The sequence below is a fragment of the Gigantopelta aegis genome, chromosome 6, assembly GCF_016097555.1.
Source record: "Gigantopelta aegis isolate Gae_Host chromosome 6, Gae_host_genome, whole genome shotgun sequence".
NCBI classification, from domain to species: domain Eukaryota; kingdom Metazoa; phylum Mollusca; class Gastropoda; order Neomphalida; family Peltospiridae; genus Gigantopelta; species Gigantopelta aegis.
Window position 1 is genome coordinate 16,084,898 of NC_054704.1, and position 244,796 is coordinate 16,329,693.

The 244,796-nt window shown below is 36.8% G+C and overlaps 6 protein-coding genes and 1 long non-coding RNA gene across 13 annotated transcripts; 4 read left to right on the top strand and 3 right to left on the bottom strand.

Annotated features, from left to right (window-relative positions):
- Window positions 1-2,137: 2,137 nt before the first annotated feature.
- On the bottom strand, window positions 2,138-4,793 carry LOC121376565. The gene is made up of 3 exons (XM_041504479.1): window positions 4,544-4,793; window positions 3,616-3,675; window positions 2,138-2,461 (listed from the first exon to the last, which is right to left on the bottom strand). The coding sequence occupies exons 1-3, from the start codon at window positions 4,602-4,604 to the stop codon at window positions 2,232-2,234; spliced, it is 351 nt and encodes a 116-aa protein (XP_041360413.1). The 5' UTR covers window positions 4,605-4,793; the 3' UTR covers window positions 2,138-2,231.
- Window positions 4,794-12,806: 8,013 nt separating this feature from the next.
- On the top strand, window positions 12,807-25,485 carry LOC121376341 (thioredoxin-like). Its single transcript, XM_041504186.1, has 5 exons — window positions 12,807-12,970; window positions 19,973-20,074; window positions 21,254-21,316; window positions 23,903-23,968; window positions 24,968-25,485. The coding sequence occupies exons 1-5, from the start codon at window positions 12,950-12,952 to the stop codon at window positions 25,028-25,030; spliced, it is 315 nt and encodes a 104-aa protein (XP_041360120.1). The 5' UTR covers window positions 12,807-12,949; the 3' UTR covers window positions 25,031-25,485.
- A 1,776-nt stretch (window positions 25,486-27,261) lies between these two features.
- On the bottom strand, window positions 27,262-37,789 carry LOC121375223 (thioredoxin-1-like). Its single transcript, XM_041502537.1, has 5 exons — window positions 37,633-37,789; window positions 34,011-34,112; window positions 31,491-31,550; window positions 30,797-30,862; window positions 27,262-28,360 (listed from the first exon to the last, which is right to left on the bottom strand). The coding sequence occupies exons 1-5, from the start codon at window positions 37,657-37,659 to the stop codon at window positions 28,298-28,300; spliced, it is 318 nt and encodes a 105-aa protein (XP_041358471.1). The 5' UTR covers window positions 37,660-37,789; the 3' UTR covers window positions 27,262-28,297.
- A 17,460-nt stretch (window positions 37,790-55,249) lies between these two features.
- Window positions 55,250-190,282, bottom strand: LOC121374051 (single-stranded DNA-binding protein 3-like). 7 transcript variants are annotated; one of them, XM_041500943.1, is made up of 19 exons: window positions 190,109-190,282; window positions 189,572-189,644; window positions 188,732-188,799; window positions 185,421-185,505; window positions 166,609-166,650; window positions 138,267-138,350; window positions 135,124-135,186; window positions 118,754-118,831; window positions 115,144-115,201; window positions 77,004-77,074; window positions 76,172-76,257; window positions 75,391-75,451; window positions 73,777-73,812; window positions 73,176-73,245; window positions 69,623-69,693; window positions 68,349-68,412; window positions 64,842-64,975; window positions 62,916-62,918; window positions 55,250-58,056 (listed from the first exon to the last, which is right to left on the bottom strand). In XM_041500943.1, the coding sequence occupies exons 1-19, from the start codon at window positions 190,162-190,164 to the stop codon at window positions 58,045-58,047; spliced, it is 1,215 nt and encodes a 404-aa protein (XP_041356877.1). In that variant the 5' UTR covers window positions 190,165-190,282; the 3' UTR covers window positions 55,250-58,044. The 7 variants fall into 7 exon arrangements, with proteins under 7 accessions (XP_041356877.1, XP_041356878.1, XP_041356875.1 ...); XM_041500944.1 differs by lacking the exon at window positions 62,916-62,918; XM_041500941.1 differs by lacking the exon at window positions 62,916-62,918 and having other exon boundaries at window positions 55,250-59,381.
- LOC121374052 lies at window positions 99,496-133,558 on the top strand. The gene is made up of 4 exons (XR_005958181.1): window positions 99,496-100,810; window positions 102,499-102,714; window positions 128,435-128,511; window positions 133,008-133,558. It is a non-coding gene; the product is annotated as an uncharacterized LOC121374052 (long non-coding RNA).
- Window positions 190,283-191,298: 1,016 nt separating the features above from the next.
- LOC121375866 (ubiquitin-like-conjugating enzyme ATG10) lies at window positions 191,299-211,992 on the top strand. The gene is made up of 6 exons (XM_041503542.1): window positions 191,299-191,415; window positions 195,737-195,853; window positions 196,920-197,043; window positions 201,182-201,279; window positions 209,991-210,082; window positions 211,595-211,992. The coding sequence occupies exons 1-6, from the start codon at window positions 191,311-191,313 to the stop codon at window positions 211,677-211,679; spliced, it is 621 nt and encodes a 206-aa protein (XP_041359476.1). The 5' UTR covers window positions 191,299-191,310; the 3' UTR covers window positions 211,680-211,992.
- Window positions 211,993-220,878: 8,886 nt separating this feature from the next.
- Window positions 220,879-236,210, top strand: LOC121376031. Its single transcript, XM_041503795.1, has 7 exons — window positions 220,879-221,657; window positions 226,969-227,142; window positions 228,606-228,684; window positions 231,059-231,258; window positions 232,634-232,758; window positions 233,424-233,489; window positions 234,341-236,210. The coding sequence occupies exons 1-7, from the start codon at window positions 221,322-221,324 to the stop codon at window positions 235,470-235,472; spliced, it is 2,112 nt and encodes a 703-aa protein (XP_041359729.1). The 5' UTR covers window positions 220,879-221,321; the 3' UTR covers window positions 235,473-236,210.
- The last annotated feature ends 8,586 nt before the right edge of the window (window positions 236,211-244,796 follow it).

The following is a 244,796-nucleotide window of genomic DNA, read 5'->3' on the forward strand; positions in this document are numbered from 1 at the left end:
GAAACAAACAAAAACTGTATTTAATATTTTAATTATTGAGAGTTGAAAGAGTTTGGGCTGCTATAAACATTAGGACGATTAGAAACATTGAATATAGCGAGACTGATGTTTGAAACTAACAAAAACTGTATTTAATATTTTAATTATTGAGAGTTGAAAGAGTTTGGGCTGCTATAAACATTAGGACGATTAGAAACATTGAATATAGCGAGACTGATGTTTGAAACAAACAAAAACTGTATTTAATATTTTAATTATTGAGAGTTGAAAGAGTTTGGGCTGCTATAAACATTAGGACGATTAGAAACATTGAATATAGCGAGACTGATGTTTGAAACAAACAAAAACTGTATTTAATATTTTAATTATTGAGAGTTGAAAGAGTTTGGGCTGCTATAAACATTAGGACGATTAGAAACATTGAATATAGCGAGACTGATGTTTGAAACAAACAAAAACTGTATTTAATATTTTAATTATTGAGAGTTGAAAGAGTTTGGGCTGCTATAAACATTAGGACGATTAGAAACATTGAATATAGCGAGACTGATGTTTGAAACAAACAAAAACTGTATTTAATATTTTAATTATTGAGAGTTGAAAGAGTTTGGGCTGCTATAAACATTAGGACGATTAGAAACATTGAATATAGCGAGACTGATGTTTGAAACTAACAAAAACTGTATTTAATATTTTAATTTAGTAGTTAAAAAAGGCTCTGTTAGTCAGGAACATGTTACAGGGAATATGATACAGGGAATATGTTACAGGGAACATGTTACAAGGAACATGTTACAGGGAATATGTTACAAGGAACATGTTACAAGGAACATGTTACAGGGAATATGTTACAAGGAATATGTTACAAGATAAATGTTACAGGGAATATGTTACAAGGAATATGTTACAGGGAACATGTTACAAGGTAAATGTTACAGGGAATATGTTACAGGGAATATGTTACATGGAATATGTTACAAGGAATATGTTACAGGGAACATGTTGGGGTGGCAGTAAAACCAGGAGAGTGTATTTAAGTCAGTTTGTTATAACCAGTGGAGACGTAAGCCAACCAAGACACACCACATGGAAAACCGTGTAACAATGACACACTTTTCAACAATAGAAATAAGCCGAAATTTTCACTAGTCCACCAGACAAGTACATCTAGAAATATACTTGTCTGCCAATATTTTCACTTGTCCAAATAAGTTGTCAGTTTTATTTAAATGCAAGGACAATGTTTTTTTTACAGCTCAAAATGAAACTGCATTGAACATGTTTTATTTGTCTATAGGACGACAACCATCGAGTAAAAAGTGTTTGTCCAAGCACATTTTCACTTGTCTGGACAAACGGACAAGTGCTTATTACGAACACGGCTTTTAAATAACTTGTCATAATTCATTGATTTTTATAATATACTACTCAACTTTAGCTCAGAATATTTAGTAAAACATATCCAAGTAAAGCAACCGTGTTTTATGTCTGACATTTCTGATTGTACTTGCGCAATATTACTGTGATGTATGGAACATCCAGACTGCACAGTCTCATTGATGTGTACAAATTGTTCATCTTTACATATATTTGGTATTTTTCTAGCGAAAGTTAAGTAGTACAGCATTCAAAGTGAATTTACATAAAGAATAATATATTTGTGTCCATTAGATACCACTTATCTTACGAGTTGTTTTAAAATGTATATAACAAGCGACAGCAAGTTTGATACGTTTTTAAACGAGTTGTAAGATAAATGGTATCGAACGGACATGAATGTATTATTCTATTTCTTACATATCCTCAAAAACCAGATTTTAAGCAAATTTTAACATCATGTTGTACTAAACGTTATTTACAGCCTTTGCACTTGCGTGTCACAGACAAATGATTGTCAGGTTAATTATACGTCACAATGTAATCAATTTTGATCGTGCTGGTTTTTCATTGGATGTATGGCATTGGTGACCTGGTCATCACCTAGGCACAGCCAGCCATATGTCTTGAAATTTTTAACACACATACATATGTAAACAAGTATGTGTTATCAAAAATAAGGAATGATGTTCTCGCCAACAGATGTGTAAGAAACTTCATTTATAGCTCAATGTTGAATAAAGACAGAAACAAAATTGTGTTGATCAATAAATTAATATAATTTAATTAAATTGCATTTTTTGTATTTACACCTATACTACAACCGTCGTGGTGGAGACTCGGTTATTAGAGTGTTAAACGCGATTCACACAGATGTTGTCTGTCGGTGCGGGTGTGCTTGCCAACTCCGTGCCGACCTCGCAGTTTATATTCTTAGGGTTGTAGTACTGGAAGCCATATTGTCTGCAGAAGTGGTCTTCAAGCTGGCCATAGTTGCAGACGTAGAAATGGTTGCAGTCGTTGAAGTCTGGAATGAACATTGTCCTCACGTTCTGAGGACATTCTATTGCTGTGTTGCAGTTTTCTGAAAGTGTAGATTACACTCATCGAATCCTTGAAGTCAACAAATACAGTCTACAAGATCACTGTCACACCACTTCACTTCATATCAGATTTGAAGATGTTTACCATATTGCCATATATTTGGGTTTTATCTATCTTATTTATTGTCAAGAATAACGAAGTTTAAATCCTAGAGTAACCATTCTTAAACTAAAATAACCCAGCGGGCGGCAAAGAGGGCACTTTTAAAAAAACAATTGGGATCAGTAATATAACCTGGCCTTCTTCAGTTAGAGTATCGTTAAATAAAACATTTCTTTCTTTCTTTTTCTTCATTTAGATGTTTTTAAAAAAGGATTTTTATAAAGAGCATGTTTTCATCGTTTTCCCTTTTGTTTTTTAATCTTGTTCAGTTATTTATTTCCGTTACACGAATATTTCATTTTTTGGAAATTACGAAAATGTCTTCATTAAAAAAAAGTATCAAAACCCACATTAATTTTTTACCAAACAGAACATTTCCAAAACACATACTGCTTCATTAACATGCACAAAGTAAACAAAACGTCCCAGTTATAGCATCTGTTATATAGAAGACTTCTAACATGCTCGTGATGTGCAATTACTAGTAAATATAATTATCAAGCATGCATTAACGTAAAATAATGAGTGAAAATTTAATGATATACATTGTATCAGCATGAACGAAAAACATTGGCTACTGAGTGTCAAAAACTGAAAACCCATTTCTACTGCGATTAGCCCACACGCGGTCATAAATAAATCATGTGGGACGCTAAATGTTTAATGGTGAACAAAGTATGATACGTGTTTACTACTCGAAACAATCTGTAGTAGACCTAAGTTGGGAAACTTTTCCACTTCCTACACATACGTTATCTAAACAACCTAATACTATTAATGCATGAGTAAATATAAAATACACCTATAGATATGTAGTCTTATTCCATCCATCACCACCCACCAGTAATCAGCCCCGCCGCCGAAATGTTCAAATGAAAACATTCAACAAATATATGAGATAATTATCTCATTTTTATTATAATCATGTACCATGTTTATTTTGAACTAGAACACAGCTTTCGTAAATGAGTATTAAGTGAATAAGTAAAAGAAATAAAATATTAATTAAATAAGCCATATAGTAAAACAAACCTGTGGCTTGTCGTTTGTTCCGGCTTGCAACTCCATTAGATGCCGCTTGGACTGCTTGTCCTAGAATAATACAAATGATATTGCATGGATAAACAACATTTATTAATTCAAATAAATTTTAATACCAGGTACTTTGCATTGAAAAATGCAGTCGCGGGCCTGAAAAAAATGTTCACTTTTCATAGTCGTGCTATAGAAGCACAAGGTCACCGTAGCACATGCCTATAACTATACAAGTCTATCCAGTGGGGCATTGGCCTCCGGACATCAGTTTCAGGGGATGCTAATTCAGCATCCCAATTGTTTATTATCTAGCAATTGTCTTTAAAAGACAAGAAAACCATGTGAATGTGGTGTGATGCAGCACCATATTATGTAGCACGAGTACTCTGGCCATAAGCGAGCTCTCTTCACTTACCTGTCCAAATGTCCGTCGTCCTCTCTTACGGTTAAAGTACTTGGACTACGTCATATGGTGATTAGAAGTCATGAAATATGAGTATGAAGGACATAAACCTATACCTACTAAACTCCTGGATTCATTATTCTTTAACAAAATAAAACCAAACAAAACAAAAAGAAAGAAAGAAAGAAAGAAAGAAAGAAAACAACACATAATTGACTTCTTTTCTTTCAACCATAACTTTCGAATCCGAAAGCCTAGAAAAGATACGCCACCCTCCACCCCTGCACACTTCTTTCCCACTAATAAGCTACTAATGAGATCATAGCTTAAATTATTTATATATTCTAGATTCTGGAGCAGAAGGAATGCCTCCTATGTTTATATTTGGAATCTCTGGTTATTCACTTGCTAGAAATAGTTTCAAAATTGCATTTTTGCACAAGACACAATCTGGCTACAGGACACGCGAGCTAGATAGAATCCTAAGAATTTTACCACAATTGTATTCCATACAGTACTAACCCCAACACGATGACACCATGGCAGTCTCAACGCAGGTCTTGAGCCGTGGGTGGAAGGCCATGCCCGGCACACATTTGGCGTTGATCCACCGCCCGCGGTCGCACTTCCAGAAGGCGGTACAGTCGCTGCAGTCATACTCAAACCGTGTGGTGCTGCACGAACTCAGCGGTTCGTGGGGTACACACTGCGACCGCACTTCAGACCACAGTAATGATACTGAAACCGAACCAAGAAAGAGATATGTGGCATGATAAAGGAAAGACTACGTCAATACATTTGACCTTTGAGTTCCTGGTCCCATTTTTAACAAAATAACCGAACCTTCAGTAAAAAACAACAACAAAAAAAATAAAAAAACGTGGCACTGTAAAATAACCTGGTCTTAATGAGTTAGATAAAGATGACATTTTTATAAAGAGTTTTTTTTTTTTTTGGGGGGGGGGGGGGGGGGGGGGGTTTCGCCACTGGCAAATATTATATTATTTATTCTCCATCCTCAGGGATATCAGTTTGCTGAAAAGATGAACATGTCAACATAAGATAGCAGCTAAAACGCGCATTAATTTCTTGACCCAACAGAACATTTGCAAAATCTGGGGGTCCCATACTCTGCCTATGGATATTGGTCAGTTGGCCGAATTGCCGGTCGACCCGCATATTATGGTAACCACTGCTACCTTCTCACCTTGTGAGTTAGTCCCATCTTTGGTGGCCTTTAGTTACTACATTTCGAATATATTTCAACAAGTTTTAAGAAGTAGGATAAATCTATATAATAACCTGATTACTATATGTTTTAGTAAAGTATAATTTCAATTAAAAATAATAAAATACAAATACAAACAAAAGCAATACAAGCCCTTTTTGTTACGTGTTCAAAATTGATTTGCACTACAAATCTGTTATCGTAATCAAAATCTTATTTCTATACAAGGAACAGTGAAACATTACATTTAGAAAATATAAGCATATTATACGACTAATAAAACCTGAACAAATTAAAGGCAGAGGGGGAAATAGGTTAAAAGACATTTTGCACATAGTTCCAGCAATTTGTAACAGGCAAAAACTTAGCGTCACTTGTAAGGTCAAAGATCTATTTTGTTAGCACATTTCGTGTGATGTGTTAATCGTTCAAACAACATACCATGTTATCTGTAAACCACTAAGTAGCCCGTTTTAATAGGGGCCGCTGTGGCCATTCCTAAACGGCACCATTGATCAAACACCATCTCACTTTAAATATAGCTAGATACTATTTAAATGATTCAGTTTAACACAGTATATATACTTACTGCATGACTTCGATATTAAGTTAAAATTTTAAATAAAAATATTACATGATTCATAGTTCACAAATATATTAAAAACCAACAAACAAAATCCACCTTTGTAACAACCACCACAAAAAATGCATAATGAAAAATAGGCCATACAAACATTTCATTGTTAAATAAATACATGAACCACCAATTTAGCCTACTTTTGACCATAATTATTTGATGTTCAAATACTTTTTAATGTTCTTTTATTCCACTTTAATGCGTTTTACTACTTTAATAATAAATTATGGTTTTATGTCGCCAACGAAAACATGGTGGTTTATTTTGTTCATTTAACCGCCTGGCCCGTCTCTAAATAACACATACTTGATCAGTGTGTAAACAGAGAGCACACGCAGGTACGCGGTAACTCAGTGAAACTTCATTCAAACAGTAAACACTAAGAAACACGAATAACCTTTCAGTTTAAAAAAAATTCTTAAAAAGTAAAAAAACCCAACATATTTCCACGTAGTATAATTTTTCCATTCAGTTTTCGCGTGTAACACCATTAGGCTATGTTTTGCTAAATGTTTTTCTTCTTCTTTTTTTTTTATCCCACTGCCACCTTTTCTTTTACTCCTTTGAATTCCATCTCATTTCTTCCCGATCTGGCAACTCCTCATATCTTTCAACTCCTTTCGCTGTCAACCTCCACATCCCAGTCCTCTCCAACCGCGACAGGTGTTCGTCTCTTGTGGCTATCCGTGCCACACACCTGTCATTCCCCATCAGCTTTTAGCTGTGGGCTTAGTCTGACCACTTCGGAGAGTGTTCAATAGTTACTTCTGGCATTGTTAAGAGGCACTTGTAACTACCTACTATGCTCCCCTACTACCGGCGGTCGTTAGTTAGTGCCGTGGATCAGACCAGCTTTATCAGCGGCAGAGGACGAAGATGCCAGGTGGTTGTAGAGAAGTACACAAAGACTGCACCCGTGGACGATAGTGTGGACAGCTGAGAAGACAGAGTTGAAGAAAACTGACAGAAAGGGTCGAAACAGATTGAAATAGTGGGAGAAATTGGAAAGGTTTTTTTTATATTAAGATAATGAGAATGTTTTTTGGCCAAAACTTAGTTTCTTGCTTAATATATTAAAATGTATGGGTGACAACGTGAAATTTGAGTGGTCGTGTGAAATTTGAGTGGTCGTGTGAAATTTGAGATTTGAGTGGTCGTGTGAAATTTGAGTGGTCGTGTGAAATTTGAGTGGTCGTGTGAAATTTGAAATTTGAGTGGTCGTGTGAAATTTGAGTGGTCGTGTGAAATTTGAAATTTGAGTGGTCGTGTGAAATTTGAGTGGTCGTGTGAAATTTGTCTCTGAGTACGTAATGATCTACAGTCCTTCCTACGGGGAACGCCTTTTGTCATACTATGAATTTTATTACAAGTTATTTATTTCTGAACCGCTTGTTTTCTAAATTGCACACAAAAATAGGTTGGTTTTTGTTATTTCCAAAACACTTTTACTTTTTTTCTTACATCAAACATAACTGGAATTATTTTTAAAAAATTAAAAAAAAAAAAAAAAAAAATATATATATTTTTGGAGGAGAATGGGACAAACTACAATAAAGAATTCAATGAATGGATTTTTTTTTAAATTTATTATCTTCTCCGGATTTACATCATTATTCTAATTTTAAAAAACAACCCCCCCAAAAAAACCAGACAAACAAATAAAAAACAAACAAACAACAGCTAAGTTTCAACCAAAAGTAACATATAGTGATAGTACACGCATATGGACTTTTAAGCAGCTACGTCTCTCAATAGATTACCTTCCTGCTCGTCCAAATCATCTAATTTTATGCAAACTGAACTTTATGAAAAAGTCGCCTCTATTCAGATATTTATTTCTGATACTCACCTCGCTGTTTACTGAGGTTTAATTTTTTTTTTTAAAACCCCAATCTGTTAAAGAAAAAAAACAAAGTAAGTCCAAACCTGCGATTAAAACCCCAATCTGTTAAATAAAAAACACAAAGTAAGTCCAAACCTGCTATTAAAACCCCAATCTGTTAAATAAAAAACACAAAGTAAGTCCAAACCTGCGATTAAAACCCCAATTTGTTAAATAAAAAACACAAGATAAGTCCAAACCTGCGATTAAAATCCCAATATGTTAAGAAACACAAAGTAAGTCCAAACCTGCTATTAAAACTCCAATCTGTATGTACTTCTTCATAACTGGTGTCCACAACAGGACGACTCGAGTCCTGGCTCTTCTGTGTTTCAGTTTTAACTCAGGTGTGCACAGTATATGACATAGAGCGGCGAGGTAGAGCTGGTCAGCACACACACAGGTAGTTACACTGCAACTGATGTGATGACAGGTAAAGGTCAGTTTCACACCTATGAACGTATTGGGTGTTTCCTCCAACAGTAACACGTCTACCCACACACACAGGCCCGGTTTACACTGTTTAATTTAACATGAATCCGTATCATAAACGAGCATCTGAATTTTCCTACCACTGTTTTCTATAGTTTCTTTAAATGCAAGTTTCTTTTTCATTTTGGATTTAGAGCAAACAAGAAATGGGTCTGGATACATAATGAGATCTAGGTCTGAATGCTTGTTTAAGTTTCTCGAACAAACGCATTGGTTTGATGTTGATACAGTGTTTTCACTAGCAGGGCCATTTGGCTAGGTTTCAGAACAGTGCGGGGAGGATTCTTCTTTCTTTTTTCTTTTCAACGACATCCTAGAAAATCAACATTGGAGTCTTTGTTACACATGTAAATACGCAGACGTGTGTAGAATAGATAAAATCCCTTCAACGCCATAGCTGCATGATGGTCTGGTGCAGGTTAATTGGTGTCGATGCAGATATTTGCTGATTTCATTAAAGGAATATTCCCGAGTTTGCTGCATTGTAAGATGATTCCGACTAATAAAATATTTCAACGATTAAACTTACATATTAAATATATGTTCTTGTTTAGAATATCAGTGTCTATATATTTAATGTGTTTCTGGTCGTGTTAATATTTGTAAGAAGCCAAAACTGGATTTTGTCTTAAAATAATTTCGTACGTACGAAAAAAAATATTTTAGGAAATAAATGAAATTTAGCCTAGTACAAATATTAGAACGATCAGAAACACCTTCAATATACAGCCACTAATATTTTATGCAGAAAAAATATATTTGATATGTAATTACAATCGCTAAAAAGTCTCTGCTAGTCAATAACATGTTTAAAAGTGCAGCAAACTCAGGAATGTCCCTTTAATTAAAAAACGGTTCTCAATTTGCTGCCATTTAGTCTATTTAAGTTTGTTTATACCCATTGTCGTGCTTATATCTAATTTAAGCACGCTGTCCTGGGCACACACACACCTCAGCTATATGGACTGTTTATCCAGGACAGTGGGTTCGTGGTTAGTTGTTAGTGAGAGAGAAGTCGCCTTACACCTACCTATCGAGTCGTCAAACTCGCTTTGGGTGGGGGTCGGTACTGGGAGGCAACTGCCCCCCCCCCCTTCCCTGCCCGCCGGAAGGTACGGCCCTGCCTACGAACTTCGGTTTACACGGACCTGTGTTCCTTTTACACCGGTAATCTATACAAGGACCAAAATAACATATTAAATAAAGAAATGTGTTTAGGATAATAGACCAGTGTCTAATCTTTGTATGTTTGTATCGTTCTAGTGCTAGGGGCGGGACGTAGCCCAGTGGTAAAGCGTTCGCTTGATGTGCTGTCGGTCTAGCATCGACCCTCGTCAGTGGACCCATTGGGCTATTTCTCGTTCCAGCCAGTGCTCCACAACTAGTGTAACAAAAGTCGTGGTATGTACTATCCTGTCTCTGGGATGGTGCATATAAAAGATACCTTACTGCTAATCGAAAAGAGTAGCCCATGAAGTGGCGACAGCGGGTTTCCTCCCTAAATATTTGTGTGGTCCTTAACCATATGTCTGACGTCATATAATCGTAAAATAAAATGGTTTGAGTGCGTCGTTAAATAAAACATTTCCTTCCTTCGTTCTAATGTTTGTAATAGCTCAAATCTCATTTTATTTCCTAATATATATTTCGTTCGTATTAATTTGACCGGCAAGGGAAATCCGCTGTGGGCGACCACAATGATTAGAACGATCTGAAACAGGCCTATTGGATATGTGGACACTGATATTCTAAACAAGAAGATGTATTTTAAAAGGCTCAAGTAGTCTAAAAATCTCAGGGGCGTAGTGTGATCTGGACCTGGGGATGGGGTTCGAATATGAACCAAGTGGACCCTTTTCCTATTTAGTTTTTGCACCACCAGAACTCCATATGTATAAACCTATATGTTTTAGTTCTGAAAACTGACCATTTGCTTCAGCCTACGCCCCAGGGCCCCGTTCCACAAAGCGACCTTAGCCCTAAGATCACCTTAGTGCATAAGGTAGCCAGTGCATCACGACTAGTATATCAAAGGCCGTGGTATATGCTATCCTGTCTGTGGGATGGTGCATATAAAAGATCCCTTTCTACTAATGGAAGTATTGTAGCGGGTTTCCTCTCTATGTCGGTGTCATAATGACCATATGTTTGACATCTTCAATAGCCGATGATTAATAAATCAATGTGCTCTAGTGGTGTCGTTAAACAAAAACAAAAAACGAACTTTCTACAAAACTTAGTATTTAGAGTTTAATCAATTTCATATAGCAGAAATTGTTATCAGACACGGCAGAAGCAAATTGACATTGAGGTGGGGGCTGAGTGTGACAGATCGAGAACGCAAAGCAAAGTTTCTAGCGGGTTCAGGATATGCTCTCCCGTAAAACTGTGAAAACTAGATGTCCTAAAATGCATTTTCCTGCATTCTACAAATAAAATTAATCTCTGGCTTAAGATTTACTACCTGGTTATGTTATAGCAACTCTAAAATGATACTATACCATTGCAATATTTTTTGTTTCTCAGGACACTTACATGTTTTGGTTCTTTTTTTATTCTGAGATAGCAATTGATTTGAAATGTATGCATTGCAAACGTGAATAGTGATGTGCATAGTAGGCCTAATTATTTTTAAATACATGCATTGGAAAAGTGAATAGTGTTAGGTTGACAGTAAGGGGACGTTATCATACATGTATGTATATACATACACCAGTGCCCCGTTCCACGAAGCAAGCTTAGCCCTAAAATCACCTTAAGTGCATAGCTACCTTATGCGCTTAAGGTGATCTTAGCGCTAAGATCGCTTCGTGGAACGGGGCCCTGAAAATTAATTGAGTACCATCTAGTTTTGACCATGTGGCTTGTACTTCACAAGTAAATGTTGTCAACGTTTCGTCAATACAAAACACTGCAATTAATTGAGCACCATCTAGTTTTGACCATGTGGCTTATACTTCACAATACAAAACACTGAAATTAATGTTCTGTGTATGCAGAAGATATTGAGAAAGACTAACAGCAAGTGGCACTGTCGTTACATCAATATTTAACGTTTTCTAGGGGAAATAAAGTTAAAGTTTGTTTTGTTTAACGACACCACTGGAGTACATTGATTAATTAATTATCGGCTATTGGATGTCAAACATATGGTTATTCTGACTCGTAGTCATCAGAGGAAACCCGCTACATTTTTCCTAATGCAGCAAGGGATCTTTTATATGCACGATCCCACAGACAGGGGCGGGACGTAGCCCAGTGGTAAAGCACTCGTTGGATGCGGTTTAGGATCGATCCCCGTCGGTGGCCCCATTGAGCAATTTCTCGTTCTAGCCAGTGCTCCACAACTGGTGTAACAAAGGCCGTGGTATGTACTATCCTGTCTGTGGGATGGTGCATAAAAAAGATATCTTGCTGCTAATCGAAAAGAGTAGCCCATGAAGTGGCGACAGTGGGTTTAATCTCTATCTGTGTGGTCCTTAACAATATGCCTGACGCCATATAACCGTAAATAAAATGTGTTGAGTACGTCGTTAAATAAAACATTTCCTTCTTTCCTTTCCTTCCCATAGACAGGACAGCACATACCACGGCATTTGATATAGCAGTCGTGGTGCATTGGCTGGAACCAGAAATATACATAGAAATATATGTAATTAACTGTGGAGCTGGAATCACAGTGATGTGATTCTCATAAGTAATGTATTCATGCCATCTCGGTAAATACACAGTAGATAGAGAATTTATAATTTAAAAACAAAACAAAAAAACCCACCTCTCAGGATCAGGTTTAAACCACTTCGGATGCAATACAGTTCAGGTGGTATTTAATTAACTCCGAGCTGTATACTTCCGTACAGACAGGAGTCTACCACAAGCAGATAAAAGCTGGTTTCTTTAACGGCAATCGATCTTGTCTCGATTCACTATTTTACCACAGGGTCAGTTTGATACGGAATGGTGAAATAATTAAATTAATGCTCGATAAGATTGCTTGTAATACGGTTTCAAATAAGAAAAACATTTTAAATTGTTTCATGTGGGTCATTCAGCAAATACGTAACGCTTTAGGAGGATGAGTATCATAGGATCACGTTATCTATTAAGTGGATGCGGGTTTTTGTCAAGACTCACAAGAGTTAGGTTACCGTTTCAAAATCATGCATCTATTAAATATATAGGTAATCATGACCAAATTTTCAATGACGAATGATATAAATGTATATATATTTTATCAACCAAAGAAACAAATCAAAAATAGAAAAGCCAATGATATTTGTTCAATTGTCATGGTAACAATGAAATGATGTGCGTATCGACAAGTGTTACGTAATTTTAGAGGTGGGGGTGGAGGATGGGTGGGTTACAGTAGTAATAGCGTTACAATAGGTAGAAAAATTGCCAGATTTCGCATTGCGTAATGTTGAACAGCCCCCACCCTCTCTCCCTCCATAGGTCTATGCATCAGTTTATGGAAAGCCTACAATTCCAGCATGACATGTGTGTCAACAACAGTCCGTGTCATCTACAAGACGCGACGAACGGTTATCGATCCTGTCGTCGACAGAACATCTCTCCACCCGGAGATCTAATTGCTGATCACCTGTATCATTCGCACCTGGCAGTACACCGGCAGCACACCGGCAGCACATCCACAGCATACATCTAAGCCAGGCAACAACCAAAAGCATGAAGGAAATTGACTGCAAGGTGAGATAGTAAAAAAACTAACTATTCATCTTACATATTACGATGTGCGTAATTTAGAAAAACATTTTTCTTTTCTTTTTTTAAATCTCAGGTATGGTATTTTCATGTAAAAATCTGGCCAAGCCACCAATCAGTTGCATTTTCTATAGTACATCAGTTCATTGATTATACATATAATTATATATACAGGTATATATATATATATATATATATATATATATATATATAGGTATGAGGATCGGTAAGGCAAAAGGTCTTTGTGACATATATTTTATGTGTCATCTTAGTAGTTGTTTTATTAAGAAATGTGATATCTAGGATATTTCTGGTATAGTTCCGTGTAATATTGATACTCACGCAGGTGTTATAATATGTCGATCATTAATGAAATAACACGAGATAGGGTGTATACTAAAACAGACCATGCGATCGAATAATGATAGTCTTAAATAATTTGGTCGCCAGTACAGTGTTGATGGTCATATAACTCATTCACACATAGTGGGAAAAGGTATATCTATCTATCTATCTATCTATCTATCTATCTATCTATATATATATATATATATATATATATATATATATATATATACATACATACATACATACATTTGAATAAGGCTACAACTAAAGCTTTTTTCGATAACTAAAACTTGTCAGACGAACGTGCGTTTTTAGAATAATTAAAAATGTATTTTGGGGTATTATAAAAATCTGGATGACCAGAACCACTACATACGTACGAAAATTATTATTCTAAATAATAAAATGTAAGTACTTCTAATTTAAATTATCAAAAATATGTCGTAGTGTTTAAATTTGTCACTTTAAGCAAATATCTCCCCTCATTAAGCTGTGCATTCACTATGATGCACATGTGTCGGAATCCCCCCACCCCACCCCCACCGTCTCATTAAGATGTGCATTCACTCTGTTGTACAGGCGAAAAAAGCACCACCACCCACCCCACCACCCATTAAGCCGTACATTCCATATGTTGCCAGACGTCGGATGTACGGTGGGGTAAGGATGTACGGTAAGGTGAATGTTTAACGACACCCTAGCACGAAAAATACGTCGGCTATTGGGTGTTAAACTAAGGTAAATACATCAATGAAATGATGATCAGCATCAATATAAAAATTCAAGAGTTAACTTAAGACACAAATATCACAGGTAAGTAAAATTTAATTTTAAAATAAATAAAATTCGGTATCTCGAAGAAATTTCAACTCAAGTTTTGGATGAATCGAGAAGGTGCCGAGATTTCAAACTAAAAATAATATATTGCCCCTACCCCTCCAGTTAAAAAAAACGATTTAATATAATACTCCCTTCGTTTGCTAAGAACCCAGTACTTAACAGCCGGAGGAGGCTTGGGATCATGTCCCTTTGAAACCTAAAATGTCCCCATTGCCCAAGATGTCCGAATTAGATGCCATATACTTTGTTACATTTGCTTAAAGCGTTCAAATTGTTTTTGTTTGACGCCACCTCTAGAGCACATTAATTAATCATCGGCTATTGTATGTCAAACAAATGGTAAATATGACACGAAGTCTTGAGAGGCAATCTGTCACATTTTTCCATTAGCAGCAAAGGGTATTTTATATGCACTTTCCCACAGAAAGGACGGCACATACAAAAGTCTTTGATATACCAGTCGTTGGGCTCTGGTTACATCATTTGAAGGCATGTGGACATTTTGAAACTGTGTGTGCTCAAACGAGTGGGATTTCCGCTCGGTTGTAATCCATTCATTTGAAATGGACTACAATAAAGGGTTGATCCTTTTGGTGAAGCTATTGAGTTTTCGTATTCCAACCATTGATTCATGAATATGTGTGCCTGTATCTACTATCTGTGTATATATGTATACATGTATGGATGTAGGCATGTATGTATGTTTGGATGTAGGCAGGTAGGTGGGTGGATTGGTACGTAGGTACGTACATACGTATAAATGGATCGATGGATGGTTTAAAGTTTGTTTTGTTTAAGGACACCACAAGAACACATTGATTGATCTATCCTGTCTGTGGGATGGTGCATATAAAAGATCCCTTGCTGCTAATTGAAAAGAGTAGCCCATGAAGTGCCGACAGCGGGTTTCCTCTCTATATACAGTAGCGGATCCTGAAAATCCATGGGGGGGGGGGGGGGCAATGACATGAGGCGGAATGCCAAGGGAATTTTGGGGGAGGTTTGGAGAAGGATCGTAAAAAAAAATTAAAATTAATATATAATAAAATTATAACTAGCAAAATTTAGGGGATCCGCCTTTGATATCTGTGTGGTCCTTAACCATATGTCTGACGCCATATAACCGTAAATAAAATGTGTTGAGCGCGTCGTTAAATAAAACATTTTCTTCCTTCCTCTTTATCATATAAACTCAAGCTTAATACAACGTGTCGTTGTAAACTGCATACGCAACTTTAATTCCAGCCAGTCAATACTCGATATTCAAATGGCGTATGAATATATGATGCAGTGTATTTTCAAAAGGAATTTCCTTACATTAAATAAACTAGTACCTGACATTTTTTGTTTGTTTTCAGAACGCTGGACAACTTTAATGTAAAGTTGCTCTATTAACCGTTGTTTTGTTTTTTTGGTTTATCATTATGAATTGCATACGTAAATGTTGTAGTGTAGCCGTAGAACGTTTATTTACATGTCAATAAACGTTGTGCTGCTGTGACCTGGTTAATTTACATCTAATTTGCAATAGTATTTGTATGTATGTATGCCCTGTGTGTGTGTGTGTGTGTGTGTGTGTGTGTGTGTGTGTGTGTGTGTATACTAATTTATTTACGAATCAAATGTAGATATGTGTGGTTTGTGGGTGTACTTTGTCAAATTCAATATAATGCATTTACATTGTATATTTTAATCGTTGGCTAGACGTACTAACTCCAATAATGTTATCATCCTGTTTCATCTCTGTTGTAGGTATAGCTAGTTTCTGTATGGGTATTTTTCCTGGCAAAATGTACCCAATAAATACAGTATTTCTTTTTATTGTATTGAATTGTATTGTGTTGTGTTGTGTTGTGTTGTATTGTGTGGTGTGGTGGTTGTATATGCGTTATAATTAGCAGAGATACTGAAATTTCGACGAAATAAAATGTTGTGTATTTCTAGAAACACTGTTTCTAATGTCTAAAGTTAGTTTTGCAAAGAAAACAAATGAATTGAAAATCAACGGATTACCGTTCCAACACTCCAGTAATAAAACCAAAAAAGCAAACCATAACAAATTATAAAAAAAGAACAAGAAATACAGCTTGAAAAACCATCGTGCGGCTTCTGCTTTTAAAAGGAAATGGGATCAGACAGAACAAATTGCATTTGCATTTTATTTATAGGGTGATCCCCATCTTAACTTGCCCAGTGGTAAAGCGTTCGCTTGATGCGCGGTCGGTCTAGGATCGATCCCCGTCGGTGGACCCACTGGGCTATTTCTCGTTCCAGCCAGTGCTCCACAACTGGTATAACAAAGACCGTGGTATGTACTATCCTGTCTGTGGGATGCTGCATATAAAAGATCCCTTGCTGCTAATCGAAAAGAGTAGCCCATGAAGTGGCGACAGCGGGTTTCCTCTCTCAATATCTATGTGGTCCTTAATCATATGTTGACGCCATATAACCGTAAATAAAATGTGTTGAGTGCGTCGTTAAATAAAACATTTCCTTCCTTCCATCTAACTTCTGAATTCAGGTTAACAAATTCAGTGTACACACACACACACACACACACACACACACACACAATATACACACGATACACACAGACGCGCGCACGCACACGCACACATCACAAATGGTATATTAAATGCCTTTATATGTGCTATCCTGTCTGTGGAATGGTGCATATAAAAGATCCCTTTCTACTAATGTTAAAATTACGAAATGTTTGACATCCAATAGCCGATGATTAATAAATCAATGTGCTCTAGTGAGGTCGTTAAACAAAACAAACTTCAACATACTAGTTAGCAGTTGGGACATTTTGAGTCGCTTTGGCACATAATTTTTAGAATTGTGATATCTTGGGCCGGTACTCGGCCCAAGATGTCACAATTGGGACATTTTGGGCCGATCACCAGCCCAAGATGTCGTGATAGGGACATCTTGGGCAATTGGGACATTTTGAACCCTTCCCAATCACACCTCTTTTCTTCAAGGCACTCTACCACCCCTATTATAATTGCCTGTCGCCCTATAACATGACTCAAAGACATTGTGGGTTGTCCCCTCCCTCCCCATCCCCGGCGTGGGTGCCACTCCCCCTCCATTAATATGAAATCCTGACTAGGCTAAAGCCCTAACTTCGATATACAGGCGCGCGTACAGGGGATGGTTTCAGGGCTCGAAACAGCGTTCTGCTCCAGCAAATGTTCTTCTTTTTTTCAATATATTTCCAGGGGCATCATGATTCCAACCCCCTATAAACTACGCACGCTACAGTCTAAAAGTCTTGCACATGCGCCTGATATAATATATAATCAATGCTCTGCCGACACAGAATTTACATCACATCCATGTTTCCTGTGTGATATGTCAAGTATTTACCTCCCCGTCCGACAACACGTACATTAAGCAAATTAATGATCAATTTAATTGCTACCCTAATTATGTTTCTAGGCGCGGCATACCGTTTCCAGTGTCAGTATTGATCACGTATATCGATCTGACATCACTGGAATTGGCGACTAACACAGAAATTAATGTTATCAGTCGTACAGAAATTGATTTCTGGATACAGGATGTATAACTGGAATCCCTTTGCTGCTACAAAATTCTGGCGTATTGGATAAAGTAAAGAATAAGCACGTCGATTTAAATAAACAATTAAACAAACAAACAGAAAACAATCAAATCCACTTTTTAAAATATATAATTAATACAGTGAATTTTGTCTTTGAAGACTATAAAATGGACTTAAAAAAATATGGTCTTTAAGTGCAGGGCCCATATTTTTTTAAGCAATCTTAGCTCACAAAATCGTAAAACCATCGTAAGCTATGACGTGTGCTGTAGCGACGTTACAACCAACGATGGTTTTACGACTTCGTAACGCTATGATGGATTCAAAAATATGGGCCCTGGTGTCCTTTAAAGAGGGCATAGCCTTTATGAGCATATGACCTTTAAGAGTACATAATCTTTAAGAGCAGACGATTCATTGCCGATTTTGGAAGGAAAGAAGGAAACTAGTAACGTGCCTGTATTCACTGAAGGTTCATGCACGTCCATTATTACATCCTCAGATCTCAGGGACTGCTTTTGGATAGTAGCAGTTTATAAATATGAAATATGACGGTAGCGAGTTTACTCTCTTATTATATACTAGACCAAATGCACAATTAACCTTATTCTAGACTCTAAATGGTTGTAGATTAAAATGTGTTAAGTTATTTTTATTTTGGGTTTGCTTGTTTGTTTTTATTGGGGGGTTTTCGTTTGGTTTTTGTAATATTTCTAGTATCTCTAAAATGAACTGGGATCAGTTTTACAGACCATCGTCATGGGCATACATGGGGGGGGTTCGATGGGTTCGACCGAACACCCCCCCCCCCCGAAATCGCTTTTTTATAATTTAATATATCTGACATTGATATCTGACATTATTATATTTACTCAACATAGAAATATATGCCCAGTATCTCTGTAATCTATTTTGGAACCCCCCTTTTCATAATCCTATGTACGCCCATGATCGTAAACTTAGTTTTGAACGTAAATCTAAGACTAAACCACAATTCGTATTACTACTAACAGTAGAACTAATATAGTTTGAAACATACATATTTCATTTTCTTTCGACCTTGTAATTTTATGCGTGGAATAGAATGAATGACTGAATGAATGATTAACGACACCCCAGCACAAACATACACATCGGCTATTGGGTGTCAGAAAAGTTAAGTATATGGAAATATTATTTATATAATTATGTAAAACTATAGTTTAAACGTGAAATAGATGCCAACAATGTCATGTAAACGTACGACAGGTATAATACAGTTCGCACATGTAAACTGGCAGTGGCGGATCCAGAAAATCCATTTGGGGGGGTAGGGCAATGACGTGAGGCGGAATGCCAATGGAAATTTGGGGGAGGTTTGGAGGGGATCGTCAAAAAAAAAGAAAATTAATATATAATAAAATTATAACTGTCGCAAAATTTAGGGGGCGGGCCCCTGGGGTCCCCTAGTTCCGCCTCTGACTGGTACCAATTTCCGAAGTCTGTTGTTCTTAAACGCGTGTATTTAAGCATTGTAAATGTATGTAGTTATACGCTGTAAGTAAAAACAGGCGGAAGTAAATTCGGCCAGTGATGTTTTGTGAAACTGGCTTCTGGCGCGCATCAAACGGTCATTAAGATGTTGTCTCCAGCTTCCATAGACATTAAGACTGCCAAGAATAACCCGGATAAACAAAAATGGATATTCTCATTGAAAAGCTGTACGTTGCTGCTAGAAGTAGGCCTACTGTACAGATTTTAATTAACTTGGACATCAGTTTTGTTTTTGTTTTGTTTTTCCTCGCTTGAAGTTTAAGATTATCATTCATATGTCTAATGAATTATAATGTGCTTATTATTTAAAGCAAGTGGATGCAAATTCAATATTTTAAAAATGTTACGTAAGAAAATTGGCCTTTGTCTATGAAACCAAAATCGTACAGGATGTTTTCGTTTGTTTCTTTGTTGTTGTTGTTGTTGTTTTGTTTGGGGTTTTTTGGTGTGGTTCTTTTTGATAAATCAGAATATAAATAGATGTTTAGAAGATACATACCGTGGTATTTCATCGAGTAGTGGCAAAATGTCTTTTAATGACTTCAACGAATACAGCTTGAGACATCCGCACAAAGGACACGAAGCTTAATTACAAGTAGGTCTTTCTTTTGTCAAAAACACAAAACGACAACTACATATCCACATTCCATGGCTTTTCCAAACAGTTGATAATGGTTTAATTTTTGTATTTTTAGGAGGAGTTTGACGAATTCATCAACACTCGAGATAAACTCGTGGTGATCATGTTTGGAGCAGGATGGTGCGGACCCTGTAAGATCATGAGTCCGTTCTGTGAGGTTGGTGACACACGTACAATATGTTTTGTCTTACAATGTAGTATTTATATAAGAACAACACGGTTTAAACGTGTGTTTTACATTTTATTCGCAGTTCACGGTCTTTTGATACTAATCATCTGAATACTTTAGCAGAAGTCATTAATAAAATTTGTTGTTGGATCCTATTTCTCAATCATTATAGGATTTGATTCAACTTAAATTTTAAACCTAATTTTGGGATGTTGAATCCCCTTCTCACCCCCCCCAAAAAAAAAAAACGTGTATTATGTGTATTATATACTTAGTGTTATTATCTCCCCTCCCCTCCCCCCCCAAAAAAAAAGAGAGAGAGAGAGGTATAAAAACGTCTAAATTCGAAAGTCAGAAATTATGGGTATAGATGTATTTTGAATTATTTTAATGAGATGATTATTTGGGTTTTTTAAATGTAGTTTATATTTTTCGCCAACACATTCTAATTTTGATACTTGAGTTAATTATGCAAATATTATATGTGTGATCGATCAGATATAATATATATACGTGTAAAATTGTGAAATATGGCTATTACAACTAAAGATGATCTTTAAAATACCTTCGTACGTTAGTTTGTTTTATTAAAGTTTCAAATGTTAGATTACATTTTATACGTTATTCACTGGTTATTCAGCTGACATTAAAACTATATGTATACTACTTATACGGGGGGTGATCCAATGGGTTACTAATCTTTAAATACACTGGAATGACTGTTTTCTTCTAGAAACAGGACTTAAATAAGGATTCACTCCTGTTCAATATGTATATTAACAAAGTGAATTTTCCATGTATTGAACACAAAGTGAATATTCATTGTTAGAAAGGATTTGTTAAGTGTTACAATGGAACCAAACTTACAGACTCTATAATGTTTAATTTTGCAGAACCATTTAATCGCATTTTTCTAAATGATAAAATGATTTTTATATATATATATATATATATATATATATATATATATATATATATATATATATATATATATATATATATATATATATACATGTACATGAATAGTTGTTCACTGTAGTTTTATTTGAATTTTTCATTAAAACATTTTTAAAACATAAAATAAGAACAAAATCGGTAATACTGAAATTGATTGAATTCTCCAACAAACTGAACACTGGACGAATAACTGTCTACTTTTCCCTGTAGAAAATGCAGACAGAGAAGGGAGGAGCTGTCATATTTGCCAAAGTGGATGTGGATGAAGCTGAGGTAATGGCTCTTTTAGATTTCTTTTATCAGAATGTCAACAAGTGTGCGTCTTTATTGTAATCTCTTTGTGTCTTTGACGTATTAAGGATTTTATATTGGGGTAGCTAACCACATGCGGGGGGGGGGGGGGGGGGGGAGACCCAGTCGTGTTATGGCACGACAGGCAAATATAAAAGATGGTGGTGGGACATGGCTACACCTGTTGTATGTTAATGTGGTAACATGTCACATGTGCTGTGCTGTCCTGTGGTTGCCATATAGAAGATCTCTTGTTATTCGGTAGAAAGAGAATATGTGGCGACAGTATCTCTCTCTCTCCCTCTCTCTCTCTCTCTCTCTCTCTCTCTCTCTCTCTCTCTCTCTCTCTCTCTCTCTCTCTCTCTCTCTCTCTCTCTCTCTCTCTCGTGTTCTCGTGTTCTTGTTCTTGTTCCAACAACTGATGATTAATTAATTAATGTTTTCTAGTGGTGTCATTAAACAAAACCGAAAAACTTTAAAACGAAAAACAGGCTGAAAAAGCTGTTGTCGAGAACAAGTAAAGTACTCAGTCTGACATGAGTTTTTATAGCAATAAAAAAAAAAGGAAAAGAAGATATTTGTATTCACGGGTCTACATGTTTTCCCAAATTATATTAGAAACATTGAAGTATGGAAACATTAATATTCTTTTATAAACATAATATATTAAAATATCACTTGTTCATAATTAATTTACCTTGTTCCAAAAAATATTTCTTAAAATAATTTAAACTTGTCAATGTAATATTTTGTCAAAAAAGGAAGAAAGTCCAGTTTACATCAGTCTAACGAAGACAATTTATAGGCATAGGAAGCGGAGGTTTGAGAAGCAGGGGGTTTGAGCATTGTGTATTGTCTTCCTCCGTTTCATCCCTCCAGTTGCTGGTATCTTCCTACGTCTCGGAAATGACCGTTTAAATTCATTTCATTTTAATATTTCAAGGTGTCGTGTCATGGCATATCGTGTCATGGCATAGTATTTCTGCCCCAACTTTGTTCTTTGATTGAAATAGTAAATTTTTCACATCCTGTTCAGGGACGGGTAGGTAAACATCTGCTTATGTTCCTGATCAGTAGAAATGTTCTTATTCTGACAATACTGAATTTAATCACAAATTTTAAATTTACACAGCTCCTTAGCCTACACTGTTTTAATTTAACTTTTAAAATTTTACATTGATGTTGATCATCACTTCATTTTTGCATTTACCGTAGTTTGACACGCAATAGCTGATATATTTGACGTGGCGGGGTGTCATTAAACATTAATTCTGGTCTGAATTAATACACCTCGTGACAGTCAGTTAGGTGTGTTTATACAAGATACATGTACTTGCAAAAGCCCAGGATTATCAAAACGTGTCCAAAATAGTCTCATCAAGCCGCTGTCTTGAGCGTAGAACTACAGACGTTAAAACGATCAAAAACAAGCTATTCGAAAGATATGAATATTCCAAGTAAAAACTTGTAAGTTCTCAACAGATGTTTTTGAGGACTATGTAGCCTACCTATAAGAGCAGGTGCAGATCCAGGGCTAGGGTGCTGGTTTGCGCATCCCTACATATTGAATTTTGAGATGCTCCATAAAATCCAGCAGTTAGCATATGCAGTTGTTTCTTGTGAAGACTGCCATCAATGCACCCCTTCCCCGAATACTGTAACTGTAGGTACCCTGTTCGAACATTGCACCCTTCCCTTTAAAAATCTCACATCCACTCCTGAAGAGCAAAAATATATATTTTTTTTTTTAAATTAAAAACAACTGATGTATTATTGTAGTTATATTATAAAAATTAAAATTAAAGTTTGTTTTGTTTAACGACACCACTTGAGTACATTATTGGATGTCAAACATTTCGTGATTTTAACAGTTTTCAGAGGAAACTCGCTACATTTTTCCATTAGCAGCAAGGGATATTTTATATGCATCATCTCACAGACAGGATGGCACATACCATGGCATTTGATATACCAGTCGTGGTGCACTGGCTGGAACGAAAAATAGGCCAACGGGTCCACAGACGAGCGCTTTAGCACTGGGCTACGTCCTGCCTCTTTATCAGTATAATACACCCCTTCCTCGAATAGCCTACTGCAGGTTCCCTTTTCGAATGCGTAAATAAAATGTGTTGAGTGCGTCGTTAAATAAAACATTTGTTTCTTTTTTTTTTTCCTTTCCGAATGCTGCACTCTTCCGTTTAAAAATATTGCACGCCTGAAGAGCCAAGAAACAGTCATGTATTATTGTAGATTTATATCATAAAAAATAAAGCTAAAGTTTGTTTAACGGCACCATTTGAGCACATTGATTACCTAATCATTGGTTATTACATGCCAAACATTTCATAATTTTAACACATAGTTTTCAAAGGAAATCCGCTAAATGTTTCCATTAGCAGTTTGGTATTTCCCCACTGAAAGGACAACGCATACCATGACCTTGAATATACCAGTTGTAGGACACAGGTAGCAACGGGAATAAACAGTAAATACCGTAAACTGTACCTGTAGACAATCTGGACGCAGAATCAATTTCTATATAAATAATATATTGTTTATCACTTGCAGGACATAGCTGAAGAGTGTGAAATCGAATGCATGCCGACATTTGTTATTTTTAAAGAAGGAGAGAAGGTAAGTAAAACACAAAACAAAAGACACAGATATGAGCAGAGAAAAAAAACACGCACACACAGACACACACACACACAGACACACAGAGAGACAGAAAAACACACACACACACACACAGAGACAGACACACACAGAGACAGACACACAGACACACACACATACAGACACACACACACACAGAGAGACACGCACAGAGAGGGGGGGGGGGGAATAGACAGACAATATGTAAATTTAATTTAAAAAGTGAAACCAGAGCTGTACATTACAAGGTGGCAAGGGGGGAGGAGCGGTTGCAATAAAAAGAAATCCAAATTTAAAAGCTAAAAGTTTTGTCTACCTGAAGAACTCCGTATTACTGTGCTCCAATTCTTTTTATACTGCCACCCCACTTATTTTAGGCAAAGTATGGGTCTGAAAACAGTACTAAAATGGCCATCTAGATTCAGGAGTGGATCCAAGATTTTGTGAAGTGGCGGGGGGGGGGGGTCTCAACATTCTAAAAAGGTAGTGAGATCTTTAACAGGGTTCATGGGTATGTTCCTTAGAAAATGTTGAAAAAAAGATGCCCAGACACATTTTCAAGGCAATATTGTGGATGATGAAATTAAAATAACATTTTAAACAGGTAATTAAAAATGACACTTAAAAGGGCTGAGGGGATGCCTGTGATCCATTTCTCTATCAGCCAATGAGATTTTTGTTTCTTTTAGTATGCAGTGTAATATATACTGATGGAAAGAAATAAGGGAGCACATAAAAAGTAAAAGCAAATATTACCTGCAACTAAAACCCTCACCAACCGTATCAGAAAGTTAACTGTATGTCTGGCAGTCAATCCCACAGTATAACCTTCAATTCCACAATACATATTTGTATTTTATACAGGCATGTATAATCTGTTCGTCACTTAAATTTGGTCTCAAATATCATGCGTTCCCTTATTTCTTTCCATCAGTATATGTTTTTTTGTTTTTTTTAAACTTTTTTATTTAATTGCAGGTAGAAAGCATGATGGGTGCCAACAAGGAGCAACTGGCATCATTGATAGCAAAGCATTTGTAGTAGTCCTTCTGTTCAGACACACAAGGAGTCCACACTGGACGACACAGATCTACTTTACTGTTTCACCTTGTTAACAACACAGAACGATCTAGTTGCAGAACGATCTAGTTGGACATCAGCGGTGTTTATTAAATATTCCTAGTTTAGAATATAGGTTTTATATTTTACTATACAGTCAAACCGGACTTCAACCACCACTGATAGTAGTATCACAAAAATAATAATAATAAACACATTAATTTGTATATGGCTCGAGGCACTTACCAAATTATTAGAAGAATGCAAATTTTGATGATGGTAAAGCACCCATCTGATGTGTAGTTGGTCTGGGAGCAATACCCTATCGGTGGGCCTATTGGCCTATATCTAGCAGTGCTCCACAACTGGTTGACAAAGGCCCTGAAATGTACTATCCTGTCTGTGGGAAAGAAAGACATGTTTTATTTAATGACGCACTCAACACATTTTTTATTTACGGTTAATTGGCGTCAGACATATGGTTATGGACCACAGATATCGAGTGAGGAAACCCGCTGTCGCCACTTCATGGGCTACACTTTTCGATTAGCAGCAAGGGATCTTTTATATGCACCATCCCAGACAGGGTAGTACATACCACAGCCTTTGATATACCCATCGTGGTGCACTGTCTGGAATGTGATGTTGCATATGAAACATTCCTTGCTGCTAATCAGCGAGTAGCCCGTTTCATGGAAGCTGCGGGTTTTCTCTTATCTGTGTGGTTAATATCCATATACCCATAATTAAACAGCAATGAGTACGTTGTTACATAAAACATTCAGCCCTTCTTTCCTTCCAAATTTATAGGACATTGATGACACTTTCTTCCTGATGGCTATTCCACAATTTATCCCAATGGGGAGAGGGTGTAACAGGCTTCCACTCTCTTGACTTATTTCCAACTATCCAATATTAAACACAAAATAGCCAGTTTAAAATTGGCTACGGTATCATTAACACATATTCATTTCCTATCATAAGGTGATCTCGACTTCTTACAAATTAACCATTTTCAAAGGTTTGACTGTATAGTAACATTTTACAGGGCTGTACAAATGGGTGGCTGCACCCAAGAAAAATGCTCTTTAATTCATGCCTGTCAAATAAGAAAATAGCCCCCCCCCCCCCCCCCAAAAAAAATGCTGTGGGAAAAGTCTACACCGCATTTTTTATGTTGTTAATATATAGAAGTTTAATTCTAAATAAAACAAAAATAAAATAATTAACAAAAGTGACATAGAAAATCAAGTTTCAGAGCAAAATAAAATTTAATGCTGCAAAAAATTAAAAACACCACAGCAATAGCATTGACAATTTCTGTGGTTAATGGATAGGGTTTCCCTTTTTGTGGGCCTGGAGAAGACCCTCTATAAATGTGCCCATTTCCTCTTGTACCCTCACCCTGCTTATTTTAGATAGGTACAGCCCCGTTTCAGGCCTTCCAATATGTTAATATAGCACTGGGTATGTCAAATCGTAGTTTAGTTTTAATGTTACACTGATCTACAGATAACCAGACAAAAGTAACTTTCAATTTGTATGTAGATCTAGTTTTGAGTTATTGTAGTGAAAAGATATTTCAACCAACCATTAATTAAATGATTTAATTTCATACATATGTGTAGTTGTTAAATTATTCTACTTGTCAAGTCAAAAAACGTACAAATGTGTCCATTCTCTCAACTTGAAATTAGAGGTTTTCAAAGGACGGAAGAAATATTTTATTTAATGACACTTTCAACATATATTGTGTTTGACATATGGACAGCCTTTGTTACACCACTTGTGGAGCACTGCTGCAACAAGAAATAGCCCAGTGGGTCTGCCGACAGGGATCGATACCAGACCGACTGCACATCAGGCAAGTGCTTTACTACTAGGTTACATTCTGCTCACGATGTTTTGAATTGCAAAACGTAAAATGTACAACTGCTAGATGTTAACCATAAGGCTATCCTTAATGTGTTTTTATAAATATAGTACAAATTAATATGAGGATGATTAAGAACCGTTGCTATGTTAACCACATCCAAGATTAAAATCATTTTTCAAAACTAATTGTAATGGACAGTTTTAAACAAACATACTTTCATTACGGCCACAGTAAAATCCCAATACCATCTTTGATTCCAATCTAATTTTGTCAAAGGAATCTCTAGTCCAGTACATTAAAAAAACCCACCCCAAAAACAACAACATAACATCTCAACACAGTTTAAGCATTTTATTTGTTAGGTGTGAAGAGGAGTAGAAAATGGCAATAATGTAAAATGTATGTGTATCTAATTACCTATAATAACAGAAAACAATACAATCAGTGATTTATAAATTACTAGCAATCAAAGCAACAAAACTTAATGATTTATGAAATAAGTTCTATCAATCACAGCATCATAATTTTAACAGGTCTTGAATCAATCACGATTAAATAATTTCAACTGGTTTTGAATCAATCACAACAGTATAATCATAACAATCATTTAATACCTGGTCTTAAACCAATCACAACAGCTATTTTATAATAAACACAATGAGTGATTAACTACTAGTATATAAATCAACAATTTCTCAAACAAACAAATAAATGCTCTCTGATTTGATGGTCAAAACGTGAAATTTAAATGACTAGTTTTACAGATGTGTTTCTGATCTGAGTCTATCTCATTACATACAAAATTCTACATACATTAAAACAATTTCAGATAGGTACCAAATATTGGTTAGATTAACTAATGGGTCAAATATATATCAGGGTTTAAGCTGTGGTCTTTCCAAAAATAAATTAACTTTAATGTCATCATATATTTGACAAAAACACTTCATAACAAATTTTCCAAATATTATTATAATATATCTTCCAAATATAATTTTTACAAATTCATAATAAATTTGCTACATAAATTCATAATAAATTTTTCAAAAACATTTTATAACAAATCTTCCAAAAACATTTCATAACAATTTTCCAGATATATTTCCTTATAAATTAGCCAATTTTTTTTTTTAAATGTTTCCAAACTAATAGTAAGGTTTGCTGATCCTTTCTTTTGCAGAAGTTCATTTGGCTAAGAAAACCTGGACATTTCCAAAAACATATTTGTCAATTTTTGTTTCCATTTTTGGTTTCAGCTACAACTCTAATATATTGTTTGCCTGGTTACAATGTGTAAAGACAAGAGAATATTTAGAGGAAAGATATGAATGTTCATAATGTAATGTTTAGACACATAATTCATCTGTTATGAATTACTTGTTCTTTTTTATCAAGTCTTCCAGCTTATTTGCATCAGCTCCAACCACCTCCCCTACCTGGTGAATACAAAGAAAACACATTTATGTTTCAAGTTTTGAAGAAAAATATCAAATCGTTTTTAAAGAATTTATTTAGGAGATAACCATGTGGAGTTTTTAGTGTTGCAGACAATAACACCCACAAATCTAAAAACTCAATATGGTTATGTCCATTGTAAACTGAATAATTTTTCTACGGAACTAACTGTATGTTTGGTATTTCTTGAAACAAATACCTGGCTACAATCTAATTGTAGACCCTAGAATCGTCAACTTCACCTGTTCCAATTGCTAATGACATCATTAGCTTTCCGGGTGTTATTTTCATTTGATCCCAAGAAAAAGAATGTAATTAACCAATCACAATACAGAACGCACTCGCCATCAGTTTACAATAATTTATAAACATAAGACGATTTGCATAAATATTATGTATCCAAACAAATCAAACATTTGAACCATTTACAAAATTTACTGTTGATTTGGGACAATTTTATTTGGTGCCCAGAACTTTTCTCCCACTTTTCTGGGGCTGAGAGGTCACGAGATCTATCCTACAACATTTTTCAAATTACATACTAACATGTGATTTCCATGTGATAAGTTTTGACTGACAGACTAGTTTTTAAACAGTATCAGGGTCTCCACGAGTACTCAGGCACGGGTCGAGTCTAGAGAGACTCGAGTCCACTCACAGGACTCGAGTACCAATGCAAGGAAGAGCACTCTCAATTAATTATATGTTTTATGTCATTTTGCCATTGTCGCCAGTTACATTATAGAGCTATAGGACATGGAGGGAAAACAAAAGTCGAATACAAGTGTGGAATGCAATACAATGGCTTGATTTGGCATCCATGTTCAGCGCTGGAAAAAAGTAGTTTGTTTTATTTAACGACGCCACTAGAGCACATTGATTTTGTATCTTATCGGCTATTGGACATCAAACATATGGTCATTCTGACACTGGTTTTTTATAGAGGAGGCTACTCTTTTACGACAGGCAGGATAGCACAAACCATGGCCTTTGTTGAACCAGTTATGGATCACTGGTCGGTGCAAGTGGGTTACACCTACCCACTGAGCCTTGTGGAGCACTCGCTCAGGGTTTGGAGTCGGTATCTGAATTAAAAATCCCATGCCTCGACTGGGATCCAAACCCAGTACCTACCAGCCTGTATACCGGTAGCCTAACCACAACGCCACCGAGGCCGGTATTTCAGTGCTGGAATTAAGTAACATAATGCTAGTGGAGGCTCTAAACATTATAGAACATATGTTTCACTATTAAAGCTGGTTTTTATCATTTAAGTTAGAAGTACATGTACATGTAATGGTATTTTATTATTTAGAATATTCATTTTTGTACATCTCATGTGGTGACCAACCTAATGAATATCTTTTTCCAGAAGTTTCTGATATTGTCATTTTTAAAATGCGCAAACACCCTTTTCAAAACAATAATTTAAAGTGCGCGAAAACACCATTTTCGTAAAATATAATTTAAACAGTGTTTGACATATAACCAATATGTATTATTTATTGGAATGTTATGTATTCAATAGTAAAAGTATAGATCAATCTGCATATGTGACAGAATTTTTCTACTTTCTTTTTAGGCATATGTCTACTTTATGGTTTGTCTAGTAAAACATGCTAAATATATTCATCAGTGTAAATAAAGTTACTATACCTAGTACAGCAATTGTGGTGGTGAAATTGCATGCATAGCATGAACGGATGTGTGCCCCGTAGAAACATAAGTATATGAGATTTGACTGTCAAAAACATTTTCATTTGTTGGCTGTTGACAAATATAGCCAATACACAAACGCTGTAGTAATATCACAATAGAGTTTAGATTGAAATGGAGAATGTAGAATGTAATAAGAATTAGTTGCTTAAACCAAAATTGTTTGTGAATTTGAAAACAATTCCGGATATTTGGCATGAATTCTAGAATACAGGGTAGGGGATTAAAATTCTGGATTTTTCGGAATATTCCGGAAAGTTGGACACCCTGTATTAGTCTAATATATTTATAAATGTTATGAATATTTGGTTAATTGTTAAATTATTTTAAAGAAACCTTTAAATATGATTAGTTATTTTGTCAGTCTTAACAAAAATTTAATGTTGTGTGTTTGAATCTTACTTGTCATATTTTGTAGACTAAAAAGAAACCCTAAATGTTGTGTTTGGTTATTAGCTTAGAAACACAACTGTAAATGTGTATTTGGTTATATATTAAATTAGTCTTGATAAAGAAACCTCTAAATGTTGTGTGTTTGGTTAAATTAGTCTAACGAACCCCATAAATAGTGTAAATTGTCAGCCTTTAAAAAAACCCAAAAAAACAAATGTTGTATGTTTGTTATACAATGTATTTTGTTAGTCTAAAAAACTGATTTTCAAACAGCTCAATATGACACCATTCATATATAATAATCTCACCTTTTGTTTGTTTTTGTACAAATGAAAAGTAGGCATAGCTTGAATACTACAAGACTGTGAAACATCCTACAATGAAAAGATTGAAATGTGAAATATTAATTTCCAAGTAAATAATTAAAACTAATTGGGTTATCTTTAAAATATTCTTTACTGATTTTTAATGTACGTGTCCCAAATAATTGATGTTGGGTCTCCAAACAGTACCCGGTTCACCCATTCGTCTGAAAGCAAAAATTGAATCTCCCAGTATTTACAGTGCCATCAATATATTATCACTCACCTCCCATCAGAGCTACCTCTGGGTGTGTAGAACATTTCACCAAATTATCTATTAAATTCCTAACATTGCAGAAACCTACCATTATTTTCAACCAAAAAAAAAAATCAAAAATCAATCATTACATGAAACTCTTTCGACAAATTAAAATAAAATTCACCAATTGTGTTTACAATTCACAATTAGCAGAGCTAGCTCTGTGTCATGTTATATTTATTACAGGGTGCAGAGTAAATGGGCCAGACATTAACTCCTTTCTCCAGGCTAGCTACACTACTCTTAACAATGGCTTTAAATGGATGAAAATGATTAATTCTACACTGTAAGATATTTTTTCTCCAATAAAAAATATACCAAATTACTGGCAATTCACTTTAAAACATGTACATATATCTTATTACACAAAAGGTAACTTACTTCTGCCTCATCCACATTCACTTTCAAAAACCTGCAGTCAGAATACTTTGTAGCAAAATCCTGAAAAAAAACATTATAGGGTAAAATGATCGAGAGTTGGACACAACCTTGAGTCAGACAAATTTGATATATACAAGGCGTGGTACACTGGCTGGAACAAAAAAATAACCCAATAGGTCCACAGACAGGGATCGATCCTACTAGACCGATTGTGCATGAGGCTAGTGCTTTACCACTGGGTTAAATCCTGCCACAAATAAATTATAAAGATTAGCTCTGCGTCATCAGTAAAACTCAATTTGCTACTGTAAAACCAGCATGAACAAATAGTCAAATACAACACAGTTATCCCCTAATTATTTGCTCTAAAATAATAAGACATAAAATATGAAGAGAAACTCACAAAAATATACTTTTTCTTTCAAATATCAGACCTCACGACAGGGGTGGAGAAATAGAAAATATTTCACAAGCCCACCAGACCAGAACCAACTAAAATTTACTAGCCCACCAGAATTTCTACTATACTATCTTTTAACTTATAGAACAATAGTATTGTTTAACAATATAATATATTGACAAAATCATTAATAAGGACATTTGGTAAGTGACCAACAGCAAGTGGCAAATGAAATTAAGACCAAAACCTTGATTAACAAATCAATCAATTTAGAAAAATTCTGACAACGAAATGTTTCATATCTCGCAAGTATTAAACAGAACAATATAATCAAAACACACCGACAACATACTATCAACGTAAACGAGCTATTTGTAGGAAGTAGTGACATCAGCTCCGTTTTGGTAATGTGGTGCATGCGCAGTTCGGAACTCCGAAGTCATCTATTTCATCATCATTCTAAACCAATTGTTTGAATGCTTTTAAATTCTGACAAGGCTGATGCAGAGTTGTGGATTCAATGCACAACCATCCCCCACCACCAAAAAAAATAAAAATAATAATAATAAAAAAAATATATATATAGTTAGTCAAAAAAAAGACAGAGATTGCCCGTGGGACTAGTAGTTGCATTTTTTAACTTGTCTGTCAGGATTTCCACTTGAGTTTGGCGAGCGAACAAGTACTTTCTGCAATCGTGTCACCATTTAAGGAGACCTATCACTCTCGCTCTCCATCACCCGTAGCATGTTTTCAAATGTATTTGCTATCAATTAATCACTCCCCTCATTTTTGTTTTCATGCCAAGGTCTGCATATGAACATTATTTGATGTATTTAGGCTTATAACCTTAACCTATAAGTCAAACAAGGCATTGTAAATGATTGCAATCTCCACATGTACGTAGTACGCATGTATGGGTAAAAACATTTCATCACCTCAACAACTTGCAGTGAGAGGATAAATATGTGATCAAAGGTTTTTTAATTTGTTCCCCATTAAAGCCGAACACCCTAGTTCCATGCAGCAAAAATAAATTATAATTTGGTTAATCTACAAACCTGTAACACACTTAGATTATGTTTTTATCAAATGGAGTGAAAAAGCAGGTTTTATATCGATAAATACCATGGAAATACCCATGTCCCAATTGCTTGAAATAATTTTGAAAGTTAGTATTCTGATGTCACCGGTAGATGTCGCTCGAAGCACAACAATGCCTACGTCACGACAAATTTCACAGACTTGGGGTGCATTCCTTTCACCTCTCCTGGACATGTTCCAACTGTTCTGTCCTGGTTGTATCCCCTCTCCAGATATCGTAAGACTTAGCAAAATTATTGGTTTTAAGGGTTTGTAACGTTTTGTATTGAGACACTTGTCTGAACTTTGTTACTGAAAATGTTCACGAACTGTGAAGAAATATCTCACAAATGAACAACAAGCAAACGACAACAAATTGGATGTTGATTACGCGAACCGTGCACGAGAAAACAAACCGAACCAAAATGATAACGGTCACATGGTATACCAACGTCTGTGACGTTTACACTGGAAGATTGCCTCTAAAAATAGATTGGACCTCGCTTGCTTAACGGTTTTTTCTCTCGAGTGCGCACAGCATTTTAAGAAATAAAAAAAAATCATTTCGTGGTTTTACAAACATCAGGATTACCAAAAAGCACTTCAGGTGAATGGAAATGTGTATTCTAAATAATAAATGGTAAGTAAAGTGCAATTTTATTTGTGAAAAAATGGGTTTAATAGCGAAAAACAACGCTGTAATGGTTAACAACTAGCCGTAACTAGGGCGTGTCCCTTTAACAAATGTTTTGTTAAAAATTATCCCAGAAGTCTAAATGTTACATTTGTCAGATGCACACATTTGATATTCACGTGATTAAACCACGTGATTTTCCGTTTCAATAAAAGCTATTTTTAATTTCACGTTTTCGTTAATTCCGTTTCGTTTTCATTTCAAAATACAATATGTAACTAACACAAGTTGAAACACATTAAAGCAGAAAATGTTATTTATTCATGATTCTTCTGGTACATATCATAACTGTAATGACTTGAACAACCAACCAACTTCATAGAAAGTGCTGTGTAAAACTTACTTGAAATTTAGGGGCAATCATTCTGCATGGACCACACCAATCAGCATAAAAATCCACAACTACCAGCCCATCAAAGTCGTTCAATGCAGCATCAAACTCGTCCTGAAAGAACAAAAAAACCAGTGACTAACATATAATAAATGTAAGATTTTATCCACAAAATAAAAAAGAAAGAAGCCTATTGCTGTCATATTATTGTTTTTAAATGGGGTTTTTCATATTGAACGTATGGTAATTTATAGCTCCAAGGGCAGTTTATAATGGCCCTCCTGCAGCTACATTAGTCCTTCTGAATTGCCTCAGGCCAATATAGTCACCAGAGCGCCATTGCTTGTAACTGCCCGACGACCTATAATTAGATCAGTGTGAAAATCCCCACTTAATGACATTTTTATTCATCAACTTCTACAGAATGGTGATGACCACGTTCTTACTTCTTAAGCATTATGAACTCAGTTTGAGACATTTGAAGTAACGTTAATATTTTTCACTTTTTTATGTTTTGTTCTGGTTCAAAGGGAGTGGGGGCAAGTTATACATTTTATTTTTAACTGGGGGTGTGCATTAATTGTTGAACCATTTATGGATCACTGGTCGGTGCAAGTGGTTTACACCTACCCATTGAGCCTTGCGGGGCACTCACTCAGGGTTTGGAGTCGGTATCTGGATTAAAAATCCCATGCCTCGACTGGGATCCGAACCCAGTACCTACCAGCCTGTAGACTGATGGCCTGCCACGACGCCGGTACAATGACGTCAGAAGCGTGCCATAACAGTTTTCAATGTATTATGACCCATGCCATAAAGATAGCTAGGGAAAACACAATATTTATGTAACCGTTTATTGTAGACCATATGGGTAATATATATTAACTGGCATAGGAAGCAGGGCTTGAACCTCTCACTTTTTAGCAGCAGTAATGTTTTTTATATATTTATACATGTATTTATATGTGTGTGTGTGTGTGTGTGTGCATGTGTGGCCCCAACTTTTTGGCACCTTCCTACATCAGTGATTTTTATTATTTAATTATGTTCATACATAAATCCATAGGTGTTAGTAACAAGGGGCTGGGCACTGCTCCCTCGAGTTGAAAAGCAAATTAATACATAAAGTGCTACCGCTTGACCAGTTGTTTTCATCTTCTGACACCTAGATGTAACCATACAAATACAGGTACATTATATACTCTTCAAAAAAAGAAACGCAAAAGGGTACAAATGGGTTATAACTCTGATTTTATGTTTCCTACCGGTTCATGCTTTGTGAATATAAGGTCATTGCATGTCCCAAACACATTCCCACGGTTACATTCGATAAAACGCAGCTACTGTACAATAAAGTTCCAAAATGTGAATATTCGCAAAAACGCAGCCACGTGCAAACCATGTCACCACTGCACGTGCGTTGTCTGCACGTGCAACATGAACACCGACAGTATAAAAGTGCAGGGTGTTCGCTTGCCTGGCCTCTGTATCTGGCCGACAGTTGACAATCCAGGACATGCCACGTCTCAGTGAACCGCAGAGAAACAATGCCATCGGCCGACTAGACGCAGGCGAATCCAGAACGGCCGTTGCCAGGGCATTCCATGTGTCCCCAAGCACCATCTCCAGACTGTGGGACCGTTACCAGCAACATGGATCAACACGTGACCTCCCTAGATCCGGTCGACCACGGGTCACTACCCCCGGGCAGGACCGCTACATCCGGGTACGCCACCTTCGGGAACGATTGACTACTGCCACCTCCACAGCCGCAGCAATACCAGGTTTGCGCAGGATATCCGACCAGACCGTACGGAACCGCCTACGTGAGGTACGAATTCGTGCCAGACATCCAGTTCGAGGTGTCATCTTAACACCACAACATCGTTGACTCCGACTGCAGTGGTGCCAGATTCATCGACAATGACCTCAACTGCGATGGAGACAGGTGTGGTTCAGTGACGAGTCCCGATTTCTGCTCCGACGTCATGATGGAAGATGTCGCGTGTATAGGCGTCGTGGTGAACGTTATGCGGCAAACTGCGTGCAGGAAGTGGACAGATTCGGCGGGGATAGTGTCATGGTGTGGGCAGCCATCTCACACACTGGCAGAACTGACCTGGTCCACGTGCAGGGCAACCTGAATGCACAGGGCTACATTGACCAGATCCTCCAGCCACACATCGTTCCAGTTATGGCCAACGCCAACGCAGTGTTCCAACAACGCCAGGCCTCACACAGCACGTCTCACAACGGCTTTCCTACAGAACAACAACATTAATGTCCTTCCTTGGCCATCGATATCACCGGATTTGAACCCAATTGAGCATCTATGGGACGAGTTGGACCGACGCCTCCGACAGCGACAACCACAGCCCCAGACCCTGCCCGAGCTGGCAGCAGCCTTGCAGGCCGAGTGGGCCACCATCCCCCGGGACGTCATCCGTACTCTGGTTGCTTCAATGGGCAGGCGGTGCCAGGCAGTTGTCAACACACGCGGAGGCCACACCCGGTATTGACTCCAGATGACCTTGACCTTGGTGGTGTGTCCTATCACTTACTCACAATGGACTAGAGTGAAGTGTGAACAATCCTGCAACATTTGGTAATTATCGGACTCACCATTCAATAATTAAATCAATTCTCCAAATGTTACGACAATGTGGTTTTGCGTTTCTTCTTTTGAAGAGTATACATAAATGTTATCAACAGCCTACCTATTCAGGCTATTGAACGTGACGGGAATGGTAAATTTATTATTGATGAGAACTTTCAAAGCAATATCCTGTCACGTTATTTGTTTTACAATCAGAGTTTATTTTACAGGTGAATTTATTAGAATATAACTAATTTTCAGTATTGTAGGCCTACTGTTCATGTATTGTTGAATAAATTAATTGAACAGTTTATCCTACCAACTAAATATTTGATTAATTTTTTATTAATCCGTCTCCACTGGAGATCCATTTTGAATGGATATAACCAACAACAAAAAATCAATGTTTTAAACTCCTTGAGCAGTTCTTTACGTAGTTAGATTTTGGGGATCAACCCTCTTCAAAGAAAATTTTCTTTTAATGTACCTATTTGCTGGAGGAGCATAACCGACTCCACCCCACCCTAGAATCATTGCTGTCTGCTTACAAGGCCTGCCAAGAAACCCTGCATAATTTTCTGCACATAAATTTGTATTTATATCTTTACCAATGTTTTTACAATTTGAACAAAAAATATTTAGTCTAACAGGCAATGAGTATAGTAAGAGGCCCGTTTGAGGTTAAAAGGTGTGGAATGTATTAATTTTCTTTACACCGTTAGTGTTACCGTATGAACTTTAAGGTTATCTCATCGCTTCGTCAGAGTTCCTGGAAGTTTATATTTCAGTTTTTTACTGTTTAGGTCCTTAGCCTTGGACCTTCCGTGTTCATATTAATTACACTCCACCAAATCACGCGATAGTCTGTGTCACAAAGTGCGTCAAACACTGTACTACATGTTATTCTAGTCATCAGCGTGGAACGTGATTCGGCGTAAAATAGAATCAACAAATGGGCCATTACAGATGCTTCATAATAAACTTAACTTTTGCAAAACAAAATGTGTTCTAAATCATTTGCTCTAACACGAAACTTACCTTCGAATGAATTACTATAAGTGCCATGTTGGTCGCGTGGAATTTGCTCGATCCAGGTGTGTTTCCTCGTTATATGTGTGACGCTGCAAGATTCTGAGCAACCAGATCAACACAGTTCCGGTTGAGAAAACGTGTGTTTTTCTTGTTCGCTTTTCTCTTGCAAAATTGCAATCGGAACACCTCGGGAATTTCCGATGCACGCGGTAAAGTACGCGGAATCGGCCTATGTAATCCGAATGTCACAATTACTACTACTAGTAGGTTGTTTAAATAGACATTAAACACTGGGATTAGACTTTAGCTTAGTGGATTCAATTCAATTCAATTCATTTATTTGCCAAAGCAATTGCCTATGGGCATAAACATAATTTTACATAATAAATGTACATAATTACGAAAATAACAAACAACCCAGCGACATCAGACAAATGTATATACAATGTATACATGATGATGATGATAACTAGTTTAACGTGCCCATATATCACTAGGGTTTCGCACACGCCCATCCCGAGTCCGACCTCCGATAAGATCGGTGGCCTGACGGGATGGGGGGGGGGGGGGGGGGGGGGGGGATCGGGGATGGGCAGAATTTTGAAAATAGCAATTAGTAAAAAAGTTAATAGATTAAATTTAAAAAATAAAAAGGTTACAAGCCAAATATAAAAAAGAATTGACTGCTCGGCCGAATATTTATATAATTTGGAGCATTTTAGAAGGACAGTCCAAAATTAAATAAGAGAAAGAAGAGAGGATCGGACTATTTAATAATATTTTAAAAAAGAAGAAGTAATTTCGACATAAAATTTTGAACGCAGATCTAAAAGTTTAAAGTCCGATCGATATGTCTGCTGAAATACAGATCTTGAGAAGCCGGATCCGTCAGAACGAGAGAGAGAGCATCAGACTAGGGTATAGTTCAGTCGTCATGGGTTGGTATAGTGGTGCGGACAGGCCCGACTCCGGAGGATACGAGATGGTATCACTATAAAGCAAGGTAAAGTCTAGAAAAAGAGTAGTAGGGGCCGACCCCGCTTCCTATTTCTTCTTAGAGTGGGGCGGTCAATCTTCCAGTGCTGCTAGGACAGGCTCGGACATGTAGAGACTAAACGCGAACAACCGTGGCGTTCTGCAGAATGGCCGTCATAAGAGTCCCGAAAAAAAACAAGTCGACAGTCAGACGGAGAAATGACGTGGAGGCAAGGAATCTCGCTAAAAAAGAATCCAACCTGGTGGTGCAGGCTGTCGAAACGAGAAGCGTTCCAGCGTTCAATCACTTCCAATGGCCGCATACATCCCAGTAGAAAACTTAATTTCGCTGACAAAAACAACGAAATCGAGCACACGAAAGCACGTGCAGTGTGCACAAGCGAAACAAACACGTCTTACCGCGTGGAACTCCAGACTGGGAATGTATATACATGTAATATGTGGTATTGCGTCTATTAATTTACTAATTAGTAAAATATGTCGTAATAGGTTAGGAACAAACAGAAAGTGAAATAATAATTTCAGGATGGACAGAGTTTAGAATTAATTAGCAAGGTCTCTGCGTTTAGTAGATTGGATAATATCTTCCAACATTGCCAATCTAATTAAAATTAGCTCCACATGTAATAGTGGAGCTAATTTTAATTAGATTGCAACATTGCGTAATTGAGTTCCATTTTGTGTTAAAGGTGTAATCAGTTTAAATGCAGATTTTTTTCCCAGTAATACTTTTTAATATATGTAGCACGCAAATCAGAATAGAATGGACATTATAAAACAAAATATGTAGCACGCAAATCAGAATAGAATGGACATTATAAAACAAAATATGTAGCACGCAAATCAGAATAGAATGGACATTATAAAACAAAATAAAGTGAAATTCGTCTTCAGTACTAGTAGGAAGGAAGGAAATGTTTTATTTAACGACACACTCAACACATTTTATTTACGGTTATATGGGGTCAGACATATGGCTGAGGATCACACAGATATTGAGAGAGGAAACCCGCTGTTGCCACTTCATGGGCTACTCTTTTTTATATGCACCATCCCACAGACAAGGTAATACATACCACGGCCTTTGATATACCAGTCGTGGTGCACTGGTTGAAACGAGAAATAGCCCAATGAGCTCACCGACGGGGATCGATCCTAGACCGACCGCGCATCGAGCGAGCGCTTTATCACTGGGCTACGTCCCGCCCCACCCAATACTATTGGTGTCTCAGAGACTGCAGGTCCTAAGTTCACGTTAAATTTTTCTATAACGACCAGTTTCAATATTCAGTTAAAGAGCATCTAACATCAAACTTTACAAATGTAAAAGAAAGAAAGGTTTTTGTTTAGTTTTTTTTGTTTGTTAAAAAGTACTGGATAGTGATTATTAGTTAAGTGTTTATAAATTAAACATTTTGAAGAAACTGAGAGAGCAACATACATTTCTTGAATAAATCTAGATCTCTTTTAAAACGAATTGTAACATCACTAGAGCACATTGATTTATTAATCATCTGCTATTACATGTTAAGGATTTGGTAAATTTGACATAATAGTCTTAGAGAGGAAACCCGCTACCTTTTTTCCAATAGTAGCAAGGGGTCTTTTATATGCACCATCCCACAAACAGGATAGCACATACCATGACCTTTGATATACCAGTCGTGGTACACTGGCTGGGGTGGGAAATAGCCCAATGGACCCACCGACGGGGATTGATCCTACACCGATCGCGCTCCAAGCCATCGCTTTATGACTGGGCGACGTCCTTCCTCGCTACCGGCCTCGGTGGCGTCGTGGTTAGGCCATCGGTCTACAGGCTGGTAGGTACTGGGTTCGGATCCCAGTCGAGGCATAGGATTTTTAATCCAGATACCGACTCCAAACCCTGAGTGAGTAACTGGTTCAACAAAGGCCATGGTTTGTGCTATCCTGCCTGTGGGAAGCGCAAATAAAAGATCCCTTGCTGCTAATCGGAAAGAGTAGCCCATGTAGTGGCGACAGCGGGTTTCCTCTCAAAATCTGTGTGGTCCTTAACCATATGTCTGACGCCATATAACCGTAAATAAAAAGTGTTGAGTGCGTCGTTAAATAAAACATTTCTTTCTTTCTTTCTTTTTTCCTTTCTCGCTGTGCGACAGTAATCCTCTTCTGGAGAACAATGAAACCACTTTAATCTGAAACCTATGAAAGGTTCATTGATTACAAATGGATGTAAATACAAAGCCGTGGCAACGATTAACAATTGTGTAACCATATTTAACTATAGGCACTGGCTTAATCAGGATATTGGAGGCGGGTATCGACTTTGGGTAAGGGGGTCTAGGCTGTGTCGAACGATATTTTTAAGGTAGTCGCATCATACTCCCCCGGAAAACACACAACAAAAACCCCTCCTATTTTCTTGGTTTCGACCCCTCCCCCCATCCCCTTCTGCACACGACCTGTAACCACACTGTCAATGGGGCGAAACAATAATATAAAAGTTTGTATTGAAAGAAAGAGATGAGAATGGGGAGAGGGGACACGGCCACCATAACCCACCTCTGGTTACGCCAATGGGCAGACGCATTCTTTCGAAGGAGTGAGGGAGTACATTTCAAAAAAACAAAAAAACATTTACGGTATTCCAAAATACACTATAAAGTATCATGCAGTATGCACACCACCTTTGATCCGCGCCTGCTTAAGTTAATTGTACACTGTGACTATAAAGAAAAAGGGGGCGTGGTTCAGTGGTTCAAGTTCTAAAAAAACTTGCTTTGAGTTTTACAACTCATTAGCTAAATATATAACAACATAATGCAACACAGAGTTATACAATACGCACACGTGAAAAACGACGATGGAGTGGCACAACGTTTACTTTGATTCAACGAGTCGCAAGATCGATCGTTTTGATGAATCAAAACCGGCGTCGATGGTGTCGTTGTTAAGCCATCGGAAATAATGCTGGTAGGTACAGGATTCGCAGCCCGGTACCGGCCCCCACCCTGTTTTCCTCTCACTAACCGTTAACTACTAACTACTAAGCCACTGTCCTGGACAGACAGCCCAGATAGCTGAGGTGTGTGGCCAGGACAGCGTGCTTAAATCTTAATTAGATATAAGCATGAAAATAAGTTGAAATGATAAATCAATAAACGTGTGGTTTTTTGTTCCAACCAGTAGGCAAGTACAGATCTATGATTACTTCTGTTGCCCAGATGGAACTTTGACGCAGCCGGATGTTATTTGATTTAGCACTACCAGCACACACACACACGCACACGGAGAGAGAGAGAGAGAGAGAGAGAGAGAGAGAGAGAGAGAGAGAGAGAGAGAGAGAGAGAGAGAGAGAGAGAGAGAGGACTAGACAGACAATATGTAAATTTAATTTAAAAAGTGAAACCAGAACTGTACATTGCAAGGTGGCAAGGGGGGAGGAGCGGTTGCAATAAAAAGAAATCCAATTAAAAAATTTAAAAAATATTAAATTTAAAAGTTCCCTTTTTGTCTACCTGAAGAAGACTCAGTATTACTGTTCTCCAATTTTTTTTATACTGTCACCCCACTTATTTTAGGCAAAGTATGGGTCTGAAAACTAGATTCAGGAGTGGATCCAAGATTTTGTTAAGTGGCGGGGGGGGGGGGGGGGGGGGTCTCAACATTCTAAAAAGGTAGTGAGATCTGCAACAGAGTTCATGGGTATGTTCCTTAGAAAATGTTGAAAAAAAGATGCCCAGAGACACATTTTCAAGGCAATATTGTGGATGATGAAATTAAAATAACATTTTAAACAGGTAATTAAAAATGACACTTAAAAAGGCCGAGGGGACCCCTGTGATCCTTTTCTCTATCAGCCAATGAGATTTTTGTTTCTTTTAGTATGCAGTGTAATATATACTGGGGCGGTGTGTGTGTGTGGGGGGGGGGGGGGCACGTGCCCTCCCCCCCTTGTGAGCCTTTTTTTTTCTTTTCTTTTACACATTAATGTTTGCCATTGTAACCAAAATCTGATACAGTTTATACCCGATCCGTCAGTGACCCCCACCCCCCCCCCCCCCCTCCCAAAGTCGTTCCTACGGGCCTGTAAATGTAGTTATGCAGTTTGTACACCAAAGTGTTGTAGTAACTATATGTTTGATACGTGAATATAGTTGTAGTTAAGTAGTTTGTAGACAGTTTCGCAGTAACTGTATATTATGTTATCAGGCGCGTGTGCAGGAAACGATACAGGGGGTGGGTGGGTAGGTTAGGTTGTGGAGAGTGAAGTTTTCAGTAGGGTGTCGGGTCACGCTTCCCCGGAAAATACATTAAAAAAAGAAAATTCCCTTGGAACAGGGAGTGGGGGTGGAGGAGGTGGGTCTAAGACTATATGTCAGAATTAAAGTGCTCTAGTGGTGTTGTTAAATAAAACAAACTTTAACTTTGTGTTCTGGCACTGGTCCCCGTCTATCCCGGTTACTCTGCCGGTTTGAGAGCTAAACGGAGATGTGGACGGTTATAAAAGCGAGTATTATCGCCCACATGTCCGTCCAGCCCTCGAACGGCAGAGTACTCGGACTAGTTCCCGTCAACCTAGCACACACAAAACATCGAATCCCCTGCAGGCGCGTGTGCAGGGGATGGTTTCGGGGTCGAAACCCTTCCATGCTCAATCAAAATTTCTTTTTTCTCAACATATTTTCTGGGGGATTATGCCTCACCCGTCTAAACTTCGGTCGCCATTGTCTAGAACCATCCCCCCCCCCCCCCCCCCCTCCTGCTAAAATTCCCGCATACGCGCCTATCATTCTCTGATTGTTTTGTTCTTACCCAATCCCAAGCAGTGCCCCACAACTAACATATCAAAAGCCGTAGTATGGGCTGTTCTGTCTGTAGAAAAGTGCATATAAAAAAATCCCTTGCTGCTCAGCATCGTCAAAAGTTTATCACTGGGTAGCCGATGATTAAATTCATTAATAAATCAATGTTTTGTTTCTGTGTCTTCAAACAAAGCAAACTTTTTATAATTATTTTACGGATATATATATATATATCTCAAAACTGTTGTTTTAAGCAATGTCAAGGGTGTACATAATACGCCTCGTGCATCTGCACACGTACTGGGTCACTATTACGTGATTACTTGCAGGTCCTGGCTGTACATGTCTAGGCGTAGGCACGAACATAACTCCGCTTAGTCCAAATACATTAAAAACACACTGGAAATAACACCATTACATGGTGCATTTACTACGTATGAATGATAGAACTTTATAACAAATGTGCTATGCTTTATAATGTTAATTAATAACGTAACCCAACGCGCACCCAAAGCATGACTATGCAAATATGATTGTAAACATGGGAAATATATTTCCATGTGTTTTATGAAAAAGCTAAGAATATTCGTTTTATATGGTGTTTTTAATGTGACAATAATCCTGGATTGGTTTTACAAAAATAGATTTTTCTGTACCATAGTGAGTTTTTTTTTTCTAACGACACCACTAGAGCACATTGATTATTAATCATCGGTTATTGGATGTCAGACATTTGATAATTTTGACATGTTGCCTTAGAGAGGAAACCCGCTACATTTTTCAATTAGTTACAGGGCCGGTGCTAGCGGGGGGGGGGGGGGGGGAAGATCCGGAAAGCATTATAGAAACTAAAGAAAATTCTCTTCTTAACTGTTTAAGGAGTTTTAGACTATTAACTATTCATTTGCCCCCCCCCCCCCCAAACTAAAAATCCTAGCTACGGCCCTGAGTTACAAGGGATCGTTCATATACATCATCCCACAGAAAGGATAACACATACCACGGCACGTGTTGGAAAGAATTTATAGCCCAATGGGCCTACCGACGGGGATCGATCCTAGAGCGACCGCGCATCGTACGAGCGCTGTACATACTACTGAGCTATGTTCCGCCCTTGTGTAACAGGTTTTTTTTGTTTTGTTTAACGACACCACTAGAGCACATTGATTAATTATTAGATGTCAAAAATTTGGTAATTCTGACTCGTAGTCAACAGAGAAAACCCGTTACATTTTTCCTAATGCAGCTATGTTTCATATGCACTTTCCCACAGACAGGAAAGCATATACCATGGCCTTTGACCAGTTATGGTGCACTGGTTGGAACGAGAAAACCCCCCACTGAGGTGGTTCGATCCTGCGACGCAAGCACCTACGGTGAGCGCTCAACCGACTGAACTAAATCCCGTCCCCTTGTGTAACAGAGACGTTACAACCATAGCAACAGTCTGTCGAGTATTTGGTACATTGTTGAGAGTGGTTAAGCAAAGAAGAAAACAGAGGAATGTGTATCACAAGTTAACGACACCTCAGCACATTATAAACTAAAGCCAACTGGTGTCTGACAAATGGTTGTCTCGACACTTGGGAGAGACGGCCAGAGGGAGGAGAGAAACCCACAGACATCAGTCACATAGGCTACACATACCGAACAGGAAGGAAAGAAATGTTTTATTTAACGACGCGCTCAACACATTTTATTTACGGTTATATGGCGTCAGACATATGGTTAAGGACCACACAGATATTGAGTGAGGAAACCCGCTACTCTTTTCGATTAGCAGCAGGGATCTTTTATATGCACCATCCCACAGACAAGATAGTACATACCACGGTCTTTGTTACACCAGTTGTGGAGCACTGGCTGGAACGAGAAATAGCCCAATGGGTCCACCGACGGGGATCGACCCTAGACCGACCGCGCATCGAGCAAACGCTTTACCACTGGGCTACGTCCCGCCCCCATACGGAACAAGTAGCAAGGGATGTTTTATATGTACTAGTATATAGACAGTAGCTAGGCCTATATACCACGAGGTAGCACGAGACACAGGTTGGGACGCGACTTATGACACTTCAGAAAAGCACTCGATAATAATTTAAATAATAGCCGGATCAAATTCGTGTTGGTTTATTCCTAAGAGCTATTTAAGCTACTATACAGTATAACGTTGTACTTAAAGCATGTACAGCGTTTTTGTGATATCGTAACCAGGTACAGGTGCACGTAGCAGGTGGCAAGGTGCCCTAGTTTCTAGGGGAGTCCAGGGTCATTCATCCCCGGAAATGTTTAAAATAGATATCCTGAAAGAAAGAAAGAAAGAAATGTTTTATTTAACGACGCACTCAACACATTTTATTTACGGTTATATGGCGTCAGACATATGGTTAAGGACCACACAGATTTTGAGAGGAAACCCGCTGTCGCCACATAGGGTACTCTTTTACGACAGGCAGCAAGGGATCTTTTATTTGCGCTTCCCACAGGCAGGATAGCACAAACCATGGCCTTTATTGAACCAGTTATGGATCACTGGTCGGTGCAAGTGATTTACACCTACCCATTGAGCCTTGCGGAGCACTCACTCAGGGTTTGGAGTCGGTATCTGGATTAAAAATCCCATGCCTCGACTGGGATCCGAACCCAGTACCTACCAGCCTGTAGACCGATGGCTAACCACGACGCCACCGAGGCCGGCAGATATCCTGAAATGTAATTTCTTGAATTCTAAATTAAAATTCTTCTTGACAAATGCTGGTAAATGTAACAAAAAGAGGACATAATTGGTATAATATAGGGGGCGGGACGTAGCCCAGTGGTAAAGCGCTCGCTCGATGCGCGGTCGGTCTGGGATCGATCCCCGTCGGTAGGCCCATTGGGCTATTTCTCGTTCCAGCGAGTGCACCACGACTGATTTATCACAGGCCGTTGTATGTACTACCCTGTCTGTGGGATAGTGCATATAAAAGATCCCTTGCTGCTAATCGAAAAGAGTAACCCAATATCTGTGTGGTCCTTAACCATATGTCTGACGCTATATAACCGTAAATAAAATATGTTGAGTGCGTCGTTAAATAAAACATTTCTTTCTTTCTTTCTTTCTTAGTATAATATAAACACCACATTTATATACCAAATAAGCATGGCAAGTGATGGTGATCGTAAAAGAAGACCAAAATTCACCTCAGATGAATTAGAGGCCTTAGCAGACGCTGGGAGTGATTCTTAAACAGCTTTGTCTATTGTAATCTTGATTCGTTATCACAATGTACATGCTACTTGTATTTAAGATAACTAATAAAATGTTCAGACAAAGCCGCCGTAGTTGTTGAAGTGCATCAATAACAGTTGCCTCCGGGTAGCTACTCCATTTCTTCGCAATTGATTGTCTCTAGCATCGTTGACTTCGTGATCTACCATCTCATCTTGTACGTCACTTGTGTCATCGATGATGTCATTTGGGGATCTAGGATCAAAATATCTTTGCAAATGTTCTCAAGAACAGCAGTTGCAACGATGACAAGGACACATCGCTCTGGAATAAACATCATGCATCCTCCAGACTTATGTAGGCAGAGCTATCTTGATTTCCACACACCAAATGCCCTCTCGCAGGAGCTTCTAGTGGTTGTATGGGCTCTGTTGTATGCTCTTTCTTGTCGTGATGCCAGCTGCAAGAACGGAGTCATTAGCCATGGTCTAATAGGGTATCCTGAATCCCCTAATAATATACTGCCATCAAACTGACCATTTTCAAACAATTCCGCAATTCCACTATTTCTCCACATCAATGCATCATGTGTCGCACCAGGCCATTTTGCCACGATGTCCAAGAAAACACCATTAGCTGACACTATGCACTGAACGTTGATAGCATGGTATCCTTCGTGGCTGAAATACAAATGTTCGTCGCGTGAAGGGCCTTGCACTGGGATGAGAGTTCCAGCTAAGGCCCCGAGAACTTTGGGGAAACCACACAGATATTGAGAGAGGAAACCCGCTGTCGCCCCTTCATGGGCAGCCAGGGATCTTTTATATGCACTACCCCACAGACAGAATAGCACATACAACAGCCTTTGTTACACCAGTTGTGGAGCACTGGCTGGAACGAGAAATAGCTCAATGGGCCCACCGACCTAAATCCTAGATCGATTGCGCATCAGCCGAGCACTGTACCACTGAGCCTCGTCCCGCCCCCGAAACGAAATGAATGCAATGAATATTTTGTTACAATTATAATCGCAAATATGTATATAAATTAATTAAAACTCTGTTATTTCAAAATATATTATTTTCAAGTGGCTATGTAGGTCGTTGCATTTATAAATTTATCTGAATTGGAATATATGCATATTAAAGTTTCGCCCCAGAAGCTTTCTCTGTATATGGGCCAGATAGAATCGAACCTGTCCATGTGATGGTGCATATAAAGGGTCCCTTGCTACTAATGGAATTTTTTTTTAGCGGGTTTCCTCTCTAAGATTATTTGTCAAAATTAACAATGTTTGACATTCAATAGCCGATGATTAATAAATAAATGTGGTGTCGTTGGAGAAAACAAACTGTAAACTATGTGTGCGCACGAGCATGTATTTTAAACTACAGTTATTTGGTGTATGCATATGTATCGTATGCACACCAAATACTAGTAGCTATCAATAGACTATGTGTGCGCACGAGCATGTATTTTAAACTACAGTTATTTGGTGTATGCATATGTATCGTATGCACACCAAATACTAGTAGCTATCAATAAACTATGTGTGCGCACGAGCATGTATTTTAAACTACAGTTATTTGGTGTATGCATATGTATCGTATGCACACCAAATACTCGTAGCTATCAATAAACTATGTGTGCGCACGAGCATGTATTTTAAACTACAGTTATTTGGTGTATGCATATGTATCGTATGCACACCAAATACTCGTAGCTATCAATAAACTATGTGTGCGCACGAGCATGTATTTTAAACTACAGTTATTTGGTGTATGCATATGTATCGTATGCACACCAAATACTCGTAGCTATCAATAAACTATGTGTGCGCACGAGCATGTATTTTAAACTACAGTTATTTGGTGTATGCATATGTATCGTATGCACACCAAATACTCGTAGCTATCAATAAACTATGTGTGCGCACGAGCATGTATTTTAAACTACAGTTATTTGGTGTATGCATATGTATCGTATGCACACCAAATACTCGTAGCTATCAATAAACTATGTGTGCGCACGAGCATGTATTTTAAACTACAGTTATTTGATGTATGCATATGTATCGTATGCACACCAAATACTAGTAGCTATCAATAAAATGTGCCGAAGTGTCGTTAAACAAATATTTCTTTTCTTTCGTTTACCTTTGAATGCGCCATGAACTCGCTGCGAGTGTGCCGAGCTTAACACGTATATAATACATAAATTAATAACGCAGTGAATCAATCTACTCAGTGTTACCATACTCTAGACAGTCTATACTAAGTCTATTCTAAGAGCCGTCATTCTAACAAATTAAAGAATGTGTTTTATTAGAGCTGTAGGCCTAATATTCCTTTTCAGAGTTGACATACACGGGCAATCAAACCCCAAAGTAACTCGCATGATTGATTATAGTCACTGCTCCAAGACAACGATTACAAATGTTTGTTACATGTTTGTTCTTGAGAGAGAGAGAGAGAGAGAGAGAGAGAGAGAGAGAGAGAGAGAGAGAGAGAGAGAGAGAGAGAGAGAGAGAGAGAGAGAGAGAGAGAGAGAGATTGTACCGGTATTTGATATCGATGAGAGAAGAAAAAACAATAAACGATACTCTTACAGGATTGACATTGACAAATATGCACTTTGTTACTTTACTACTTCCTCCGTCTCACGCTGGTTGAGGTCAAATCAGTCAGTAATAGCAGTCCTAAAGACAGGGAAGAAAGGATGTATTGTCCTGGGTAACAGCAATAATTTTACTGTATAGAAATGATGTATCAATTCATCATGGGGAGTAGCAATGCTATTAACTGTGAAGGAAGGATGTTTCATCCTAGGAGTTGTAGTTCTCCCCACAGTGTACATATATCGCCCTGGGGAATGGCAGTCCTCACATATGGATATCAAGTCTCATACAATGACAGATAGGAGCAGTAACGGCCTTGTAAAAACGTCCTTTTGCAGATACGATTTATAATGTTTATGGTTTTGTCATTCCGATTTAATATACCAGTTGTGGAGCACTGGTTGTGATGGAATAAAAACGGATGGGTCTAACAAGGGTGATCAAACCTATGACCCATCCCACCTCTACACTTTCATGTTGTCATAGATAATGATAGACATGGCCCGTGCATCATGCAGACGAAGACACAAAACTAGTCCCAAAAAGGAATATCGACAATATGGTTCATCGAACGAGACCGAGTTGGGGCGTAGCTAAGTGGTAGTATTCGCTTGATGTGTAATCAGTCTAGGATCGATTCCCGTCGGTGGGCCCATTGGGCTATTTCTCATCCCAGCCAATGCTCCACAACTGGTTTTACAAAGGCCATGGTATGTACTACCCTGTCTGTGGGATGGTGCATATAAAACATACATGGCTGCCAATCGAAGAGTAGCCCATTTAGTGGTGACAGCAGGTTTCCTCTCATATCTGTGTGATCCATAACCATATGTCCGATGCCATATAACCGTAAATAAAATGTGTTGAGTGCATAGTTAAATAAAACATTTCCTTCCTTCCATCTGAACGAGACTTCCACTGCAGTTAAATGGGCTGCTTCCAACAGATGATGTTATTATTTATAGGCTACTTCTAACAAACGATGTTGTTTATATATGCATACAATTCTATACAATGTTGTTAAAAGTATGCAAACTTTTGATATAGCTGGCATGGACAGATCCTCTCCTAAATATATTCAAGTGACGGGGTTTTTTTTCCCTGGCTTTAAATTGGGTTTTTTTTCACGAGTTGATACGTCCGTTTCCCCTAACCCCCCTCCCCCCACCCAATATTTCCTGGATCCACCCCTAAAGTAGCAATTGTTGTTTTGTAGTCTTTAACCGCATGTCCCACGCCACATAACCACAATTAAAATGGTCAGGTGCATTCAAATAAAACATTTCTTTATTTTCTTTCATTCTTCTCAATTTTTATTTTTCAACGAGCAGAACATAGCCCAGTGGTAAAGCGCTTGCTTGATGCGCAGTTAGTCTAGGATCGATCCCCGTTGGTGGGGCCATTGGGCTCTTTCTCATTCCAGCCATTGCACCATGATTGATATACCAAAGGCCGTGGTATGTGCTATCCTGTCTGTGGAATGGAGTATATAAAAGATCCCTTGCTACTAATGGAAAAAATGTAGTGGGTTTCCCCTGTAATACATTTGATTTGGTAATTATGCATAGTCCGACATCAAATAGCCGCCCCTGCGCGTGTTATAACCTCACCGTGGTGCAGGGGTGTAACATTCTCTTTGAGAATGGCCAATACAGCACAAATTGAAATTTTGAGTAAAAGTCAGTACCGTATCTACCTGTGATATTTGTATGTTTGCACAGTTCTTCACACACTTTACACACTGGCCTCGGTGGCATCGTGGTTAGGATATCGGTCTACAGGCTGGTAGGTACTGGGTTCGGATCCCAGTCGAGGAATGGGATTTTTAATCCAGATACAGACTCCAAACCCTGAGTGAGTGCTCCGCAAGGCTCACTGGGTAGGTATAAAACACTTGCATCGACCAGTGATTGGAAAGAGTAGTGGCGACAGCGGGTTTCCTCTCAAAATCTGTGTGGTCCTTAACCATATGTCTGACGCCATATAACCGGAGATAAAATGTGTTGAGTGCGTCGTTAAATAAAAATTTCTTTTTCTTTCTTTTTAGTTCTTTACACCGTTTTTATTTGGATCTTGAATTTTTATATTGATGTTGATCATCACCGTATTTGTTTGCATTACCATAGTTTGACACCCAATAGCTGATGTATTGTTCGTGCTGGGGTGTGTTAAACATTCATTCATTCCATTCCAACAGCTGACGTATTGTTCGTGCTGGGGTGTGTTAAACATTCATTCGTTCCATTCCAACAGCTGACGTATTGTTCGTGCTGGGGTGTGTTAAACATTCATTCGTTCCATTCCAACAGCTGAGGTATTGTTCGTGCTGGGGTGTTGTTCAACATTCATTCATTCCATTCCAACAGCTGATGTATTGTTCGTGCTGGGGTGTGTTAAACATTCATTCCTTCCATTCTGACAGATGATGTATTGTTCGTGCTGGGGTGTTGTTAAACATTCATTCATTCCATTCCGACAGCTGATGTATTGTTCGTGCTGGGGTGTGTTAAACATTCATTCATTCCATTCCAATAGCTGATGTATTGTTCGTGCTGGGGTGTTGTTAAACATTCATTCATTCCATTCCGACAGCTGATGTATTGTTCGTGCTGGGGTGTTGTTAAACATTCATTCATTCCATTCAAACAGCTGATGTATTGTTCGTGCTGGGGTGTGTTAAACATTCATTCATTCCATTCTGACAGCTGATGTATTGTTCGTGCTGGGGTGTTGTTAAACATTCATTCATTCCATTCCGACAGCTGATGTATTGTTCGTGCTGGGGTGTGTTAAACATTCATTCATTCCATTCTGACAGCTGATGTATTGTTCGTGCTGGGGTGTTGTTAAACATTCATTCATTCCATTCCGACAGCTGATGTATTGTTCGTGCTGGGGTGTTGTTAAACATTTATTCATTCCATTCCGACAGCTGATGTATTGTTCGTGCTGGGGTGTTGTTAAACATTCATTCATTCCATTCCGACAGCTGATGTATTGTTCGTGCTGGGGTGTTGTTAAACATTCATTCATTCCATTCAAACAGCTGATGTATTGTTCGTGCTGGGGTGTGTTAAACATTCATTCATTCCATTCTGACAGCTGATGTATTGTTCGTGCTGGGGTGTTGTTAAACATTCATTCATTCCATTCCGACAGCTGATGTATTGTTCGTGCTGGGGTGTTGTTAAACATTCATTCATTCCATTCAAACAGCTGATGTATTGTTCGTGCTGGGGTGTGTTAAACATTCATTCATTCCATTCTGACAGCTGATGTATTGTTCGTGCTGGGGTGTTGTTAAACATTCATTCATTCCATTCCGACAGCTGATGTATTGTTCGTGCTGGGGTGTTGTTAAACATTTATTCATTCCATTCCAATAGCTGATGATTAATAAATCAAAGTGCTTCACTGGTGTTGTTAAACTTCAGTTACACATTTGTTTGTTTTTTATGAAGTACGTGGTATGTACTATCTTGTCTGTGGGATGGTGCATATGAAAGATCCCTTGCTGCTAATTGAAAAGAGTAGCCCATGAAGTCTCTACAGCGGGTTTCCTCTCTCAATATCTGTGTGGTCCTTAACCACATGTCCGACGCCATATAACTGTAAATAAAATGTGTTGAGTGTCATTAAATAAACCATTTCCTTCCTTCTGTTAATAGAAACGAAAACAAAACACAAACGCCTCAAAGTGAAGGTTCCAACAATTGAGTTTATTAGAGACCTCTCTACATGATTCTTGTACATAACAGGACATACAACTGAATATCTCAAAACTAAAGATGACAGGCAGCCATCATCAAGACAATGTGGACACAATAACTTATCTGCTGAAATGGACAGCATTTCAATGATGGAAATGAATAATATAAAATGACTAAGATATATTACAATATTGCCATAAATTTTGATTGTTGTGTCTGAAGGGTCTCGATGATACAGGATGAGAAGGACCCTGCAGAACCAGATACAATATGACAGCAAATGTACAAAGCATGAAAATATTCTTATGAGACGACTCAAACGTGGTTCTGTGGCAAAAATCACGTTTTTAAGAGTGGTCGTACAAATGTTTGTTTTTTTGTTTGTTTTCTAACCCACAAAACATAATATACATCACACACATATTTATATTTATATATATATATAGATTAACAGTAAGAAGGAAAGCAACCCATGTTTATAATGGTGTTGGAACAGTAATTCATCAACAAAAATGACAAAGATATTTAATGGATTTTTTGGATATCCCACCTAAATGGTAAAGTTATGTTCAAGTTAAATGGAACAGCATTTGATCAAGACAGAATTTTAAAAATTGAAACAAAAATCTTCTTCTATTTACACATACCCACATCCATCATAGGTTCAACCATTGTGGGCATATACGCCAAGATCCAGGACTAACGTTCTCAGGTGTCCTATATAGCCAGGTTCATGAACTAATTTCAGCAAAAGTTCGATTGTAGTTCCTAACAGCACAGAAAACTGTAACCATCCAACTTATTATTACTTTTAAAGATGCTTTAAAGCAATTAAAAATATTTACTTTATGCTAGTATATTAGAAATAAACATTTTAGCTAATATTTTCTGATATAGTGGCAGTGTATGATGAAAAATACTTTCCTATCAACATCAGTAAAACAATGGGTTGCTCAACTTGTAACCATTATTATTTTCTCACAGACTCTTTCCCATGAACAAAACAAAAATTAAATTATTTATAGTGTACAAGCAAATGCATAGGTTTTTTTATATTTTAAAATCAAACAATTACAAGCTCTTATTGTGAAAACAGACTTCAAATGTCGTCTTAGTACAATTTTAGTCCCGACATACTGTTCCAAATGTAACCCATCACCCACTCAAAATGTTATCCTCATTAAGTTACAACTAAAGAATATCAACCAATTAAACTTTGCATCGTAAGTTTAAAATTGTAATTTTGAATACCACCATATGCAGACTGCAAATTACATAATGAAAATTAATGCACCATGTCTTCATAACTGGTATAACGTTTTGCAAGAATATATTGTTCCCACAGGGACCACAGAGCTTATTTTGAGATGGAGGTGGGTTACTAAGGTAAAAGCCACCATTTTCCCCAGTATGTTCAGGAAGTTGAAGCCATATACATATGTACACTATTAAGAAACAGAACAGTGTGTTTAACAACATCCCTGCGCAATGACTATTAAGAGTCTAGCTGTTCCATTAAACAAATTCTGACTACAGTAATATCATAAAACTAACAACTGTTTGGTTAGATTCACGTTTCAGGCCCACTAGTTCCTGTGAAAGAGTCTGCTGGAAATCAGCTATTCATAAAGACTTGCTCTTTAGTAAACATTTGAAGGGCATCTTGTACAGAGCCCAAGACATACGACGATATGGGTTAGCTATTTGACATGACATCATTTGAAGGACATCCTGTACAAAGCCCAAGACGTATAATTATGTGTTAGCTATTTGATATTGTATCATTTTACACTAAAGTACTATATATGGTGACTAAAGTATTCTCGGCCCAACTAGGAAGGGAATACATTTCAGTAATAAAACTTTGCATATATCAAGTTCAACACTTTAGAAAGTTATCCAGTGCATGTGAACTAAATACACTAACTGATTCATTTACTTTTCAATTAAACAGTGGCAGTCCTCTCCAGCACCCAAAGAAAGCCAGAATTGTTTCATCAGCAGTCTTTTGGGATTTCAAGTCAAGATTACTGGTGGACTACCTTCCAAATGGCCAAATGATAACCTGAAAACACTATGCTAACCTCTAGAAGTAGCTTAGTGTTTTTTCTAGCTTGTTTTAGCATGGTGCAGCACCATGCCTCAATAGTCTAGCACCATATTGCGTTAATCAGTGCCATGCTGCCCTGAGATTAAACAAGCCTTTTTCAATAATTCTAAAATTGCCTTTATAAAACACCCAAAAAGGTATTATTAATTAATAAAATGTGCCTTTTATATCTTTTGCCATTCATTTATTAAAGCAAGCACATAAATTACATTAACGTTTATTTCAATTAATTATGGCGTATTTTTAATGAAAAAAAAGTTCCCCAAAAATGGTGAGAATGCCCCAAAAGTGTTTGGTCTACAATGCCTTGCCTAATTTTTAGGCCAATCACTATCTAAGCTGCATTAAAAAAAGTGAAGTCAAATGATGCAGATAACCTACAAAAGGCTTGCTGTTCCATCCGATGGAGAGGACAAATGCTTTCAATGCTTTGATAAAAAAATAAATGAATTAGTAATTTTCTAACATGTTAAATTTAACAAATGCAAAGTTAAATTGGCCCGACTTATTCATTTCCAAGTTAGTCTTTTCAGTCACCCTTCGTGTTTTTTAAATTCACTTTAAAAGTACTGACAACGGTTTCAGAGGTAGAGTTATGAGCAAGTCTGAATGACAGCAAGTTTACTCAAATGACCAGCAATGCAGCCTAGGTTTTAAATCATTTAGCATGGCTAATGGCAAGTCGGGCAAAAACTGAGCAAAACAAATTACCCAAACAATTCAATAATGGAAGTTCTTGAGTGACGGCCTCTGATCACAACAGAACAAATATTGGATCGGTTTCCAATGAAATTAACATGCTGTACATCCCAGGATATTTACAAGACAAGAAACACCCTTTAAAAAAAAAAAAAAAAGAAAAAAAAAAAAGAAGAAAAGATGATCGAAGTAACTGATCCATGTGTCATTCTGGTGTGATCACCAAAAATAAAAATGATAATTACAAATGTATGGACCTCTCACTCAATGTTATTTATGTGTCGACTACAATAAGAGAGATATGCAGCATAACAGAAATAGTGGTACTCTGATCAACGGACAAAAACATTACAAACACACATGAAAGATAAGAAATTGTGGGTTAACTGCTCATCATGTGAAATTATTGCCAATCATTATCAGATCATGTTACAGGTATATGTTAAAACTAGAAGTAAAGATCTACATTAATGACCTTAAATTTTGTAAAAATATTTTAGATTACATTATTCACATATATTTTAAGTTAAATAACATCATGTTAACACTTGATTTCAGTTATTGCTGTACATAACCATACAGATATTCTTTGTACTGCTTCTGGAATTAAAAAAAACCCTGAATACAAAAATGTGTAATGGACAATTTTCACTTTGTATATTGCACAAAATGTTAAACTAAAATCAGAAAAGTATGTTTAGGCCTATAAATATTTTTCTAGAAACACGCCCCCACCCAATTTATTTTTAGGTAAAGTCAGTTAGCATTTTATTATTATTATTATTTATTATTTTAAAAACTACATTCACCCCTACGGGTCCATATACATACTTTACATAAATGGTACATTTTGGCCAAATCAAATGAAACATACAAGATATATACATATGAGCAGAATTTATATTACAAGTTGGCCAAACAGTTTAATACATACAAAAAAGTACAAATAACATGAAAATTAAACCTGGTTTGATAAACGTGAATTTTACAAACTTATGTACTGTATATATGTCTGATAGCATCATTTACTATATACGATAGGACCCCTTATTTCATTATTACATTTGTGGGGTTTTTCTGTTACTGTAACAAATAGTACATGAGAAAAGCAAATTCACCTTTCTGATATTTACACTGAGATTCAAATGCATTTGTATGTCTTAGTGAATTTTCCTATGTACTATGTACAGAAATGCTTTAATTTTAAACTAAAATTTTATTTCATATTTGGCAATATTTTCTCCATACATTAACAGTCAACTTCCACACACAAAAAAAAGATTTCCCAGGATGCACTGCTGGTGTTCTTACATTGGGAGGTATAACATGGCCTACCTTCGGTGTACTAACAACAGAGGCAGTCGACACATCACAATAACAACAATACGAACCAGCTGTGTCCACGCCGTACAAGATTAACATATTCAAGTCACTTCGCACACAGCTATTAATATGGACAATATCTTCAGTTCATTGAAATGTGAAACATACAAGCATTCCAAAACATGGCATACTTTAGATTTTCAACCACCAATGTACATAATTGTAGTTTTTTGTTTAAAAAAAAAAAGAAAAAAAAGAAAGAAAGAAAAAGAAATACAAACACAATATATTAATTCTTCCTTGTTGCACATGTTGAATAGTCCATCCGTAGTACTTAGTACTATTGAGGATGTTTCCCCATAAATGACATCATGCTCTTTACCATAGCTGAAACATTTTAAAAAGTTTTTCTTCATTCCTCCTGCCCTTCCATTGTAAAAACTGGTAATGAAATTACTAGTGTGAATGAGAGAGAGAGAGAGAGAAAAACAATCGAGCATAACTGCATGATCTTTAGAATAGTTGGTAAAAAAAAAAAGGTCTTGACAACTGAGAAAATGTTAAACAACGGAGATGTATTTATAAATTTCAATGTCTCAACTTTTGTAGCAACGAATTGTTTGTTACTCCTTCTTCAAACACCTGTTTGCCACATGAATGAAACAAACACAAACACTGTGTGGTTCAAGCGCGGGACGATCATCCCACATACTTTTGACCTGTGTAGCAAACTTACAATCACAAAAAACAAAAAAGAAAGAAGAAAAAAAAAAAAAAAAAAAAGAAAGAAAAAAAGAAGAAGTGTATACCTGAGAATTGTGCTCGACACATAATTCCATACATGTATGTTTTAGTGTGTGTGTTTGTGTTTGTGTTAATAGTTTACACCACATGAAATTACAACAGATTGTGGGAACCGTTGTTGACAATCACTGCAGGTGAATCAGCACAAGGTCATGTCAGGATCATTGCAGCATCTGCAAGTAAAGAGCCAGGAACTAGTGCAATCGGTCATCAGTGGATGGCAGAGAGAAGAGGGAGAGCGCCATCGGCTCACTCGCACTGTGGTACAAGTCAAAGAGTAGGTCAAGATCGGGGGGGGGGGGGGGGAACAGAAGATTACAAATTAGAACGGCCGACATGGAATTGAGCCAACACAAAATGTGCAAAGATAACTCCGTGAAGACTCGTACTAGATGCTCAAACTTTAAACATGATTACTTACTTCAGTGATGCTCATTTTAGAAGCTTATGTTTGACAGCGATGACTCAGAAGCTTTTTTTTTGACAGTGATGACTCATGCTAGAAACTTGTATTTAACATTGTGACTCACTTTAGAAGCTTATATTTGATGACTCACTTTAGAAGTTTATATTTGACAGTGATGACTCATTGTAGAAGCTTGTTTAACAGTAATGACTCGCTATAGAAGAGCTTATGACTATTTTAGAAGTTTAACTTTGATGGTGATGATGAACATTTGATAATTCACTTTTAATGGCTCCCTTAAATGCTTATGTTTAACCAACTCATTTTGCAGCTTACGTTTTTACTGTGACGACTTAGAGCTTATGTTTGAATAATAATCCACTTTAGATGACTCTTAAATGCTTATGTTTAAAGTGATGACTCACTTTACATGCTTTTATTAACAGCTTTAAGTGAGTTTATAGGCCTTTATCCCATGGCAAGTCTAGTGAAATTAGACATAAAAAAGCCTATAGGCAGTACTATAGATGGAGTTAGCCATTAGATCTTCCTTTAATTAGTTTGTAATAAGAACAATGCATCTAAATGTTTTTGGCCTATTTACTGATTTAAAAATATATATATATAAAAAATATGATCCTAAAGCTGTTTTGCTTAACTAGAAACCTTGGGATAAACCTGCAATTTCAGTTCACGCCTACAATGACCCCATTCTTCTGAGGGATGACAAACCTTGAACTTGGAAAATCACTACACTCCAAAAAAGCTTAGATCTACCCAATTCTCAAAAATGCCCTGTTCTGCAAATGGAAAATGGAATGTCCTTTGTCACTACGAAGAAGTTTATTCTTTGAAGTAACAGTTTCGAAAGGAGGAATTCCATGCCATAATACTGATATAATAAAATGTAAAATGTTTTATATCTTAATGCAGCTTATTTTTTTAGACAGATCAATGTGCACAAACAGCGTTTTACTGCCGTAAACCCTAACCGTGAAACCAAACTGTTTCTAATGGATCAAGATCTTTCTTTAGTCAAAAATCTTCTATTGTCTGTTACATGTCTACAGCTGATGAAAAATGACCCACCATCTGAAACAAAAAATTAAATCTAAGGGATGTGATCATTTTTAATCAACACATATTATATTATTAGTTTACATCAATTATAAGTTATATTTTTGTTGCAAGTTGAAAACCTGTATCAATTATTGTGGATGCATTTGTGGCAAAAAATTAAAGCCAATGGATGTCACAATTTTCTATCAAGCACATAAATTGTGATGTCACATATTTATAACAGGTGTTAAGCTGGTTATAGTTGTAATATGTTTATGGCAAAGGTTAGTTAGTGTCATTTAAAAAAAAGTTATAGCTCTGTGACAAATTTTAGTCAGTATAAATTATGAACATTTGTGGAAAATAGCTACATCAATGTGTGATTCTGTTTTGTGGCAAATTTTAGTATTTCAGTTATATTAATATATATGTACTGCCGTCCAAAAAAAACCTTTACATACATAAAATATGAATAATTTGATACATATTTTTGCTAATTGAAAATAACCAATTTAGAGATCACCTTACAAACACTTAATGCTAGAGATCACCTTACAAACACTTAATGCATGTATAATGAAGTGCATTGTGATGTTTATATGTTGAACTTCATGACACTTTCATATCCCACCGTACCGTTTGTTGGTTTTCTAAACAATTTCAAACCTTGTAAAGTTTCTTTTGGATGTCAGTACATCAATGAAAAACTAATTTTGAAGATAATTTTAGCCTTTAAGACACTCTAATTGTATCTTGGTGATATATTTTAGTCTTTTAAAGTTAAATGTCTGTGGTATATCTGGGGCATTTGTTAGCAAAGCTGTAAGCTACTATAAGCCTAAGATGATACATTATCCAGAATTTACTGGCAAGAAACAACAAAAAGATACAGCACAATAAAAAATAAAGTGTACTACAGAAATGTGCTGTTGCAAAACAAGAGATTCAGGTGGGAGACTTCCGACTTCAATACAGTGATCCGATGCCATATTAAATTGTGTTGAGTGCATTGTTACATAAAACATTTCTTCCTTCAAAACAGTGAATACAGGTGGGGAGAAATTTGGTTTTAGAGCCCATAATAATGGTGGGTTTACATTTAATTTTTAAAATAAAATAAAACAATGGTGGGTAAAAACATGCCTGCAACACCACCACTAGATGTTGGTGGGAGAAAAGAGCTGTTACACGGGCCTATCTATAGATGGAAACGTGACTGCAATATGGTGCCAACAGTAGGAGAAAAACGGACAGTCAAAGAAATGGATTTCAATGTATGGGGGACCCCCACACACACACACTTCCCCTCAAAAGCACTATGCCTAGAATGTTATCTTTGTTAGGGTTAACCAACTGATTTCGATGGAAATCTAGCTACAGAAGAGAAAAACTAAACAGAGAGAATTAACACATAAAATAGTGGTACCAGTCTATGGAAATTTAGATGCAGAGGAGTGACGCAGAGGAGTGACGAACATGATCGGAAACCAATCAGGAAATGACTAAACTATGACAGTGATTACTAGTGGGTGTAAGAAGAGAAAAATGAATTAAAACCAATGACACCATCTGGGTATATTATACTGGAGATTAAGGAGCATTTTAATATTTTATAGTGAATATTAATGAGAACAGATCTGTAACACAATGTGCTATTGGGTCAAAAAAGCATCAGATTATACTGGATATTAATGAGAACCGATATTCTGTAACACTACATGCTATTGGGTCAACAATGCATCAGATTATATTATACTGAATATTAATGAGAACAGATCTTCTATAACACCACATGCTATTGGTTCAAGAAAGCCTTGGATTATATTATACTGAATATTAATAAGAACAGATCTTCTGTAACACTGCATTCAATATGGTCTAGACGTCATCTGGTCATATTATACTGGGTACTAATGCAACAGATACTAATGCAAGCAGATCATCTGTAACTCATCATATGTGCTAATGGGTTGTAGAGGAATTGGATATGATATGAGTAACAATGGACAAGACTTGGTATGTGTTAATGGTAGTGGGATTAGGGACACATCTGACTGTGCTGTAATGAATATTGGTTGAAATGTCGGTATTATTGAGTAGAGAAAGGTGGTTATACCACAATAAAAACAAAAGGATTCAAATCTTAGCCTGAGTTCATGTCGAGAGTTTAAAAGTCATAACAGAGATGCTGAGGACTAGATTACCACAATAAATAACAAATGTCAGAGAGACGAGAACACAAGAAATGAAAGAAGACTTCGCCCAAATCAGCTATAGTTTTCACTTCAGAAAGTTGATTCACCATAAGTTGAAAGAAAAACTTTTTAAACTGACCACCCTTGTCCATATATAGAAAAACGAGACTGAGGATGTGTCATCTAGCAACAGACGAAAACTGTGATAAATAAATAAATACTACTGCAACTAGTAAGTGGCTCAAAGAGGATGATCATGCATGCACCAAGATAAACCACACATCTCCAACAGAAGCTACACAGACATACGTTACTATTTAATATCAATCTCCCATTTCTTGCAACACAATATAGTTTAAAAAGAAAGAAAAAACAGATTTAAAAAAAGGGAGATAAAACAGAAATCTCAAGTTGGCTTTTAACACGAAACAGATAACAGTTGAGCAATGATTTAATTAAAAAATTCATGAACAAAATGGTTTTTGTTATATCATTGATTTGAAATCAATGTTTTAAAAAATGAGATTATATCCACAATTTTGATGAAACCATGAGCTTCTGTTCACAGTGAATTGTTTAAGGGCAAATTTGAGTGAAATATGTGCTGTCCGTTAATATGTATGCATTATATATAAAGGCCACAGGTCCTACCAATTTTGACATGATGTTCCCATCCTAACTTTCACTTGAATTTAAAAATACTCAGTGGAAAGGGAATTATTTGAATGATCAGTCTATAAATATGAAAAGAAAAATACAATACAAAAGCTACGTCTAGTCGAGACTGCTATAACAGTTTGTGCACAATTGTTGCCAGACAGCTACACAACAAATCAGCCCAAACTTCAAACTGTCTTTCCATTAAAAATAAATAGGCTATACATCTGCCATATATGGGAGGCAGAAAACCCCCAAAACATATCAAATGAAATATTACAGCTACAAAAAAAAGAAGAAAAAAAAAAAGGAGTAAAAAGACCACTTGCACTTTTTAGCAATGTCCTACAAACAAAACAACAAGATAATAATATTAATAATAATAATAATAATGTTATTTATCATAATAACCCCTTGGAAAATGTTTACAACTTGTTATTTACACTGACACACACTAGTAAATATTTCGCCTGGAAAACTGCATTAGACGTTTCAAGCCAGTTCCTGAAGCTGACAATGGATTTGCATTAAAGATTTCACACAAACACATAAATAAAAACAAACACGCACAGACACGTGGACAATGCTTCAGGAAACAGCTTGAATGAAGCAGCAGTCCAGATATGTACAAAAAGGCTACAGTCCATGTAGCACTGTGCAGTTAAAGAATACAGTGTGCTCGATGGGGATGCCCTCCTCCTGAAGGGGGCACCACCATCTTGAATAAGCAGGCCCCGACATAAGAGTGTCAGGGAATAAATACAGTTCAACCTGTTTTACAGCGTGCACATTTCTCAGAATAAAGCTTGGCTTAGCCAGAGCAAGAAATAATCTTGAAGCCAAATGCTAAAAACAAGTGTTACACACATAAACTAACTGATGGTGTTACGTATAGAGTTGGTTTTTAGGTCAAAAGGAATTGGCTATAATGTTACTTAGTTTTTTGTTTTTATGGGTTTTTTAAAAAGGAGCAAACTTCAGTCAGTTCAAGTTTTGAACTAAACAGTTCAAAAGTTTTGAACTAACCTTGTATAAACTGATGAGAAAAACACATGCATATTGAAAACTATAGTATGGTTAATGTTAATTGAAGCAAAAAAAAAGTAAAAAGTAAAAAAAAAAAAAAAAAAAGATTAGCTCCTAATCTAGAGAGAGCTGTAATTGGCTTGAAGACTATTTCTTTTTCGTCAAACAATCCTGATGTTCTGAGTGCCAGGACCCGACACAACCAAAGGACTAGGACAAGGGCATGACGGAAGCATGGTGTTCACACACTTGTATTATCACAGATTATGCAGCCATTTTGGCATCGACATAAGATGGAACCATACATCACAAAAAAGAAAAAAAAAAAGAAAAAAAAGTTAACCATTATAAAATGTGGCTACAGATGCACAATAACGGTATTTTGTGACATTTTTTCAATAAGTCACATAGGTCAAGATACTGTCTTTTATATATATATATATATACACATTTTAAAAAACCCACCTATATTATAAAATGGCAGTGAAAAAAAGTCATGCTTAGCCCAACAAACGAAAAAACAAAGCAGGCAAAACTACTACACGCAACTGAAGAAAGATGACAAATCGCCAAGTCCTTTGGTGATATTGGATGTCTGGCCTCAAAAAAATGAATACTCGTACCAACTGCTCATAAAGTCTCATTCGCGCTCATAACTTACATAAATAATAATAATAAAAATAATAATTTAATTTATTGCATGAAATAATCTGGTTGGTCGGCGTCTTTTTCAAATCTTTTAGCCTCCTCCTGCATAGATTCTTTAATCTTTAGGATTGCGGCCGATTCGTTTTGCCCCTGAAAAATTGTAAACATCACAATGTAAGAAGGCGATTGGCGAACGAACACATGCTTTCATAGAGGGAGATGATGGGAGGTGATTTGCAGTAGGCAGTTTTATCACAAGACAGGCCAGCTTCCACGGGATGGTGAGTGAATAGCGATATGTTACACATGCGATAAATACCAGTATAAAAGGTGAAAAACCCCAATCATTATGAAAATGTCAGAAAAAAAAAGTATATGAGAACAGAGCAGTGAATATGATTTTAAAAAAAAAATTTTTTTTATTTGTTTTACATCAGTTTGTTAAGAATACACTTCAGGCAGAGTATATATATGATTTGTAAGATGGTTTCCATGTGATTTACAGATTAACTGGAAGGGTCCTTTAGCCAATTCCTTCATCAAGATTGTTTGAAAAGGTCACATGTCAGTCAGCAGGCAAAAAAAATGCTCTAGAACATAGAAATAAAAGAAACGGAAAAAAAAAAAAAAAATCTGCCAAGAAAAAAAGCACCAAGGCAATCAAGAGATGCATGCAATGCCCCATAACCACAGTTTCCATCTACAAATACAACTAAACCAGTTTAGACCTACGTTTTGTTATATATATATATATATATAAATATATACAGCCAGAAATGACAGAGGTGTGACAAAGCTCGTAACCTAGCAACAAACAAGAAATGCCAGAAAAAGGCATTTTTTTAATTAAAAAATTTGGTGTGTGTGTGGTTTTGTTCTGAAAAGAAGATGCTGTCAAGGTCTCCAGCCCAGAATGGCTCGACCGATCGCTGGATGCAAGACGTGCTCACAAACTCATCTGACTTACGTTGTCTTGGTAACTGAGACTGGGGTAGCCGGACATGTCGGGCCCCGTCACGGTGCTGCTGGAGGGGGGGAGGTCGTCGCGCGGTGTTCCGGGGCCGCCGTGCTGTGGGGAGTTCTTCATGCCGTCCATATCACCTGCAACAAACAGACCATTATGCCAAACAACACAGCAACATGAGAGGACAGTTTGGAAAAGAAAAGAGAAATCCAGTCAACATCTATCCATCCATATCACCTGCAAAAAACAGACCATTATGCCAAACAACACAGCAACATGAGAGATCGGAAAAGAAAAGTGAAAAGAAATCCAGTCAACATCTATCCATCCACATTACCAGAAATAAACAAAATCATTATGCAAACAACACAGCAAATGAGAGTACATTTGACAAAAAAAACACCACCACAAAAAAGGGAAAAACAATTCATCCCATATCTACTGCATGAAAACTGTACAATTGGTGAATTAAGAAGTAAAGTGAAGAACAGACGAATTGAACACACAAATATAAACCTTTATTTCCAATACTGCACTAGATCAGAATGCAGATATATGTTCAAGAAACCTTTTTCACAATCTAACTTCAACCTCTGCAATTAAGAAAACGTCACAGCAATCTTCATGCTATGGCCGACTTCTGTGGGCAATTGCAGGGGCTAACTTTCATGTGTTCCTTTTTTCTATACATGTGTAGTTTCTGGTTTTTGTCAATATTTTAGCACCTGTATAATTGTTACTTTTAAAAATGAAAATCTGTTTCATTAAAGTAGGTAGTCATGTTCCAGGGGCCTAATTCACTAAACTCTTGCAACGTTGCGATCTCGCAGTGCAATGCTAAAAGACTTACAAAGAGGATGCTTTGTTGTCTAACAGAGCCTAAGAGACCTTTGTGAATTAGACCCCTGGTCCTTAATTTAAAAAGTATTGTAAAGGATTAGAAGATGATAATTCAGGGCCCATGCTTATAAAAACTAAGTCTAGACTAAATCTCTAATGACATACATTTTGTATGGTATTGCTATGACGTTAAAGTCTCAGACTCTACACAGAGTCTAGACTCTAAATGTTTTTTTTATATGCATGGGGCCTGGTGGCAACTGCCAACCAAGTTATCTGCTTGTCATCAACTTCCTAATGATAAATAATGATGATACTCTACTTTAGGCTTAGCTAGGTATGTTTGGAACAACATATGTAATGCATCTACATTTATTATGCTCAATAGATGATACACATAATTGTAGTCATGCGTTAACATGGTGATGTATACAACATATTCTTATGAATCACATGTTGCACAAATTTAAGATGTGCATAAATTGTTTATCATGTCATGTCTGGTATATCCCTTTTGCAAGTTAAGTAGTACATATGATAACAATTACATATATTGATATAATATATAGACATTGAGGAGCCAGTTGACTCCCAGAATGAGTCATTAGGGACAAGTTAGGAGTCTTCAGGTGCCTACTCAAAATGTATTTATTACTGGCAACCAGTTATTTCAATCCCTGAATAACAAGACATGCTAAAAAAAACAGAAAAATTCAACAAAAGAATTAAACATTTGAACAGACAAGCACATATTTCTAAATTAGACAATTCTATTTGGAGACTGGAAGAAAAAAACACCCTAATGGATGTAAAATGTCTTGAAACATATAAAGCAGCAGCTGTGTTTCTACCAACAGCATCTATAGGTTCAGCTGCAAGCATCGGTGGCAACATTGTTTTCTGATTTACAACCAAACATCTGCTAAAGAATTCTGGTGATCTGTTATGTAAAAGAGAAGTACAAGGGAAACAGTAGGCAAGTGTGCATGAATTGAAAATATATTCATTACCCATTAATAGATTACTCAATTTTTTTTGCATAACCCTTTTAATTTTTGCGTAATCCATTTTCAAAATACTGTAAACATATTACATAATTTATTAATGTAAAATTTCATAATTAATAAATCATTATTTTATTTTTAAAAATGTATAACCTCTTCGGTTTCTTTTATAATGTAATATTTAATTGCCAAAATTTCACTTTGATCAATGGGCAGACACAGGATTATGGTCCGGTTTCGTGATGACAAATATTACTGACTAACACCTTAAATTTAGTTTTTTTAAATTCATTAACTGTATGTATGAATTTGGAACTACAGGTTTTATATTGCAAATTTCTAATCTGCGGAATCAAATGTTGGGTTTCTGACAAGTATTCTATACTAACAGAATAAATTAAAATAATCAATTACTCAATCGGACACCTTACGAGTGTCAATGCTTATTGCCTTCAGTGGTTTTCAGTAATTTGAGCAGCCATTTTTGAGGAAATTACTAGTAAAGATGAAAGAAAATGGCTGTGGTTGTTGACCCTAATGTTTAACAGAAATTAGAATGGGTGCAGTGACGAGCAAAAAAAAGGCAAGAATAATGTAAAGGGCAAGGTGGGAAAAGAAAATTAAGGGTAAGAACACAAAAGGATCCTAGATTGTTGTCCATTATTATAAAGACCAAATGATGAAATCCAATCCAGACAGTGAAAACACATTCTGTTCTGCTTCCACAAATGAATAAAGCAAAAATAAAAGCGTTGTAGTTTACTGTAATTTTTAGTTAGTGAAGTATTCAGCATTTAGTATATCTAAGCTTAGGAATGTTCCAGAACTGATGATAAAGGGTTTAGGCAGGAGGCGTCGTCATTATTATTTATCCTGCAATCACCATACTCATTGGCAAGATAGGATGAGATAAAGTTATACAGTTTCTGTCAGTGACCAAAAATATAGGTCATATAACATAAGCCCGACTCGACTACATTTGCAATAACACTCTTTTAAACTCTTTTTATTATTCATATCAGTACAGTAAATGCTAATAAAACTTTGTGTCACAATAAAGATGCAAAACATGTATTTATTTATGAAATAGTTTAGGAAGACTTTTTTCAATGTGATAAAATTTAGCTGGAGTCTTACTAAGAACGATGTCATGTATTTTGTATGACATCATACTGTAAAAAGCTTGGTAGGTTGAAGGTACTCAATCTGCATACAAAAACTGGAATAAAATATGATTTTCAAACTATTTTTGAATTGCAGGATAAATAAAATTACCGGTTATTGCCTTAAGATGTCAACTTTATGCAGCTCTATGTGAATGGTGAATGCCACTTGGCGAGCTTTGTGGCCATAGCCATTCTAACCTGCCACATTAGCCATTCTAATTGTTGCAGGATAAAATCAATATCTTAAGGCCCTGTTATTCTCTATTTAATGATTCTGAATCAGCTGCAAGTTTTCCTCTGTGCATCCATGATTTAAACAGTTTCATTCTGTTGGTGGTGGATACACAAGAACTGCAGCCCAATGTCCCCTTCTCCGATGTGATCAATCGTGGAACAGCCCTGATTAAGATTTCCTCTCAGACATCTGCACTAAATTTGTGATCAGAGTGAGAAGGTGAAACCGGTGGTAAGCACTACACAGCACAACACACAGTACTCACCATTCATAACAGGAGGCATGTCTGGACCCATCGGCATCCCGCCATCTGGTCCTCCCATCGGGAACTGAAACACAAACAACATCAAGACAATTAACTTTTGTTTATTTTACAGCTTTCTCTATCCCACCCCCGACTCTCCCCACACCTGAACAACATTGGACCAAGCACTGGCCCACCCTGTATGCTTAACTATACTGAAGTTATTCATATCTTCTGGTACCCTCCATGGAGATTAAGAACATAACAAGTCCCCCACCCCAAAACAAACTGATCTATTATGAAACCCCTGTCTTCCACCCTGCATGCTTAACTATACTGAATATTACTGGAGTTTTCCATATCTTCTGGTACCCCCATCCTTCGGGTTTAAGAATACCGTATTATAAGTCGCCCACCCCTGGACAATTACATCTCTAACCAAACAACTTCCCTCCGCCCCGCATACTTCACTATACTAAATATTATATTAGAATTTTTGAAATCATTGGGTACCCTTCTTGGAAGGTTTTTGAACAACTGAGTTTTCATCATTTTCCCATTTAATTCATTAAGAAAAATATTTTGAATGTGCGAAAGATGCTTTTGTTAATGCCATTAATTCTGCAACAAAATCTTCATTGTGACAGCATGGCACTCACTAAAAATGAAAAACCAGAAACATATACATGGAATAAAGATGCTCCTTATTTTGTGAATTTGACACACTAAGATAAAAATGTTGACAAATTTGGTACTACTGTGTTGTACTTTACAAATCCAAGTTACGTGATGTTACGTGATGGATACACACTTTATGTTGTATTAAAAATCTCCTCTTATGTAGACTGTAAATCACATTTACCAAATTGCTAAACTTTTTGTATGAATCAACATTCAGTACTAAGGGTATACATAGAGGATACTCCCCTCGTGTCTTGTGATATCATAATTTATCAGCATGAGTTGATAAAAGTATGAAATCCGAGGCTTGCACATAGCACTATGATAAAAAAAAATTCTGCAGAATTAAATGTCTCATCTACAATAAACGTTTTGGATGCTACTTTAAACTCAAATTTCATTGACATAGGACTTAATAGTTTATGAGAAACTGATCTGAATGCAAAACTTCCAACATTAAACTTTAACACAAAAGTTGATGCCATCACCGACATTGCAGTCAAAAAAGTAATTATCTATATGTTATTTTTTTACTTTGTAAAGGTAAGAGAAAAATATATTGATGATGTAGATCAACGCGAGGTAAACGTTTAGAGTAAAACGTCTGGACATACCCCAGGCATTCCTGGCATTCCTCCTGGTTTCATCAAACTATACATTCCTTCTGAGTTCGCTGCTTCAGGTGCTGTGGAAACAAAGAAAACACGTTAAAGGAAGAGAAGAAACCATCAAACCTATAACAGTGTTAAAACAAATCACACCCACTTCTTCCTGTTTTAAAACTAGATGCTGTGAAATGAATGAAAATTATTAATAACATTGATCGAAATGACACAGGACTCCACAACGTAGTGTTTAGGCCGATAAATGCTACAGGACTCAAACAGCGGCCTGCGAAAAGCAAAGAGGGAAATGTTTTATTTAACGACACACTCAATACATTATATTTACAGTTATATGGCGTCGACCTGCGAAAAGCAATCCATTTTTTAGACCTAGTAGGTGAAATAAAACTTCCACTGCTACAACTACTACAACATCGCAGGTCATTTGTCAAGAGACAGATGTATGCACAATCATCTCATCTTCTACTTAGCTGAGGTTGAGCTCTTCATTCTGTTACATTTTAATTTGATATTATGTTCCAAGATACATAAAGAAAAAAAAGAAATGTTTTATTTAACAACACTCAACACATTTTATTTACGGTTATATGGCGTCAGACATATGGTTACGGACCACACAGATTTTGAGAGCAAACACGCTGTCACCACTACATGGGCTTCTCTTTCCAATTAGCAGCAAGGGATCTTTTATTTGCGCTTCCCACAGGCAGGATAGCACAAACCATGGCCTTTGTTGAACCAGTTATAGATCACTGGTCGGTGAAAGTGGTTTACACCTACCCATTGAGCCTTGCGGACACTCACTCAGGGTTTGGAGTCGGTATCTGGATTAAAAATCCCATGCCTCGACTGGGATCCGAACCCAGTACCTACCAGCCTGTAGACCGATGGCTTACCACGACGCCACCGAGGCCGGTCCAAGATACATCTCAGAGGTCCTAATTTTCCACACACTGACCCAAACCCTCCACTCATCCTGTGCCGTCTTTATTTCTAGCAGGCCATATGTTCTCTTATTAAGTCATATTTCTTTTTGCCCACTGAAAGACGTAACTGGAAATTCTAATTTGTAAAAGCATTTTATGGGGTGCCAATACAGTTGACAATGGCTGAAGATCTCGGTCATTTTCAAGAACTGATAGCCGATTGTGACACTACAGGTGCAGTTATGACCATGGTTCATTATTGTATTGTGTAAATGTTTATCTATCTCATATCCAATGTATTTTTTTTTTTTTTGGGGGGGGGGGGGGTCATTCTTATGTTTGTTGGAAAAATTGAAGTTTGTTTTATTTAATAACACCAAAGCACATTGGATGTCAAACATTCTATTATTCTACTATGAAATGGAGACATCCACTTGCCAATTTGGAGGATAATTATCAACCACTTAATAATATCGCATTTTAAATGAAAACAAAATTGTTCTGCTTTAATTTTATTACCGAAAGCAGTAGTATATTATATTGAAATATTATGAACAGAGTATATAATTCAGAATGTTATAAAACTTTATGAAAGGTACCAATAAATGTTCACTAAACCTTTTTTTTTTTTTTATCAAACTTTCCCCCTTTCTCCTGGGAAGGGAGAAGTCACTTTTCCTACTTTTTCACTGTATTGTATGTGCATGACATCATTCTTGTTTATGTTTTTCGACTGCACAGGCACAAATTAGAAACGCATGAAGGAAGAGAAAACATGGTAGATTTTACTCCTGTGGCACAAATATTTTGTTGTAGTTTTGACAAGCATATCTGTGTTGTGATATAATATCAATTATTTTGAGATAATACAGTAGAAACAACACTACATAATAACCGTATAATATGCTATCATGTAACTATCAATATTTTAATAAGATTTCTTTTACATATATAATTATATAATATACTTCTTTTTTTTTAAATGTGATTTCAGCACATTGTAACATGTACATTAAAATATTAATACATATTTTGATCTTGTGCAAATACTCATAGAAAACAATTCCCAAACAAGTTCCATAAATTCTGTGTGGCATTTACATGTGTGATAATTTATTATCCACAAACAGTAATTTATAACAAACATTAATCATAACTATTGATTGACCGGCCTCGGTGGCGTCGTGGCAGGCCATCGGTCTACAGGCTGGTAGGTACTGGGTTCGGATCCCAGTCGAGGCATGGGATTTTTAATCCAGATACCGACTCCAAACCCTGAGTGAGTGCCCACAAGGCTCAATGGGTAGGTGTAAACCACTTGCACCGACCAGTGATCCATAACTGGTTCAACAAAGGCCATGGTTTGTGCTATCCTGCCTGTGGGAAGTGCAAATAAAAGATCCCTTGCTGCTAATCGGAAGACTAGCCCATGTAGTGGCGACAGCGGGTTTCCTCTTAGAATCTGTGTGGTCCTTAACCATATGTCTGACGCCATATAACCGTAAATAAAATGTGTTGAGTGCGTCGTTAAATAAAACATTTCTTTCATAACTATTGAATGTTTGTTGCAATGTCAAAGCTATATATGTATACTGTCATTGTCACAACCACAAGTGATGTCACAAGTGTGTGTTACAATTATGTCATGACACATGTCATACAGATAGCATGTGAAATAATATAATAAATATGTAACAGTGTATTGTAAATCATGTCCATAATAATAACAGATATTCTAATAATAACAGATGTTCGGAATTTGCACAAGTTAAAAATTATAACACAGCCCTTACAATTCTCACAACTGGATGCAGCTAAACAAACTGCCAATACAAAACATTTTGCTGCTGCTTAAATACAATTTGTAGTCCAGGATGATATTATTAAATGTAAAATTTAACACACTATAAAGTGGACTATTAAGACATTTCAAATATGCAAAAATGTAGAAATGTGGGTCTCTACTTCAAGTGAATGAAAGAAGCTTCAATCATGTGATCAGAACAGGAAGCAGAGAACTCAATGGAAGATTTTAAGCCTTTCCATTGGAAGTATCCAGGGGAAAATGCCATTAGTTTGAGGTCAAGTGAAGTTGAAATGAAAAGTTAATTTCTGCTCTGGAAAAATGTGACGTTATATTTGTTACTATTATTGTTGTCAGTGAATTGTGAGGGCTGTGTTATATTGAGAAAATAAGCTTTAAGCACTAAATGCAGGGCTTCTAGATTATGGTAGCCCCACTCCCGTGGCTAGTGATATTCAATGTTGGGCTAGTAAATAACTACTATTGCCATGCCCGACGGCTAGTGAAAAAAAGTTGTCAAATGCTGCATTTAAGTCTTATTTTGAAAATATGAATATCCTACCCCACTCACCCCATCCCCAATAGCTTAGTGTTTTTAAGTTCTATATACCTCTTTAGGTGACATATCTGATTATTACTATTAGTAAAATTGTATAAATTAAAGTAGGACTAGTGAATTTTTAATCATGGCTAGTAAATTTTTAAAATTACTGATCCCATGGCTAGTGGATTTTATAAAAATTCTAGAAGCCCTGCTAGTAAATGTTAACTAAAGCATGCAGAATAAGATGACAGAGCTAAACTACAGAACCTGATATGGCAAAGGGTGAATCACCTTGAGGGCTGGGCATGATGGGCGTGCCAGGGGGGCCTCCCGGTCCCTGCAAACACAAAACAAATAAAACACGGTTAAAAACATTCAATGGTTGAAATAACATTTTGCACATTATAATAATTTAATTTTAAAATTATTTAACAGTGTTAATAAAAAGAACAAAGCACCCATGTAGGAAACTGTAGTTACTTATATATATATATATATATATTTTTTTTTTTAAAGAATTGTATACATCATAACTTAACATTGTTAAAACCTAAAACAAGACACCAGTGTAGAAAATTACAGTTGCTTCCCTTTACTTATTGCTAATGACTACACAAGGAGAAATTAACCAACCGTGTGTGCATGTAACTGTAAATATACAGAATATGAAGAGAATACTACCGGACTTGAATAATTTAGCAAACTATTTGTTGTCTTGTTTTTCATAATATGAATTATTCAAGTATTTTAATATTTTGACCTGGAGACAATATAGAAATAATGCACAATTCTACTACTGTTTAATAAAAACAAAAATCTGAGTAAATAAAGGGAGATAATTCCAATTCAGAAAGTAACAGTTACTTACATTATAACTTCCAGGAGATGCTGAGGAGTAATTTAACTGAAAGAGAGAAAAACACACCATTCACAAACAGTGATGTAAAATACAGTATAAAATAATGGTTTTTACTTCAGATGAAATACAAAACGTATTCAGATAATGTTATACAATTTTACAAATATTTATAAGAAACCCCCTCCATATTCATTTATATTGCAACTTTTTTTTATATATATACATATATTTGATAATTGCCTCTGTTGTGTAATGTTATTCATCTGTTAGTATATTTCCATTTAAACAATAATGCACTGTATACAAAGATCTTGTGGGCATATTTTGATCTACTAATTTGGCAATTCATGAAATAACTAAAAAAAACAAAAAAAAACATTAGACACAAATACCAGACTGCTTTCAGGTTATTTCTGCACATTTGACAAACAAGGTTATATTATCATTTGACATAATATTGATCACTGAATGAAAAGAATATATGGCACCAGAAATATCTGTTTAATACCATCCACAATAGAAACATATTGCTTGTTACACACTACAGGTGCTCAGTTTACAATATAGGAAGAGAATGAAATGACAAGCATCCATAAAGAACAAATATTTATAAAATTAAATTACTATTAATTTCAAACACAAAACATACTGTTGTATCTTAAAGGTTTCATATATATGTTAGCTTTATTATACATTTTAAGAACTTTCTCTATTCAGTTGATATGTAAGAATATTGAATATGTATAATTACATAAAACACTATAAAATAATGTTGCAAACAATTATTAATATCATTCATCAAAACAGACAATCCTACTTTCAAATACATGATAAAAGATTCTGATTGTAAAACTATTATACAACTAAATATTTAAGTTATGCAAGAGCATTATTATTACTATTTACATTTAAAATACAACCAACTGTAATATCTTTGAATGTTATAGACGGACATTAAAGCTGGATATTTTCATATTAATGATACAAAACTCATATTTAATGTAAGTTAAAACGATCATAATCATGAATATCCTCCATGAACAAAAATTCAACCCATTCTTAAAATTCAAATTTACTACAGGTTAAATTATCATGAGCATTAAGATCAAAAGCTGATCCACCATTTTAGTAGGGAGTCAATCTGTATTATATTTTATTCTTAAAATACATTTTTGATCAGATTACAGAAAACTATATTTTATTAACGAGATAGTTGGTATGTGTATGTATCTGCTTGTGTGTATGCTTAATTATAAGTGTAAATAGTGTGATATAAACTACAGTAACATAAACTAGAGTGAGATAAACTAGTGTGATAAACTAGCATGATATATAACTAGTGTGATATAAACAAGTGTGACATAAACTAGTAACTAGCTTGATATAAACTAGCATGATATAAACTAGCTTGATATAAACTCGTGTGATATAAACTAGCATGATATAAACTAGTGTGATATAATAAACTAGTGTGATATAAACTAGAATGATATAAACTAGTGTGATATAATAAACTAGTGTGATATAAACTAGTAACTACTGAGATATAAACCAGAGTGATATAAACCAGAGTGATATAAACTAGTGTGATCTAAACTAGTGTGATATAAATCCAGTACTCACTGATGATGATGTTGGAGGCCACGGTCTGCTGCCTTGTCCCCCTGGTCCCGGACCACCTGGCCTGAATCACAAACATACACAATTTAATCAGCTGTTTGGCGGGTTTTTTTGCCAGGAAAGACGAGTGATCACTCCTGCTTCTTCCACACTTGCCTAGAAAGTTTTTAATTTCATGCAAGTAATCTTCAGCTCACCTTGATTTTTGCTTATAGCAAATACTAACTAGGTGTCTAATATATGGCTATTTCACCAGATGATCAAGAGAAACAATCTGCTACTCCTACCAAAACAGTTTCAAAGACTTATAGAAATAAAAGAATCTTGGCTCAACATATTTTAACCTATGATTATTAGGAAGTTTGCAATACCATCTTTAAAGATATCACAATAGTCAGTCAAATTGCTCATAAAAATATTCAATTTAGGAAGACTTTTCCAAAACATATAAACAGATCTATTATCTACGTGAAGTAATCCTATTAAAAACACAAAAATTCCATGGAATTAAATGTTTCGCTTACATGAAACGTTTTCGGTGCATTGTGATAAACATCCATAGGTGCCACTATAAACCAATTTTCACTGATCTTGGATTTAATAGTTTGTGAGAAATAAATCTAAATGCGAAACTTTAACATTAAATTTTAAAGAAGAAGTTGACACTGTCACCATCTCAATCACCAATAAACGCAGTCAGAAAAGTAATCCCTAATCCCTGTATCTCTCCTTTTCACTTTGTAAAGGCCAATCAAAGTACTAATAGATTACACAATTAACTCACATTGACAAAGGTGGCATGCCCCCTGGGCCCATACTTGAGTTGGGCGGTGGACCCCTCATACCGCCAAAGTTTTGTATTGATTCATACTGTAAAAACAAAACACAAAATTTTACGAACTAAATATGGATATAAAAAGAAGGTTTTTTTTTTTATATGTGTAAAGAACTTTCTATATACAAATGTTAGACATGAAGTTGTATAATCAACAGGCATTTGAATCATCACAATGATGAAACTATCTCCATTAATAAATCCCTCCCACCCACACTATTTTGTTGCATTTTTATACCTGTACATTTCAATCACATATCTGTCAAATTTATGTATTTATGTATGGCAGCTACTCTGAAAAATATACGGCCATTTCACTCAAACATAAAAATCAAAGGAAATTGTCATTTTAACAATATGTGATCAGTAACAAATTCACAAATTGCTATTAAAAGATTAATATTTACTTCTAACATATTTCGTTTTTGAAAATTATAATTAATCAAGTTAAAGTAAAGTTTGTTTTATTTAACGAAGCCTTTAAAGCACACTGATTTTTATCTTATCATCGGCTATTGGACGTCAAACATATGGCCATTCTGACATATTTCTTTAGAGGAAACCTGCTGTTGCCACAGCAGCAAGGGGTCTTTTATATACACTTTCCCACAGACAGGACATCACAAACCACGGCCTTTGATGAACCAGTTGTGGACCACTGGTTGGAATGGAAAACAGCCCAACCTGCAAATGGGTCTACTGAAACAATACTTTATTTCTTCACAAGGGACTGTTTGTATTTTCTTACAAATGGTGTGACATCGTGTCTGCTTGTACTTACTGGGGTCATAGGGCCGGGCATCCGTGAGCCCGGATGGTTCATTCTCGGCATGGGACCCATACCCGGATGACCTGCAAGTAGAAAACATCAACATTGCAATACAGTATATAAATACATACAGAGTAAACTACTCTCCATATTGCTTTCTAATATAACCTCATACAAGACAATACACTTCTTTTGCACATGTCAATAAAAAAGAGATTATCTCCCCTTCACAACGAGGCACTTTTAAAAGCCATGTTTGTGAAGAACATTCACACAAGATAAAGATAGAAAAACAACAAAAAAAACAACAAAACCCCACACTATTTATAAAAAACTAAAAACATAAAAATGTAAATAAATTTACACCCAGACTGCAACATTTGCAGGACATAAGTACAAATGCATAAATATCTTACTTCGAAGTTTTACAATGTCTAATTATAAGTTATAATTGCCTTAAATACTTTCATTTTACTAGGGGTGGGCTGTAGCCCAGTGGTAAAGTGCTCGCTTGATGCGTAGTCAGTTTGGGATCGATCCCTGTCGGTGGGCCCATTTGACTATTTTTCGTTCCAGCCAGTGCACCATGACTCGTATATCAAATGCTGTGGTATGTACTACCCTGTCTGTGGATTGGTGCATATAAAAGATCCATTGCTGCTAATTGAAAAGAGTAGCCCATGAAGCAGCGACAGCGGGTTTCCTCTCTCAATAAAAATGTGTGGTCCTTAACCATATGTCTGACACCATATAACCGTAAATAAAATGTGTTGAGTGCGTCATAAATAAATTATTTCCTTCCTTCATTTTACTAACATTTTCATGGTGGCATAATCTCAACTCCCACCATTTTTGCAAGTTGTATTTACAGCATTAATATTTCAATTTTAATTTTAAAGTGATTTAAAATGAGTCAAGTAACATCAACCCTTGCCCTTACTGGACACTTTGTTTGGAAATTAAACTATAATGTATGCTAAATTAGCACTATTTTAAAAATACATATATAGTTTTATCATATACTTTATACAAGTTTATGTATATTTAATCAACACTAAGATTTAAAAGAGCCACCTACACTGTGAAAAAAACCCTGTAAAAAAATTCTGTATCTTAACATACAGATATACGAGTTTACACACTCTCGAGATAAATCACCTCTGTTAAGTGGTTTTCAGCTCGGACCCTTGATAATGCACATAATTAACCTGCCACGCTAAGATGGTAGGAACCGGTGCAGGGTTGAGTAACAATCTCGTTAGAATTCATTACATACGTTTCATAAAGCCATAAACGGAGGAATGCATTACCAGGAGGGTAAATATCCATGCTGTTATGGCTCTTGAATGCACTCACACACAGACTCCAATATAATCTGTGTATGGTCAACAATATATATTTAGTGAAACCTGAACTGGCCATCTATGTTAAACAGCCACCTGATTGAACAATGGTGATGTTCTGGTGCTTGGTTTTGAGGGGTTGAGATTTAGTAGTCAGTAAAGTTCTCACATCATTTATTCAAGATGTAGGATCGAACCTCCTCAGTGGAACCATTTCCCCCCCCCCCCCCCCCCATCCCATGACTAGTATATAAAAAAACCCATGGTGTGTGCTGTCCTGTCTGTGGAAATGTGCATATAAAAGATCCCTTGCAACTAATCAAAACATGTAGCAGGGATTCTCTAAAAACTTTGAATCAGATTAATCAAATGTTTGACAACCAATAGCGAATGATTCATTAATAAATGTGCTCTAGTGGTGTCATGTTGTCTGGTGATTGATTATTATAGTTAAAAAAAAGGGGATCAATTGGGTGATGCGGATGTGACGTTTATTTGGAAATCCATAATCGAATGTCATGTAAAATATTAACTGAAATTATACCTAGTCTAGATACATGTAGCAAAATGGAATATTATAAATACAAACGGAAGACCTTTTTATATGCACTTTCCCATAGGCCGGTCAGTAAATACTATGTATGGACTTTAGTGTACCAGTAGTACAACACGGACTAGGATGGGGGAAGAGGGGACAATGATTCCCCTGAAGACAGTAGATCCTACGACCCATCGCACCTCCAACAGGCACTCTACCACTGAGCCAAATATTAATGAGATTAACAATACCTTCATCATAAAATCTTTGTACAAAACTGAGTATAAAGTACATTTAAACAAATCAATTATATGCAACTGAATAAATGTGTTACATAAAAATTAAAAATACAAATTGAATCCTTAATGATTTTAAAGAACTTTTAATGAGCCTGTGGGAACAAGTTTGACTAACAATTTAGTTTATTAATCCTGACAGATTACACCACTGTGTAATAGTGACAAGCTGTTAGCTTGCTGGTAATACCAGATAGTTTATTATATCATATCAAATTCTCTTGGTGATGATCTGAAAATCTTAAAGAAAATATCAGATATCTAATATCACTGCATACACGTAAGTTATTCTTTCTTACTAACAGCAATGGGTCCGTTACATCTACATGTTGTTTCTGACAGATATCACATCACACACTGAGACATTTAATATACAAGATATGGTATACTAGACAGAATGGAAACAAAAAATTCAATGGATGCACAATCAAAATCAACCATTGGAAAATCTCTATGACTGCCCAACAGCTGACTGAACTGTGAGACACCAGTTAGAATGGGAAAAATTCCAAAGACTGCATTGCCACAGAGTTAAATATCCTACCATGAAATGTATCAGAGAAAAGGATGAAGATAAAGATGGAGAGCAAGGAAAGGAAAGGAAATGTTTTATTTAATGACAAACTCGACACATTTTTATTTATGGTTATATGGTGTCAGATATATGGTTAAGGACCACACAGATATTGAGAGACAAAGCCTGCTGTCACCACTTCATGGGTTACTCTTTTCGATTAGCAGCAAGGGATCTTTTATATGCACCATCCCACAGGCAGGATAGTACATACCACAGCCTTTGTTACACCAGCTGTGGAGCACTGGCTGGAACAAGAAATAGCCCAATGAGGCCACCAATGGGAATTGATCCTAGGTCGAATTCGCATCAGGCGAGCACTGTACCACTGAGCTACGTCCCACTTCTCCAAGGTGGAGAGAGAACACCATCCTAAATGATACATATATTTATACAAAGGGTACAGAAAAATTTAGCTTAGTCAGTAGAGTGTTTGCCTGAGGTGCTTTGGTCTGATCTATTCCCCTTGGTAGACCAATTCTTTGATTAGTCCCCTCAATTCCACCCAGTGCCCCACAACTAGTACATCAAAGAATATGGTATGTACTGTCCTGTCTGTGGGATGATGCATATAAAAGTTCCCTTGCTGCCAATTGAAAAATGTAGCAGGTTTCTTCTGAAGACTGTATTACAATTATTATATCTGACATCCAATAGCCAATGATTAATTAATTAATCTTTCTCTAGTGGTGTCCTTAAGCAAACATAAACTTTTAACTTTAACAACAAAAGGGCAGCTTTTAAAAAGTCTGTAAGCCTAACCAGCACACAATTACTGTAAACAGGCGAATACATGTGTGTCTGGTTTGTGTGTGTGTGTATTGTAACAATTGGTGGGAGCCCAACACCACAGTGATCAGCACAAAATGTTGTAATTACTACCAGTAATGGAGACCTTACGCCTCGGGGAAGAAAGTTAATGTACAATTGCCAGTGTCAACAAATGTGACAGGAAAACTGGGGGTTAACTTTGAGCAGGTAGAGCTCATGAATACTGAGCACGCTCATGAATGAAGTTGGCAGCCACTTCAAGTGCAGGGAGATGGAATCCCCATGCGCAGGGCTTTCAACGTAATAATTATTTCACAGAAAATCTCATCAATTGGGATGACGGCAAGTCAGGCAACGGAACTCACGAAGCGGTTTCTTCTTCCCTGTCACAAATCGGAGGTGGGTATGATGGGGTTTTTTTTTATGTTTGCAAACATGACTATTCAATGAATTTTGACGATGAATTAACAGAGAAAACACTTAGAAGTTTGGAAGTAAAACATGTTTTTTTGTTATTGATTTGGTTGTGTAATACTTGGTTTGCAACTGGTTATGGTCTACTATTTACTGTACCATACTAACAATCATCTTAGAATCAGTCCTAATCTATTTGGATATTGAATATTCAGGTTTAAATCATGATAGTTTGGCTGCAAAGAATTCACCTAAGAAATGACCTTTGCATAGCTATTAATTTCATTTCAGCACTGCCTCGAATAAAACACCATAAAAGAACTTTCGCTCACAATAGATGTTTTGCTGTCATATTCAAACGTAATATTCATCATTCACAAAAATACTGTTCAAAATTATGCATATAACCTTAGAAATTGTGTATTTGTGTTTTTATTATTTTCATTATTCATTTTTAAGTTAAAATTTGCAGGAATGCAACAGAAACCCCCACAAAAAATACAACAAAAAACCCTCATCAACAAAAAAAGAAGAAAAAAAAAAGGATTCTGGTAGAATAACAAAAGCATATAAAAGCAATTTTTACTAATTAAGTAAATAATTGTTTGGTTTTATTTTGAAGAGGCTAACACAATATATGCAAGCCTTCTGGCAGAAAAGCAAAACAAAACAAAAAAATGCCCCAGTGAACAAATACTATTAAGTTAGGAGAAGAACCCCCAGCGAGTACAGCCACGTTAGTTTTCAGCCAAATTGCTCATATCACAAAACAAATATTTATCCTGGAATATGTTAGGTTCATGGACCTACTAGAACACACAACTGATGCCTTACAGAAAAGAAAGAAAAAATCCATTTACAAACGTAAACCACCTGACACTGATATTATTCATTGGCAGTACCAAGGGGAAGTCATTAATTGGATATTTGTCTAAACTTTTCAATTATATCCCGAGAAGCCTGCATCAAAGGTTTATTGTAGTCCCTGTTTTCTTTTGTGGTCGCAAGAATGATTCAATTTTGTCAGCCTTTCCGCACACTAATAATTCAGCAGGATAGATTCAACGGAATACTGAAAGGTGTCAGTGGTTATTAGATGGGCTCCGAAGACATTACAATAAATCATATTACAACAAACCCAGGGCTCAACAACTCGTAGTGACTTAAGGCCATATTAATATTACAGCCAGGTACTCGAGCCTAATTCATGCTGGGAGTTACAGTTTTTACGACAAGCTTTTTATCAATATTCCAGAGTGAAGAGCTGCTTGGTAATACAAGAATAAAATACATTACCGTGTGCCCCGTTTCGGCCTGTCAGTGATGTATCTGAGAATTCAGAGCTTTTACTATTACGCTGTCGAGGTCTCGAGAGCCTTAAAGAAAAGTCTTTCTTGACAATTTCCTATTCGCTAGCAGGGAGCATGAAATTGAGTGGTACAATACTACAGTAATGCATTACGGATTAGCAAAGCTGTGGTCTTCTTGGGAACGCTGTGCATTATTTTCAGCCTCAATTGCTTTATTGATAGAGCAGTGCTTGGACAGAAAGGATTGGAAATTAACATATCAGGCAGATTTGCTATTGCCAAGCATTTGTAGATAAAAGGTAAGTCATTTCAGTGAAGAGCTCCTGCCTTGAACATGTGTTGAGGAAGGTCAGCAGTGTGTTTGTGAGAGAGTAAGTTGTGTGTGCTTCAAAACAACCTGCTCTGTTTACCCTAGTGAGGACCAGAATATGACTGCTAAGCTGATGTGTTTTAGTAAAGTACACCCTAGATTGAAAGCAGACTCACCAACTGTAAAGTGGGGGGCCGAGCCCCCAACTAGACAGCGAAAGGACTACCACAGAGTATGGTGAAGCAGAAACACTGGATAGTAAAGAAAGGTAAAAGATAACTTACACAGTAGACATCAACACAGTGATGCAAGAACCAACTAACTGGAGAGAAAAGCAGCAACAGTCATATTGTGGAAAGGTGGCAACGCTACTTCATAGTTCCAGGTAAGATTATACTATTTGTAACTCAATAAAATGTAGCATTATATAGAAAACAAATTGTACAAGTTTCAATTATGTCCATTAAAATGAACAAACCTCACATTTATCACTGAAAACAAGTTATGATTTCATGTTAATTTAAAATATCTAGCAACATAAGCATGTGATCAACTTTATATATCAAACAAAAACAAATGTGAAATATTCCTTTGCTGTGCCCAGCCAAGAAACAGTGTTCAAGGGCCTAATTCACTAAACCCTCGCAACCTTGCAATCTGCTTTGCAATGCAAAACGACTTGCAAGGATGTTGCACTGTTGCTACTGAGTAAGGCCCCAGTTATTGAACACATGATAATACATTTACATTGACTAAATCTTAAATGGTGGTACTCAGGTGTTTAGCCAATAGACAATTCACCCACAGAGTGTTCTAACCCTATCCCTAAGACTAACTGACTCACACCCTAACCCTAAGACTAACTGACTCACACCCTAACCGACTCACACCCTAACCCTAAGACTAACTGACTCACACCCTAAGACTAACTGACTTACACCCTTACCCTAAGACTAACAGGCTCACACCCTAACCCTATCTCTAACCCTAAGACTGACTCACACCCTAACCCGATTGGCAAACAGTCTATTAGCTAAACATCCATCGGTACAAGGCCTGACCACCTACCAGAATGATATACATATATGAAAAAGAACCTACTCCATGTTTAATTGTGTCTATAAACTATGTGTACCATCACCTTTCCCCACCAACCACCACTGTACTAACTGGCAAAACACAACAATCAACGACACACAAACATCAGTAAGAAGGTGCTCACAAAAGCAACATAGGAAAACTGTATGCATCATAACACTGCACTAACCACTGCACAAAAGCACTGCATGTGAGGTGATGAAGGACTTTATTCATTGTGTAGATTATTTTTACACCCCACTCTTCACCTTCAACCACCCATGAGTAAAAAATTCCCAGCTAGCACGATAAAAGATAAAGTATGCAATGACATATTACCTTATTTTCACTTTGTCAAAATTTAAAGACCGCTAACAAATGTTTGAACTAGACATAGGTTATTTTGTTGAAGAAACAACTTAAGGTTAAAGTTTCGATAAACTGACGTTTATATCTAGAAAAAATCTGCAAATTATTTCCAGTGTTAGGGATTGAGCTAGAGTCATTGATGTGTTAAGATGAACTTTTGTCCAAGAAATCAACTCGTGCCGTATACAAGAATGCTTTAAAAATTAATATTAACGTTGACAGAAAGGTACACTGACACATAGAAGTTAACAAATTGTGATGTACTGATATGAAGATTTTAAATACTTTAATATTAACCGACATATTTTGACTTAACATTGAAGATTTGGAACATTTTAACTTTAACTCTTGTTACTTGACATACATTAAGTCTAAGTTAACAATGCTGGGTAATCAAAGAAAAGAACAATTACCTCATTCGACAAAATATAAACAAACAAACAGCATGCAGGATACGTAATCATCAATTCACTGTCCTATAACACCACAGAACCCAACATGCAGAAGGTATTGGATTATTATCTCAAATGTCTGTATTAAGGGGAGGATTATTTATTCAATTCATTGTGCATAGCAGTTTAGATGCTGGAGGAATTAGTCTTCTGTGAAATTTTGGTGCGGGGACCAATTTGAAGACCTCAAACATAACACACAAGCATGCTAACCACAGAACTTTTTAAAACTGGTTTTAGCAATAATGAAATACATGTGAAGTTTGTTTGCCATCTTCCTACCTACAAGTGTTCGCAGTGTTTCAGCTGTGTTAACCAAATACAAATACAAATTAAAATAAAATTTAACAAATATACATCAATAAAAATCTGCCAAAAAGTTCATTTGAAAATCAATATTTTAAAGCCTTTATTTTATTTGGCTATGAAACAAATGATTTTTGGCTACACATTGTTGAAACGAAATGTTTCAAATTGCTATTATTTTTGGCTCAGTTTTAAACATGTGTCTAATGTGTAGAGGATGGAAATCTATTAATTCCAAAACCTAAAATGTCTCTATTTAAACATGCTTTCAGTTACTCTGGTACTTTGGAATCAATTACCTAAAGCTATCCGATCATCGCCAAATACTGCTGTATTTTAAATATAGACTCAAAAAAATATTTTCTAAAATAATATCATTTGTACGTATGTTTATTGCCATGTATGTATTTTCTATTTGTTCATAAATGTATGTATTGTAATTCTATATTGTTTGTACCTGAGGGCCTCAGGGAAGATTAGCTTTTGTTAACTGTGTTACCCTCATTAAATAAAGAATTTATTATTATTATTATTATTATTATTATTATTATTATTAATCCTTCATATATGCATCTTAAGCATTTGTAGAGGCGGGATCTAGCTCAGGTGGTGTTTTGCTTGCAGATCACACCTCCTCAGTGCTACCATTCTCTGGTAGTACTTGTATATCAAAGACTGTGGTATGTACTGCCATGTCTTTGGGAAAGTGCATATAAAAGATCCCTTGCTGCTAATGGAAAAATGTAGTGGGTTTCCTCTAAAGACTGCCAGAATTTCCAAATGTTTGACATCCAATAGCTGATGATTAATAAATCAATGTTAAACAAAACAAAATTTAACTTTTAGCTTTCTTATGTATTTGTGGTATAACTTGACAACTCTGTTAAAGGTAATTACATCATATTATTAATAACATAAGCAGTCGGACCTTCTAGTCTTAAAATAGTGTTATCTAGTTCAGATCCTTACTATACACAAAGTTTTGTACAATATTTGCAGCACAAATTCAGTAACTATGATTTTTGGATAATCAACAATATAATAACCATGACATTGTAAGAATGTGTTTGGATCACCAACAGTAGTCCATTTTAAAATTATCAATATGAGGGTCAGAGGAATTGCTAACAGTATTTTGAAATATTAATCTTGTGACAAAATCATTTCAGATAATATACCTTTCTTTTACTTTACATGCACAAATGAAACTTCCTTACTCACTGAACAATACCTGTTATTTTAAAGAATTTGTAATGTGTATTGCATTATATGCATATGTGTGTATACACACAGTTGCTATGGAAACAACAAAGGGCAAAAATAAAACGTAACACCAAATTCATCATTACCTGTTGTCAAGTTGAGAGGCATACCTGAAACACGTCAATAACTTGTTACATATTTCAAACAAAAACACTGCACAGTTTTAAACTTCGCTTTAACCCTCTTGAAATACATCATGTATGCACAAAATGAAATTTAACTTGTTGAACTATACATGTGGCAGAAACCCCCTCATATTTTGCCATTTCAATTTCCAACTTCGTATTGAGCTGTTGGTACTTCTTTAGGAACTGACTCCCATTTATTAAGAGTTATTATGAACCAACTCCCATTTATTAAGAGTTATCATGAACGATCTCCCATCTATCGTGAACCGACTACTATCTATTAAGAGTTATCGTGAACTGACTCCCATTTATTAAGAGTTATCATGAACCGACTCCCATCTATTAAAGAGTTATCGTAAACTGACTCCCATTTATTAAGAGTTATCATGAACGATCTCCCATCTATTAAGAGTTATCGTTAACTGACTCCCATCTATTAAGAGATATCGTGAACTGACTCCCATCTATTAAGAGTTATCGTGAATGGACTCCCATCTATTAAGAGTTATCGTGAACTGACTCCCATCTATTAATTTATTGTGAACTGACTCCCATCTATTAGGAATTAACATGAACATGATCTTTACAGGAAGGTGTAACCTTTGACCTCCAATTCAAGCCTTTGCCTTTAATACTGATCTGTTAAGTACATTTAAGGCTGTGTGTTACAAAAAGATGTTTAACAATATTATGTGAGCCCAAATTAATTTCAAAATGTCTACAAGTAAACCACCGTTGCCAATATCAGATAAATATTTAAGTGATGTAAACCTCTGTCTACAACTACATCAAGGTTTATCCGACTGCTATGCTGGAGATAATGTTTAATGCTAAACACACAACAAATCATCCAATCTTAATCTGTACCCCTGTCATTTTCCCAGCCTGTGGTGAAACATTCAGTAATACACTAACAGGCAAACAGAAATTTCTTCTAACAATGTGCAGTGGAATTACTGGATAAAACATTACTGTAAACTGGATTAATATCGCAACGTGTTTTTCGTGAAGATGCACCTTAGTGCGTGTGCACAATATGTAAATTTCACCAACAACCATTGTGATCTACAATGAAAATAATGCACACACATACATAGTTCGAGACTTAATGTTGGACACAAACGTCTGAAAATATGAACACAAACATGAAACTGAAAATTTAAACATGCATTCTCCTCTCCCCAGTTTTCACACATTTGTTATCATACAATAGGAAATAGAAATGTTTTATTTAACGACACACTCAACACATTTTATTTACGGTTATATAGTGTCGGACATATGGTTAAGGACCACACAGATATAGAGGAAACCCGCTGTTGCCACTTCATGGGCTACTCTTTTCGATTAGCAGCAAGGGATCTTTTATATGCACAGACAGGATAATACATACCAAGGCCTTTGACAATAGGTTTAACCATGGCCTAGACTATTTAAAATGGGTGGGACGTAGCCAAGTGGTAAAGTGCTTGCTTCATGCGCGGTCAATTTGGGATCGATCCCTGTCAGTAGGCCCATTGGGCCATTTCTCATTCCAGCTAGTGCATCACGACTGGTGTATCAAAGGCCATGGTATGTGCTATCCTGTCTGTAGGATGTGCATATAAAAGACCCCTTGCTATTAATGAAAAAATGTAGTGGGTTTCCTTTCGAAGACTATATGTTAAACTTGCCAAATGTTTGACATCCAGTAGGCGATGATTAATAAATCAATGTGCTCTAGTGGTGTCATTAAACAAAACAAAACTGTAGACTATTTAAAAGTTTACATAATCAGGGTTTCCTCCAAGTCATGGGTTATTCCATAACAAATTCAATGATTAAGGCCATAAAATTAGTTTTTCAGATTACGAACAGGCTTTTTTTTACTACCTTGGAATAAGTTAAAATGTTTTTCCGCTACTTTGTTTGCAAGTTTTATGTGCTTGGCATAATTCACGAAAATGTTCAAATAAAAAACATGGTAGATAATATTAAATGCTGATGACCGTTACAGCAAACTGTTGATAATAGAAATATATGAGCTGTAGTTGTAGTAACAGATGCTATATTATTAAAAACTGACATTGCCACTATAATTAATTTCTCTCTCGGTACAAAAACTACATAAGCCTGGGGCAACTACAATTGCTATAATTACTAAAGTTTATGAAACCATTTAAAAAAAAAAAAATTATTTTCCATTTTATTACAAAAAATAATCAGATAATTACAAATGCTAAACTTAACAGTGCATTCAAAGAGAATTTCTTTCTAAGCTATGCTTTCATCGATTATTAATTTCACCAGGACAAGCCGAAAACTAGCCATTAATACAAGCCACACCACAAATAATCTATATCTGTGCACTTTCCTACGTCCCCACCCAACCTACTAACATGATCTACAAAGAATAAAAACTCTTTAATGCAATATTTCCATTCTGTCTGAAACGCTACATCAATTGTAACATAATATCAATTTTAATTTTCGTTATGTTTTCCTAAGCAACTCTGAAACTGTTCACAATGTGAAGAGCTTCTCTGTCGGTTGGGAACACAAAACATCCACTATCCCGAGACAGGAGAGCTGTCAGAACGAAATGTAATATTATTCTAACAGCTCATCAAAGATGAGGTCATGGATTCATCAAAAATAAACGGAAAGATATTTTTCTCTCAATGACAAGATCAAAGGAAGATAACATGGAACGGGCCTGCTGGTGTGATAGGTCTACTGTACGGGCTTGCATTGGGCTTGCGTTGGAAGGCAGTGCACGAGAAGTAATTTAAAAACAGTTCTTCTATCATGCAACGACAAAAGCCTGGACGCAAATGGCCCTGTCACCTGGCTTGAAACAAGACTAGATTGAAGAAAAGCAATTTCCTGAAGGCAATATTGTACACACACGAAAATGGTGGGCTTTTCTGCAGTTCTAATGGACAAACCTCTGTGAAAGGGAAGCCTTAGAAGGCAAAGCTAATTTGATTGTGTGGAGACCGAGACTACAAACAGATACAGAGCCTTGTACTTGCAGATTCTGCCGCAAGCAGTGGCGCAAAAGAAATGGGACATTATATATGTATTTTTTTGAAGTCTGATACAAACTATGGATTATGATACAGCAAACCCAGGTTGGTCAATGATTTAGCATAGTCAGTTTCATTCACATTACTACTTAAAATAGTACGGCAAGTATTAACCGATACAAATGTGAAATTTGTAAAGTAAATGAATATTTCTAAAACTTTTTAAGGCTGTTAAGTTCTTCTCTTTTTTTGCAATTTTCCTGTTCCATCAAGAAAAAAGAAGAAAAAAGTTTGTTTAACGACACCATTAGAGCACATTGATTTATTAATCATCAGCTACTGGATGTCAAACATTTGGTAATTCTGATATATAGTCTTAAGAGAGGAAACCCACTACATTTTCCCCACTGACAGGACAGTACACACCATGACCTGTGATATACCTGGAACGAGAAGTAACCCAATGGGTCCACCGATGGGGATCGATCCTAGACCGACTGTGCATCAAGCGAACACTTTACCACTGGGCTACGTCCCACCTCTTTATACCAATGAATAATCTTTCATTATTTGTCAGACTATTATACCAGATACAAAATAATACCAACTAATTAAACAGATTTCGATCTTTCTAGCAGCTGAATGATTCATCCCAGGAGACGTTCTACCTTTTTCAGGACATCATTTAAACCCGATTTCCAACTTTCATTCCTTGTAATCCCTTTGAAAAAACATGCTTTGTAAGCACCACCCCATGGGAATAGACAACCTAAATGGCAGATCTGTAACATGGCAAAATGTGCACTTAACACTGCTACAGCATAAAAAAACAAAGACACCCATGAGATAACACATAGCTTCAAGTTGAATGAAAACATCTCAAACAGATTCATTACACAGCTGTTTTTTTCAGAGTGTTGGGCAGGTTTTGATAATGTCTCATGGACCTACAAGAAATTGCTAAACAGAAGTGATCTCAACTGTCTAAATAAAGAAGTCCTTTCACATTTCTACCAGATGAACTTTTAACAAACAAACATCACTTTGAATATAAGACTATACACAAGTATAATAACGCAAGATTATTTCTTGCCCTATGCACGATCGGTCTGGGATCGATCCCCTGCCCTATTTTTCATCCAAGCCAGTGCACTACGACTGATATATCAAAAGTCATAGTATGTGCTATCTTGTCTGTGGGATGGTGCATATAAAAGATCCTTTGCTACTAATGAAAACAATGTAGCTGGTTTCTTTTCTAAGACTAATGTCAAGATTACCAAATGTCTGACATCCAATAGCCGATGATTAATAAATAAAAATGCTCTAGTGGTGTCATTAAAAAAAAACTTTTTCTGTCAACAGAGAGAGAAAACAAAAGGGTTAGTTTGCTATAAACACACATCCACATGAGTGCAGGGTTCTACAAATCCACTATCCCTCAGTCCTGGCTAGTGAATGTTTTGGTCTGGACTAGTGGAAATTATCACCTGTATTACAACATATGTGGCACTAGCCAAAGCTTCTGTGAGGGCTAGTGACTTTCTCAAACATTTGTCAAACACTGATGTGTGAACTACTACAACATAAGTATGATTTGTTTTTCTTTATTATAGGAATAATGATTGAGAAAAGGAAAATTAAACAATTTTATGAGTTGGATGATAGAGCATTGAATTCATGAAAAGAGGATCTCTGTTTAAAACCCTTTCCTGTAGTTACCTGCTTGCTATGTATATATAAATATCCCCCCCCCCCCCAAAAAAAAAAAACCTTCATAAAAAAAACCCCACCCCAAAACCCCACAGAATAAAACACTCTAGGGACACAGCCAAACATTTTGAGCCATGTTTAATCACACTGAAGAAATCAAGGTATTGGATAACCCATCATGGCTGAACTGGTTTTATGTGGTTTTGAAAAGAAACTGAGCCCATATTGTCAGTTTACACTGGCTTCAGAGCACATCAATTGCTGTCAGTTAATGAGAACTGCAACACACACATGGTGTACATTACTGACATAAAAAAAAATCATTTTATGAAGTGTCTATTTCTCCCAGATGGAGGAAACCAAGAGAGAGAGAGAGAGAGAGAGAGAGAGAGAGAGAGAGAGAGAGAGAGAGAGAGAGAGAGAGAGAGAGAGAGAGAGAGAGAGAGAGAGAGAGAGAGAGAGAGAGACACACACACAGAGAAGGCAGGGAAAGGCAGCTGTTACAAAGTTAACATTTGTTTTGTGTAACAGCACCACTAGAGCACAATGATTTATCAATCACCGTCTATATTGGATGTCAAACATTTGATAATTCTGATATGTAGTCTTAAAGATGAAACCAGTTGCATTTTTCCATTAGTATCAAGGGTTCTTTTATATATACCATCTCAAAGACAGAATATCACATACCATGGCCTTTGATATGATAGTCGTCATGTACTGGCTGGAACGAGAAATAGCCCAGTGGGCCCACCGATCGGGATCGATCCTAGACTGACTGCGCATGAGGCGAGTGCTTTACCACTGGGCTATGTCCTACTACAATGGTATCAAGATGACAGGGTTTAAAGAACAATTCATAAACTGTACACAATGGAAGTCTTGGTAGGAGAACAGAAATGCTACATTCCACCCCTGCTGCTAGAAAAAGACTGCAGAATTGTTTCCTAGAACTGTATGTCATCATGAACCTCTTCCACAGCTCCAAACTGTAATGGGCCCACCGACAGGGATCGATCCTACATTCCACCCCTGCTGCTAGAAAAATACTGCAGTGTTGTTTCCTAGAACTGTACGTCATCATAAACATCTTCCACAGCTCCAAGCTGTAATGGGCCCACCGACAGGGATCGATCCTGAACTGACAGTACATCAGGCGATTACTTTAGCAATGGGCTACGACCCGCCCCTTGCTGTTAGAAAAAGACAGCCGTGTTGTTTCCTAGAAGTGTATGTCATCATGAACATCTTCCACAGCTTGGAGCTTCACTTGTGGTGTTTCCGCTATTCGTTTGTAGTGCTCAGCCAGTCTTGCCACTTGTCTCCCGTTTCATGTTTGTGTTCATATTAAACACTGGTGTGCCAGGGAGACATTTCGCTGCACTTAACATCAGAGGCGGAGAGATATATTTCACAGACAAGGCACACGGGCCACCCTCAGTCACAGAAGAACATCTCAACACAGGATGTACGGTATACACATAGTGATCATGTTGGGCTGTTTTCACTTTCACTTCCAGAAGAGATTTTACACAAGATTACGCCGGTGAGAAGTAAGGTTTTTTAAATTGTATTTTGGAATATACTCATCACTCAATGTGCTCTAATACTCTATCTTTGTCAATGTCAGGTTTTTTTTTACTGTTTGTTATTTCCATTAAACAACTTCTGAAACAGATTTTCAAGTAGATTAGATGGGCAAAAAGTAAATTGTTCTTGTATCTTGGAACATATATTGCAATACGTACATGTAGGTTACTCCAGAAACAAATAAGTTGTGGATGTTTTGTAAAACAATCTGGTATATTTTTTATATCCTTAATTCAAAAGTGGAATTCTGAAAATACAGTGTAGCTAGTGTAGAAAAAACAAATCTGGTAAAAATAATAAAAAACTTAAAGAAAATTCTCTTTTCAACCATTTGAGGAGTTTTAGGTATGTACAGAATTCATCTCCCCCACACCACCCCCCAAATCTTAGCTATGGCCTGACTATTATTAATGTTAATGGCTTCCCTCAAGACGTGTTATCTAAGGAAATCAAAGAATAAGGTGTCTAAATGCTTAAATGTTACAAATATCATGAAGACAGTAGCTTTACTGACCCATACACTCATTGATATAGGTCACAATGACCCATAACCTAGATGATTAATGTAAGAACACGGTAATTAAATATTTGAAAAGAAAAAAAAACCTAACCCATACTACGACTAACAATTTAATTGAACAAGAACATTTTACAATTGACAAAACACTGCAAAATGTTTACAACATTTTCCAAATACCACTTTTATCTATTTGAGACAGGAATACAGTGTCACTCTGAAAGGAATACCACAATATTAATTATTTCTTAACAATGTCAACAATGGCACTTTATTACTAATGTTTACAGTACAATAAATTTTATTACTGCCTTCCCCAAAACATTAATAATAATGAAAGGCCGTTTTATGTGAAAGGTTTATCCTTTCGTTTGTTAGTACAAGTTTTATGCATTTCCAGCATGCAATTGTGCCCACCGGAAGGAGGACAGGCAAGAAAATAATTCTGTCTCGCATACATTTTTGATTCATATTGTAGTTGCCATGTGTTTATTGCCAGCTCGGATGAGATATGCTATCGGACTTCCAACAGGGGAGAAACGGCGCACTCGAAACCTCGTCTGTCCGAGGTTGATCTGTGAATGAGCCGGTGTAACAGCATGCAGTGTAAGCCCATCAATCATTGGCAATCTAATAAGTGTTTGTTGCCTCTTGCTGTTTGCCAGTGATAATAGAGGAGAGGAATGAATCAAACATTCTTTAATTTGCTCACTGTTGTGCCCGGTCCCCGCCCCTCACAAAACCCTAGCAATCCGGCACTAACACACAAGGAATTGGCTCGAGGTGGCTTTTAAAGCTTCAAATGTTCTTCTCGGAGCAGTGGCATATTTCTTAGTCAAACATACGAAGAAGGAAAAAAGGAAACGAAAGAAAGCGAAACGCACTGAAAAGCAACCTTTTTCTCATACTGTCAGTGTTTATTTCCCCTGAGCATATCTGTCATGGACTTCCATCCATAAAGGTTTTTTTTCCATACAAACAGTACAGAAAAGCTTCACATCTCTACAGTGGAGGCACGCCAGATCTTTAATGTATTGGGTGATATAAACACAAGCTCTGATATCATCTGGGACTAAATTCTGTAACGGATCAAGCCAGTCAAGTCTATGGCTCTGGTCAGAATCCTGGCAACACCTCTGCACAGCCAATGCTGAGAAGATTAAAACTGTCTTCTTACAGATACGGTAAAAAGTTCAACTAATGAGATTCGGCTTGACTGGATATGAAAATATTGCACGGGACAGGTGTCAGGACTGTGGGTGCAACTGACAGACCATTTAACATCATATTATTTGCACGAGAACACAAGCCGAGGTAGATATGCTTTGTGGATAACAGATAAGGCAGACTCCTCGAAACACGACTTACTGATGGTAATCACAGATTTATGCCATTATCCCCATGGATTTCCAGTTCAATCAATGTGGAGACTGAACGAAGGAGAGCTACGTGTTTAATGGGATGTGTGTGTTACTAGAGCAAGGATTTCCACAAAGCAGGTAAGCCAGGTTTTATTACCGAGACAACAACAGCTGCCTGATTGTTCTACAGGTATACAATACAGGTATGCACGTATATATACGAGGTTATCTAATGCCTAACCTTGAGTGGATGTTAAACATTTAGCATGAAATATTGATGTCTAGAACAGCATGAAACGTTTTTGTCCAAGACATTTAAGTGTGAAATGTTAATGTAATGGTTTCAGTGTAATATGCACGTCTGTCATAAGTTTTAATCAATCTTTACAATGGAATTTTGTTTGTCAAAGGAATGTTTGTTTAATGATTCTTTTTAAAGCAATCAGGGATTCTGCCAGAATTTTTTTTTACAATGTGTGTGCTGAATGCAACCGTAGTCGACAGGAGGTATGGGGGGCCTCCCCCAGAAAGAAAATGGGTTAGGTTTAAAAAACAATCATACAATAATGATAAGAGTCATTAATGTTAAAACAAATCATACAATAATGATACGAGTCATTAATGTTAAAACAATCATACAATAATGATACGAGTCATTAATGTTAAAACAAATCATACAATAATGATACGAGTCATTAATGTTAAAACAATCATACAATAATGATAAGAGTCATTAATGTTAAAACAAATCATACAATAATGATAAGTCATTAATGTTAAAACAAATCATACAATAATGATAAGTAATTAATGTTAAAACAATCATACAATAATGATAAGAGTCATTAATGTTAAAACAAATCATACAATAATGATAAGAGTCATTAATGTTAAAAAACTAAATTCTGCAAAAACATTAGGATACGGCACAATACCCATTTTACCCTCTGGCTGAAACCCTGGCAATATAGCTATACGTCATTGCAATACTTGGTGTGACAGTTTAATAGAGAGCAATCATTGGCTATTCCTACAAAATAGCAACAAGGGTTCTTATTATATGCACTATATAAAGAAGGAACCGAGTCACCCAACCCATACTGACATAAAGAGGGAACCTCACCTAACCCTAAAATTTGAAGTACCGAGTGGTGGCGGTGGTAGTGGTGGTGGGGGGGGGGGGGGGGGGGAGGGGGATAGAGAGAGAGAAGAGGGACTGGCAGATAATTTACAATTTTTACTGCATGAACTCAATTCCTGAACCATTTTTTGCTTTACTTGCATTCCTTTTTCCATCCAACATACAAGTACTCAATTCCTGAAACCCGTTTCCATCAAACAACGATGTAACTTTGTATTGTTAAGACAGGAGGCCAGTGAGTCTATGTTGTCAATGGAAAAAACACTTTTCTCTTTTACAAATGAGGTCCCAAAGGGAAGCAATCGAGTTATTCTGTGAGACTGCCAAGTCCTTGCACATTACTCTTGCTATTTGCACCATGCTTGCTCAACACTGATTGAACATTCCTAAATCACAGAAGAAGTAATTTGCTTGGCAAAAGTCATCTTCCAGCAGCTGTTTCTCTCCCGAGTGCCGATAGCCGGTTGTTTGTCGCCTTTTCCTTTTACTCTAAGCATTCTAATTTGTCAGGTTGCTCAGGAAATTGAAGCTTAACAAGAAGTGAGCTCATTAAAAAGTATATTCACCCATGCTCTGCTCCACTTTATGGCACACACAGACAACGGAGGGGTTTAAAAAGCCATAACAAGCCATGGTCTGGTCTTTGTGCCTTTAGTCGGGACTCCATGGAAATTAATGCCATTTTCTGGCGACAGTTCCAAACTGCTGTTGGTTCATGTAACACTGCCTCAAGACAAGTGTGTCATGTACGTAATGGGGCGCCAGCGATGTAGACTCTCTCTCTCTCTCTCTCTCTCTCTCTCTCACACACACACACACACACACACACACACACACACACACACACACACACACACACACACACACACACACACACACACACACACACAAACACCAAGGCCAATCTTTTTAGTGGAGACAAATGTAATTACAAATGAAGCCACATGTCTGTTGGTTGATGGCTTAAATATGAAGAGAGAACTTGCACAACAAGAACACTGCCAATCATGAACAATCGCAACTGTGTTTTACAGAAGAACATTTTTAGAAATATGAAGGTCATAGATGCAGCTCAGTCTGGTTTGAATCTTTATTCCTTTTGGTATTCATGTTTTTTTAAATCTGGTTTCTCTTCCAGAAAGAAGTTTATTGTACACTGACCTAGTCTTTACTTCGAAGAAAAAATTTTTAAACAGGTGACATATGGTTTACATTATTTTTATATAAGGCATTACTAATTAAAAGTATAATATATAAATGTCCCTTTTATGATTGAAAACAAAGTCTATGTTATACACACTGGTTTCTATGTCACTCACAATATCGCCTTCCAATAAAAACTAAATTAAGAATGCCAGTAGTAAATTAATTTCATACCATGAAACTGACTGACTGACTAACGATAGTGATAACAGAAAACAAAATACTGTATTTTCAACTAAATGACTGGTCAAAATGTATCGGCGGTTAGCTGTATAAATATAGATACAATATTATATAGTCTATTTTTCAGTGTAACCATCTATATTTCTATAAAATAAACTGTAGTGATCCATCATACATATTAAGCAAAAGCAGATGAAGATAAGAAGAAATAGGAAGAAAAGAAGTAGAAGGAAGAAGGGGAAAAGAAGACTGCCCTAGAATGACCTATAAAATAACCATGCTTTAATCCCATTAACACAGGCCGCTGTGTCTGGACCAAGAAACACACATTTTCCCATCACTAAAGATCAGTGGTATTTAGAGAACCACAGCAGACATCTCCATTACACAACCCATGACAAACAATAAACCTGCCATATAGGGTTTTATCCTCCAACTCACATTTCATGAGTTATAGTTGAGCCTGCTATTAAGAGAACTGTTTACTTCAACCACCTGCCTTTAAAGAATGTTTCAGATATTTGTGGTCTATATATACAAAAAGGGGTGTGATATCTATTTAAAAATAGAACTAGAAATGATATTTAAAAGGCTGAGAACTCCATTATAAATAAAATGCTACATTTTTCTTCTTGACTAGGGATGGGTGGTGTAATGTTATTTATTTTATATTTTCAGGATAATGGAAACACTGCACATTGAACAAAAATATCTGGTGATGGGGTTGCCAATAAAAAAAACAGAGGCAGGCTGGAGATGATGGCCTAATTTTTTAACATTTCACATTTTCAGAACAAATTCAGCCTTGTGAAAATCAGATAAGGCTACAAAATTAAATCCCTGACAATGCTTCCCCTCCACATAGTGAACACCCGATTCTAAAGGCAACTTTGCACATCTATTGCAATCCAAGTTAATATAATAATAACATTTGGCAAAATTATTGGAATTCCCCTCACCTAAAGACCTGATTACTATACAATATTTATTACATGATGTTTGATAAAATATATATTATACATGTCTGATATCCGTTAGTTTATACAGAGGTTTGACTATATTTTCTTTATTAACTTTTTTTAATATAACATCACACAGAGACCTAGATATCGGGCCAATCTTGTGAATTTGGTAAGTGACTGGTAGTAAACACATAACATGATTACACAGCACTAGGCCAAGATAAATCACACACACACACAAACCCTTATTCCGTTGCATGCCTCGGCATATAAATCACAGTGTCACATCTGTGTGGTATACACACACGCGCACATGCTTCCCGCAGGGGAGGCAGTTGTATCGGTGGACATGATAGGCTAACAATTCACACCAACCATACATGACAGTGGTGGCTGTGGCGGCAGCAGCACAAGAAAAAGCTCGTTTTAAAAAGAAATCACGACATGCTGCATTACTCGGGAGAAGGCTCATGAATGGGCCACTTTGCTCTCTTGTCACCGAGTACATGAAATGCCAATGGTAAGACTATTACAAGGCTCATCAGGTTTTCTCAAATTATTTCCACAGATCTCTTGGACCGAGAAGTCGAGTAAGTGAGAATCCAGCAGACCATCTTGTGAAGGATATTATCAAAGTTGGCTTGTGTTCCGTTTTAGGGGTGGTGTTTTTTTTCAAACCAAAATACAAAAGGTACAGCTGTAATTGGAGTTTGAAACTGGTGCTGTATAAAGTTGTGTGGGTGTGTGGAAGATGGAGGAAATTATACATCAAGATGAATCATTCCACTGGTTACAGAAGAATGGTGTGCATGTCAGAAGGCAAGTCTGTGAATATCAATTCAAGTTGGAAGGGTTCTCAACTCATTTCAGTGCTGTATATTACAAGTCTGTGAATATCAATTCAAGTTGGAAGGGTTCTCAACTCATTTCAGTGCTGTATATTACAAGTCTGTGAATATCAATTCAAGTTGGAAGGGTCTCAACTCATTTCAGTTCTGTATATTACAAGTCTGTGAATCTTTATTCTAATTGGGGGCAGGACGTAGCCCAGTGGTAAAGCATTCGCTTGATGTGCGGTCGGTCTAGGATCGATCCCTGTTGGTGGACCCACTGGGCTATTTCTTGTTCCAGCCAGTGCTCCACAACTGGTGTAACAAAGGCAGTGGTATGTACTATCCTGTCTGTGGGATGGTGCATATAAAAGAACACTTGCTGCTAATTGAAAAGAGTAGCCCGTGAAGTGGCGACAGCAGGTTTCCTCTCAATATCTGTGTGGTCCTAAACCATATGCCTGATGCCATATAACCATTAAATAAAATGTGTTGAGTGCGTTGTTAAATAAAACATTTCCTTCCTTTATTCTAATTGGAAAGTTTCTCAACTTATTTCAATGCTGTATATTCAAATGGATTTAACTTATTTCAGTGCTGTATATTCAAATGGATTTAACTTATTTCAGTGCTGTATATTCAAATGGATTTAACTTATTTCAGTGCTGTATATTCAAATGGATTTAACTTATTTCAGTGCTGTATATTCAAATGGATTTAACTTATTTCAGTGCTGTATATTCAAATGGATTTAACTTATTTCAATGCTGTATATTCAAATGGATTTAACTTATTTCAATGCTGTATATTCAAATGGATTTAACTTATTTCATGTAGTACACAGCGTTCTTTCTTCACAACCTACAATAATAGCAGCATTTCTTTAAGGATGTATATAAAATGGTGTCAACACACAGAGGATTATTATTAAGAGCCATTTTAGACGTTTCCGGATAAATTAAGTATTCGTTTTTCACATGATGGATATATGTTTCCCAGAATTTATGTACATGGATACCACAATAACTTGTGAATTTAGATGAACCACTTGACAATATGTCATGGGAACCATGGAGTATATGCCCAAGAAAGACGTGCTTGGATATTCAGTGTCTGTAAGTACAGACCCAATGGCTGACTGATATTTATAGGATAGTGGTTTTCTTTCAAAAGTGATACAACTGACAACCTATACAATTTCTATCGGAGGAATGCATGATCATGCAAATGTAGGTAAACTATAATATAATAATACAAGACTTATTGGATTTTCTTTTCTGATAAAGGCCCTGATACACATTTACTGAGCGATGCCATACCATACAATGTTTATTACACATGCTGTTTGATATTTCATACAATATTTATTACTCTGTTTGATATCATTATAATGAATGTGTGCTGAGCTGAATGATGAAACATACACATAATGTGAAACTATGATATATAACAGCACACTATTTTATCTTGCTTCCAATGATGTATCATGTGGCTTCAGCCAATATAATACTTTCTACAGAATTCAGATTTGTATTTACTTTTGCAGTAAACCATGTTCAAAGTTTGCAAATAAGTGACCGCTTGTATTACATGGGGAGATTTATAGCATAGAATAGAATAGCTCAGTCAATATGTATCCAGATCTTAAGGATTGTAAAATGGTGAACTTTTGTATGCCATGTGTGACACTATCTAAAATACGGCAAGATACGTCTTCAAGAATACAAAAGCATTTACCAATTTCTTTTCTACATTTTAATGTGTACAACATTCTTGCATGTGTACACCGACATATACTGGTGCACTTCTAAATGAGGAATTCACAAATCTTCGTATATCGAATCTATTCACTCACCAGCAATTCTAAATGTGGAATATCTTGGATTATTGTGACACACAACCAAATCTCATTAGTTTGAAATCATGTGCATTAAGGATACAGAATACTGGATGTACAATCTCATTAGTTTGAAAACATGTGAATTAAGGATACAGAATACTGGATGTATGACCTCATTAGTTTGAAATCATGTGCATTAAGGATACAGAATACTGGATGTACAACCTCGTTAGTATACTCTTCTGAATTTGAAGTTACAGTAACAGCCTTATGGGATTTTAGCAGCATTCTAAGCAAGGGAACTTCAAGATACAGATCTGGTGAGTACATGATTTATTAATGCTTATTTATCAATAGCTATGTATAAGTCATACCATAAATGTCTTTAGTATGTAATAATAACCACTGGCACTCCACTACTGATTTATCAAGGACTGTGGCAAGTGATGTCCTGCCCTGGCTATGTAGAATATATCGTGCTGTCTTTAGTGACAGGTGTCTATCTGTATCAACATCTTAAAATATACTGCAAAATGGTGTTTGACATTATACAAGTTATTTTATGCAAAGTTTAAAAGTAAAAGTTTTTTTTGTTTAACAGAACATTAATTTATTAATCATCAGCTATTGGATGTCAAACATGGTAATTGTGTCATAGTCTTAGGAGAGGAAACCCGCTACATTTTTCCATCAGCACCAAGGGATCTTTTATATGGACATTCCCCACACAAAAACCTCTGATGTACCAGTCATGAGGTACTGGTTTTGATTGGGCAAGAAACTAAACATAGAATGATCCATTGAGATGATTTGATTGTAGGACACAAACATTTCAGGTGGGTGCTCTACCAACAAAGCCAGACCCACCCTCTATACATGTCCTATTATCAGGGGTGGGAATTGGTGAACTGTAAAAAAAAGAAAAGAAATCTAGTGGGTTCCCGGAAATTCTTGAAATCCTAGGTTAAAATCTGTGCCATCTGACACATTTTGGAAGAAAGGACAATTAAAATGCGAGGAAACGCAATGTTCCATGAGAGGAAAACAGCTGATCCAAGGAGAATTCCCACCCCTGATTATAGTTATTATACACTAGTTTTTATTTTCATATCAGGAGCATGTCTGGCATCTGTCAACATATTAGTTATAATACATATGTATGTCAACATATTACAGCTATCTTACATGCTAACGTTAGACCATTAGTTATCTTACATGTGTATGTCTAGTGTCTTTGTCAACACATTTGACGTATTATGTGTGTATTACAACATCCTACAGTTATCTTGCATCTGTACGTGTACATTATATAGATATTACAGAAATCTTGCATATGTACATCTGATGTATATGTCACATTAGAGAGCTATTACAGTTATCTTCGGTGAATATGTATAAAACTCTGCCAGTGAATAGTGACATAATTTAGTACTAGTATCTTTAGTGTCACTGAACACTTGTTTTAGCTGGTCGCAACAGGTTCTGGGGTAAGTATCTTTAGTGTCACTGAACACTTGTTTTAGCTGGTCGTAACAGGTTCTGGGGTAAGTATCTTTAGTGTCACTGAACACTTGTTTCAGCTGGTCGTAACAGGTTCTGGGGTAAGTATCTTTAGTGTCACTGAACACTTGTTTCAGCTGGTCGTAACAGGTTCTGGGGTAAGTATCTTTAGTGTCACTGAACACTTGTTTCAGCTGGTCGTAACAGGGCCTATTTCATAAAACATCGTAAGATTACGTCTGCGACTAGCCATTATACCAGTCATATGTTTACACGTGTTTGGCATCCATTTCATGCACAAAATTACATCATCATGGAAAATGGAGCATTTTAACGACAAAAGAAAATGAAATGTGTGAACTTCAAACTACATTACTGTTAGTAGTTATAATTATTGTGGTTTAGTCGTAGATTTACGTTTATGTGCAAAACTAGACTTATGATGTTTTGTGAAATTAGGCCGTGGACATACAAGTGGACTAGTTTCTATCTCCACACACTATTTCAGTTTGACAACAGTGGCGGAAACACGAGGAGGATAGTGGATCACTCGACAAGTGTCTCAAGAGGGATTACAACGGGCCAAGTCACATTACTTATCGGATGACATGGGGGAGCAGTCACAAATACAACAGGAGTGGCTCACCGCACTGGACTAAGACAAACACATCACAGAGAGAAAGAACACTGTGAATGATGTAAGACAAATGAAGCACAAGAACAGGTAAGGTGATTTAATTAATTCACTATATACAGTCTGGATAGATACCAAGGAAAGGAAAGGAATGTTTATAGACACCCCAGCACATTAATTTCAGACGAAAACGACACTGGACAAAATGTTTCGGAAAATCTGAAAGGTGCTGAAAAGTAGGGAGCTCCTTTTTATTAAAGAACAAGGGAAAAAAACGTTCTTAGACGTTAAAATATGAATTATTTGTATTTTATAAATATTCTATAACAGGACAGTACATACCATGATGTTTGATATACATCAGTTGTGGCGGGACTAGGTGGGATAAGGAAGTGAGTCTATCAAGGGATCCTTACAATCCACTGCACTTTAGACAGGGCTCGCCCACTGAATGTGACATTCATTAAAAAATTAAACTGGCCATTTTGATAGAGCTAAAAACTATATACATTAAAATAAAGATAATTTTTCAGCATTTCTGATCAAATTCAGTCTACTTTGTGAAAACTAGTTCAACCAAGTTAAAAAAAATTATAATAAATTTAAAAAAAAAGAAAAGAAAGAAGCTCGACACCAGATACAATGCTGCAAAATGCCATCTCTGTTCACTTAGGTCAACCTAGAAAACCGTGATATAAAGACTGGCTATAAATTAGTCGATTAAAATCTGAAACTGGAGACAACCCAAGTAGTGATACCCACTGGTCGGGTGACGGCCAACAATTTCAAACACTTCATTTGACATGAGGATGGTTTTCAAAAGCTTGGCAAATAAAAGCAACCCCACTCAAGAAACATTGTAAAAAATACAAAATACAAAAACCTGTAATCATACTCACTGACATCGTGTGTACTGTAATTTATTTTACTTAGTTTATTTTCTTTTAAAAGCACTTAATACGAAAAACCGCAGGCAGTCTGTGAATGGCAATGAAAAGAAATTGGCAGCACAACACAAGATTTTAATTTAGTCTTAGTGTGGTAGACTGATTTTCTTTAGCAGACGGGGGGTGGGGGGTTGGGGGGGCAAATGTAATCAAGACCAATTGAAAAAGCAACACAGTGCCTTACACAAGTAAATGTCCCTTTTGTTAGCTGGAAATGAACGGCTAAGTTTATGGAATATGTGGACCTGAGAAGTTACGACATTCATTTTGAGGTTGAAGCTGGTAATGAAACTGTAAAACCAATTCAAAAGGCTACAGAGTACACTGGTTCAGGTCTTTTAGTCAATGCAAAATGGTAAGAAAAGTTTTCACGCTGCACTGTTTGAACAAAATGAATTATTCTCATATTAGATCGACTTTAATAACAAAACCTGCCAATAATCTTCTCAACAAAAACAACACACACACACAAAAACCCACAAAACCCCCAACATTTTATGTATGTACACCACCTTTTGTTAATTAAATCATTTAGCATTTAAAATCCAATTTTAAGATTGAGTTGAACTGCTAAACAATACATCATTAAATTATCAAAACTACTGTTAAACAAAAACAAATTGCATAAAACGTTATACGAGTCCATTTTTTGACAGCAATATGAACCAATTAGCAAAGTTTCTGTTTTTGTTTTTAGTTTGACATTTAAAGGTTATTATAATGTAAAACATGTAAAAACTTGTAAAAGCCTGAATTTAAAAACAAAACTTATACATGTTTCAAAGCCTACTCAGAGAGTAGTTTTAGAAATGTAACATTTAAACTTACAATAATGTTAAATAATTAATATGGTGCTTAAATGCTATGTTACCAAGGTAAAGTCAATGCAAAAATATATAACAACTAGAATGTAAGAGTTATTAACAATTTATTTAGGTAACTGCTTGACAGACATAATTATATCTATTCTTAACTACGCTTATAATTTCATCCAATAGGGTATTTTAAAGCATCATTAATACAGAACATTTATATTGACTAATGCAACATTACCTCATCTTGTCTGTTTTCATGCATGCTTTGGCATTACAAAATTAAGCATGCAATATTAATGAAATATATTTTTAATCATGCTGCCATATGTTACACAACATGAAGGTTACTCTTCCAGGAAATAAAACATGTTCTCGTTTCTATGCCATAGATTTTGGACAATTCACTTGCTTATAATATACATTACTGGCGTTAGAGTGGACCTAGCTTAAAATAACTAAGATTGGGGCCGGGAGTAAACAAATAAACATAATAATAATAATAAAATTTAATAATAATTAAAGGCACAGTGATGTAAGTTTTCTTAGGATAGACAATAATATCACTACTAAAAATAGTTTTTTCTTATTTTATTCCCCACTGGGTATACAGCCTACCAAGTACCAACACCATTGACATCTACATGTGTGTGTCTATATCTGTAAACAGATATATCTGTCATCAATTATATTCTCTGAAACTATGCCAGGAATTAATGGAGCAACGTTGAGATCCTATGTTTCCCCAGCTTCATGAATAATAGATAAAACAGTGGAGGTGTTAACAGGACCCAACTAAAAATTGAGATAAAATCAGCATTAAGGGCATTAGGTATACAAAGTGGTTTGGACATTAAGATCCAACCTTCAGTGGAATGTTTCGTGCCATCCATTGAGTGGGTCATCTGGGGCAGAAACTCACACACAGGCTTTTGACGGCAGATACCGGAGCTGCCAAGCACAACACCGTATTGGACACTTGAAATTGTTCAATAGAAGTAATTCACCGAAAGCAATCTAAAAGCTGTTTCCTCTATGAAATCTCCGAAGCAATTCACAGCATTTACCAGAATGAAAAACTAATAGAAATAGATAATTATTTTGCCAGCATGAAATGGAGCTTATGACAGCCGAGAGATTGCCAGGACCCCGGATCATACTCCCAAGTGTATGGCTTCATTCTAGGCAGCGAACCTCGCTATAAACCAGATATCCAGATATTCAACACAATACTCATGAAAAACAAACCAGAGACATTGTGAGAACTTTTAAATTAAAATCATCATGTCATCGACTGTTAGTATTATTGCTCATGCTGTTTAACAGAATGAAAAAAGGGCAAATGCATCGTTTAAATGTTTTACTATGGATTTAATAATACTGGAGTAAAAGTTAACTTGTTGGGCAGTTTCTTCCTTTTTATCAATATTAAAATATGTACAGCACTTATAGATTCTTTTGCTGAAAGTTTAGCTAAAATAATGATTTCATTAAAATAATTCAACCTTGAAACCAAATATTGGTATCATGTTTTATTTTTTAAAAATAATAGTTAATACCAAAATTTGCAATAACATGGGGAAAACAAATCAGGAATCATATGTAGCTAAGTTGACTTACTGAACAAAAATAATTTCACTTTTTATTATATTAGGTTGGTTATGTAACCTAATTTATTATTTTAGAAAAACAGATTGTTTTTTAAATTATTATTTCTCCAATATGGTATTTATAAATTGGTACAAAACAAAGAGAATTGGAATAGAGGTAATTGCTAAGAGTAAGTCATTTAGTTTTAGAAACTTTCTGGAATGTTTATAATGTAAAACGAAACTAATAATGCAATTATTTTACTGCCCGTTATGCTACTCTTTAACAATTTGTAGAACAGCCTTTAGCAAAACATTAAACACAACAGCCACCCATGCTCAGTAATATTCACTCTTAATATATCAATGGTTTCTTTTAAAAAAACACATTACTATTAGATGAGTCAAATTGGTAGCAATGTGAAGCAATTACAAAAAAGAACGGGGAAAAAAAAAAAGCAAAACAAAATAAGAATTTCACTCATTAAAATTGCAGAGTTTTTCATCTGGAAGATAATGAGAAATGAAACAGAAACCAGACGTTTTATTTCAAAGGAATTCTCTTCATTATACTTCTAGCCAAAGTAATTTAAAAAGAAAGGCCGCGACTTATGACATTCATATTACTCCTATTTAATTGTAACTAAAATAGAAGCCGCAAAATCCAGTTAGTGCAAGTAAAAACCTTTTTCAGTGGAATTCCAAGAAATGTCTTTTCCATTTCAAAATACATCAAAGAAAAGTTGAAAACTCTAATTCCCCCACAAAATGCCATGTTATTAAAACCAGCATAGCTACTATTATGTTTTGACAAAGCCGTGAGCAAAAGCAAAAATTAAGTTAAGGAAGCAAATTTGCCATCAAATTAGTGGAAGATTCCTTTGACTAATGCTAAGAAACAGGTATTTCTGAGATTGATGTTATTTCAAGATAATTAGACGGTTAAAAGAGAATGTGATAAAGTGCTCCGAGTATTGCTACAAGGTACATGGATGTGCCAGACTCTTGCTGAGGTATATAACTCTACGTACAATCCCTGCAATTAAGAAAATGTCTACGTAAAAAACCTAAAAAAAAAAATTCTCAATAGTCCACAGCGAAAAAAAAGTACCATGGAGAGTTTAAAAAATCCATGACATTGCCGATTGCCATGGGCAACTGTAGGGGTTGCTGTACAAATCTATCCACTGAAATTTCAAAATTCTTTTTATAAATGTGATGCTGGCTGCAAAATCATCCCACAGATTTCTTTGGTATGTGAAAGGGTATTTTTTGCACTATAATATTTAGCTTTACATTTGGTGGGTTAAGTAAAAGTTTATGTAAAATTATGTTTAACAATAAAACATTAGCATAATATTTAGTTTTATATTTGGTTGATAAGTAAGATTACATTGTGTTCCATTTAAAAATAAAACACTTGGTAACATATTTAGTTTTATACTTGGTGGTAAGTAAGTTTATGTTATGTTCTGTTTAACAATAAAAACACTGATACCAGATTTAGGTTTACATTTGGTGGATATCTAAGTTCATGTAATGTTCTGTTTAACAGTGAAACACTGATAGTTTTAAAGTGGATATCTAAGTTTATGTAATGTTATGTTTAACACTGAAACACTGAACATTTAAATAACTTTAAAACTATCAGTGTTTCAGTTTCAGTTTATGTAATGTTCTGTTTAACACTGAAACACTGACAGTTTTAAACTGGATATCTAAGTTTATGTAGATATCTAAGTTTATGTAATGTTCTGTTTAACACTGAAACACTGACAGTTTTAAACTGGATATCTAAGTTTATGTAATGTTCTGTTTAACACTGAAACACTGATTACTTTCAAGTTCAACCAATTTATTACCACTGGTATATCACAGGCTGTAAAATATGATATCCCCTCTGTGCTAAAGTGCATATAAAACTCCTTTGATGCCAATCAGTGATAATAGCTTTCATGTCACGAGTACACTGTTGACTGTTGAGTAATATGCATGGGTGTTGCTAAACAAACATTCCTTTCTTTTCCATATTCTGATTAGCAAAGCAAAGAAGATCCCCGGCAGGAAAGGCATCTTGATGAGTAAATCGATTGTAAAACACAATTATCTGCACCTAACCACTCCATCCACACAACTTCCTGTCAACCCCACTACAATCACACTGAACATTATACCATTACACAAGGCTAACACATCATCTCCACAATCCCCAAGTCTGCATCTCATTATACAGGTACATTACATCATCTCCACAATCCCAGAGTCTGCATTCCATGATACAGGTACATTACATCATCTCCACAATCCCCAAGTCTGCATCTCATTATACAGGTACATTACATCATCTCCACAATCCCAGAGTCTGCATCCCATTATACAGGTACATTACATCATCTACACAATCCTAGAGTCTGTATCCCATGATACAGGTACATTACATCATCTCCACAATGCCAGAGTCTGTATCCCATTATACAGGTACATTACATCATCTACACAATCCTAGAGTCTGTATCCCATTATACAGGTACATTACATCATCTCCACAATCCCCAAGTCTGCATCCCATTATACAGGTACATTACATCATCTCCACAATGCCAGAGTCTGCATCCCATTACACAGGTACATTACATCATCTCCACAATCCCAGCATCTGCATCCCATTACACAGGTACATTACATCATCTACACAATCCCCAAGTCTGCATCCCATTACACAGGTACAATCAATTGACTTTTGTGGACCTGCTGGGTTTTCCCGTCCCAAAGACCACCTTACAAATGATATGTATCTAAGGTCATGGTAAGTGCTGTCCTGCATAAGGAAAAATTAATACAAACGGTCCATTACTGGGTTTTAGTATTTATAAGTCAATGCGGTGGCAGCGGGTTTCCTCTTTTATTATGTATAGCAAGTGTAAAAATAATCAATTAAGTATTAAATGCTGTACATCTGTAGCTTAAAATGTACTGAGGCATTTCCTTCCTCTGCTTCACACAAGTACAAGCTTCTGTTACAAACTTGTACATTATTAATAAAACATTAGTTGTAAGATTTACCTCAGTGGTAGAATATTTACCCAAGGTGCAGTGGAGTCTACGATCCCCCCACCCTTCCATCAATAAGCATATTTAATACTTCTCCATGATGGTTACCTTGTGGAGGGGGGAGGGGGAGAGAAGAGGTAGTGTTCTGTACTGAGTCAGAAAGTGCTAATAAATGAATTGATTTCTTGAGGCGAGTGTTAGAAAAACTATCTACAAAAGAACTAGTGCCAGAAATATTTTTTTATTCAATCAGTCCTATAATTTTAATATGTCAATATAATTATTATAAAATACACTGCATTTTATTTTTGTACCATGATGTCATTCCTTCTCTTAGCCGATATATTGTCATTAGAAGGAATAAATGTTGTGTTACATATTATGTGACGTCTCATACTACCTTTGCCTACAGCCATCAACAGGTAGCAACAGCCGTCTACATCCTAAATGACGAGACCAATTAACCAATTTAAAACGGGCACATTACCGTCTAGGGGATGTGTGCTAGAGGGTTTTTCTAGCATGGTTTTCTGTCATGGCTTTTTACCAGTTGACTGAACTGGAAATATCAATACCTGTTCCTTGGAACCATCTTTGATATTGCATAAACACAGAAATACCAATACTTGTAATTCCCTGTAATTCCCTGGAACGTTCTTACAAGGGAAATTTGGAAAAACAAAGACGGCAATTTATGTTAACTAATACACACTGAGGTCTTACAGAAGTTTTTTTTACCTCTCTATGCCTAATCTCCAGATGCAATAGCCATCATTGGTATATTTCACCACAGAGAAAACTTTGCACACTTCAAAGCAAAAAAGCAATTATAGCACTGACACATTCATTGGGTTACCCTGCTTCTCTGCTCTCATATAAATTGATTAGACCAAACTCAAAGAGCTTAAAGGAAGCTGCTTCTATCTTTGATCACAAATCCTTTTTAAATGCTCATGTCATGAGAATCACAGCTTTCAAGAAGCTTGTACTGCAAGCCGGAGATAATTCCAGACTTGCCGCTAACATAAACTGCCAAAGCCAGTCGTTTGGAATTCACTTCATTTGTCCAATCTGATTCAACATGCCGCTGGTACTATTTTTTTTGTTGAGGAAACTGAATGCACTCCGAGGTCAGATTTGATGGTCTTGTTCAGACAAGTTTACAACTTGTTCCACGTTCTGTCAGAGTGGTAAATATTGGTTTTGATTCTTGCTACTTAGAATATAGATCAAGATTAAGGAATATGCACATAGGTTTTCATTAGCAAACTCTGCAAATGAATATTCACCAAATAACCAAAGGACTATGTATATGTTATGTAAGTAAAGATGTGCAATCCCACAAATTTCAAAGCAACTTTTAGGATCTTTACAATATATTTCACACTTGATAAATGTTATGTCATAGGAGTAAGGGCTTTTCTAGGTTTTCATATGTAAACTCTGCAAATGAATATTCACCTAATAGGCAAAGGACATGTTTAATGAATATTCATGTGTTTATGGACATGCAAAACCACCCACCCACCATTTCAAAAGTAACTTGGGATCTTTACAATGTATTTCACACTTGTTAACTTGTTAGCTATTCCAGAAATTACCACATGGAAGGGTAGAGGTATGAGCTACTCAATGTTTTACATTTGATATGTCTACTAAATAAAATTTAAGAAATGTTTATTGTATCTTGACAAGAGATGACAATACAATATCATCTCAAACTGTGTGTGGGTCAGTGTTAGTGCTATAGTATGTGTGGATGGGGGAGAGGAAAAGGTAACGATTTGTGTATTTCTGGGCCCAAATCTATTCGGGGACATGCTATCCCCAGACATTTTTGATTTCATGTCTTATAATACGGCATTCCCAGCATTCTAAGCAGTGACATGGAAAAGTGGTGGGATGGCCCTAGCCCCTCCACCTCAATCCCATTCTTGCTGGACAAATAAGATGGTGTAGGAATGTATGAATTTGCGAACATGTCCAAGGATGAAACCATAATTTACATGTTCAGCTGCAGAAATATTCCCTAGGACTACATGCATCTATATCTATGAACTGCCATCAATATTGTTTTATCATATGCAAAATACATGTGGTGTTTTTTTTTTTAAATAAAATATACTGAAAACATAATTAGGTATATATTGATTAAACATCTAAATGAGAAGTTAAGTACTTATCATGATGTGTATCACTATCACATCATGACTACATATCGGGATACGTATCCTATCAGAACCCTTCCATATCATATCACAACCCTTCCATATCATATCACAACCCTTCCATATCGTATCACAACCTTTCAATATCGTATCACAACCCTTCAATATCGTATCACAGCCCTTCCATATCGTATCACAACCCTTCCGTATGGTATCACAACCCTTCTGTATGGTATAACCCTTCCATATTGTATCACAACCCTTCCGTATGGTATCACAACCCTTCTGTATCATTACACCTCTAGCTTTGACAGAAGTACATTTTACGCATGGTAGATATGTAGAATTTAGTTTTAAGTAGTGGGTACTGACAGTTTATTTTATGCATGGCTAAGGCACTGGCAGGTATACAGGATTTAAAACAAATGTCTTAATAGCATTCTATATGTAATAGCATATAGTTGTCTCAAGGCTGGTGGGTTTTACATTTAAATCAGGGCACAATATTTCACGCGAACCGCCGTTCTGTTCGCGTGTCGGTTACGCAAACTTAAATTTACGCGAACCGCAAATCAGTTACGTCGTGACCTGTAGACGTTCAGAAATTAAAACTTGCAGACTTCACGATTACATTAAGTTTATTCATGCAGACATACTACTAGTATTCCGACAAATGTTTTAGACTGATTTTTAGATACTTGATGTGCAGCAAACCAGTAGCCAATGGTATATTGCAACGGTTGCAACTTGTGACCGAAGACTCAGTATAGAGTCGAGCCAAAAGTTTTAAAGAAATGTGCACAGATCGCTAAGGTGCCTAAATTATCTGCTGCTATTCTATCTCTAAAGGAATATATGTAGACATAATATTGGATTGCCTATAATTTTAGAAAGGTTGAAAACAGTTTTAACGTAAACAAAAATGCAAAAATGTCACAAAAGCTGAAAAATACTAACATCGCATAATGAGCTTTAAATAACAAACATTTGGAACGTCACTGTAGTATAGAAGTACCAGCGATAAAGTGAAAGTAGCATCACCACCGCAAAATATCGGTGTCAAATTGTGGTCTTTCTTGTTATGTTATTATAAGATTTATGTTTATTAATCTAATCATGCACCAATGAGTAGCTTGTTTTATAGTTAAGAGGAACTGGACATTTGTTGCTTGGGTTTTTGGTGGGTGTTTTTTTGTTTTTTTCAGTCTGCTGTATACTAAATTTTACATATCAGTGACAAATGGTAACCTTTATTTGTTATTTATAAAAGAAAATTATTAGTCTAATCATACACCAGGGAATGGGCATTTTTCCTCCAAATGTATCTATTTTGTTTCAGTACTGGGCTGATATTTAGTCATTTTACAATAGCGTTAACTTCCGCAAGCTGCACAGAGGTTATAGAATACGGTGGCCCGATGTCCGAGGACAGTGGTTTTTAGATTCGGGCAACTAAAAATTACTTTTTGCGATCCCGATGGCAAATGGTGAATAATAATAATAATAAATCTACAACGCTACGATCGTACGAAAACAAAAGAAACATCTACAAGTCACTTCTTTCGATTTGCAAGCATTAAAGAAACTGTTCTATAAAACGTTTTCTTTTGTATTTTGTTTTAACTTTATGTTTGAGCTAAAAATTATGCATTTCAATATAATTTCAACGTAACTTTGAGGTAACCGATCAGGTAATCCACAGGTTACGCAAATATAATTCACATAACCGAACAATTGGTTACCTAGGTAAAAACCACGTGAACCGACTTCCGGTTACCTCAGATTTCGAAATATTGTCCCCTGTAAATATAATTTGTGGGTGTTGCGAATTGTTTATTCTGTTAGGGCTGTATATATATATATAAAAATCCTCCCATCCCATAACCCATGTGATTATTTCTGGAAACTAAAATATTCTAAAAAATAATACTAGAAAACTTAACATGTATTGTTGCACTTCCAAATGTATGCTAATCTATCTTCATTATGCTTGGCTGCTTCAACAAGGTGTTTTTTTTCAGTGTAAACCTTTCACATCCAGAACACACACATACATACATTAGCACTCTGTTTTAACATTATTCTTCATCACAAACCACCTCCAAAGGATACCAGTAATTAGCAGTATATTTGCCTTTATTTTCACTATTTATAAACCAGTATCAATTGAATACTACACTAACTAGGGATAAAAAAAATTCATGATACCTTTTTATTTTAAGATACTAATTTTATATCAGTTTGTAGTTTGATAGCTAAAATCTTGTTCCCAACAGCTCATAAAGTTCTCAAAATGGTTCAAGCTATTTTCGCAAAACATATAGTTTGATTGATCTAGATAATATATTCAGTTTAATGCCACACACAAATATGTTTGTCTCAAACATGTTATGTTACCTGTCATCTTTTCTTTTAATGGCTACCAAATGTCCATGTGTCCCAAGGGAATTTTATAGAATGTGTCCAATACAATGGTTATTGTACAGTTTCAGTGTTACTTAATATATTGTGTATCATACAGTGATTGTATATTCTGCTTTTCAACAGAAAATTCTATCTGAATGTAGCACATGTAGTGGTTAATAACAGCATGGCATATATTGCCATATAGTACATTAGTAACAATGTTCTATTTGGTTATATATTACATCAGTAACAGCATGTCATATAAGGGTCTTTATTACATCATATGTATCATATCAAGTTATATGTTACATCATGTCATATCAAGTTATATGTTACATCAGTAATAGTATGTCATAATATGGTCTCTATTAGATTGATCATTAACAATATGTCATATCTGGTTAGGTGATACATTAGGAACAGTATGTCATATTGTCTGTTCACCTAATTATCTTCCATAAGTACTTATAACAAAATGTAACTATATAAGCATCAATGTTAAGATAAAACAAAATTTGCAAGTACTGTCTGTATTAGTTAACATCAAATTAATTAGTATTAAGCAAATGCATGTGGTATCTGGTAATAATAATAATATTTGCAGGTACTGAATGTATCACTGTTATATGTTAGTTAGCATTAAGTAACAGTGTGTAATATCTGGTTATAATTGCAATATTTGCAGGTACTGACTATTACTGATAATATGATGTTAATTAGCATTAAGTAACAGTATGCAATATCTGGTAAATTACAGTAAGGCATACTTATAATGAACATGCTTAGAATGAACTACTGCATAGAATGAACTGATCGTTAAGTCCCGTTTTATCTCCCTAAACATTAATAACTAACTTATGCAACTACTGCTGTAACAAACTGTCATGGTCCCCATCCGGTCCGTTATAAGAGTACTTTACTGTACAATATTTGCAGGTACTGACTACAATATGATGTTAATTAGCACTGAGAAACTGTCGTATTTGGTTATAATTACAATATTTGCAGGTACTGACTACAATATGATGTTAATTAGCACTGAGAAACTGTCGTATTTGGTTATAATTACAATATTTGCAGGTACTGACTACAATATGATGTTAATTAGCACTGAGAAACTGTCATATTTGGTTATAATTACAATATTTGCAGGTACTGACTACAATATGATGTTAATTAGCACTGAGAAACTGTCATATTTAGTTATAATTACAATATTTGCATGTACTGACTGTATAATATGATGTTAATTAGCACTAAGTAACAGTGTGTCATATCTAGTTATAATGACAATATTTGCAAATGTGACTGATTACAGTTAATATGAAATTAATTAGCACAAAGGAATAGCATGTCGTATCCGGTTATAATTACAATATTGGCAAAAACAGACTATAGTATGATTTAATTAGCACTAAGTAACAGTGTGTGATATCTGGTTATAATTATAATATTTGGAAATACTGACTGTATCGCTGTTATTATGATGTTAATTAGCATGTAGTGATTGTGTGTGTGTTATGACTTGTGTTGTGCGAGTTCTCACCTGGTCTAGGATCCATGCTGTTGGGCATTGGCATCTGACCAGCACCGCTGCACGGAGGCTGAAATCAACAAGTAGACATTGTCACACACAACATACACACAAAACAAACAGAGGCTGAAAACAAGAAGTAGATATTGTTGTCAATGTCACACACAACATACACAAAAAAAAAACCACATTCAAAGCAAATACAACACACAGTGAAAGCTGTCTTTAACAGACGTCTATCAATAAATGTAGATATGACAGTCTTGTTGACATTGCATACAGTTTAAATAGGGCAAAACTGTAGATTAGGTCATAATAAAATAAATACATTTTTATCCCCACCCACCCCAAGGATAAAAGCACCATTTTTTTTATTGCCTCCCCCACAAGTTTGTCCTTTAAATATATATGATGCTTATGTGCTGTTCTCTAAATGTTTTGCCAAGTTTTAATCAAATATCAGATGATGTGACCTACATTTCATTTCCAATAAAGGTTATTTCAATGTTAGAAAAATTACTGAAAATCCAGCAATAAATTGCTTTTTGGCTAAAAGGGAAAATCACCCTACAATATTGACATATACTTTATGACAATGTTCCCTGAAACAGTGTAATAAGGTACAGAACATTATCATGAGTGAGGTGGCATATGAATAACAATGTAATCCTTGTTTTTTAATAGTTTGAAACATTTAGCATAGATATTATTTAAGCTTACTTGAAAGCAAAAGTATGAAGAACACTTTTTACTTCTTATTGGGAATATAAAGTATACAGTAAAATATTAAAATATAGTTAAACCAAACAGCTCATAGTTAATAATTTTGTTATAAAGTTAACCTTCAATGATATGGAAGACTAAAAAGTAGCCTCTTAATAAAGGTATATGTTTGAGCAGGTGGCTGCTTAGTGAAGGTTCATTTGTCTTGCATGCAAAGTTCAGGGCTATTTGATATTGCAAACTAAACACTGCAAATTTACATCAAAGTGCAGTCAATTTTATAAAACTCATTTATTTCCATGGATACCAATTTTTAAATTAGTTTTGCTGATACACGGGATTAAGGATATCAAATTTATATTCATTGGCTCTCAGCAAACAGCCCATGAACTAATGAGTGTAGAAACAGGCTGAGAAATGCATGATCACATGAAAAGGGTGGTCAAAGCAAGTGCTAAACACTGCTTCACAGTAACCTGCCTAGAGATTCCATCTAGTTTATCTCAACCATGTTTAACACAGGCAGACAGACCAGTAGACTACCCTAAACAAGTGTTCATTATAGAAATAATTTACGACCTGCCAGCCATTTATTACAACAAAAAACAAAACTGGGTTGCAGCAGAAGATGTTTATGTTAGACATATTAAAATAGTGTAGAAATTAATATATCTGGCTGATATACTTTTGCATAAAACTGCCATTTCTCAGTGTTTTATTCTTTTGTAAATCCCAGCTAATTACATAGACAACCTATTGAACTTATAATGAAAAAAACAACAACGACAAAAACATACCACAACCAAAAAACCCACCCACATTTTTTCCCCTGCACCTGAACATTGTTTGAGCTACGTTTGGATATAGTACATTAAGCCCTGTACACTGATCCCGTGTCCAAAGAACTGCACGGTGCACTTAATACCTGCATTATTTGCTGCTGGTGCAGGTATGATGAACAGATAGGTGAGATTAGCCGCCATGCAGGCCTGACGAGCAGACAGGTGATCCGTATTGAGATTAGCCAAGACAGACTTGTTTGTGCAGGTGGATACACAGCCAGCTTGCATTGGTCTGGTGAAACATGGCACTTCTGTGCTACCAACCCAACACTGACATTTTACATCTTGCATGATGACAGAGGAGTCTCAAGAAATAACCTATAGAAACACCCGTCCTCAAGTCCCAGTCTTTCAAAAAGGATGGTGAAACCTTTGAGATATTTCTGCTTCAAAATGCAGAATCACAACCATTCACTTGGCATGTTTGGTAAAAAAGCAGGTAATATTTTCTGTGTTGCTGTAAAAATTGCCATACGACTTAGTCTTTCTGTATGGATGGCAGACCTCTGGGGTATTTCTGTTTCAAAAATGCAGAATGACAATCATTCACTTGGCATGTTTGGTTAAAAAAAAAGAGAAGAAGAAAAAAAAAAGGAGGAAATATTTTCTGTGTTGCAGTAAAAATTGTTGCGAGTCAATTGGATTTTACTGATCCTAAAGTCAGTCTTCATCTATGTGGGCTTTTCTGCTTCAACTACAGAATCACAAGCATTCATTTGTTATGAAAAATGGAAATATTTTTTCTTAGTGCAGAATTATTATTATTTTTTAAATGTGATCATGTGTCACCTGGATTTACTTTGATCAGTTTGTTGAAAACCAACTTCTCCAAGAGAAACCCAACTGATGGTAAGTGCAGACCTTGTTTTAACTCAACTGTTTATAACTTTCTCACATGAACCAGTGGATTGTAGCTCAGTGGTTGAGTGCTTGCCACAGGTGTAATAAATTATATAGGACTAGCTTTGCCACTTGCCAGTTGTGAAGTTTAGGACCAATTGGCAAATTTTATTTTAATTTGGCAGTCAAACTTCATGTTTTGCTCATCCAGAGCTAGCCCTGCTGTTATATATGATCAATTTGCCGGAGTAGGCAGACCTGGGCGGGACGTAGCCCAGTGGTACAATGCTCGGCTGATGCGCAGTCAGTCTAGGATCAATCCCTTTTTGATTAGCAGCAAGGCATCTTTTATATGCACCATCCCACAGACAGAATAGTACATATCACGGCTTTTGTTACACCAGTTGTGGAGCACTGGCTGGGACGAGAAATAGCCCATTGGGTCCACTGATGGGGATCGATCCTACACTGACCATGCATCAAGCGAACACTTTACCACTGGGCTATGTTCCGCCCCCTGCCAATTGATAAGAGTCTTGCAGGTTTCTTTTCTCATTCTTTAGACCAAACTGCCATTTTTATATGTTTGATCTTACCAGCTGCAGATTAAACCATGTTCTAGAGTGTCATTAAAGAAAAGGGTAATGGTTTTTCCATGTCAAATATTTAACCTTACTATTTCTGTTCGGAAGAACTTTTGAAGACAGTAGTTTTATTCAAGTCTATTTGTAAATGTTTACATCTGCTTTTGACACTAATGAATTGTTGAAACCCAGTAACAAAAAAATAATGATAAAATGTATAATGAAATAAATCATGGCTGTTTGATGTAAATATTTTTTTACCAGCTTCACTACAGACATTATTTAGCAACATTTTTTACAATAAGAGATATATAAATAAGTGTTGTGTTCTCCTCTAGTTTACTCTGTTCATTAAAACGAATTCTTTTAAAGTTAATTTATGTAACAAAGAGATTAGTTAGAGGTGATAAATGGTTATTGTTAGCAAAACTAATAAGAAAATTTAAATAAATAATTATTTTTAAAATATAGAAGTTAAATGGACAATGGATAAAGTCAGAATAGGTAAGATGACGACATACTTTCACAAAAATCTTAGACCATAAAACATTTTAAATTTATAAACCAGATAGTCTAGATTTACAATGCTCAAGTTTGGACACAAAGAAGAACATCTGCATAATGTATACTCACTGAATTAAAATCTACTTGATTAGGCATCCGTACCCCAGGACCCCTGGGGCCCCCTGGATATCTGGGTGACATAAAAGGCTGCAACAAAAAGAGAAAAGATAGATAAATCCATTATTAGTGTAATCTTCATTAAAAATGTAACGTAACTTCTTCCCGTTTGTGAATGTCAATCTGTGAACCTAAAGAAAGCACTCAGTAGCTTTGTAGTACGTTAGTAGCATTCTGATGATCATTTAATGAAATGAAAAGTAAATGATTAGCTTTAGTAATGTGACTATTAACTATAAATCCAGAACTGAATATCGGGGATGAAATATTAACTGTAATATTTGTTAAAAATCACTTGAGGGCAAATTGTGCCATGTCAGTTTGATCAATATGCCAAATATGCATAAACATTTTGGTAACAATAGTAATTCCAGATTTTAAAAATTGCTTATTGTTAATTTTTAACACATTCAATGTTAAAATGGACCACCCTGTCCATTGCCAAATTAGCCAACTGTTAATTTTTATACACAGTGGCTACAACATTTAGTCTTTGGTTAATAAAATATCTCTTCAATTAAATAATTTCCAAGGAAATCCTCTATATAATCTGAAAACTGGTTAAACCAAAATATTGTTTCAGTGTCAGCTCTGGTTAAAGGCTTCTTAAAATTGGTTTTTTGTATAACATGAAATATATACATCTAAATAACAGAACAATAAAATGAAAACAATACAAATATAGACATGGTAGCATAGATTGATATGAAAGTATATTTCTAGTAACTATCTATTAACACTTAAAGATGCCAACACTTAAACTTACCACAAATGAGAGCTATCAGTTACGAAAAAAGTTCGCTTTTCATCTCTCGAAGTTAAAAGAAAAACTGTCACATTTTATCATATTAATGTTCACAATTATCAACATTTTTACAAACCATACACTTTGAGGGTGGGAGGGAGATGTTGATGTCAGTGTAAACTTATTTCTTAAAAAAAGAAGAAACCTAAACAAATTTAAAACAATAATTCTGCAGACGTAAATGTTTAATTCAGTGTCAGCTATATAGTTGCTTTCACAAATGTTCATTCAAAGCATGTTAATTTTTTTTTTTAATTAAACTTTAAAATAATTAAATTAAAATTTGCATTGAAATGAACATTCAAAGTTGCAACTACAAACCAAGTTTCAATGATGTAGGACTTATAGTTTATGAGAAACGGAGTTAAATGTTAAACTTTAACACTGATCTAAAGGCAAAAGGTTGCTGCCATGGCTACCGGTGCTAGAACAGTAACACTCCGTAAAAGTGTCCGGTTTAGATTATTAAATTTCATGGAAAATTACAATTCAGGGCCCAATTTCACACAACATTGTAAGCCTAGTTTTGCACGTAAACATAAATCTATGACTAAACCACAATTTGTATTACTATTATAGTATAACAAATATAATTTAAAATACACATATTTCATTTTCTTTTGTGGTTAAAATGTTCCATCTTTTGTAATGATGTAATTTTCTGTGTGAAATAGATGCCAAACACGAGTAAATGTATGACCGGTATAGCCACTTGTCGCAGAAGTAAACTTACGATGTTTTGTGAAAAAGGCTCCAGTATGTCAAAATATACATCTATATTTTAGATAACATAAAATTATTCTTATACATAAAAGCAAAAACTAATAACATAATAATTGTTTTTTACATGTAACCCAATACAACCGACTGTTAACAGCACAATAATAACTAGTAGAATAACTAGTGGAACAATACTCAAGTGTTCTATTCAATTGTGGGTGACTATTTTGTTTAATGGTGCGTGTAGACTATCACTGAATGGCCAACCGTACAGATTTTAGATTGGTGTACGGGGTTTGGTGACAGCTTCAACCTGCTTGTTACACAAAACCACCAGCCTACGATTGTGAGAGGAATTTACATGAAGTCCGGAAATTAATGATCTGGACGGGCCGTCAATAAGTTGTGTTCGTGCATGGTGAGTCCGTCGCATTGCCTGTTTAATCAAAGGATTCAGAACATCAGGCGAAACAGTTAACGAAATCAGTCATGGGTTTATATCACCATATTAATAGACTGGTTTGCATTTACTATTACAAGACACGCCAACATCTGTATTTGGCTAATTATTTATTACAACAAACATTAATGTTTGAATTGGCTATTATTACTATCAGAAAATTTTAACTATCAGATGAAATAGTTAAAATTAATGATGTGCTTTTGCCACCATATTAATTTTTTATTTATGATTCGAAAAAAACCCAATAAAGACAAAATTGCAAAATCAACCTTAAGTTTAGATTCAACTGGTTTTCTAAACTATTCATAGATGCCAAAAAAGGAAGGGTCTGATATTAAAATAAACTAGACTATGCTGAAATGATCCATATATTTCATGTTTTAAATAATAAACTTAAGTTGTATCATGTATTTTTCTTTATTTTGCTACAATCCTTCCTTAAAATCAACTGATAAGATTATCCCAATGTGCCCACCGCTGGGGATTACAGACCGATCACGCTTTAGGTGAGCACTTTACCACTGGGCTATGTACCATCCCTAACTTAACAGCTAATGGGTATTCAACAATGTGCTATAGGAAAATCTTTAAAAAACAACAACAAAAAAACAAATGCACTTGTGGTTGGGGCTTAATTTGACTTCCTTATTTTTATTCATCCACTAAACATTTCATCTTATGTTATATAGAATTAAGTGTTTCTGGGTTGTTTAATTCCATTGATTAATAAAAATTAAAAAAACCCCGCCAATTTGCAGTTTAAAATGGAATGGTAAAAAAGTCTCCTATATAAATGTTATTGATGTAATATTTTCACTGTAAAGTATTATCAGTTAGTTTGGCCTTTTTACAGTGCAATGGATAAAAACATTATTATGTAAGGATTCAGGAGAAAAAACAAGTGCAGAAGTATTATTGATTTTGAACATGTTTTTCGCTTCAGTGTAATCAGTACAGTTGAATTCTGTAACATGAGCAAGTGTCAATGCCAAAATCAAACTGAGCATGCTGTTTATTATTGTATTATTTAATATTAGTTACCGAACCTTGTTCTATTTTGCAATATTTTAAGTGTAAGCCAGGAAAAAAGATTGCATATGCAAGTTATAAGTGTATTTAAGTATATTATTCAAAGGTTAAAAAAACAAAACCCTGTAGATCAAAAAAAGCAAAAATAAATAATTCTGATAAAGCAATGCATGTCCCCTACAGAGCCCAACAAATTTTCTAATCTCCCAAGTTCAAGGGCCATAACTCTGCAAAAAATGAGTTAATTGCCATGAAAGCTAAACCCGATCTGTAACAGGACACAATAAAGCCTCATACAAAATTTTATCTGAATATGTTCAGGTATTGCCCAAAAAAAAAAAGAAAAAAAAAAAAGAAGTTTGAAAAAACTAATTTTTATATCTTCAAAGGCCTTCAACATCTTCAAGTTCAAGGGCCATAATTTTATGAAAAATGTCTAAATTGCCAAGAAAGTCAAACTTGATCTGTAAAAGTACATAAGGCTATACATAAAATTTCAGCTCAATATCTCAAGGCACTATGTGGGACAGATGGTGATAAAACCTATAGTCCTTTCCGATTGGGCAGGTAGGGGACAAATAAAACACTGCCTGATAACTGAGGTCAGTGTGTTTAAAACAACATGTACATTATTATTTTGTTTTAATAAGCCCCATCTCCTTTTCAGCCCCTTAATGTTTACTGCAAAAGCTTATGTTACTTTTAAAACCTCGTATCCTAATCAAAATACAGATGCTATTTTAGTGTTTCTGAAATGTAATCATAACCTCCCTTTGATATATATGGTGTTTTATGTCACTTCATGTCGACCTTTTATGTAGGTTGTATTTTATGTCATGTATATTTTTTTATAGTTTAATCAGTCATGTCGGTGCTTTAGAATAAAGAGTCTATTTTAAGACATTTCCTTACAGCTATAATCATATCACACAAGAGATTTTCACTCAAGTGCGTGGTACGAAATATATTACATGACTTCTGGATTATGATTTTCAAAGGGATTTCTTGAATCTCATACCAAACTCATATAGGTAAGTGTGATTATGTATCATTAGAAGGAAGGAAGGAAATGTTTTATTTAACGACACTCAATGTATCATTAGAATCTTGTCAATACTGATATTGCATATATATTTTTAATAGTAATGTTTGGGGGATTTTGCTATTGTTATCAGACTTGGACATGAAAAACCTACTGCACCAATTCACACGGCAGTTGACAGCCCACAACCGTAACTGCTCAACCAACAGGGAAATCCACAAAAGTGAAATTCCAATTAACCATAGTTAAGGTTCGAAAGTAATGCAAAAGTTTGTATTAATATACAGCAATTTGTAAATTGCAACGGGGCTAATGATGCATTTGGGGACTAAAATTCCACCATCAGAAATGCTGACAAACTAAATATAATATTTAAAAACACAAAGTGTCAACTGGCAGGATTTGATCCCACTGCACTGATTCAATACTGGGGGAGTGCTCATGTGAGTGGTTGGAATTCAGTGAGAACTATTCTTAAAATTCTACCAACTGAACAAAATTGGAACAGAAGACCTTTGTTGATTGGTAAAATTATTTCCACTTTTCTTTTTAGAGCACTGCATAAATTGTGTATACATGGCACAGAGCATATGTGAAAACACTATATTATTTCCACCTTTATTTTTAGAGCACCACATATACATATACCCTAACATCCGCCATCTTTGATTGTGCTCATATTCTATCCAGTTCAGGAATTGTCAGAATCCAGTTGGAACTAAATTCCACATCGTTCATTTGGGATTCTGATTTCATGATTGCCAAACGAGCATCTATAGATAGTCTGGTGATGTATCATCTATAAACAAATGCTACAACACCTCAAGCAATAACGACTAGTATTCAAGCTGCCGGGAGTCAAATACTTTTACATTTAAATATTTAGTACAGATTTTCAACTATTTTCTTCCTGTGGTGCATCATTCCTTAATTTCCTTTTATATCTTAGTTACAATCTAGGTCACATTCAGATGAGAAATTGACATCTGATGGGAAAGTATGACTGAATAGGACTGTTGAATTCTGATGTTTAAGATTACATGCACAAACGTTAAAGAATATAGTTATGATGTTGCTTGTTTGTATCTTATTGCCAAACTGCTTGGGAATTACTTTATATATACAGGTATATATAAGTATATATGTTTTGGGTAACAAGGTAAACTTATGTTTGGTTATGTTAATATATATGTTTTAGACGTAAAATGATGTCATAGCAATATATATGTTTTAGACGTAAAATGATGTCATAGCAATATATATGTTTTAGACGTAAAATGATGTCATAGCAATATATATGTTTTAGACGTAAAATGATGTCATAGCAATATATATGTTTCAGACATAAAATGATGTCATAGCAATATTTATATTTATCAATTGCAACTATAAAACATATCAACGGCCTATTGTCAGACCGCTTGGCATGCCAGTTATTGCCATACATATTCATTTTTAAAATCTGTATCATTTGGCACATCTCAATTCTTATATATCTTGATGCCACCAAGTCTCCCATCTCTTAACACTGCAAGTTACACAACCTATGATTATTAATGGCTCACCAGGCTCAGAGTTAATAGATGGTGATAAATGAGAATACATTTTATTCCAGACATAAATTATTGCCTGCAGTCAGGGAATCATCTGATGTATGGAGATTTCTCCATCCCCGTGGCACCCCGGCTTCCACAAACACTCTGGGTTGCCGTGACTGCCACCGTACACGAGCATTTATCAGTGACAAGGCAGCACCAACTGTTTACACAGCAACAGATTCCTGCCATTAGCAGGATCATGTATCCTGATTACCTTAATGGATTCTTCTTACAGAATTCTGACAGCCACACAAATAACGCAAAGCTTTTAACAACTGTTCAAATCAAGCAACTCTGTTTTGACAGGTTTAAATTGTCAAATATAATACATTTTTGTGTATTAGCATTTTCTCTCAGTTGGCATGGCAACTGGCAGAAAGGGGAAAATAAATATCTTACAAAATATGCCGTGTTACAAGAGAATAGTAGAATTTAAGAGAGGTATTTTACAGATGAGAAGAAAAACAAATAGCAAATTTTAGACAGATCTTTGTCTTAACTACATGACAAAATGGTTGGTGTTGTGAATTCATCACTGAAGTATTGAATTTCAAAAAAAAAAATTGAATTCACAAAAAAACCCTCAACAAAATCTTTAAAATGTATGTTGTAATGAAGATGAATAAACATACATATTGTTTTGCCCACCCCAACATAATTTTGTCTTTGATCCAGTGTTAATTCTGATTCTGAATGATGTAATTTTATTTTTGTTTCACATTAGTAATTTTATATATATATATATATATATATATATATATGAATGAAAAAAGTTCAGTTTTAAGGGAATCCCGGTTTACCAAGGGTCCAGTTTATAAGTGTTTCACTTCCAAAATTTCAAAATGCTGGGGAAAATCCCAAGTTTAACGGATGAATGTAATATTTGTTTTTAGCTGGGTAGATGTAGTAAATGTCTACTGGATATTTCTGGAAGATACGGTCTGTACATAATGCATGTTTGTGTAAATGTTATCTTTTTTAGGTTGTGTCCTTATTCTTTTATGTTGTGTACATGTACTTATCTTTTATAAGTTCTGTCCTTATCCTTTTAAATTGTGTACTTATCTTTTATAAGTTATGGGGTTTTTTTTAAGTTGTGTACTTATTTTTTTTAAGTTATGTCTTGAATTTTGTACTTCTTTTTCAAATGGTGTACTGATCTTTTATAAGTTGCACCCTTCCCTAGGAATAATCCTTCATCTGTCCCATCATAAGACAAATGACTTTAAAACCTGGCAACAGAGATCTACTCTTAACCTTAAGACCATAGGTCCATGAAAATATCTATATACACTTGTAGTTTACTATGACTGAGTGGGTCGTGCAATCAGAGTATTCCGGATGACAGACCGAGTGTGACTAATAAACCACTGACAATGACGGACCGGTGGTTGTGCACAGGACAAACCAAGTGATCAAAAGGCTTTGTTAATATATATAAAAGAACATCTATCAACTGATAAAAGTCGTCAATCAATCCTGAAAGCTAACATAATGAAATATTAATGTTTTAAATATCTTTTCATTTATAACAAATGTTTCCATATTTGGCAATTTTTTTACCATTCATTATCCATGTTTAATGTTAAAAAAAAAAAAAAAACCAATAAATTTTACTTGATTAAAAAGTCAAACTGCTTGAATTCTATCATCCATATTCTAGGAAAATTCAATTTAGACAGCTGAATCTACACAAAAAGATTTCTTCAGATAGGATTACATTTCGAACAGCTAAGAGAACAAGGAATAATTTGTAATATGACGTCAAGCTTAGACAAATAAATAGAATGCACTACATTCAAACCTCTGATTAAAGGCCACCTGAGTATTACAGTGTCTCAACACAGGTGCATTTCTTAATATGGGTGTTTACAAGACATGTCATTATGCCTATTAAAAATTAATTGTTGATCATCATTGGTCACAATGTTAGCTAACTTCACTGAACAGCGACTTGTGGTTAAGAAAAGTATCTACAACAAAATTGCTTTTGGCTTTTCATGCCATATTTCAAAAAGGTTTTAAAAGTTTAAAAGATTCAGAATATTTATGTGTGTAATTTGCAGTATACATACATATTTCTTATGCATACATTCTAAAACAAATCTTTGTATTCTTCAATACCGTACCATTGTTTTTTGGCGAGTTTTTCTTTTACTATTAGTTACAGTGAAATTCAGTGCACATTGTGGAATACAGCCAGAATTCCTCCCATGAGAAAGCCCGTTGGGAGTTCCTCCATTCACTGATTACAAACTCAATATGAAATCGCAATAACAATAAAATGAAATAACAGAATTTGTGTTTAGTAATTAATAAAACTTAAATTTTATGGATTAAGAACCCAACTAAACAAGTCTTAAATTAAAAAAAAAATATATATATATATATATATATATAGTAATGAATTAAAATTATGTATAAATAAAACATTTAAGTCTTAAGTCAGTTATTGTGATGGAAAAATAAAAATGGTGAATACATTCAAATTCCAAAGTAAAAAACCATGTTTGCTAAACTGCTAATATTACAACAGTAATTTTTATTCCAATATCAATAACTAATGTCCCTTGACAGTATCAGTTTCTCATTTCCGTTTTATCACACTTAATATTAACCGCTAGAGCTGCAATAAAAAAAATTATAAGAGAGAGAAAATAGATCATATTGGCGATTTTGCAAATCACTGGTTATACCCACTACAGAAAGTAGTTTATATGCAGAATGTGGCTGCTAAAATATGAGTCAATATTTTTGACAAATATAATTAGAATGTTTTTAATTCAAGATTTTTGATTACTTCAGAGTTGAAGATTAGAGTAATGACTGTAAATGAAAGTATGCAAGAAATTGTCAATAGAAAACAATATCCAGTCTTAATAATATTTATCCTATAACTTACCCATGATATCTATGTCATAAACCCATGTGATAATTTCAGTGTATTAATCCGGTTAATAATGGTATGCAAATTTGCAAGGTCTCTAGGTAATGTGTTGCTGTGGATGGGTCATTTGCTTACAAGCCAACAAGACCTGTGTACCTGAGTATAACGTTTTCAAAGCTTTAGTTAAAATGTGTGACGTCAAACTAATTTGTGCTAATCGTGATGACGTCATATTACCAATGGTGACGACTTTAGTACTGTGATTTACTAAAAATTGAATTAAAATGTTATTTTAGAAGTGTTATACGATAAATAGAATTTGCTACTCGTGGTTTTTTAATATGTAAAATATCAACCTCGTCTAGTTAATCGGTATTTGTCTCAGCAGAGCCTCGACAAGTACTGGTTAACATAGACTCGGTTGATATTTTCCATATTAAAAAACACCTGTGATGAATCCTGTATATATTACCGTTGATATTCTATTTGAATCTGCCAAGTGTAGTTATAGATCCAGAGTGATCAAATCTAATCAAGATATTTTGATGTTCAAAACACTATCTCCTCAGAACACTTAAACCTTCAAAACTCACGAATCAAGTGCTTAAAATGTTGCCCAAGCGAGTTAACAGAAACACTTCTGACTAGCTGCAGGCAGAACATAGGAACTCTTTATAAAAACCAATGAATATTCACGCCCAAGCTCATCAACGGAACAAACTCCTTATTTTAAATTCAACTGGGTTTTTTTTTAAAGAACAACTTATCTGACTTTCTGTGCGCATAACCATTTGAAGATTTTCACACGCAGTCTTAGAGGAAACCCAATTCATTTTTTCATTACCAACATGCAATCTTTTATATGCACCATCCCACATTGGTTTACATGTATGAATAAAACACATCTGAATATCATTCTCACTTTAATGGGTCAGTGTTTACTCCAGTATTGATGATGCACCATTCCACATTGGTTTACATGTATGAATAAAACACTACTGAATATCATTCTCACTTTAATGGGTCAGTGTTCATTAGAATTAGGTTAATATTACAACCAATGGCTAAATGTTTTATTGTCTATTTCAGGAAAATAAACCCATAGTGAAACTATGAGACAACAGTTGTGACATGGCAGGCAATTTAAATGAAGCTCAGTTGGACAGGTAAATTTGTAATTACTGACATTAAGATATCAAGAGTATTTCTTCTTTGATTTTTAAATAGGTTTTTGTAACTTTAAAATCTATTAGATCCCATGTGTAATTGTATGAATGAACAAATGAATGAAATCAATACATAAATCTTATAAAATTCCTTTAAAACATGGAATAGAAATTACCCTCTAAAATATATTATCCGAATGTTGTACACAATTTTTACAAGGTGCTCAGTCTGATGACTTAATTTGTCAACAGTAATGCTACAGTTAAGGCTTCAAGAGTTATCGTTATCTTCTAAAGGAATTTCTTTTAGCTTTTACCCAGTATATATTCTTATGTACAAGACATATTTTGCAGTTATATTTAAAAACATTAAACAATAAAATGAATTTATTAGATATTAGAAAATTAGCTCTGGGGTAAAAGTGTGCACTTATAAGTTTTTCACCCAATTATTACAAACTCATCTGTTGTTATGATACACAGTCATTTCTCTTTTTGTTAACGACAACTGGCAGCTCAAATTCCTGGTCACGATACTTTTAATTTATAACTAATATGGCTTTTAAAACCATCAAATATATAACAAGTAATTCAGTGGTGTAGTGTGGTCTAGACATGTTGGGGTAGGTGGCGTGTCCAATATGAATCTATGGACCGTTTTGTCTAAATTTTCCATAGACCTACAAATAGCCTAAAATTGCACTGTAAAAAAAATAGTTTTAGCCTCAGCGTGGGAGTTCGTCGGAACCACCACCACCACCCCAGCCTATGCCACTTGATCTTCCCCAAGTGCCCTGTTCTGAACAATTAAAAAAAGTCAATGTTTTATTATTTTAATTATGGAAACAAACCAAATGTGCAGGAAATGAAAAACATAGCATATTTCAGCGGAAAACTATACTGGGCAGCGACAGACTTCACACACTATCAGGGATTCAACCCCAGCAATTGAACACACCAATCAGCAATGCTCTGCGGCACTTTTTTGTCTTGGACTGACTATATTCAGGGGTTGTTTTTTTAATGGCGCAGGTTTTTTTTGCCGTGGACATTTTCTTAATTGTAGGGGTTGGGCATTTATCCAGATATTTTTGGAGTACCAACAAGAGGGCCCTTCCCAAAAGGAAATGGCACTGAACATTCCCAACTTAATATGTGAATATTTTTATAATTATGTCTGTTCCCATAAATTAATTTAACATCGGGACACTACATCATTCAATGGCCTGAAACAAATTTACCAGTTATGATTAGGAATGAAGAAAATGTTTTATTTAATGAAGCACTCAAAACATTTTATTTACGGTTATATGGTGTCAGGAATTATAATTAATACTAATTTTCCCAATCCCATGTAAAGTCTGGTGAAATATACTGGGAAAATCCCTGATTATTAGATTATAATTTTAGGTTGCTTTTCTTCTTTGTAGTCCTATTTCTGTATAGTATATACTTCATTTTGCTCCACACTCAATAGCATATATATTTTTCATTATTTTTGTGTACACAAGTACCCTACTTTTGGTGTGTTGTAATGTCTAACAATGTTTTCTTTATCAATGAGTAACAAGAAATAAATTGAAGAATGGTAAAACCAGAGCAAGAAATGTTTACCCGATGTTCCATTTTAAATGCTTAAATATGAAACAAATACTCAAAACTGCAATTTTCAGATTATATTTCATTTTATTTAACTTATTTTCGTACTTATTACCAGTTAATCTAATGTATGTGTGCAAGAGTAATCTCCCTTTTAAAATGCTTCATAAGAAATATATATGTCACAGTAAAAATTAAATTAAAGGGAATGACTAATTGCTCTAACTAAGATTATGGGGAGCCATTTAAGATATTACAATATTGAGCAGTGATATTTCATCCTTTTGTAGTACTTTTATTTTATTTTAATTCACATGCTAAGGGAAGCAAGAAATTACTCTCCTAGAACTAGTCTCAGGGGAGTGATGGGATGTCAGAGTAAAAACTCCCCTTAAACAGCAAGGGAAGTGTTGTTCCACGGCAAGGGAAGTGTTGTTCCACGGCATGGGAAGTGTTGTTCCACGGCAAGGGAAGTGTTGTTACACGGCAAGGGAAGTGTTGCTACCCGACAAGTGTTGCTACACGGCAAGGGAAGTGTTGTTACATGTTGTTATATGACAAAGGAAGTGTTGTTACATGGCAAGGGAAGTGTTGTTACATGGCAAGGGAAGTGTTGTTACACGGCAAGGGAAGTGTTGCTACATGACAAGTGTTGCTACACGACAAGGGAAGTGTTGTTACATGTTGTTATATGACAAGGGATGTGTTGTTACATGGCAAGGGAAGGGAAGTGTTGTTACATGGCAAGGGAAGTGTTGCTACATGACAAGTGTTGCTACACGGCAAGGGAAGTGTTGGTACACGACAAAGGAAGTGTTGCTACACGGCAAGGGAAGTGTTGTTATATGGCAAGGGAAGTGTTGTTACATGGCAAGGGAAGCGTTGTTACATGACAAATCTATTGAAAAAACATAGTCATTTGTCACCATTCAGGCCTGAGAGTTGAAAATCCACATAAACCATTTATGGGTTATATGTAGCATGTCAAGACCATGTGAATGATATCCTAAAATTAATGTGCTACAAAAAAGATGTGTTACACAAAATTTGACTTGTGATCGTTCTTGCAAAGTTCAGAGGACTGTCGGGCAACATTTTGTTTTCAAAATCTTGATTAGCAATATTTCTTGTCAATTACAAATTGATTAGCAACTACTATTTAATGTTTTAAAAATGTGTAGCGATCTCTGAAACTTGCGTAACAAATCGTGATGCAGTACTGAACAAAATGTTCTCTATCAATATCTAAAACTTAACCGCAAGGAATCTATATAATTAAATTTAAATTGGAGCTACAACAGTGTATAAATGTTTTAATCTCACATCCTTTACAATATTTTATTGCTAAAAACAAATTTAACTGCAACTGTAACATATTATACTTGTGCGTTTTCGCTGTTGATGAATGCCATTAATGGCTTCCATGCAATTCCAATAAACAACTGTATTATTTGTAACTGGTTGTAGATATTAATTAAAAGATGAAAGGTATTAATTTTCACCAGCTGTTTGGCAATAAGATACAGAAGACAAGTTCTATATTTTATGTGATAGATGAACATAAACCAGTGTTCGAGATTAATGGTATCCCGATATCCCGGGGATATCAGAATTTAATTTTGGATACCAGACTTCAAGAATCCAGTATCCCACCGGGATACCATATAATACTAAATTCTCAGGTGGGATACCAGATTTTGAAATGTTAGTATCCAACTGGGATACTGCCCAAAATTTTTAATTTCGAACACTGTAAACTCATGTGGGTGGTTGAATGTGACCTACATTTTAGACTGTAAATAAGATCTAAATGGAACAGAAGAATGACATGTCACAGAACTGAAATTAAAAGTTGATGATGTTTCCTAAATGCCTAACATTTAAAATATACTTCAAACTGCAGCCTTAAAGGGTTGAAAAATGTCACTTGACTTTTTATTTTTTATTTTTTTTTAAACATATACTTCTGAGCAATGGTCACAATTCAATAAAATCAATGCTGGTAAAACCTTAGTACAAATGGTAATCACCAAACAAAATATTAAAAACTATAGAGCAAACAGACATTTACAAATTTCTAATGAACCACAATGAAAACCAGCAATAACATAGTAATATAAATAAACAACAAACCACAAAAATTACTTTGTTGAAAGTGTTTATTTTACTTACTAAATATTACAGATATTATATAGTATACATACCATACACAGACTGAGTAACCAGAAATTTCTGAGTAAACCAAATCATTAGACTGTATTACAAGCAAACCTAGAGTGAGGCATTCATAAAACGGCAATTGCGCTTTTCATGAGCATGAAAACATTCTTATGAATGAAAATATAAAATCAAATTTAATTTTTTTTATTTTATATACTTATTTCATATCAATCTATGCTACTTCATTTAACAATTCATTAAATACAATCGACAAAAAAAAAGGAAAACATGTATACACGACAAAACAAGCTACAACATTGATGCTAATAAAGCTGAAAAGAATCGAGATAAACCACTGGGGTCTAAAAAGCGACAACAAATATTGAAACCAAAACCAGTTACAAATTATTAGAAGGAGCAACATGGCACAATGGTTAAAACAATATTCAAATGATGTTAAAAGAAGTCAAAGAATCTAAGCTAGCGTTATTTTTGTTACTACGACTGAAATGTGTGTACAATAAGTGTCACAAGACATTTTGAATATCTTTAGTAACAGAACTAATATATATGTAGTAATATTGCTGTAAAAAGTTTACATATTAAGATATATTTTTTTACCTGTGTGTGGAAGAAAAAACATAAGGATTACCTGGATTCTTTTATATTTGCAAAGATTTTTTTTTCTTGAATGTTATCAACAACTTTTAAGTTGTATTTTTATTTTTTTATTTCAGGTAAGATTTTTGCTGCTGTCATTTCACTTTTCAAGCCAACCAAATTGGAAGGATTAACAAAATTCAGACCAAAAACCTGGATTTACTGGACCAAAATCAAGTAAGTTTCTTTAAAATCATTGTTGCTATAAATGTTTATTTTATAAGCAGGAAGTTACCTCCATTTCAATGATAGTTCATTAAACCCCATCAGTTTACACCATTGTACTTCTAGACACTTTAATCAAGAATTGTCTGTCCAGAAACTACAAAAATACTGCATTATTATATATTTTAACAAGAGATAATTGCTGCATTCTTTAGTCATGTTATATTTAACTTCTTTTTTTGTAATCCAGATTATTTTTCTGTTATTGTATCATAGGCTTGTATCCACTACTTGCATCTCTTGGTGGATAAAACACAATTTTATTTTAACAATGATTTCCCTTTTTGTTTTTCCTGTACCAAAGAAGATTTAAGGGATATGTGTTTTATAGTCAGAAGCCATCATGTATCATTTCTAATCTGTAACATTCAGCTTGGAATCAAATCATTAAAGTAGAAAATAATATTGTTGTTTGTTTTTCTATTGTTGTTGTTTTGTTTTAAAAAAGAAAGCGGTTAGTCTACTGATTACTAAACAGCATGAAGAAATAACCCAGGACATCTATAACTAGACTAAGATAACAACAGGATTGTCTACAGCAGTGTTTCTCAACTTAATGATGGGGCAACCACCTTCCCATGGACTGCCAGGGCTTAAATACAATCTTATTCTATGGTTGGAAGGTGTACTGATGGAAAGAAATAAGGAATCACATGAATAAGAACAGCAAGCAGTGATTGCAACTAAAACTGTCATGTGTAGACATTACTGACACTGACACTCAGCCCCACATTACTGACACCGACACTCAGCCCCACATTACTGACATTTAGCCCCACATTACTGACACTCAGCCCCACATTAGTGACGTTCATCCCCACATTACCGACACTCAGCCTTACATTATTGACACTGACACTGAGTCCCACAATTACTGACACTGAGCCCCACATTTGTGACACTGAGCCCACATTACTGACACCCACATTACTGACACTTATCTCAATACTGACACTCGGCCCCACATTACTGACACTGACATTCAGCCCCACATTACTGACACTCAGCCCCATATTACTGACACTCAGCCCCATATTACTGACACTGACACTCAGCCCCAACATTATTGACACTCTGTCCCACATTACTGACACTCAGCCCCAACATTACTGACACTCAGCCCTACATTACTGACACTGACACTCAGCCCCACATTACTGACACTCAGCCCCACATTACTGACACTGACACTCAGCCCCACATTACTGACACTGACACTCAGCCCCAACATTATTGACACTCGGTCCCACATTAATGACACTCAGCCCTAACATTACTGACACTCAGCCCCACATTACTACCGACATGCAGCCCCACATTACTGACACAGACACTCAGCCCCACATTACCGACACCGACACTCAGTCCCATATTACTGACATGCAGACCCACATTACTGATACTCCTGCCCACATTACTGGCATGCAGCCTCACATTACCCATACTTGACCCCAACAGAAATAATTTGTATCCAGTGGCAAAAAACTAATTGGTAAAGCCTCCAATATACAATTAATATAGCAACTATGGAAATAACTGTGAGTTCCATTGTTAACTTAAAGCCCTGTAATAGTGAATTAAATTTGGCCTATGAAACCAATTGTTTCCTTATTTCTTTCTATCAGTACATGCGTATATATATATATATATTACCTCCCAACCCCTACCTCCATGTGATCAAATGTGCTCAGACATAAAAGGACACCTTTGTTACATCAACCTCCCCCACCCCAAACACCCTCAACGAAGCCTCATAATTAAACCTATGAAAACCTGCTGTAGAATGGCACCAGTCCAAGGACTGGTAGAATCCCAGGATCGGTAGAACCGTTCCACGCACAAATCATTGAGAAACACTGGCTTTAAAAGATTCTGTCTACAAGCACAAAAAGTTCCAACTAAAATTAATAAAATAATAAAAAAAACAGAAGAGACGGACAGAGCGGGCACTGAGTTACGGATACTTACTTGATTGGGGCCCATCATATGGTTGTGAGGCGGTGGGTGGGGGGACGGCTGGGAATTTGGTGGCTGTCAAAGGGAAATCATTTAGCCAAACTCAACATTTTTAATTTCATTGTACAGGTTTAGTTTTACGTAAACCAATTCGACAGCTTGTGCAAAAACATAAAAAAGTGCTCAAATGTAAATATTAATTATAAATACTAGTTTTAGTTAATCACAAAATTAACAAATTTTGTTTACATTAGTGCAGCTTACAATTGACAGATAAAAACACTGATAGTGGTGTGGGGATGAATAATTATGTTCTTAAAAAGCCCATTAAAGATGATTTACATCCTGTTGTAATTAGATGAATTAAAAACATTTAACCCCGAAAATTATTTAGAAAGTAAATACATAAAATGAAGACACTTACATTTTTTTTTTTTTTTTTTTTTTTTAAATTAAGAAACTGCCGTATAATTTATTTGTAATAACCATTATACCAGATAGCAGTATGTTCACGTTCTTAACATTAAACAGAAATTTAAAAAAAAATGCAAATTGAAGAAAAATCATTTCTAATGCTAATTTGTAAAAAGCACTATTATTGTTAATATTAACTAATTATAACTATATTTACCTCTCCCAATCACCCCATCTCCCCAACACTATACAATACTACTGTTATTGTAAAAGGGAATAACTCTAATAGCAAAATTATTTACAAAATGTAATGTATGCAAAACTAATTACTGCACTATGTGTTACAGGAGTATATTAAAATATTTAAAACTATTTATTTCTTATATAAGAATCACCTTTCTAACACTAGATTTCTTGACAACAGATAAAGATCAAAGTGTTTCTGTAGAAACTGAAACTAGATGTAATGGCTATCTCATATAAGATAACATAACTTTGAAGCAATCCAAAGATTCTAAATTACAGACATAAAAGTGGCACTGATGGATTTCCGAGAGCTTGTCAAAATGGGTGTATAATCTGAACAAGAATCAAGCATGGAAATAATAACCAAGATTTTTGTCACCTAACAAAAAGATGTGAAATCGAAAGTTAATTAACAGAACAATAAAAAAAAATTAGTGTGTGGAAATATTTTCCAAACACATCATAAATATTTTTAGAAAAAACTTTAAACTATCACTTAAAACATTTAAAGACCAAAAATATTAAAACAGATTTATAAGTATGTTTTAAACCAGAAGATTAGAAAACAATTTATACTAATGCACAGTATATTACAAGCTGGATATTTTTTCCATGGATGTATTCTGGAAGTAGTCTGAGAAAAACAAGAGTTATCTCCCTTGTGTTATAGCTTCAAAGAAAATGGCTTTGGTATGGTTTCAACAAGATAACTGAACTGTTAAAAAATTAATAGTATTCGAAAAGACATTTCTGTTGTCTTGACCAGGGGCAGAGGGTGTAACGTACTGGTGGGAGGGATAAGATTGATGCTCCTAGGTGGACCCAATCCCTTCTCCAATTCCAACCAAAACCATTCAAATTTGTTTTGCATTGATTGATTATCATTGGCCATTTAATGTCAGTTGAATAATTGTGACACAGTCTTCAGAGGAAATCTTTTATATACACTTTTCCAGACAAGACAGCACATACCTTTGTTATACAAGTCATGGGGAATTGGTTGTTACAGGAAACGGGTGTTCCATCATGTGACCAAAACACCTCTGGTGAATGCTCTGGGCCCCATTCTACGAAGTGATCTTAGTGCTAAGATCACTTTAAGTGTTTAACTACCTTATGCACTTAAGGCGACCGTAGCATTAAGATCACTCCGTTATTGTAAATCTAGCTTATTCACTAGGGCTTCGTTCCACAATGCGATCTTAGTGCTAAGATCATCTTAAGTGTATAACTACCTTATGCTCTTAAGGTGATCTTAGCATTAAGATAACTTTGTGGAACTGGGCCCTAGTGCCTAAGCTAGATTCCTCCTCCTATGTCAACCAGTGCCCAACAAACGGTATATCAGGTTTTCTATGCTGTCCTGTCTAGAAACACATGTATATGGAAGGTTCCATCTGCTAATCACTTGGCACTGTCTGTATGATGGCTGTAGCTTTCCTCTCATACTTTAGACCACGTGTGACAATAACTGTACAGTTTAGCATTACAGAGATGTCGTTAAACAATTAACTAATATCTTTCTTTCGTTTTAACACTGATGTAAGTAGATTTATAATGGAAGTAAAAAGACACCATTTCTGTTTACTTGATTGCAAAATGTTAGAATAAATCTAATTAAATTTATCACTTTACAAAAATAATAAATTACAAGAGCTTTGAGAGAGTACTAGATCAAACAATTTAATTACTTTGTCATTATTATCACAGTATTAATGATTTTGCATTAGAGTCAATATTACAAGCATGGTCCACACAGAGTGGTTTCCCCTGTTTTCATCTAACAAAATTTTCACCATAGTAGTCTCCCCTGTATTATCCTATCCAATTTCCACCATATATACAAAATAAGTCCACTGATACACACAAATGTCACAAATATATATCTTTGACTTTTGATCTTTTGACCGTTTTATACTTTTTTAACAGGGTGGGGGGAATTGTCAGTAAACCTAACAAAGAAAAATAATTAATAACAATTCCATTTCCAATAATTTAATTCTGAATCTGCGATTAAAGCTCAACCAAATTATGTTTACATTCACAACCAGTTTAAAGAATAAGGTACTGTTCCCAAATAGATGTAAATGTACGACAATAAATGTAAAGTTATTCACACTATCAAGAATATGGATTGAAACCCCAATCATATAAAACCTTTAGCATCTACTCTTCAGTACCATATACATTAGTAAACCCAAGCCCAAATATTATTGGTTCAGGGAAAGAACACCTTCATCTCAAACTACTTAGAAAGAGAAACTTCATAACCAAACACCCACATAATTATTAACCCTAAATTACATTTACTTTTGCTCTTTTAATATTCAGTAATGTGCAAAAATTGTGTTACACCACAACTGTCAACATGTATGTGTGTGTGTGTGTGTATATATATATATATATATATATATATATATATATATATGTTGTGCCAACTCCCACACAAAATGGTAAAAATGGTGAAAATTAGAATGTGTGTGTTAAATACTCACAGGAAAAAAACTAGGTGGCATCGGTCCTGCCGGCATGCCATCTTGTGGGGGCATCTGACCTAACGGGCTGGGGGCTGCTGCATTCTGAAGGAGGAAAACACATAACATAAGAACTACAAGAATAAGAAATATGAACAAAATAGGTAATACAATGAAACCTGCTTCTGAATTCTGAAAGAACACACATACAATAAAAAAAGTTAAAGTTCAAGTCTGTTTCGTTTAAGGACACTAGTTAATGTACACTGATTTATTCATCATCAGCCATTGGATGTCAAACTTTTGATAATTCTGACGTGTAGTCTTAAGAGAGGAAACCTGCTACATTATTCCACTAGTAGCAATTAAGGGATCTTTTATATGCACCATCCCACAGACAGGAGAGCACATACCACTGGCTGTAACAAGAAATTTGGCATATAGGCCCACTGACAGGGGTCGATCCTAGACTAACCATGCATCAAGCAAGTGATTTACGTCCTGCCTTTAAAGAAGTGAGATGCCAATGTGAGTGGGATATCAAACAAGCGACAATTTCTAAGGCATAGCACCATCATTTTCTTTTGGTACACAATAAATATATTATATCTAACAGTAATTTCACTTCATATTCATATTTTGTAAATGGTACAATTCTTAAAATGACAATATTCTGACAATCTTCAAAGAAAAACATTTTAATAGCAATTTGCTATTAAAAGTCTTTTAACATTCTGAAAACAGAAGCATAATGCACCCAATTTATTGTATAATAATTTAAAAAAGTAAATAAAATAAAATAAAATGTTATATTTGTCAACTAAATCTTATACAAAATTTACCACTGGACATGTTACATTTATTGTGTAAAAAAACAAAAACATTTTGGTGCAAAACTGGTTGTCGTCTGCCTTAGTATTCAAATCAGTTGACAAGACTCCTACTTTAATTTATCCAATTTAATCAAACCATTTTGTACAAAATCTCAGGACTCCTCTGGACAATAGCTTATTCTAGTGAAAGTTTTGTGGACACTCAGTTTTATCTAAAGAAAATGCTGTATCAAGTAAAACTTTATACAATTTAACTAAACATGCAAGAGATTAAAATCCAAACTTGATACTACATAGAATTTGTAATAGGGTTCATGTCTTCATAATAAATATGTGAAATGTCCAGTTACCACCATTCTTCAAGATATTTAAAAATAGCCATGTAAGACCTCGGCTGAAAAACAAAAATTGATTTTTCTGGACACAACAACAACAGAAGCGCAGATGGTAGAGGATTTTCTCTAACGGACCGGTGAAAGTCTAGCTTTGATTTGCAAGACTCATCTGACCTTTCTGCTATGGTTGATTGTGAATGGCTGACTGGCAGTTGTTTGCTACTATGACATAATGGTTGCCATAGCAGCATGACATGCTATTGTCCTATCTTCCACACTTTTCCTATAATCTTTTTCAACTTCAACATTTTGCACATTTGAAGAATAAAATATCTGATTTGCTGCAACCATGGAAATGGATTTATTTCAAATAAAAATAAAATAAAAATAAGCAAGTGTTGATGATTTTTTTTTTCTTCAAATTTTCTCAATATACGTTTGTGATTATAAATTTTATACTTTTGTAACATTAGCACATCATCCCGTCACAACCAAATTACTTGACATTATAGGTATGTGTGCATACATTCCAAGAATTAAAAGTGAAAGTTTGTTTTGTTTAATGACACCACTAGAACATATTGATTAATTAACCATTGGCTAATGGATGTTAAACATTTAGTAATTCCGACACATAGTCATCAGAGAAAACCCGCTACATTTTTCCTAATGCTGCAAGGGAACTTATATATGCACTTTCCCACAGACAGGAAAGCACATACTAAGGCCTTTAACCAGTGTGGTGCACTGGTGGAAACGAGAAAAAACCCAATAAGTTAAATGGTTCAATCCTGCAATGCAAGCACCTCAAGCGAGCACTAACTGACAAGAGCTAAATTCCACCCCCAAGAATTAAAGGAGACACTAAATTAATTTTCATCACCAAGAGACAGATACAGGAATTTGAAAAAGAGAAGTTAAGTAATGTTTAATGTGCTAAATACTGGAAGATTGTGCACTAACCCTACAGTTGTGCCACTAAAAAGGTGAATGCAGCATATGTGAAAAGAAGGTTACCATCCTTGCGACCCTCCCCTATTATTATTAACCTTCCCCATGTAGGTGGATATGTCAAATACAATGAGACATATAGATCTATGAAGACGACACAAAAAATCTTAAGATACTTTCAGAGGCAGGCAGCCTTTTAGCCAGTGTCAAAAATTAAGAAATTACACAGATCTGTAAAGCCTTTTATTGACAATAATCATTATATAAAGAGCCCCTTTACTGTAAGGGTAAAATCTTTAAAAATTACATATTTAAAATGCTATTTATTGACAAATAGTTGTTACTTAAAAAGCAGAAATGTAGAAATTACATACTTGAAATTCTTTTTAGGGACAACAGGCAGAATTTATACAAAGATCCCTCTACTATACGGGAAGGTAAAATCTACAGAAAAAATTACATTATCTAAAATATCCTTACTGATACCGATAGTGGTTATACAAACTTCCCCTACTGTAGGCAAGGCTAAAACCTATAGAAATCATGTATCTGAAATGCCCTTTATACACAGGTAGCAATTATAAAAATATTCTCTACTGTATGGAAGGGTACAAGTTACAGAAATAACATTATCTGAAATGTCCTTTATACACAGGTAGCAATTATAAAAAGATCCTCTATGGATACTATATGGAAGGGCAAAAGCTACCAAAATGTCCTTTGTTGACAGGTAGCTGTCTGCTGTGGATAAAGCAGGTAAGACCAAGGGAAGTAGGTAACACACGGAAGTGAGTCAAACTGTTATAATACACATACCAGGGCTTCTAGAATTTCTTTTAAATTCACAAGCCATGGGATCAGTAATTAAATTTTTTACCAGCCACTAATAAAAATTTACTAGCCCCAAGTTAATACCATTTTACTAAATAATAGTAATAATCAGATATGCCACCTAAAGAAGGAGACAGAGCTTAAAAAGACTAATATTAGGGGTTGGAGTGGGGTCAGTATATTCATATTTACAAAATAGACTTAACTGCAATATTTGACAATTTATTTCTTCACTAGCCGTTGGGCATGGCAATTGTAGTTATTTACATGCCCAACATTGAATATCACTAGCCACGGGAGTGGCTAACATAATTTAGAAGCCATGGACATACTACCTCAAGGTAGCTGTTATATAAAGATACCCTACAATAGGCAAGGCTAAAACCTACAGAAACTACATCATCTGAAATTCCCTTTATACAGCTACCCACTAATGTAGGGAAGAATAAAAGCTACAAAAATAAAATTTTCTAAAATGCCCTTTATTGACAGGTAGCTGTTATATGAAGATCCCCTACTGTAAGGAAGAGTTAAAGCCACAAACATTAAGTTATCTTAAAAACATATTCTCTATTGACCTACAGCAATCCCCTTATTTTAAGTTTATCATCAAGCGATAATTCAACATAGCGGCGTTTCGATACGAAAATGGAACACTGTTGACAAATTTTCCACAAAACCAAGCCAAACAAGTTTACTCTTGGTTACTTGTTATTTTGTTAAATAATGTTTGCAAAGATATATAATAAAAAAAAAAAAAAAAAAAAAAAAAACCCAGCAAAAAAAGGTTCAAACAATTAGAATTTTTTAAATTAAATTCCTAGTTGCTTTGCCGTTCATTGCGGTAATCATGAGATGTACATGTAGGCTATGAAAAGGAGCTCAATCAAATTCGTAAGTTAATCTAACTTTTTAACAATCGAGCTCAGAATAAAGGGAGTACATGTGATTCCTCCAGTTATTTAAACATAGTCAGTCTTCCGGGTTAATATTACTTAAATATTATGTCCATTACCACTACAGAAAACACCTTTAACTTATTTTGTTTATATTTTCACCATAGTGCACTTGGTGCAGTTTATGAGAATAAAATTCTTGTCTTGTGTGACCATCCGGTTTTCGAAGGTAAAATTTGCATTAAAGGAACACAATGGGACTGGATACTTTCATCTGGTGCAGTTTAGAGGGGTTTCCGATTTAGAGGGGTAAATTTTAGTGTTAAAAGATAAGCAAATCATGGGACCGTGTAAAACGTCCAGTTTTGAGGGGTTTTACTGTAGTAGGGTTCCCATACAACGGTATCCCGAGGGCCCTTGAATATGACACTGTGGCTGACAATTAAGGCCATTAATGGATTACCGAACTCGTCTTGAGTAGTATGTGTATTATAACGGTTTGACTTACTTCCTTGTGTTACCGACTTCCCTCGATCTTACCTGCATCATCCACAACAGACAGGCTTAACTGAGTTACATAATCAAGCTATTAATCTTTCATTGAATCCATAGAGCGCGAAAAGCCTCTGGGTACTGTTATACACACGCTGCGTTGCTCCATGATGATGATAGGGTAAAATATAATGTATGAAAAATATCTCTTAGCATATGTTAATGAGTATTTCTATATCTCTTGCCATACACGTATGTTAATGAGTTTTTCTTTTTTCCACATACCCAACCATACACAAAAGATTGCCATCCAAGATGAAGTTAATTTATGTTTATTAATCCTAAATCCCTTAAATATACTTGACTGTGCTAAGTTAGTTAATAATCAAGGCTCAAATAGTGAGACAAAATTGTGTGCAACTGTTAATTGATTCTAGACATGTATTAATTTTTCTATGTATGCATTGTAATGTACTTATGTGAGAATAAGTACATTACAATGATAGACAATCTAAATAAACATTTGTATATTCATATTTTACATTCAAGAAAAGGAATACTTGTTAACAACACCCCAGCACATTGTTTAATCATTTATATTAAATTATTTAAATGTTTATCGTGACACCTGGATTAGAAAATGAGAAAAAAATTGTTGCTGCCACATGTCATGGCTACATTATTACCAATTGCAGCAAAGGGTATGTCATGTGCCCTATGCCCCCCACCCCTCCCCACTTGATGAAACGACATCAAATAACACACTTAAATGTGTAACAGGATGGGCAAAATCTAGCTCAGTCACTAGAGTGCTCGCCTGAGGTGCTTGGATCGAATGCTTTCGGTGGACCAATTTTCAGACTGGGTTTTCCCCCACAGGTATACCTATCTGGGAAAGCACATTGACAGAAAATCATTTCGAAAGGACACAAAAAGAACATCGGTCAGTTTAGACTTCTTGTTCATATTGATGATGATGCTCTCTTCCATATGACATCATTTGTCCTCGTTATCCATGATGCGTGAAAAATTGCTAGCAAAGTGATTCCAAATTTACGTACACAGATCAAATACGGTTCATTGATAGCATGGAAACACAGACAGGGCAGACACATTATTTCGATAATTCACTTATTCGTGGAAAACTATCAGGAACAATACACATATGGATACATAGCTTTACATGTATAAAGTTGCTGTTTAAAATAACCTAAACTGACTGGTTGTCTAATCAAAGAAAGGGAAGGAAAGTCTTGACAGTTAAAAACAACAGTACAGCACACTGTCTAATCAGTGACCATTAGGTTTCAATATGGTGTGCTATGTTAAAGATGTCAGTCACTACTGCCACAGAAGCTTCAGTCTTAAATTATATGGGAAAGGCAGCATATCTGATTGGTTGCTCCATGGCGATGACCCAAACATCAAAGCTAAACCATCCACTGAAACCAACACTACTGATACAGATTTCAATATGTTTTTAAACTGTATTTTTTAGAGGTTGTAAAACAAATGTAAAAAAAACTATATTAATTTTCATTAGATACCATTATTTTATAACTTATAAAAAGTATCCAACAAGTTTTGAAATAACTTACAATATCAGTGGTATCTACCAGCCACTCATATAGTATTCTATATATTTTCTCAGTATATATGAAACTGTATATTATATACTACAATCAACTATCAAATAATTATTCTCAACAGCATAAGGCCGCAAAAGTAACATATTCAAGATATAGAAATTCTGCAGGTACCTAACAGGTAAATAATATTTTCTAAAACTCTAGTTTATGAAATGGTCTAGATATAAAATTAAGACGACTGAGCCTTGAGTGAGTCGAGTCGGCTGACTTGAGGAATCCATGGCATCTAGGGTGAGCTCCAACTACTGCACGCCAGCCAGGCCCAAGATCACAGCGAGGCTCCACACGGTTAACCAGCAAAGAAGGAAATGTTTTTATTTAATGACGCACTAACCCATTTTATTTACGGTTATATGGCGTCGGTCATATGGTTAAGAACCACACAGATATTGACAGAGGAAACCTGCTGTCACCACTTCATGGGCTAGTCTTTTCGATTAGCAGCAAGGGATCTTTTATATGCACCATCCCATAGACAGGATAACACATACCACAGCTTTTGATATACCAGTCGTGGTGCACTGGCTGGAGCGAGAAATTGGTTAATCAACAATACTATGTACAGAATAAAACCCAGAGAGAAGTTTGTTTTGTTTAACGACAACACTAGAGCACATTGATTTATTAATCATCGGCTAGTGGATGTCAAACATGAGGTAATTTCAACACAAGAGGAAACCCTCTGCATTTTTCATTACAGTGAATCTCCTTTAAACCGGACACCCTTGGGATCAAGTAAAAAGTTCAGTTTTAAGAGGTATCCGGTTTAGAGAGGTTCTCTTCTGTACAGATATTTAAAAACAGGCTGCGAAAAACATCCAGTTATGAGGGGATTCCGGTTTACAGAGGTTCTGGTTTTGAGAGGTATCACTGTAGTAGAAAGGGATCTTTTATATGCACCATCCCACAGACAGGTAGCACATACCACAACCTTTGAAATACAAGTCATGATGCACTGGCTGGAACGAGAAATAGCCCAATGGGTCCACCAATGGAAATTGGCAACAGAAAAAAAAAGGAGAGTTAAAGTTGTTTTGTTTAACACCACCACTAGAGCACAATAATTTATTAATGATCAGCTATTGGATGCCAAACATTTGGTAATTATGTAGTTTGAGAGGAAATCTGAAACATTATTTTCAACACAGGACAGCACATACCATATCTTTTGATATACCAATTATAGGACAATGGATAGGAAGGGAGAAAAAACTAAGGCGAGTGATCTACCAATGGTCAAGAACTTTACTACTTTTTTAAAAATAATTTTCTGACACTGGTTGGAATGGGAAACACATAAAGAGGCGACTGAAAATGACTAAACCCCCTACCGGCCTCGTGGTTAAGTTATCGGACACAAGGCTGGTAGGTACAGGGTTCACAGCCAGATACCGGCTCCCACTCAGAGCTAGTTTTAACGACTCCGTGGCCACTACACCCTCTTCTCTTTCACTAACCACTAACAACTAACAACTAATCCAGTCCTGGACAGACAGCCCAGTTAGCTGAGGGGTGTACCCAGAACAGCGTGTTTGAACCTTGATTGGATATAAGCACGAAAATAAGTTGAAATGAAATAATCCTACCACTCACTGAACCTCAGGTGAATTTAACTTCAGCTACTGCACTACAACCCCCCTCCACATCCCCAAGTTCACCTGAGATTTTTTTTATGCAATAATATGCAATGGTCGAAGTTCTCTCCACCACAACTTTGATTATTTTGAAAGGCAGATTTAATTTATTCATTAAGTTTAGAGTGCATAAAGTATACAAAAACATAAACTGTTTCACAATGTGAAGAAACCGTTTATAAATAAAACATGAATTTATTAACCATAAAGAAACTGCTGTGGGCAATGCAATAAATAAAAATATTACGTGCTGGTTTACTTCCACAGAATAACCTCAAACCTTTTTTCGCCTCACTAATCCCGATAACAAAAGCCATGCTTTAAATCATAACTTCAGTCCATTGCTATTTATATACTTTTACACCAACTATTCGAATGCAGCTGAGAAAGAAGGACCACCAGTGATAATTTAATACATCTGTTGTTGTTGTGTACAGAAGATGGGGCACTCTTCGTGAGCCTCACACCCTGAAGTAGACCAGTCTAAACCGCTCCAACCTACATATACTCTACTAGCAACATGCAAAGACATGAAGTACAGTGAAGCCAGCTCAAGCAGTATTCACTTTTAACCAGCCACTTGCTTTAAGCAGTGAACAAAGAAAAGGAATATAGATCTGTGTAATGTGGACACCTCAGCCTACTGTGAACTACAGCTATATGGTGTTTGACATGGCTGTTTTTAACGAGAGAGAGAGAGAGAGAGAGAGAGAGAGAGAGAGAGAGAGAGAGAGAGAGAGAGAGAGAGAGAGAGAGAGAGAGAGAGAGAGAGAGAGGGGGAGGGAGGAGAGGAAATTTCATGCCATTGCATAGGTTTAATCCTTTATATGTCCTTCCCTCAGACGTAACAGTCTTTGATGTTCAAATTAATAATTCACATTTAACATCACCCCAGCACGAAAAACACATTGGCTATTGGGTGTTAACCAAAGGTAACTGATGGCCAATGTAGAAGTTCGAAATTAGGCATGAGAAAATTACCAAGACCATAATGAAAGTAAGAAAGATAGAAATGTGTTACATAACAATGCATTCAACACATTTACTGTACCGTTATATGGCATCAAACTTATGGTTAAGTACAACACAGATATTGTGATAAAAAACCCTGCTGCCACTCCATCGGCTACACTTTTCAATTAGCATCAAGAGATCTTTAGTATGCACCATCCCATAGACAGGATAGTACATACCACAGCCTTTGTTACTTCAACTGTGGAGCTCTGACTGGAGAGAGAAATGGCCCAATGGGCCCACTGATAAGAATTGATCCTAGACTGACAACAAATCACATGAGTGCTTTACCACTAGGCTACGTCCTGCCTCAGTCCATAATAATACAGCTAAACAACATGCTACAAGGTTTATTAAATTTATTACAGGTGAAAAGGGTTTTTCTAGGACTAAATGCACTTTTTAAGCATAAAGGACAACATGTTCATTAAACCATTTTATATTGCAAACGTTCCACTTTTGGTTTCCAAACAAAATGACTCCGTAGAATGTTTCTAGTCACAATTTTACGAATAAAAAATAAAAAATAAAAAATAAATAATAATAACAACATTAAGTCTAGGTCCACTGACAGGATTTGATCCTTGATCGTCAGATAAGGGCTCTAATAGAGCTAGATCACACCACCTAAAACCCTAACAAAGACAGAGATAATAAAAAGAAAGAACAAAAAAACTTGCCATATTTACAATAAGGTGGACCTCGTTTGTTCATTTTAACTTAATTTTAATGCTTTTATCAAAGTACACAGTCATGGGCACACATATCAGCTATCTGGGCTGCCTATCTAAACCAGAAGATTAATGGTTAATAATTGAGAAGTCTAAACCAGAAGATTAATGGTTTATAATTGAGAAGTCAGTCTATTATCGGGAAGTGAACCCAGTACCTACCAGCCTTAAGGATTAACCAATAAACCAATGGAGGCCAGTTTGCATGTACCATTTGTTTCCAATGACGAATTGTCTGAAGACCTTCACACGTGATAAAGAGGAAATGAGATTACACCGTGTTCAATTAAATGATCACCTACTGCTGCCATCCTTTCACAACCGGTCCTTCCAAGAGATCGCCTGGTGTCCTGATAAACATTCATTCATTTCATTAATGGTTATTCAACCATGCTCGCTCACATGCACAAACTGATTTCATTCATAAACCAATAATGGCTAGGTGTACGTTGTAGATTATGAGCATAATACACTAAATCCGGCGAAATAGATAATACTCTATCAATTACTCCTTATGCGACACACAAACAACCTGCTGCTTAAATCTTTTCAATTCTATGCTCTAAGGAGTATTATTAATCAACTGTTAAAACGACCAGGTCGCATGACACAAACCAGGAAATTGCCTGACACGGTATTCCCCTTATGCTAAAAATAGAATATCAATCTTCAGTTTGGGTTTATTAGCTTATCAATCAAAGTGCATGGACATCTCAGTGAAATCTGTGCAGCCAGCATGTAATATGACATAAATCAGGAAATGAATGGGGGAGAAAAAGAGAAAGAAAATAAAAACACTGGTATTCCCCTATTGCTATATATAGCAGAGCAATTTATTTTGGATTTATTAACATGGCAATCACTGTGGCAGGATCTCAAGTGAGATCTGTTTCCCAGATGAGATGAAAAGCCTGCTGAAAGCTGACAATGCTAACAGTGTAATGAAGACAAGTCGACTGCCAGGGGAAGCCCTTGTCAGTATCAGGGCGAGATTTACTAACAGGTGTCACCAAGGTGTGTGAAGTGCCCAGTGTCAACAGATCACATTCTCCACAGGGTGGCACATCACCGCAGGTGTAACGTACACATTAAACAGTCAAGTGACTCCTGTCACAACAATAATTACAGGCCTGCCTCTGCTAATGCATTCCTGCTAATGTGTTACATACCTTGGCTGTCAGTCACAGCCAGTGTAATAACTTAAAAACCAGCTCAGGCTTATAATGTAATGTTCAATTTTTACTGCTTTATTAACTACATGACAGTGCGGTTTAACCTGCAGACAAAGCCAAACCCAACACTCGGCAACTACTTGTTATGCAGGAATAAAGATGTAAGAGCAACCTGTCACCTGTATTTAACAGCCACAGCCATTTGTTTACACTTTCACTGAATGACCAACTGCATGAGGTAGCATAATAACCTACATAAAACAGACACCTTGTTAAACAACCATCTGCTTTAAGTGACTATCCTGTCAATTTAATTATTACTAATTAATATATTTTATTTAGAGTATAGTTGTTATGTAAAGTACACTAAGGTTTATAGCTTACAATAATATATACATGTATTCACTTGTGACCGGCCTTGGTGGCATCGTGGTTAGGCCATCGGTCTACAGGCTGGTAGGTACTGGGTTCGGATCCCAGTCGAGGCATGGTTTTTTAAATACAGATATAGACTCCAAACCCAGAGTGAGTGCTCTACAAGGCTCAATGGGTAGGTGTAAACCACTTGCACCGACCAGTGATCCATAACTGGTTCAACAAAGGCCATGGTTTGTGCTATCCTGCCTGTGGGAAGCGCAAATAAAAGATCCCTTGCTGCTAATCGGAAAGAGTAGCCCATGAAGTGGCAACAGCGGGTTTCCTTTCCAAATCTGTGTGGTCCTTAACCATATGTCTGACGCCATATAACCGTAAATAAAATGTGTTGAGTGTGTCATTAAATAAAACATTTCTTTCTTTGTATTCACTTGTGAGTATTCAGCAAAAAAAACACCCCAACCCAACAAACAAAATCTGGTGTCCATGTCCCTGAATTTGATGAATTGAAATAAACAACATTGAAATTATAAAAAGCAGTTTCTTACTCATTGGTAAAAACATCATGCAATATTTATATCACACAACAATAACACTCATACGTGTTAAAATACATACATACGATTGGCTGCTCCTAGGTGATAACCCAGTTGCCACAGCAATGCAATCCAACTTAATAAGCAAAATCATTATACCTTCAATTAAATATGTAATGTCCAAAAAAATTTAGAAGTAAATAATTTACAGTAAGTTACCATTAGAGTTGAACTTTTTTTTTTGCAGTATGGAATAAGGTTTTACTCTGTTGAGGTGAACATGCCATAATTTTATGCCAGGCTATGATCCCGGCAAGTTTGCTGTCTTTGTGCAACTTGCCAGATTTTATAAATTTGTAGATTTCATGAGATTTATTACACATCAAGACAGGAATCTGGGCATACTGACTATGACTATTTACTTAGCTTGTAAGCACATTACTCTTTCAATATTCTCAACTTATTTATACAAAGATTATGTGTGGGGATCGATTAACATGCAATTATGTATAATAAATAAATGTAAAAATAGCAAAACCTGGCATATGTAACAAAGATATAGCACATTTAATATAAAAAATACTTTGACATGTATTCATTTTGCCCAACATTACACTAGACTACTGTATAATACTTTATTTTCACGAATCCCCCAAACCCCATCAATAAAAAAACGAAGTACAGATGTCAATAATTTTGTTTTAAAAACGGAACTTAGTTTTGCCGGTTGTTAAGCTAATCTGTAAACTAATCCTACATGTACACACGAGTGCTATACACATAAAACAATAGTTTTCCAATCAAGACTTAATTTTTTTTACAAGTTAATAAGCTTACAGAAGGTGCTTACCACGTGCAGTTTTTCTTAATCCTTATAATTGTTACAAAAACAACAACCGAAAACAACCGAAACGAAATTTGAAGGCACAAGCTACTAGTACTCAGTAACTTAAGTTCGATTGAAACAATATTTATTGACGTCAAAATACTAGTTCAAAACAGTTTGTGATTAGAGTAAAGTAGCGACGTGTACTATAAATAAAACTGTGAAACATCTGAACATAGCCCAGTCCGGATTTTTTCACTTCCACATTTTTAATATACTGTGATAATGCATGTTTACTTCCGTCGTTGAACACATGTGTAGACTCGTGGAGCACCGCTTTGTTACTACTAGCCTCATACATCGGAAACTAATGTAGTATAGTTGAACGAGACTACATCTTTTTTTTCTTTTTTGTCGGCCTTTATTTTCACGTGGAATATATTTTCACGAATTTCATTCACACGCGAAAATAAATTCCACGCAAAAATAAAGTATTCTACAGTATTTGCTTAGCAGGTCAGGCAATAAATTTTATGAGACATTTATGACAACACATTTCAGGCATTTAAGCTAAATACCAACATCAACATTAGCATAAAGTTTAGCGCAATATGTCAAACAATGTCTCTCAGTGTTTATGTTAAACAAAATTATTCACGTGAGGCTATGGATACAAGGCTCGAAATTAACAGAAGCAAGCAACAAATGGCACACAAAATGTACAATATGCTTTCTGATAATCAATTTCACCAAGTTCATCAACTTTCACTTGTGTCTGTTTTAAGTCTTTGGCATTATTGTTGAAAATGGTTATCATATACAGTGATACCTCTCAAAACCGGACCCTCTGTAAACTGGAATTACCTCAAAACCAGACAGTTTTTGTGGCCCCCTTTTAAATATCTGTACAGAAGAGAACCTCATTAAAGTGGATACCTCTTAAAACCGGACATTTTACTTGATCCTAAGGGTGTCCGGTTTAGGGGAGTTGCAATGTACAACATTCTGTGATCAAGACAAGTTTATATTTCTAACCAGCACTTTTTTGCCTTGGACTATATTCAGGTTTTTTTTTCAATATCACGTTTTTTTGCCGTGGACAATTTCTTAATTGCAGGGGTTGTGTTTATGCAGATACAGTGGATGCAGCCATTTTACACCTTACCAGCAATAAAAGCATTATCAATGTTAAAGTTTGTTTTTGTTTACCAACACCACCAGAGCACATTGTTTTACTAATCATCGTTTACTGGATGTCAAATATTTGATAATTCCGACACATGGTCTTCAGAGGAAACATACTACATTTTTTACATACATTTTTCCAGATAGCATACCACAGGTTTTTCTATGCAAGCACTGGTTGGGACGGATAAAAAACAATCACAGAGTGGGTAAACCAAGCACTCTACCAACTGAGCTAGATCCAGCTCCCTGGAAATAATATTAACCAACAATGAGTACCACAACTCTTACATTAACTCTCAAAACCTACCTATCCTGTAGGACAGTACCTATAGATCCACAATTGCTTGTCCTATTTGAAATGTGCTTGTCCCACACAAATGATTCTGTTAAAAAGAGTCGAGCAATATTTTAATGATCTCTAGTTAGGCAGCAAAACATTTCCTCGATCAGCACAAGTTCTGTCACAGCATTAAATTAATAAACAAACATTCAGGGCTCAAACTTAAACATTTTTACCTATGGGAAGGGAGGGGAGGGGAGCGGAGGGGAGGGGAGGGGAGGGGAAGGGGAGGGGAGAGGAGGGGAGGGCGGGACTTAACACAGTGGTACATCGCTCACTTGATGCATGGTTGGTCTGGGATCTATCCCCGTCAGTGGGCTATTTCTTGTTCCAGCCAGTGCTCCACAACTGGTGTAACAAAGGCTATGGTATGTCTGTGGGATGGTGCATATAAAAGATCCCTTGCTGCTAATCGAAAAGAGTAGCCCATGAAGTGGCGACAGAGGGTTTCCTCTTTCAATATGACCTAAACCATATGTCTGACACCATATAACCATTAATAAAATGTGTTGAGTGTGTCGTTAAATAAAACATTTTCTTCCTTCAGAGATTGATGATTACTAAATTACTATTTGAGGCAGGACATTTTAATAATTTTGTTTTACATATTTAATTTATTTTACATATTTCCTGGTTTCCCAGAACTTGCAAAAACCTGTTATATCATTATAATTTATACAAATTGTATATAAAGTCTGCATTGTAGACTTCTTCCTGTCCAATATTATATCCTTCCTTCCCTTCCCCACCCCTATCCAAATTCCAGGTTTTTGAGAGCCAGTGTTCTCCACCCCTATCCAAATTCCAGGTTTTTGAGAGCCAGTGTTCTCCACCTCTATCCAAATTCCAGGTTTTTGAGAGCCAGTGTTCTCCACCCCTATCCAAATTCCAGGTTTTTGAGAGCCAGTGTTCTCCACCCCTATCCAAATTCCAGGTATTTGAGAGCCAGTGTTCTCCACCCCACCTCTATCAAATTCCAGGTTTTTCAGAGCCAGTGTTCTCCACCCCTATCCAAATCCCAGGTTTTTCAGAGCCAGTGTTCTCTACCCCACCCCTATCCAAATTCCAGGTTTTTCAGAGCCAGTGTTCTCCACCCCTATCCAAATTCCAGGTTTTTGAGAGCCAGTGTTCTCCACCCCACTCCTCTCCAAATTTCAGGTTTTTTTAAACAGCCAGTGTTAACTCTTACCGACATTATTACAATTATTATAAAATTATACAAAACTCAATACGCATAAAGTCTGTATAAACATGACTAATCCCAAGCCATGAAGGAGCAGAAGAGCACCTCGAACCTAGTGGAGTCGACACTGGTCGAAGCACGTGTCATACTTCCTGCTTTGGTCAGGCTAAGTGACATGGATGAAAACAAAATCAATATCACGCTTCTCCCGGGAATGCTCTGATGGGGTGGGAGGGCGAAATCCTGGCGAGGACAAAGTGTTTTTGTCAAAGATAAACAGGCCCGCACAACACATCGGCCCATCATCACAACACATCGGTCCATCATCGCGAACCACAAACCAGGATTATACGTGCCAGAGGCTACATTTTTCTTAACACTTTTTCTTTATAGATATTTAAACAGATCATAATATTGGTTTGTTGTATTAGAATAATAAAAGAGAAAAACATTCCTTAGGTTGCCTTTTTACACTGTTCTATATGACAAATATTGGAATAGTCAAGATTTAAACAAACACTCAAATAATAAGAATGAAAAAAAAAGAAGTTTGCTTTGTTTAATGACACCACTAGACCACATTGATTTATTAATTATCGGCTATTGGATGTCAAACATTTGGTAATTCTGACATAGTCTTAGAGAAGAAACCCAGTATAATTTTCTATTAGTAGCAAGGGATCTTTTATATGCACCATCCCACGGACAGGATAGCATATACCACGGCATAGCACAATGGGTCCATTGGCGGGGATCGATCCCAGACTAACCATGCATCAAGTGAATGCTTTACCACTGAGCTACATCCCGCTCCTATTAAGAATAAATGAATGAAAGTTTAATGACACCCCAGCAGAAAAAACAAATAGTAAGACATTAATAAGATGAAACTTTATCATCTTATCAGTCAACCCTATGAAGTGATCACTTCTATTAAGTGTCTACCTATCTTAAACAAATATCTTAAACAAATACCTGTCTAAAACAGCCACCTGTATCAAGCTGGGATTTATTAATATAATGAGTGGCTTTTAAATACATGTACTAAATTATATAGTTTGGCAAAATATGAAGGTGACTGCTAAATAAAGGTAGCCACTTTGGCGAGTTTATATTATGATATGAATCCGATTGTATTAAGACAGTGAATGTAATTTATACATTTAGCACTATTTAAATGATCTACTCCCAAAACAAGTAAAGTTTCAAAACAATGATTTCAACCATTTTAGTCTTATTTATTATAACCCAATATAAACCAAAACAAATTTCACCATGACATTTTTGTTTTTTAAATCTAGTTTGAAGAATTTTTGTTGACAGGATGTCAACATCCTCTAGAAAATAACAGTTGGAAATCTATGATGGACATATAATCGAAGTCCATCAAGGAAAAACAAAAGTACAAACAGCAGATATAACATAATTCTGCACGGAAATATTCTAAAGTGAAAACTAACAAATTGAGATATTTAACACTCTTCAGGATCTGGCATTAATAGAAAGACTGATGAAAGGGCCCAGGAGCCAGTCTAGGCTGCTCGGTGCTGTATCCTCCACAAACTGGCCGGGAAGTTTGCACACCAGCAAAGCTCAAATAAAGATGATATAAAGGAAGGAATAATGAGTGGGTTCTACCTGCAGTACATTCTTTATTTTAAACCACCACTTCACAATAAACATCACTGTGCAGTAATCAAATAGTAACATAAATCTGGTGGCTGTATATATTTTTTTCTTCCAAAAATGTTTTGAAAGAATTTGTTTTAGTCAATATTTGGAATTTTGTTGTACAGTCAGTGATGATCATATTAGTGAAATCTTTTCTTTTCCTTTTTTTTTACAAAAAAGTTTGTTTGTTTTGTTTAACAACACCACTAGAGCACATAGATTTATTAATCATCAGCTATTGGATGTCAAACATCTGGGGTTTTTTTTTTTACTCGTAACTTTAGAGGAAACCTGTTACATTTTTCCTTTAGCAGCAAGACATTTTATATGCACTTTCCCAGATATATTCTAGTCATGGTTTGAATGGGTCCACTGATGTGGTTTGATCCAACAAAAGCACCTCAAGCGAGTGTTCTACCCACTGTGCTAGACCCCACCCATTGGAAGTTGTGAAAAACTAAATCTACCTATAAGGCCTTTATAAGATACTGAAGCAGGGTTTCTGCCAGATGGTGAAACTAGTATGGCAGAATACCCAAATGTTTTTGCAGATTTTATTTTTTAAGTTAACGTTTTGACAAAATGAATTATTCTTATCATTACTTATAATTTTCTTAACCCTAACTCTAAAATTAACCCATTTTCTTTCTGGTGGAGGCCCCCTATACCCCCTGTTGACTGTGGTTGCATTCCGTTTTAATTGCTTAATGAGGAAATGTAAGACCACTATGTACCAACCACCACTAATAATTAACAATTAACCCATGCTTACACCTTAATGTGACACAAACACAAACATTTTGTTAGCAATATCAGATACCAATACATAGTTCGTTATTTTCTGTATGGTTAGTAACCTCCTTTTATTGATTAAATACCACTTCCCTTCTAAGAGGTCAACATTTATCAGTCTTGAAAATATATTTTTAATATTCTGCAGCAATAACAGAAAAAAATATCCCAGCTAGTCTGATCAGTATTGCAGTTGTAAACCACAAAACATACCAGAAACACAATAGCATCAACAAAATGAAATAGGTTTTGGGGTGGGGTGGGGTGAGGATTTGAAGGGAGTCGTGTATACAGGCATAGATATCCCTCCTGAAGCAATAATTTGATATTAAACGACTAACTATGACATATCCAACATATTCTACTATTAAATATATTGGTCTATGTACTCAACACCTGTATTTGTTTGTATACCAAATCTGATTTTGAACTGATCAAAATTAGAACTATTAAAACTGCTGCCAAGTAACAGATTTTTCAATTATTTCCATATACACATTCAGACTAGATGCAAGCTGCCACATGGTAGGTATTGGTCAAAACGCTGTACACAGGTTGACGCGGTGATGTCAACTAGGGTGCCGGTCTGTACAGAGCGACGAGCACACACTGCGAAGATAGCACGAGGAGAGAAAATCAATACCAGTGGCCAGGTCACCCTCGAGAGCCTCACGGCCTGCCACCTGCACCCTCACTGCAAAGCCAAGCAACCTATTGATTTGTAATTGCCATGGATCTAGAGACTGGGCCTATTTTCAATACACCACTTCTCAGGCTATCTCACTTTGGGTGACTGATTTTGACACAAACATTTTAAACTTTATTGCCATCTCTTTGACAAACAAAACTTCAGTCAAACCTATACAAAGCAACCACCTTTGTTAGAGGAGCCATCTCTCTCTCTCTCCGTTAACAGAACCACCTTTGTTAAAAGAGCCAGTTTGGTTAAAGTAACCACCTTTGTTTAGTAGATACTAGTTTTAAGATGCTACTTTTGGATCATCCCAAATCTCTAATACAGTCCAATATGGCCTGGATCCATGTCATCTAAGGAAACGAATACATGTATTTGTTTTTAATGTCACCTCAGGATATTTTAAACTACAGCTATTTGGTGTCTAACATATGGTTATTACAATCACCTGCTCAAGAGACATAGTGAGAAAGGAAACATGCTGATGCCAGCCACATAATTTACTCTTACCGGAATTTTTTTAATATACATTTTACCCATTGGCAGGACATTAAATATTATAGCTTTTTGTATACCAGTGATGGGGCACTGGTTTGAATGTGAACACACACCCCACCCCCACCCACCAACAAAAAGAAGAAGGAAAAAAAAAAGGGGAAGGGGTCGAGATACTGGCCTTTTAGGCCAATGTCTAATACTCCCTTTAGTCACTGAATAACACAGGTTCCACTGTAAGTGTAACACAGGTTCCACTGTAAGTGTAACACAGGTTTCACTGTAAGTGTAACACAGGTTCCACTGTAAGTGTAACACAGGTTCCACTGTAAGTGTAACACAGGTTTCACTGTAAGTGTAACACAGGTTTCACTGTAAGTATAATACAGGTTCCACTGTAAGTCCTCACTTATAAATGAAGGCTCTGTATTTGCCTAACATTACCATTCACATATGCTGATCAATACATCAATAAGGATCAAATTTTAATTAGTAAAATATGGCAAGTGCATCTGAACGAAAAAGAAACAGACGGAACAGACAACGAGCAAGTCCAGAGAGCCACAGAGATTCAAACAGAAACTGCATGATGGCCACCCAGAGATTGTATCACCAGGTTTTAGTCTAAACTGCATGATGGCCACCCAGAGATTGTATCACCAAGTTTTAGTTTAAACTGCATGCTGGCCACCCAGAGATTGTATCATCAAGTTTTAGTCTAAACTGCATGATGGCCACCCAGAGATTGTATCACCAAGTTTTAGTTTAAACTGCATGGTGGCCACCCAGAGATTGTATCACCAAGTTTTAGTCTAAACTGCATGGTGGCCACCCAGAGATTGTAACACCAAGTTTCAGTTTAAACTGCATGATGGCCACCCAGAGATTGCATCACCAAGTTTTAGTTTAAACTGAATGATGGCCACCCAGAGATTGCATCACCAAGTTTTAGTTTAAACTGAATGATGGCCACCCAGAGGTTGCATCACCAAGTTTTAGTCTAAACTGCAGAATGGTCACCCAGAGATTGCATCACAAAGTTTAGTCCTAGTCTGGCGTCCAACTCCACTTAAGATTCCAACAAGACAAACTTTAGTCTTGGTTCATCAATTCACTGCTTTAACAATTTTGAGTGATAGAGATTCCATTTGCACTCTTAAAATAGTCCAATATATATGCTGACAGAACACAAAGATTTAAAGAAGACAAATGTTTGATTTAGTCCATTAGCACATACATTTTTACAGACCTTATATAAAGAAAATTCAATGAAACTTTAGCTCAGAGTCAGACCATATAGTAATTAGTGCACAAATACCTTTGTGTCTGGTTATAACTCCAACGCAGACCATATAACTTTCAATATGACTTTAGCTTTTCAGTCAAAAGCTTGTAAACTGGTCTTTTTTTAAGCTCATAGATAATCCTACAAGACGTAACTTTAGCTTCAGACCATAAAACTATGGTGTTAACAAAAATATACAGATTCCAGCATAATATAAACTTCAGTCCAATGTGCTAATCCACACTCACTGAGATTACATTTTTGGTTCAAAGTTTAATAATCCAGTTGCTTAACTCAATTAGGCCTACTAAATCAATGACAACAAGAAAGGTAAGAACTATTTGTTCAGCAATATAGTCATTTCAACAAATGGTTCAGAGAAGACTGGCGACACCACATAGGCTATTCCTACCAAAAAGCATCAATGAGTCTTTTATAGACATTTTCCAAAAGTCAGGACAGTATATACCATCGTCTTTATGGGTTAGTTCAAGGGGTGACCATATTTTTGCATAGACAACCAGTAAAAATAGTTTTTATCATTCATGGCTCCTAAATGGCCTTCAACTTGATTCATTATTGGCACCAACTGGCCCCCTGAACCTTTACATATTCTTTCTAACCCTCAAGGGTGATTGATCCTATAACCTATCATACCTCGGACAAGTCTACCAAACTACAGTTCCACAGACTTTGCAGTTTCCACATTGAATAGGAATAAGAAAGTTTGCTTTGTTTAATGACAGCACTAGAGCACACCGATTCATTAATCATCAGCTAATGGATGTCAAACATTTGGTAATTTTGACCCAGTCTTCAGTGGAAACCTGCTACATTTTCCCATTATTCAGTAGCAAGATATCTTTTATATGCACTTTCCCACAGGCAGGATAGCACATACCACAGCCGTTCAGTAATAGAAGAACCCTTGCTGCTATTAATTGAAAAGAATAGCCCATGCATGATGGTGTGGTGGTAGTCGGTTACCACATGTCTGACACTATATAACCGTAATTAACATGTGTTGAATGCATTGTTAGATAAAACATTCATTTCTTTTTCTTTATTTACTTCCAACTTTCATACAAATCTGGAGTCTGCCACTTTAGATGACCACAGTAATGCCTTGAGAACTGTCTTTATATGGAAGGGCTCCTTGGGTATTTTCCACGTTCCAGCTAGCACCCCATGACTGGTTTATCAAAAGTTGTGGTATGTGCTGTCCTGTCTGTGGTTAAGTGCATATAAAAGATCCTTGCTAATGCAAACAGGTAGTGGGTTTCCTCTAAAAATATGTTACTTATCAAATTTAATATTTACTATCAAAATATTATTTAATTAATCAATGGTATACAGTGGTGTCATTAAACTATTCAAAATTTTAACTTTATATGGATGTGGGGTGGGGTGGGGGGGAATAGGTTTGAAGAAGACATTAATTTTTTTTATCTCACTTTGTTTTTCAAACAAAATCTACATCTAATCAGGTTCAAATTATATTATTGATTAACAAATACTTTTAAATGCTATATTTATTAAACTGATTAATATTAATACTGACATCAACAAATACTTTTAAATGCTATATTTATTAAACTGATTAATATTAATACTGGCATCAACAAATACTTTTAAATGCTATATTTATTAAACCGATTAATATTAATACTGGCATCAACAAATCTGTTGAAATGCAAAATTTACAATGGTAACATATAAACAGCAAATCCCTACAAAAAGCTGGCCAACATTCCAACGGCATGTTCAGGTGAGCTGAAATCATTTAAAACATCAAAATAATGAACTGCTCCAGACACCTGAATCACCCCTCTACTTAGACAATGGACTGTGCTTGTTTTCTCTTTCTGACCTGGGTGACTTCAAACAGCCAACACTGTCAGCCAGGGACCGTATCAAAGGCAAACAAAGTGTGTACACAGTTGATTCCTGCAGTACACGATACTGTTCTGAGTCGCAACAGTCAGTTAGGCGATTAAATCATTCATTCCCAGAGTTACTATAATATTGCGAACATCAGTGCACAATTACGCAAATGGAGCATACGTTATATTTATGGTAGGAGTCACAGACAAAAGACTTGTTTGCCAAGTCATGCAACATACCTACATGTACTTGTACATGTATTTGGGCTAATTCCACGGTTCAGTGCGTTCAGTTTTAAAACTATATACAGTTAAAGCCGAGCAAACTGGCCACCTGTGTTAAACAGCCACCTGATTAAGACGCCATTTTACCATTCTCATAATATATCCCATAGAACACAATTTATAGAGCGCCACTTCATTCAAATGGATATTGGATATTTTATTTTATATTACTAGTACTATAAAGTGTCTGTCTAATAAAGGTTTGACTATCCTGTGTTAAACAATGTGTTAGCTGAAAAAAGGCGAACAAACCGTGTCTTTGTATATATGAAATATTTTTATAGTGCATGCATGAATGAATGTTTAATGATGGTTCGTTTGTTTTGTTTAACACCACCACTAGTTTATATATATTTATCGGCTATTGGATCTCAAACATTTGGTAATTTTGACATAAAGCCTTAGAAAAGAAACAAACTACATGTTTTCATTAGTAGCAAGGGACCTTTTATATGCACAATCTTACATACAGGACAGCACATTCCACGACTTTTGATATACCAGTCGTACTGTACTGTCTGGAACGAGAAATAGCCCATTTGGTTAACCAACGGGGATCGATCCTAGACTGACCATAAATCCAGTGATTACTTTACCACTGAGCTACATCCCGCTAGAACGTTTAATGACACTCCAGCACAAAACATACATTGACTACTGGGTGTCAAACAAGGATAAATATATAAATGGACCATAATGCACTTTTTTTTTAAAGTAGGCCTAATGTCTGTTTTATGGCACCTAAGCACATGCTAAATTATGACTATTTGATAGATTTTAAAGTTATTAATTTAAATGTTTTCATATCAGCAGTATGGTTCATGGTAGCTACTCCTGCACTATGCCAACTGTCCACAGAGCTCATTGTTTTAAAAAGTGAGAGAAGAAACCTGCTGTCCAAATAAAACAGTCCATGGAGCTTATTGTTTTAAAAAGTGAGAGGAGAAACCTGCTGCCCACATAGGCTACTCCTACTATAAAGCTGCAAGGAATATTTTATATGCACTTTCCCAAATACAAGATAGCACATACCATGCTCTCTAATATTTCACTGTCAATCAATTTTATTAGAATCCATTTCAAAGTAACCAGACATAAAAACTATCAGCATATTTGAGGATTTTAGAAATAAATATTTAGAAAATTAATGAAGAATACCACGTATTATTTAACTGAGTAAAGATATAAATAGCTATTTGTATGCTTAATAGGTTTCTTCCCATTCTCTTGTTATTATTCTCTTATGGGGATATAGCTCACTGGTTGATTGGATTTCCCCATCCCAACCAGTGCCTCACAACAGGTATCAAAATCCATGGTATGTGTTGTCCTGTATACAACACCACTACAGCACATTAATTAATCATTGACTATTGGATGTCAAACATTGATCGTTCTGAAAGACAAGTCTTCAGATGAAAAAAGTTAGTTTGTTTTGTTTAACGACACCACTAGAGCACACATAATAAATACTCATTGGTTATTGGATATCAAGCTTTTGGTAAATAGAAGAAACCCACTATATTTTTTTTGTTAGCAGCATGGGATCTATTAAATAAATGTTCCCAAACAGGACAGCACATACCGCTGCCTTTGACACATTAGTCATGGGGCACAGATTAGAACAGAAAAAAAGGTGCATATAAATTATTTTTAGCTGGAAGGAAAAGAAGGAAGGAAGAAAGAAAGAAAGAAAGAAAGAAAGAAAGAAAGGAAGGAAGGAATATTTTATTTAACGACGCACTGTTACAGTGGTACATGTCCTTAATGATGACACAGATAATGACAGAGGAAACTTACTGTCACCATGCAATGGACTATTTTTTCTGATTAGCAACAAGAGGTTTTATAGACAGGATAGTACATAACATGCCATGATGGCCTTTGTTACACCAGTTGTGGAGCACTGGCTGGAACAAAAGATAACCCAATGGGCCCACAAACTGGGATCGATCCTGGACCCACAAACGGGGATCGATCCTGGACCCACTGAGCATCAGGCGAGTACTACTGGTCTACATCTCGCCTTCTAATCATTGTCTGTTTATTCTATGTGTTTCTGGGAGTCGGTTGAGTGCTTGCTTGAGGTGCTTTTGTCCCAGGATCGAACCATCTCGGTGGATCCATTCAGCTAATTGGGTTTTTTTCTGTTCCAATCAGTGCACATGGATAAAGGTCGTGGTATGTGCTTTCCTGTCTGTGGGGAAGTGCACATAAAAGATCCCTTGCTACATTAGGAAAAGTATAGCAGGTTTCCTCTGACTACAAGTCATAATTACCAAATGTTTGACATCCAATAGCCGATGATTAATTAATCAATCAATGTGCTCTAGTGGTATTGTTAAACAAAACAAACTTTACTTTACTCTAATGCCAATTGGATGTAGCATAATGGGTCATTGAATATATTCATTTTAATGTTTCCAATGGGCTCAATGATGTCATGGGGATCGATCCTAGAATGAATCAGGCAAGCACTTTACCATTGGGCAATGTCCTTCCACTTCTTTTTGGAGGAATGGGTTCCTCTCATTCTTTAGACAAAGACTCAGAATAACCATATGTTATAGACACCAAATAGCCATATTTTAAAATGTGCTGAGGTGTCATTAAACATACATTCCATTCCTTTTTTTTAAATATCTCAAATGACTGAACAATTTGCTGAGGCGACGCTGTATAAAACATCCGCTTCTTTTTCAATGAGCCAGAAACACAAAGGTATGTACTATTATTACAGAGATACTATTATAACCAACTAGCTCTGGGCAAAAGTCCAACAACTGCAGTTTTGAGACGACCCCGGCAACTCTGACCTCAAGTTGCAATCCCTGACTACAGGAGTGTACAATTATTCCATGTGGAACCAGACACCACACAAAGAGTGGAAACCACAAACAGCTAAACAAGTTCAAACAGTTCAACATAGTCCGATACAAAAAAATAAACATATATTGACTCTGAATCCCAGAGAAATTCTACAAATTCATCTCACTGAGTTAGTTATCTTGGTAATAATGGACGTAGTGAATTCTAGTGTGTTCAGATTGAACCGAGTTAACTGTAGGTACAGAGAACACTACATAGATTCAGATATCTTATTTTTAGACACCGTGAATTTGTAGCTCATTGTGAACTTTAGTCGAGCTTAAAACTAAAATAAAATATGCCAACAATAAGAGTCATTTAAAAAACAAAAAAAATTCAATAGAAGCTTACAGACAATGTCTGACTAAATATATCACATCATGTTTGCTTATTGTTTGAGAACAAATCAAATTCCAAAACCTGCTATATAAAAGAAAGACGGAATGTTTTATTTAACGACAGATTTAACATATTTTAATTAGTTATAATTTACATGACCTCGGACATTTGGTTAAGAACCACACAGATGAGAGGAAACCCCCCTGTTCCAGGCAATCGGCTACTCTTTCCAATTAGTAGCAAGGGATTTTGTTTTATATATATATATATATATATATATATATATATATATATATATATATATATATATATATATATATAGCATCCCACAGACAGGATAGCACATACCACAGCCTTTGTTACAACTTGTGGAACACTGGATAGGTTAAGATATTGCTCAAAGGGACCACCATCAGCAGGAATCAACCCTAGACTGACTGCGCATCAGGCAAATGCTCTACCACTGGCCTACCTCCCACCCCCCTGCTGTATGTGTAGCTGGTGTGCCGAATAGTTTTATTTCATAATATTGATGGTGATGATGATGCTATGATGATCATGTGACAATATTTGTTTCATTCATTTTGACTGCTCAAAAGGAAGGAAGGAAATGTTGTATTTAATGACACACTCAACACATTTTATTTATGGTTATATGGCATCAGACATATGGTTAGGGATCACACAGATATTGCGAGAGGTAACCCGTTGTCGCCATGTCATGGGCTACTCTTTTCAATTAGCAGCAAGGAATCTTTTATATGTACCATCCCAGACAGGGTAGTACATACCACAGCCTTGATATACCAGTCGTGGTGCACTGGCTGGAACGAGAAATAGCCCAATGGGCCCACCGACGGGGATCGATCCCAGACTGACCGTACATCGAGTGGGCTCTTTACCACTGGGCTACGTTCGCTACTTTTCTATAGGACAACCATTGATGTAAAAGTTGTTTGTCCAAGCACATTTTCACTTATCAGGACAAACGGAAAAGTTCTTATTTCGAATGCTGTGTGGGTTAACATTGGAGGAGAAACCTGCTGAATCCATATATTATTGGTAATTAGCAACAAGAGATTTTGTTTTAATGATGTAGGCTCCTGAAGATAGACAGCACATACCACAGCCTTTGACATACTAGTCATGGAGCACTGGTTTGGATGAGAGAAAAAAAAAACCAATGGGTCTGCTGAGGTGGTTTGATCGTATGACCCAATCGCCTCAGCCGAGCATGCTACCAACTGAAGTAAGTCCTTCCCATGTCACCACTGAAGTCATGATTGAATAAATTTTTGACCTTCCACTTTCAAACATACTGAAAACATGGCTGGCTTATCATGAAAGACTTACACTTGGTGTATTTATCTGGCATTATGATCCTCAGCTGTTGCCATACATGTTAAATGCAGCACTACTTTACAAACATATGTCACCTTATGTTACATGCAAGTATGCATAATCGTAATGATGTTCAAGAGTAAAAAGTAAAAGTAACGTTTTGTACAGGATTTCTCATCACACCGGCATTGTCATAGTGTTTAACTATACACACAGTTTAAAGGGACAGACCCTAGTTTCAACCCATACAAATTAACACTATGTTTAGTTAAAGGGACAGACCCTAGTTTCAACCCATACAAATTAACACTATGTTTAGTTAAAGGGACAGACCCTAGTTTCAACCCATACAAATTAACACTATGTTTAGTTAAAGGGACAGACCCTAGTTTCAACCCATACAAATTAACACTATGTTTAGTTAAAGGGACAGACCCTAGTTTCAACCCATACAAATTAACACTATGTTTAGTTAAAGGGACAGACCCTAGTTTCAACCCATACAAATTAACACTATGTTTAGTTAGTCTACAAACCTGTAGCGCGTTTGGATAAAGTTACAATTGAGTGAAACATGAGTCTGTGACTTTGAAATGGTGAAATACCCTCTAAAAATAGAGTAAAACTCGACTCCATAACTGTTACTTCTCAGACACACCTGCGTTTTTCAAAATATGAGAAATGTCTTTTGTGGTATTAAAAACACCAGGATGACCAAAAACACTTGGAATGTACGGAAATTGATAATCTAAACCATAAAAAGTATGATTTCAGTTACCACAAACGGTTATAATAGTCCAAAATATGCCTTAATGTTTAAAAACTGGAGTATGTCCCTTTAAGCTTGCAGTCACAAGACTGATCACCAATGTGAATTAAAAGTTGAATTGCCAAATTAGTCAATTGCTAAATTTAATACAACATGGCTACATTTAGTCCGTGGCTAATAAAATTTTCATTAAATTAACCAGTTTTGAGTAATTTTAAAAGAAATATGCTATATATTTGAAAATTACTGATGACATACTGAAAATTGTTTTCTTCAACATGTATGTACATGTATGTAGAATTAATTTTCATCAATCTGTTTAATCTGACAAACTTTCAACTGAAAAATTTTTCTCTTGCATTTTATAAAAACTGATTTGTCATTCAAGGGAAATAATTTCTGAGGTACAATTGAGTACTACAAATACGTGTTAACCTGAACAAACCATACTGTCAGATTAACAAGGTTCCAATATATATGCAATTTTCTCATAAGACAGAAATGCTCTGATGGGAAGAGGATATAATAAATAAATTCCAAACAAAATGTTCACAAAGATGATTATTGAAGAATTACTATATTTCACTAGGCTAGATGCTTCAAATTGTTAAATCTGTTCAGCCACTTTTTCTGTCATGAATGAAAGTGGGTTATGAAAAAAAAATCCTCAACTTTTAATATTGGTGGTCTAGAATTAGGGGTTGCACAATGGTCTAAAATGATGGGTCCCATTTCACAATGTATGTCAAGTATCAACCGAAAAAACCATATCATACGTCTTTGACGGACAATATGGAAGATTTTTTTACTTACGTTACAGCAGAAAAGCCAGAAATAATGTAGTTCTTTAAAAACCTGAATTCGGATAAATCCAGAAAACACACATCCATGTTTTGTCCAGTTTAATCACAGACATTTCACAACATAAATATTTACTGAATAAAAAAGTACTTACCGGGCCTATACCATTTACACTGTAACCAGAATTTACAAAACCCTGAAAAAACAAACAAAATGAAATATTAAAACATGTTTCTGTGTACTAATAATTAACTTGAAAACATTTTACTATATATATATATATATATTCCCGTTGGCTCAAACCCCGTCGATGCTCAAAATAGTGTTCGACCCATCCGGTAGTTCGACCCAACCATTCGGTCAACATCGTGTAAGTGTAACTAGGGACTTTGTTTTCAACCCTTCTAAGTTCGACCCAACGAAATTCTATATATATATATATACATATATATACATACACATACATACATACATACATACATACATACATACATACATATATATATACATGAACACACACAAAAATATAGATCAACAAGATTTGAACCAATATTAAAAAATAACAGACTAACAAATATTTTTGCAATCAAATAGATGGACATCGTAATCTCTATTCTACCCAAGTTTCAGAGATCACAACACAATTGTGTAATGTTAACTACTAGCTGCTAAACAATTTTCAAAATGTTCCCTGCTGACCTGTCCCCAGTACATCAGATTGTTCTACATCTCTTGATGATACCCATATCACACAATCACCATTCACCTCAGTGCCCCACAATCACCATTCCACATCAGTGCCCCACAATCACCATTCCACATCAGTGCCCACGATCACCATTCCACATCAGTGCCCCACAATCACCATTCCACATCAGTGCCCCTACAATCACCACTCCACATCAGTGCCACACAATCACCATTCCACATCAGTGCCCTAAAATCACCATTCCACATCAGTGCCGCACAATCACCATTCCACATCGGTGCCGCACAATCACCATTCCACATCAGTGCCACACAATCACCATTCCACATCAGTGCCGCACAATCACCATTTACTATCAATGCCCCACAATCACCATTCCACATCAGTGCCCCACAATCACCATTCCACATCAGTGCCTTACAATCACCACTCCACATCAGTGCCACACAATCACCACTTCACATCAGTGCCCCACAATCACCATTCCACATCAGTGCCCCACAATCACCATTCCACATCAGTGCCACACAATCACCATTCCACATAAGTGCCACACAATCACCATTCCACATAAGTGCCACACAATCACCATTTACTATCAATGCCCCACAATCACCTGGCTGTCTACCTACATGGGTTTCATTTCTTTTTATTTTAAAGTTATTCCAATGCTTATAATTCAGCTCCACAAAGCACCCATGTGGCCTGTGGCTCTGTGGCCAAGGTTGATTATTAGTGGTTATGTAGACAGAAGTCAATGAAGTGACCTACTGACTACTGTCTGAAACCTGCTGTGGGTGGAAGCCGGTACTGGCATGTGAACCCAGAACCCATCAGCCTCAAGGCCAACAGCTGAGCCACTCCACCACTAAGGTCGAAGCTTACGAGTGTTCAATAACTAGTTAAAGTGTCAAGAGGCACTTGCCACCACCTACTAAACTCTGGTAGTATTGAGTAATGAGCTGGTGCCTTGGGGAGGACACCTTTATTAGTGACATCAGGGCACAATATTTCAAATGAACCATCCTTCTGTTCACGTGATGGTTATATAACTTCTAAATTCACACAAATTGCCTATCGATTACATGGTAAACCTTTACATTCTAAAACTTAAAGGGACATATCCTAGTTTAACACTAAGGAATATTTTTGACTATTAGAGCCATTTTTGAAGTGTTTTTGGTCATCCTGGTGTTTTTAATATCACAAAATGCATTTTTCTTATTTTTGAAAACACACGTGCATCTGAGAAGTAACAGTTATGGAGTCAAGTTTTAGTCTACTTTAGCGGGTACTTCACCATTTAAAAGTCAAAGACTCATGTATTACTCAATTGTAACTTTATCCAAATGTGTTTGCAGATTAACTAAACTTGGTGTGCATTTTTATGTTCTGAAACTAGGGTCTGTCCCTTTAAAGCTATAAATTCAGGATCATTATAATTTTATTTGCTAGTCAAATATATACAATTTGTGTAACCAAACAATCGGTTACCAAGGTGACAATCATGTCAATCAAGTTCCGGTTATCAAAGATTTTAAAATATGTTTCCTTGTGACAGATAGCATGTACATGTGCACCATACAAATAAACAGAAAACTAAATTATTCTGAAGATCCTCCACCTCGGTGTGAACACTGCACATCACATTTTGGTGAAGAGCAGTCATAGCAAGCAGATATGGAAAGATAAAATATTGATTAAGGGTGTCTGTACAAGATAGTGTAATTTTTTTATAAAATATGTCAAATAATTTTTCTTTAAAAAAAGCTTACTATAGATTGCGTATGACTTTGGTCTCACAAAATTCTCCTCAATACTCAGCCTTCTTCCACCTACTACACAACAGACTGTCTACAGAAATCCAGAAAAGGGATAGGATGTGGCCCAGTGGCCTGATATGCAATGTGGTAAATCACTCGCCTGATATGCAATGTGGTAAAACACTCGCCTGATATGTAATGTGGCCCAGTGGTAAAACTCTCGCCTGATATGCAATGTGGCCCAGTGGTAAAACACTCGCCTTATATGCAATGTGGCCCAGTGGTAAAACGCTCGCCTGATATGCAATGTGGCCCAGTGGTAAAACACTAGCCTGATATGCAATGTGGTAAAATGCTCACCTGATATGCAATGTGGTAAAACGCTCACCTGATATGCAATGTGGTAAAACACTTGCCTGATATGCAATGTGGTAAAACTCGCCTGATGTGCAATGTGGCCCAGTGGTAAAACACTCGCCTGATATGCAATGTGGCTCAGTGGTAAAACACTCGCCTGATATGCAATGTGGTAAAACACTCGCATGATATGCAATGTGGCCCAGTGGTAAAACACTTGCCTGATATGCAATGTGGCCCAGTGGTAAAACACTCGCCTGATATGCAATGTGGTAAAACACTCGCCTGATATGTAATGTGGTAAAACACTCGCATGATATGCAATGTGGCCCAGTGGTAAAACGCTCACCTGATATGCAATGTGGCCCAGTGGTAAAACGCTCGCCTGATATGCAATGTGGCCCAGTGGTAAAACACTTGCCTGATACGCAATGTGGCCCAGTGGTAAAACACTTGCCTGATATGCAATGTGGTAAAACACTTGCCTGATATGCAATGTGGCTCAGTGGTAAAACACTCACCTGATATGCAATGTGGTAAAACTCGCCTGATATGCAATGTGGCCCAGTGGTGAAACACTCGCCTGATATGCAATGTGGCCCAGTGGTGAAACACTCGCCTGATATGCAATCAGTCTAGTATTGTTCCCTGTCGGTGCACACATTGGGCCATTTCTGGTGTAACAAAGGCCTTGGTATGTACTATCCTGTCTGTGGAATGCTGCACATAAAAGATCCCTTCCTGGTAATCAGAAAGAGTCGTCCATTGCGTGGCAGCAGGGGATTTTCTCTCATTATCTGTGATCCTTATCCACATAACCATAATTAAAATGTGCTGAGTGCCATATTTAAATAAAACATACCTTTCTGCAAACAGATATTTTAACGCTGTGACATAATACATTAGTACGACAAGATATGAGGGTGGAGTGGGGGGGGGGGGGGGGGGTAATTTTATTTAATCAAAATGCTTTTTAACCAATCAAGATTTTGGTTTTCAAAATGTTTTTAACCAATCCGATGCTTGGGTCAGTTCAGTGCAGATCTGTCAGTTAAGGAAAATGCTAATATCGACTTAATGACACATCTAATTATGGGTTTTCCTTTCATTTGTTAACAATTTCATGTTGACAGTTGAAAAATGTTAAATGGAGATCAGAAATTATATGTTTTGATGAGCAGCACTTCGAATGAATGAATGAATGAATGAATGAATGAATGTTTAATGACACCCCAGCACGAAAAACACATCGGCTATTGGGTGCCAAACTATGGAGCAGCACATCGACATTTGTGTTAAATATGCAGATCACTTTCTAAAACTGAGTTTGCAAGCTGGACAGTTGGTGGTAGATTTTCTGCTATGGTCCCATGTCTGGTGAGATTAATGCGAATAAATCATACTTCAGAGATTTTTTCAGGCCACCAATTGTTTGAAAGAGACAATTAAATAGATAAGCGTATGAGACAGGTGGGGGGAGGGGGCAGGGGGACAACTGCGCCTCTAGCGCTGGAGCAAAACCTCAAATTCGGGCAAAAATGATATAGATATTTGGGCAAAATGTGCTGATCGGAGACCTTTTTACCATGTATTTCCATCATTATACCCTCAAAATTAGTTGTAATCCATTTAAAAATGTATTGCGATTTGTTTGCAACCGTATACAGCTGTTTGGTAGTAATGCTAATATGAATAAATGTTGTTATCCAGATTTGGGCACTTTCGCTTAATTCAGGCAAAAGCCAGCCTGCCCCCCTACACACACACACACAAAAATAGGCTGTACACCTATGATTAAATATATATAATATATATATAATATATATATATATATTGAGAATTTGTAGAATATAAATTAGGAATTGTCAGCACCACATTCTTTTGGCACGAGGTCTATATTCGGACGAACAGAATGCCTGGATAAATCTGTGCAAGTTAAGTGAATATCGAGGAGAATTTTGTGAGATCAGAGAGTCGTATAGTCTATAAAAAGTTTTTTTTGAAAGGAAACTTATTTTACATACCGTGTTCGTTAAAATTTACACATTCATTCACCACCACTTTTTGAGATGACATAAATGACCATGGGGTGTCATTTTGTTGGATCCCTTTTCTTTTTATATAGTGTATAGGATATGCTGACTGCTGCATAATATGAATTGAAACTTTTTAAAGAGCTATTTACAGTTTGTTATAAATAATTTCTTCCCCCAGTATTTATAAATAAATCAAGATTTTATAGACATAAAAAAATACTAGATTCATATTAGTATATTCCTCATACTTATTCATACCAAAGCTTAGATTCATATAAACTGTAGTGATGATATCAGTATTTTGTTACCATAGCAATGACTGCTCTGTATCAGGCCCAACTGGTCTTCAGAAGAAATAGTCATCAGCTAAGACCAGTCTATTTTTGAGGGGAGATGGGTAGCCAGGACAATGTGAGATTTTTAGATGGCGGTTCAGATAGACTGATCGAAGGTGGGACAAGTTGTCCAAAAGTACATTGTATTGCCTTTTGTTGAAAACTCAATTTGCTCTGAACAAAACAAGTCCAGGTGAAGAAAAAAAATGAGTCAATGTCCCATTAGTTCATTGACTATGTTGCAGTAACCAGTCCGCACACTTTGATTTAAGGCATACCCTTGGTCACACAAAAGCCAAACAAAGCATGTAATAAAACAATCTGTTCACAGTCTTTGACTGTTGACCAAAAGGAAAGGAATAAATGCTGAACAAAAAATGCCAGCACTTTTTACATTATGGTTATCCGATCTCAACATATGGTCATTGTGACATTCATTATAGAAAATGGCATAACATGTACAGTCCTGTAGGGACTGGGGGAAGACCTGTGCCCCAACTAGAGGACAAAAATGTACATGTTTTTTGTTCTACTCTATATAAAGGTAAAATTAAATATGGCGTGTGCCCTTCCACTAAACACCGACTCCCAACTAGAGATTGTGATCACATACACACACACCCCAGATATCGAACCAAATGGGTCTCTTTGTTGGTAACAGGGGTCAATTCTACATCTAGGCTACATTCTGTACACAATTGTCTCAGAAATCGGCTCTGTGACACAAATTTAGAAGTGTAGAAACCAGGCCAGTCGCGGCAATTGAATTCAGGACAGTTGCACCGTGTGCAAGTCTTAACTACTGACCCACATCCTGCTCCCATGTTTGTCCACATTCAAAGTTATTTTATGGTTATCCTGACAAATGAACATTATCAGCAACCAAGTAGTGTCTAATTAGGTGTTTGACAAATGAAATTTGGGACACATGGTCTAGACAAGAAACCCACTGCAAATCTAATCCTGTAATGCACTTTCATGTCCAAGACAGCACATACCACAGCAAAACCTCAATTACTCAGGTAGATTTAACTTGATGAAACCCTAAATTCCACCCACAGGTACATGTACAGAAAATATGTAGGGGGAGGGGGGATGTGTCTAAATCGTTGTGAGCGAAGTTTCTATCAGTGTTCGAATCATGATTCCCCGAAAAATATATTTAAAAAAAAGAAAATTTACTTTGAGGTGGTTGACCCCAAAATCCCCTGCATGCTGCACACACACACACACACACACACACACACACACACACACACACACACACACACACACACACACACACACACACACACACACACACACACACACACACGATCAACCCAGTGGGCAACTTCCTATTCCAATCATGGCTCCAGGACAATGGTAACATATGACTGAAGCCAATATATCCTATTAATGGATGGGGGTTATTTGCAAGTATCATTGCTGGTGATGTTCTAATGTAATCTAACAGCCACTGATTAAACAATTAGTTGTGCTGCCATTAAACAAGCATATTACTAACATGGTCATGGTCTTGCTTTTGACACACACTTGACAGTTCATTGTAACACCTTTGTAAAAGACAATTTATCATCATCACCAATTAATTTTAGGATCATTTTAGGATAAAATACATTATTAAAAAGAATCACCCAATCATCATCATAAATATATATACATGTATTATGTATAATATTGGTAATCCCGATATTAGGACACAACACATTTTATTTACAGTTATATGGCGTCTGACATATGATTAAGGACCACAAAGATATTGAGCAAGGAAACCTGCTGTCACCACTTCAGGGACTACTCTTTTTGATTAGCAGCAAGGAATCTTTTATATGCACCATCCCATAGACAGAATAGTACATACCACAGCCTTTGACGTACCAGTCGTGGTGCACTGGCTGGAGCGAGAAATAGCCCAGTGGATTTTCACTATATACTACCATTACTCTTTCCTTTCTCCCCTATACTCCACTCTAATGGACCATACTTGCTGCTAGGTGCTGTAACAATAGTGGGGCAAGTGCAGGTCTCACCCTGTCAATTGACAAATTAGACATCTGCTGGTGCTAGCTTTTTTTTCAATACAAAATGGCTACATTTTATTTATAAAATTTGATTTAAATTAGCCATTTCTATGGAAATAATCTACATATTTATGGCCCTTCAATGTGAGAAATAGAAAAAGAAGGCCTGGAAGTGAAAAATAGGAAGGGAAGGCCTGGAAGTGAGAAATAGGAAGGGAAGGCCTAGAAGTGAGAAATAGGAAGGCCTGGAAGTGAGAAATTAGAAGGGAAGGCCTGGAAGTGAGAAATCAGAAGGGAAGGCATGGAAGTGAGAAATCAGAAGGAAAGGCCTGGAAGTGAGAAATAGGAAGGCCTAGAAGTGAGAAATAGGAAGGCCTGGAAGTGAGAAATCAGAAGGGAAGGCCTGGAAGTGAGAAATAGGAAGGCCTAGAAGTGAGAAATAGGAAGGCCTGGAAGTGAGAAATCAGAAGGGAAGGCCTGGAAGTGAGAAATCAGAAGGGAAGGCCTGGAAGTGAGAAATAAGAAGGCCTAGAAGTGAGAAATAGGAAGGCCTGGAAGTGAGAAATCAGAAGGGAAGGCCTGGAAGTGAGAAATCAGAAGGGAAGGCCTGGAAGTGAGAAATCAGAAGGGAAGGGTAATTTATTTCCAATCATCAATAACCGACCACCACATTACAGAACGTTGACTCATCCATCAAAGGGATGATCAGAGGGGAAATTTCACAGCAAAAGGCTTGTGTAGATTGGTGGATATATTCTTTTCACCGGGAATGAAATGGTATATCTGCTACAGATCACTATTGATCCACAAGCATTACACAACATTTGCTGTAACTGTAGGAAGCACAATTACACAGAGAAGCTCACACTGTGATTATTAAATAAAGTTTACTGCACAAATACGCATACTGTTACAGGAGGCTAAAGCTGCAACAATCGGGAGTCATGAAAGAACAGAACTATTTCTTTAATGACATCTCAACACAATGTTTTATGCTGTGACATAATATATATATAAAATCTAGTGTCTAATATATGGTTACTTTGACACTTGGTCGCAAATGTGTACGAGATTCTTAAACATAATACAAAAGCCTACATATAAGACATCAAAACAGGAAAGGAAAGCCAAACCAGGGACCTCATTTACAAAGCTCTTTTAGGCTCTGCCAGACAACAAAGCATCCCCTTTGCAAGTCTTTTAGCATTGCACTGCGAGATCGCAAAGTTGTGAGAATTTAGTGAATTAAGCTCCAGAGCTCAGAATTTGTTAGGTTCCTGCAGCAATTTTAAAAGGTTTTTGCTGAAGGTAACATGCTCACTTATGGCAGTTTTGAATCTGCCTATAGACATTTTAATCCAGTAACTTTTGCAACAAATAAATGTAACTTTAAAAGCAAAAATTATTCCCTCAATGGATGGCAATGTTTATTATCCAGCAGCAAAAAAACTGCCCCATACCTATAATTCATACCACAGCTACTATAAAACTGCCCCTTACCTATAATTCATACCACAGCTACTATAAAACTGCCCCTTACCTATAATTCATACCACAGCTACTATAAAACTGCCCCTTACCTATAATTCATACCGCAGCTACTATAAATTGCCCCTTACCTATAATTCATACCGCAGCTACTATAAAACTGCCCCTTACCTATAATTCATATTGCAGCTACTATAAAATGCTGTTGGTGCCATTGTTAAGTTCTAGGCCTACTAAACACATTACTATTTCCCATCAGTAAAAGATATATTAGCAACTTCTGCAATCACTGAAACTTGCATAGCAAATTGCAACACAATTCGGAACAAAATGTCCCGTTAACACACTGTATTGTGCAGGGTTTCTGCCACATTTTTTTGTAGATGTTTTTGTTTAAGTTAAAATTAATTACTCTTTTCATTCCTGTATGATTTTCATCATAACCCTAACCCATTTTCTTTCTGGGCTAGGCCCCACATCCATCACCATTTCATGTACATTCTACCACATCATTCATTATATCTGCCACTGAATCATTGTAAAACATGATATGATGATACTTTTGGTTGAAACTGATGCCTAAATGGCCATAAATAACATGTACTTAAATGTTAAGAATTCAATAATTTTTATAAAAAGTCTAACCATATTGAATAGAATTTATGATAGCTATCATGATTTTAAAAATGAAAATTATACCAAAAAAAATAAAAGCTATAGTATAAAGGAATTTCAGTTCTTGGCTATTCTTTGTGGGTCATAAAGGGCAGACAGTCTATTTTTTATTTCTTTTTAATTGGTTTTAAACTGTTAAAAGTGTTTTACTGTATAAATCTATTCCATATATAGCTAATATAGACCAAGAACATGTGATTGACAAAAGCCAGGAGACAAGGATGATGTCACAGGTAAATAGTGCAGTGAGCCAGGTGGGGACAAAAACATCTGGCCAGTCACGGTTGACTGCTCACCAATCAGCTGTGTAGAATCCACCAACCATGTCTCCCCCATCCCATGATGGCCAGAGTGGAACACAGAGGACAGAGGAAGACAAGGCATGACACGGTCTGCCGCTCTCAGACCATTGTTCTTGGATCAATACATGACTTAACGTTGGACACACTGGCCAGTGAACAGAGTCAAGCTGGCTCCCTTCACACTAATCTGTAAATTTAGATGCTCAAGCCCCAGATGGCAGTCCGTCAGAGCCTGGTTACATGTAGATGAGGTCAATGTATCTGGTTCCGAGCTCAGTCAAATTGGAAGGGAAAGGAAAGGAATGTTTATTTTCAGTGCCACCTTGGAACATTTTGATGTACTATGAGGTAGGGGTTATAGGCCACTGCTTTTATCAGGAGGAGCTGCTACTATGGGGTAGGGGTTAGGCCACTGGTCTTATCAGGAGCTACTATGGGGTAGGGGTTAGGCCACTGGTCTTATCAGAAGCTACTATGAGGTAGGGGTTATAGGCCACTGCTTTTATCAGGAGCTGCTACTACTATGGGGTAGGGGTTAGGCCACTGGTCTTATCAGGAGCTACTATGGGGTAGGGGTTAGGCCACTGGTCTTATCAGGAGCTACTATGGGGTAAGGGTTAGGCCACAGCTTTTATCAGGAGCTACTATGAGGTAGGGGTTATAGGCCACTGCTTTTATCAGGAGGAGCTGCTACTATGGGGTAGGGGTTAGGCCACTGGTCTTATCAGGAGCTACTATGGGGTAGGGGTTAGGCCACTGGTCTTATCAGGAGCTACTATGGGGTAGGGGTTAGGCCACTGGTCTTATCAGGAGCTACTATGGGGTAGGGGTTAGGCCACTGGTCTTATCAGGAGCTACTATGGGGTAGGGGTTAGGCCACTGGTCTTATCAGGAGCTACTATGGGGTAGGGGTTAGGCCACTGGTCTTTCAGGAGCTACTATGGGGTAGGGGTTAGGCCACTGGTCTTATCAGAAGCTACTATGCTTTTATCAGGAGCTACTATGAGGTAGGGGTTATAGGCCACTGCTTTTATCAGGAGCTGCTACTATGGGGTAGGGGTTAGGCCACTGGTCTTATCAGGAGCTACTATGGGGTAGGGGTTAGGCCACTGGTCTTATCAGGAGCTACTATGGGGTAAGGGTTAGGCCACAGCTTTTATCAGGAGCTACTATGAGGTAGGGGTTATAGGCCACTGCTTTTATCAGGAGGAGCTGCTACTATGGGGTAGGGGTTAGGCCACTGGTCTTATCAGGAGCTACTATGGGGTAGGGGTTAGGCCACTGGTCTTATCAGGAGCTACTATGGGGTAGGGGTTAGGCCACTGGTCTTATCAGGAGCTACTATGGGGTAGGGGTTAGGCCACTGCTTTTATCAGGAGGAGCTGCTACTATGGGGTTGTTCTTATCAGAAGGTGCTACTATGGGGGGTAGGGGTTAGGCCATTGTTCTTATCAGAAGGTGCTACTATGGGGTAGGGGATGGGGTAGGGGTTAGGCCAGTGGTCTTATCACAAGGAGTTACTATGGGATAGGTATTAGGCCACTGGTCTTATCAGAAGGAGCTACTATGGGGTAGGGGTTAGGCCATTGTTCTTACAAGAAGGAGCTACTATGGGGTAGGGGTTGGGGTAGGGGTTAGGCCATTGTTCTTACAAGAAGGAGCTACTATGGGGTAGGGGTTGGGGTAGGGGTTAGGCCAGTGGTCTTATCAGAAGGAGTTACTATGGGATAGGTATTAGGCCACTGGTCTTATCAGAAGGAGCTACTAAGTCAAGGTTCTAGTGATGTTCAGGTGGTCGGCTGGGCTCTACCGATGTCGTGATCCATTACAAAAATTAATAATTAATTATCATGGAAACTCAAGCTAGCTCTGTCACTCACCAAATTTGCCTAATACAAATTTTAAACACAAATGGCAAATTTTATTTTAATTTGGCGAAATAATTTTCCATAAAGATTGATATAATTATGTCTTTTTACCATTTCTGAACAGAAGCTTTGACTGTGTATTTAAAATAAAGATCTATACATCCAAAATCGATTTAAATGTCTTGGGTTTTTTAAATATTATTTGATCAATATTAAAATATTTTCCATGGGGATTAAAATCCCATAAAGGGGTTCACAAATCTGAAATACCTTTGGATGGACTGTCACTAACCCTATTTATGATTATAAGTATTTATGATTGTCATTATATGTGACATTGCCAAAGGAAAGTCCTACCATCCCTTTACTATAGGATCAAACACAACAAGGCTATGCATTAATCCCAACCTCAACCCCGATTATAAGGAATGAATTGCCGGCATCAGGAGGACACGAATCCGGCGTGTAAGTAGATATAAGCACAGACCGAGAGCGTGAACGAGCTGCACAGAGGGAATCAATTGTGCTATTCTCACGATGACATTTGCCGACACCTCTCCGCCTCTGCAGCTAGTACCACAGTATTGATTTTAAAGTCTATCAGTCCGTCAGAGGACGTCATAAAAACAACATGAAGCAACATGAACATCGTGTATGTGGCACCAGAATCAGCCAATAGACGAGACCGTTCTACTGCTGATTTCAGAGATGTGAAATAATCAGACAGATTTTGGAGTTCTGGTTATCTCCTTCACGTCAATTTTTCATTAAAATACATTCTGTCTAATAAATAAGTAGAAAATTTCAACTCTTAAAAGCATGAAATATAAAATGTTTTGAATGCAGATTTTGATGATGTAAAAAAAAAATATCAGATACATTTTTTTTTGGAGGGTGGGGGTAGGTTCATGTGAGTACTTATTTAATAAAAATTAAAATAAGTTCTGTTAAGTAAACATGGAAGCTGAATCTTTAAAAAAAAATATTATAGTTGTATAAGTGCACAGACTGGTTTTTGTCATATGAAATAATGTGACAGGTTAAAATACTAGTTTCATCATTTTTATTTTTAAAAAGTTATGCTAGGTAAACATGGAAGTCGAATTTATATATTAACCACCCCCCCCCCCCCCAAAAAAAAACCCCATCCCTCTGACAGTACAACAAGTACATACATATATAAAATGTTAAATAATCAGGAACAGGTATATATTGCTGGGGTGGGAGGTGTGTCAGGTATCCTCCTTTTCATTAATACATTAATGTTAAGTAAACGTGGAATTAAGATTTGTTTAATACAAAATGGTAATGCACAATCTTACTTTAAATCTGGTAGCCCTCAGGAACAATTGACCAGCAGCTCCATAATTTTAATAAATGTTTAAAAAGAGATAAAATGGAAAATCATTCTCGGTGGCTACTTGGTTTAGACATTTGGTAGCCCGAGTGAGAAATCAGTAGCCAAAAAAAACCGGGCTGCCGGTAAGGTCGAGCCCTGATCAGTGTTTCTGCCAGAAAGATATTCTTGGGTATGACACTATGAAACTGAATATTTACAATGTGTGTGCTAAATGAATAGTGGGTATGGGGGACCTCCCCCACAAAGAAAATGGGTTAAGTTTAGGGTTAGGGTTTAGAAAAGCATATAGTGATGATAACGAGTCAACCTTTTGTTAAAAGGTGAAATTAAAAAATAAAAATTAGGGTATGTCACCATACCCATTTTACCGTCTGTCAGAAACCCTGCAGTCATGGATATACAAATATTTAACACCAAAAATCACAATGGTAATAGTTTAAGATTTTTTTAGCTGCTTTTATGTATTTAAATTTTAACACAAAGAGCATGACACTAGTCACAGTGAAAGTAGTATCACTGAATTAACAGGTTCCTGCTACAGATCTGCTATAAAAATAACACAAAAACATATTTTATTTATTACCCATAATCGATCTTAATTTATATCACTCATTTTGTTGATGTTCCTGTAAGGTTGTATGTAGTGCGCCAGTCGATGACGTCATTGTGTGACGTCAAAAGTGTTACATCCCACATGGCATTTTAGTGGGATGTATCACTTTGATATGTACCAAGATATTTTTAACCATATGGGTAATAATTTATTTTATGTTACTGCAATTGTCTTTGATATAAAATAATCAAAGACTTTTTTTTCTTTTTCAGTAAAAAACATTGTTAGGGAAATATGGATGTAGAATTATATTTAACACAAATACAGACTGCAAATATTTACGATGGAAAACAATCAGACAGATTTAAAAAAAATTAATTCTCCTTTTATTATTTAAACAACTAAGACGTATTTAAAAAGAAAGCACTCTAATAAAGTTGAGATGACTGCTTATTCATTAATTTCAATCAACGAATATAATCCTTTGAATAGTTAGTTTGATGATTGTACTGATTAATAACCATCAATAAATATTTTTATGACGGTTAATACAACACTTCATTGACCAATTCCTCTTGCCAAGTGGTTCCTTGAAAACAGCTTTCCATCTTTGATTTGTACAGGATGAGTAACTACATTACCACAAATGTTTTAAAAATTGAAAAAAAGGTTTACATTATTTATTTACTATCAAAACACACATTACAAATTATGAACATTACATTACTTGTAAGATTTGCTAAAACCTCCATTATTGTTGTACACATTAGTGGTCTATAGATACCATTTATCATACAATGTTTCAAAAGTTAGGGAAAAGTGATACAATAACTACAGTAAAAGAAAGTGTCGCCCAAAAAAATTGATAAAAAGTATTTATCAAAAGCAAGACAAAACCATAGGTATTTAATATTTGGGAAAATACCTTGTAACTTTAATCAAATTTGCTGTTTTTTTAGTTAACAGGAGCACAAGTTTATAAAATATGCTGCATTAACATTTCACCATTGCTGAGACGTCATAAAATGTACAAGTAAATCATTTCTAAACTTTTAAAATTTATTCTTTAAAGATAAATTTTAAATGCAAGAAATGTTGTTCTTGTGACATAAAAACTGATTTCATTCAAAAACACATTTGTTCATATCATGAACCTTATGAACATATGAAAGTACTGAAAAATAGTCTGTATTTGAACATTATCTGAAAACCTTGCACCAAGATCTTTCTAGAAAATGATGATGATTAATGTACACAATAAAATTTCATTATATTCATCAGTGCTCACACTGGAACAAACTTTGAATAAGCCATTAGTCAAAGACTAATGATGTAGTCACTGTGCATTGAAAAAATAGCAACTGGCTAATTTGGCAATGGACAGGGTGAACCCCTATTAATATATGTACAGGGCTAATAGAATCTTTAAAAAATTCACTAGCCATGGGATCAGTAATTTAAAAAATTTACTAGCCACAATTAAAAATCCACAAGCCCTACTTTACTTTAAGTAAATACAATTCTACTAATTAATAATAATAATCGGATATGTCACCTAAAGAAGGAGATGGAGCTTAAAAATACTAAAATTGTGTGTGAGAGTGGGTTACAGGATATTCATATTTAAAATAGACTAAAATGCAGCATTTGATAATTTTTGTTTTCACTAGCCATTGGACATGGTAATATTAGTTATTTACTAGCCCAACATTGAATATCACTAGCCATGGGAGTGGGGCTACCATAATCTAGAAGCCCTGTATGTATTCCTACATTCTGAATGTTTTGCGCCCAACTGCAATAGAAGAAAGGGTGGACGGCCTCCAAACTATGCAAGACAATCATTTACACAAGCCATGACAACTCCTGCAATTAAGAAAATGTCCATGGCAAAAAAAAATTGCCATTGAAAAAAACCCTGAATATAGTACAAGACAAAAAAAGTGTCGTGGAGAAGTAACAACTCCACAGCATTGCCGATTGCCGTGGGCAATTGCAGGGGTTGCCTCATTCATAAATTTTTTCTGGTATGCTAAATATGTTTTAACCCAACTGTATCTGAAAGAAGTATGGACAGTCCAGAACTATGCCTGCAACACCAAAAGGCCTCTCTAACAAATGTTTATTCATATGCATTAGTAAAAACTCACAATATTCATATATTTATTGCTTGATGCCGAATATCTTTCAAGCCAAACTGCATCACAAATAACTGTGAACGGTCCATCTCTATTCTATATGGTTTACATTTGACATTTACAAGAATATACAAACATGATGACTCACCAGCCAGTCTTCAAAATTATGTCATGCCATCAATTTACATCAGACTATTTTTTTTTATGCTGGTTTTTTCTTGAGACACTGATTGCCAGAACAGACTATCATATCACATCATTACACACTGCTAATGTGAGTGGTACTGAAACTAGCCCACATGCATTACCAGCAATCATATATCTGGGCTTTTTTTCACCATAGTGTCAGTGGGAATCAGTGGGCATTTCATTACAGATCATCAGTTATAATCAGTTTTACACGAACTGATCAACTTTTGATTACACAATTGGTTAAAATTATATGAATATATGCACCTGTTGTTGTAGTCACTGGATAGAGCCTACAAACTGCTAATTTAATCACTTTTTAATAGCTTTTTTCGTCACATACCAGCTCCAACATATTTACCTCAATACCATCATCTAAACCAGTTCGAGGAACAATTACAGAAAGACATTTTCACGATCATCACATCAGTAAAGCTCAACTGATCAATTTTTATATAATTGATCATTTAAACATCACTACTTTACAGCGCATGTTTAATATCTGATTTTTTTATTTTCACGATCATCACATCAGTAAAGCTCAACTTATCAATTTTTATATAATTGATCATTTAAACATCACTACTTCACAGCGCATGTTTAATATCCGATTTTTTCATTTTCACGATCATCACATCAGTAAAGCTCAACTGATCAATGTTTATATAACTGATCATTTAAACATCACTACTTCACAGCGCATGTTTAATATCTGATTTTTTCATTTTCACGATCATCACATCAGTAAAGCTCAATTAATCAATGTTTATATAATTGATCAGTTAAACATCACTACTTCACAGCGCATGTTTAATATCTGATTTTTTTCACAACTTTATGTGGAACATTGATTAGCTCAATCTTAGTTTTCAACTATTGATAATGCTTGCCAAATCAGGTAATGTGGATCCATTAAAGGAACATGCTTCATCAAAACATTTGCTGTCCTTCAGACTCTGGAAAATGTCTCAGCCAATCAAAAAGCCAGGCAACCACTTTTTTAACAGCAAAACTATATCATGCCTTTCAGTTGATTGTGTTTACTAATGTTTAGGAAGTATTCCTTTTTACAATGAAATTTTAACAACTGTTCTAAGCAAAACAGAGAATGTTGCTGCTAAAAGCAATAGACAGGATCATGTATCTGAATTTGTACTCTCTCTTTTTAATCCTACTGACACTTTTCGTTTTTATTCAATCACAGCTCTTATTTTGTCCCCAGCTTCTATCTGTTAACTCCTACCAGCTTCTCCCATCCTTCAACTTCTTTCTAACTACCAGCTTCTCCCATCTTTCAACTCCTTCCCAACTACCAGCTTCTCCCATCTTTCAACTCCTTTCCAACTACCAGCTTCTCCCATCTTTCAACTCCTCCCAAAATACCTGTTTCTCCTATCTCTTATTTTGTCTCTAACTTTTAACTCCTACTAGTTCCTCCTATCTTCCAGCTCCTTCCCAACTACCAGCTTCTATCTACCAACTCATTCCCCATCTACCAGCTTCTCCCATCTTTCAACGTCTTTCCAATCTACCAGCTTCTCCAATCTTAATCAACTCTTCTCAATATACCAGCTTCTCTCATGTTAATCAATATCTTCCCAATCTACCAGCTTCTCCCATCCTTCAACTTCTTTCCAACTACCAGCTTCTCCCATCTTTCAACTCCTTCCCAACTACCAGCTTCTCCCATCTTTCAACTCCTTTCCAACTACCAGCTTCTCCCATCTTTCAACTCCTCCCAAAATACCTGTTTCTCCTATCTCTTATTTTGTCTGTATCTTTTAACTCCTACTAGTTCCTCCTATCTTCCAGCTCCTTCCCAACTACCAGCTTCTATCTACCAACTCATTCCCCATCTACCAGCTTCTCCCATCTTTCAACGTCTTTCCAGTCTACCAGCTTCTCCAATCTTAATCAACTCCTTCTCAATATACCAGCTTCTCCCATGTTAATCAATATCTTCCCAATCTACCAGCTTCTCCCATCTGAATCAACTTGCTCCCAATCTACCAGCTTCTCCCATCTTAATCAACTTGCTCCCAATCTACCAGCTTCTCCCATCTTATTTTACTTCCTCCCTTCTTAATCAACTTCCTCCCAAACTGCCAGCTTCTCCCCATCATAATCAACATCTTCCCAATTTACCAGCTTCTCCCAACTTAATCAACTTGCTCCCAATCTACCAGCTTCTCCCATCTTAATCAACTTCCTCCCAATCTACCAGCTTCTCCCATCTTAATCAACTTCCTCCCAATCTACCAACTTATCCCATCTTAATCAACTTCCTGCCAATCTACCAGCTTCTCCCATCTTCACAACTTCCTCCCAATCTACCACCTTCTCTCATCTTTCAACTTCATTTGCTCTCCCCCTCCATATTCCAGTCATTGTCTCACCAACCAAGGAACCTTTGTTTTCAAAATCTTGTTTAGCAACTACTGTTCAATGTTTTTAAATTATGTAGTGATCTCTGAAACTTGCATAGCGAATTGCGACACGATACTGAACAAAATGTTGCCAACCAACTGCAACAAATGCTTGTCATTTTCCATTAGCTTTAGCTGTGGGTTCAATCGACCATTTCTGAGTGTGTTCATGTGGTTACTTCTGGAACTGTTAAGAGGCACGTGTATGTAACCATCCACTACTCTCCTACTATCAACCATCATTAGTTAAGCAAGGAACATTTTCTTCAGTTCTGTCTATACAAATTCCAGAGATTGGTACATACTTCTAAATATCAAAAGATCATTGCAAAACAATATTCACTAGTGATTGTAAAAACAATTTTCAACCTGAATTATACTTTTGAAAACAGAATGTTCCCAGTTAGGATCATGAGTATGCCAAGTTGGTGTAGGGATCTCTACAGAAGTCCACCCATTGAGAAGTTGAGACAGGTGTGTGAAACTGGTTGTACAGGGTTAAAACAGACGAAAACCATAGGAAAAATACAAAAAAGATGACAGATGAAAGATGAGGGTGATTAATTAATTAAAATGTGAGGTAGCCTGATGGGGTTTGAACCACTGTCATCAACTTTACTGTCCAGCAGCGTATCCACTGATTTTGTCAACAGAGGATGCTGCTGCCAGAAGAAAAATGACATGATTCAGTTATGTAATAACACAGCCTGGAGTGACATTGCTACAACGTCTGTAATACTTACATAATCATGAAATGCTTTAGCTTCACTAGAATGATCACATGTCTCTCTTCTTTCAGGTGCTGCACAGTACAAATCCCAAAACACACTGCAATACAGAAACATGTACAGTTCATCACAGTCTTAATGAATACAAACAAACAAACACTGGGTACTGTTTTTATTAGATGGTGACAAGCAGCAATTTCCAGCACCCACAACTTCTGCTGCCATCACCTAATACAGTCCTACCATCATGTGATGTTACTTTGAACATGGAAATAATACACTACCATCATATGATAATCCATACTGTACTTAAACATAGACCTAATACACTCATAACTCATGCTATTCATGTGATGCTACCGTAAACATGGACCTAATACAGATCTACCATCATGCTACCGTAAGCATGGACCTAATACACTCCTACCATCATGCTATCTTAAACATGGGACCTAATACAGATCTACCATTAAACACAATCCTATTATCACGTGATGCTATACTTCAAAAACATTATAAAGAAGAGTTTCCCTTTGATCACCCCAGCTCCCCTCTATATTTGCCTGGACAGTTTTAGGAGAGCTGCAAATTGACTGCCTTGCAATGAATGTTTTATTAATTTTATTTGAAACATCACATCCAGCCTTATTGATATTGATATGTTGGGTAAGGATAGAGGAAAGTCTACGTAATGCTTTGGCAATTGTCGACAATCAAATGGTTGCTAGCTACTGCGTCTAAAATACAAATTTGTTCTTAAATCTGAGCCACAGAGCTTTAGTTTGATTAATCTCGAGTCCAGTCATGACATTAAGCTTTCATGTTATTAACCAGTACTAAAGCTACACGAAGAAACCCATTGCCCCTATACGTCACCACAAGAAAGTACAACACTGGTTCATTTAGGGGCCGGACCTCTGATATCCACCTGTCATCATTGGGAGCAGCATTGATAGACTACATGTAACTATAGTTTTCAACAGAAAAGGTGAGTCAAATTGACCACCTTGCAGCAAAAAACATTTTTTAAAGATTTTTCAAAACTGTCCGGTTGCTTGCCTAGCATGCACTACTGCAGCAGTGTGAGTGCCCACCGAGATTTTTCTCATGGTAAAAACTGTGACTGTCTAGACAGGATCATCCACCATCATTTAAAAGATCCGTTTCAGACCGCCAATGAAATCAGTATCATCATCCAGGGATGCCAGATGCGTGAGTCTATGATTAGCAGATCAAGAGCACAGCAACTACCAACTAGTTAAGAGGACATGTCCTGATTTATAGACTGCCTGGAACACATGCAGCAGGCACAAAATCATGTCAATTGAATATGGAGGTAATGGCAGACCATTCTCAAGGCATTCTGTGCAACAATGATTTACCACTTCAAGTTGATGGACATGTCAGAGCAAGGTGAAGGAGAACTGACTATTATGCCAATGACATGATGAAACAAGTAATCTGTAGTGAACCAAGAGTAATGCTGTGATGTGAATCCTTCACCAAATCACAAGACCTGCATCACTACTCAGCAGATACATCAACCAGGTCCAATGTCCTCATATTCAGCTATTTTGTTATGGTCCACAAGATCTCTTTAAGCAACACAATGCATGCCCAGTCTTAGCCAGGATCATCCAGAAGTTCCTTCAATACAACATTCAGATCATGGTCTGAACTCAACTGAACCCTGAGCAGAACCTTGTATTGAAAACACTTTCTGAAACAATTCCAAAGGCATCTCAGTCGAATCTGTTCTAGGCCAACATCTGGCCTGGTGCTTAATAAGAGTCTGAGACAGTAATGTCATGACTGACAACGCCATACAAATTGCATGTGTGTGACGTCATTTGAGATTGAGTTTTATAAGCACAGGCTCAGATGCCCAATTGCATCAGGCTATCCTCTGAGCTTGGGATGACATTCATCAGGCAGCAGGGGCGAGTGTAGCCTAGTGCTAAAGTGCTTGCCAATGGTGGACCCATTGGGCTATTTCTCATTCCAGTTAGTGTTCCACAACTATGTAACCAAGGCTGGGGCATGTACTTCCCTGTCTGCAAGATGCTGCATATAAAAGATCCCTTGTTACTAATCAATTGAATGGTGACAGCAGTTTTCCACTCTCATTGTCTGTGTGGTCCTCGACTATTTGACCGACGCCATATAGACATATAATTGAAATGTGCTGAGTGCGTTGAGTGGTCCACTCTTATGAGAAGCCAGTGCCACACTACCTCTGCCACCAATGTGTGGGTTATATGACATACATGCTAAACTGTAACAGATTGTGTTAAAACTGTCCAGAACATAGAGAATACTCAACGAGCTACGAGGCAATATTGTTTATCTTGCAAGAGTGAACTGATGTCCTTCCAGTCTTTGGTGAGGAAAGAACATCATCAATTCACGAGTGCAAGATAAACAGCATTGCAGAGTAGAGAGTTGGCTATTCTATTTATTACTCATTTTCAATATTTATCATTTTATGGAAGATTTTCAACTGATACTGTTGAGAACAAGAGGCAGCATTGTGTCATGAATAGCTGTGACGTACATATCACTGATGACGTAAGTTAGTTGTCGACAGGACTTCCACCATGAAACTATTCTTACACACAATTAACGGCCTATAGTGAAAGAAGGAAATGTTTTATATAACGACACACTCAACACATTTTGTTTATGGGTTATATGGCATCAGACATATAGTCAAGGACCACACAGATATTGATAGAGGAAACCCATTGTCGCCACTTCATGGGCTACTCTTTTCAGTTAACAGCAAGAGATCTTTTATATGCACCATCCCACAGACAGGATAATACATACCACAGCCTTTGTTACACCAGTTGTAGAGAACTGGCTGGAACAAGAAATAGCCCAATGGTTCCACCAACGACAATCGATCCTAGACCGACCGCGCATCAAGCTTTACCACTGGGCTACATCCCGCTCCGGCCTATAGTGAAGCACTGTTTATGACGTCAAAACGTATCTAGGCAGTGTTTTTGCCAGAAAGACATTTTTGGGTCTGGAGCTATGGATTGAATGCAACCAGTCAACCAGTATGGGGAGCCTCCCCAAGAAAGGAAAGGGTTATGTTAAGGGTTAGGATTAAGAAAATCGTACAATAATGATAAAGAATAATTAGTTTTGTAAAAAGGTTAACTTAAAAAAATAAAATCTGTAAAAACATTTGGGTATGGTGCCATACCTGTTTTACCCTCTGGCAGAAACCCTGATATGGGTAATAATTAAAATTGAACCATGAGAAAATATGTGTTTCTTGTGGTACTCAGTATATAATTAAAGTGCAAAATACTTACCACCACCAGGAATGTAAAAACCCAGGTGGCTCCCCTAATGTTATATTTTTCTCCCATCGTATCTGTATCAAAAAGAGAAACATGGTTTCTGATAATAGAATCATATCAACATGTTACACAACACATATCTGAACCACCCATAAGCTACAGTTCAAATTCAAACAAACATTTACACCAAAGATTGATACTAGAGTACCACGGCTATATTAAAGTTTACAATCTACAGTAATATTTTTATGATTTCATAATTGTTTCCACTTTTGTAAATTATCTCCAAGTCAGTATTATAGAAATCGCATCTTATACCTTAGTCTCTATGGCAGATCTGATATAAGCCCAAATAATTTTGTGGCAAGACGACTTGTCAGCATAAACAATACTGTCAACAACTTTTTCTAGGGTTATGCTGTTGTGTTTTTATTGGGGATGCAGATGTTTCGTCTTCTGGACGTTTCGTCCACTAAAATGCTTTTTATTGGATGAAACAAACACTGACTTTTGTCAGATCTACTAATGGCGACTTCCAAAAATTCCTAAAGCTTACGATGTCACCCACAGCCATCCTATGAAAATTATAAACATTAGTGTTGATTCCCATCACTTCTTATTGTAGGCCTATTCTTGACTATGGAAAACGTTTAAAAACAAACTTTGAGAGAAAAAAAGATCCAATAGGCCTACTGTTAATACTCTAAATATGGGAAATCACTATGTCAGTATTTCATTATTCTAAAGTACAATTTGGGTAATGTTACTAACAAATACAAATTTGTAGGTGCCCAATGTTTCAATGTTTGATGATTTAACTTATTCTCTAAATGAAACTTCTAAAATACTCACTTCTGATAAAAATGTCTGTGCTGATTTCTGTGCCCCTACGTGTAATAAATATTCATATACGTATAATGCTAATCTGAAAGAGAAAAGAACACACAATTGTTAAAACAACATGTAAACAAGACTTCCGATATAGTTCAATGGAGGCAGCCATTTATATCAACAATGGTCGCAACGTGTTTACAGTCGCACTCATGTTCGCTGCGATAATGGGTAATAAACGGCTAATCCGGAAGTAAAAATGACACTGTAACCTACCAAATATGTATTTCAATAACCGTGTTAATTAATTTGACGAAAGAATGCTCAAAATCGGCTACGATCGCGAATGAAACCGTAGTTCGTTGGGTATGTTTACAAACCGGAATAGCCTGTATGTGTAATACAGTTGAATGGGGCATTCCCCTCGTGTGCTTTGCCAGGTGCAACAGCATGCTAGCACACAAAGGGGATGTGCGATCGAAGCGGGGAATAGCGCGGAAGCTTTAGCAAAGTATGTGCATATCTTAGGTTTTACTTTTCCTACTGCAAACTACTCACTTTTCTCTTGCTTGAGCATCTGAGGGAACAGTAGATCCTTTCCCTTTGGCGTACATGCTGAGCGCTGAACTGTCACGCACCTGTCAAGCCATCAAGGACGACACTGACCTTGTTGCCTTGCCAACATCAAGTAGACCTGTCAAATGGCAACTCTCTATTGGATAGTTAATTATAGCAAGCATTGGAGTGCCTCAAAACCGCCCAGATCTAACATCATGTGGTACGGCGACAAAGACGTATTGGCGACTTGCCAATTATCTAGTTTGATCAGATCGGTGTAAATTTTTAGCGCAGTTAGCGTGTACTGGTAGAAGAAAAAAAATATTTAAAATATTACTAGTCTTACATTAATTTGTGAATGCTGAATAAAGTTAATTAAATGAAACGAATTCCATTTGTTTGTTCCATTCTATACTGCGAGATATTAGTACTAACAGAAACTAATCTGTATTAAATTGCTCAGCATAGATCTGAAATTTTTTTCATGTAAATTTATTTTTCTATATACACACAATTTTAATGTCCTAAGCCATCTATTCTTTTTTTTTTTATATTTTATTAAACACAATTTTTAATGTGACATGGTTTTATTATTCTAGTTTTTTTTAAATCGGGTATTTTAAAATGCTAATTATTTATGCCGCCAATTATTTATAAATTCCTGGACACTTCAAAATATTATTACTGACTTCTAAAGTTTTATTTAAATATTAATAATTGAAGTGTGCTTCTTTATTGTGCTTTAAAATATTTTCGATATCTACTTGTTTACTGAACAACGGGTCTCCGCTTTGTTTTGTCCCGCAAAACCTGGCTTCCCCTCACTTGTGGTCAATGAAACAATTTAAATAATAATGCGACGTAGCGTTGACCTATATTCCTCGAGATTTTGCTCAATAGTTTCTGAGGGTTCTCGAAACAGTCTCCGTTTAGACGAGTCCATAATCGGAGGGGTAATGACCGTAGACAATAAACAAGAAGAGAAAATTTTCGACATGCTACAACAAGCAGTATTACTGTACAAACCACCAGACGTATAGATATAAAATATATTCAGTTTGCTGTTTTGTAGTGATATTGTTAATTTTTCTCAATGAAATAAACACGCTGCACCCCTGTTAGCTCGTTTTGGGCGTTTCTCGAGACATTGTGTATCTGCAGTACCGTTCACCTCCTTCGTGGGCGGTTCATCCAAGACAGAAATGGCGGCAGGTTCGATTTCTGCTTTAGAGTTTTTAAATCAAGCTAAACAATTTATTAACACTTCTCAGAAGAATCGCGATACTTGGCAGTTAGTTATATCGCCTGTAAGTTTATTATTCAATGAAAGAAATGGGTACAATCAAATATTGGTATCACAAATAAACAACTTGCACTAGGAAAAAAACATCGTCTATTTTTACTCGACTCATACGTCTGAGCTGCATGGAGTTATCTCCCATGTTAGTCTGTTAACTGTGACGCGTTCAGGAGGGCGAGCGCTCGCGGTACCTCGGATCAATGAAATTGTGAGCGCTTCAGATTCTGAACCCGCCTCGGTAATAATGTTTTAAAATGCAGGCATATTTTTTATTAAAGCTATTACATTTTTAACTGGATAGTACCAGACGTTTGAATCCATGACGTTTCGCCCGCCCCCAGCCAGTTCGCCCCCATGTACCAGTTCGCCCCTAAGACGATTCTCCCCCAACTATTTACCTGTTCGCCCTCAAATATTTGTCAGTTTGCCCCCAACTTTTAGTCAGTTCGCCCCCAATTATTTGTTACTTTTAAACAATTATTGTACTGTTTCTTTAGAGGATATTAAAGTGTGTGTGTGTTTCTTTTCTTAGAGGGGAGGGGTTGTTGTCCTTCCACAATTTGGACTGATCATGAATCATGAGAATTGTAATAGGGGTTATATTTTTTTCAGATGTAATTAAACGTAGGGTGCTGAATAAGCGTAGACACCGACATTTTTTCACAAATTCACAAACCACATCATCAACATTTATTAAAACATCCATTCCTGCCAGATATGATTTTTTTTAAGAAGAAAGAAATAAAACAATGGTTGATCAGCTACATAACCTTGATGCTGATTATGCATCTTCGGCTAACATCTAAGAGGGCTTTGAACAGCAATTCGATATGACCTCTTCTGGTGAGCATTATTCTAATTGAGTGCAAGTGCGAATAATTTTAACATGCTCATATACGACTAGAGTTTCAAGCATGTCAATCCCGGGGCCTGTCTCTGGATAGCCAGTGACTTGCTCTGGGACAGAACAAAATTAAGGGGATAATTTTGAAATTTACATCTAAAAATTAAATAGTGGGAATTGACTGCTCGGCCGAATATTTATATAATTTGGAGCATTTTAGAAGGACAGTCCAAAAATAAATAAGAGAAAGAAGAGAGGATCGGACTATTTAATAATATTTTTGACATAAAATTTTGAACGAAGGTCTAAAAGTTTAAAGTCCGATCTATATGGTCCGGGCCGGGGGGGGGGGGGGGGGGGAGTAATTTTGTGGTGGGCGGAATTTGGAATACGAATTTAGTAGTTAGGTCAAAGACCGAAGACCAAAATGTGCTACCAAAATTTAAGTCCAAACAATAAAATTAGAGTGCTCGACCGAACAGGTTTTACGGTGATTTGAGCAATTTAGACGGGCTGTCATGGACGGAGGAGCCGGCCAGGGCTGGCTCTTGTGCCCATGACAAGCGTGTGCTACAACAGCTTGTTCTGAATGTGCACGTAAAACCCTATGACCTGACCTGACTAGCCTGGCATTCATATTCAACACAGAACAAACACATATGGATATATCAGAACAGAACTTTATTACACTCGGGCCGTTCCATGACCAGTATAAAAATTTCATGACTTTCCAGGCCAGGAACGTGACCCGAACTGACTGGGAGCAAACTGGTACCTTTGTAGGGGCAAACTGGTTATGCACATGGGAGCGAACTGACATCCTATTTGGGGGCGAACTGGCTGGGGGGGGGGGGGGGGGGGGGGAGAAACGTCTGGTACCCCAGACGTTTCACCCCCAAGTCAGTTCGCCCCAAGTCTGTACATCCCCAAATTCGGATGTCAGTTCGCCCCCGCAAAGTACCAGTTCGCCCCCACAAAGTACCAGTTTGCCCCCACAAAGTACCAGTTCATGGGGCGAACAGGTCAAACTGGGGTCGAAACATCATGGATTCGCAACAGTATACAGCTGCCACATGTTATGCCTCTTTCCAATTAGCAAACATGAGTATTTTAATTTACTTTTCAACAGCAGCACATACAGCCTATGAAGTTTGATATTTAAAGTGGTTGATCTCTGGTTGGAATGAAGAAACAAAATGGGTCCATAAAGGAATATTGATGAATTTTGTATGACACACGCACTTCAGTGTTAAGGACCACACATATTGAGAGAGGAAACCCGCTGTCACAAGAGGACCTAAAGTTACATCTGAATAAAATTAAAGTCTGTTTTGTTAAATGACACCACTAGTGCACATTGATTTATTAATCATCGGCTATTGGATGTCAAATATTTGGTAATTTTAACATATAGTCTTAGAGAGGAAACCTAAATTTTTTTCATTAGTAGCAAGGGATCATTTATATGCACCATTCCATGCACAGGATAGCACATACACCTTTGATAGACCAGTCATGGTGCACTGGCTGGAACGAGAAATAGCCCTATGGACCCACAGACAGGGATCGATCCCAGACCAACTGCACATCATGCAGGCACGCGCTTTACGACTGGGCTACATCTGAATAAACAGTTTATCAGTATGTATTTTTAATGAGATCAAGAATTGAAGCTATGGCTGGATTATTGTAGGGGAAACCAAGTACAGTATTGTAACAGAAAATGTTGACTACATCAGCATTATGCAATTGTATCTAGGTTGCCCCTATTAACAGGTTATGAGTTTGAAATGCTTTGAAATAGGACATTGCACTGGCATAGGAAGAGGGGGGAGGGCAACAGTGATAGTTTTATGTATTTATACATATACATATATATATATTATATATGTATTTATACATATACATATATATATATATATATATATATTATGTGTGTGTGTGTGTGTGTGTGTGTGTGTGTGTGTGTCACCACCCCACTTTTTTGCACCTTCCTATGCCCGTGCACTGCATTTCATGTGCTTTGACAAAGGTTAATCAGCAGTTTTCTTACTATCATCTATGTAAAAATATTAAAATATATATCTAATAATTTCCACAATTTTAGGGTACATAATTGTACCCTCTGGCAGAAACCCTGCAGAACCCAACAGGTCCACTGAGTGCAATTGACCTGCTTCCTAATTTCCATGCTTAATATTATACGCCTTGATGCACTCAGTAGATTATACAGCTGGTGACCTTTCTCAAACTCCTCATAGGTGGGTCCATTGGGCTATTTCTTGTTTCAGCCAGTGTACCACGACTGGTGTATTAAAGGCTGTGGTATGTGTTATCCTGTCTGTGGGATGGTGCATACGAAAGATCCCTTGCTACTAATGGAAAAATGCAGCGGGTTTCCTCTCTAAAACTATATATAAAAATTACCAAATGTTTGACATCCAATAGCCAATGATTAAATTCTCAAACAGCCTTCTGCTTTCAAAGATAATGAGCACTGGATTAATAAGGCCTAAAAATGTGTCACCAGGATAATGCCCCCTAAAATTAGGTAGGGGTCAGCTTTTTAATTATTTGTTTTTTTACTACGTGTTTTAACTCCTTTTAATATTAACATTAATTTTAAAAATCAAAGAAAATAATAATTAGGGTTGTCCCTTTTTTCGTAGTGTTAGGTTCCCAGAAACACATTAAAAAAATAATAATTTGGGGGGGGTGGGGGGGGGGTGGGGATGCCCATAGCTATTCTAACACCATGACTAATGTGTTATTAATTTTGGAATACGGTGATTGAGTTACAATAAAAATATTTCTTGCCCTTGACTTCAAAGGGGCGGGATGTAGCTCAGGGTAAAGAGCTCTCCTGATGCTAGACGGTTTGGGATCGATCCCTGTCAGTGGGCCTATTGAGCTATTTCCTATTCCATCCAGTGCACCATGATTGGTATTTCAACAGACTTGGTATGTGCTATCCTGTTTTGTGGGATGATGCATATAAAAGATCCCTTAGGCTTGCTACTAATGGCCAAATGTAGTGGGTTTCCTCTCTTAAGACTATATGTCAAAATTACCAAATGTTGGACAACATCCAGGTGTTGTTTAACAAAATAAACTAATGAGGTGTTTTTTGCTTCAAAGTAATAAGTATTTGACTTTCTGTGGTGAAAATGCACCTCTTGACTACCTTGACCGAGTGAGCAACTGGGGGCTCAAACCTAATGATGACACCGATGGTGAATACCACAGCTGTGATATGAATTGACATAGTTATGGGCTTTTGCCACTGGATAAAATTGAAGAGATCATTTTGGTTTTTAATTTTTGTTTCTTTGATGCAAAATGTATTGATTTAAAATAGCTATAAAATTGCTTTAGGTGAATATTTGTCTTTGTCAAAAACTGTTTAAAATTGCTGTAGATAACAATTTGTTGAGTGAGCGGTCAGCAATGGTGATTATCAGTATTCTGTGTTGTATGTTTTCAGCATGACAAGAATGATGTATACATCTGTCAGAGAGTAACGAAGAACGTTGCACAACAAAGTGCAGAACCTGTGTCATGTCTACCCCAAGATGTTCAAGAGATGGGTGAAAATATCACTGTAATTGGTTCTACTTCAGTGTTCATTTGTTGAAGTGTCATGAATTTATTAGCTATATATTTAAGCATTTTAGAAGGGAGTTCTTCTAAACTTCCTGTGCCTAACCTTAAACTATCCCCTTTTCCAACCTCCTAAGGACTAATATTAATTTAAAATTAAATAAATATTTTACTTTGGGAAGCCCACTCTAAATTGCACCAAAATTTTCAATGAGTACTCTTATATTTTTATTTTTCGTTTATTTTTAATTTTTTGGATGCGCATTCAAAATAATTAGACTTCCCTTTCGTTTGGCTTTAATAATCTAAATTGTCCTTTTAAATTTTCTGCCCCGGATCAGACCCCTGGCTATCCAGGAGCGGGACCCCAGGACAGACATGCTGGAAACCTTAGTGGTATATAAGCATGTTAAAATAATTCAGATGAGATCAGAAGGGAGTTGATTTGTATGTGAAATATTTTTATAAATTTGATATGGGGGGGGGGGGGGGGGGGGGGGGGGGGGGGGGGGGGGGGGGGGGGGGGGGAGGAGCAACAAAGTCATGGTCAGTTTTAATTTTATGAGTCACTTGGATTACAGTATTGCAGTTGTACATTTAACATATTCACTCTGCAGGGTTTGAAATGGGCAAAAATGTATTAAAAAATTAGTTGAATGGTGATGCTATATATGTAACAAAATATATAATATGGGTCACATTAATTAAATATTGGGTCTTTTTCAACTGAACAACATGGATGCTGTCTTATTGAACCTGTTTGCATTTCGGCAATTACCATATGTTTTGAAACATCTGCCATAATTCAGTTTAAGTTCATATTTGATCAAATTTAAGTCATAAAGCTATGCGTCCGAATGTGTGTGTGTCCATTTATGCAGTTGCTAGTACAGTTTTCTATCCATGTGTGTTTTTCACATCTAAATTTAATCTAGACTTATTAAAATAATATGCCAGACAGTTTAATAGTAACGATTTCATCCTTGCATGTCGTTTTTGTTTTTGTTAATTTAGTCTCGGACTAATATTTTATTTCATATTCTGTAAACTGATTTTGTCCCTGGTAGGATGACGACAAATCATGCCTTGATACAGCACCAGTGTTGTCTGAAACGATCAGCTATGAGTATCACATCGTCTATAGCTGCAGCTATGCGGTACCAGTTCTGTACTTTACAGTTTCCAATTCAAGTAAGTGTTAAACCTGCAATCTCATCTCACTCTACTATAATAGCATTACTAACAGTTTTCATAAAGGCAGGTGTTTCATCTCTTGTTTTTTTCTGTGTGCACATTAAATTTATGGATTTAACATTTGATTGTCACATTGCTAAAACACAACCAGGCCTCTGAGACTAGAAAATGTGCATAGCCCATTATGCATGCCAAAAAGAACCCTGTAAATTATCAACATTTAATGGATGGATGAAAAATCAATTGCACAAAACTAGACATTTGCAAGCAACGAGTGAACGAAATTATCATTTGTGGGATTTTCAGGGGTGTGCAGCTGATCAATCTTTGTGTGATAATCAGTCCTCTGAACATCAATGGCTAGGATGTCTATGGAAATTTTCATTTCTCAGAGGTCTGTGCAAGATAATATAAAACCCATCAACCTCACACCTTTTTAAAAAAGTACCATTTAACATTTATGCTCAGATTTTAGTGGTAAAATATAAATATTGCAGTGGAGAAAACGTAAGAGAATCCGATACGTGTGGGCAAGCTCACCATTTAGAAAACGTAAGAGAATCCGATATGTGTGGGCAAGCTCACCATTTAGAAAACGTAAGAGAATCCGATATGTGTGGGCAAGCTCACCATTTAGAAAACGTAAGAGAATCAGATACGTGTGGGCAAGCTCGCCATTTAGAAAACGTAAGAGAATCAGATATGTGTGGGCAAGCTCGCCATTTAGAAAGAGTAATAGAATCCGATACGTGTGGGCAAGCTCGCCATTTAGAAAACGTAAGAGAATCCGATATGTGTGGGCAAGCTCGCCATTTAGAAAACGTAAGAGAATCAGATTAGAAAACGTAAGAGAATCAGATATGTGTGGGCAAGCTCACCATTTAGAAAACGTAAGAGAATCAGATATGGGTGGGCAAGCTCGCCATTTAGAAAACGTAAGATATGTGTGGGCAAGCTCACCACTTAGAAAACGTAAGAGAATCAGATACGTGTGGGCAAGCTCGCCATTTAGAAAGAGTAAGAGAATCAGATACGTGTGGGCAAGCTCGCCATTTAGAAAGAGTAAGAGAATCGGATACGTGTGGGCAAGCTCGCCATTTAGAAAACGTAAGAGAATCGGATACGTGTGGGCAAGCTCGCCATTTAGAAAGAGTAAGAGAATCAGATACGTGTGGGCAAGCTCGCCATTTAGAAAGAGTAAGAGAGTCAGATACGTGTGGGCAAGCTCGCCATTTAGAAAACGTAAGAGAATCAGATATGTGTGGGCAAGCTCGCCATTTAGAAAACGTAAGAGAATCAGATACGTGTGGGCAAGCTCGCCATTTAGAAAACGTAAGAGAATCAGATACGTGTGGGCAAGCTCGCCATTTAGAAAACGTAAGAGAATCAGATACGTGTGGGCAAGCTCGCCATTTAGAAAACGTAAGAGAATCAGATACGTGTGGGCAAGCTCGCCATTTAGAAAACGTAAGAGAATCAGATACGTGTGGGCAAGCTCGCCATTTAGAAAGAGTAAGAGAATCAGATACGTGTGGGCAAGCTCACCACTTAGAAAACGTAAGAGAATCAGATACGTGTGGGCAAGCTCACCACTTACAAAACGTAAGAGAATCAGATACGTGTGGGCAAGCTCACCACTTAGAAAACGTAAGAGAAGCAGATACGTGTGGGCAAGCTCACCATTTAGAAAGAGTAAGAGAAGCAGATACGTGTGGGCAAGCTCACCATTTAGAAAGAGTAAGAGAATCAGATACGTGTGGGCAAGCTCACCACTTAGAAAACGTAAGAGAATCAGATACGTGTGGGCAAGCTCACCACTTAGAAAACGTAAGAGAATCAGATACGTGTGGGCAAGCTCACCATTTAGAAAGAGTAAGAGAATCAGATACGTGTGGGCAAGCTCACCATTTAGAAAACGTAAGAGAAGCAGATACGTGTGGGCAAGCTCACCATTTAGAAAGAGTAAGAGAAGCAGATACGTGTGGGCAAGCTCACCATATAGAAAGAGTAAGAGAATCAGATACGTGTGGGCAAGCTCACCATTTAGAAAACGTAAGAGAATCAGATACGTGTGGGCAAGCTCACCACTTAGAAAACGTAAGAGAATCAGATACGTGTGGGCAAGCTCACCACTTACAAAACGTAAGAGAATCAGATACGTGTGGGCAAGCTCACCACTTAGAAAACGTAAGAGAATCAGATACGTGTGGGCAAGCTCACCATTTAGAAAGAGTAAGAGAAGCAGATACGTGTGGGCAAGCTCACCATTTAGAAAGAGTAAGAGAATCAGATACGTGTGGGCAAGCTCACCACTTAGAAAACGTAAGAGAATCAGATACGTGTGGGCAAGCTCACCACTTAGAAAACGTAAGAGAATCAGATACGTGTGGGCAAGCTCACCATTTAGAAAGAGTAAGAGAATCAGATACGTGTGGGCAAGCTCACCATTTAGAAAACGTAAGAGAAGCAGATACGTGTGGGCAAGCTCACCATTTAGAAAGAGTAAGAGAAGCAGATACGTGTGGGCAAGCTCACCATATAGAAAGAGTAAGAGAATCAGATACGTGTGGGCAAGCTCACCATTTAGAAAACGTAAGAGAATCAGATACGTGTGGGCAAGCTCACCATTTAGAAAGAGTGTTACATATTTTCTTCAGACTTGTTCTTTAACCACTATTTAATTATAATTATTATCTATATAAATCATGGTTCACACGGTCTTGAAAAGTGCTTGAATTTACGAGTTTGAAATGAACATTTTGCTTATTTTCACTTTTTTGGGAAAAAGTGCTTGGAAAGTCCTTGAAAAGTGCTTGAAAAGTCTTTGAAAAGTGCTTGAATTTCATGTCAGTGCGACTAGCGTGTGATTTTAACCAGAAATTACGGAACAATCTCGAAAGAAATTTAGCATTTTTACTTCCGTGTTCGCGTTGCGCGACCCGAATGTACAAATGCTATGTTCCGAATGCCTCAGCCGAGATTTACCAATTATTGACGAGCGTAATAACCTTGTTTTGAGAACTGCAAACAATAGTCAGGCGAGATGACACGGAATCACTTAGATTTTGAAGTTTTTGCAAGCACATGTTCAAATTTAAACATGCCTAGTGGAAAGTGTTTTTAACAAAACGTGATGTCGAAAATATGCATGGATCAGAGAGAGTAAGGACGTGTCAAAGGCCATGTGTTCCTGTTGTCTCAAGGATATTAACATTGGCGCCATGGGCGAGAGCGCACAAAAACAGCGAAAAACTGAAAAAATATACATCAGATTAACATGATTAAGCCTAAATACTGGAAAACTTTAAATTCTTGCCAACTAGAAAAGGACATTTGTGAAGCTTACAATGCTAAACATGTTAAACTTGACAACATTATCTGCAAATGGAAAGTACTGTCTATAAAAACATACATTTTCTATTAAAAAATATTGTTCGAAAAGGCTGGTTAAGGTTTGTATTTATGGTCCTTGAAAACAACGTAGGTCCTTGAAATGTCCTTGAATTTTATGGGTCCTTGCCTGTATGAACCATGGAAATTATGCACCTACTAATAGTTAGTGACTGAACAGTGTACAGGGTTCATACAGGTTTGAAAAGTGTTTCAATTTGAATGGCTGTAATGAAAAGGCCTTGAATTTGTCAAAACTAATGACAAAATAAGTTTTCCTGTAATCCCAAAAATATTTGGCTGGTATTATTGACAATTTGTACTAGTCCTTTTCATTTTATCACAAATAAAAAAAAAATATTGGATACACGGTTATGAATAGTGATGAAAATATATTAAATCAAGTGTTTCCAATTTGAATGCATTGAATGCAAAATCCCTTGATAACTAATTTTATAATGAAAAGTGCTTGAATTTTGCCTTCCAAATTTCATATGAACCTTGGTGTATTAAACATGCCTTTCTTTGTGTCACTTTTGAAATAAATATATAAACCAGGAACAATTTGTTCATTATCACATTGCAGTTCACTATGTAAGATTCAGAAATCACTACACAGTTCTAAAACAATAAACAGTAGTAGCTATTCAATTTTTAAATTGATCTGTACTGTCACTAATCAAAACTTTGCAAAGAAATGTCTCCACTTATGAATATATATTGTATATTTGGTTTGTCCACACAGAAGGAAAGCTGTTGTCCCTGGATGATGTTTGGTCGATGGTTCCTGACTACTACCAGCAGAGACTGCAGGATGAGAGATGGACATTTCTCACACAGCAGGTTATCACGGCAAAATAGTGTCGACTCGGGAGTCAATTGAAATTTCATCATTGGTTATAATTCGTTTGCACCATGAATCAATTTTTAATTACATAATCAGTTAAAATAATAATGAACATAAGAATTTGAATTTAAATTAAGGACATGCACCTACTGTCACGTTCTCCGGGATAGACCCTACAAATTGTTAATATTACCTTTAATAACTATGTAATATTTTTTCTTTTTATGTACACATGAAAAAACAACAACAAAAAAACAACGTTTAAACTGGAGAACTATTACAGTTCACATTTTCCCACACAATCGATTAAGATTTCTATAATGGATCATCACATCGGTTTAGCCAAACCGATCAATTTTCAGTTATAATCGATAACTGAAAAATCACTACTGGGAAATTACCAGGTTTCAAACTGTTCTCAAATTCAGATTTCTCAAATATATTTCAATACTAATTTACTGAAAAGCTAATTTAAAAATGTCATGCTCTGTTTGTAGATTTACTGCCATTTCTGTTGTCCAGTTAATTGAAACTTGAATTTGGTTAGTCATTTGCTGACCAAATTTCATTAAATAGTAATCAAATTTTGGGGGTCTAGCTTAAACCCTGCATAACTGCATGGCTTTTTTTTTTTTACTTACTGGATCAGAGAAATGTTTTTCTATTCTTCTTCTTCTGCGTTCCCAAGGCCATGCTCAGACTTCCAGTTCTGTTCTCACCAAGAAGTCCGCTGTCCGTTGAAGGGACGACGTCGGTCCCCAAAGTTTCTCTTTTAGGTCCACCGGATACGGCCAGGTTCTTGTCTCAGGGTGCTATATGATGGACAGGACTGAAGAATGTGTTCAGGCGTTTGGGCATCTGTATCACAGTGACATTCATCAGCGTGGGCAAGTCTGAGTCTATAGAGGTGGGAGAGCAGGCGACAGTGGCTAGTCCTCATTCTAAAGATGGTTACTTGCTGTGTTCTGTCCAGTGACTCAAGGTTGTCCTCTTTTTCCACTTCCATCCGTATCTTCCAGTTGGTATTAAAGTGGTTCTTTATGATGGTTTTCACCTCCGAGTATGATGTGGGTTGAGATACTTGCTGAAGTTTGCTTCCTGTTTTTGAGAGCCTGTCTGCTTCTTCATTGCCTGGCACGCCACAGTGGGATGGTATCCATTGAAGGATTATGTTTGTTCTTTTTTACATATCTTGAAGTTCCCTCCTGATATTCAACAGGATATCTTCGCCACAATGTGTCTGGAGGCTCTGTAGTAGAGATCTGCAGTCTGTAAGGAAAACAGTGTTGGGAGACAGTTTGTCTTGTAAGTTTAGTACTTTAGCTGCTTCAAGTAGTGCACATGCATCAGCTCTAAAGTTGGTGGAGAGATATCCAGTTGTGATGGACTTCGATGTGAAGCTTCCATCAACATATCTGATAAAGACACACCCTCCTCCATTTTTGACAGCATTTTCAGCAGAGCCATCTGTATAGACTTGGGTCCAGGAATCTCTGTGGTAATCCCTGTCCAACACCTCGAGGGTAAGGGCTTTGAGTTCTGCCTCTGTGTGTTCCGCCTTGTTACCAACTCCTGGCGTGCTTGTCGTCTTCCAGGATCTTGAAAGATAGGTTGGCTTGTCATTTGGCTTGTTGATCAGGATGAGATTGTTTTTTATCATCCAGTCTTCTATTTGCTCGCCCCTATTATTGAGTTCAGTGTATCCCCAACTGGGTGAGTGTCTGTCAAGTGGGTTTCCTGGATGCAGATAGAGCAAGAGCCCGGGGTCATTTATCTGACGGAAGTGACCATTGTTTGGTGGTTGTTTTTGGAAAGAGTATACCTAGGCCAATCAGAAAAGTCAATCCTTAAGTGTACCCAGCGGTGGATAAGGTCACGAGGCAAGGTCAACGGTCAAATCAGTGCATTTTACAAAAAAATTCAAAAATGATTTTCATTAACCATATTACCCACCCAAACTAATATAGAGTCATTTTATTACACAATAAATGAGTAATCAGACTTCCTATATTTGATTTAACAGTAAAATATGAAGAATATCTGACACAAAATTGCGAATATCTCATAAACCGATAGACTTTTGCAAAAGTTGGAGTTATTTTACTGATACTTAAAAGATGAGATTTTATCATGCATATTATGTTGCTAAACTTCCTTTTTCATTGATAACTGCATTTGATAACTATGACGAACTAACAGAAACCCTCTCCGGGAAGGACACACTCCATGACACTGTTGGCATCTGCTATCAAAACAAATTAACAATGCCACGTGAACAGGGTAACTTCACTGAGACTCAGAACGTCCCACAGAAAAGACGACTGCAAGACAAAAGTTTATGGATCCCCTCCAAACGAAGAAGGCGACAATATGACCCACCAGGCAAGAATATTGAGCCATACAAGAGGAAACCATCCATGTCAGCATTTTCCTTCGAGGTGTATGAGGTTAATCCCCCAGAAAACCTCAGGAAGATTCAGAAAATGAACCATATATGGATGTTGTCCTGTTTCTTACGAAAAGACACGCCCATGTGGAGGGGATGGAATTCCCTTGTTCACCATGATAGCCTCCCACAGCAGGTAATAGGATATATGGAAAATATAGACCTACCACCAACCAGACTGGATGTCGTGCAAGAAACACTTCGCATAGCACAGAAGGTAGCATATGAGTGTGGAGACCCTTATGCCATTGTTAGTTATGATCTGGCCATCGCTAAGCCAGCCCTACAGATTCAGGCACAAGAGTCTCCCAAATATGATAATGTCTTCATTTGCTTTGGGACATTTCATATCACAATGTCATATTTCGGTTCATTAGGTTATCTCCTTGACTCATCAGGTGCCTCTGAGATATTGTGCAATGTTGATGTCCTAGCCTCTGGTTCTGTGCGTGGCTTTCTTAGCGGAAAGCATTTCAATCGTTGTAAACGTCTGCATCCACTTCTTGCCACAGCTCTGCAGATCCTGCATTTCCGTCGGTTTACTGAACTGCATGGAGTTGTATCTGATGAGGTAAAGACTGTGCTGGATTCCTTTGCTGAGAATCCATCAGAAGCGAGTCTGTCAGAGGTCCTTAAGTCTGATGCTTGCAACAATTTGTTAGACAGATATAACAAGTACACTGACACCACGAGAAGTGGGGAACATGGGAAGACAGCTATGTTCTGGATAATCTACATAGATCTGGTTCACTTGTACTTGTTACTTGATTATGCCTGCCGAACAAATGATGTCGATCTATACATCCACGCCCTTGGTCGTATGTGCCCCATCTTTTTCGCCACACATCGCCCCAATTACGCCAGATGGATGACAAGGTTTCACTTGCATTTGTTGAACATGGACAACACTCATAAAGGGATCCGTGACATGTTTGAAGGAGGAGCTCTCTCTATTCGCCGCACAGCAAAGAATTTCTCACGCAGTGCTGTAGACCTTACACTCGAGCAAACTGTCAACAAAGATGCAGCGTCAAGACATGGTGGCATTGCAGCATTCACTCAGTGCGTCAATGCTAGGAAAAGGTGGATGCTTACAAGATCTTTCAGGGGAGCTATTGTAGGATGTCTCCTGGATATGGCTGGTCTTACTCTTAATGAGGAAATTTCGCAAGAGCTAAAGCCATACAGAATCAAAAGGGACAACAATGACTTACAAGTAATCTTGAAAAGCCTGGAAGAAACCTTGAATCCATTTCAAGAAAACCTGCCTTAGCTTTACTGCCTCACAACTGGTCGTGCAACTTCTGCTGATGTACAGAATGATCTTACTGGAGTTGTAGACAAAGGGAATGAATGGTATAAAGAGTTTGTCACAGAGTGCCAGGCTGACCCAAAACGTTTCGAAAAGCCAATAAAGCGTCGAAAGGTCAAGAACTTCACAGGGGATGCATTAAAGACAAGAATTTCATCAAAAGACCAGAAGATAAAGGAAATCCGATGCACACGTGATGTCTTCGGTAGATTGCTCTTTCTTGCTGCCACAAAGAAGCTTGATTTGACTAACGTTCTGTCCTTCCCACTCACAGAAGTGCCACTTTCCCTTTGTCACATAAATGGAGCCATGAACAAAACGGATAAATCGGCCTTAATGAAGAAGTTGGAAGCTGAGGGGACTGCAAACACAGAAACTGGTCATGTTGATGTCTACATTCTTGATGCCATGTTCTTTTTGCGCACACTACCAGAGCTACCTCAAACCTTCGGTGGCATTGCAAGACTTGTACTTCAACAGGCCTGTTCATTTTCCAAGGTAGTCCATATTGTCTGCGATACATACAACGAAGGACCCTCCATCAAAGGGTATGAACGCGAGGAGAGAGGAAACCATCAGGTTAGGTATACGATTACTGGACCATCTCAACGGAGACCAGCAAACTTCAACCAAGCACTTCTATCGGCATCCTTCAAAACGGCACTCCTGCTTTTCCTTCGAGATGATGGACATCTTTGACTTATGTTGAAGTATTAGAAGGTCATACAGTCTACTTTGGCCTCGAAGAAAGTTGCTACTTGTATAAAGCCGACGATGGAAACATCCAAACCCAGGAAGTGAAGGAACTGAATAGTGCTCATGAAGAAGCCGACAGCAGAATCATCTTCCATGCTGATTTCATTGGGAAACTATGCCAAGCCAGATCACAGACTGTTGTTGTTCGTAGCTGCGACACTGATGTTTTTATACTACTACTCTATCACGAGAAGTATTTGAATGTCACCATCTGGATGGATACTGGCACCAGCTCGAGGAATACCAGACGCCTGATCAACATATCAGAACTTGCCCAGAAACTAACACCACCTGTGTGTTCTGCACTCCCAGTCTTTAACGCCTTCTCTGGATGTGACTACACGGCCGCATTCCTTCGTAAAGCAAAGGCAAGACCCTATGGACTGATGATCAAGAATGCAGAATACATATCAGCATTCGCTGAACTAGGATCAAGTGAAAATGTTGAGCCCCAGGTTTCTGCAACTCTTGAGCAATTTGTTTGCTGTATGTATGGGATCTACAAAGCGACAGATGTGAATGACGCTCGGTTTGTCCTCTTCAAGAAGTCATATGCTCCAAGGAATGAAGACAGTCCAATGGAGAAGATCAAATCTGCTGACCCTTGTTGCCTACCACCATGCAAAGATGTTCTTCAACAAAAGATAAAGAGGGCAAACTATGTTGCACATCTATGGAAAAATGCCAGACAATCCAATCCAATCAAATTTCCAGCACATGGCCATGGATGGAGACTCACAGACAATAACAAACTGGAATTTGTTTGGTTTGAGGGCCCACAGAGTCCAAGTAAACTTTGCACAGAACTGGCAGAAGATGCTTCATTCAACGATCATGAGGAAGAAGAAGAGGATGATGAAAATCTCACCTACAGTGTCTCTTCTGATGAAGAAGACGATGACGAAGAGGATTGAGTAGGTTCTTTGGCCATTCAAGTATATGATTTGACCTTGTTTCATTAGCTTGTCCACCATTGGCTAATCGTCAAGATTGACCTTTTCCATAGTCCAAAGTTTGCACCGGAAGTCACCTATATTCTTTGAAAAACTGCATTGACTAGTGTTCTACGTGTTGACAGCATTGAACATAAATATATGCATGCTAAAGTAGCATCTTGTAAGTATCAGTAAAATAACTCCCTCTTTTGCAAAAGTCTACCGGTTTACGAGATATTCACACTTTTCTGTCAGATTTTCTTCACATTTTAAGGTTAAATTAAAGGTAGGGAGTCTTATTACTCATTTATTTGTGCATAAAATGACTCTTTGTTACTTTGGGTGGATAATATGGTTACTGAAAAACATTTCTCAAAAAATTTGTAAAATGCACTTATTTGACCTTTGACCTTACCCTGTGACCTTATCCACCGCTGGGTACACTTAAGGATTAACTTTTCTGATAGCCCAAGGTATACTCTTTCCAAAATTAGCCACCAAACAAATGGTCATTTTCATCAGATAAATGACCCTGGGCTAAGATGATGTCAACCTTTTCCCTTTTCAGGAAGTTCTGCAGTTCAGGCTTCTTGTTGCGGATGCCTTCAGCATACCATTGTGCAATGAAGAGTGGAGCATCTGGAGTTTTGGACTTTGGTCGACTATAGTAACTTTTGCTCCCATTTCCATCATTTGTAGAGTTTTTTCCACCAGTAGCTGTAGGTGGGCCCCTTCGAGGCTTGGGGCCCGGCTCCATCCCTGTCTGGCGGAGAGCAGGGTGAGCACCATATCTTCTGATATTTGTTTGCATGGCCATAATGGGTAAGTGCGTATGTGCTCGGTTTTCTTCAAGGAGGTCCCCTTACTGTATACTACTTTGAAGGAGTTCTTGACAGGTTGCTTGTTGTTAGCTGAACGGGTCTATCTCCCCGGGTGTTACATCTGAGTTTTCCTTCTCATAGACAGCTTGTCAACCAAGACTACAAATGCTGTTTATCCGGGTTTATTTTCAGAGTTTTCCTTCTCATAGACAGCTTGTCAACCAAGACTACAAATGCTGTTTATCCGGGTTTATTTTCAGAGTTTTTCTTCTCATAGACAGCTTGTCAACCAAGACTACAAATGCTGTCTATCCGGGTTTATTTTCAGAGTTTTCCTTCTCATAGACAGCTTGTCAACCAAGACTACAAATGCTGTTTATCCGGGTTTATTTTCAGAGTTTTTCTTCTCATAGACAGCTTGTCAACCAAGACTACAAATGCTGTTTATCCGGGTTTATTTTCAGAGTTTTCCTTCTCATAGACAGATTGTCTTTCGTGACTTACATCCTCTGTCTGAACTTGCTAGTTTCCCATAGCTGGGCCTGGATTGGTGAGTGCCAGAGCGTATCCATACACCGATGGGTCATGCACACTGCACCTCTGGGGCTCCAGCTGCTCCGAGATATCTCTCTCCTCCTCCTCCTCCTCCTCCTCTCTCCCCTCTCCCCTCCCCTCCCCCCCCCCCCCCCCCCCCCCCCCCCCCCCCCCAGTCTGGCCTGGGTCTGCAAAGGCCCAGTTTCAGTGGTGTGCAGGGGGCACTGGGGAAGTCTTGTCTGTGGAGAGGTTATGTACCGGAAGGGTGGGACTTACATACATCTGCCCACTTTTTCACCATGGCAGGTTATCCGGCGGCTACAGCTGAAAGCGAGAGGTATATAAGCCAGTTGCTCTTTGCTATAGCACTAGATACATCACACAAACCTGTGGCTAAGGGCCACCACACCACTTTTTCTATTCTAACTTGTTACAGGAACACAAATTGTTATTTCTCCGAGGCCTGTGCAAGGTGACATAAAACTCATCTACCTCACACACCTTTTTATACGCCTATGATGGGTCGTATTATGGTATGGCATTGTCCGTCTGTTAACTTTTTCTTGTCCAGACCATATCTTACATGTAAATGCACACAGAATCATCAAATCTCACATGTAGGAATAACATGGGCTAGCAGTGTGTCGCATACTATTACTAAGTCACTGTGACCTACTTTTCACGGTCTACTGCACATAACAGTAAATCCTTGTCCGGATCATATCTTGCATACAGGACCATCAAATCTCACATGCAGGGACAACATGGGATGGCGGTGTGTCGCATACTATTACTAAGTCACTGTGACCTACTTTTTACGGTCTACTGCACAAAACAGTAAATCCTTGTCCGGACCATATCTTGCATACAGGACCATCACACCTCGCATGTAGGAACAACTTGGAATGGTGGTGTGTCACATACAATTACTAGGTCTCAGTAATACATACCAAAAAATCTAATAATTTGTTTTTAAAAAGTACTATTTAACATTTGTGCTCCGATTTTAGTGGTAAAATATAAAATGCAGTGGAGACAACTTAAGAGAATCAGATATGTGTGGGCAAGCTTGCCATTTAGAAAGTTACCTATTTCCTTCAGACTGTTCTTTAACCAAATTTTTAATATGATATTTTCAAAATAAAGTACTTCTAAAATGGTCAGTTATGTCACAGCACATCCAGGACTCAAACTTAGTAATTTGTTACCTATGGCTATTTTTAAAGGTTTTTGCCATAGATTAAATTCTAATTTTTGGCAATGTTGAGCCTGTCTATGGCAATTTTAAACCAGGGACATTTGCAACAAATAAACACACTATCAAAAAAACTAAAATTATCCCTTTAACCAACACCAGTAATATTTATCCAGTAGCAAAAAAACCCTTCTGTTTATAAGTAAAGCCCTTGACTTACAGCAATTGCCATTGGTGCCACCATTAAAGTGACAGACCCTAGTTTTCAAACACTACAACATATTTTTCACTGTTAAAGCCGTTTTTGATCATTTAAATTAGAAGTACTTACATTTTATTGTTTGGAATATTAATTTTTGTACACCTGAAGTGATTCTGGTTATCCAGGTTTTTGTAATATCGCAAAATGCATTTTTAATCATTCTAAAAACGCACGTTCGTCTCAGAAGTAATGGTTATCGAGACAAAAATCTAGTTATTTGTAGACGATATTTCCCTGTTTAAACATCACAGACTTTAGCTTCTCTCTGTTATAACCGTATCCAAATGCGTGTTGCAGGTTTATAGATTAACTAAACCTAGTGTCGGTTTCACGCGCTGAAACTAGGGTCTGCGGCTTTAAGTTGGAATCTTATAAACCATATCTTTGTTTGTTTTTAGAATAGTCAAAAACGTGAGTGTATTTTTAATGGTGTGATGTTGTTCTAGGAACATCCCATTCTCGGCCGGCCGTTTTTCCAGCTGCATCCCTGTCACACTGCAGACCTTATGAAACAAGTTAACAGCAAACTTCCACAACAGTAAGATGTTTGTCAGTCTTTTTTCCTTTTATTTTTTTTATTTTAATTTCATCTATTTTTTTCCGGATGAGGCAGCTCCCCCGTTAACTTCTGCTGTCAACCTTCACGTCTCAGTTCTTGTCTCCCACTATGAGAGTGCTTGTGTCTGGTGGCCAACATGGCCATTTCCCATCAGCTTTTGCTATGTGCTTAGTCTAACCATTCAAAGAGTGTTGATTGGTCAATTCTAGCATTGTTAAAAGGCACCTGAAACCACCCCTTCCATTGGTGAATGTATTGTCATTCTTATCAGATGGTGGATTTTTTAAATCATACTTGAAGTGTATATACACAGGCCATAATCTAAAATTGAAAACATTGCAGAAATGACTTCTCCCTTCTTTGGAGAAAGGGGAGAAGTTTGATAAAAATAAGTGAAGTGAACATTTATGGATAGTATCAGTAATACAATGACATCCAATAATAAAATGTATGTAAGTTTTCATTAAAACCCAGTATTATTAAGTAGTTAATAATTAATTTTTAATTATTGTGTCGTTATGTAAAAAGAAAGTAATAATTAGTATTTTTGGCATTACTGAAATGAATGTGGCCGAGAATTAACAATGGTTGGCTTATCACTGTAATGGCACGACATATGTCGATGTACACTTTGGCACCAAAGTAAAAACACAGACCGACACAGTGTTAAACGTGAACTATGGCACTACACAAGTCGGAGTCGTGATGTCTGTTGTGCAGTGTGCGATTTTTGCCAAGCTAGAGAGTCCTATATGATTTTTGCAAGCCTCGGGCACCCGGATTCTCCTCAAAATCACACACTGTTGTGTTGTTTTGTTTTTGAAATGGGATTACATTCAAAATATGGCGACTTCAACTTCTCACTGCCTCTTATAACTCTGAGACTTGAACAGAGTTTCAACGGAAAAAAACTTAATTTCACCAGCAAGAATAGGGCCTGTATCACTTATTTTGAGGATAAATCACATGCATACAGTCCTATGTTAACATTTAACTGAATGATGTAATTGGCCTATAGATAAGAATGTATGAAAAACATATTTTTTAACATTCTTAAGTGGGGTGAAGTAAAACATCACATTTCTGACCAAAAGTCTGTCCAAAATTAAACTAAGCTCAATTTTGTTTTCCTTAATGTAAGTTTTATTATTATTATTTAAAAAAAAATGTTTTGCACATTTATCCATTCATTCATTTACCAACAAAATTATAAGAGATACATGTGATTTTTCACCATTTTATTTTTTACATAATGTTTATGAAGAAGATGTAAAATGCTAAAAAGTGACACATTTTAGATGAGTATAGAGTTTTCAGCCCCATAAAGATAATTTTTGCTTTTGTTTAAAAATTATATCTTGATTTAACATTACTGAAATATGTTTGAATGGCTAAACATGGTACTAACACGTTTTTACTACAGACATGTTAAGACTGATGTATGTATATATTTCAGGATTTCTCACTGATTGTTTAATGTTGTGTTTACAGGAACTATTTGATAACATGGCTGAGTACAGTAGGACCTGTTGTGGGGTTGACGTTGCCACTGTATTATGGGGTTGAATGTACATGAGTAGAAAAACCTACACAGACTGGGCTACCGGCGAACAACACAAATCGCTATCGTCAGTACAGTTCCTGTCAGGGTGTAGATGGAATCCTACAGGAGTGAGAAAAAGAAGAATGATCTGAACGTGGACTATAAACTGTTGTTAACAGAACATGCATGATTTAATCAATGATGTCAGTAAGAGGACTGATTGAAGAGGCGTGACATAGCCCAGTGGTAAAGTGCTCGCTCGATGTGCAGTCGGTCTGGGATCGATCCCCGTCGGTGGGCCCATTGGGCTATTTCTCATTCTAGCCAGTGCCCCACAAGTAGTATATCAAAGGCTGTAGGATGGTTCATATAAAAGAACCCTAGCTGCTGATCGAAAAGAGTAGCTCATGGAGTGGAGACAGCGGGTTTCCTCTTTCAATATCTGTGTGGTTCTTAACCATATGTCTGACGCCATATAACCGTAAATAAAATGTGTTGAGTGCGTAGTTAAATAAAACATTTCCTTTCCTGATTGAATTACATGTAAAGGTGGCTGTCTCAACGTTGCAAACTTCTCAACGTTGCAAACTGGGGGCTTTCCTGATTGAATTACATGTAAAGGTGGCCGTCTCAACGTTGCAAACTGGGGGCTTTCCTGATTGAATTACATGTAAAGGTGGCCGTCTCAACGTTGCAAACTGGGGGCTTTCCTGATTGAATTACATGTAAAGGTGGCTGTCTCAACGTTGCAAACTGGGGGCTTTCCTGATTGAATTACATGTAAAGGTGGCTGTCTCAACGTTGCAAACTGGGGGCTTTCCTGATTGAATTACATGTAAAGGTGGCCGTCTCAAACTGGGGGCTTTCCACAAACATTGGGGCGGGATGTAGCCCAGTGGGAAAGCGCTTGCCTGATAACAGCCAGTGCACCACAACTGGTATATGCTATGGTAAGTGCTATCCTGTCTGTGGGATGGTGCATATAAAAAATCCTTGCAAACTTTATTGTTTATTCCACAAATATTATTTATTAACTTTTGCTTTGAGATGTAAGCTTTAAACCTTCAACTATTTACCCATTAAAAATTACAACTAAGTGATTTAAGTTACTTGTAGAAAAAGAAATTGGAAAATATTTAGTTCAAGCAAACATTCCTTAACCTTAGTAATCTAGTTATACTGGACACAGCTCCATTTGCATCGCATATAAGTGCATTACAATCTCACTATTCCTAGTTTATTTATGCAAAGAACATGAATGGGATTGATTAATTTGTAGGTTTATTACAATTAAATATAACAATAGTGGAATGTGCAATTTGTAACTATGATATAGCACTTTTAGGCTTGATATATTTTTTTAAATGTTTTACGCACCTGCCAACCTGAATTTTTTCCATTTAGAATAAAAAAATTAATTTAAAAAAGGTGCCAATTTGTATTGCTGCTGATACCATCAGTTTATCAACTGCCCGTTGTAACATGTTAGCACTGTTTGTATTGCTGCTGATACCATCACTTTATCAACTGCCCATTTTAACATGTTAGCATTGTTTGTTTTTCAGGGGCCCAGACTTAGCCCAGTGATAAAGTGCTCGGTTGATGTGCGGTCATTTTTGGATCGGCACCCGTCGGTGGGCCCCTTGGATTGTTTTTCACTCCAGCCAGTGCACCACGACTGGTACATCAAAGGCCGTGGTATGTGCTATCCTGTCTATGGGATGGTGTATATAAAAGATCCCTTGCTGCTAATCGAAAAGAGTAGCCCATCAAGTGGCGACAGCAGGTTTTCTCCTTCAATATCTGTGTGGTCCTTAACTATATGTCCGACGCCATATAACTGTTAATAAAATGTGTTAAGTGCGTTGTTAAATAAAACATTTCCTTCCTTCCTTTTTTTTCACTAAATGAATGCTGTGTTGTATATGTGAAATAAATGACATGTTTTATTACATACCTATTCAATCTTACTATTGTGATAAAGATATTTCGAAACCATTTGATAAATTTATTTTGTATCGCACATATGTGCGATCTGGACCAGAACTTTTATTTACTGACGTCATATATGATTTACAAATTACGTCACATCATATTTGGAACATTACAAGGCTGCCGCAGAGTAAGATTCTTAACGTTAAGTAAATCCATGAAAGGAGTTTTGATTTAACAAAGTGTTATTATGTTAATTTAAAAAATGTTTTTGTAAAATATGAAAGAAAATATGTAGTAAATACAGAACTTCACATACATTGTTTTCACTTTCTATTTATTGCACTCGTTTATTTTGCAAAAGAACAAACCACAAGACCACTACGCGGTCTTGTGGTATATATTCTTGTGCAAAATAACGAGTGCAATAAATAGGAAGCGAAAACAATGTATGTGAAGTTCTGTATATATATATATATATTACACAGGGAGAATAAATTATATTATGTGACATTCCGACTTCATGGTATTTTATCGTTATCTTTATTCTGATTCCAGTAGTTGTTTGTGTAAGGATTGGTCTGTAAAACATCCAAGTAAAATAAATGCCTTGCTGAAAAAGAAATAAACTCAAAAGACGGAGCCGATGTGTATTCTTCATCTTCATCAGCCTTAATAAACTTCAAAGCATATATTCACAGTATTGTTGTACTTGTTTCTTTGCACATAACTTTTGCTAAATAAAGTCTTGAATTTTCATAAATTGAAGCCACCCCACTCCTTAAAAATAATTTTAAAATTTAGTATAAGTTTTCTAAACTGAAGTAGATGAACAGAAGCTGTGTAAAGTTTTCACAAAATAGGGAATTTGTTTTTAGTTTTGTTAATTAAAGGAGTGTTATTATAAAAAATAACTATTCTTTGTTGGAAAGATACCTATTTAAAGTTCATATTGCAATCCATATACATTGTATATGTATTTAAATATTGAAAAAGAGAATTACCTGAATTGGTAAAAATTCCTGATTATTCAAACTTTATGGCAATGGCTATCTTTACAAAAGGAATTGTCTGCCATAACTGGATGTAATGTGACTGCTAGAATACAATTACTTGACCTGCAGCTGTTTACATATAGTTTCTTTAATAACACATCTAGAGCATACTGATTTATTAATCAGCGGCTATTTTGACATATAGTCTTAAGAAACAAAACCCATTACATTTTTCCATTAGTAGCAAGGGATCTTTTATATGCATCATCCCACAGACAGGATAGCACATACCATGGCCTTTGATATACCAGTCGTGGTGCACTGGTTTGAGTGAGAAATAGCCCAATGAGCTCTCTTGACGGGGATCGATCCCAGACTGACTGCACATCAAGTGATGGATTTACCACTGGGCTATGTCCCACCCATTTACATATAGAGAACAACAACAAAACCGTCAACAATACTAATTCTAGGCATATTTCACAGCGACTGCATCAAACTTGCTGTAAAAACACCATTTTACGGGCAGGTGTTTTAATCAGGCTGTATGTACAGCTGCTGAGAATCTGTGGTATGGTAAGATAGTAAATACTGTCGGAGATAGTTTGATGGTTGATACAGTTGTCATGTTAGTTAAAGTCACTTTGTTTTGTTTAATGACACCACTACAGCACATTGATTTATTAATTATTGGATGTCAAACATTTCGTAATGTTGACATAGTCTCAGAGAGAAAACCCTGTACATTTTTCCATTAGTAGCAAGGGATCTTTTATATTGAACATCCCACAAACAGGATAGCACATACCACAGCCTTTGATATACCAGTCGTGGTGCACTGGCTGGAACACGAAATAGACCAATGGGCCCCCTGATAGAGATTGATCTGTCATTTTTGAGTATAACTAAAGACAAGTTGGTGTTCTTCAGTGACAGACCGAATTTTATGGGGGGGGGGGGGGGGGGGGGCACTGTCTGTGAGTTGTTATAAAACAATAGTAAAATATAAAAGTTGTTTGGGGGGAAAGGTGAGGTGTAAATATTAAGAATATCAATAATTTATGTATACACATACATGTGCCAAAACATTCCAAAATGTTGATACCATAAATTGCACAAGAATGAACATTTATCTCATTGTAATTGCAATTAATAAATAAATCGTGTTAAACATAATTTTTTTTTTAATCTGGGGGTATAAAAGAGTAGCGTGGTGATAGTGGGTTTCTCCTCTCATTATCTGTATCTGTTCAGGCCCGTAGCCAGTATTTCGAGTGGTTGGTGGAGGGTGTTCGACTAGGTATTTGCTAGGGCCTTTTGGATAGGAAGTTTCCTGAGAGCGTCAATCACCAGAGCTTTTTGTGAGGGTCCAAGGGCATGCTCTCTCACAAAATTTGAAAGCCTAAAACGCGTTTTCCAGGCATCTGGAACTTAAAAATGTATATTTTAAAACAATGATTTTCGACTATTTTGTAGATTGTATTTTTGTTATTAAGGGTTTTATTATTATTATTTATTTATTTATTAAGATAATGAAATTTTAGCACACAACAGAAGTTAGGGTATTGACCCGAGATGTATGTTAAATATTTTCGGCCATTGCTTATTATAACCTTAGTGACAGAAAAGGTACGTGTACCTCAGAACTATGATCAGTTCCTTTAATAATGTACATATTTATGAAAAATGAAACGCATTACCTTCTTGAAAATTGTGTAATCACGAATCACCGCCAACACATGCAGCTCCTGTACAGGTGTAGTCCTCAAACGATTTTAGCAAAAGGTATTAAATAAGGTACTGCATCCTATTTAATTTTTGTTATTGATGCGTGGTATCATCAAAATGGCATCTACATGTTGGTCGTACTTTGAAATAACCGGCATGATAAAGCAACTTCTTTGCCAAAATTACAATAATATTGCTTGATATATATATATATATATATATATATATATATATATATATATATATATAAGCCAGTGTCGATTTGAATCCCAATATAAAGATCAAGGCATGAACAGGATTACTTTCTGTTGTTAACCTTTTATTGCCAACTTTGGGTGGTAAATCAGTGGAAGGTAAGGTCATCAATATAGCAAAAAGTACAATTAATTTTTTTTGCGACATTTAGGTTCCTTTGTTTTGATTTTGCCAGATTAGTTAGGAATTCTGAATCATGTACACTGCAACTTTGGTAAGGGAAGTGCTAAGTGATGAACGCAAGCAAATATTGTTTTATGGGAGAGTTGCAAATGTTACAATCAAGTATTTGTACAATATATATATATATATATTATATAATAGGCTCCTGCGAAGCTTCGTATATTCGATTCGATTCGAAATCGTCGCGAAGCTTCGATTCGATTCGATTCGATTTTTGTGTATTCGGAATTTCGAATATTGTAGTGTACGGACAATTGGAAAAAGAGGGACAAACTATATGACCAACCGTTAACATTAATAGAGAGAAAAAAATAATGTGGAAGACAAGGTACGAAAAAAACTCACATTTTAAAATGAAATTCGTAGAAGTAACCTATTAACCAAATAATACTTTTATCATACGTATTTTTTAGTTTGCTGATTAGCCCAAATGTAGACTCGTTGCCTACAGTACTACACTGCTACAAGGCTAATTGAATGATGTTTTTTTCTTTCTTTTATTAAGTACGAGATGAATATTACTTTATTAACAGACTATTTAAATGAACCTTTTTTTATATATAAAAATTGGTGATGAGTGTTAATTTTCGCATGTTTACTTGAATTATTTTGTGATCTAATTAAAAGCCAATAAATGATCACTTTCAAGATATTATCTCGTGTTAGTTCAACTGTTCAACCTATGTACACATTAGTACTGGTTTTCTATTTAGGGTGCTTTATTATTTAAACTTCAACCTTGTGTAATCATGTTAATCATGTTAATCACCGTACGTACGCCCAATGCAGTGGATATTTATATTGTCTTTCTAAATTCCTTCACTGAGCTGAATATTCCTCCGTGAACTGCATCTGATACACTTGATTATTCTCCAAGGTATTCGAGATTCTAAATTCGATTCGATTCGATTCGAACATTTTCGAATATTCGATTCGACCGGAAAATTGATATTCGCAGGGCCCTAATATAAAAGACCAAAAAGTGGACCTCAGCTTTTGCAGGAGTGTTCGGACAAAACCACCCCATCCCCGAAACCCGATATGGGATTGCTGTTGTAATTGTTATGATCAGCATCTAATAGTCGTAGTTTTCGATATGTAAGGATATTGTTAAACATAGCTATATGACGTTTGTTGTGTTGTAGAGACTGTCGTCTGTCATTAACAAATGAAGCCCGTATACATACATATATAATACAATTTTAAATAGCATTTGAAAACATTTAAGTATAATTCCACTTAACAAGAAAAGAAATGAATTGGTTTAATACCTTGTTGATAAACAAAATTAACACTAAAGGTAATGGGAAAGTTCCTATGAGAAGGCGTTACACTTAATAACCACGTCTCAAAACTATTCGCCAATTGCTGTAGAGTGTGGGAGTCATTTTCAAGTACTGGTCAATTGTAACTTCAAAGGCCTGTGTGTTATTTCCTCTTCCTATATTCTGTAGTGTACTTGCTGACATTTAAACTTGTAAACTAACGAATCGGCACATTATGATGTCTTTTACTGGATACGGTAAATACGATTCGACACAGGATCGATCTTCTTCGGTGGATCTTTAGAGTAGGGATGCGCAATGTCACCGGTATACAGATATATATCATCAGGTACGAATCCAAAGAAAGGGGACCAGGGTGACTGTATCCCAAACAAATGAAAGTGCCCCCGTTTTTAAACAATTTGTTTATAATTGTCATTGAAGAGGCCCTTTCAATGATTAAGTCTATGTGCCCTTTTGCCCCTGGTCCCCTCCCTAAAATGTGTCCTGCGTCCGCCCTTGATTAAGATTCAAATGTCAATAACATGTATTACGATACATCCTACTTGTATCGATACAATCGGTAATTTCCGTATTTTAAGTCCATGTTATCACTACTCTGATATTTTAGATAGACCTTTTTTCTTTCTTAATTGTTCACAGATGTCAAAAAAGGAAGGCCCCGACATTATTAGATACGATTTAGTATACTGAAGTGATCCGGATATTTAATGTTTTAAATAATAAACTCCAACTTGTATTATGCATTTTATTTTGTTAGCTTAGACGTCTTTTATAAAACTGGATAATGCTATAAAAATAATGATACGTATCGTGATACAGTAAACCCATTATATCACAATATATCGCGATATATATTATAATACCAATCCCTACTATTATATATATATTGACACGGGCGTAGGAAGGTGCCAAAAAGTGTGGGACACACACACACACACACACACGTGTGGGTGGGGCACATTTGCCCCACGCTTCCTACGCCAGTGGTTGAGTTGTGTTTCTGTTGCAATCGGAGCCTCGCGAATGGTATATCAAAGTGTGTGGTATATGCGCTACCCTGTGTGGCATGTTAAAATGTTACTCGCTAATGGGCACTTCTCTGTTTAAACCATGTGTCGCAATAATCATTATAATATCTGTCATAGTGGAATAAAGGACTGGGGTGTACAATAAAAGGGGCTTGTCATAACGTGACATCTGGCAGGTACATTCATGTAAGTTAATTTGAACTAGTATCGATGTACCAGTTACTAATATTACACTTGAAACGTATGAGATCCTAATAAAAATAGCATGAAAACTTTTGAGTGGATTTCGGGAAGTGAAAGACTTCTAGCTTCCCGGTATGTCTAAAACTAGCAGCTTAACGTTAAAGGGGAACTTGTAATGTTTATATCCATGGTATATGTGTTGACTGTAAAAACTGTTTTACCACAAAACTTAATATTGTCTATATGGGATTTGATTTGGTGGTATAACCTACAACCTGAAATGTCTTGGATGTCACTGCCATGGCGAATCATTTCATATATTATAGTATTTAAAATCGCTTGGAAGCATAACAAGTGGTCGCTTAAAACCGGTGGTTCATAGGGCAGGTGGTTTTGGTCTTCTAAAAGTTGTGAACACGTGAATTGCATTACAGAACAAACTTTAAAAAGAAATAGAGTGACCAGCTTCAATAACACTGCAACGCTTTTAAAACAAAATACATATTATTATAAATAAAGTAATTTTACGCAAGTAAAAGAATTTATGGGCAATTTGTGTACGATTTTACCTTGCAGGTGGAGTTGTACATTGGTACCAAAAAGAGATACAATAACATTTTTGGGAAAAACGTTTGTTGAAACGGGAATCTTTTTTTTTCTTCTGTTATATAATTTTACTATTCAGCAAGATACAAAGAATATGTACGCCAAGAAATCAACGCCATCTTGCAAGCTGAGCTCAGTCACAAATTCAAAAACATAACATTTTGGCAGCACAACAAACAGTTCCAATTCCCATCCGTCCGCGACTACAGTGATGCATCTCAATTCGAAAGGGCAGTATTACATGTACAACTCATTACGCGGAGCTGTTATCAATCCATGCCGCATTCTCAGAACTAGCTTTAAACTATATGAGTATCTATGCTAGGCAGATTACAATTTAATATTCCCAGTTATCTACGCAGGAGAGAAATAACCTCTATTATATCATATAGCCTAATCTCAAGTTTAGTACAACTTATTTTTGTACTTGGTGCTTTCCACAGGGAACAACTTTGTTCATACTTGGAAATTACTACAAGTTATTTATTATGAACTAATTGTTTTCTAAATTAATATTGCAACGCTTTTTAAACAAAATACATCTGTTTATAAATAAATATTATTAAGCATGGTGTCTGTAATACAAGTTGTCTACAGTAGAATAAAGTATTTTATAACTTAGTTTTAATCCTAGACTAAAGCATTTCCCACTAAAATCTCTGGATCCACCAAAGATTTTGTGAATGAAGGGATCTCTTTTTTATTTTTTGTTTGTTTTGTTTTTGTTACACCCAGTGCCGTACTTGACCTCCATGGCCATAATGACAGTTACATATCTAGTATTCTGTGTATGGTCTGTGACATGAAACTGAAACAGCTCTGTACATTCATGTTTCCGAAAGTGTTTACGAACAGTTCCCATACTGCCCGCATCACTGTTCAAGTATTTCCTCTGCATCAATTCCCCTCTTCCGCTTCAGCGTCCTTGTCCCAAGAGGTTGCTCACTTGGACAAAAGGACGGATGTTTTCAGTGTGGCCTGATCATACTTTTCCGCTTTCCAGTCGCTCCAGACATTTTTTCTGCAGTCAGCGGCTTTGACAGATCGTGCAGTCTACGGCTTCAGAGAGGTCTTCAGAAATCATTTCTCCATTTTATTTTACTTTTCCTACAGTCTGCAGCTTCGAAAGATCGTGAAAAATCATCTCGATTTTATTGGACTAAAGATTACTTTTTCTGCAGTGTGGGTTTTTTTTTACAAATCATAAAAAATCATTTCGATTTTATTGGACACCAGATTACTCTTTCTGCAGTTTGTGTCTTCAAAAGATCGTGAACAATCATCTCCATTTCATCGAACTTTGTTTAGTTTTTCTGCAGTCTGTGGTTTCGACATATCGTAAAAAAAAAAATCATCTCCATTTAATTGGACTTCTGTTTACTTGTCTGTAGACTGTGGCTTCGATAGGTCTTGTTTTAAAACAAGAAGAAAACACCTCTTCATTTTATTTCACTAACGGTATACTGACTCCCAAAAATGGGCACAAGTTCCTCCAAGAAAAAACGCAAAACTGGAAGTGGTAAGGAGCATTTCACTGGAGTAAGACACGGAACCCTTGAGAGGGATAGGAGAGAGCGCAAACGGTCCTTGGGTCAGAAAACAGCTCTCGGGTGGACCAAGTCAGGGCCGGTCTTGGCCACGGGGAAGACGGTGGTGTATGAACGAAAGGGCAAGGCGAGCACCAGTCAGGCACTGACACCGACGTTGTCCACGTCGCTGAGATACAGCGACTTCAACCGTATTGTCAGGAAGGCCAGTCTGGAGATTGATGACGTCAAACCGATGTACATTCCGTATGATACAGATGAAGTGGTGAGTAGAACAATTTAAGTAATTTAGAGTTTTGTTAGGATTGACAAAACAAAATGAAAATAACAAGAAAACCACAAGACAGACAGACTGAGAGAGAGAGAGAGAGAGAGAGAGAGAGAGAGAGAGAGAGAGAGAGAGAGAGAGAGAGAGAGAGCAGGGCAGGGCAGAGAGGGAGAAAACCCCAACTTTTATTGCATTTTGGCGAAGTATGAAGATGAATTGGATTCGGGGGGGGGGGGGGGGGCGTGTAAAGCATAACACTTAAAATTTTCATAAAACTATATATTATTTTTTAATTAAATTATTGATAGATAACAAACAGTTTTGCATATACATTTACTTTTTTTTAAATTAAAAAACTTACAAAAACTAGCCATATATTTAGCAATATTAACAGCTTCACACGAATTTCGTTTGTTAAAGCCATGGAAGCACGTGTTTTGGATTGATCATCAATGACATCATGGGACATTGTGTCATGAGTTCCATTACCAAAAAACTGTAAACAAGTGATTCATTTGCATCATGCCTGGTTAGTCGCAGTTATAAATAAACGTAATATGTATTTACATACTTATTACACATCACGTGTTAATGAATAATGAATGGTAAAACTTTACATTTAACAAAGTGTTGTAGTTCCTCTCATTTTTAATTTGATCGATGTTCTTTACGAAACTAAAAACAACAAATACCCCCAGCCAAACAAAAGAAAACACAAAAAGATAAACCAAGCAAACAAACAAACAAAGAAGACGGACAAAACAAACAAAAAAAGAAAACCACAAAAACAATAACTTCCGGTTTGCGCACACGAGCTAATGAAGGTCATTAATGTGTGTTCACGTCGGGCGTGTTGCATAACAACTTGCTCTGTAATTCTACCCTACCAACAGGAAACACAAAAAACATATTAATAAATAAATATATCTCTCGATTACTATTAGTCAGTATTACACAATTAAAATAATTTTTTATTTATATATAATATTTATTTTATGTATGTATATATATGTATGTATGTATGTATGTGTATGTATGTATGTATATATAGATACATACATACATACATACATACATATATATATATACATACATACATACATATATACATATATACACACACACACACACACACACACATATATATATATATATATATATATATATATACATACATACATACATACATACATACGTACATACATATATACACATACAACAATACATACATATATACATATATATACATACATATATACATATATATATACATACATACATACATACATATACATATATATACATACATACATACATACATATATACATATATATACATACATACATACATACACACACATATATTAGTATATATTAAAGGGTCTATCCAGAGTTTGCTGCCATTATAACATATTTACGACACAGGAGGCCTTTTTCAAACACATATGATATACAGACAATTAAATGGTACTCTAAAGACGAAAACATGCAATTTTAGTCGCTAAAAATACTGTTAGTCGGAAATATGTTACAATGACTGCAAACTCAGGACAGTCTCCTTAATAAAACACGGAGTAAACAGTTGTGAAGAGTCACGTGCATGAAAGAGTCACGTGCATGAAAGAGTATACCAACTCGACACGAAACTAATGGTCAATGCATCGAGCTTAGACATTGAGATGTGATCAAACAATAACTTAAAGGTTCATTTTAACAACACCACAGTACAAGAGCACATTAATCTTCGGCTGTTGGATGTCAAACATTTGGCATGTAGACTTGAGTGGAAACCCGCTAAATTGTTCTATTAACAGCAAGGAACCGTTTATATCTATTTTCCTGCAGACAGGACAACATATACCTTAACTTTTGTCGAACACAGGTTCGAACAGGAAAAACAACAACAACAACGAGAATTGGTCTACCGAAGGGATTCGATCCCTCAACCAAAGCACCTCAGGTGAGCGCTCTACCGACTGAGCTTGATCTCGCCCAAACTAAACTTAAAGGCACACAACCCTCTAAACACGTCTACTTTGTTTCTGGTTAAGAAATGTAGTTTCCTGCTTATAACAATCATCTTTATACACCCATTGTCAGGGTTTTTGCAAGAGGGTAAAACGGGTATAGTGCCATACCCACATTTTGGGCAGATTTTCTCTTTTTTTAAGTTACCTTTTGACAAAATTAATGAATCTTATCATTACTGTATGATTTTCTTAACGCTAACCCTAAACCTAACACATTTTCTTTCTGGGCTCCCCCCCCCCCCCCCCCCCCCCCCCTGTCAGTTGCGATTTCATCATCACACGCATTGTAAAGATTGTCACTATAGCTGTCCTAGTATCTACACAAGCTCAAGAGAGTGGCGTGATGTGCAGTCCCGGACCCAGTCACTGGCTATGTTACAAGTTACGTCCGTTCGGACGGACATGCTTGGTCATTAATTTGACGTAGAGACCTACATAGAGCTTGAGCCAGAGTGATGGTGATACTGGCTGTTTTAAAGCACCGGAGAAACACACCCCATTTAACCGCCATGATGTATAACAAAGTTTGTTTTGCTTAACGACACCACTAGAGCACATTGATTTATTAATCATTGGCTACTGAATGTTAAACATTTGGTAATTTCTACATATAGTCTTAGAGAGGAAACCCGCTACATTTTTCAATTAGTAACGGGCTCTTATATATGCACCATCCCACAGACAGGATAGCACATACCACGGTCTATGATATACCAGTCGTGGTGCACTGACTGGAACGAGAAATAGCCTAATGGGCCCACCGACTGGGATCAATCCCAAACCGACCGCGCATCAAGCGAGCGCTTTACCACTGAGCTACGTTCCGCCTGATGTGTAACAAATTCAGAATACTTCAGTTGGTCACAGACATAATCGTAAATCACTCTCTACCTTTATACTATACTCACTGTATACAGACATGTACTTGTTATGTAGAAGACTTGCATAACTTAATGCAATAAATAAACTTGAAATTTCTTCAAGCTATGAAGTGGACGAATTTGAAGGTGTGTATGCACTCAAAAATAAAACGTACCAGTCCACGTGATGTGAAATAATTACTATTTCATGAAAACTTACAGCGTAATGGCATACATTGTTGTTCCAGGATCGAGTACTTAAAAACAACAACAACAACAACAACAACAACAAAAAACACACCTAACTGTTAACACAATTTATCACAAGCGAAATATTTTTTTTTAAATGAAAAATATATATGGACTTGAAAACATTATGACGTAATATTTGTAGAAATATATTGATAGGTGGGAACAAGGAACGCATAAATAATAACAGCAAACAATGACTGCAACCAAAACCCTGATCCATCAGGAAGTTAACAGTATGACTGGAAACCAGTCTCACAATACATGTACTAACATGTAGTCCCACATTACATGTTTGTATTTTATTTACACATAATAGTGAATTAAAGCTCATTTTAAATACCACGAGGTCCCTTATTTATTTCCATTAGTATATAATTTCAAAATTAAGAGATACCGGACAATAATGGTGTTCGTCATTCTAATTGAAAAACGAACGTTGCTACCTCGGTGAGCATCAACACACGCAGGGGTTGTGTGTGTGTCATTGTGTGTGTGTGTCACTCTGCATGTGTGCGTGTCACTGTGTGTGTGTGTGTCACTGTGTGTGTCTGTGTCACGTTGTTTGTCTCACTGTGTGTGTCTGTCACTATGTGTCTGTGTAACTGTGTGTGTGCATGTCACTGTGTGTGTGTGTGTGTGTGTGTGTGTGTGTATTACTGTATGTGTCAATGTGTGTGTATGTGTGTCTGTGTCTGTGTCTCTCTCTCTCTCTCTCTCTCTCTCTCTCTCTCTCTCTCTCTCTCTCTCTCTCTCTCTCTCTCTCTCTCTCTGTGTGTGTGTGTGTGTGTACAGACCAAATCGTATTTCTTGTAGTGAAAGTATTTGGACTTCCACGCCGCTCTCTGTGTGTGTGTGTGTGTGTGTGTGTGTGTGTATGTGTATATGTGTGTGTGAGTGTATGTGTGTGTGTGTGTGTGTGTGTGTGTGTGTGTGTGTACAGACCAAATCATATTTCTTGTAGTGAAAGTACTTGGACTTCCACGCCGCTAATGGAAGGAAGAATGACAGACGCGTGTATTGTTAGTTAACAGTGAAAACTCCAAGCTAAGTGGCTGCACCGGAACCCGAACATTATCACACGAACTGGTTGGAGGTTAAATGTTAGCTCTGGCAATCCAAGATAGTCCACATTTATGTCAATGTGCACGCAGTACAGATGCTAGTTTTCACAAGTCGAGTGCATGTAGGAAACATGGATACGAGTGAAGCTAATGAGCGAATGGCGACTGTAATTTATATGTTGACGCGATAAACAAAGGAAATAAATATTTGGAAAGGAAATGTAAAGGAGTGTTTGTTTGTTTATCACAGCTGAGCATATTTTAAATTATAGTTTGTTGGTATTTAAAATACGGTTATTGCGACACTTCGTTTGAGGTGTGAGAAAAGAAACCCGCTGTTGCTTCTCGGGGTATTCCTACCGAACAGCAGTAATGAAAATTATACATTTTTAAAATGAGCGAACGATAGTAGGCCAAATCTATCAGAACTTCGAGAAATTGTGTCAGATACATAAAGTAGATAAGGCTACTCACACATGGAATTAAATAACGTTCCTTTATTTCAAAACTACAACAAAACAAAAAATCATAAGCAGGCAGTTTCTCCCAGACATGATGGCACACACCACTGTAGTTCTCCAAATCACAAGCAGGCAGTTTCTCCCAGACATGATGGCACACACCACTGTAGTTCTCCAAATCGGAGGCGGGACGTAGCCCAGTGGTACAGCGCTCGCGCGATGTGCTGTCGGTCTGGGATTGATTACCCGTCGGTGGGCACATTGGGTTATTTCTCGTTCCAGCCAGTGCACCACGACTGGTATATCAAAGACCGTGGTATGTACTACCCTGTCTGTCGGATGGTGAATATAAAAGAGCCCTTGCTATTAATCGAAAATTGAAGTGGCGACAGCGGGTTTCCTCTCTCAATATCTGTGTGGTCCTTAACCATATGTCTGACGCCATATAACCGTCAATAAAATGTCTTGAGTGCGTCGTTAAATAAAACATTTCAAATCGTGGATAATTGACTGGATAGGACAATGTCTAGACACTCGTCCTACTTGGGAGGTTCGATTTTAAGATTTATTTTACTTCAGGCAATTGCGCTACCATTAAGCTAAATCCTAGATTCCTTGATAATTGTTATTTATAATCTTTCTAGTTTCAGGACGACCCGGATGACCTCTGTCATATTTGCAGTGTGTATACAGGCGGCACTCTTTTCACATGCAGAGTGTGTCTACATGTGTACCACGAGAGCTGTTTGAGGAAAATCGGTCAAGATGGCAACTCAGCACAGTTCAGATCAAAAGGTCACTGGAGTTGCCACATCTGTGTAAGAAGAGTTTCCTTTGTGCAGAAAGATAGTGTTGACATGACATCATATCTAGAAGATTTTGTTTATTTAATCTTTTAGAACAGATCATCAATCTACGTCATATAAAAATATTATTTTCCAATTTAATATTCAAAGATAGAGTTTATTTTGCTTAACGATACCATTAGAGTTCAGTGATTATTTAATCATCGGCTATTGGGTGTCAAACATTTGGTAACTCTAATATTTGGTCTTCAAAGGAAGCTCGCTACATGTTTTCATTAGCATCAGTTTGTATTTTATATACACTTTCTCACAGACAAAACAGCACATGATACGGCCTTTGATATACCAGTCGTGGGACACTGGTTGGGGAGGGGTAAAATCCACTGGTTCGGCCAAGGAGAATCGATCCTACGACCCAGGATTCTTAAGTCAGCGCCCTACCAACTGAGCTAAACCTGCTCTTTAATACTCATAAGCGTGGCTTTATGTAATGTGTTGGAAACACGGTGGCGTCGTGGTTAGGCCATCGGTCTACAGGCTGGTAGGTACTGGGTTCGGATCCCAGTCGAGGCATGGGATTTTTAATCCAGATACCGACTCCAAACCCTGAGTGAGTGCTCCGCAAGGCTCAATGAGTAGGTGTAAACCACTTGCACCGACCAGTGATCCATAACTGGTTCAACAAAGACCATGGTTTGTGCTATCCTGCCTGTGGGAACCGCAAATAAAAGATCCCTTGCTGCTAATCGGAAAGAGTAGTGGCGACAGCGGGTTTCCTCTCAAAATCTGTGTGGTCCTTAACCATATGTCTGACGCCATATAACCGTAAATAAAAATGTGTTGAGTGCGTCGTTAAATAAAACATTTCTTTCTTTCTTTTCTTTAAGTTGCATGAAGACGGTTGACAATAACTGTCGCTTGTTAAAAGTGTATGTGTGTTTGTATTTTGCATTGGTAAATGCTTTTTACAATATGGCGTGGCGAAATTGTAACTATAAAAGTGTATTGTCATCTTTACAAGTCCACCCCGCCTGTTACCGACCCCGGTCGGGCTACTGGTCCTCTCTTACACCTGGCAATGCAGGCGGTCCCTTCTCCCAACCCTTCCCTGTCCTGGGTGGAGGAACTGGCCGAGGCCAGCACCTGTGCTCATGACAGGCGTGCGCTAAAACAGCTTCGCGCTACTTGGTCTTGGAGAAGTTTTTTTATTTTAGTTATATTATTATTTAAAATATGTTTCGTTATGTGTAATATTCTCAGCGTTGTTACTGATAATAACATATTTATATTAGCCAAATATATTATGGAAAGAAGGATTCATCATTGTTTTGTTTGAAGACACCACTAGAGCACAATGATTAATTAATAATCGGCTACTGGATGTCAAACATTTGCTAATTCTGATTCGTGATCATGAGAGGAAACCCGTTACATTTTTCCTAATCCTTATGGAAAAATAACATGTTTATTTTCAGGATGATGTTAGTGGTCTTCTAACAGAAGAAGAAATGGAACGCTTGTGTCAAACATTTGAAAAATATAACATCATCAAAGGTAAGCAAGATAATATACAAAAGAATTTAAGGGTCAAAAATTTATAACCAAATAAGTTTCAGAGTGTATTAGATTGATGATGTAAACTACACCAATTTTTTTTTTTATTGTTCCATATTTACAAAAAAACACAAATAAACGTCACTGTATACAAGAAAGTCACATGACATGCTGTCAAAGTTGAAGGTTGTCAAACATGGATTTTACACATTAGAACATTCGTTTAATAGTGTGTGAATCCACCCCTGGCGCGAATACACTCGACACATCGTTGCCTCATGCTGTTGATCAGACGTCTGAAGAACTCTTGGGGAATGGCCTGCCACTCTGCCATAAGAAGTTGACCCAGATCATGAAGGTTGGCCGGAGGGGCATGGTTATCCCGAACTCTCCTGCCTAATTCGTCCCAGGCGTGCTCTATTGGGGCCAAGTCAGGCGAATATGCTGGCCAATCCATCCTGGCGTTACCTCGTTGTCTGAGAAAGTCTGTTACCTCCCTGGCGCGGTGGGGTCTGGCATTGTCATCCTGCAGAACTGCCCCACCGCCAATCTGCTGAAGGCCTGGGAGAACCAACGGCCGGATAATCTCATTCAGATAGCGGATTCCATTCAAATTGCCATCCACCACATAGATGGGGGTCCTGTGGTGGATAGAGATGCCGCCCCACACCATGACGCTGCCACCACCGAACCGGTGACGTTGTCTAACGTTAACGTCAGCGAAGCGCTCCCCAGGACGTCTGTAGACACGAACCCGACCGTCGTTGAACTGGAGACTAAACCTGGACTCATCAGTGAACATCACTCGACCCCACTGAACACGTTGCTACCGCAGATGAAGCGTGCACCAGTGATGTCTGGCCGTTCTGTGACGTGGTAGGAGTGGTGGTCGAACAGCCTGGCGACGGCAGCGTAGATTATTGGCTCTCAGACGATTGCGTATGGTTTGATCAGACATTCGAGTTCCAGTCGCAGTCCGCAGATTGTCACGTAATCGGCGTGCAGTGGTTGTGCGTTGACGTAGAGCCATATTGGTGATGTAGCGGTCCTCTCTATTTGTAGTGCTTCGGGGTCTTCCCGAACGTGGATGATTTCGAACAGAATTCGTTGCTTGGTACCGTTGCCACAGTCGGCCAACGACACTCTGACTGACACCAAGTCTCAGAGCAACATTTCTTTGCGTATTGCCGTCCTGAAGCCAAGCAATAGCCCTTCCTCGATCTTCGATAGTCAGTTGAAGTCGTACCATTGTTGAATTTGGAGTGTGCACCGTACACTAACGCAAGCTCCAATTATACGGAAATTCAGCATTGGGAACATGGAATACACGTGCAAAGCGTGCAAATGAAGCGCTTTGTGAAAAAGCAAGTTATGGGCACTTAGCAGACCTTTCGCTTTCGCCCTAATTTACGTGCAAATGTAAGCATGTTTTCGCCATTAGAACTAGTCGACAGTGTCAATGACAGTGGATTTTAATTCATTTGTGGGTTGCTTAGACCCACTTTCGTCAAAATGGAACAATACCATGCGTGACATTATGGTCTAGCTAATATAATTGACATTCAGAAAATAATGTCGAAAATATCGTCTGACCCTTAAATTCTTTTGAGTAGTATATATATTAGCACACACGTAACTGAAAAATAAATGTCGATACCGGTACACTGATTGTTAAACGTTAACACACTTATTTCATATTTAACTTAGTACTTAATCAATTTAATGTATATCCTTAGTTTATCTACTTCAAATATGACATAAACAACACAAACAAGAACAAAGTTTTGTTTGACATATATATATATTAAAAGTAATCTGAGTAAGATATCTAGACTCCACCCACCTACCTACCCCAAAAGTAAATAAAATAAAAATAAAATAATAATAATAATTCCATTTTCCACTACTGGGTGGTGGTGGTGGTGGTGGAGATATTAGTGGCCTAGGGACGCTAAATACGTACATACGTCTCTATAAACATGTACTGGGGGTGGGACATAGCCCAGTGGTAAAGCGTTCACTCGATGCGCGGTCGGTCTAGGATCGATCCCCGTTGGTGGACCCATTGAGCTATTTCTTGTTCCAGCCAGTGCTCCACAACTGGTGTAACAAAGGCCGTGATATGTACTATCCTGTCTGTGGGATGGTGCATATAAAAGATCCCATGCTGCTAATCGAAGAGTAGCCCATGAAGTGGCGACAGCGGGTTTTCTCTCTCAATATCTGTGTGGTCCTTAACCATATGTCTGACGCCATATAACCGTAAATAAAATGTGTTGAGTGCGTCGTTAAATAAAAAACATTTCTTTCTTTCTGTACACATGTACATGCGTTCTGTTTGTTTCCCTGTGTTTACACGTATCTCCTGCTGCAGGGAGAAATCTGCTGCACGAGGAGATCCTCTCTTTCTGGAAGCAGCAGTTTCTGGACAAAGTGGCGTCTGGGATGGACCTGGACACAGAGCGCCGCCTGGTGGACGTCATCTGTAAGATGGATGCCGACCACAGAGGACTGGTGGCGTGGAAGAACTTTCTGGATCACGAGGCGCTGAAAATACTCAACAAAAGAAACAAAGTAAGTCTGTCGTCTGTTCGCCTGTGGCGCAGTGGTAAAGCCATCGGATATAAGGCTGGTAGGTACAGGGTTCACAGCCCGGTACCGGCTCCCACCCAGAACGAGTTTTAACGACTCTAGGCCACTACACCCTCTTCTCTCTCACAAACCACTAACAATTAACAACTAACCCACTGCCCTGGACAGCCAGCACAGATGGCTGAGGTGTGTGCCCAGGACAGCGTGCTTGAACCTTAATTGCATATAAGCATGAAAATAAGTTGAAATGAAATGTGTTAAAGCGCTCTCCTGATCTAAGGTCTATCCATTGGACTATTTCTTGTTCAACCTAGTGCACCACCGCTGGTGTAACAATGGCTGTGCTATACACTATTCTGTCTGTGGGATAGTGCATATTATTATAGCAGATGCCTTGTTGCTAATTAATCGAAAAGAGCAACCCATGGAGTGACAGCAGAGGGTTTTCTTTCGGATTGTATTTTTTGTGCTGGGATGTCGTTAAACATTCATACATTCATTCTTTCTGATTATTTGTGTGGTCTTCAGCCATGACAGACGCCGTTTAAATAAATACAAAGTTGTTGAGATATTATTAAGTAAAACATTTATACCTTCATTCCGAGTAAAACTGGTCTGTCGATCTTATAATCAACCTGGGTTCATGCGAATGCTCCGTCATTGAGTTACACCCCGTCCCCTCCAGAGAGATCATCACCATCAAAGCATTTGTGAAACACATTCGGTTAGAGCAATATGTAAATTGCAGGTTTTGAACTTAAGGTACCCATTTTCATGGCATCCTAACCTCCCAATCTGTTGGAAATGTATTTTTCTTTTGCTTTGGGAAGTGTTCTGAATATATAAATGAAACACATTAATTTAATTAATGGAAATAGTCACAATTCTGTCCGAGCCTCCTTCCGACTTTATTGCAGAGATACCATTTTAAAAAATGTTAATGGCATTGTAAAAGTTTTAAGTGTCATATGTTTCTATTTTCACATGCATCTGTAATAAATAAATAAAAATTAATATATTTTTAAATGACTTAAGACAGTGAAATCTTGACGAAAAGATATAAGTACATATAAAAATATTCAATGAGTATCCATTAAAGTAGAGCACAATAGAGATACATTTCAAATTCAAATTGTCAGGTCAAGCGTTAGCCTGTCGGCCACTTTATTAGATTTTGCTATAATATAAAATAATAGGAAATTAATTATTTGTATGCATTTTTTTTTTCATGGACCTATAATTTAACGTATAATTTTTACATTTTAATACAAAAATAAATAAATATTTGTGTTTATTGATATCATGCAACTTTGAGATTGCCCCTTTAATATATTTTATTGTTCTCCTTTGTTTTCAGAACTCCCTGCTGCGATTGTTAAAGGAGTCAGAAATCAGGGAAATCCGCAACAAGTTTAAACTGTTCGATTACAACAAACAGGGCTATATAATGAAAGACAACGCATTAGCTCTTCTCAGTGCAAGGTAGTGTTTTTAAAACCAGGGCCGTACCTAGATTAAATATCATGGGGGCAGTAAAAAGGACCAGGACACGGCAATATACGATCTTTTCTATCTAGACAGAAATGCGTCTTAAATCCCCTCTCTGTGTATGGCCCTGAAAACTTATATGTTGTAATTATATATTCCTGTACTTAATATGAACCTAAAATGTGGGAAATGAAAGTTAAACGTTTGTTTTGTTCAACGAAACCACAAGAGCACATTGATTTGTTAATCATTAGATGTCAAACATTTGGTAAACCCACTACATTTTTTCATTAGTAGCAGTGAATCTTTATATACACTACCTCACAACCAGGATAGCACATACCACGGTATTTGATATACAAGTCGACGTGAACTGGCTGGAATGAGAAATAATCCAGTGGGTAATAATGTGAATTTTAGTCTTAACATTAGCTTATAAAAGTTATCAGGTGCGTTGTAACTTAGGCCCGTCTTGGGATCTAATCAGAGTAGGGGGTTTGGTAACGTTAGCGTGTTTAGTTTTACTTGTGATATCGGAACATGTCCAAATACATTCATCATTAATTAAATGCTCCAATAAGACAAAGTGTGCGATTTTTATTAATATATTTTTTTTTTAATTGGCAACATTTTAATGTATGTTTCGCTTTTTATTTCAGTGAAGCATTTTATTGCATACAAGAATGTGGTAGTGGCCCAACGTTATGTACTCTTGGTTCAAACAGGTATGGATTTTTATTATAATTGGGTAATACCACGGTATTTCGCATACAGTGCGTCTTTTAGTAACTTCTCACATTGAATTAGTATAATATTAAAACACATGTACACATATATGGCTACATATTCTATATGCATTGTTAATACCACGGTATTTCGCATACAGTGCGTCTTTTAGTAACTTCTCACATTGAATTAGTATAATATTAAAACACATGTACACATATATGGCTACATATTCTATATGCATTGTTAATACCACGGTATTTCGCATACAGTGCGTCTTTTAGTAACTTCTCACATTGAATTAGTATAATATTAAAACACATGTACACATATATGGCTACATATTCTATATGCATTGTTAATACCACGGAAATAGGAGTCGTATGCTCCTTAGGACCATTATAGGCCATTGATAACGTCATCTGCGTTCAGTTTTGTACCTTGTTGTACCTCGTTGTACCTTGTTGTACCTTGTTGTACCTCGTTGAAACATTTTGTTAGCTCAGGGGTGTAGCGTGATCTGGACCTGGTGTGTGTGTGTGTGTGTGGGGGGGGGGGGGGGTCGAATATGAACCAAGTGGACCTTTTTCTATTTTGTTTTTGCACCACCAGAAACTCCATATGTATAAACCTGTATGTTTTAGTTCTGAAAGCGGACCATTTGCTTCAGCGGGGGGTCGTCCGAACCCCCCGAAGCCCCCTAGCCTACGCCCCTGTAGCTCATATTCTGTATATCTGTGATTGAAAAAAAAAAAAATCCATCAATAGACAGAGAATAACTCATTAACAACTTATAATCATACGTTATTGTGTTAAAAATAATTATTCTTTATTTTGTCTCATTTTGCAGTCAGATCAACTGGCAGCAGTTTTTGATGATGCAGGCCATATATTCCATAGCTGCCAGACTAAACCTGTGGGAAAACAACTACGACGGCGGCGACCACATCGCGCCAAGACACACCGCCATTAATAATCCACTGCCCAACAGCGGAAACGTCGTGCGTGGTAGTCAGAGCTCAATGCGTGACACGGAAGTCGTGATGCGTGATAATAGATACAAAACGCGTAATATTGGCGTCCCGTTACATCATACAGGTGATAAAACGCGTGATATTGGAGTCCCATTACGTCATACTGGTGATGCGGCAGTCGTAAAGCGTGATAATGGAAATGCAAGGTTCGAGACTGGTGACGCCAAGCGTAATACTGTTGACGCAACTGGCGCAAAGCCTAATTCTGGAAACGGGATGCTAAGAACTAAAGACGCAGTGCGAGACACTACGCAGACCGTACAGACGAGGAAAGTCCAAGTGACCAACAGGAGTGTATCAGACTCAGGAAAAGCGGCGAATCTGGATAGCACCAGGTCTGACGTAACGCTAGTGTCCGCTTGCAAGAACACCCCACACCCGAATACTCGATGTTCGTTCCCGATTATCTATAATAAACCTAAGGTGAGGGGAAATTCCGAGAATACGGACACAAGAAAGTTTACAGAGCCTTCGAGTAAACATCTAGATTACGCTGCCACAACGAGTGAAAGGGAAAAGGATAGCCGGAATACAGACAAAGTAATAGGCCAGGGCAATATGGATGAAACTCAAACGTCGCGCCCATCATGCGTCTTTGCGAATGACGCGGGCAGTGGAAAAAAAGGTAGCCAGTCACAAGCCTATATGCCCCAGAATATGACCAACAAACATGTAAATAATGAAAATGCTGCAGGCAGGACTGTTGTAACAAGTAAAGATAACGAAATCACGAAGAAGGAAAGGTCCTCAGGATTACAGGAAAAAACTAATATAATTAGGGCTGTACTGAACCGTACATCAAATGGCAAGGATACAACACGTGCCTCTCAGATCCAGCTGTTGAGATGCACGTCTGTTCAAAGAGCCACGAAGTCGCTGTATGGTCTACATGGAACTCCTGGGAGGCGTGGCCATACAGACTTGAGGAGACCGGTTTCGATGGCTTAACTTTTCAAAACTGTGATCGATATAAATTGCGTGCAAGTCTGAAGTAACCGATTTTATAGCATATCCGGGAGGAATGATGTCGAACTCGTTGTCTTATCGACTTGATAAAATGTCGTTTCTGATTTCCAGTACTGTTTACACATTTCTGGAATTTTCGCTAACCTAGTAAATTGAATAAAATATCAGTTGCGACACAAAATAGTATATGTATTTACGCAGTAAGAAACATATATACAAACACACATTTACGCACTGCAATATGTATATACACTGTCAATATACATATATGTTTTTTTTATGTTATATGGGAGTGGAGATATATAAAAATATAAATATATGAAAATAGCAGATATTTTGAATTTCAAGATGGCTGACATGATGGTGGTCAGAACAAATGCTACCCATGGATTTCTGGTTCAGGTAGGTCATGGGAACATATGACCAAAACGTTATTAACTTGAGCAAAAAGAAAAGAATGTAACCTTAAAAAAAACTACCTGGACTAATATACAAAAACACATACAAGTTTATAATATACAACTACTATATATGTACAATAATACACAAAAACCAACAATACAAGGTTCACCGTTTCGGTTTCGTTGTCTATGAATGTGTTCATACGTGTACATAGTGTACTATAATGAGCAACGTGCCCATCACAGTATAGGCTGTTTTACTGGCATATTTTTAAAATTGTGTTCTATGATGCGCAATAAACTACAAATTACCTCGTTATAGATTAGTTGTTTGTTTTATGGAATTATTCACCCAAGCATATTTTAACTGGTGGGTTCTAATTGACTATGGTATATGGCACCCTCCGCCGCCATATAGGCTATCCCTATTCTTTATCAGCAAGGGATCTCATAACGAGAATATTACACGAGTGGTCGTTAGAAATACAGAATATCAGGTTGTTACGTATAGAACATACTATAGACTTTGATGTACCCTTCTGAGGGAACTTGTTAAAGTTTGTTTTGTTTAACAACACCACTAGAGCTCATTGATTAATTAATCATTGGATGTCAAACATTTGGTAATTTTGACTCGTAATCAGAGAAAATCCCCTACATTTTTCCATTAGCAGCAAGGATCTTTTACATGCACTTTCCTACAGACAGTTGGTGAACTAGATGGAACGAGAAAAACCCCAATCACTTGAATGGATTCACCGAGGTGGTTCGATCCTGCGACGCAAGCACTTCAGGCGAGCGCTCAACCGACTGAGTTAAATCCCGCCCTCTGAGGAACCTGCTGCAGTTTGTCCAGCGATCCTACTTTTCCTATTTTCTGGTCTCTGTCCTATTTTTCCTACTTTTTCTTCAAAATTTCTAGTTTGTCCTACTTTATCCTAATTTTGTGTTTAAAAATACCGCAAATTGTCGTTAAAGTGTGCATATTGCTTGTGTTATTATAAATGTCAACAGTTTATGGATTGTTTTTTTCCAACAAGATATATCACCCAATTTGTGGCACCATATACATGTAATCTCATCATATTAAATTTACACACTGAAAGTCAAATTGAGCTGAAATTTAATTTCTGTCACTCAAATGTTACTTTTTGCCATGTCTAAGTAGTGTTCTCCTTCAATACTCAGATGCAGGGAGGGACGTAGCCTAGTGGTACCCCGTTCGGTTGATGCGCGGTCGGTCTGGGATCAATTCCCGTCGATGGGCCCATCGTGCTATTTCTCGTTCCAGCCAGTGCACCACGACTAATGTATCAAAGGCCGTGATATGTGCTATCCTGTCTGTGGGATGGTGCATATAAAAAATACTTTGCTGCTAATCGAAAAAGAGTAGTCTATGAAGTGGCGACAGCGGGTTTCCTCTCTGAATATCTCTGTGGTCCTTAACCAAATGTCTGACGCTATATAACCGAAAATAAAATGTCTTGAGTGCGTCGTTAAATAAAAACATTTCCGTCTTTCCTTCAGTATTCAAATGCTGCTGTCTGCTGAGTACTGGAGTTGTAGCACTACTATATTGAGCCTGTACATGGGTTATTGTCTTTATCTCATATCGCTGTTAAAATGTTACAGTTTTGTGTGCTGTTTCTGAAAGCCTTTAAAACATCAATGTTGAATTTGAGCCTAAAAATAGTCACATCAATATTTTCTCAATAACACCACTTTTTTATTTATGACATTCGTTTACCTTGTATAAGCTTGAATATTGTTGCTACGTACTGTTTCAGTCCTATTGTTATCCTACTTTTTGGGACGAGCGAAAAAGTGAGACCATTGAAGGCAACCGCAGTGACGTAACCAAGGGGGAGAGGATATGGGGGCCATCACCCCAATCAAACTTTAAAAACTATTAAATTGTATAAACTCATACCTACCTACCTACCTATATATATATATATATATATATATATATATATATATATATATATACTCTTCAAAAGAAGAAACGCAAAACCACATTGTCGTAACATTTGGAGAATTGATTTAATTATTGAATGGTGAGTCCGATAATTACCAAATGTTGCAGGATTGTTCACAATTCACTCTAGTCCATTGTGAGTAAGTGATAGGACACACCACCAAGGTCAAGGTCATCTGGAGTCAATACCGGGTGTGGCCTCCGCGTGTGTTGACAACTGCCTGGCACCGCCTGCCCATTGAAGCAACCAGAGTACGGATGACGTCCCGGGGGATGGTGGCCCACTCGGCCTGCAAGGCTGCTGCCAGCTCGGGCAGGGTCTGGGGCTGTGGTTGTCGCTGTCGGAGGCGTCGGTCCAACTCGTCCCATAGATGCTCAATTGGGTTCAAATCCGGTGATATCGATGGCCAAGGAAGGACATTAATGTTGTTGTTCTGTAGGAAAGCCGTTGTGAGACGTGCTGTGTGAGGCCTGGCGTTGTCATGTTGGAACACTGCGTTGGCGTTGGCCATAACTGGAACGATGTGTGGCCGGAGGATCTGGTCAATGTAGCCCTGTGCATTCAGGTTGCCCTGCACGTGGACCAGGTCAGTTCTGCCAGTGTGTGAGATGGCTGCCCACACCATGACACTACCCCCGCCGAATCTGTCCACTTCCTGCACGCAGTTTGCCGCATAACGTTCACCACGACGCCTATACACGCGACATCTTCCATCATGACGTCGGAGCAGAAATCGGGACTCGTCACTGACCCACACCTGTCTCCATCGCAGTTGAGGCCATTGTCGATGAATCTGGCACCACTGCAGTCGGAGTCGACGGTGTTGTGGTGTTAAGATGACACCTCGAACTGGACGTCTGGCACGAATTCCTACCTCACGTAGGCGATTCCGTACGGTCTGGTCGGATATCCTGCGCAAACCTGGTATTGCTGCGGCTGTGGAGGTGGCAGTAGTCAATCGTTTCCGAAGGTGGCGTACCCGGATGTAGCGGTCCTGCCCGGGGGTAGTGACCCGTGGTCGACCGGATCTAGGGAGGTCACGTGTTGATCCATGTTGCTGGTAACGGTCCCACAGTCTGGAGATGGTGCTTGGGGACACATGGAATGCCCTGGCAACGGCCGTTCTGGATTCGCCTGCGTCTAGTGGGCCGATGGCATTGTTTCTCTGCGGTTCACTGAGACGTGGCATGTCCTGGATTGTCAACTGTCGGCCAGATACAGAGGCCAGGCAAGCGAACACCCTGCACTTTTATACTGTCGGTGTTCATGGTTTGCACGTGGCTGCGTTTTTGCGAATTTTCACATTTTGGAACTTTATTGTACAGTAGCTGCGTTTTATCGAATGTAACCGTGGGAATGTGTTTGGGACATGCAATGACCTTATATTCACAAAGCATGAACCGGTATGAAACATAAAATCGGAGTTATAACCCATTTGTACCCTTTTGCGTTTCTTTTTTTGAAGAGTATATATATATCTCTGAACAAAAAAAGAAACTTCCGATTTGTACATGTAGTATTTGTTGTGTTAAAGAATTCATTGTGTAATGAAATTAGTAGTATTAGCCTTGAGCTGTATTATCAGGATTCATGAATTTTATCGATTATTTTTGCACTGTTAATCGTCGACAACGTGAAATTCAATTTGCACGTGCATGCATGGTTCGACATGTCCCGTGTAGTATTCGGTCAATTTGTTTTACTTGTCTTACTGACATTGTTGTCAAGTGAACGAAAACGCTTTAAAATTGGTAAAAAAAATTAACGTTTTTTACATTGTAGCATTTTTAGTATGCCAAGAATACCCAATAATTTACGCGAACGGGCGATTGGCTTGCTTGATGCTGGCATGTCGACAGAAGACGTTGCAAGGCATGTTGGGAGTTCTAGTCGAGCGATACGAAATCTTCGCGTAAGATTTCGAACGACAGGAAGCACCAACGACTTGCCACGCCGTGGACGTCCGCGTGTTACAACGCGTGGTCAAGACCGCTATATCATGAACACGCATTTGCACAATCGATTCCAAACTGCCACTGATACTGCTGCTAACACACCTGGGCTTCATAATAACCGAATCAGTGGGCAAACTGTTCGTAATCGGTTGCGGGAGAACGGTTTACATGCACGACGTCCTTACGTCGGATGCGTTTTAACGCAACGTCATCGTCTAAATCGTCTTAATTGGGCACGTGCACACACTCGTTGGATACGGCGACGCTGGAATACCGTTCTTTTTTCGGATGAATCCAGATTTTCTTTACAACGTGGTGATGGCAGGGTGCGCGTCTACCGTAGGAGAAATGAACGCTATGCTGACTGTTGTGTTCTTGAACGAGATCGTTTCGGGGGTGGGGGTTGTGTCATGGTCTGGGCAGCCATTGCCCATGGTTATCGATCACCACTAGTCGTCATTGATGGCAATTTAAATGCTCAACGTTACCGCGATGACATTCTTGCTCGTCACGTCATTCCTCTGTTCCATAACAACGCCAACATCTCGATTTTTCAGCATGATAATGCCACCTCTCATACAGCTAGAGACACTGTAAATTTTCTTAGGACAAATAACATTGATTTCATTGATGACTGGCCCGCTAAAAGTCCTGATCTCAACCCCATCGAGCATGTCTGGGATAGTCTGGACAGACGACTGAGGCGTCGTCCCAACCCACCCGCTAACGTCAACGAACTTCGTCAAGCGCTCATTCGGGAATGGAACAATATTCCACAGGCAGAAATCAACACTTTAGTCAATTCTATGCACATGCGATGCACTGCAGTGATCAATTCAAGAGGTGGACATACGCGTTATTAAGTGGGTTTTTTTTTTTTTTAAACCCCTACCACACTTGGTCAAAATTTCTCCCAGTTTCTGTTAACCTATGGCCATGATTTTTGCACGAAACGATGCATCATGGAACACTCTTTAAACGCATATATAACAATTATTCCCCCGGTTTGTTTTCATCAAGTTATGTTCAAGCAAAGTTAGCGGAAGTTTCTTATTTTGTTCAGTATATATACAGTATATATACAGTATATATATATATAACAGAGCCTTAGACCTTATAATGGGAACTATTTACACAATTCTGATAAATTAGGGGGTTCCCCACCACACCTCACACGCCCCGCCCCCATGGGTCAGTTGTGGAATAGTGACACACGAGACACCGACTATGCAGATGATACAATATACCGGTAACTAGAAGAATCACCGGAAGGAAGAAAATGTTTTATTTAACGACGCACTCAACACATTTTATTTACGGTTATATGGCGTCAGGCATATGGTTACGGATCACGCAGATATTGAGAGGAAGGAAAGAAATATTTTATTTAACGACACACTCAACACATTTTATTTACGGTTAAATGGCGTCAGACATATGGTTAAAGGCCACGCAGATATTGAGAGAGGAAACACGCTGTCGTCACTTTATGGGCTACACTTTTCGATTAGCAGCAAGGGATCTTTTATATGCACCATCCCATGGTTTACAATATGTACTTAATATCGTTTCGCATTATTGTCGTTTACGTAGACTTAATGTCAATATTAACAAAACAAAAATAATGCTTTTTAGTAAAGGGAGAAAACCTTATGACCATATATTTAAATTCGACGGAGATTATTGAGATTGTTGATAACTCTACGTACTTGGGAATGCACTTGACAAGAAATGGATTATTCGCTTACCATATAAAACAACTTTATAATAAAGCAATAAAGGCTATGTATAGTGTGATAGCCAAGAGCTGCCATCGAATGTGTACTTGATTTATTTGACAAAACCGGCCTCGGTGGTGTCGTGGTTAAGCCATTGGACATAAGGATGGTAGGTACAGTGTTCGCAGCCTGGTACCGGCTCACACCCAGAGCGAGTTTTAACGACTTAATGGGTAGGTGTAAGACCACTACTACACTCTCTTCTCTCGCACTAACAACATATATATATATATATATATATATTATTGCATGAGCGGGAGTGCCATACGAAATTTATGAAACGAGTTTGGGAAGTTTTTATTCCCCTAGCGAAAGCAAGGGGTAAAAGACAATTTTCAAATGAGTTTCATAAATTGTGTGTGTGTGTGTGTGTGTGTGTGTGTGTGTGTGTGTGGTGAAACCCCTCTAAACCGAACACCCTCAGAACCAGTGAAATGTCCGGTCTTAAGAGGAATCCGTTTTAGAGAGGTTAAGTTCTGATTTTTAAAAAAGGACCGTGAAAAACGTCCGGTTTGTGGAGAATTCCGGTTTTGAGAAGTTTCAATCTTCTTGACACTGTAATCCTACAGTTTATGAGAATAAAGTTATTGTTATTGTAAAGTCATTGTCACTGGCCATCAACGAGGTCAATGTTTAAGGAGATTTGACTCGAAGATAGGTACATTGTAATTGAAAACTGGGAGTCTACAACCACGGCCTGTGGGAACATATTGTCAATAACAAACTTACGAGCAACGAAGCGGAACATCCAACCTGTTGAGGTCATTTGTTCTTGTTAACAGCTGCAGAATAACAGACTATGCTACTTAATACAGTGTACAAATCAAGTGCCGCATTGTCGTGCTAGGTGATCCGAAGCATACAACACAAGGCAAGGAACAGAATGGGAGAAACATGCAAACTAATAGTATAGCTTTAATCTGTCAGTTACATCGATGTTATTTGAAGATGAATACATAATAGATATAACTGGTTTTGTAAACAGCAGAAAAAGTATTTTTAAGAAAAGATTACAAAAACAAAACAGATAATTAATTGAGAAAACGTTAGCAGTCTTCAACCCTTGTCTTTTCATCTTATCATTTTCCGCAAGAAAACAATGACAGGGATCCTGTTATTTCATTTAAAGTAGGGATATTCCATTATTTCATTTATAGTAGGGATATTCCATTATTTCATTTATAGTAGGGATATTCCATTATAACGTCGAGTTCCAACTAGCGCTACTTACACCACGTTAACTTGAGCTAAGTTCCCACATACTTAAACATTTGGTATTATCCCATAATATAATTTACTATTTAATACCACATGACATTTTCAGTTAATTCATTCATTTATAACGAGAGACATATATAATACAGTTGATATATCCGATGCATTATTTGTTGATTTCAGTATATTTACATTTTCCTTTAACCATGAAGTCGAACCTTCCGTTTTCTAAATACAGAGAAGTTCATCAAGGAAATAAAGAAACAATTCAATACATATTTAATGACAAATGAGCATTCAGATATTACACGTTCAATAAAATACAACTTGAACATTATAAATAGCACTTCATTTATAACACCTATTTATTATTACATGTATATGCATTTCGCCGGTAATTATCAGTAACAGAGCTATGGAACCGGCCTAAGTGGCCTTGTGCTTAGGTCATCGGCTTAACGGCTGGCAAGAGTTGGGTTCGTATCCAACAACAAATGAATTGTCACGCTTCACTGGAGACCGGTGAACTGTACACCGACTCTTTCAATATTACTCTCTGTCCTTAATGGAGCTACTCCTACCCCCCCCCCCCCCCCCCCCCCACCCCCCCCCCCCCCCCCCCACACCTCCAAAGAAGAAAATGCAATGACTATAATAGTATACTGATGGAAAGAAAGACTACAGAGTGACGGAAACCAATATTCTCCTCATTCATGGTGTCTGAAAGTTAACCGTGGAACCAACACTTAATCCCACATTACGGAGATACAATCCCACATTACATACTGATATTATATACAGACACACTACTACGCCAGAAGTTGTTTGAATTTCGATTATATTATCAAATGTTCTCTTATTTGTTTTTCTCGGTATTGCAAGATATTTCCCGGTTAATGCAATGGTTCAAGACCCCCAATCGTGACTTTGCTCGTTTCTGGGGACATGAACTCTTTTAAAATAACCTTTCCCTGCATTTTATAAATTATATCTACAAAACAAGGCAGATAAAACAATAACAACACATAACTAATAGAAAGATGGCCTACATAGAAATTGAATACATTGTGAACATTTGTCAGAGAAATCGCTTGCAACATTAAAGCTTTGTACCATTTTAGACACATAACCATTTTCTTGGATATTAAAATTTAGATTTGTAAATAAAACTAGTTTATCTTGTTGATTCCTATAAGCAGACAGAAACTAAGTACCTTGCCTGTCATATACTGGAAACTGTTAAGAATTCTCAACACGATGGCCACTCGCACTGCTGGCATTATCTATGTCAACTTTATTTGTCCTGTTTTTTTTAGCGAACTCCTTGTTTTCCCCACGATGATCTGTATACAAGAGTTCATATCAAATGCAGTCATGAGTAAATATTATGAATCACATATTAAACAATGATGATAGTGTATATTCTTTGAAGATGAACATATTCTTATTTATATGACAAATTATAATGTAAGACCTGAGTAGTTGTACAAAGGATACAGCTTCGACTATTCACTGTAAAGTTGTTTATTATTGCGAACACTGGGGCTATGTTAGATCTTATAACACAAAAGCCGAGATGAAAAGCCAATGGACTTTTTTGAATTCTTGTTCGATATAATTTTCATATTTTTTCAAAGGCATATTTTTTTTCTTGGGAACGTATGTGTGTATATTTGTGTGCGTATGTGGGTCCGTGTGTGTGTGTGTGTGCGCGCGCGCGTGTATGTGGGTCCGTGTGTGTGTGTGCGTGCATGCGTGCGTGCGCGTGTGTGTGTGTGTGTGTGTGAACAGTAGGCTAAATAAAGCTAAGCTTTTAAATGAGTTGGTGGAAAATTCTCCCTTACACCTTCGGTATGATCCTTTTTAAAACAATCGTTGGTAAAATCTAGCAGTAACACTGTTAAGAATACGTTCAACAGAGGCGTTCTCTCGTAGGCTATTTTGTCGTAGACACTAGCTGTTACATGCGTACTAATAT

What these genes read in the sequence shown, in the direction of transcription:
- LOC121375866 (XM_041503542.1), top strand. Translation starts at nt 191,311, where the DNA reads ATGGCGGCAGGTTCGATTTCTGCTTTAGAGTTTTTAAATCAAGCTAAA. An exon ending in AGATGGGTGAAAATATCACT is followed by an intron (nt 195,854 to 196,919) that starts GTAATTGGTTCT and finishes TGTCCCTGGTAG; the next exon opens with GATGACGACAAATCATGCCT. An exon ending in AACAGCAAACTTCCACAACA is followed by an intron (nt 210,083 to 211,594) that starts GTAAGATGTTTG and finishes TTGTGTTTACAG; the next exon opens with GAACTATTTGATAACATGGC.
- LOC121374051 (XM_041500937.1), bottom strand. Translation starts at nt 190,164, where the DNA reads ATGTACGCCAAAGGGAAAGGATCTACTGTTCCCTCAGATGCTCAAGCA. An exon ending in TGCCACCTAGTTTTTTTCCT is followed by an intron (nt 135,187 to 138,266) that starts GTGAGTATTTAA and finishes TCCCTTTGACAG; the next exon opens with CCACCAAATTCCCAGCCGTC. An exon ending in ATCAAGTAGATTTTAATTCA is followed by an intron (nt 115,202 to 118,753) that starts GTGAGTATACAT and finishes TGTTGATTTCAG; the next exon opens with CCTCCGTGCAGCGGTGCTGG.
- LOC121375223 (XM_041502537.1), bottom strand. Translation starts at nt 37,659, where the DNA reads ATGGCACTTATAGTAATTCATTCGAAG. An exon ending in TTATAGTAATTCATTCGAAG is followed by an intron (nt 34,113 to 37,632) that starts GTAAGTTTCGTG and finishes TTGTTCTTTCAG; the next exon opens with GACGAGTTTGATGCTGCATT. An exon ending in TGATTGCCCCTAAATTTCAA is followed by an intron (nt 31,551 to 34,010) that starts GTAAGTTTTACA and finishes GTTTTTTTTCAG; the next exon opens with GATTTTGCTACAAAGTATTC.
- LOC121376341 (XM_041504186.1), top strand. Translation starts at nt 12,950, where the DNA reads ATGAAGGAAATTGACTGCAAG. An exon ending in TGAAGGAAATTGACTGCAAG is followed by an intron (nt 12,971 to 19,972) that starts GTGAGATAGTAA and finishes TTGTATTTTTAG; the next exon opens with GAGGAGTTTGACGAATTCAT. An exon ending in TGGATGTGGATGAAGCTGAG is followed by an intron (nt 21,317 to 23,902) that starts GTAATGGCTCTT and finishes TATCACTTGCAG; the next exon opens with GACATAGCTGAAGAGTGTGA.
- LOC121376031 (XM_041503795.1), top strand. Translation starts at nt 221,322, where the DNA reads ATGGGCACAAGTTCCTCCAAGAAAAAACGCAAAACTGGAAGTGGTAAG. An exon ending in AAAATATAACATCATCAAAG is followed by an intron (nt 228,685 to 231,058) that starts GTAAGCAAGATA and finishes CTCCTGCTGCAG; the next exon opens with GGAGAAATCTGCTGCACGAG. An exon ending in TACTCAACAAAAGAAACAAA is followed by an intron (nt 231,259 to 232,633) that starts GTAAGTCTGTCG and finishes CTTTGTTTTCAG; the next exon opens with AACTCCCTGCTGCGATTGTT.
- LOC121376565 (XM_041504479.1), bottom strand. Translation starts at nt 4,604, where the DNA reads ATGGCCTTCCACCCACGGCTCAAGACCTGCGTTGAGACTGCCATGGTG. An exon ending in CATGGTGTCATCGTGTTGGG is followed by an intron (nt 3,676 to 4,543) that starts GTTAGTACTGTA and finishes GTATTATTCTAG; the next exon opens with GACAAGCAGTCCAAGCGGCA. An exon ending in GAACAAACGACAAGCCACAG is followed by an intron (nt 2,462 to 3,615) that starts GTTTGTTTTACT and finishes CTACACTTTCAG; the next exon opens with AAAACTGCAACACAGCAATA.